Source organism: Drosophila bipectinata, chromosome 2L (genome assembly GCF_030179905.1).
Source record: "Drosophila bipectinata strain 14024-0381.07 chromosome 2L, DbipHiC1v2, whole genome shotgun sequence".
Classification (NCBI taxonomy): Eukaryota; Metazoa; Arthropoda; class Insecta; order Diptera; family Drosophilidae; genus Drosophila; species Drosophila bipectinata.
The window spans coordinates 8,277,607-8,561,834 of NC_091736.1; the positions used below are offsets into that span (position 1 = coordinate 8,277,607).

General features: G+C 40.9%; 17 protein-coding genes and 6 long non-coding RNA genes across 46 annotated transcripts; 9 read left to right on the top strand and 14 right to left on the bottom strand.

The window, feature by feature from the left end:
- Window positions 1-2,606: 2,606 nt before the first annotated feature.
- Window positions 2,607-5,303, bottom strand: LOC108133319 (uncharacterized). The gene is made up of 5 exons (XM_070277234.1): window positions 5,162-5,303; window positions 4,930-5,101; window positions 4,782-4,872; window positions 4,630-4,722; window positions 2,607-4,569 (listed from the first exon to the last, which is right to left on the bottom strand). Exons 1-5 carry the CDS (start codon window positions 5,176-5,178, stop codon window positions 4,349-4,351), a joined length of 594 nt encoding a protein of 197 aa, XP_070133335.1. The 5' UTR covers window positions 5,179-5,303; the 3' UTR covers window positions 2,607-4,348.
- A 379-nt stretch (window positions 5,304-5,682) lies between these two features.
- On the top strand, window positions 5,683-8,324 carry LOC122321469 (uncharacterized). 2 transcript variants are annotated; one of them, XR_011442002.1, is made up of 3 exons: window positions 5,683-5,925; window positions 6,205-7,923; window positions 7,979-8,324. XR_011442002.1 is itself a non-coding variant. In XM_070277235.1 (1 exon), the coding sequence occupies exon 1, from the start codon at window positions 5,687-5,689 to the stop codon at window positions 5,897-5,899; it is 213 nt and encodes a 70-aa protein (XP_070133336.1). In that variant the 5' UTR covers window positions 5,683-5,686; the 3' UTR covers window positions 5,900-6,006. The 2 variants fall into 2 exon arrangements, 1 of the variants encoding a protein (XP_070133336.1); XM_070277235.1 differs by lacking the exons at window positions 6,205-7,923; window positions 7,979-8,324 and having other exon boundaries at window positions 5,683-6,006.
- Window positions 8,325-9,697: 1,373 nt separating this feature from the next.
- LOC138925839 (uncharacterized) lies at window positions 9,698-10,557 on the bottom strand. The gene is made up of 2 exons (XR_011442074.1): window positions 10,263-10,557; window positions 9,698-10,113 (listed from the first exon to the last, which is right to left on the bottom strand). It is a non-coding gene; the product is annotated as an uncharacterized lncRNA (long non-coding RNA).
- Window positions 10,558-13,372: 2,815 nt separating this feature from the next.
- Ttc30 (tetratricopeptide repeat domain 30) lies at window positions 13,373-16,649 on the bottom strand. Of its 4 annotated transcripts, none has more exons than XM_070277576.1 (7): window positions 16,351-16,649; window positions 16,114-16,292; window positions 15,536-16,055; window positions 14,935-15,413; window positions 14,663-14,873; window positions 13,830-14,588; window positions 13,373-13,757 (listed from the first exon to the last, which is right to left on the bottom strand). In XM_070277576.1, exons 1-6 carry the CDS (start codon window positions 16,561-16,563, stop codon window positions 14,073-14,075), a joined length of 2,118 nt encoding a protein of 705 aa, XP_070133677.1. In that variant the 5' UTR covers window positions 16,564-16,649; the 3' UTR covers window positions 13,373-13,757; window positions 13,830-14,072. The 4 variants fall into 4 exon arrangements, with proteins under 4 accessions (XP_070133677.1, XP_070133676.1, XP_070133675.1 ...); XM_070277575.1 differs by having other exon boundaries at window positions 13,810-14,588; XM_070277574.1 differs by having other exon boundaries at window positions 13,374-13,753.
- A 14,781-nt stretch (window positions 16,650-31,430) lies between these two features.
- Window positions 31,431-32,316, bottom strand: LOC138925798 (uncharacterized). 2 transcript variants are annotated; one of them, XR_011442011.1, is made up of 3 exons: window positions 32,017-32,153; window positions 31,763-31,955; window positions 31,431-31,698 (listed from the first exon to the last, which is right to left on the bottom strand). It is a non-coding gene; the product is annotated as an uncharacterized lncRNA (long non-coding RNA). The 2 variants fall into 2 exon arrangements; XR_011442010.1 differs by lacking the exon at window positions 31,431-31,698 and adding an exon at window positions 32,206-32,316 and having other exon boundaries at window positions 31,821-31,955.
- A 1,786-nt stretch (window positions 32,317-34,102) lies between these two features.
- Window positions 34,103-35,563, top strand: LOC138925799 (uncharacterized). The gene is made up of 2 exons (XR_011442012.1): window positions 34,103-34,241; window positions 34,459-35,563. It is a non-coding gene; the product is annotated as an uncharacterized lncRNA (long non-coding RNA).
- A 9,678-nt stretch (window positions 35,564-45,241) lies between these two features.
- Window positions 45,242-57,748, bottom strand: LOC138925800 (uncharacterized). The gene is made up of 2 exons (XR_011442013.1): window positions 57,700-57,748; window positions 45,242-45,681 (listed from the first exon to the last, which is right to left on the bottom strand). It is a non-coding gene; the product is annotated as an uncharacterized lncRNA (long non-coding RNA).
- A 5,007-nt stretch (window positions 57,749-62,755) lies between these two features.
- On the top strand, window positions 62,756-102,947 carry LOC108133367 (protein hunchback). 6 transcript variants are annotated; one of them, XM_017253264.3, is made up of 7 exons: window positions 62,756-63,872; window positions 72,381-72,425; window positions 93,554-95,228; window positions 95,304-96,087; window positions 96,374-97,119; window positions 97,181-98,438; window positions 99,415-102,947. In XM_017253264.3, exons 3-7 carry the CDS (start codon window positions 93,625-93,627, stop codon window positions 101,533-101,535), a joined length of 6,513 nt encoding a protein of 2,170 aa, XP_017108753.3. In that variant the 5' UTR covers window positions 62,756-63,872; window positions 72,381-72,425; window positions 93,554-93,624; the 3' UTR covers window positions 101,536-102,947. The 6 variants fall into 6 exon arrangements, with proteins under 6 accessions (XP_017108753.3, XP_017108756.3, XP_017108758.3 ...); XM_017253267.3 differs by having other exon boundaries at window positions 97,181-97,901; XM_017253269.3 differs by having other exon boundaries at window positions 97,181-97,583.
- Window positions 102,948-107,572: 4,625 nt separating this feature from the next.
- On the top strand, window positions 107,573-109,137 carry LOC108133308 (uncharacterized). Its single transcript, XM_017253162.3, has 3 exons — window positions 107,573-108,679; window positions 108,799-108,927; window positions 108,988-109,137. The coding sequence occupies exons 1-3, from the start codon at window positions 107,735-107,737 to the stop codon at window positions 109,039-109,041; spliced, it is 1,128 nt and encodes a 375-aa protein (XP_017108651.1). The 5' UTR covers window positions 107,573-107,734; the 3' UTR covers window positions 109,042-109,137.
- A 1,295-nt stretch (window positions 109,138-110,432) lies between these two features.
- Window positions 110,433-116,196, top strand: Ube4B (Ubiquitination factor E4B). Of its 2 annotated transcripts, none has more exons than XM_017253252.3 (10): window positions 110,433-110,574; window positions 110,657-111,046; window positions 111,833-112,159; window positions 112,214-113,614; window positions 113,671-114,248; window positions 114,350-114,746; window positions 114,812-114,924; window positions 114,984-115,308; window positions 115,381-115,723; window positions 115,788-116,196. In XM_017253252.3, exons 3-10 carry the CDS (start codon window positions 111,929-111,931, stop codon window positions 116,054-116,056), a joined length of 3,657 nt encoding a protein of 1,218 aa, XP_017108741.2. In that variant the 5' UTR covers window positions 110,433-110,574; window positions 110,657-111,046; window positions 111,833-111,928; the 3' UTR covers window positions 116,057-116,196. The 2 variants fall into 2 exon arrangements, with proteins under 2 accessions (XP_017108741.2, XP_017108742.2); XM_017253253.3 differs by having other exon boundaries at window positions 111,841-112,159.
- Window positions 116,197-116,476: 280 nt separating this feature from the next.
- On the bottom strand, window positions 116,477-124,805 carry mTor (serine/threonine-protein kinase Tor). The gene is made up of 7 exons (XM_017253251.3): window positions 124,283-124,805; window positions 124,008-124,228; window positions 123,385-123,948; window positions 122,517-123,250; window positions 120,459-122,400; window positions 117,839-120,397; window positions 116,477-117,774 (listed from the first exon to the last, which is right to left on the bottom strand). Exons 1-7 carry the CDS (start codon window positions 124,506-124,508, stop codon window positions 116,620-116,622), a joined length of 7,401 nt encoding a protein of 2,466 aa, XP_017108740.2. The 5' UTR covers window positions 124,509-124,805; the 3' UTR covers window positions 116,477-116,619.
- Window positions 124,806-124,837: 32 nt separating this feature from the next.
- On the top strand, window positions 124,838-128,253 carry Vha68-1 (Vacuolar H[+] ATPase 68kD subunit 1). The gene is made up of 5 exons (XM_017253254.3): window positions 124,838-124,948; window positions 125,479-125,597; window positions 125,669-126,366; window positions 126,441-127,418; window positions 127,499-128,253. The coding sequence occupies exons 2-5, from the start codon at window positions 125,522-125,524 to the stop codon at window positions 127,589-127,591; spliced, it is 1,845 nt and encodes a 614-aa protein (XP_017108743.1). The 5' UTR covers window positions 124,838-124,948; window positions 125,479-125,521; the 3' UTR covers window positions 127,592-128,253.
- Window positions 128,254-128,370: 117 nt separating this feature from the next.
- Window positions 128,371-135,313, top strand: Yip1d1 (Yip1 domain-containing 1). The gene is made up of 6 exons (XM_017253383.3): window positions 128,371-128,559; window positions 128,616-128,818; window positions 129,850-129,884; window positions 131,435-131,545; window positions 131,766-131,950; window positions 134,830-135,313. The coding sequence occupies exons 1-6, from the start codon at window positions 128,465-128,467 to the stop codon at window positions 134,990-134,992; spliced, it is 792 nt and encodes a 263-aa protein (XP_017108872.1). The 5' UTR covers window positions 128,371-128,464; the 3' UTR covers window positions 134,993-135,313.
- Window positions 135,314-145,888: 10,575 nt separating this feature from the next.
- On the bottom strand, window positions 145,889-148,720 carry Vha68-3 (Vacuolar H[+] ATPase 68kD subunit 3). Its single transcript, XM_017253333.3, has 3 exons — window positions 148,561-148,720; window positions 147,307-148,455; window positions 145,889-147,200 (listed from the first exon to the last, which is right to left on the bottom strand). The coding sequence occupies exons 1-3, from the start codon at window positions 148,603-148,605 to the stop codon at window positions 146,118-146,120; spliced, it is 2,277 nt and encodes a 758-aa protein (XP_017108822.2). The 5' UTR covers window positions 148,606-148,720; the 3' UTR covers window positions 145,889-146,117.
- Window positions 148,721-148,812: 92 nt separating this feature from the next.
- LOC108133414 (V-type proton ATPase catalytic subunit A) lies at window positions 148,813-152,882 on the bottom strand. Of its 2 annotated transcripts, none has more exons than XM_017253334.3 (5): window positions 152,730-152,882; window positions 151,574-151,672; window positions 150,718-151,415; window positions 149,558-150,535; window positions 148,813-149,492 (listed from the first exon to the last, which is right to left on the bottom strand). In XM_017253334.3, the coding sequence occupies exons 2-5, from the start codon at window positions 151,647-151,649 to the stop codon at window positions 149,400-149,402; spliced, it is 1,845 nt and encodes a 614-aa protein (XP_017108823.1). In that variant the 5' UTR covers window positions 151,650-151,672; window positions 152,730-152,882; the 3' UTR covers window positions 148,813-149,399. The 2 variants fall into 2 exon arrangements, with proteins under 2 accessions (XP_017108823.1, XP_017108824.1); XM_017253335.3 differs by having other exon boundaries at window positions 151,574-151,666; window positions 152,730-152,817.
- A 1,192-nt stretch (window positions 152,883-154,074) lies between these two features.
- LOC138925853 (uncharacterized) lies at window positions 154,075-164,609 on the bottom strand. 2 transcript variants are annotated; one of them, XR_011442092.1, is made up of 4 exons: window positions 164,317-164,609; window positions 154,797-155,025; window positions 154,396-154,529; window positions 154,075-154,340 (listed from the first exon to the last, which is right to left on the bottom strand). It is a non-coding gene; the product is annotated as an uncharacterized lncRNA (long non-coding RNA). The 2 variants fall into 2 exon arrangements; XR_011442093.1 differs by lacking the exon at window positions 164,317-164,609 and adding an exon at window positions 156,164-156,483.
- A 41-nt stretch (window positions 164,610-164,650) lies between these two features.
- LOC108133292 (cylicin-2) lies at window positions 164,651-165,650 on the bottom strand. The gene is made up of 2 exons (XM_017253144.2): window positions 165,489-165,650; window positions 164,651-165,343 (listed from the first exon to the last, which is right to left on the bottom strand). Exons 1-2 carry the CDS (start codon window positions 165,648-165,650, stop codon window positions 164,651-164,653), a joined length of 855 nt encoding a protein of 284 aa, XP_017108633.2.
- A 27,252-nt stretch (window positions 165,651-192,902) lies between these two features.
- On the bottom strand, window positions 192,903-197,340 carry ACXE (Adenylyl cyclase X E). 4 transcript variants are annotated; one of them, XM_070277169.1, is made up of 12 exons: window positions 197,201-197,340; window positions 197,000-197,140; window positions 196,788-196,947; window positions 195,960-196,731; window positions 195,804-195,904; window positions 195,400-195,754; window positions 194,862-195,309; window positions 194,424-194,785; window positions 194,277-194,371; window positions 194,063-194,214; window positions 193,885-193,999; window positions 192,903-193,830 (listed from the first exon to the last, which is right to left on the bottom strand). In XM_070277169.1, the coding sequence occupies exons 1-12, from the start codon at window positions 197,276-197,278 to the stop codon at window positions 193,259-193,261; spliced, it is 3,351 nt and encodes a 1,116-aa protein (XP_070133270.1). In that variant the 5' UTR covers window positions 197,279-197,340; the 3' UTR covers window positions 192,903-193,258. The 4 variants fall into 4 exon arrangements, 3 of the variants coding, with proteins under 3 accessions (XP_070133270.1, XP_070133269.1, XP_070133271.1); XM_070277168.1 differs by having other exon boundaries at window positions 192,904-193,830; window positions 193,885-194,014; XM_070277170.1 differs by having other exon boundaries at window positions 193,634-193,823; window positions 193,885-194,014.
- Window positions 197,341-197,438: 98 nt separating this feature from the next.
- On the bottom strand, window positions 197,439-202,206 carry LOC108133301 (adenylyl cyclase X E-like). Of its 3 annotated transcripts, none has more exons than XM_017253153.3 (12): window positions 202,004-202,206; window positions 201,806-201,946; window positions 201,591-201,750; window positions 200,774-201,539; window positions 200,206-200,306; window positions 199,726-200,068; window positions 199,078-199,513; window positions 198,662-199,023; window positions 198,506-198,600; window positions 198,264-198,415; window positions 198,082-198,205; window positions 197,439-198,017 (listed from the first exon to the last, which is right to left on the bottom strand). In XM_017253153.3, the coding sequence occupies exons 1-12, from the start codon at window positions 202,106-202,108 to the stop codon at window positions 197,485-197,487; spliced, it is 3,318 nt and encodes a 1,105-aa protein (XP_017108642.2). In that variant the 5' UTR covers window positions 202,109-202,206; the 3' UTR covers window positions 197,439-197,484. The 3 variants fall into 3 exon arrangements, with proteins under 3 accessions (XP_017108642.2, XP_017108641.2, XP_070133272.1); XM_017253152.3 differs by having other exon boundaries at window positions 199,075-199,513; XM_070277171.1 differs by lacking the exons at window positions 197,439-198,017; window positions 198,082-198,205; window positions 198,264-198,415; ... (1 more) ...; window positions 198,662-199,023; window positions 199,078-199,513 and having other exon boundaries at window positions 199,961-200,097.
- A 117-nt stretch (window positions 202,207-202,323) lies between these two features.
- LOC108133295 (adenylyl cyclase X E-like) lies at window positions 202,324-206,765 on the bottom strand. 4 transcript variants are annotated; one of them, XM_017253146.3, is made up of 12 exons: window positions 206,555-206,765; window positions 206,357-206,497; window positions 206,142-206,301; window positions 205,327-206,089; window positions 205,175-205,275; window positions 204,646-204,982; window positions 203,983-204,433; window positions 203,560-203,921; window positions 203,413-203,507; window positions 203,199-203,350; window positions 203,011-203,140; window positions 202,324-202,944 (listed from the first exon to the last, which is right to left on the bottom strand). In XM_017253146.3, the coding sequence occupies exons 1-12, from the start codon at window positions 206,669-206,671 to the stop codon at window positions 202,409-202,411; spliced, it is 3,345 nt and encodes a 1,114-aa protein (XP_017108635.2). In that variant the 5' UTR covers window positions 206,672-206,765; the 3' UTR covers window positions 202,324-202,408. The 4 variants fall into 4 exon arrangements, with proteins under 4 accessions (XP_017108635.2, XP_043067416.1, XP_070133379.1 ...); XM_043211481.2 differs by having other exon boundaries at window positions 206,357-206,507; XM_070277278.1 differs by lacking the exon at window positions 206,357-206,497.
- An 810-nt stretch (window positions 206,766-207,575) lies between these two features.
- Window positions 207,576-212,934, bottom strand: LOC108133296 (adenylyl cyclase X E-like). The gene is made up of 13 exons (XM_070277434.1): window positions 212,817-212,934; window positions 212,612-212,754; window positions 212,412-212,552; window positions 212,195-212,354; window positions 211,292-212,066; window positions 211,109-211,209; window positions 210,740-211,055; window positions 209,444-209,885; window positions 208,835-209,196; window positions 208,688-208,782; window positions 208,467-208,618; window positions 208,273-208,408; window positions 207,576-208,181 (listed from the first exon to the last, which is right to left on the bottom strand). Exons 2-13 carry the CDS (start codon window positions 212,723-212,725, stop codon window positions 207,616-207,618), a joined length of 3,360 nt encoding a protein of 1,119 aa, XP_070133535.1. The 5' UTR covers window positions 212,726-212,754; window positions 212,817-212,934; the 3' UTR covers window positions 207,576-207,615.
- A 2,379-nt stretch (window positions 212,935-215,313) lies between these two features.
- On the top strand, window positions 215,314-239,803 carry LOC108133306 (uncharacterized). 2 transcript variants are annotated; one of them, XM_070277328.1, is made up of 4 exons: window positions 215,314-215,435; window positions 237,804-238,293; window positions 238,357-238,609; window positions 238,662-239,803. In XM_070277328.1, exons 2-4 carry the CDS (start codon window positions 237,838-237,840, stop codon window positions 239,459-239,461), a joined length of 1,509 nt encoding a protein of 502 aa, XP_070133429.1. In that variant the 5' UTR covers window positions 215,314-215,435; window positions 237,804-237,837; the 3' UTR covers window positions 239,462-239,803. The 2 variants fall into 2 exon arrangements, with proteins under 2 accessions (XP_070133429.1, XP_017108647.3); XM_017253158.3 differs by lacking the exon at window positions 215,314-215,435 and having other exon boundaries at window positions 237,723-238,293.
- A 17,123-nt stretch (window positions 239,804-256,926) lies between these two features.
- On the top strand, window positions 256,927-272,295 carry LOC108133330 (uncharacterized). 2 transcript variants are annotated; one of them, XR_011442199.1, is made up of 3 exons: window positions 256,927-256,978; window positions 257,040-257,237; window positions 271,770-272,294. It is a non-coding gene; the product is annotated as an uncharacterized lncRNA (long non-coding RNA). The 2 variants fall into 2 exon arrangements; XR_001773731.3 differs by having other exon boundaries at window positions 256,938-257,237; window positions 271,770-271,872; window positions 271,974-272,295.
- Window positions 272,296-284,228: the final 11,933 nt, after the last annotated feature.

The window sequence follows — 284,228 nt, forward strand, 5'->3', positions numbered from 1 at the left end:
GCAGTGAGGGCGGTGCGTGGGAGGTAGTGGCAGCTGCCCGGAGTCACTTTCAGTTTGCTATTCACGGCTCCTGGCACAATGACAAATTGCGAGTCGAAAGTTGACTGACCTTTGGCGCGCCAGTTTCATAGAGCTCTGTGAATTGTGTCATTCAAAAAGTAGAGAGGTATAATTCAATTTGTTATTTGATGGCGTTTCCATTAAAACCAAGTTGATTCATGGATTTTTCTTTTATGAAAGTAGTTTTCATTACTTATTTTTATTGATTATTGATTAATTTAATTGTGATTTGTATTTATTTTTTGTAAGCTTGAAAGTGTATCTTCTATCCCATATTGGTCTCCTTCAGAACTATGTGTAGGGTACATTATCAAAGTTTTTGGTTTTTATTTTGCATCCAGAAAACAAATCTTTCTTTTTTTCAACTTCGACCAACCAGACTACCTTCTATTTTAATTTTTTTTTCACAGCTTTCCACTTGTTTGTTATATGTTTTGTAGTTTAGCTGCTTGTGTGTGAAATATTTGTTTGGAGTTAAAGGAAATGACTCTTCGTTTTTCCCCTCTTGGGGGTAACCATTTGTTTGACTGAATGCTTGACTCGGATTTGTTGTTCGGCACTCCACTCTTTCTCTTCAGTCTGGGGTATGTCCCAAATGCCTCCCAAGAATAGCATTAAATGTGTAAATTTACGTTCATCGACATGCCGATAAGGTTGGATTCTATGGATGCTATGGTTTTGGGAACAGAAATATTTTTACAGCGTTGAATATATCTGAAGAAATATCAACAAAAAACACCGAGAAATACCAAGAAAAGAACCAGAACCAAAATGTTACGATAAGAGCATTACTTTTTAGCTTCTATAGCTTTTCGATATTACATAATAACTCTTTTTTGAGGGAGCCAAATAAAAAGGAAGGCCCCCCAATTACGCTTTCAACAAGTTGAATTATTTTTTGGTAATTAAGAGTATTGGTAGTAAAAATTAAAGATTACGCCGTTTTCATTTCAGGCTTAAGAACAAGTTTCTGGATGGCCAAGAATACAAAAAGGAGACCCCAACACTAGGGGCGAGTGAAACAGAGACAATATCATTATTCTTCGTTCTCAAAGCTGCTTGCACTGATTCTCTAATGCTGCTGCTGCATTCGAGACAATCCCCCAATGAATAGCAAGTCGCAAGCTGCATTTGAATTGCAAACCTAAACCCAAAATCCCAGCCTCCCCATCCAGACACTACCCACATTAGTTTAACATGTATACATATGTACATATGTATGTTTCAGAAGCCGGTATGTCTGAACTGGAGAATAGGTATGTGACTATTCCCTACAATCCTCGGATTTTGCTCCACTTTAGGCTGCCTAAACTTTCGCTTATTTTTTAATTCTTCTTCTTGCTTGTTTTTGTTTATTGCTGACAGCACTTCCTGTCCTATCGCTAATCCACACTTCACAGAGAGACATCTTTCGGATCGGAATTCTAGTTTCGTGCTGCTTCTACGGAATCAAAAAAATAAATATAAAAGATTGAGTCCAAAAGCAACAACGGTACGGTCCCAGTCCGGGGGTTCAAGAAATGTACGCAGCTCGAAATCAAATTTATTGAAATGGCAAAAGGAAGACCTTGATCTTTAGATTATCACATCAATAAATGGTTTTGGTTTTTTATTTCTTTGTCGCCGACGCTTAGCGGCATCTTCAGGTTCATCTTCTTGTTCTTTTGACGGAAAAGAAGCGAAAACGAAACTGAAATTAAAATCAAAATGAAACGGAAACTGGTAGAACCAGTTGAACGGCCACGAAGAGCGAGTTCAAAAAAGAACAAGCCCACTGAACTGGCCAAACCAAAAGGAACTTCTTCGGCTAATTAAGAGTTTTGGTTAGCGCCAGCTTCCAATAAAGTTTTGTATTTTTAGACATGCACACATTTGCTAATGCATTTGCTTAACGCAAAATTATAGATCACGGACCATTAAAATACTGCACTTCTATTAGAAATGTCTTTCTGGATAAATTCTGAGTCTTAACTGGGGCAAGTGTACAGATACATGTGTATTTAGATTCCCAAAATGACGCTTACGTGATTACATAAAGATTCATAAAATTGATTTGAACTTGAAATAGCTTAATGCGTCATGCAATTGAAACAACAGCAGTACCAACGAAACAGCTCTGCTTGTTAAAAAAAAGACTACAGAAAATCACTGAAATCTGTGGAAATAAAAACGTACTAACCATAAAATTGTTACAATGACAACGACAGGCAGTGGCTAAAACAACAAATACTACACAAACACCAGCCACGTAGTTTGTTGGTAGATTCAATTGAATAACAGCTTTAACTACAACAGCGGCTATATACCAAGAATATTAACAAAACCAAGCAAAGTCGAATAGAGCGCATCAATTAGGCTTATATGCAAGTACATAGTATCTACAGAGATTTATCATTCCATATAGTTACATATTTATTCATATATAGGTATAAATGTAAATGCAGATTTCCAGACTACTTAGATGTAGTAATTACTATTGGCACTAGAATTTCTCTTAAAGCCCTCTGTTAAGAGGAGCCCCAAAATAAAGGTTGTACTCCAATGAGTTCCGTTTCAAAACTGATTTTATTCGTCAAAGTTCTCTTATAAGTAAGATACATGAAAATCTTAAAACTATTAAAAACTACTTATCAACGCACTGCACGTTGACATGCTATGCGACCCTTTCTCAAGTGTGACAAGCGGATGCACTTATGTTTGTAATTTACGATGCTTGTGTTTGTGTTTTTTATGTTAGGCTGCAGGGGATCGGTTTTAAACCATGCTGCTTATCTCATATCTCCATGGGTCCGATCCCTTGAAACTCTATCTTTGGAATATATAAAATAGTGTTCAACGCTTGAACACCCTCTGTTGAATTTAAAAATTCTAATGTCGTATCAGAAGTTACAGTTTTCGTTGGGGCTGCTGTCTGTTGCGGGTATATATATATATAACAGTAACGCTATATAACGCTATCGGACGATTTTTAGAACACCTATAGACTTTTAATTCTACTTCCCTCCTAGATTATTTCATTGTAAAGGTTAAATAAAGTTCAAAAACTCGATTTATAGCTATCCCAACTTTTTTCTGCGGGGTTCACTGTTAAGAATTTCTTTTTTATTAATATACACAGTTTCTAAAATCTTTCTGTAATAATAAACAATAAGTGGTCACCTATGAATCCTGGGATACAAAGTTTGTTTGAAGGATATATGGTAAAGGTGAATCCCTTTATCTCTATGCTTTAATAACACTTTAGGGCACATTTCTAAGTTACTTGAGACGTTTTATAAGGATTTAATTTTTTTTTTATTTTTAACAAATTTAAAAATGAAATGTTACAAAAGGTTGACTAAACAAGCAACAAGCAAATTATTCGCAAAATAGGACCACCCAGTCATTCGGCGAAAGCTAAATCTGAATTCAAGCACTTATTCAATTTTGAAAATTGGATTGTCTTGGCATTTTCGTCTGCGCCCAATAATTCTGTAGCCGGAAGCGAGTTTCTCATGTCCTGCAGACCCAAAATTCGCCTGACAATGACAATTATCTCAGCCTAGAGACTATTATTCTGGAGCCCATCAACAACGCCCATACCGACCGGGGGACACGCCCAAACAATGAGGGATAATTGTGAGTTACGCATACGCCAAGTGAGCCCAGTATGGGTTTGATTTTATTGCCCACCGCCTGGGTCCCAAAGCCAAGCCAATTTGTGCATGGCCCAAGCAATTCGGTATTCAGAAGCCAAATAAGCCAACAAAAAAAAAAATGAGAAGATGAAAAGGGACAAAGAGGCGACACATTTTGGGGGCCATAGAAGTTTCCAAGTGTCCATTTTCTTCATTTTTTGTGGAATCTCCAGGAATCCCCTTCTTGGTAAATTGAATTAAATCCCTGACGTGGCCAAGACCTTAAACTACAAGCTATAAATTCTTCATATGTACAAAAAGGACTTTGTTTTCTAAGATGTACTGGCCTTTGCCCAATTATAAAACAAAAAATAATATTTTTCTAACTATTTGTGTCAATATATTTCCATTATCTTAAACTGGTGTAGTAGGATTTTTTATAGTGTATTTTGGGATTCTGGAACTAGGACATGGGCGCCTGCAAATTGGTTTCCTAGAAAGGTCCGAGTCCATTGAAACAGGCGTTCGTAATTGATTTTGATTCGAGTTGCCTGAGCTAATTAAACTATACGATTTCCTCTCCGTCACTTGGCAGGTCCTTCACATATTGATTATATTTCAATAATGAACAACAGTTATGCAGTAGTTATTCTGTGCTGTCATTGCCACCATTAGAGACGTAAATTATCCAAAACTGTGTTTATGGGGGAGCTAAATCGCCCTGGTCTTGGCTTTATCTGGAAGTTCAGCTGGTACCATTCGAAGCAAAACGCTTCGGCTTTAAGAAACTCGAGCTTGCCAGTGGGAAATGCAATAGATTCCAAATAAAAAAGAGCCTTATTCAAGTTGTCTACCAAGGGGGTTCGAGTGCGGGTAAGAATGCGCAATTTGACTGAGAATAATTTAATTAAAACATGTATAATTATAATTATTTTAATACTACTAAACTTACTATCATACAGCTCGGTCATGTCATTGTAAGTACAGCCATATGTGATAGTTACGTGGTCGTAGTCTGTGTACAATATATTAGTATTGAAGAACGCTAAGGAGAGAACAAGTAGCAAAAGACGTCATTATCCTGGAAAATTCCACAGAACTTACGATTATCCTTCACGTTGTAGGACGCACACCGTCGTTGGTAAACCGGCAAGTGCAAGGGAGTTGTGGCATAAGCGAACCAATAACCCAACAGCTAAACACGGAAGAAACACGTATTTAACCAGCATGTTGGACTTTTCAGTGGACTTACTTTGTTTTTATCAACATTCTTCAAGGGTTTAACTTTCGGACATTTTGTCACCTCTAATTGATCGAATAGAGGCTTTCGCCGGGTTTCGCGAAGTAATTTTTGTTTATTCATTTTTTTGGCAATATTCTTCTCTATGGTGAAGACCATCAGTGAAGATAATAAAAGTAGAAGGCTAATAATATTGCAATAATATTTATTTTTAAATAAGTTACAAAATTATTATTTCCCTCACCAAATATTCCTAAACATGTTTAAATTCTTCAGACGTTGGGTTTTGTATGATTTTCTGAATTTTTGTAGAGCAGCACTGCCGGCAAAATGAATTCGATGTGGGTTTTAAACTGTCAACTTTAATTTTTTCCATTGCTGTCAAAGCTTACGTGCCGGATTCTGTCCAGATTGCTGGTGCAATTTAAGCGCTGATGATATTTGTTTTATTGCATATTATTGAACATTGTTGTGCGTCAGAAACTGCATAACTCCACAATGTTGTTTTTACGTCCGTGTCCATACATGCACATCATCGCGGATACGCCGGGCAACGGAACCAACACAGGAATCGGAAACGGGAACGGACATTTGCAATTACACTCGACTGTTGTCCGTTGCAGTTGATATGTTGGCTCTCCTCCCTTTGTAAATGCATTTTCTGTTCCAGTGATTTACATCTGCCTCGATGCGATTATGTCATCCACATTTGATTCACTGATTCGACAAGGTCCCAAGCACAATCACGGTGACTTCGACTCAACCCGTGATGTACGGGACTTTTAGTGACTACTACACCACAATGACTACTGGTCACCACCAAATACCGTTGCTATTTTTGGTACTATTACTGCTCCTGATAAACTCATTTTTTATCAGCGTTAGGTCACGATGCTGTTCATGCCCCGCTCCACGCTGCAGCATACCCCAATGGCCCTGCTGCAACAAGAAAAGCAAGTGGTGGCACAACATTTTGGGCTAAAAGGTTTCGATAAAGTTAGGTTAAAGGTAGGAAAAGTTTTTTTTTATAAATCAAATGTTTAAGAACAAATCAGGCACAATATAAAGTGATGTGATTTAGAATATAAATGGTGTGTTTGTTATTCCATTTTAAGATCTAGTAATTCACATTTGATAACCTTTAAAAGTAAAATTTACAAGAAAACAATCCCCAGAAATCTTATTACCTTTAAAGGTGGCTTATTAACAAAAATTGTTCTTCTAAGCATGGTTTTTAAACGCTTAAAATGCAATAACTTATTTATTATCGTTAAAATCTCTTCACAGTCTCACCGCCTCCTACTTGTTATTTTTGCAATTGAAGGGAGCTCTGGGGAGGGATCTTTTATTCCAGATCAACTTTGCGAAACAATTGTGTAAGCTCACGACCTTCGGCCCACCCCCACCCTGAGTTACATTTTTCCCTGTGCCCACCCAACATGACTGGATGGTGATGCCCGACAACGTCAAATGATTTATTCAATTTGTTCTATGAAGCGTAAACTTTTTGTTGGCTTTTTTGAACGCCGCTGTCTGCGGAAGTTCCCTGTGTGAATCAATCGCCGGGGTGAAGGGTACAAGGTTCTTTCGACGGACCAGGACCAATTTTAACAGTTTTCCACATGACAATGGACGAGCTATTTTGGGTGGGCTTAAAACTTAAGTTGATTAAACACACAGCGGAAGTCAACGCAATGCATCCAAATGCAGACACACGATATTTTCATCTTTTCGTATTTCAATTTATGGCTGTTTTGCTAGACAATTATAGTTACATCGGTTTCGGGTTGTTCTGTTCAGTGAGATAAAATGTTCAACATTATTGCACTTTCCAGCTTCATTACGACTGGTTTTCGCCTTTTCGCCATCACCTCGCCCATCAGCTTCCTTTGAAATCTTTTATTTTACGACACTTGGGGCAAAAAAGTTTTCTTTTTACAGCAATATTAAGTTAATTACTTTTGCTGTTGTGCGGAACTTTGTCGGTTGTTTATGGAATGCCATTGCCAGTGGTGCGCCTGCAGACTCATAATTAATAAGCATTTAGTTGGACACACCTCGAGCAGCCCGAACTCTTCAATGATGTTGTCAAAAAGCGTGAGCTGTTAAAACATGTATTTCATATTTGATTTTTACGATGCATTTCGCACGCCCCTCAATTGAAGGGCGAACGTGCCGCGCCACTCGATGATTTCACCTTTAGACTTTCGATAGAGGCGTAAAAGAGAACGATTAAGGAGCTTGGCTATATAAGTTTGTATAAAAAGTGAAACCATAATTTTTAGGAAGCGTGGAATTATCTGGTAAAATTGGTCATATTGCGATTGGACGCTTTAGTTTAATAATAAGATAAGATGGAAAGCTGATTTGAAGATGGAGATAAAAAACATGATTTTTCTAAAAAGATGAACCCATCAAGAAATATTTGACTGTTTTAAAGAAATATTTGACTGTTAAACATCAAGAAATATTTGACTGTTTTAAAGAGATACATATATTATTAAAAGACTTAGCCACAAGTCAAGGTTCTATAAATCCATATTCCTATTTTCGTTTTTACTCCAAACTTAGTTTTGTTCGCTCCAAAATATGTTTCCAATATGTTTGTAGTACAAAAAAACTTTGTACGAACAAAAAAAAGGCACCTTTTTGGCAAATGGCAAAGCTGCAACGCAGGGGCATGTCAAAGTATCGCAAAATGTGTTGCTCGCATAAATTTTATTTATGCCAGTTTAATTAATTACTGTCAACACATGCGAGCCGGCAACAGAGGCAGCATCAAAACAAAAAAAACTGCAACTACCGAAATGAGGAACCGCAGTAAAAACAATTGCCAATCAGCCGCAGAAACTAAAGCAGGCCAAGCGTCCAACCGAAAGTCTAAAAGCAACAGCACCATCGAGAGGACTGCGAGAGTCGTCTAAAGTCTGCCGTCTGCAGTCTCGGATCGCGACTCTCGTGGCCCGGGAGTCGGAGCGTCAAGCGTGTTGCAAACATAAACACAAAGTAATAAAGTTTTTTTTTATACGAAAACATTTAATTTTATTGCATTTTTGGGCAGCAGCCAGAGCCCAGACCCAGTCAAACCCCACAGACCTCGCGTAACGTCAACCCTAGCACCGTACCATGGCGTGAACATCTAGTGGCTGCTAATGGGTGGGTGGTGTTGGGAGTACTCCAATGCATTGCAATGGGCGAACATGGTGGCTGGCCAGGCTAAATTAATTTGAGGCAAATCGAGCAAAACTGCAGAGGAAACAAAAAAAGCAAAAGCTACAAATTTTGGTATTTTCAACTGCAAAAAAGAATAAATTGGAAAAATGGTAAAAAAACGTAATGGAGATGCGAAGCAGTCATGCCGGATTTAGTCTTTAACCTAAGTATATTTCATTAAAAGTAAAATAAAAATGCACAATAATTTGTTGTTATTTTCTTGGGTATTTTTTCTTTTGGTACTTTTATTTTATTTTTGCTGTTTTTACGTATAAACTTGCTCTCAAATGTAATGGCTGTTTGGGGTGGATGCTGACGTCAGAAACATTTGTGGCACTCATGCTGAAAAGACAACAAAATGTCGAAATGCATCTGCAATTTGTTTAGAAAACTTCTTGTCTCGGGATTCGCAACTGGAACGGGAAGCCAAAAATAAAATTTGCGAGCACTATAGAGAAAAATATGAGCACAATGCTTTGATTTTAAAAAATTATTATTTGGGACTTCTCTTCTGTTTGTGTCTGGTTTTCCCAACATTACCAATTTTGGCACGACCCTATTCCTTTCATAAGTAAAGACAAGTTAATATAAATATTTACTTCATACTTATGTAATAATAATACATAATGTTCATCAACAAGTGTGAAGTTAAATCGGTTCGGATTTACTCACTTGAACGGCAAGGGTGTTTTAAATGGAAGTACCTCCACCGCCATCGCCACCACTGCGCGGATCCTTCAGGCTGATGGCCGACATCGATATGGCGTCGATTTTGATGTTACAGATTGGCGGAGGTTACATAGTCCTCTTTCGTCGGGACTTACGTATTGGGTTTGAAACTTTAATCAGAATTAAAGAACTTTAGGAAACATTGCGAATTGTATGTAATAAATTTACTGACATTAAATTTTGTCCATTTAAATGTCTGTTTTCCAAACTTTTTTTTGTATCACCGTTACATGTCCTTCAGTGGGACAAATCCGCCAAAAAGACGTATTTTGTCTTACCAAGCCATTTACATATGGCGTGGCCTCTGCATAGACAAAAGCTCTCCCCTTAACCAATACCCCGAAGCTCTCCTGATTTCCCTTTTTTTTGCAGTGGCCCTAAACATAGCAATTTTCGTTGGACGTGTAGTGATGGGACCCATGAAACATCCAGGGCATGGTTCGCGACCTCTGGCCCCGGCTGACAGGCATCTTCCGCAGGCCGAGAACGAAGGGTCTCCAAGGCCTCAGGGTCTGACATCCCGTGGCATATGTCTGCGATGCTCATTAAGGACGCACAGCGTGGCGTGGCTAATGTGACAACAAGGGATGGCGGGGAGCAAGTCAGTCCCTAAGGATTTCATTTGACTTTGCAGTTAGTGATGGCTACAGTTTATTTTTTACTCCTACAGAGGGTCTTCTAATTTTATATATGAGTTTGCAACGCAGGTACCACCTACAATATATAATCTATATCTCTAATTCTTGAGAAACATGGGATAAATTTTTGTTTGCTTAAAAGTGATGCAGCTTATCACTTTTACGTTCTCTCGTCCTTTAACTTCTTTCTTTTGTAATAATTATTTTTTTTTTTTGTGGCAAACTTTAATTTAGTTACTTAATTTTAATAATTTTTATTTATTCAAGGACTCTGCAACATATTTAAAAACTATTCAATTGACTTTTACCATATATGTACTTGCGGGACAGCATTACCGGGTATCTTGCGGCCCAGAAACCAAATTCTGCCTTTATGTTTCCGGGTCTTCTTGTTTTAGCCTGTCTTCCAACGAGCCAAGTTATTTGTTTTGAAACAGAGATGTCGTTTCGGCCAAGGGGTGGATAAGATAGCCAGGAGTTGGGGTGGGCAAGGAGAAGAGACACAGAAGGCGGGATGGTCCCGGTTAGGCCACTTTTATTCCTTTTCCCGTCGTCTTTATTGTTTTGTTTTCACTGCGGTAGTCCCTGCTGCTGTTGTTGTTGCTGTCCACTGCTGCTGTTTTGGGTAATTCAATTTACTGCCACAATTTTCATTTGTGCAAATTTCAAATGACTCGAGGATACACAAAGGTTACATAAATATACACGTTTGTATGTCTCGTCCAGTCAGTTTTCGGGTCTCTGTCTGTGCCTTTCATCACTAACCATACAGCATATAGACAACCCATTTCATACAACGAAAATGGACGCGAAAATTTCTTCCGACAGGCCCCAGCAGGCCCCAGAGCGGATTTCTTACGCTCTCTTACGCTCATCGTTCGTTCATCTTACGCTCATTCTCTCATTAAATTTTTTCTGTTTCTCAGTCTCTAAACGGAGCGCGATGAAGAAGGTTGGCCTGCGCTTCGATCAACCGAATGTATGTATGCGTGTCACACATTCACTTACATGGGTGTATGTGTGCGTGCGATTTCGTTTCGAAGCCAGCGCACAAAATTTTGATTTTGAACGAACGATGAGCGTAAGAGAGCGTAAGAAATCCGCTCTGGGGCCTGCTGGGGCCTGTCGCAAGAAATTTTCGCGTCCATTTTCGTTGTATGAAATGGGTTGTCTATATGCTGTATGGTTAGTGCTTTCATGCACAATTTGGCCTTTTACATTTAGTCTGCCGCATTGTTAGGGAACTCGCATCGCCAATGGCTGTTTAGTTTGTTTCGGCCACTCTCTGAAAATGAATTGATTTTGACTTTTAGGTTGAGCCAATTTGGCGTAAAATTCTCGAAAGATAATGGTTCCTCTATTTTCTAAAATTTAACATTTTTAAATTGGACTTCCATATGCTTTCCAACCACTTGGGGAAATGAGAATAGATTCGACTAGACACCAGTCTGCCATCTTCTAGTGTAATCTGAAAATGTAAAACCCCCAAAAGAGAACTTCAGAAAAGCTGCCACCGTTAAATTCTCTTTTGTTGAAGTATTCTCTTGATTTTTATTTAACAGCGGCAGTTTCATAAATGTCTGTTAAGTTTGGGGACTCTGTTAATATCTTACAGTAGCAAACTTAATTCCACCATTTTAATAATTTTTGTATAAAAAAATCGTTACTAAATATTAGGACTCTTAGAAATTTTAGATTTTGTTGAAACAAAAAATATAACAAAAATAACTAACAAAAATAATATTTAAATTTTCAACCAATTACTAGCTCCGTTAAAACTTCAAACCCGAACTAGTAGGGTTATTGGCCACAGTAGGCTACACAACATGTCCTTCTCGTCCTACCAGTTCAACAGTTTTGCTAAATGGTGCAGAAAATTTTAATGCTTCCCAGAGCAAAATTCAAAGCTTCGTCTGTCTAAGAAATTTACTTGCGAAAAGTGCTTGAAAGCGAGTTTTCGTGAGCTAGTAAAGAAAACAATCCGGCCGTGAATGCTATTGTTGCATCAATCATGACAGCTAACTGGGTATCTCCTTTAAATTGGCTGCCAATCATTTGATAGAGATAGCCCTTTTGTTAGCTGCAACCTTGTGGCCTGTAAATAGGTCTTTGATTAATGGTTGAATAAACAGACCAATGGCTAAAGTTGCTCCAAAAAGTTTCCAATTTAACTATAATTAATAGTCGAAAAGGGCGTTTCATTGCTTCTTATTTGCTTTGGAGTTGTCAATTCTTTAATGGAGTTGTAAATCATTCTCATTTTCTCCCCAAATATAAAAAACGCTTCTTGAAAGTTTTGCATATTTTATTTAGAAAATTTTAAATTCCTTTTTCATTATAATGGCTCCTTTTTCAATTAACCACTGAATATCCTTGCGCTCAGGACATGATTTCCTCTTTGCAAGACCATTTTTTTCATGCCTCTATCATTGGGTCCTCTAGCCAGTGCCTGGGGCTATTTCCTCGTTTACAGTTAAGCTGTCACAAAAACACACCAACAAAAATGCGCACACATTGACATGCAACAATTGCCCCCATCAAAAGCCAACGGTCAAAAAAATAGGAGGAACCTCGACGGGAACATCAACCAAGCCTTATTGATTTTTGACTTGAATGCGGCTTATACATTTTTTTTCCACCCACCACCTAGCTCCATAGACAATGGCTGCAGGGAGGCTGGAGGGAGAACGATCACACAGCAGGGAGTAGTGCATGCAAGCCCTTTTAAGTAGGACATTTCCATACATACGTGTACAAAGTACTCCCATCGGTATGCGTGTTTGCCGTTGCAAAACGGCCTGGAAAATAAGTTAGAGTGGCAGACACAATTTAGTTAGAGTTTTGAGCCGGAGAGCCAACTTTGGCACAGCTTTCGGGGGAAAACTGCTTAAAAGGCATATTAACAATCGACACTCAGTGCGAGGGGTCCGACCAGGGGCGGGGGCCTAAAGTGTTAAGGCAAAGTTGAAATGCACAATTTACCAGCGGCTGCTGTCTGGCAGGATAAAAACGAATTGGGTAGGATTAAGGAGGAGTACGCGGGGAGTAGTAAGCAAGTGAATGAAAGTGGGAGGATGGGGCACCAACAAAAGGGTACTAACAGGCAGCGGACAACAAACATGATAAAGTAAAACAAAATGAACATCACTTGACGGTGACAGCAGGGAAATAAGAGTACTGGAAAAGTTACCTTAAGTTTCGTTTGTTTGATTAAGTTGGGGCACGGCTGAGTCTTTAAGTATTTAATTACCAATCGATAGTAACGAATATGGATAAGAGAGCCGTACATAGCTTATTGTAATTATATACAAACAATAAAATTTATTTGATGTTTCCCGGTCCCAAATTTTTTAAAAGCCAGTTTAAATATTAGAATTTTTGTTCCTTCCTTCTCAGTTTTCACCAACCCATAGTACCCTATTACCTCTATTTTTCAAGTCAAATGTAGGCGCCATCTCTTAGCCCTAATTCTTTAAGTGTGTGTGGTTTTTTGTAAGAGTATATGTGCGCGATGGGAAGTGCTTGTGTCTGTTTGTGTTAATGACAAGTGTTTTCATGTCGTAAATTTTTCTCCTTTTTTGGAATGCGTCGCGTAATGACAAGGAGGATGTCGATGAGTATAATGACAACATCAATGCTGATGATGATGGTCATGAGGACGGGAGTAAGGATGCGAAGGGAAGTATGAGAAGTATGCTACGGCAGTATGCAGAACAGTTCTATATTGGAACAAGATGATTACCAAATTGTTTCTTATTTTGTTTTATTTGATACCTTATAATAAAAAAGGTTTATTTTTTTTTATAGATTTTTATTTATCGCTTGATATTAAATAAACTTTATTGAAAAGGAAAAAAAAATATAAATATTTTTCTTTATTTTAACACATTTTTCTTTACATAAATAATGTTTAGCGGTAGACGTTAATTTATATAACTACCAAGTATCTAGTGTTCGCCACACTTTTCAAAATAGCTTGTTACCACTTGTTCCATTTTGCTACCCCATTGGTGGCAACAACGTATAGGACGACGTCGATGGGGCTGTCAATGCGGAATTGAGCTGCGACATAAACACGTTGTCAAATCGAACGCGTGAGTGCTCACGTGCTCGCTGAGCGGAGCGGCATCTACGCCCCTTGCCATTTCCAACCTCTTCCCATTTGTACGGTGGAGAGTGTTCGGCTGGGCTAGCGCGTTCTGTTCAGGTTCTTTGTCAATAGATTGCCATTCAATCCACTTCCAGCTTACGCCGACCTGCCTGATGAAAATCTGTCATTAATGTGATTTATGACAGATTTCTGCACTTCCACTCGTAATTTATATTTATTACCCGTCTTATTTTGGTTCTTTTACTCGGCTGGACCGCCCGGAGGTCCTTCAAATCTCCGACTGTCACACACATCTAAGACAAATTGATCCCAGGGCTCATTTCCTTTGGTGAAACATTTTCTTCATGGCAGAGTCGATTAGGGGCTTTGTTGGTTTGGAAGATGACCGAATACCCAACTACTTAAAGAACTGGTCATAGGTAAAACCTTTTATTTCACAAATCTTTAAAAAAGCAAAGGTTGTTTTAAAAATTATCATACTCGCTGAGTTTCAGCAAAAGTAACCGCAATTTCCTGGCCTCCAGACCAATGGTCAGTGGGTTTTCCGGCACCTGTTCAGTGGCAGGAAATATATTAGCCGGTGTCAGGAGGCCGTAGGCCTCGCAAAAGCGCAAAAAGCTGAGCACCTCCTGCACGATGGCATAGGGAAGGATTATGTTCTGCTTGGCCATGCCCGTTAACAGCCCCAGGATACATCGCTTCACATGCAGCCAGGTGTCCGCGTACAGCCTGTTCCCTGACCCACCCTCCAGTGCGTGGGCGATGCGGGAGAGGCCGAACTCATAGTTTGATTTGGCGCAGTACAGAGTGCCCACCACCAGATTGACAATGCACAAATGGTGGTACTGCTTTCCCATATTGCCCTTTAGCTCCTCGGCTTTTTCCACTTTGCGCATTAGTTCCTCGGCCTCCTCGTTCTGCAGGGTCATGATGTAGGACACGCACAGGTTGGCCAGCACGGCTGCCGAAACGGACATGATCTGGTTAATGCCAAGGGAGTTGGTAGTTAGAAGTCGAAAAAGGTGAATTTTTATAGTTAACAGCTAAAACTCACGTCATCAGAGTGCTGACGGACGATGGGCTCGTAAAAGGCAGTTGCCTCTTGGTATTTATCGCCCTGCATGAAGAGGACATGTCCCGCATTTAGCCTCCAAATTGAGTTCTCTGAACAAAATTCTGCACTCGAATGGAACTCTCTTTCAGCTCCCACAAAATCATCATCTCGCCAGGAAATCCAGGCTCGAGCCATTACCACTGGCAGATAACTGATGGAAAAACAAACTTTAGTTTGAAAACCATTGAGATATTTCAAATTTATTAGCTTACAGTTCCAGGGCCTGTTCGTAGTCCTTGAGGGCATCTCTGAGTGCCTGTTGCTCATTAGTGGCCCTCACCTCTTGAACTTTGGCTGCCAAGCTGCGTAGCTTTCCGGCCAGACTAGACGCCAAGGTACCCAGTTTCTTTTCGGCCAACTCTCCACTTGTTTGTGCGGTTATCAGAGCGTCCAAGAGTTCGTAAAGATACTGTGATAAATACTTGTAGGTGAGGCCCGTGTGCTCGGCAAGGATATCCGCAGCTGTTTCGTAGAGTTCGTGCCGACAACAGATCAGCAGAATGTTGGCAAAAGTCTCCTTCGGGCAGGATGCGTCGCCCAACTGGAGCAGGAAGGCCAGTTTCCTGAGCCCCGCGACTGGACCCTGGGGGTCCGTTATGGCCATGTTGTGCAACGTGACCGGGTCCAATTCACTTTCAGCACGTGGCGGTAGGTCTATGAGTGCTTCCCTAGCAGCTTCTTCATTGCCATCCTAAAAAATGAAATCATTATTTTTCCCCCCAGTTCTGGTACATCTTCTGATAATTTTTGGTTACGAAGAGGAATTTGTCCCCAAAATATACCATAGTTATTGTTTTTCAATCTGAACTTAACCTGGTATTCCAAAGCTGCTTTTAAGTTAAGCGCCTGCGTTATTCCCGACATGGCCATTGTGATGGGATTTCCCACACTCCTGGCGCTGCCATCTGTGTCCACTTGGGCCCCGATCCCCAACTCTGGATGATTCCGCATGCCTCGCTCCACTATTTCCGAGGTGTAATCGAGAGCCTGGGCCCGCTGCTTCCTTTGAAAATGAGCCAGGGCCACATTGTACGCCACCAAGGGGTTAAAGCCACCCACTTGGAGTGCAGCCTGGAATCTTTGCACCGCTGCCTCATGCTGCTCTGCTTGAAAGAGCAGGCACCCCTCATCATTGAGGGTTTCGGCAGTGCCACCAGCCCGCTGATTTAGAAGACTCTGGGCGCCGGCATAGTCCTCACTGGAGTACAAAATGGCACTCTGCAGTTGAAGGCAAAGCTCTTGGAGTTCGTCCTCCTGGTCACCGATTTGTTTAAGGACCCGCAGAGCCTCCCCAAAAAGCCCAGCCTGATAAAGGGATTGGGCATAATAGAATCTAAATGGGAAGAGTTTTACAATTTTAATTGCAAATGTCTTTATTTGGTTCTTCTCACCTGTACTTGGCTTCATTGGGTGCTAGGTGGCAAATTTGCTCATAGCAAGTGGCGGCCTCCTCGTACTTCTGGGCGTGGTAATAACAATGCCCCAGGGTGGAAAGGCCTGCTCTTGTGCTGGCTGCCTCCCCAAAGTTGGTTATGCATTCGATTACATCCTCATAACGCTTGTCTTTGATCTGTCACATTTTGTTAATTTAGAGTTCAAATTTAATTATAGTTTTTTTAAACAATTACCAAGTTGTAAATTGTCCTGGTGACATGTCCTTCACGCAAAATGATTCCCTGATGCAGCATACTGTGTTTGCGCTTCGTTGGAAAATGAAAAAATTTCGCTTGAACACTTCTGTTTTGTTTGCTTTCCAGGGGGTTTCTATGGGAACCAGCGCTTGGTGCTAGTCCATTGCCGTGACAACTGACCTTACGAATTGAAAACAACTGCTCGACCATTTGACAAGGGTTGTTTCTAATACAATTCGGTAGTTTGATTTAAAACAATAATGTAAACCTAGCTTCGGGCCGACCCGAAGTTGATTTACTCTTGCAGTTAAACCCGGGTATATATTGCAAACATCGGATGTACATAGGTGAACGATCCTTATAAGATAATAAAAAAAAAAACAAATTTATTACAGTACAAAATCTAAAAAATGTCCCAAGCTTCTATCTTTAAACATACCAAACTTGGTATTATTACTAAATACCATTACCGATCGTTCAGTTATATGGCAGCTATAAAATATAATCGGCCGATCCTTATGAAATCTAGTATGTCTAGATAAGTATGTCTATATGTCTATAGTAATCTAGTATGTATGTTGCCAAAACTTTTGGCAAAAGTAGCATTCATACAAAATCCAAACTCTCTAACTCTAAAAACACCTAAGTTATAGCATTTCCGATCAATCAGTTATATGACAGATATAGGATATAGCCGGCCGATCCGGGTTTATATACTGCGTTATATACTGATTGCAAAAGAAAGAAGGCTGTATGCAAAGTTTCAAGATGAAACTGAGAGACTATTTTGCGTAGAAGCACACAGACGGACAGACGGCCATGCTTATATCAACTCAAGAGGTGATCCTGATCAAGAGCATATATACTTTATGGGGTCGGAGATAGCTCCTTCACCTCGTTGCACACTTTTGACCAAAATATAATACCCTCTGCAAGGGTATAAAAATATAAATTATTATTCAAGAAATTTACTTGTAGTTGAACTAATTAAAATAAATTCAATTAAATATTTATCAGCTCGAGATATCTTAAATATCACTCGGCTGGCCAAATATTCTGGCATTAAATTCAATTAAGATAATGTCAAGTGAAATAACGAACCCAACGAGTACATTTGAAATGTAAATAAGAACATTTTTTAATTGAAAACTTTTGCATCTTGACGGCAAAATCCTCCAGCTGAACCAACTCCTTGACAGGCTGATGAAGTGTTATCTGGAAGTCAACAGCTTAAGGCATTAATCCATGCTGAATCCATTTAGGCAGCAAGTTCAAGGAGCACTTTTAATTAGGTTGTTCTGGAGCAACAGTTTCTCATTCTTGGCTGTATTTTTCCACTTTTCGTTTTAAGACAGTGGAAATCTCACACTGTGGACAAGTAAATGGGCGAACGTGCGGAAATGCTAATTAAGTTCTGCCGCGTCTGCCTGAAGTTCGAGCCAATTGGGAATTTGGTAAATGCCCTAAGGTGAGAGCCGGCTCGAGCCGGGCTCACAGATAGAAGTAGAACCGGGTCAAGGTTGGCTTCAAAATGTTGCACAACGGGTTTTGGCCTCCTGCTCCCCTTATCTGGGTGCTGTATCTCTTGGCAAAATGGTTCAAAAACGCGACCATGAAACTCGCAGCCAGCTGCGTCCCGTTTCATGGTGAACTAGAAATCTTACACTCGACAAAGGCAGCAGAAATAAAATAGCAAAAGCGAAAAAAGAGAGAAAAAACTTCACAAGTGCATTTGATGCGAGCTCAGCGTCATCTCGTCGAAACTAGCATCTTTAGTTGGCAGCATCAAGTGCAACAGCATTTTCTTACAATGTCACCCGGCGAGCATTAGTTTTTCTCGATATCTGGCCTTAGGCAAGCGGCATGAGTAATGCCATTGAAGCTTGCAATTACCAGATATCAAATAGGCACAAAGACGACCCCAAGGTGCCGTCCGGCTGAAGTTCAAGTTTGTTAAATTATTGCAACCCTAATTGCCTCTGGGAGGAACAAAAATTAAATTATTTAGATAATTCCAGTTGCATTTTATGTGGTGAATGTGGATTCCCTTTCAAAATCCTTTATATAATTAGTCCTTAATATTAATTATTTTAATGTTTACTATTTTTGTTAATCTTTTTGGATATCTTGGAATTTCAAAGTTTGGAACGAATTAATTGTCAGAGTATTGGTATCTTCGTTGAAAAAATGTTGTTTTTTATGGCTTTCATCACATTTCCCGTCTTTCTGGGATCTCTCCCGAGTGGTTTATGGTTCGTATTTTGCATTCGCTTGTCTCAAATTAATCTCTTAATTTTTGCTGTTCTTTTTTTTACGTGTTGCACTGTATAAGGCTGGAGGGCAACACTTTAGGGTTTTCAGTGTTGCGGGTTCAAAAAGCGCTTCGGTTGATGTGGCCACAAATTAACACTTATTGTTGGTACACTTTGGAAGTGTGATGTTTAAAAATATATTGTGAGGCTAGACGGTGAAGTCGACAGTGTTTGAGCTATTGAACCCCCAGTGATTAGGGCGAACATGCCTCTAGGTATATATATATATATATATATACATATATATAAAGTTTTCCAAGTTTAATCGAATTTTATATCCGGTTTCATAAACGGTATTTGAATAAAAAAATTATTGCATTGTTTTAGTTATAAATATAAAGTTATAAAGTAAAAAAAGCCCTTAGGTGACATGTTTATTTGGTCGTTAAAAATAATAAATTAGTATCTATATTAAACAGATTATCTTTAGATAAACATACATATTTTCATATTAATCATACGCACTGTGGTACTCGGAAATTCAATGGCACCAGAAAATCATAAAATATTCTTGGTTGTGGATGTGTGTGTAACCACTTACTTATGGGCTCACAAAGATCTCAGCGGGTGCAGTTTGACCCTCTATCTCGCAGTCCGGCTGCACCAACTACTAAACTGGCAGCCACTAATGTGCAAAACAATTTCAAGGCCATTGACACAGTTCAACTGAAAATTATGACAAAGGGGTTTAGAGGATTGGGGCCTGTGCCTAAGGGCGTGTGGACTGTGGGATGTCTGCTTCCTCTTCTTTGAAGTTCGCCTCTCTGTTTTGTTAAACTGACTACCCCTCTTACTAGGTTTTTACCAAGTGTGCAAAGTGTAAATAATATTTATTGCTGGCATTGCTAGACAAGTGCTGGGTTATATCGACACAGTTACTTTCTCAGCTAACAATAACAGAAGTTACATATACATACACCCATACGTACTTCAGAGCAAGAGATTTTTATTTTTACGTTTTTTTTTATTTTTTACCTTACAAACAAGATAATTTTTTCTCAATTAATACTTGATTAAGGACTGGAGCAGCATCATTGCTTGCTGCACGTTCAATAAATAATTAATTAATTAATCAATTGTTACAGCCGCTGTTTTTGCCGCTTTGGGCAGCGGTGCAAAGTTGATTAAACTTAAAGTACATGAAGCTCATTTAAAATGTGTAAACACAAGCCGCAACAGAACCATCAAAAGCAGAAACGCGTACCAGACCAGACTTGTATGTACCAACAATACATAAACAATTTATCAGAAATAAATTGGTTAACAGGTAAAATAAATAAATTAAGTAAATAAATGTTGGAATCGGGTTATTTGTGGTTGATACTTAAAGGGATATGTGTGCATGAGTTTGTGGTAACTGGCACCTTCATAATTTATGAATTGTCTTATAATTTTTTTAATAAAATTTGTTAATATTATGAGATTTTATTTACTATAATATGCAGTTTATTACATTTCTAAGGACTTTTCAGAAATATCCCATACGCTCACAATATAAAATGCCATTTTACTGAATGGTTTAGTTTATATTCGTGTGGAAAGGTCCTTTCTTGTTCATTTCGAATTTGATTGTCCACTTTAAGCAACTTTTAAAATGTATTTTCAAACTAATCGACATTTTTCATACATGTATCCTAAATAAAACTCATGTGAATGCAGCTGTATCAGAGCCATTCTTTTTAATTTTCGAGTCTTTATTAACACGCTAAAAATTCACTTGAAATATCGTTGAGATATCAGAGCGGAAGGTGGGTTCAGTTTTACTGAATGGTTTAGTTTATATTCGTGTGGAAAGGTCCTTTCTTGTTCATTTCGAATTTGATTGTCCACTTTAAGCAACTTTTAAAATGTATTTTCAAACTAATCGACATTTTTCATACATGTATCCTAAATAAAACTCATGTGAATGCAGCTGTATCAGAGCCATTCTTTTTAATTTTCGAGTCTTTATTAACACGCTAAAAATTCACTTGAAATATCGTTGAGATATCAGAGCGGAAGGTGGGTTCAGTTACAGGTAATCCCCTGATGGCTCAATACATACATACATATATACATATGTATGAAGGTATTGGTATTTTTCGTTTTTGCAAATTTGAGTCAAGCAGCCGAAAGTCGCAGATCTCCTTCGGATCAGTCCCCTGCCATCTGCCCACAGCCTGAGCTTTGCCTTTACCATTCCGTTTGCAATTTATTGAAACGAAGTTGACCTTGAATTTGGTTAAAAGTCTTTTAACTTTATTTCACTCTCTGCGCTGACTTTTTATATGGATATATATGACGGTATGCATGTATTTTTCGGTTTGGTTAATGCCTTGTCGCCGTCTGCCGCGTCTGATGATTCTTGTCGTTACTGCTGATTACTTTAACGATGATGTCCATAAAATGTATCTCAAGCCCCAAACCTTGCTTGCCAGCAACTCGTACTTTTTTCGCCAAGTCTGCGGCGCATCAGGTTTAAAAAATTGCCAAAATAAAAAGTGAATAACGAAACTCAGGTGAATCAAATTAATTTAAGCCTTAAGTTCAATACCAAAGGTGATGGTAGCTAAAAAAATGTGGTGTGAGTAATCTATTAAAATGACGGCAATTAAGTATTTTTTTTCTTCTGTAAGAAATGCAAAGAATACCAGACTTAAAAGTTTAATAGATAATCTAAAGTTTTATAAATGATGTGCTACTTGCGTTGACTACAATTGCCTTTAAAAGATTTTATCAAAACATTTTATCTCAATGTTCTCGTTTGTTCAATCATTTGTTTGTGTCGAATTAAATAATTTTGTTTTGTTTCCATTTCTTTTAATGCATATTTCTATTTCGATTTCGATCGGTGACGTTGTCTCAAAACGTTTTTTTACCGCACCCTGGGTGTTTTGATACTTCCGTGCAGTGAACTTGTTTTTATTTCATTATCGTTCATTCGAAATGTTCTAGGCACATATTTGTTTATTCTCATATGTATATATTTTATTTATTTTAGGTCTCTACACTTTCTGATGCTCTCAGTCTGTCTCCCATTTCTCTCGTATGGGGTTTGAACATTCGCGGGGTTTGAAAGTGTTTGCTCATTTACTCGGCAGATCTATTTATCTGTTTAGGATAGGAGGTCATTGTCACGAAATTTGTTTATTTTCATTCACAGCCTTATGCATTTCTCTGCTTCTTAGAATGTTCAAAGAATTTGAGTATCCACACTCTCCCAGTCGAACGTGTGCAGTTCTCGAAACGGAAAGTGATATTTTAATTGAAACAGTTTGTTTGAATTGGAGGAACTATCAACTAACGATTTTTTAACGTGGAATAGAGGCTCAGAATACGTCCTTTTAGCACTTAACCTTATAGGTTCACTCAACCTATTCTGGAAAAGTCACAAAGGAAACGAAACGCGGAAACAGAATTGAAAAAAAGAGAAATCTTGTGGGCGGGTGTAGAAAATTTTCTAAGTGACATTGAATGGGCTTTAACGGTGGCAATGCGCTTTCCCTTCTTCGCTCTCTTCGGTTGTCACCTTCTCTTCCTGTCATCATCCCTCAATCTGCGGTATTGTGAACGATCTTTTTTGCTTAATTATAGAACGCTCAATGTTAAATATCAAACAGTAAGGGAGCATTCAAATTAATAAACAATGCTTCCACTCAGAAGCCCGCAAAATTTATCTGACAGATACAATCCAGTTCGTACATACATATATCGTCGTATAAGTATGCGTTCTTTATGCTACCTCTCGATGTCAACGCCGTCGCAGTCATCACTGCATCGTCAAAGTCTTTAATGATTAATTTTCGTATTGTTCTTTGAAATGCGGGCGCATCTGTTGCGCCAACGATCGACCCCGCAAACAGCCAGCTCCGTCCGAACAGAGAAACAGATGGATGGATGAGTATCCACGTTGACCAGCTGGAGACACCGACAACAGGCTGGCGAAAACCACCCACCCGAAAGACCGCAATAAGCCTCAATTAAATGAAAATTGTGCGCCAACGGCGTGTAAACGTAATTTTCTTGAAATTTATTGTAGGCCTTCCCAATGTCCATATGAACATATAGATCATTTACGTATGTGTTCGAATATTTATGTAAGTATGATTTTATTGATTTAATACCCTAAGAAAGTGAATTAAAAAGTGATGACTATAGATCTTAAAGACTCCAGAAAAATTAAAATTTCAAAATAAACTTGAAAAATGAAGAGTTTAAACCTTAAAGGTATTGAAAGTTTATGTTTTTTTTGGTTTTCTGCTAAACGTATTTACAACGAAGAGTATTTCAATTTGGACTAGACATTTTAAAAGTATATTCTGCATTTTCGAATTTACTTGGGTCTGTCTGCCAGTTTAATGCATTTTTATGTGCAATTATTTCACTTAAAATTTACGTTGACAAGGCAATGCGTGGCCCGTAAAATAATTTTCCATATGACGACGCTCCCCAGAGGCCATCATACCAAGGGTGGGTGGTGGCAGGAGCGAAAAGGTGGCAGCTTCCTTGGCTGAAACACAATTTATGTAGCTTGCCAACCACTTGACAGAGAGGCCGCCTTCCTTTCGGGCCCTTGCCATTTAGATTTGACCCACATTGATTTACATATTTGCACACACAAACAGGATGAATGGGCGGGGAGGGATTAGGTGGTGAAATGTTTGCTTTGGCCAAACGCACATAACCAGTAAATATTTGGCATTCTTTAAGCTGATATGTTGGAACCCAACCGAAAAGAAAAATCGAAAATATGTTGGTAAGTAAGCTAAGCATGGCGGGCAGATAAGTCGGGCTATATAGACGGGTAAAAGTATCTTTAAATTAAATTTTGATGATTGGGCGGGAGGAAAATGATGTGCCAGAGATTCCATTGCCATTGCCCTTGGCTGGTGGATTTGAAAACCGGTTATGAGAACTCGACAAATATTTCTCTCACAATCTCATTCACTCGCGTATCTAATATCAAGTTCAAGGTTGCAATTCCCACCAACCAGACCCAGAAACGGGTCTAACTCGCCGATGCACTAATAAAAACGCTAAATAAATCAAGAAATTGACTGGCGAAGGGAGTGATGTGGGAAAAGGGTGTGGTGAACTACTGCTGAACATCTGTAATTATAAATTATAAAATAAAACAACAATGGCAGATTGCATTTCAAACCTAATGCTTCTCACAAATGCACAGCAACGAACATTACGTACGCGCAGATTGGTTGCCAACCCCAGCAGCAGAACGAAATTTGTCTGGTGACTAATCCAAATGTGTTTTTGTTTAGAAGTTGGTAATTGGAAGCTGCGCAGATTCTGGGGCCAACAAGGTAAATGAGTCAGATCGCACTCATTTTCCAGCGAAGTCTCCAAAAGAAATGTACACCAGCATATGTTTCACATTACTCATACGCACCATGGCATCGAGTGAATTGTTTAGTTTCCAACTAAAACCAATTGCCACTGCAAATGCAATTCCTTCGAACTATGAAATCAAAAGCTTTACTGCAGGGACTATTTAAAATAAATAAATAAATAAATAAAAAATAAATAAAAAAAAAAAATAAATAAAAAAGGGTTTCACAAACTGTATACATTTTTGTTCGGTCTATATTTGGGGTGAGTTATGTTCTAAATTTTGACTTCTTAGTGTGGCTTAATATGTATTATTGTTTACCATATGTTTAAGATGTAATAAATTGCAATAAAAAGTTACCTCTCTGTGGAAACTGTTTGAGTTATATAAACAATTTTTATTAGATTCCTTATCATTTGTCTTTTTCTGCTGCCACCAACTCTTATATGGGGTTTTCTTTTCTTTTTGGAACAGTGCAAGTAGACTCACACACTTGTATCGAGATGGTTTTGCGCTAGTATAGGTGACCATGAGCTGTTCTTGCTGTTAACGCTGCTTGTTAATGGGTGATACACGCAAAAAAACGATAGGAAATAATTGAAACAAAATGTTTACTCTTTCTAATGTTTTTATTGATATAATTTGGTTTTTTCTATTTTATAATATAAAATAAATTATAATGTGTAGCAAGTTTCTCAGATGTTTTTATAGTTTACCCGTAGCTGGGGCGCAGATGATGCTTCATTACGACGTTATGTAATCACTTGTAAAGCTCCAAGCGACGAAGGCGGGTTCTGCCGCTGCCGCTCGCGATCATTCTTTCGCTCCACAAGCCTCCCTTTATGTGTTTTTGCGCGAGAGATAATTTGCTAGCTTGGTCTCTTTCATGCAGCGAGTGCATGTGAGATCATCGAGCAGAGCTGTAACGAAATTCTATATTCTGTATACGCCCCGTGGCATAGCAGCAGCTCATCAACAGAAAAGCCAGCACAATCATTATTTTGGTGCGGTGCAATAATGGATGTTTGGTTGGCGGCCAAGAGCAAGCTGCCATTATTTACATAACTCTTCTTTAACAGTTTCCGTAAATAGGCAACGCCACACATTCATAAACTTATAAGTTATAAGTACAGTACACCAAATACAAAAGTTAAGCCATGCTTTCAATTATTACTGTGACCTCTTAAATTCAGCCGCAATCCTTCAGGCCAAAGTTGCGTATACGCAACCAAAAAACTTCTGGAATCTTGTCGCCAAAGCTCGCAATGATTTTGAAGTTTGCCAGCATCATAAACATTAGACCACATGTTCTTGATTGGGCAGGCAAACAAGAAATTTACATAAATAAATATGTTGTTCCTTGGTCGCGAAGAGAACCAAAGTATCTGCACTTGTTTCATTTGCGAGTCCAAAATCTGTTCTCCAACCCGTGTTGTCATTGTCTCTGTTTCGGTTGGCCTTGATCGCGCTTATTTCGGCTATAAGACCCACTAAATAAATAAATAAATTCTACCGACACAAGAATTTTTCACTTTCGGTTTTTTTTGTTTTGTGGTCTTTTGGCTTGGCCAGCTCCATAAAAGGCCCATTCAGCCTTAAAAGATGACGATGGTTCAGCCGATCTGTCATATGGTGTGGTTTGGGGTTGGCTCAGTTATTTTGAGTTGATAGGTTTTAAACTATTCGAAACAGCCTTAGATGAAAAGTTTAATGTAAAAACAAAATGTTGTCTCTTTACAAGAACTAAGCTTTAGTCTATCGAACCTTCAACCCTAATCTTTTTCTAATCGGCTCAGCGACGTAACAATTTCCCGGTTTGATTAGTTCACAAAACGAAATATTCCCAGAATTCTAAAAAAAAATTAAAACAACTATAATTCTAGGGAATGATAAGGAAAGGGTTTCAAGAATAATATAATTATTTGGAAAGAAAGCTGACAATAAAATAGCTGTAAGTAAATACTAAATATTAAAAATATGAATAGTTCTTAAAAAATATTAAACAATAATTTTTGAACTCTTTATGAAAAATAAGCAACATATTTTTATGTACTATTTCAGTAAAAAACCTTTCTTATACGCATTATTTTACAATTCAATTGTGGTTTCACTTTGATGCTCTTGAAATCTGATTATAAATTTATAAATATCGACCAACTCGTCGAAATCTTAAGGAATAAATGTTTATATTATCATTTTATCAAGCCACATCAAAAGTAAACGCACTTTGACTGAAATTTTCCGCCCTGTTTAACTAAATCTCTTTCTTTGCTGTCTTATTTTTGTATGTTTCATTTATTGCACTCGATTCGAGCTTTGGGTTAAAGTATTTTATGGCTACATATTTTAACATTTTACGGCTGCAGACAAGAATCAAAATAAGAGTAAAAAACAAGAAAGGAAAGCTAACTTCGGGTGCAGACGAAGTTGATATACCCTTGCGGTTAAAATTGGATATACATAAAAAATAAAGCATATAGTTGGCCGATACTTATGAGAATATCATAATAAGATCATTTTATTATAATACAACATAATACAAAAAGTACCAAGCTTCTATCTCCAAAAATACCATAGTTGGTACTTTACCCAAGTTACATTTCCGATCGTTATATTATATGGCAGATATAGGAAATAGTGGACCAATTCTGATGAAATTTGTTAGCTTGGATGAATTTGCAAAAAATGGATCTGAATAGAGTTTTAAACTTCAATCTTTAAAAACACGAAATCTAAGTCATTTCCGATCAATCCGTTATATGGCAGCTGTAGGATATAGTTGGCCGATCCCGGCTTTAAAACTGAGAGCATAAATTCGAGTAGAAACAAAAAAACGGACATGCTCATATCAACTCAGGAGGTGACCCTCATCAAGAATACATAAACTTTATGGGGTCGAAGATGTCTCCTTTACTGCACACTTTTGACCAAAACTTTAATACCCTCTGCAAGGGAATAAAAAAAGGCGCACAAGATGTTCGGCTTGATTTTAGTTTCGTCTTTGCTTTTATTTTCAATTCGATCGATTGACAGCTGCGTTTGGCCCAAGTGGTTCTCTCAATGTGGCAGCATTTTACTTGTTTGGCTTTTTTCTTTGGCTTGGTTTTTCTGTTTCTTGGACGATTTGATATAGCATTTCATTTACCAGTTTTGGGGCTTTCAAGTACAAACCACAAGTCGAATTTGGTCATTTAAAATTGCGGCAAAGTCTGATGGCTAGATGGATGTCTGCTGGTTGCTGAATGAATGTTTGCTCTGTCGCTTACAATTGTTGTCATTGTCAGCGTGCTGGCTTGTTTTGTCTCTTCTGCGGGGCGTTTACCAACAGCAGCAGCAAAAACAACAACCGCAGTTTTGTCTTCGACCCATTTAACGGACCAGTGCTCATGGTAGCCCTACCATTGGGTATTCGATTGGGATCTTGAGAGATCTTACCCAGGCCAACATAATAGCACTTCAAAAAAATTTTACACATGTTCGGAATTAAAGCCTTTAATCTACATAACTTTGAATGTATTATTGTAAGAAATATTTATTATTGTGAGAAATATTTTATCAGGAAAATTTATTGACCCAACCCAATCATCAAAAGGTTATATCCAAATCTTTGTAATATTTAACTTTTATACAAAATTACTTTTAATAAGTCTTTTATGATCATATGTTCTTCCCGTTTTGGTTTATTAGAAGTTGGTGCTACAATCTCAGACAATCTGTATTGGCTTTTATATATGCAAATGTTCAAATAAAGTGTGAATTGCTTAGCCGTAGATGTCATTCGAAGTCTATCTTTGTCTACGGCCATTAAGAATATCAATTAGGCACGTTTTAGAGCTTCGCGGCAAAGTTCAAAATATAATTACAAAACCAAGCCAAACAAAACAAACAAAGAGTTCGCTCGTCGTCATTCCCCTTCTCGGAGTCAATTTTCCACTTGGCTTGACTCCACTTTGACTTTGGTCATTAGGCTGCTAGAATTTATGATTTCAATTGCAGCAAGTACAAAAAATACTTTGCAGAAGTCAATGTTAGATCTTCAAGACTATCTACGGCAGCCATTTATTTTAATTTATGGCAATAATTTGTTTATAGTTTGTATTAGCATTATTCTGCATTGAAACCCGATTGCAGTGACCTTAGCCATTACCTGTGGTTACCTGTGAACAATTTTTGTCAGTATATATTTTGAAATTCAGAAATTTTATAAGTGGATACAAAAGAATTATCCTCGCAACCATTTAAAGTATTGTATATTGAAAAAACTGACTAACGTACAAATTTGTAATCGATTGCGCAGCAGTGGTAGTTAAGCTAGCAGTTGGCTCAATTGATCCCCATGGCATCTCATTAACGTTTTTGAGATATACACTTGCCTCACAAAACACTGAATCCATTACTCAAACCGACCTTCAATCAAATCTGATCGAATCAATTATGCAAACGGCAGAGAGTGAAAAATCCCTTGCCCTTGTCCAACATTGTGATGAAACTTGTTCTCTGTGTGTCTACTAAATACACAGTATTTAGAAAATGGCAGACTGGATCGGCCCGAATGAGTGAGTATTTGTGCCCGAAAAGAGCAAATACAATTTGCACGATTTTTTCTGTAATTCGAGCGCGGCCTGCCGACACCGAGATTTTTATCTGTATCTGGGTATTTGCTGCTATATCTAGTATGTGGTTTATCTGTAGCTACTCACACACTCACCCTAGATACAAATGTATCCGCTGGCCATGATGGCCATGCTTGGTGACTCAATGTGCCCAGTTGAGAGCCTCTAAAGCTGTTTGCCTTTTTGTGTTTGCTATGATAATTTAAGTATGCACTTGAAATTGTAATGGCATTGTGTGATACTTCTCTGCACCCTGCACCCTAAGAAATAGTATTTAAAAAGTGGTATAAAAGTGGCAGCAAGACAACTGTCTTCTGTTGCTCTTCTGGAAAAGCAACCCTCCGGTTTCTGCAAAGAATCGTGTTAAATATTTTATTTTTTCCAGCGCTTTTATTTTATTTTTAATGTTATTACACATTAAAATCGTTTATACTTCTCTGATTTTCTGGTTTGAAAGATCAATTTATATGTGGCTTTCATGAACATGAAACATTAGTAAGTCGAAAAGTAACTAATTTGTATGTCAAATCCACCCACCTGTCCACCTCCGAAAGTTACATTTTTTTCTCAGTTGGTTTTTAGCTTTTGCGTGCAATTCTAAAAAAACAAAAAAGATAAAATGAAAACTCAATGTGACATGCGATTTTAATCGTGCGGTTGTGGGTAACGAATTGAAGCTTTCAATGGCAACCTTGCGTAAATTGCTGGCTTTGGACCAAACGATTTTCCCAGGCCCAGCTGTAGGCGAGGCGGATAAAAAATAGTTTTTGGATTAGAATTCCTTACAAAATTTTCAGCAGCTTTTGATGTGGGCTCTGTAAGAGATTAAAGAAGCCTGAAAATGAAAGGCAAAATTTCTGCCCAAGCCGCAGGCTGAGCCAGCTTGGAATCTCCTGTAGTTGACCTTCAGTTAGTTATTAAATTTTCCATCGAAGGCGTAGGCATATAAAATAAAAACAACTGTTCCAGTTTTTGGCCATGCCAATTCCTCTTGGCACTTGTTGACCTTCGATCGGACATCTGCAACAGAAATACGGAGTCTGAGAAGAACAGGCGGCATAAAATTAAACACTTGCATAGCCGTGGCGACAATAATGAACAATGATGAACTCGATTAAAAGAAGAAGCTACCCTCAAACCAGTTAACCTGGCCAAAAACCAGGTAAGGCAGTAGAAACAGACGAGCAGAATCGGGACGGAACGGAACGAGACCAAGCGATACCTACCAGATACAAGATACTTGATGTGAATGTTGCCACATTGGATGGCGGCGACTTCCCAAAAGTCGTTCCCTACTGCAACATTCTCGTTTTGCCACTTTGGGATTAAGCCTAAAATATGCATTTATAATAAGCTAAAGAAGCCGTCGGACCCGACCTTTTTGTCAACTTGATTTCTCGGGATTATTGCAAGTTCTCTACCTCTAGCCTAAGCTTGGCCAATTTCATTTCCCAAGGTCAGTCACTCTTATGGTTTTGCATTTCATTCAATACATTTCCGTGAGGGTTGACGATGCCCGGTATGGTAACTAATGGCAACGATTTAGGTCCCATCAGTCATATCTTTCCCAGGCGACCAAATGAATACAATCAATTAAATTCTGTTCGCATGAACAAAAAGTCTTGACACGAACGTTAGAAGTTACAAGGTATAAGGATGCAGAAAGGCTTACTGTATTGACAGAAGCTAACTGAAGCTAAAATTGAAATTAATTGGAAATCTTTAAAGATAAATACATCTTCACAGGATACATACATCTTCACAAAAGAAAATACATCCTTTGTGAAGGTTATCAGTTAAGGTCAGCATACCATAGATTGATCAAGATTGTTTTTATTTTATAAAATTGTCTTACACGAAAGTACGTAGTATTGGAATACCGTTAAACATATAAACATATATATGTATATGTATTTATAACTTTCCTATAAAAAAAAATCAGCCAATTTATTGAATCCAAAGAGATCCAATAAACTTTTTTCATAGTAAACCTTCAACGTTCCCAGAATTCATTAATAAGCAGAGAGTCTTTCAACAGATTAGTTCCCCCTCGCTAAGGTAATTCCCATTTTAATTTCCATTTTGAGAACTTGAGAACCTTAACCCCACTTTGAAACTTGTTAGAAAAACCCCTTTCCCCTGAAATGCGACTTGAAATCATCACGGCGGCAAAAACTCAACAAAACTGCATTGTTCTGAGCTTTGCTTAATAACCAAAAATTCTCGCATAAAAAAGTACAATTTTGAAGTCCATTTAAGAAACAACAAGCGTTTCTGTGAAGGCAGAAAAAAGTCACATGATTTTGTTGCCTTCCAGCTTTGCTTGCCTTCCTGTTGTCCCGCTCTCAGAACCCATCTCTTTCGCACTTGCAAATTTGTTGGCCCCGACTCTAAAGCAAAAGTACAGAAAAGTTTCCGCAGAACAATTGCAACAGAAAGTCATTGCAAACCCTAAGCAGTTTGCATTGATGTTAGGGTTGCATTGATTTTCATGATATTCTTATTTTTTATTGACACATTTTCTTTAGATATTTAAACAATTAATTAGAAACTCTTTTAAATGATTTAATATTATATCATTCAAATATAATTATTTTACCGCCCTTTAGTCTTTTAAGTAGTGTACTTAATTTTTTGCGTACTTATACTTACAATCTAATCCTTTTATACAAGGATCCTTATTTGATTTGATTATTATTTTATATAAGATCAAAATATCGATTTGATAAATTACCACTTAAAAATATATAACAGAAAAAAATGTTGCATAAGATACATATGTATAAAAAAGAATACAGAATAAAATTAATTTTAAACAATATATATTTATTATTAGTTTTATAAAATGAGTTTAAAATTTGTCTGAAAACATGTTACAGAGTGTCCACTTTACGGAAATCCTATCCACTAGAAGCACCAACGGCGGCGACCATGGAAAATAAATCGTTACTGCGCCATAAGACGATGACGACGCCGGCGTTGCTGTAATGGAGAATCCGCCGCAGCCGCAGCCGCAGCTTATCTCGCCAGCCACCATTCTCCATCTTACTCTCTCTTTCTCTGTCGAATACTGGCTGTCTCCTTTCCGCCCGCTTTTCTAATGAAGATGATAATGAAATGTGTGCCGTGCCAAGTACAAACCTATAACCACAAGCCTTTACCAGCATCTCAGTGACCACCCTTCATCCCGCAAATCCACGACATGCAATCTGAACATTTTGCGAATTTCTCAGCTGCAGCTACTGCAGAATGTGTCTTTGGATATTGTTCTGAGGTCATTTTAAATCGTTTAATCGGCCAATTAGTATATAGTAATATAGGCTTTAGTAATATGTATGTAGATTAATGAAATACCTGTTTAAAAAATTTAAATTGTTTAAAAAATAAAAAATTACGTGTGCATCATAATCCTTACGTAAAAAGATCTAAGATATCCCTTCTCTTCTCTTATTGAAATAATCAACATATGCATAGGAAAAAAATCGTATCAATAAAAAATGTTGAAAATTGGTTTAAAAATCGATTTTCGATGATATGCTTTTATTCCTTCATCTGAAATTTGTGTTTGTAAAGTATTTAGCACATTTTGTGTATTATTTTTTACATTATTGCTGGTTCTGCTTTTGTTGCTTTCCATCCGATAGTCGATTTGTTTTGCTCGTTTCGGTTCTAAGTTAGCGTGTATTATTTTTTTCCCATTTGGTTATTCCAGGGTGATTTAGCAATTTGTTGTTGTTTCCCAACAGTCTCAGCAGCAGCAGCTAGCAGCATTTCAAGGTCTTTGCACTATTTGTTTTTGCCAAGTTTTGCACACATCCCATCATCCCATATAGTTTGTATAGAATATGGCTGTGTTTGTTGGGTGTTAGTTTTCTGCCCCATCTCGAGAAGTTTTTTTGTTTTTGCGAAAATTTCTTTGCTGGTGCGCTCGTGTTGCAATTTTTTCTCTTTTCCACTTGACTGACAATTTGATTGGCAGCTTAGCTTTTTCATTTGCCATTGTAGTTGTACATACTTGTAGTTATAGTAGCTTCCATCAAGCTCTCTATTCTATCGTCTACCTCCAGCAATTATATTTAATTTTATTATTGAAGATTGCAGCAAGATTTTCGCCCCCAAGGTCAGACGTGTAAATCTTCACTGGTGCTGTGGTCACGTAAGCGAAACTTTTTTACTCGGCCCGCTTCCTGTCTCTATTTCTCCGCCAGGCTTCCTATCTCTTTCTCCCTCAATGTCGCGCCTTATTTAATGGGCCTAACCATAGCGACTGTTGTTTTTTGTTTTGCTTTCTGAGTTGCTGGAACAATTTTAGTTTTCTGTTCGGCATTTCCTATTAGAAATTCTTGACATTAATGCAGTTGACCGGTTGCACTTGTTGTTTCATCGCTTCTGTTGTACTCTTGGCTTCTGTAGTTGATTTCGCTATCGACAATTTCCTTTGCACTTATCCCAGGCGGAAGATCGCCAAGGAATATTGCCGACACATATGGCGTATGCGCAATATGGGAAATGTGATTACGTATACGCAGTGTTGGCTATGAAACTGCATCAAATAGTTTGTAAGCATTTGTAAGCATGTGTGTGCATCAAAATGAATGAAAATGCATCAAACAACCAACATAACAGATGCAACATTTGAAAAACAACTATATTTTGTAAAAAAAACTTTAGACAGATCCCGATTCTAAAAATTTGTCAATTACTTTGTTTGTGCAATTAAAACAACGATTTCTTAAAAGTGTGACTTAGAAGTAATCCCAGTTTATGCGAAACTAATCATTTCATTATTAGTAGTTTTAGTATGAATAGATCGGCTAAAATCGTCAGTTTGGCATCGCATAAACACAGTAAATGTTATTTTACTAACAAATTTAAAACCTTTATGTCTCAATATTGAAACATCGTAAATATACACGTATACAACATTGCTCTTTTATAAAAAATAAGATGCTAGTCTAATCTAAATTTTCCACACTGACCGAAAGACCTCGAAGAACTCTGTGATGGCAATCCACAATCATTTCAATCGATTACGAGTTTTCTATGTACTCAGCACTCAAGAAACTAATTGCACAGCATGGTCATAGAAAGAGATGGAGGAAGTGCGACTGCGACAGGGAAGGAAGGAGAGGCGGGAAGGCTAAGCAGAAGCAAGCAGAACTCTTAACTAGCCATAATTGTTATATTTTTCAAGCACATTGTAGTCATATGCGTGTCGTTAGTTTGCCGATTCTGCAACAGTCGGAACATCGTCATAGTCATCGGACTTGCGCTCGCTGGGAGAGGAATATATTTCTCAAGGTTACGCATACGCCATGAATGCCACACTGTGCCAGGCAATGCAATTCCATACGCTGTGAGCACAAGTCTAGTCTAAACAAATAGACTACAAACGAGCGAGGCAATGCAAATAGCGAGAGATACTGAGACGCGGCATGGACACTTGTGCATTCCGCTGATAGAAGCGGAGCTCACATGTCGTCGCGTCTATATTATGTGGTATTTTGGGAATTGGAAGGAATTTAAAGAGCGGGAGGGGCTCTAAGCAACTGTTATTCTGCGAACAAAGCGTCGAAAGGTTCAAAAGGCAAATATCGATCGAAGTTTTGGATTAGAGCAGCTTTCCTGCCACACACAGATGTCAGTTTTGTTTCTTAATCGACTACGGCTTTGCACTTTGCATCACTACTACCTTCTCACCATCAAACCAGCACTAAGAGCTGCGCTCAGCTTAGTGAAACATTTTCCCAAGAACTAATAAATGCAATTGCGAAGCTCCCAGCATGCATTAGCACCACCCACATGGCATCCGTAAAAACAAAAATTTATTTTTTAAGTGTTTTATATGTAATTTTAGAAACCACCACCATACTACCATGTTGGGTTTGGCACATGTTTGGGATACACATGTTCGTTATTTAAACTACTTGTTACTACTTAAAAAACTTTTAATGTTTATTTTGAGGTCAGTAACTTTTTTAGTTTAGTTATACAAATAACAATTTATCGAATTATTATTATGTCAAGCGATAATTTATAAAAAGATTTTTAATACTTTTCCTTTTTTCCTTTACAAGTACGTTAGAGCATCTCTGGTCCCTTTTAATAAAGCCGAACTTGGAAATTTCTTCTTTAAATTCAATGTTTCCTTTTTAATATTGCATTTAATATTTTTCTCAATTTTCAAATTTTTTTTCAAAAAGGAGAGAAGTATTGGTAATATTAGCAATACCTTATATAAGCAACATAAAGAGAGATGGGAGACTAATTTCAAAAATCAAATCTTCTATTTTGTATTATATAAGACGAAGGATCCGTCTTTTTCCGCTTAAATGGACTCCAAAAATGGCTGAATATCATAACCCATATGGTCAAAGCATTGTTTTCATCAATGAGGGGGACATCAACGAGGGGAAGGAAAATATAGGATTCCTCTCCATTATTTCGGTTGTTCAATGGGTGAATTTAAAATTACTATGCAAATTTTCTACCGCTGCTGGATCGGATGGAGTCTTCCTGGAGTGAAGCAGAAGGTTGATGGCGAGAACAAAAGCGCCAGGGAAACGCCATAATTCAAGTAGCCGCAGCGATTTCATGCCTGATTTCAATTATCAATATGCGCCATCGACAGCAGGCGACAGGCAAGCCTCCGGCAACCCAGACCAAATCGATTTGGAGCCCAGGCCAGAAACCCAACAGAAGTCACAAAGCCCGAGGCAGTAGATGCGGCAGAGGAGTGAAGGAATACGCGAGGAGCAAAGAAGCTTGAGCCGACACGTCCAACAATTGAACAATGGGCACAAATCATTTCATATGCCAATCGTGTGGTCGATGATTGCCCGGCTGCATCACTCTTTAAAATAAAAAAAGAGATGTTTGATTTAACATCTCCCAAATGCCATTACTTTAATACTCTGAAAAATTATCAAGAAGGAAATGAGTAAATAACACATTGGTACATATGTATATAAAGCAATAATTAAAATTATGAGTGAATAATATTCTCTAATTCTTTTTCATATTAATATTTTATTATTTTATTCTTTATGGAAAAATCACTTTTTTATTATATACACATTATAAATGCAATGTTATTATTTTTTCCAAAATATCAATACCCCCACAAAGGGTACCAAAAAGACAAAACTCACTTCATCATTCTGTATACAATCTGAAGTCTTGTCTTCTCTTTGCCATATTTTATTTTAGATCAGACTTTGTCACATTTTTGGGCAGTAATTTGTTTGCCGCTGCTGTTGTTAGGCGGCGATTTGTTTTGTCAACTGTCGGTGCTGATGAATTTAATAAATTTAAAGCGCAAAAGTCAGACAGCAATCATCGTCATCATCGTCGATAATATCATTATCATCTGAGGCATCGTTGTTGTTGGCATCTTCGACAGCAATGACTTCAGCATGTTGTACATGACACAAAAGCTGCAGTTTATCGATGGCTCTTGAATATAAAAATCCATGAAAATAACCCGAAATCGATTCGACGGAGCCATTTTTGGGGTGGTCAGACGTTAAGAGAGGGTCGTTGGCGTAGTCGATCCATCCATTGAAGTGTGGGCGTGGCTGACGGCGGATGCAGAATGCATTGAATTTTAAGTCGGTATAAAAACGATTTGGATCCACAAATTTGGCCGAGTAAAGCGCCAACAATGGAACAGATCAAATAAAATAAATTTTGTGTCAATTGAAATTGTTTGGTCTTGTCATGTCATAAATAATATTTCTGAGATTTTTGGTTAAATGAAATAATTAAATATTTATCATTCGAGCTTATCGAGACCATTAATCATTGAAGAAGGGGCGAGTCATTCGTATTGAATAGCAGGAAAAAAAAACAGATACATATAGCAAACTCAGGTACATACCATTAATTGGCTTCTATTTTACTTCGCTAAAAATAAATATGTAGATTGTTAAGTATACACAAATCCTTAAGAATTTCTTTAAAAAATTGCGTTGTGGGTTCATTGAAACATATTTTATAATTCCACATACACACGTATGTATTTATTTAATACTAAAAGTTAAAACCGGCTGGAGTCCCATATTACACATTTTAAGTTAACATCCACCCCAATTGGGCACATAATTCATGGCTCTTTCTTTGAGAGACCATAAATAATTCCATTGCCGGCACAAAGAAGCTTACCGATAAGCTCGATTTGAAAGCTTTAATGCTCATCAAAATGCATTTTTGTTGCTAAAATGAGTGGCTCAACCCAAAAAACGACCTTTCTTTTCAAGTCGTGCAAGGAAACATTCATCAATTTTAAAGCCCGTAAAAGGGAGCTAAATGGAGCGGGATATGTGTGTGTGATTATATGAAAATCCATTGGAGAATTAAATTGGAGACCAAAAAGAAAATAAAATACATTTAAAAATTCTTAAAGCTAAGGTCGAAAGGGAATCTTACATACTTTACGAGTTACTGTTAAGATTTCGCTGACATTTCGCACATATGCACAAAATTTCCTCCTGCTTTTATTCAGTTTTTATTATATAACATTCTAAGACGTGAATGGGGCTAAGGGGCTAACGAATTTCTTAAGGGCGGTGGAGGGAGACAGAAGTAATTCTTATGATTATCATAATTTATATGGCCTTCGGGCTAGCTGAGTTTTATGTGGACTCAAAGCATATTTACGTAAATATGTCTGTGGGCTCCATATAATATACATATGTATGTACATAAAATATTGTATGGATGTACATACGAAAGAAAGAAGAGTTCTGTTTGCTTGCCAGTTTGAGAGCTGATGGTGACGTACGTCTTCCGTGCCGCTTCGTGACTCCCAAAAGTGCACAAAAAAGTGCCAGCACAGAGCCATCTAACTAATGCTAAATACTTTGACCTTGGCTGGGAGTTGGCTGGTGTTCGGTTTCAGGGTCTTGAAAATTATATGCCACACAGGTCTAGGTACACACGTATGCTGCGCACCTAACAAAACGTTGTACAAAAACAATTTCCACTCAATGAATAGAAAAATTGCCAACAATTGTTTGTTGGTCAGACCTCCTGGTCTCATAACGATGTTAACTAAATAATTAGCTGACATAATTCCGCTTGGCTAAGAGCTGTAAAAGACTGGCCCATTAGGCACGAGCCCGAATACCCGGCCGAGTCGCCAAGTCACCGAAAAGTTGAAAAGTCGAGTCAAATGTGTCAAATTAAATGCGCATTAGTCCCGTCATTACAAAGAAGCAACAGAAATAACCGCAGAAGCCACTCATCTAGCCAGTAAGACGAGCACCAACACGTTCTCTCTCTTTCTTCAAATAAACTTGTAGCATATATGTACATATATATGTATGGGTATTAAACAATTAAATGGACAGCAAAATTTAATTGCATAATTAATAAACATTAAAAGCACTTAGCTATGGCAACAATGTCTCTTAAATGCTATACAATTTGCAGTTGCCGTTTCTTCTGTTCATTTTCTGTTACCGTCTGTCTCAGCTTCTGCTTCCATTTGGTGTCTGCATTTTTTCTGTTTTGTGAGTTTGCTTTAAAAGACACGCACCGTACCACGTGTCGTATACGTAATTTTTGAGAAAATAACATGGCAGCATGGTAAAGAAAATTTGATTTCACTAGCCAATAAATTACATAATTATAAATAACATTATAAAATTAGGCGACTAAAACTTAAGACATTAAAAAACAAAATCAAAATAATCAAACGTGAAAAGCCTCACAAAATTGACAAAAATAAAAAAAAATCTCATTTCAAGACAAGAAAAATTCCAAAAACCAAAAGCCGCCGCTGCTGTGTAAGAATACCAATCAAAATTATCATAACAAAACACAAATATATACATAGAACAGGGAGTTGACCTTCACCTACAACTCAGACGAGGCCAGTCCCACCTTCGCAGCGTCGTCCGCCTTCGTTGCCCCTTCTGCCTCTCTCATTCCCTCTTTCTCCGTATCTGTCGGATTCTATCTTGCTATTTCTGTCTGTCTTTCACAGAGAATTTAGTTGGTCATGCGGGCCAGCGCCTACGCAATTAGCAGGCTCCACTGGAAAATGGTACACATTAAACATAGTATAGGTGATATATTTATTTTACCTATTAAACCAAAATTTAGAATATTAGGGAATAATATACATATTTTTAGAAACTGTTAGAATTTTAAGTATTATTTACAAAAATTGGTTTTTAAATCAATTAGGTATTTATATGTCCCACGTTCACTAACAATATATTTTTTTGAGTGGGGCCGCAAATACCACTCATACCAATCATTCCAAACCAAAACCTGACTTTTGTAGATAACTTTAAGATTCATAGAAAGTGAATTTTCTTGGCATTTGACTGCTAGTCTTGACTGCTAACACAGAGAGCGAATTTAAAATTGTATTTTGGTCTAGTTCCTTTTGTGTCTTTTACGGTTACAAATTCTTTAGATTTTCGGTTTTTCATCTACATATTTTGTTTATTGAGTTGGACTTTTTCTCACGTACAACGTTTGACCTGAGCTTTGAATTAATTCGTTCAATAATTTACATTTTTGTACCTTGCCGCGTACTCTTGAGTATTTCTATTCTGTTGTTTTTATTTTCTTTAGTTATTTATTTATTTATAAGTCGAGGGGACTGCAGGCTCTTTTTGTTTTCTTTATTTTGACTCGCGAGTTGTTTGGTTCTGTGTACGTGAGCGACTTAAACATGTATTTTTCTGGTTTTTTGTTGTTTGGGTTAGGTTCCAAGAAATGGGTGCCAGTTATGGAGTTAGTGACCAAGAACACATTGGTCTCATCTATATCGAGCCCGACATAGTGGTAAACACTTCTCGGAAGTGACTTTGAAACCAATTTAAGCGTTTTGTAGTTCCCGTTTATGTGCTTTGCATGTTCAGATTTTATATTGGCGTCAGTTATCAATGCGGAATTAACGCCGATGAATCAGATTGGGGATTTACAACTAATAAAATTATTCCCGTATTTTAATTTCTCTCTTTGGGACTCTTTTTAAAGCGATCTTTTACAATGTCTAATAGCTTAATTTTTAAACAAAAAAGTCATTGTGTTTCTTGAGACTCATATCGCAGTATTGAATTTTGTATTTATAAGTATTTATTAAAGTCTAGTCATTTTTGTCGTTCTAATTGTCATTTGAGTAGATTCACTCAGTATACCCCATGTTATCATAGAATATGTTTCATTTACAAAAGAATGACTACTTCTTGTTGAAATCATCATATGATTTGTCTTACAAGATACAACAAATTTTTGACTACTAACAGAGCTTTATGTCTTCGATTAAAAATTTGTTAAAACTAATTTAGTTATTATTAAACCAGAACGTAAAGCATTATTTTGAGTTCAAGCTATTAATGGTTTTATAAATGTATACATATGTAATTTGTTGTTTTTTTCACGAACAGTAGCTGTAATAGCGGCAGGGGAATGAAACAAAAGCTCCTGGCATACACTCTATATACTTTGGTGGCTTTGTTTGCATATTGACACAGGTGAAACTAATTAGGCCACAAAACCCAGTTCATTTCTGTTTTATTTGTTGTCAAACAATGCAAAAAAGTGAAAAAAGTGAATTCAACAGAGGCATACAATTAAAATATGCGAACGGACTTATTTCTTTTATTCTCTAGAAGAAACTAAAGAAGCTCTTGCCGCTTCTTCAGCTTTTGTTTAAACAAGGTGGTGTCATTGAACCGCAGCCCAGAGTCTCCTTAAAGTCGATAAAAAAACAACACTTGCGCTTGGAAACTTTTCGAGTACATAGAGGCTCCCAACTCCATGCGAAAAAAGGCAAGTAAAATTGACCCAAATTTTAGGGCCATCCGTCGACCAACTGAGCGTATGCGTAATAACATTTTAGTTTCGCTAGTTTTCGCTTTCATGCGAGCAAATCTGCTTAAAGTGCTCACCAGATGTGAGAGAGCCCATGAAACCGCAGACGGGCCCAGCGGAGGGGCGCGAAGAACGTGCCGCTGCAAAATGAGTTTCATTTGCAAAAGCGCGCGTGAAAAATTCATTAAAAGTCATCATAGTCCGAGCCGCCAGCTGCGTTTGCTATTGCTGCCAGCTAGCCCCTTTCATAATAAGCCTTTACACTACCTTTTACTTGATTTAGAATAGTGTGTAATTACAATAACAATGTTTTTGCAATAGATCCCAATTTGAGAATTATTGAGGGAATGAGGGAATAAGGATAATTATTTTGCAGAATATTACAGAACAACCTTTTATCAATTTTTGGTATGAATATTTGGTATGACTTAAATTATATATATAATTTAAGTTATGCACGTATTGGATATTATAGAATAGGTATTTTTAAAATTTAAATATTTTTAGAAACAACATATAATATAAATATGTAAGTGTGTAATATATTATACTTTCCTTTCAGTAGAGTATTCAACTTGCAGGTTCTTTCACAGTTTTACTTCCTGTTTTTTTACACAAACATTTGGTTGAGGAGGGAAACCCATAATTGCAGCATTTTTTACTTTGTTTCTTTGGAATGTGCGCACAAAAAAGTTGCTTATTAAAATTGAGCGAGATTTAATAAGCAACATTTTATGCAGGCCGACTGAGAGAATAAAAGCGCGGCGAAAAGTATGTGGGGAAGAGTTTCCCCAAGAGTTTTCATAGCAGCCACCCTTGAGGTGGCCTTTGGGTTGTGCGGAGGTGGCTGTCGGATAGCGGTTTGTGCCACTTTGCTGAGCATTTTCAAATGCTGTCCGCAAAATGGCCGCCGTAATAGTCGTCGGAACTTGTATGTGGATGTGTTGATTATGAAACTGCTAAAGTGGGTCTTACACAAGTGTGTCTGCTTCAACGGAGGGAGGGGTCAACCAAGGGTGGCGACGGTGGTGAGATCCACCCGCTAGCGGCGAAAAAATGCAGGCAAAGTCACGTTTTGTGCCACACTAGTTACCAAATGTGTAACCAAATGTTCGCTATAAAAACATTTTTTGTACCTAACATTTACTTTGGGAAAATACTTTTCTTGTTTGTAGTTGGATGAAAGGGTTTCCTTAGCCTCAAACAATAATTTCTTCAAAGTTTACTTTACATTTCACTTCTAACGACTAAGTTTGGCAACAACGCAAGTCACAACCTTATTTTTATAAACTCACTTTCCACTTTGGATAATTTTCCTCCATCACCATTGCCATTTCTTGTTGATTTTGTTGAATGGCAAAAAAAATTTTAATTTCAACTAGACACCTGGCCTGCCAGAATATGAAAACTCTACTTGGGAATTTACATTTCAATTAAGCCTGTGCAGCTCTCCATCCAGCCTCCACCCGCCCACACATTTTGTTCATACTGTGCACAGGATACTCAAGATGGGAGTCGGCAGTCGAGCAAAAATGAATCATAGGTGTGTAGGGACCACGAGGAACGGGAATCCGCCGTCAGACTTAAGCTCAGACAAGCCTACACCAGTAAGCCGCTCAGGGTAGATACGACTCCCAGGACCAAAAATCCAACGGAAACGTCTGGCAGTCGCAGGCCTTGTGTTAGCATTTTCATAACCTTGTCACCTTGATATGCGCATAAATTTGAACCAAACATTGTTTATTTAAATGACGTCGCATACAGTTCACCTTTTAAGAGAAACCCAACCCCCCACTTCAGTGCCAAAATGAAAGTCCTCCAAACCTTAAAGGGATAGAATGGAAGGCATGAAGTTAGGAAGAACTCAACTTGCCAATATTTTCAGCTATAAGGCTTAACCATGTGAGCTTGTTGTTAAAATGCTAATATTATATTTAGTCCTTAACAAAGACAAATAAGCATTGTAGCATTCTTAAAAAATTAAGTTCTCAATCTCAGATTTTTCTGCTTTTTGAAAGTTAAGGAATATATTTTCCCATATAATCAGATTAAAACCGGGTCTATGCCTTTGCTATTTGTCTACTTTGACCTATTGTGGAAATCTAGAAGAATAAATTACAGAAGAACAACTTAAAAGTGAATGTCCGGCAAACAACGTTAACCAAATCAAAGGAACTAGGAAATTTATGCTAACGAAATGCAGGAAACAGAAACGTATGAGTAGAAAGCATTCAGTGAGTAGACACTGTTCTACAAGAAGTGGAAGGCAGACTGAATGAAAGCAAAAGTTGGAGAAAAGCAAATGGTTGCTCTTTGGTGACTTCTTATTTTCGGGGTATCTGCATTTGTATACATATATTTTACATCTGTCTGATGTGTCGTCTGGGCGCAGCACGCGTTCAATGATTTTATCAATGTCAGCACCAGTCGCCGACTGCCGCCTGCTTGACTGCTGTTTCAAAACTGCCGCAGGGCAGCGACAGCAGATTCAGATACTGATATGTACATACATGTACGAACATACTGAACATGTATCTTAATATATATCTTAACTGCTCGGTTGGGAGTAAAAATGAGAAAAGGGGCTTTACCGACACGAGTAGATGAGTTATACAGTCAATAGGCACAAAGGTGAAAAAAAGACCACCACTTAAATGAAAGATTCTCAAAAGAACTCGATTGAGGGGCTCTTTGAAAAAGTTTAAATAAAAACCTATTTTATTTTTCAGTTAAGTATATAATATAACTTTATAAATATAAATAAAGCAAAGTTAATAAAACCTAAGGACGTGTTTCATAGACACAGATTACATTAGATGGGTACTAGAAAATAGCCAGTAATGAAATAAATTGACATGGGGTAAATTTTGAATGTTAATGTCGTCAATGTTGAATTATAAAAAGTATTTTGGTACTTGCATTAATGAAATTCATATTTAAATGCATATCCCATTGATGGAACAAACCGAAAATAATCCAAAAGCAATGCCAATTGGGAGTTGTCCTCAAAAACGTACGCAGGATGCGTCGGAGCGAAGGTGACGACAGCAGCGACGATGATTCCAAAGATAATCAGCCCCAAGATGAGGCTGATGATGTAAAGAAGCGTGACAATTCAACAAATATTTAACTTGGGTCCCGCTACGACGACTCCCTCCCCTTAAATCCACAGCGAAATCCCTCAGGGCCAAAGAATTTGCGCAACTTTCTACGGCGAACAAGGCAGGGCCTCCTCATGATTTTCACTTTTCATTTATGAGTTATTATTGCTGTCGGCGCTGGTTGCTGCTGTGACATCATCGCCTGGTTAGGTAGGGGCATGGCAAAGAAAGGGCGGAGGTGCGGAAAGGGAGCAGTCAACTGACTTCGGACCCTGGCCAAGTCAAGTCAAGTGTCAGAAAAGTGAAAACTCCCTGTGCGTGTATTTGGGCTTATTTCTCATTTTTGGTGCTGCCTTCTCGACTTTGTTTGTATGCGGACTTACGGCTGCCGTCTGAGACGTACATACATATTTATTTTTTTGGCGATCCAATTTCAAGTGGCCCGCTGTTTATTTATTGTTGGACTGCAACAGCCACAGCACACAGCAGCAGCTGTTGCCATAACAAAAAGCCCCACGACCACTCGTAAAAATACACTTTACGGTAGGACAACCACACGCACACACAATAATTGTTAACAATTGTGCCGATTTCCAGACGCATTGAAGAATTGTCCAAAACCAACAATTTTTCATTGCCAAATGGTTGTGTGTAACTCATAATCTTATAAGGGCTAAGATATTCTTTATAATTTCAAGAAATCCAATTTGGGGCATATTAAAAAACAACGTAATTTTACAATATTATTTTTTTATTATACAATATTATATATATATATTTCATATATATTACGTATATATATAGTAATATACTTACTAGTAATATTACTTAGTAATATTACATTATAGTATATTACAATTTACATACGTGTACCGCTCAATTTGGAATTTTACCCACAACGCCAAGTAGACCCACAGCTAAGCGATCCAGCAGAAGTCACTTCAAATTTCATAAATTCTTCTGTATGATTCTTTATATTTCCACCGCCACCCTTTTCTCGCCTTTCGAACAGCTGCCACCACAGAAATCGGCTCTGTTGGCACAGAAACTTGAGCGGATGCCATTCTTGACACAAAAGTCAGTAATTCTTACCACAAACTGACCACTTTTATGCCGTAACCACAGTTGCTTTCAACAACTGGCCCATTACTAATTTTTAGACCTCATTGATCGTTTCTTAAAAACTTCTGCCAATTGTCTGTCACCAAGTATAGGAAAACGTATAAACAAAATGTATAAAAAAGTATTTGAAAATTGGGACTCATTTTTTCTTTGCGGCATTCATTCTCAAGGAACTTCATTTGAATCCATTTTAAAGAGAGTATTTCGATACTTTACAAGAGAAGATACAAAGATAAATACATAAAATACATAGATACCTAACTTTGGACTTTTCGCGCATCTATGTATAGCTTGATGAATCAGTTGGTACAAAACCTAATCCTAAATAATTTTGTACTCTCCAAAATTAGTAAATCTTAGAGTATCTATCTGTAGAGTATCCACAGATTCCACCTACAAACAATTTTTCTTTTTATTTTCCATGTTTGATCAGGACACCACAACGCCTATGAGGGTGGCGGCACAACACAATGTGTAATCGTCAAGGAGCTTTGTTGTTTGCTTTGGGCAAGCAAGGCGATGTCCCCAGTACTACTCCAAACCCCCAAAAAGTTTCTTACCCCCACCACAATAAAAAACAACAACTTCTCAGTGTGTGCAGATTTGATAAACTGCTTTTCGACTTTATTGCTGCTTTGGAACAAAATACGATTCTTTATATTTTTGGCAATTCCTGCCAAAATGTGAGCATTTCTTCCCTATCTTTCCCCATCGCCCTCATCTTTCGAATGTTCTGTCCATTTATTGTTCGTTACATATTTTGTGGTATTTATTGTTCTTGTTGTTTTTTATTTCGATTTTATTTACTTTTATGTGTTTATTATTTGGTCTCCTTTCGGAGCTTCGTCGAGCGCAAAATTGAGACATTTTATGGGGGAGCGGATGGATTTGATAGGCTTTGTAAGCGTTGTCCACTTGGTTACAGTATTGAAAGTTCTTGGGAAATTTTATTTGGGGAATTGCTTTTTAATTTGCTTTTTTTTTATTGTTCTTTTCTTTTTCCGTAAATAATTGTTTTCCAATTGCTGCTGTGGGAATTTTAAAAAAGGTTAATAAGAGTTTAAACTTTGGAGTAATTTTTTGAGTAAGAAAGAATACGAAGATGATATTCTCTTCAAGCGACTATAGTTGTTATTAGATAGATAGTAGAGATAGTTCGTGTCGAGAAAAACCTTAATTTGTTGCCACATGGTGTGAGAGGAGGTGGCAGGTGATGGGGATATACTTTACATGACCAAGGGTAAGCAGGTGTTTTTTTTTAAGTAAGCTCATTAAAATAAAGACGCAGTTCACTGCTGTTTTAGTTATCATTCCGCTTTCCAATTCCTTTGGCAGTGGCGGATTTAAGGAAAAAGGCCCAGTGGGCAAAATTTTATCAGGGTACATTGAAGGGTATTTTGAAGGGGACAGCCCAGAAAATTTGACAAAATATCTTAAAAATATTTTGTTCCCAGATTTTGATGCAGATTTATGAAGAATCGATCCACAAATCGTTTAAGGTATTCCGTTCAAGAATCGGATGAATATTTCCTAAGATATGGCCTTCGCAGTGGGTCATATGGGGCTCCCCATGCATTTTGCACATTTTGAAGGGGACAGCCCAGAAAATTTGACAAAAAATCTTAAAAATATTTTGTTCCCAGATTTTGATGCAGATTTATGGAGAATCGATCCAAAAATCGTTTAAGGTATTCCGTTCAAGAATCGGATGAATATTTCCTAAGCTATGGCCTTCGCAGTGGGTCATACGGGGCTCCCCATGCATTTTGCACATTTTGAAGGGGACAGCCTAGAAAATTTGACAAAATATCTTAAAAATATTTTGTTCCCAGATTTTGATGCAGATTTATGGAGAATCGATCCACAAATCGTTTAAGGTATTCCGTTCAAGAATCGGATGAATATTTCCTAAGATATGGCCTTCGCAGTAATTTGACAAAAGATCTTAAAAATATTTTGTTCCCAGATTTTGATGCAGATTTTTGAGAATCGATCCACAAATCGTTTAAGGTATTCCGCTCAAGAATCGGATGAATATTTCCTAAGATATGGCCTTCGCAGTGGGTCATATGGGGCTCCCCATGAATTTTGCACATTTTGAAGGGGACAGCCCAGAAAATTTGACAAAAAATCTTAAAAATATTTTGTTCCCAGATTTTGATGCAGATTTATGGAGAATCGATCCAAAAATCGTTTAAGGTATTCCGTTCAAGAATCGGATGAATATTTCCTAAGATATGGCCTTCGCAGTGGGTCATACGGGGCTCCCCATGCATTTTGCACATTTTGAAGGGGACAGCCCAGAAAATTTGACAAAAAATCTTAAAAATATTTTGTTCCCAGATTTTGATGCAGATTTATGGAGAATCGATCCACAAATCGTTTAAGGTATTCCGTTCAAGAATCGGATGAATATTTCCTAAGATATGGCCTTCGCAGTGGGTCATATGGGGCTCCCCATGCATTTTGCACATTTTGAAGGGGACAACCCAGAAAATTTGACAAAAAATCTTTAAAATATTTTGTTCCCAGATTTTGATGCAGATTTATGGAGCATCGATCCACAAATCGTTTAAGGTATTCCGTTCAAGAATCGGATGAATATTTCCTAAGATATGGCCTTCGCAGTGGGTCATACGGGGCTCCCCATGCATTTTGCACATTTTGAAGGGGACAGCCCAGAAAATTTGACAAAAAATCTTAAAAATATTTTGTTTCCAGATTTGTGGAAAAGAAATCGAAGGTGTAACTTTCAGCACGAGGGGCCCTGAAAGCCTTTCGTCGGGGGGGCCCAGTGGGCAAGCGGGCCTTTGCCCACCTGTTAAATCCGCCACTGTCCTTTGGGCAACTTTTCGGATTATTCATTGTGAATGTTTGAAATTTTAGAAGAATATAATTTTTTCCTTAATCTGAAAATCCTTTTAACATCAAATTGTCTGAAACTAACGCTGTCTCATATAAAAGTTTTTGCACTTAACCCCAGACGTTGCCTCACCCCTATTTTACATGCACACATTGCTGCAGACTCGACCCCTCTCTGTGCACGCTGCTGCATCTAATTATGCGAATTCATTTAAGCGCACAATTTTGTAATTTTTTTTCTGAAAAATTGGGTCAGATTTAACATATTCATTAGAACTTGAGCAGCTGCAGCTTTACCGAGAGGGGAAAAGGGATAAACAGATGCGGGGGATGCTGCAAAGTCGATTACATAAGGGACGTGTTGGCAGCTGCAACTGAAAGGAAGCGAGTTGATACTTTCAAGCGCTGTCATTGGTAATTACAAGTGCTTACATACACACAGATACCAGTAAAGAAAAAAAAACTATAATAAAAAACAAATTATTAGAAAATTACAATCTACAGCAAAAACCGAAACCAACTACAGACTGGTTTTTTGCCTTTTCCCTTAGAAATAGTAATCATTACAAGAACAGTAAAAAATGATTGAAGGACCAAAAAAGGGCGAAAGGCATGAAAATCAGAGAAATGTACAAGGTATTTGGCCCTAAAGCCATGTAGGAGAAATTTAATCCCCTGAGTTCGATAGCACTCTATCCGCACTAAAAAGGCGATCAAACAAAAGATAGTTTAAAGTTTTTTTCTCATGGTTTGCATTTTTGAGTCTAAATAATTTTCAAATTAAATCGTTTTAGATGACAGAGGGTATCGCTTTGTTCAATGCATCCCCATTACGGACTTCCCCTTATACTTAAAGGAATTTCAAACTGATAACAGCGAGCCCCAACGAGCAGCAGCAGCAACGTCGTCAGCAAGAAAGACGTCGCCATCGTCTCCGCCGACGATGGCGTCAAATGTCTCAATGCGATGGAAAAGACTCAACACTCGAGCACGCATATGTACATTTAATGGGGCGTGGTTCAGCCACTGAGCTGCTCTTTTTTCTGCCGATTTCTGAGCCCCCGATTCAGTTTCAGGCACTAAGGCTGCTGTCAAATACGTCTCTATCTGACAACAGGCCTCTGTCCCCGTCTCTAAAACCAGGTCTTCTGATGCTTTACTTTATGTATGTGCCATACTTACATACATACATACATATGTTGATTTTATATGCTTTTAACGATGCCCTACTTATAAAGTGAAATGCCCCTATGCAATAAATCTAAAGTAAATTTGTAAAAATATTTCAAATTTGGAATTTTTTTTTATTTTTGGCATATTTTTAGAGAAGGTATACAACTCACCCAAAATAATAGTTGGAATTAGATACATAGTTCAATTATAACTTTTTAAATTTAATAACTTTGGAAAAAGATTTTCAAAATATTCTCAAATACTTGATTTAAATAGAAGCTGCACTGTAGTCTTCCCCTCTGCTAAAGTCAAAGCTTTTACTGCTTGGCTCTCTTGTGTCCCCGCTTCCACTTCCATCTGTACGAGTTCGAGCACTTCAATTACAAAAGCACGCAAGTCGCCATCATTTAATGGAATTAGTACAATGACAATTGTGGCCAAAGACCAAGGAGATGTTAAAGAAGACGACTTAGCTCGGCACGAAGCTTGACATGACAAAACCGCACGATATGAGTGCGCCAGAGAGCAATAGAAATAAATTGAATAAATGGGATGGCAGCCGCAGCAGCTGAAGAACCGAACCAAAGAAAAGATGAGACGAGGTCACTCAGTTGCTCACTGATAATTTTTGGAAGATAGGCCGGCCGTTCGGCATGCTTTAGAGTGGAGATTATCAGCTTTAAAGCCTTCAACAACAGCAGGAGCCAGCCGAAAAAAGGAAATTCACTCTAATCAGTAATATGTACATAAGCAGAGAATACATGAATAGTATTTCTATTTTAAAAATTCCTTATCTTTTAGAAAAAATCTTACACGAAAAAAAAATTTTGGGAGCGTCTTCATTTTTATAAATTAATAGGCGAAAAGAAAAATATTTTGTAAATTGTTTAAAATTGTTTTGAAATTATTTGTCCCATTTTTTTGTTGTGTATGTGGAGTAAAAGCTACGCCGGCCAATCCTCTATTTCCATCCATTCATTTTAGTCAGATGAGGAACAACAAAGACCCGTGTCGATGACAATTAGCGATTGGATGGGATGGCTTCGAACACATAGCATGGAATGGTTGAATGTTTCTGTCTCTGACCCAAACATTCTGTGTGCCCCATCGCAGTGCAGCGGTGGGGTGGCACACCTTTAACCAACCAACTGGTAGCCGGAATATGTAGAGCATGGAGCGTTTGTGTTGCGCCATAAATTAAATTTAACACCCAGTTCACAAAGACAGAAAGCCCAGAGCAAGATCGGTTACTAGCGATAGATTCCGATCCCCTAAAAACTCAATTCTAATGGCAAGTGAAACAATGCAAAAAAAAAACTACACGCTTCAATGGGTTGTCAAACAATTTATCAAGCTCCTGGGTTCGATTTGTCAAGCCTTAAATTGAAAGCAAGCTGAATATCAATAACAATTACTTAACAACCAATACTTTAAAAATTGCAATTTTTAGGAGTCGAAAACTTTGGCAATGCCAAGGAAATCATATCAAAAGTGGTCCCTTGATGGTTGTTTCATTTGCTAACGATAACGTTTAGTGCCAAACCAAAAGCAAGAAATTCGTCGTACTTATCACTGCCGAATTTTAAATACGCTTTGGCATAAAAATCTATATAGTTGCTAAAAATATATTATTTATTATACGTATATATTATATGATTATTTTAATATCTTTTATTTGTTTAACGTCAAACACTAATTTCGCTTTCTATGGGCATAAAAATTCCCCAATATGGTAGCTAAACACTCTCATCGTAGTTGTGGTCAGCAAGCAATCGTCATCAACATCAGTAACGTATCGCTTCGTGGTTTGAATGACGCGTATCATGGGCAATTAAATTAAAAAACACAAACCATAAATACGTAGAGAGAAAAAGTACAAACGTATCAAACTGAAAGCAAGAGCCAGCCCAGACAAACATTTAGCCAAACATTCATACATACATGCAAACAATTTGTGTATGGCAATGTTAATCGCTTCCCAGATAAAAATGTATCCGAATCTATGTGTGTACGTACGACAGCATGTATCTGATTGCAGTTGCTAGAGATTTTTTGCAGTGACATTTTAATTGCTGTTATGTTTTATTGATATACAAAAACTACTAAAGCTAATTGTTTTATTGTTAAATGCGCTTTATTTGCTCTCTGACTGGCAGCTTAATAATCAACTTTAAATATCATACAATTAGCGCTATTATGGGAAGTTTATACATTTCTGTGCTTCCCCGCCCCTTTGATTTCTCGCCTTTGCTCAAAGTATTTCTTCATTCTGGTCGCATTGAATCTTTCGATTTGATGGATTGCAGCCAAGTCCCTAGTTGACATTGCGACTTTGTTATGACGCTAATTGTGATGAGGGAAGTGAATTATTTGTAAACTTTTTTTTATTCCAGATAGCTCAGTAGTCTGACATAAAAATGTTCAGGGTTCAGATAATTCTTATTGTTACACAGCTTTTCTATTAATTGCACCAAAACTTTAAATGAAGGATTCGTCTTTTTGGTCACTGAGGATCTACTTATTTTGGCTATATTACGTTTCTGAGCTTGCAGTTTACTTTCTTGTCAATACTATTACGTAATCTGATGTAATTACTCTTCGTACTCGTAATAATTTTGCTTGTGGTGGTCTGTGGTTTTAAGTTTATTGTTCTGATTCTGGAAAAACACTTGAGTTGCTAACTGGTGACTGTATTCCTCTTTATTTTTTATTTATTTTTTTTTGTACTTTTTTCCGGCTACTGGCTGAAAAAAAAAATCTATTGAAAGTTCGTGGGTGTAATTGCAATGGAACTTAGAACGAAGGAACGTACACAACGATAGCTCGCATATGGACTTGGTTCGTCATCATTATTATCATAATCTTAATCGTCATCGACTCCAACGGCTCAAATGACATTTCCGCACCTGACCGCCCCCAAGCCACCCGGTTGTCATCCCCTAGATATCTACCGGCGCAGTCGTTCATTAGCAGACTATGAACTTTAATATCTTTGGGTGCTCTTTTGGATGCAGGGTAAGTGAATTTTCCAGTCTAATCCTCATTCGAGGTAATCAGATCATTTACAAACGTTTCGAAATAACCTAATTAATGTCGATTCAATGTATAAATAATTGATAATGAATATCTCAATTGATTTATATTTGAAGTCTAGATAAATCCATAACAGGATTGTGCGAAATTCCCATATTATGAAATTCTGCCCCTTCTTGGATTGTTGCCGGCCTTATGCCAGCTCGTTCGTCTCTGCCTTGCGTCTGAAGTGCGTACTTGAATCTTTCCTGGGCCTTCCAACCTCCTCTTGTCTTCTGGATCGCATTCTTGTAGTTCTTGTGCCATTGCTTTTTTGGTATCTTACGTTTGCATTGCGTTCTTTTTATTTAGCTCTTGTGCAATCCGCACGAACACTCATACAGAGGCACACAATCGCCATTTCTATGGCACTTGTCCATGCCGCCACTTGTCTTCCACTTAATGTGGTCGCCGCTGGCGGTAACTAACCGAACCGCACCAGAGCCCCAGAACCACGGAGCGACGGAACCACCGGTCCCCTTCCCCGCCATCCTCCTTCATCAACGCCCCGAAATAAAGTATAAAAAAATTCAGAGACAGACACTTCAATTGATTATTGGCACTGGCTGTTTTTTCTGCTTCTGGTTTGTTTTTTACTTTTGCGGCAAATGATTTACATTTTGGCACAGTACCCTATAAGACTGGATTCTTTGAGGCATACATAGTTTTAACAAAAAGTAAAAAATGTTAGTGTAGGTACAACAAAATCATAAAATCATGAAGCATAATTAAATAGAATTTAAAAGGTAGTGTCTAAATGTAACTGAAGGCTTTGGAATTCACCCTTCAACAATTGTTCAAATACTCTTCAACTTAAACAAACTTCAGTTGTTTCAACAAAAAGATTTCAGTTCAAAAACCAGGCAAAAGTGTCTTTGCCAATAAGAACTTGTATAAACAATTCTATAATAAAAGTGAAAAAGTCAGAAATGATTTAACAAGCATAAGATAAACATATTAAAGCTCTTTTTCTAGAAATTATACCTCTGTGCTGTACACCATTGGGTTCAAAAACTAAGAACATGAAGTATTCTCTAGTCGGTTAATTACATAGAACCCTTATTGTATTTTTGCAATATGCTAAATACTAATCAATAAGTACCATTCAGTGACGTCTTCCAAAAGTCTGTGTCTTGTATTCGAGACCCTGGTGTTGGTCCTCATTAACCGAACTGCTTCTAAGGCCCTTCCCACCCTCCCCCATTCTCCTTTTTCCAGTTCTTTGGGTCTGGCTTATAAACCTGAATCCCGTCTTTTGTTGTCATTTGCACTTTTGATTTCATTTGAAGTCCGAGAACGAATACAAATTCAAATACGAATCTGAGATACTCGCAGACATTTCGCTGTCTCTTGTTCCTTTGTTAAGAGCTCAGCTTTTTGTTTGACTTGTCGCTTCTTTCGTTTCGTTATGGCTCGCTTTGTTTTGCTTCGTTTTGGCTTGGTCTCGTTTATTATAAATTTTTTGGCATACAAATTAAGTTGCAGTCTTCTGGCTGTCTCGTCTCTTTCAGCATTTTTGAAAATTCTATTTTTTGTGCGATGTTGTTTTGTCACAAGTTATGAAGAAGGTGGCACATCTAATAAGCGTCCCAGTCTCAGTACCGTTTGTAGTAAGCCCACACAGAGACGATGATGATGATGATGACTGGAGATGTTGATTTTAATGGTAATGCTGATGATGATCAACGAGCCATAATCGCTGGGACTATTCAAAGCACGTCAAAACCGCAGATAGATTAATTACGGAACGGACTTGAACGACGACGGCGGAGGTTTTCATGTTGAATTTTTTGCTTTTTGCCATGAAGTGCATTTCATTTATTCTATAAATTATCGCCACGAATTGTTCATGTGAAACGCGCGTCGAGTTTTCCAGCAGCAGCCATCATCCCCAGCCCCTTGCCCCCACCACGCCCCCTCCCAGCACAAGCCGCCCACAATTTGAGCAGAGGTTCGCCATCTTTTCGCTTCCGTTGTTTGCCTCGTGCATCTTAATTACTAGTTTTTTTCTCCCTCTCACTCGCAGCTAAAAATTTCCACATCGAAACGAAATTCAATGAAAAATACTTATTCAAATAGCAGCCAACTATTGAGGCTGTACAGCCAACAGTAGCAGATACTTTTTGTACTATCTGTATCTGTATCTCTGTTTTGGTTTTGGTGTGTGTGCGAGTCTTTGGGAGTGTTGGTGTTTGGTTTTGTCGAACGCTTCACTGGCTGCTTTGCACTTGAGATTCTTATCGCCTGTTGGGGCCACACCGCTGATTTTCAGATCTTTACAATGCACATTCTCACTGCCTTACTGACCCCCTGCCTCTGGCTCCTAAGCTATCGAAGACCCGCCTGAGAAGTGCTTTATTTCTTGGGTAATTTAGCTGTCTGTCCGCTCGTGTGTCTGCTTTGTTTCTGTTGAAATTTCCTACGGGGTAGATGCCTCGACACACCCACAGGAATTTTGGTTACATGAACTGTCTTTAAGTGACATTTCCTCGACCTATTTCATGAAAAAAAGAACACCAGCTAAATATTTATACTTAGTATATACTCAAAAATAATTATTAGTAACGTGTACTAATATTTATATCCAGTACTAGTTAGCAAAATAAACAATAAAATTAAAATCATAGCAGTCTTTTGAGAAGTGTGTTCCTTGAAAGGACGGAACAACAGACTCGTTGCGAAAGATGTCCAACTTAGTTGGCCCGTGAAGTGTTCTGTGCTCATGTCTCATTAGAGATACTTTGCGGGGAATCATCGTAGCTTGCTGCCGCTGCTTCTGCTTCTGCTTCTGCTTCTTCTCTGTGGTGTCTTCTGTGGGTTGACCTCGCTCTGGCTTGGCTTTATAAAAAGACAGATTAGTATTGCTCTCGAGTGTGTGCGTGTAAGTGGCAGCACAAAGTGTCAGCCTTAGAGGCTGATTTAAGCTTAAGAAAGCTCAACGTAAAGAGGGAAAATAAAAGAAAAACCAACGTTAAATTAGCGGCAATTGTGCGCGACATGTGGAGAGTGGTGTCCCATCCACACCCCCTCGGACGTCCCGGAATTCCTATCTCTTATTAGGTTCTCTTTTATACCCTCTGCACTCGTAACTATTTATTTATTTGACTTTCGCAGCTGTGTGTGTGGCTTTGTCGGTGACTGTGGAATGCTGAGGGCGAAATGGGCAGCGATTTGTCGTGGGCTAGAACATAGCTCCCTAAGCAACTCTACCAGAAGACGTCACAGATTTGGGAACTCAATAAATGGGTTGTCTGACTGTCATTGATGAAGAGACTTCTGCTGGTCAAGCTGAGGTTATAAATTGGAGAGTTTAAGAAACGCCTCTGATAAATGTGTTATGAAGTTCCAATACTTTTAAAAATCTATTCTTGAAAAAGATACCGTCCAATTCGAGTCCCTTTTAAAACCACATCCACCCCCTATAATTAGATATTCTTTTCCAAAATATTTACACTGCAGCCTTGAACCGCACCACCTCGCTGCCGTCCACCGATCGTACTTATGTACATATGTATCTACAAGATGTTCTCGCTCGTTTTTCTTCTGTCTGTGAATTTTGAATGTATTTCCATTTCATCTTTATTAGTTTGGCCTCCTTTTGGTGCGGTCTTTAAACAAGAACTTTGGCACAAATTGCACACGCAGACCGAGCACTACGATTTGCCCGCCTCGAGATCTTCAGAAAATGAAAACTGAAATTTATGCAGTTCGTCTGCTGGTGACGGACAGCGCTGGCCACAGAAATAGAAGCAACACAAAAAGGGGGCGGAGGCGTCTAACGTGCTGGGGCAGGGCTGGTCACTTCAAGGCGCTGACTGACTCAGCTCGACTGCTGACAGAACAATGTTTGTTTTGTATATCTGCCTTGGGATTTTCCTTTATGTTTTGTCTGCTTTTTGGGTCGCTTCAGTTTTGGCGAACAGAAATGAAACAAAAAATGTAGAACTTATTCATACATTTTAGCCACATTCCCAGACCAGGCCACTCATCAGACCACACAAAGTAAAAAGAGGACCAGAACTGGCTCGTAAAATTTCAAGTCTCCGTGCGAGAGGTTATTATTTACCCAGTGTTTCTTTCTGCTGGCGACGAGCGGTGGCGATAAGCGAAATTAGCAGAAAATCCCGTCCATCAAATAAATGGTAAGATAGCTCGCGGAGAAGATTTCCACAAGAAGCCGATGTCAGAAGAAGAAGGGCTGACCATAAATCTAATGCTATCACGAGTGGTAGGAGTGAAATGATAAGCTAAAAAAAGAGCAGGCCAATCAACCCTAGACAGGCGTTGTGTGCATATGGTTCATTCAAATTAAGATTGGTTAAGCCAACCTTATCTAGTTCCTTAATTTGAAAACTAAATTAGATGAGTTTTCGCCCAGTTAAGAGTAAGATTACGAATAAAAAGTCATGGATTTATATGATCCTTTTGATGTTTTTCTAAAAGCCCTATTTCGAAAACAGTCTACTCATAGTCTTTATTAATCCTGCTCTTTGAACTGGCTTTCAATTGGGCTTCATCTAAGCTGGATAAACAGTTTAAGTCGCGCGAATTAAAGCCTGGGAAAATCCTCTTTAAAACGTGGGCACCCAGCAACAACATGTTGCACGGAAAATACCCATTCCCTGTTAGTAACCCCCTCGGGCACCAACCATTTTGTCACGAGTCTTGCGGCAAATCCCCACCAAAGAGGGGCAGGCTGCCACTTCCAGGTTCTGCCGCCCGCAAATAAAAACATTAAATGCTTTGTTGCCCATATTTCCACCCAAGTCACCCGCTCCTGGCTCAGGCCCACCTCTTTTCCACCCACCGCGTACCAACGTGTTGGCCATTCATTCAGTCATTAAGTGGCAGCTGACTCCGCAGGGGGTGGCCAACAGGCTGGCGGACGGATTTGCAGCCACAACTTGCGGACAGATAAATAATTTTTATTACAGTTTGGTTTTAGGACTGAATTCGGCCTAAGTACATTTATTATTTATTTTTATTTCTATGCGTGTTTCCATTGTTTTCCAAATGAAAATTCACTAATAATTATTTCGGACACAGATGATCTACAAATAAAATACTATTTAACACTGCAGCGAAACTGTAAAGTAGCCTCCACTGAAGAAAGATGTTTTTCCAAAGGGAATCTATTCGTTCAACTGCCATTAACAAACTTTGTACTTTACCTCGATTAGCCCTTCAAGCTGGAGCAGATAGGAGACAGGAGATAAGCTAAACCTAATGTTGTGGAACTACGTAAATAATTGAACTTTGCAATTGGTCTCACCTCTCACTCTTACGCACTCCACCAATCACCCCCACCGCCCAGTTCATCGATTCAATCTGTGTAAAGTTTGGCACTTCTTCAAAGTAATTTTAAGGCGGCCAAGTCAAATTAACCTTGAAATGCGAATAACATTTCGTCGGAGACTCACAGCGCATTTTAATTGAATTTAATTAACATTTTACTACGCTCAATACTTTGGATATGGGAAAGCACCGACAAAATCGAACAAAAACAGTCGGATAAAAAGCACACGGACGAACAAACCGACGTGCGGACGGACAACAATTGGCGGACAAGCCAAAAAACCAAGTTGACAATGAAGCTGGCGACGCATGCGCGCAGACTAATTGTCGGATAGACTAAGAAGGTGGGAGTAGGGGGCGTGGATCGAGGGGCGACCCTGAAGGCAACCATTAAAACGCACAGCTACTTTGGTAATGTGACCCAGACAACAACAAATACTGCTGTGGGAAACAATTGTAGCGGGTGGAACTGACCGTGCACTTGAAACTCAAGACAAGGAATAAGTTTAGTGACGGAAATAGATTTAGTAGAGAGAAGATTGAAAAAAAATAAGAAAGCTGGGCCATTTTAATAAACATTAAGAGATATATATAAGTGATATTTCGCATTATGGATTAAGTTAATACAAATCTTTTAATACCATGTTTTTGGATCGCTATTTTTTGGATCATTATGTTTAAGCTCTTTCCACCGTTTAAATCCACCGTAATTCAATGCTCTGTCTGCCGTCGTCTGTCAAATAGAAAAAAAAGGTGTTGCAGCTTTAAATTACAGAGTCAAATTCAGAAACACAAACACAGATTCAAGCAGCGAAAGATTTAAATATAAGCTCTAGAAAAGGTATCGTGTGTTTGCCGTCTCTATTTGAGTCGCGATGGCTCGTATTTAATGCTGAGCAGAGTTCATTTTAAAGCCACCCTCCTTCAAAAGCCATAAACAAACTCAAATCAAAGTTTGAAAATGCTTCTCAACTGTCAACAGGGATCCAGAACAGACCCACTCATACGTTTGCAGTAAATGTCTATAACCATAACTTAATTCATGTGGACTTTCATCGGATTTTGGTCGGTCTGGTTTTGTGTGTCTTTGGTTTGTCTTTCACATTGTCATTGTTTGCCTTTGAAACAAAGGTCAGCTTACGCCCCCTTCTCTGAAATTCTTGGATGTGGAGGGAGGGCTGACCAGCGGTATCGGAGCTCTGAAATTGAATAGGTCCGACTACTGTAAAAATATTTACTTAACTGCAGCCCTTGCAGGCAGACGGATGGCAGGGGTGGGGCATTCAGGGCAGGGCACCATAAATCAAAATGATTGTTGGACTTGGTCAGATGCTCAATATTGGTTTAGGTTGTCGGGGAAACAGTTTAAGCTAATTGTCAGCCAGCAAAGTCAATCTCTCAGCTTGTACTTATGAATCTCAAAGTTTTTTAACTTAAAACGCTTAAATATCTTCGGTGTTTTTTTTTAAAGATACAATAATTCAAATAATATTTCTTATTTTTTTTTTAAATATACCAATTTCTAATTCTTGTTTCTATGGCCTTCATTGGTGTTTCGATGGTGTCTATCCCCTTTTAAGCTTTTACCATAAAATTGATGCACGAAACACATCTAGGTACTTTAATTTCATCATCCTTATACAATTTACCTCTCAGGTCCACCAGGTATATGCTAATAAAATGTATCCCCAACCGAAATACTTTGGGGACTTTGCCATCATCTATCTATCTTTCAGAAACTACCTTTCAGACCAATAAAATCGAGACCACTTAGGACAAATAAAAAACGAAATACCACAGGTGACTGACGCATGCCACACACACTCGTATAGCCGCAGTAATAATTTACATATTTTTTACCAAAAGAAAAATGGAAATAAGAAGGAGAAAAAACTTGCGGAAAAAAGATGAGCAACCCAAAAGTAAACAGAAGTTTTTTCGAAAGAGTGGGGTAGCAGATGCAACTTTTTGTTCGGCCATGAGGGTTGCTGAAATTGAAAACCGCGTTGATTATAATGTCAATACTTATAAAAACAACAGTAATAAAACAACAAAACAAAAAATGAATAACTAAGCTCGCGACGCTCAAAAAGAAGTACAAAAAGGTTGGATATGGCTTCTCCGTTTCTCCCGATGGGTGCGGTCCCAAACATTTGGCTCGAAATACCTCTTTTATTTCTTTTAAACATTTTATTATACCCTTGCATAGGGTATTATAGTTTTGGTCAAAAGTGCGCATCGGCATGTGCGCATGTATAGACCTATACAGTCTATACATTCTTGATCAGGATCACCTCCTCAGTTGATATACTATAAGCACGTTCGTCTGTCTGTTTCTACGCAAAACTAGTCGCTCAGTTTTAAAGCTTTCGACTTGAAACATTGCACACACCAAGAAGGGTCCTTTGTATATAAGCCGGAACGGATGGGATCGGCCGACTACATCCTATAGCTGCCATATAACTAAACGATCGGAGATTACCCAACTTTCGTGTTTTTGAAGATAGAAGTTGGAACTTCGTACAGATTCTATTTTTAACCAGTTAATCTAGACTACCAAATGTTATAACAATCAGCTGAATATATAGCGGCCATATAACTGAACGATTGAAAATGGTATTTGGTAAAAATACCAACTTTAGTATTTTTAAAAATAGAAGCTTGTTACTTTTTTTCAGATTTTTTATTGTAATTAATTGGTTTAATTATAATATTTTTATGTATATCGCAATGTACATATCCGGTTTTAACTGCAAGAGTATATTAATTTCGGCACCGCCCGAAGTTAGCTTTCCTTTCCTTTTCTTTTTAAGGGTCAGTTATTTTTTGTACCTTTTCTTAAATTCCTTTTTTTGAAGTTAGATGTTTAAAATATATTCCTCACACTGTTTGCTGTTGATATATATTCCTACAATTCGGTGAGCCACAAATGTTCTATATTTATTTATATTTAATTTATATTAATTTAATTGATTCGAATTTTATTTTTATTACTACAAAAACATATTAAATTATTTAGGTTCCATTGATAGTTAACTAATTGTATAAATATTCAAAAATTGTTTTTTTTTATTCTTTATATTAAATATATCTTCATATTTTTCTCAGAATTTTGCTAAAGGGTATTTTGAACTTGGGGTAATTTAATCGAACATCAACACAATTTTAACGTTGTTGATGTTGTTGATGCTTTGTCCTTTAGCTACCTGCCTGATCTGCTGTTCAACTTTCCCCACCTGCATCCCCTTGTCCACCTCTCCGATGTCACCTTCAACTTTAATGCGCTTTGGCATGCTTTTAGGCAATAATTCATGGATTAACGCCATTTGGCTTAAGCTCATTTCTTTAGCTGCTTTTAGCGCAGACTTTTTGATATTTGAAGGAGCCTCGCCCTCACCTTTTTGTGGCATCGCCACTTGGGGACCTGGGATTCACATTCCTCGGACGTGACTAATAAACTTTTGTCCCATTCTCCAATCACCATTCTCGTGGCTCTAATGATCTTGCTCATTTTTGGGCAAAAAGCGAAGAGTACACAAAGTTTCGTTTGTAGCGATTTGTTGACCACAACAAATTGCATTCGCCCCCAGTCCCATAAATAACGTTTGCAAATGTCCCGGGAGTCCTCGCCGCAGACTTGAGCACATATGTATATGTCCTTGTACCTGACTGAGTGACTGACTCTCCAAACGGACTGTGAGCACGTGCTAAGTGGCGGGGGGCTCATTTATCAATCTGTCGGAGGGGGTGCCGAGGGGCTGTTGGATTCCTCTTGATTTATGCTGAGGAATATTATTTTTGATTTTTCAGAATTTAGGCGTCCTCCATACATTTCCCTTCTACTGTTGCCCAATTTCAAAGGCCGTCTGGTATCCTTTATGCTTTTCTGTGATTCTGCAGGAACTTAAAACTAAATTCAATCGGCCGGAGTGACTTTGTCTTCTGTATCCTTATTTTACTTAAATTTCCTTCCTCTGGTGGTGTTTTTTTTCTATCTCTTCTCCCAGGCGGCAAAAGATTTTGCGCTTGCTTTGTTTCTTCCAGGGCATGGACAATTTTCGACTGGTGGTAGGAGTGGAATCTGATGGAATCGAGGCTAAACAGGATTTGGGAATTTATCAGAAGGATGAAGCGGAAAAAGGAAGTGTACATTTGGGGCCAAAAATAAGAAGGGCATATGTTTGAACTCTTCCATTTTCGTAGAAATTTATAGCGTATGATTAATACATTTTCAGAAACCTATCAAAATTTTGTTAATCATAAAGATAGTTGTATAAAATTATTTTCAAATATTTTAACCAAAATTATGTTCATAAATATTAAACAGCTCACCCAAAGAATAGTTTAAAGCTATTCAAAAAATATAAGAAAAGAGCGAACAGAAAAGAAGGATGTCTGAAGAAAAGTCCTCAATTTGAGTAGCATCTGGGAACATTGTTCGGTGAAAACGCTGGGGGTACGTCTTGTGGGTGACTGACATCCCCAAGTGGCATTGGCAGCATCATAGTACTTCTTCGCACAGCATAGCCCCCCACCCGTGTGCAGCATAACTTCTTCTTCCTCTTTCTAGAAACTTCCGCTGCGTGAATTTCCGGCCATGGCATTTCCATTGTTTTTGAAGCTACTCCATCTTCTGCGTTCTAGGTTGCCACTTTTCATTTAGCTGAAAGTTGATTCGCATTCAGGGCATTTAATAAGCGCTTATTGTGCTTAGTCTTCATTGTTTTTCGAGCCTGGGTGTGTGGCTTGTTCGGTTAATACTTTTAGCGACTTTAATGATCAGAAAAGCGCAATTAAATGGTAAACTTTTCAGAAACTGATAAGACCACAAATAGGATTTGGCATTCAAAAAAAATGACAGCTTTATGTTTTTAATTCGACGAGTAAATACATTAAAAAACATACTAGCAAATTTTAATGGTGTAACATTTAAATACTATTAATTTCACTTTTAATTATTACTCTCTTTTCACAAGGGGTAAACAGATATTGAAAGTTTATTAAATATTTAAACTATGAATTTTGTTTGAAAAGTGAATGTATTGGGAATGGCCCCCACCGCAACCCAAATATTGTAGATAAGAAAGTATGATTTGTAAATGATTCGTCTTACGTGTGAATAACTCTAATGGATAAATATACTAATTTAATTAAAGAGCAAAGATCATAAAAAAAAAAAACAAAATTCGAATCCTTGATAAATAAAGGGGCGAAGAAAGGGGTAAGTGATGACATTTTGCGGCTTCTTTGGACAATTAAATTGGGCATTTAGCCATGAAATTTTCAAACATATGGCTTCATCAAACAAAAACGGAAAGAAAAACGTCATGCTTACAGTGCCCACTGTTGAATGCCCAACAGAGCGATGGTCGGCTCGGTTAACAGTGGTCTGTTAATGGTCCAAATGCAGTGACCTGGCTTTGGGGCTTTGGGGCTCTCTTTGGCTGCTCGTAATCGCACCCGAAGCTTCGGTTACAGGCTGGTTCGGGTTGGTGGATTGTTTTTGTTGCCGCAGCTGCTTCTGCTTCAGCGGCTGCTGTTGCTGTAGGTTCAGTTCAGTTGAGTTAAGTTCTTCACCGCGGATGTTATAGCACATATAGCGTATACGCCTCGTTATTTCTCCGCCCCATAGTCCCGAGCTCCACTCTTCGCTCGCGTGACTCGGCTCTTGCTCTCTGTTCTTGCCCTCGGCTGCTGCTGCGGTGGCGGCTGTTTCTGTTTCTGTTGCTGCTGCGACGGGTTTGATTTTTGTCGTTTTTGACCGCCGACGACGCTCTGCATCTGCGTTCGTGCGCTTTTTGAAAGCTCAAAATAGTTACAAGATGTTCATCGAAGTGAGTAGAACGCCGCAGCGGGTACTTGATCAGCTTCTTTTCACACGCTGACGCCAGCGGGAACGTTGAATCGCAATCGCAATCGCACTCGCAAATACCGACGCGGAATATTCCAACTCGCAGCAGCCGACGACGTCTCCGAAATCGAAGCACAAAAAGATATTAAACTGAAACTGGCCGCCAGCACAAACGCAATGTAATATTCCAAGCGGTCAATCGCAGAAACTCGCAGCATCAAATCAAAAGAATAAGAAAAAAAACCCAACAAATTTTTTATACACCAATCCTCTAAAACCAAAATACCAAACCTACTCTCAGTGGAACAAGAAGTGCATGTGGAGCCATTGTTATTTTTAAATTGCTGACCGCAGAATATTTTCGTTTAAAAATAGACAGCCCGAAAACAAGCCGCCGAGTTTTCCGAAACAGAAATAAACCAAAAACCCAAAGGGTAAAAACTCAAAAGTGCCAAAAAAATAAAAGAAACACAAAAGGAGAATTCCTATTGGAATGTATACAAAGTAAAAAAGTGCGTGCTCCAAAAATAAACATCAAAACCTCAAAAGTAGCAAAAACTATTTTTTTGCCGCTTCATTTTTACAAAAAAACTGAATTTTGGTAAACTTAAAAATCTACCAAGAAAAAGCCAATCAAGTGTCAAAGTTTAAAGTGTAATAAAACAAGCAAAAGCTTACCCAAAAAATAAACAGATAAACGAGACAGAGGAATAATTTACTTAAATTGTGTGCATTTTATACAGAGTTTCGTCTTTTGGAATATTATTTAATATAAACAGAAAGCGGTACCACAAATACAAAAAATGAATAAAGTTTCGCATTAAAGTGTTCACATAAATTTAGTTTTCGATTCTTGGTGAACTTTGCATTTTGGATTTCTGCAACAGCACTTTGGATACCCGTGCCAGTGAATCGTACTTATTCTCATCGATCCAGAAGCAACTTGAAAATAATTCCACAAAGGTTGGTAAACAACTTATGTTTGTGATCATTCGTGTTGAGTAATAGATACCAGCTTGTATAAAGAAATCCATTCATGAACGACGCAAAATATTTGCATTATATACACGTCATTAAGCATACGACAGGTTGGCCAATGTAAGGGCTTGTTTGTTCAACAAAGACAGTCAAGAAGAGTGTGCAGAGGAAAAACATTTTTCACTTTACGGCTAAATTAATTTGTACTAAATTAAAAAACACGTTACTCAAAAAAAGTGAAAATAATAGCAAAAAGCAATAAAATGTAGTGCAAAAGTTGTACTCTAACGACAAACATAATGAACAATTTCCATCGAATATTCTTTTCCACCTTTGATTGGATCATTAAAAGAACCGATCCTATTTTCTATAGAATTTCACCAAATTAATGAAAATTCAAAGAATATAAATGGAGAATGGTGGATCGCCATCTATTTCAAGAGGGTCCGAGGGCATATTTTTTCCAGAACAAGGATAATCTCTAGAACATTTTAAATAAAAGACCCCTGAGTATTCGTATCCCTGTTTTTGTGTTTCTCCACATCTATGGATATGACCACTTTTAGCTGGTTTCGACACTCTGATCCCAGTTTTAGGTTTCTCCTCTGACAGGAATCAGCGTCATTCATAAAACCAAAATATGAAAAAGTAAATGCACGACGGTAGATGTGGAAAAAGCAAATGAAAATGCTGACAATTTTTTACATCTGTCATAAATTTCCTGGCACTCGGTCATAAATCTATTTTCTGCATTTTATTTGTTTATTTAAAAATTCTTGTGCACAAAGAATATAACAAAAAGGCAAGAGCCATAATTTGCAACCTGATTGATGTGACAATTCTTTAATTAATTTTTGTTGGAAATGCGCCTTATATGCGACTGCCACTTAATTAGCAAATCTGTTTTTGGGAAGGTAATACATCAGGGTAAACGATGTGATGCGAGTGCAGCAGAAAAATGAGTTTATTCACATTGGCGCCTTCCACGAGAGTCTACTATCAAGCACATTTACCTTCCTCTGAGGCCAGGTAACTGAACCCTATACATGTCCTGCCGTTCTCTTCCTACTTAGATATAAATGTACATGACTTGTGACTTGTGCTGTCACCTTTTCCCACGATTTGTCAATCAACTCTGCAACCATTTTTGACTAACCAGACATTTTGGCAATTATTTAGATGCCCCTAGAACAAAAATAAAATAAAGTAAACAGCACTTACAGATGATAAGGCTTGGGTGGTGGTGTACGCTTCTTAGGGGATCGAGTTCAGTGACTTGTCTTTATCGCTGCATTCTGTGTCACTGTTTGTTGAAACTTTTGGCTCAACATTCTTCGTTTTCTTTGCTGAGCTCCAATGGCTCCGGCGTCTTCGAGCTTCTGGTTTCGGGTGTGCAGATAAGGTTGAAGCTGAAACGAAACTGTAACCGAAGACGTGGAAGATCGGAATGCACTGTTGAGCCCGATCAGAATGCTCTTTGTTCAATTTTGAGTTTAGGTTTTCTGGGGGTGAACACATGTAACTTTGGGACATGATAAAGAATATTTAATATATAATTATTAAATATTTTATTTCAATCCTCCAAACTCCACCACAGTGTGATATAAAGCATTGCTGCAATAAATATAATTAAATGGGAAACTTGAAGGATAAATTGACAGATAAATTACCGCGCTTCTGTTGCATTCTCAGACCATTGGCGACAACTAGAGATTATGGAGTCCCGTCACTCAAAATATTTCCCAGCCATAAATAATGTTAAAAATGCACAATGCATAATATTTGCCTCTGCGGACACCACCCCCTCGCCAACTCGCCGCCCACCAATTAGCCTCTTCTGCTTGTGCAGTAAATAAGCCTCAAAAATAATAATATACAAGATGCAGAAAAGGGAAGGGGTGGTAGGCAGCACAAGGAATAGAAGAAAATATTTTCTGCGCCATATTTTGCAGCCAACGCACATAAATAAGCTCTAGACCAAGAAGTCGAAAAGGCAACAGAATGGGCATAACAAAAGTTGGTCGCATTGTTGTTGCCACTGTGTTCTGTTACGGTTGGCACGAGGCCAAAAAGACATGGCCAAATGTGCGCCAGTTTTCGCTGCTGCCGTTCTGCTAGCCATCATCCAAATAGTCAGCCTCCTCCCAACGTCTGCTCTCAGCCAATTTCTGGCGTTGGCCTGCTAATAAATAATTTTAATTGTATTGCTTTTATTTTTTTATTCGGGTGTTCTACTTATTTGGTAATAAAAAAATTTCCATTTTCCCTAGTCAGCTTTCGGAAAATGAAAAAAAAAACGTGATCAATAGAAAATTGGCTTCCATTTGGTAACATGGCCAATTTGCACAGGGTGAGTGTGCTTGTGTGTGTGTCTTATCGGTCTACGACGACAGCATTGAGGTTGGCCAGGTTTACATTTTTTGCACTCTTACTGTATCGTCTGCTGGGGGCTGGGTGGCTCCTCCAATCTTTGGTCGACAAATATGTCGAGTACTTGACTTGGGCAAACTTTGTCACTGATAAGACTGCTCAACGCTCTTCTTTGAAATTCTTGCTCCTGCCAATCCAGGGCCCTTCAATTTTTTTGTGACACCCACTGTGAAAAAATATTTGCTTAGTATATTATATATATTGGTGTCGAAATTACATATTGTTTTGGCAACATATTATAGACCAACTTCTCAGAAGGGCGTAAAATTTTTAAAATATCAATTTTTCTTTAATAAATAGTTTTATTTTTCAAGTGCATCGAAAAGAGCCGTATTAAGCATACGCCACGTTGCACTGAAACTGAAGTGAAATGAAACGAAAATTGTCTCCGTCGGTTCTCTTATTTTGGCGACTTGGTCACGTCTTGAATGCACTTTTATGCAGGTGGCAGAGTGGGGAGCGTGTTGTCGAAGGGGCGTGAGCAGTGGGCGCCGACATTTATTGTTGCTTGTTATTGGCGGTGGCTCTGCAGCAGCAGTTGGTCCCTGCTCGAGTATCTATAGCCAATATATCTCGTACACTGAGACCAGCACACCCACCCACATACACACATGCTCTCCCATAAACAAAGCGGCCGAAGAAAGAGGGAAAGAGAAGGAGTGTTCTTTATAGGCGGTTTCAATACTGGGCCAAGGTAGTTTTTATCTTTTTACTTTGCCATTTCATTATTGGTGTGCTGGCTGTTGTTTTTGTTGTGTCTGGCAGCTTTAGCTGATTTTCTTTTGTTGCTTTTGTAATTGCAATCCTTGAACAGCTTTTTCTCTTATTGCTCACCCCTTCTCGCTGCGCTTGCTGTATCTCTGCGTTTGATTACTCACCTGCTTGATTGTATTTATTTATGTCGAATCTTTAAGGCTAAATAATAAAATAAGTACGGCCTTATATATAATTGGCAACCCACTTCCAGATAGCCGCTTATCAATATCTCAATAAATTCCTCAAAGAATTTAAGTGTAAAATATTCACGAATCGGTATTCCTCTTTCTTGATTTTGATTTCACTTTTTTAGTTTTCCGACTCTTTTCCTTGCCTCTCCAATGACGTCTGCTAGAAATTTTCCATGGCATCGAGACAATTGGCAGCCAAGTCGAGTCAAATGAATGCAATTGGCACACATAGACAGACCCCTCCGCCTAATTTCGTCTCGCCCCTTGAGCTTGTATCTCGGATTCTATCAACCTTCCTTTCTTGGCCCGACTCTTTTAGTTCGTTTTTCAAACAATTCCAAACTGTCAATGCTATTGATTTGAGTGTGCGACTTATGTTTTCCATGTGAACGCTTTTGCCTCCGCCCCTTCCACATATTTCCTTCCAGCCCACTCGTATTCCACCTCCACCTCGTCCCCTGGGGCGGCAGAGAATCCCATTTTTGTCTGCGTTCCGCAATCAATGTGTTTTCCTTGGCAAGCGCTTTCTTGTGCGCTATTGTGCTCCTGCCTCGACTTTCCACATATCCTGATCCTTTCCCTGTTCGTACTGCATCGCCAGAAGAAAGTGCAGAGCCTGAAAAGAGGAAAACTCTCCAACAAAAGCAAAAATGTCCTACTCCCAAAGTTTGTTGCCAAGCTTGTTTTACCTAAATTGTATTTGTACAAGGCTTCAGCAGAACCAGCAATATTTCTTTTCCTTTCTCCATTTTTCGGGACAAACGAAAAAGTGCCAGCTTGAAATTTTCTTCCCAGTTAGTTAGTCTCAACTTTTGACTGTTGCGCTGGAATAATTTAAAAAAATATACATGATACATACATGTAGGATTTCAGCCCAAGCTATAAACCAAAATGGTTTGCCATAGGGGAAAATGGAATATTTAGCTTTCTAGCCGTTAAATTCATGGAAATAGTCCATGGTACGTAGAGTGTAGGCCCACTCCTTTGGGCAATGTCCTTGCTATCCTCCTATATCATTCTACTTGACCCCGGCGGCCTTTTGTTTAGATTTATTGCTTTTTCAGTTTACTCAGCAAAAGCAGAAGCAGCATCAGCCGGAGCTCTAGTTCTGTTGGTTGATAATTGATGAACATTGTGACTGCACAAAAGGACACCCATATATACGGGCATGCATTCATTCGCTTGACAAAGCTGACCAGAGATTATCTCTAAGCAGACACACATTGGGGCCATTCTGTTCCATTCGATGCCAATACATGTATGCAGAAGAGACATGTCAATCACACTGATTCAATTAAGTGAAGTGCAAGCAAAACAGCAAACAAAATAAATGTACCTCCAAACACACAGACCGATCTCTGAATACATACACACTCGTCCGTGGCTAGTCCAGGCCGACCTCAAAACAATTGTTTGCCCTTGTACTTCAACGGCGCCCATAAGTTGGCAAGTGCTTGAGAATCCCTTGAATGTGGTTGGAATCGCCAAATGAATAAGTTATAAAAAAAGAGTAAATAGATCAGGCTTTTGGGCAATTGAAACTTCTACATCCCTTGCTTTTCCCCATTAGGCATACTAAACAACAGGAAAATTACTCATTTATTCCATATAAATGTCATAAGTAACAATACACTTCCTCTTCTCGCACTTGCCATTTATCCTTAACCGACACGGCTGTCAACAAAGCCATTGCAGGTGTTAGGGCGTGAACACGCACACACGAAAGTATTTACCGGCAGAGGAGACTTTGGGGGAAATGAACGTTAAGAACGTCTTCTAACTGCTTGCAGAACATAAAATGGCGTCGCCCGTGTGCCAAATGCCTTCGAGCGGCGACGACTAAGAGTCATAAACAGCAGGAAAGCAGCAAAGCAACAAAAGCAGCCACAACTATGATGATGGCAAAGAAGAAGCGGGCTCGAGCGGGTTCAAAGAAGAAAAACTCAAACCAAAGCCAAGGACCAAAAGTATTTCCTTCCCATGCCCCTTTCGAACAAGTCATATGCAGTTCATTGTTTCTTTTGGATCCTTACGCGTGTCTGGGTGTGTTGCCATGTTGAATGATTGCCGACGCCTGTTACTGACAAGTGTTGCGTGTTTTGAATATGGCCTAACGTACATCTATACGCATAAGTATGTCCTTTCGACTTGTCGCCTAATGACAAAGCGAGCGAGTTTCGAGTCTTTCAAGTGCTTTGTTTGTCGGCTCAAAGCAATGTTGATTGCCGCACTTGAGGGGTTGGTATTTTGTGTACTGAGAGTGTCCTTTGGGGAAAACATACGCTTGATCTGCATGTAAAAGGAACTAAGCCTCATTGAATGGCCCATTGAGCGTAAATGGGCCCGGCTGATTAGTGACTCTTTGGCAAAATTCTCCTGTTAAGGGGAATATAGTTAAATTGAAATGGTTAATTAAACTAATTGCCCAAAACAAGAAAATCATAACCCATTCAAAAGCCTTTCCAAATTAATAAACTTTCAATTATGTGAACTTTTCTAAGCCGCCTACATAAGTCTATTTAGAATTAAACTTACTCCTCCAGCCACTGGCAGCGTAATATTTCACTGCAGTAACTGGCTTAAGCCCCTTCGTTGATTGACCCACCTTGAACGTTGCAACTTTGCCTTTGGCTGACCTAAAAGTTTGTTAATGCCGTTCCCCGAATGGCGAGAGAATCCTGGCTATGAAAACTACTCGAGCTTCTGCTTAGCTTCATTTCAATTTTTAGCTGCAGCCAGGAAAATAAAAAACATCGAATACAACTTTTCCGTCGGGGCTTTAGTGTCACTTTTTATGCTGCATTGCAAATTTTTTCAATGTTGCTCTTGCTGGAAAAAAAGCGAAAAAAAAAACGGCCGGAGAGGCAAAAACTTTTTAACACTCTTTTCATTCAAAGTTTGGCAGCCTGGAACAAAGTCCGGGTCGTGGACAGCTCTTGGCACGGCCAGGGCAGAGCTGGGACTCAGAAGTTGGATTGCTCATCAATCATGCCACGCCCTCTAATCAAAACCTGAAGTGTCGAACGGAGCATTCGGCTATGCCAGCCATATGATTCTAGCTATTACCTCGTTTTCGCTTGGTTGGTCCCCTAAAAGGCTGCAGCAATTTTCTTGATTAGGCCTTGGTCTGCGAAAGCCACCCACCGAACAGCGCCCACATCTGTTTGATATGGCTAAACATAAAACTAAACAGGCGACGTGTAATTGATACAGAATGGCAAAAAAGCAGACAGAAAGATCCGAATAAAGATATATTATATGTATGTACGACTCTGCAGCTTTTACCTTTGAAGGTGGTGTCCTTCAGGTTTAATGTACAATTTTACCATAAAAAAAGATTACACTTTTTATGTCAAACATTCCTCCCAGAATATTAAAATATGTATTATTACATGAATATCAAAAATTGTTAAAATAAAGTATAAAAATTTATAGAATATGTCTTCGATGTGTCTTTAAAATTGAAATTTAAATTTGAGACAAGTGAGTTCTTAAGAACCGATTGTATTCTTTTCTTAAAACTTTTTCTGAAGGCGTATGGTTTATTTCAACCTATGGCGTAGTTTATTTCAACTTTCAGCTTCTTTTCTCCACCATCTCTTCTTGCTATCCCCCATCTAATTTTTGTATGTGTGACGCTTGGTTTTTATTACGGGCTGGTTTCCCTCAAGGTAACAGGCGATGCACGAATGTGTGTTTTCACACCAAACCCCCACTACCAACAGGCCCGCACAACCCACAAATCCCAGACCTAAACCAGGCCAGACCTCAGCCATTCCTCAGCTGGCAGCTTAACACCGAACGCAGTTTTATTTTGGCTTCGCTTTATTCCCATTTCCATTCCATGGCCCTTTGGTACAGGTGTACGTTGATATATGAGTTGGGGCCACGGAGGGTGCAAAGAGGCCAAAGTCGTTTAGGCTTATGCCTGCGCTGATATACATGGCCACGTGGCCACAATGCTTACATCCCATATCCTGAAACCACCCCCTTTTATCTGCCACTCGTTTATTCGGCATGAGCCACATTTGAGTTTCTAATCAAGGTAATTTTATGTTTGCCGAGCTTGCCTAATGCCAAAATTACATTTTTAGTTGCTCTGCGGCTGCCATTACTGGTATTGGCCATTTTGGCATCATCTCCACTTTCTGCCTCGTTCCAAACAAAGTGTTTTTTGTGTGTGTGATAAATGCAAGGCAACATTTGGCTTATCCCTAATGCCCATGTGGAGGTGTATGTGTATCTGCGAGGGTGTGTTTGTGAATAAAACAGCGGGAAGTGGCGGGCATTTTACGTAAGCTGCTAATTAGGCCAACACTGTGGAAGAGCCACCAACACAACAGAGCCACGGCATCCAATTGTATGCCAAGATAGGCCATTGAAGTTAGTGGAAAGGATGTGGGCAGCGCCGAAGGGCCAAAACAAAAGATCACATTTGTTTTCTTGGCTTGGGTGCCAAAAGTGCTTGGCAGAAATGCAAAATATTTTTCACTGAAAAGAAACAAACAGAAGCTTAAAATAATAAATGTTTCTCTCATCATAATAGCTTCTTTAGTACTGAACTATCTTTATCGTCTGAAAAAGGTATAAATTCTAGAATCCTGGTCAGCTAACGATATGTCGATGAGCGATTGCACGACTAGGCAACTCAATCCCAATTCGAATGGATGCATCCAATCAACCGTTTCACCGCGCCATCCGACAGTCAATCAATCAAGCGATCAATTGCGCCTGCGTTTAGGGTCAAAGGAGAAGCGCTTGTCATCGCTGAAAGCTCCCATAACAGGATGTATAAAATTGTAATGTGTGTGTGTGATATAGACGGCGGATTGTTTAGTGTGGGTGGGGAAATACGGATAGTTGGCTGTTCGGTGTGAAGTGCATCACTTAATGCATCAAAGAGCAAACGATATCTGGGCCACTAGAGCAGAGTGTTTTGAAGTCCAGGCATTGACGTCGGTTGTATAAATTCATCATTGGGGAACAAATATGTTGAAGAACTAATAAAAACTCAATTGACATTTTATTTAAGCTTAACTAAAAGATAGAACTTGGTCTTATATATAGATTCTAAAGCGTATATTTAAGATTAACCAACCACTTTATTTCTTTGCAGTTGACATGTTTGATGCCAGCAACGTTTGCTCTACTTTACATACCGGTAAGGTTACATTTCCACCTTTAAATTTTATTTAAAATATCTATTTATTTTATACGATATGATACTCATGTTATAGAAACTTTATCAGTCAAACACTTTTTAAAGTTTTTGCTTTGAATATTTGACAAAAGTCAAACAAGTTGGCAGGATCAACCTTCTAGGGTCCTTTTTGGGGCTGGGCCCAGTCGCATTAATCATATGCCATGTTGCAACCGGCTCACACACATCGGATTATTATGGTCCGGGAAAAATAGAACACATTTGTTCTATTTATTATTTTATTATTTATTATTACTATTATTATTTGTTCTATTGTTCATTTGAATAGACAGATGAAAATTTCATTAAATTTTAAGCTTGTTATTGTGAGTCCGCCGGAATAGACTCCGGGCCTTGGTTGTTTGTTGGTTGTTGCTCCGTCGGCAAACACCCCAAAAGCTGTCATTAGTTGAAATCACATGTCATTGGCATGGCGAAAGTGACCCGAATTTGGCCATCGCAGAAGCAGAAAGAAAGGCGTAGAGCGCAAGGGGTTAAGGGATTACCACATGGAAAATTTATATTTAAGCAGAAAGTTGAATAGCAGCTTAACTAATGGAAAGTTTCCTATATCTATGAAAAATATATAGCTTACATGCGTATATCCCCTTGTAATGGACACATCCTATAGTACGCCTATGAAGTTTCAACTTGGTGTCTAGCCTGTGTTTGTCATTCGGGTGGGTTAACCAGTATTTGTAGTTGCTGGGAGCCCAAATGTTTGCCTAAGTGTCAGTCTTGTCACTCGCAGTTGCCGTCTCCCTTGCACAGGATGCTGCTTTTATGACAGCTCATTGATATTCATTTGGGTGCGTGAGCATGTGTGTGAGTCGTCTTTAAACGCATATTAGGAAACGGTTTTTAGTGCTGGCCATCATAAATTCTATTAGGGGTAAAAATTAAATTATGGAGTGGTCCGGAAACACAGTTCTCGGCGGCTTATGGCAGCCGGATCCAAAAAGGAAACGAAGAAAATCAATCAAGAGTGAAGTTTGATTTTCTGCGACGACTTCCCTGTATTTGGTTTTCTATGGAAAATGTGTACTAGAAATGCCATTAATTTCCAGAGACTCCTTTTGGACGTCTTCTTTGATTTCCCCTTTGATTTCTTTCTCTTTCGCTGCTTCAATCAATAGGGCTTAGGCCGACTCTTTGTCAATTTTTTCCCATTTATCCCTCTAACATGAATATGAATGACTGCCTTCTTGAATGGATGTGCATTTGAACGAGGGTATCTATAATAGCTTGAAAAAATTTCCCCATAGCAGCTTATTTTCTCCTCTCTTTGGTATCCCTTTTAGCAAATCTTTTTCCCGTCAGCCTTTTCACTGTTTTACTTTTTCCTTCGCCGTTTGCACTATCCATAAAAATGTTCTTCTCATGACTTACTGTTGGTCACCGGAAATGCCTTCCTCACCAAATCCTCTTCGCCGACAGCGGAATGGAAAAGTTCAAGTGTCGACAAACTTCAACTTCAAAACCAAAGCAAAGAAAATCTCATCAATTTTTCAAATGCTCACCTTGAGAAAAGACAAACAGCAGAGATGAAACCCAAAACAACGCCGCACAGCAGGAAAATTAGACAAGTCTGGCCAAAGATTGGAGCAAAGCGGAAATGTCAAGGGGTTAAAGGGCAAAGGAACTTCCCTGCGCCCCTTCCTATCTGGATAAATCTATTTCTTGTAGACCCAAGGCAAACACTGAGACACTTAATCCCCAAGTTTACACCTGAACGCATATAACAGACACTCAACTCGAAAAGTGGAAGGCGGGGTGAGTGCTGGGGCATCGCGCTTCCTTCGACTTTGAATTCCCCCTAAATTGCTGTATTCTACTTAATAATTAACATGGCGCCAGTCTGGAGCTTATGATAAGTTTGAGGCTCGTTCAGGTGGGTTGAAAGTAAAGATACATATACGCTTTAAAGAACATGTATCAAACGCCTTTAAGTCTTTCATCCCTTCATCCTTACAATATATTTTAATTTCTCTCAAATGAATTATTAATTGAATGATTGGCTTCGCTTAACCGTTCAAGCCTGCATAAAAACTCCTTCCACGAATACCTGCACAATTTTCCATAACCGAACTTTTCAAATTTCTAGAAACACCCGGAACTATCTTGAAGATTTTCTCTGCTTCGATATTTTCTTTGGGGTTTTCTTTTTTGCGACCCTCAGCAATAAAAAAAAGGTGAAAAAGTTGATGATTTCAAGACAAAATGCGGCGTCGGTTTAATTGCACTTAAACCCTCAACCCCATAACCTTTCGACCTCAAGAAAGCTTCCACTGGCAGCCAGTTCAAGTTAATTTGCTCCGCGCCAGGCTCGACGATGTTCCACTTGCTCATTAATTACAGCTTGGTCTGACCCACAGTTGGAGCCTGAATGATTTACCTGCAGATGCTGTCGGTGTTCTTACAGATCCATACCGCTGTTGTTGGTGGTTATACACTTGAATAATACGAAGAGTTTGCCAACTGGGGAACATTTTTTAAAATATATGGACTTATGAAACAAATGGCCATAAGCCTTAATATTATTTTATGCCCTCTTAATTTTGGGGGAAAAATAAATGTATTTATTAAAGTTCTTTTTTTTAATAATTCTTTGTAAGGAAATATTTATTTATTTATTTCGCCAATGGACAAATCCTTACATGGCTACATAACATAACAACTTACACCTAATAAATAAAACTACAAAATTAACAAAAACTTAATAAATGCCTTAATAACTTGTGTTTTAACACACCCTTATCTGAGCCCCACTCAGTTCGGAGGCTAGGCGGCAAAGAATTAAAATAAGAAAGAGCCCGCTCTATCGGCTCATTTAAGAAATAATTGGCCCTATGACATTTGACCCGAAAGGGGGCAAAGGTACGAAGGTCCCTTTGAGGAACATTAAAATTAACGAGTCCCAACAAAAAAGGACAATCAATGTTATTAACGATTAAATTATTTAAAAAGGTTAACGCTGCCAGTTTACGCCGATCCTCCAACGTGCAAACGTTCAGAAGAAGGCAACGGCTCTGGTAAGAAGGAACAGGATCCTGAAACCTTAGAGGCAGAAGTGCAAATTTTAAAAATTTTTTCTGGAGTCGCTCAATTCTATTGGAACGAACTTTACACTCCGGGTTCCAAATGATTGAGGCATATTCCAGCCTCGACCGAATGAATGCAGCATAGACGCTGAGGCTCGAGTATGGACTTTTAAACTGGTTCACGTGCCTCTTAACAAAGCCCAGCATAGCATACGCTTTAGGTAAAATGTAGTCTAAGTGACCCGAAAATTTAAATTTGCTGTCGAATAAGACACCAAGGTCTAACACCTCTTCTTTAGCTGCCAAATTATAATTGTTGATGGAATAACCCGTACAGATTTCAAGAGACCGCCTACTGTAACGGGTAAACAAACACTTAGATAAGTTTAATGGAAGAAGATTGCGGGAGCACCATGAGTAAACTCTGGATATATCCTCCTGTAACAAGTAACTGTCACTAATGCAGCTAATCTCTTTATAGATTTTAAGGTCATCCGCATACATTAAAAAGTGCGAATGACGAAAGCATGACGAGATGTCATTAATGAAAATTATAAATAGAAGAGGTCCAAGAGAGCTGCCTTGTGGAAGACCAGAGGAGGTGACAAATGGACTTGAGATAGCGTCTCCAACAGTAACGTGGCAAGGTCGGTCAGCCAGATAAGACTCGAACCAACTTAATAGGCAGGAATGAATACCTAATTTATATAATTTGGCCAGAAGGGCAGCATGACACACTTTGTCGAAGGCTTTGGAGAAGTCGGTGTAAATGGCATCAACCTGAAATCGGTTTTCAAAAGCTTCAAAGCAGTGCTTAGAAAAGACAGCTAAATTAGTGGTAGTGGACCTCCCAGGCAGAAAACCATGCTGGTTGGGGGATATGAAATTGCGAGCCAGAAAAGTCAATTTTTTAGTTACTATCCGCTCCAGTATCTTAGCGACGTTGCAAATTTTGGCTATAGGTCGATAGTTAGTAACATCACACCTACTGCCACCTTTGTGAATAGGCGATATAGAAGTAATCTTCCACCGGTGGGGGAATCTACCAGAAGAGAGCGAAAAGGAGAACAGCAGTTGAAGGGGAGTAGAAAGAGAAGCGATACTCCTCTTAAGAAAGAATGGGGAGATACCGTCCACGTCAGGTGTGAGCGACTCGGTCAGATGTCCAGTGGCTTCAACTAGGTCACCGTCCAAAACGTCCATGTTACTCACATTAAGAAAAGGCTCAATGCTAAGAAGAGTTTCATGATCACTCCAAGGAACCTTCGGCTCCAAGTTAGAGGCAAAGTATTTTGCAAAAAGATCAGAAACGCCCTGATCCGAGTCGGCTGCTAAATTACCATAACATATGGATGAAGGTATGTCCGATTTTGACTTTTTGCTGTTAACAAACCGCCAAAAAGCTTTAGGATTGGATCGAAGGCTAGCTTCGACATCGGATATATACTGATTGTAGAGGAACTTATTAAGGAAATCAAATTCCCGCTTAAATTGCCGGTACAGCTCTCCTGCTCGAGTCTCACCTGTCAATATAAATCGTTTGTAGTGCTTATCCCTTCTATTCTTTAAGTTTTTTAAACCTTTTGTGTACCAGGGAAGCCTATAGGATCTTCGTACCCTCACAGGGGCATAAGTATCAATAATATTAAAAAGGGCAACCAAGAACTTAGTATAACAATCATCGATTGAGCCATCCGAAAAAAGGGAAACCCAATCAAAGGCTGAAATAGAGGCGTTAATAAGTGACAAGTTAGTATCATTCAGATGATAATATGGAATGGGGGAAGCAGAAGGCAAAAAACTATAAAACTCAATATTAATTACCAACGGCTTGTGGTGCATATCACAAGGACTTAATGGTACATTGCATAATTCTACTGTACTATTAATCAAATTATTTAAAAATATAAGATCAAGAATTTTGGATAAATCATTAAAAATATTATTTACTTGGGAGAGGCCCAGACTAAAAATATCATCTAAAACTACAATTTCATGACTCTGGTGAACGTTGCTAGGTAGCATGCAGGGAGATTCCGGGTCCCAAGACCAGACAATGGAGCTCAGGTTGAAATCGCCAGCTACCATCAAAGCGGTAGGGTCCGACGTTCTAGCACAGACACTAGTGATGTTTTCCATATGCGCATGATATATACTGAATGCGCTGTTCGGAGGGATGTATGATGCAATGATGACGAACGGGCCATGGACGCCCTGGATTGAGACCGCAAGCTGATCCAGTAAAGGGTCGGCCACCGGAAGGCGCAGTGGTGTAGCCTGAAGAGATCGACGGATAGCGATGATCACACCTCCACCTCGCTCACACTGGGTACTGAATGCATCTCGGTCCTTTCGAAATACATGGTACAAATTAGGCTCGAAGAACTCAGAGGAGCTGAATTTGTCATTGAGCCAGGTTTCCACAAGGATGATTACATCAAAATCGCAGGCAGAAGAATTGAGGAATACCATCCGGGTCTTGGTTCTCATTCCCGATATATTTTGGAATAGAACTTTTAGGCTTTTATTAGGGTCCAAGGACGACGAGTAGCTACAGTCCAAACTGGGAATTGGACGGCAAGGCGGTGATGGTGAAAGTGCACTCCTGGTACTGGTGCATGTGGAGGCATATCCAATACGCATAGCTTGCAAAATAGCCGACAAGGACACATAGAAATTTCCATTAGACTCATCAGTAGACCAGCGAGAGTCCAGTAGCAAGGCAGATTCCGTGCCAGGTGAAAACATTGAGCGTTCATATTCAGGCACATCCAAACGCAGCAAAGATCCACCCACGGGTCCAAAACGTAAATAAACATCTTCCATCGGCGAAAAGAAAGCACCAGCGAGTGGCCCAACGAAAAGAGATAAGATAAGCGATGCGCTGCCAACGTCTCGATTACCATCGTCTTGTTGTTGCTGGGCATCCACAAGAAGTGAAGATAAGAAATAAACAACTCGCCTTGAAAAAAGTTGTTGTTGAAGAATATAGATCAGCAAACGAAGCCAATTATTGGAGGAATTGAAGACAGCGTCAACCGTTACCATGAACGCCCACGCCGATTGTTGTTGGTGGCGCAGCAGAGAGCAATCGGGGTGACGAACTGCAGCTTGAGAAGAAAACGATGTAACGGCGCCAGCGGCGCCGCTTACTGGGGGTTTTTTGAAGATTGCGAATGCGGTAAAGGTAGAATCGCCGGGAGGTCAATAACCTTAGCCGGCTCTCTATGAACAAACCGGCTGACTTTTACCGACATAGGCCAAAAATCGTCATTGAAGACTGTTGGGAAATTTTGCTCCGGAACTCCCAATTTAAAATTGACGAACTTGAGGGCGTTGATGTCAGCATCCTTTTTGATCAGCCTAGCACAGACTAAATCATTGGGCTCCACGTTCAGCTTATCTGCGACAAATTTGCACAATGCATCCGGTTGGGTAGACGTCGCGAATTTACCCACATGAAGGTATTTCAAGGTGGGAAGCACTTGAAGTTGAGCGCAACTGGGAGCTTGTCCCAGAATGCGCCTATTAGGGTTGATCCGCTTCTTCTTCTTCGGGACAGCCCCCTTAGATGCCGTTGGGGCCTGCCCCAGAGCAGCCTTTATGCTCCCTGTGCTGGTGGGCATAGCAGGGGGAGCAACAACTTGCACCCCAGCCGAGGAGGCGCGTCCAGCGGGCACAGCCGCTCCATTTACCAGGGCTAGGTCAACTTTGGCATTAAGGCTTTCGAAGCGGGACTCCAGATCTTGAACTTTATGATTTAGCTCATCAATTTTGGAATGCGAATCATTTCCAATGACGCAGCTATCACATTGCCACATTAAGTTCGGAATGTTAATAAGTAGTTTTATAGCCTCCGAGGGCAAATCAACACAAGCGGTGTGATAGGCACGCCGGCAGATCGACGCGCACCTAACGGCCTCACACCCACGAAGTTGGGTAGCAGTAACTTCTGCACTGCACTCGGTGCAAACGAGAGGCGACATGAGCGAAAAAGTAGACGTCCGAACTCAAAGAAAGCTAGATGAAGACTTTGAAATATCCTTTTACTTAAGCATTTGTTCTTGCTGCCCTCCTGCTACCCCTTTTCTTTATTATTTTTAGCTTTGCCCTCTGATGACCGCCGTCCACGCCCTCTTCTATTGCGCATTTAATTAAGCAAATAGCAGAAAAAGTTATCCCTTTTCCTTTCCTCTTTCCTTTTTGGCCTTTTAAGGGTGTTTTGATGTATAACTTGTTGCTCACTTTGTGGGCGCTTTTCGGTTTTGGTGTCTGTAGGGATGGCTTTGATCAAATAATTTTCTAAGATGGTTTTTTGCAGGACACATAATGTACAAAATACACACTCATTTTGAATAATTCACCTATTTCTCTGAAGTCATTGCCCATGAAATAGTAACTATTTTAATCCTTAAGGAAAAATTCAGCTTCGAGGGTTCTTGGATTTCCAGCAAATTTCCCTCTTTGTCATCTTTACTTACTACCTTTAGAAACTCGAAACTACATTTTCTCTTCTTCCAACGACAATGCAGTTTACTTTCTCACGTTTGCTGTCAGGAATTTAATAAGAAAACATTCTGCCACCGACGTGACGGAAATGGGGAGAAGAAAGTGCGTCGGGTATTAGACGGAAAATCAGAGAGAGAGGAATCCTTAAGCAAATACTATGAATTAGAACCGCAAATGCAGTTTAATTTTAATCAAATTCTGGAGCAATTAACCAGCAAAGTGGAGTCGCTAGAGGGCAACGAAATGGAGCAATTAATAATGAATATCCCGTGGAAAGAGAACCGAGGCGAAGGGAATCCGTTCCAAGCCAAAATGTCAAGACTGAAACTGCTGTTACAAACAAGGTTGCCTTGGAAAAAAGACAACTTAATTAACCTCGACCTTCTCCTTACAACAACTAAAGCCACGACAACAAATGCAATAGCAGCGATGACAACGGATGACGTCAGGCCACGCTCTTCCCTCCCCATCCACGAGCACGTAGCTACAGACGTATGTACCCCTCTCACTTGCTTGCCTCGCAGCATTTTCGCATTTTCAATGTCGAGTGGTGGATATCGTGGGCAAGTCCCCGCTTCAGCTTCGATTTCAGTCGACCATCTCCAATTTCCATATTAAGAAATCAACAAGAGAAATCATATAAAAGTGCACCGAAGAGTGGTACTAAAACATCCACATTATGTCATCTTAGAACTATACTTCTTTTGTATTTATTTTTTGTATTGGGTTTATGATCAATTTTTTCACTGTGTATATAAATAGTCAGGCTTAAATGCGTGTTGACACATTGCGAATTCTGAGCACATGTGCACAGGTCCAAAACCGAAAAACCAAAGCCCGCCTTGCAGCGCCAGTCCCCTGCGATCGTCACGCTGCCTTTGCCGGCTAAAAGCCAAAACCTGTTTGTCAGCCTCTCTCAATGTTGCACAAGTGTAGTTTCTGCTGCAGTGGCTGCTGTTGCTATTGCAGTTTCAAGAACCGGGTCAAGGTTGCTGCAGTGCCTCGCCGATCGCGGCCGGCGGCATCGTCGCTGGCAGCGCAGCTTTTGCCTTGTACGCTTTTGTATTGAAAGTCAAGTTCGCGCCTCACATGTGTTTGATTGACATTGGACAACGGCAGCAATACTATCAGTGGTTGCCGACAGTTGATCGCAAAAAGAAATGCATTGCGAATTGTATGATGATGGCCAGGCTAAAATTCGGACTGTATATAAGCTCACAGAAAGCAAGAGTTTGGGCTTACCAACACACTTTTTCTGAAAACTTGAATCTGTGCCAGAAAAAAATATAAATTTTAAGGAAATTGGCGAGTCGAGTGCAGAAAATAAGAGTAAAAAAATCATATTAAAAAGTTCAAGAAAATAAAGAATACAGCGTGCAGCTAAGGAGATAGCAGGAGGGTGCTTCACATCAGCTGCAGGCAGCAATTTAATTTGTTTGTGGCAACATTCCCTTTCTGATTAATGGGTAGCAACGCACAGGAGGCTTACCCTTTCCCCCAGCCTCTCCACTCGCTTTTAAGGCCATTCAATCTGGTCCTGGCTGGGAAAACTCGAACGCAAGTTGAGTGAAAATGCTATTAATTTTCATAAGTAAATGAAAATTGATGTACGGAGGCCTCACCGTCTCTGCCTTTGCCCACTAATTAATCTTACGTATAAAGTGGCTTTTTATGCGTTTGCCTGTATGGTGCATTTGTGAGAACCTTGGCCAGTCAGGCTTCACTCTCTCACTATCGATTTATCAAGAATAGCGCACTGCACTTGAGGCGCCAGGGAATTCTGCTCAAGTGTTCGACCACTCCATTCTGCTTAGATCGGAGGGCCTGGTATGGAGTAATTGTTGCGATATAGCTTCCATAATCTATATAGGTTCCATTGTCAACAAGACCGCGGTGCCCGTCATCAGCAAGCAGTTTTCAAAGTCACCGGCTGCCAGACCACAGCACACTAAAACAGAATTTATTTATACTGCGTTGTAGGCACTGTTTATTTAGATGCACCAGAGACCCTGAAAACTGCAGCAAGCTGAGATAGCAAGAGACAGATAGAGAAAGATGGGCGCAGCGAGCAAGGAGACTGGGGAGCGTGAGCATTGAGCAACTTGGCAGCCTCGATAGCGCACTCATCGGTAGTTGTTGCTTTGCTGGTGTTTTTTGCTGTGCTCACCAGCAACCGCAATGCCAAGCTGCGACTTGAGTGACTGAAGGAGTCGATAGTGATAATACCAAAAACAGCCTTGTAAAATATTCAGATTTACTTCAAAACGAATCATAGTTATCACGATGGGTTTCATTTTAAGGTCCTAGATTTCCAAAGTCCACTTGTAATGTAGTGACAAACCATGACTCACATTTTATTTACTCATTCTTTGTTCTTCATGCCATCATTAATGATATTGTTATTTTGCAAAGCCTACAGGCCTCAAAAGCTTAGAATAAATTATGAGTCAGGCTCTACCACAAAAGTAGATACCAAAGTGGTTTACTCTTTGTGGCTGCGAAAATCAATTGTCACAAGGCCAGACTTTGGAGCACTCCCCGCCACCGCACTCCTCTGCCATGCCCGGCACGCAGTGCAGCAAAACCAAAACGCTTTGCTGCTGATCTTGAACCAATTGCAAATCGCTAAAACGCAGCCACAGCTACAAAAACAACAGAAGTCGCTGTCATGGCCAATTACATATACAAAAGCAGAAAATCGTTTGAGTTACATTTATAGCACGCCATGGCATTGACTAGCATCAATAAATTAGAATTGTTCTCATCTCTGTCTTCGTAGCGAGGGGCGAGCGCCGTCGCTTCCCTGCGCTCGGTAGTTGCCTCCAGTGCGGCTCACGGGACGTATGCGTAATAAACTTGAACTTGTGCTGCTCACTCTAAATCGGTGTGAACAATTTGGCATTATTCAATTTCCATTCGGCATTTTCATGCCGTGCATTTCGATTTGTATTCGACCATATTTGCACATTGCGCATACGCAGCGTTGGCCTCGGCGCGGACAATGCAACTAATTAGCGATTGCAGGCAGATAAACAGACGTGTCTGTGTGCGGTAGAGTGTTTGATTATCAATTAGTTTTGTACAAACCCAAGTGTCTGACCTTAGGTGGCGGCGAAAAGCTTAGACCCTCTCTTTCTCCAGTTGTTCATCTGTCTCTTTCTACCCCTCTCTGGTGAACAGAATCAAGTGAACGCCCATGTCTCATCGTTTAAAATGTGTCATCGGTTTAGTGTGCCATCGTACGATAATTTTCTTTTTTCTTGTCGGTTTTAAAAAAAAAGTTTTTCATTTGCGTGTCAATGTGAACTCTTTATAAAATCAAAATATGAACAATATTTTTAACAAAATAAAACGAAATAAAAAAATAAAAAATAAAAAGAAAAAATAAATAAAGTACCTCAGAAGCTTGCAAAATATGAAAAATTGAAGCCTTCCTTCAGCCTGCGTATAATTGAAAATCGAGTCATAAATTTAGTCGGCCCAAAAAAGTTGCATACATTTTTATCATATCATCGTTCATTTTTTTTTCGAAATTGCAATTTATGAGAGTTTTGTGGCCTATCGACGCGTGGCATCGGCGTCGGCGGCGATGGCGGCGACTCTCCATAAATTTGAACAACACTTGACTTGTCTGGCTCTAAGAATATTTAATAAACAAAACTTGCGCTAATCGTTAAATTATGATTAATGTGCCGACAACAAACAATAAACTTGGCCAGCAGAGAACACCGAAAACGTGCTAATAGCGGGCGGGACGGAACAAGGCGGGGGGACAAAATCGGACGTGCCTAACCGAGTTCCAGACAAAAGAACAAAAGAGCAAGAATGGGACGAAGAAAATCACCAAAGTATCCTTGAAGTCGAGTTGTATGTGTTAATATATGCGCTGGCATGAACTCAACACTCCGACCAACATGAGAACTTGCCAGGCGCAACGTGATAATATGTGAAGAAGTGAATAATTAGAGATGTGTTAAATAGTAGGGTGGCCAAGTCTTTCTTAGTGGAAATTTCCAGTCAAGTTTATTTCAATTAAATATTTATTAAAGAGTGTTAAAAACTCAGCGCTTCCTTTCTTGAAGAAAATGTAAGCAGTTTTCATAATCCTTACTTGATAATAATACAGAAAACTACTTTAAATCTTTATCCGAACAAAAATTTAAATGTAATATTCTGACCTTAGTCTGGTTTTACCTCAATGCTTTGGGGGCGGTGTCTCCGACTGGGCGAGTTTGTCGCTGCCTTTACCTTCGCCATGCCTCTTTTGCATAATTGAAACAGCTTTTCCACCTTCTGCTACTTCTTTTTAGAACCAATAGCGCCTTTTAGCTTAGCTCAGCTTCTTGGCTCGGAAGCACTGAACTTACCTAGGTTAGCTTATTAAATATTAAAGCCCCGGCTGGGACCGCTAAATCCTGCGGCTGCCCAGGTGCTGCACAAACACAGCTGCAAAGTCTGTCACACATTCTACCAGCTGCGCAAAAAAAGCGTGGCGAGATAGTTGAATTGCCTGGCTGCCACTGGCCGTCAGCCACCTGCAACCGAATTCAATTTCTGGTCCTCCGCTTAATGCCTCAAACTAGCAACTCAGTTCAGACTAGCAAAAAATTCTTCAGCAAAAACCATGTCGAAGAATTGTAAAGCAGGGGGGGAACCACACTTCGGGATGGTATTATTACTGTCGCTTGCACGAGAAGGTGGTTTACTTTGTCACGGATATGTTTTCTTTAGACATACCACATCACACTCCCCCGAGCCCACTTTCCCTGCAAAATACGCGTATGTACATACATATGTACATTTTCCACAATATGTGTGCACTGTAAAATGCCGGAAGTTAAATAGGAAATTTTATATGCTTTTATAACTGTGCACGTGCTTACAAGTGGCAAGCTCCGAGTTGCTGGTTGCAAGCAAAGCGAAGAGCTCTTTTCTATATGGTTATACACATGCGAATGAGGGGAGTGGGTCCCCCACCTTGCGGCGAGTTGTTCGTTTGATGAAGTACCACTCCCGGTTGCGGCTGAGGCTTTGACTGAAAGTTGCAGCAACTTTGAGGCAAGTGCATGCGTCCTGCGTCCTTTACCCTTGCCCCAGCAACAACATATACTTTCAGTGGCGCACACTTTTTTCACCTTAACCAAATCCAATTCACCTGTGGCTTGATGTAAAATCACGAAACGCAATACCCAATTGCAGAAAAGTAGGCTACAATACATGTGTTAGATATTGAGTTGTAGGCTGCGGTAAGATATCCGACCAACATTCAGTGGAATCTACGGGGAAAAGTCTGATGTCTCCTTCAAAATGTATTAAAAAAAGTTAACTAGTACAGAGAATATAATGGATTTCTTCATTATAAGAATTATGAAAATAATTCACTGACTAAACAGATTTCCATTGATTTCGTTCTCTCTTCAACCTTTTATTGATATTCAGGGAAGGTCCTGGCCCTTTCCAGCAGCTTTGTAATTCGTGTTTAATTTTGCCCATGTCAGTCCAGGGATCAAGCAAACAAACTGCAACAAATTATTTTTCTTTTTTTCCTTTTTTGATTTTCTGAGAAGAGCAGAACAATGTTGTGTGCATTTGTGCGGCTTCATTACACCTCCTTTTCAGGATTTTCAGCCTCCGCCTCCGTGCAGTCAACGGACCAAACAACACTTTTTCGAACCACATCGAGTTGGCAGGACTCGATGCTGTGGGTTTTAACTGTGGGTTGGTGAAGCCTGGAGCTCCCACATGTTGCACCGGACGAAATGTTCCCTATTCTCTTGTTCACTCTCTGCCTGGTGGCGAAATTGAGCTGCTTTATTTTAGTTGAGAAAGCTCGAGGGAATCAGTGTTCTAGGAGGAGCAACGGATACAAGTGCAGCATCAAGGAAACAGCAAACAAACACGTCTAGTTTTTGGCACGAAAAAAGCATGGAGTAGCAAACCACACTGCACACACAAAGATTTTCCCTCATCCCACATATCCAAAAAACACTTTCCAGCTTAGCCCTCCTTGGACGAGTGTTTGATTAGAAAAGTTTAACGAAATGTTACTCAAAAGGCTTGCCAGTGCTACTGGACCTCATCCTAATTCTTTGCCCCTGGCTCCTTGGCATTCTTGGCTCTTGTGCAGGACACGTGCATGATCTGGTCATAATTGCAGGAACTGTCTGGGAAATTAACTTAAGGTAGCATGGCAAAACGTCAAACGTGTACCATGACCCCATGAGTGAGGGGATATGCCCAGTGGTTAGCAAAAGGATGCATTGCCCGTTTGAATGGCAGTCTCGGATGTCAAGTGTCCGGGTTTGATGCTGGCCATAGCCCTTTCCTGTCCTTCTGGTCCCACATATTTTTCTAATCCCCATGTCTGCCTCAAATGCAGAGAGAAAAAATTTTAAATTTATGCAAATAAAATGTTAAGCATTATTATTATCAACAAATGTAAAGGGTTTCAAGTTTATTCTTCCTGAAATCCATTTTTAATATTGATATATTCAATTTTAAGTCTTGTTGTTGCAAATATTATATTTTCCCCAGTGGTCAATAAAAAAATTCATGACCACAGGACATTCCTCGACTGAAAACCCATCCTTTTTCTCGAAAGTGTTAAAATGTTGATTGTCCTTTTTGTTGGCGCCTCATGTGTCTGTGTGTGCGTCGGATATGCCTGTCTGTGTGTTAAGTGTTTGTGCTTTGCAACGCCTTTATTTCGGCTCCCCTCGGTCCTTTCGTTGCCTCCTCCTTTCTGGTCTCGCCTTTACTGCGTCTCGTGCGAATCACAAATAAATTTATAAGTAGCATTTGTGTTGATTGCCTTGGAAAAAGGACACGGGAAAGGTCCCACAACCAAGAGCCGAAACCAAACCTCCCGAAAAAGTAGCGGAGCCCGAGCCTAAACCCACAACTCGTCTCATTTTACGGTTTCAGCTTATCCTCTCGACAACTGCCGCCAGTTTGAAGTGCGCTTGATTTCCACATTATTTTCCTCTGAGGGCTTTTCTTCTGCTGTCCTCCGCCATACTTTTTAAGTAGATCTCGTTCTTCTGGCTGGTTAACAAATTAAGTGTGGCGACAAATTCAATTTATGTACTCTTGAATTTTAATATATGCTAACGTGCATATTAGCTTCAATTTTAAGCCAAATAACTTTGGCGATGGAACTTATTTTAATTTGAAGGGTTTTAGATAGCTCCGGATTACTAAACGTATATATATACTTCTTTGATAGTACATTATTCTTACACAAAATAATTTTCTTTACAATATATAGATCTCCTTTAAAAAAGGTTAACTTTTTTTTTAAGTTTGACTAATTTCAAAATGAGCAGCTGTTACATGTATATTTTTATAAGTTTACATTGGAAGAGATATAGACCTTAAAACCTCTGTTAACCTTTATTTTGATGTTAAAGCTTTGATGTTAAGCTCTCATAACAACCCCAAACTCTCTTGAATCACAAAAAAATCGCTCTTTCATATGAAAATAAGAGAAAAATTCTTTTCGTGAAAACTAAAAGAATTCAAATTTTAAAGACATTAAAAACTTCAATTTCGATATGTATAACTTTCATAGAGTATAACATATTGTATTCATAGGTAAATTATTTATACTATTAACATATTTAGGTTCACATATATGTAGATTCGAATTTATAAAATATTTGAAAAATATGTAAATCAGGATAATTCGGTCTTCCATAAAAACTATTTTAGTCTCTACTAAATTAACAGAAAAAGAAGGCTTTATTGAAGGATTGTGGAGGACATCCTTTAATGATAGGATTGTTGAAGGATTAAATTAGTTTTAATAATTAATTAGGACGACAATGGTACTTTTCGTACTAGAGCTGCATTTCGAACTAGATCTTTATACTTATGGGCCAACCGCAGCATCCTTAATAGTCTGTTAAACATCCTTTGAACCTTCTGCAGAAAAAGAGAAGCCAACTAGTGAACAGCAGGACCAACAGCTGAAGAAGAGCAAGCTCCTTAACAGCAACAGCAGCTTCCTTTTCAGGGCATATCCAACTACGTCAGTTACTTCTTCAGTTTTTGTTGGACCGCAAAAGCGTTGCGTTGTGTGACGGCTGAAAAATATTTCGAAAAACTTATACCAAGGGCAGAAAAATAGGAAAGAGAACATTGGCAGAGAGAAAATAAAAGCCGAGTGGTCGGAAAGCAACATTGTCGTCGTTTTTTTTTTCATTTCGGTTTGGTTTGTTGGTTCGGCAAAACAAAAGGATATCTTGGGCGCTGTTAAAACCGACGAAACAAGAATCAAGTGAGTGCTGGTGTGGTATGCGTTGGTTAATGTATGAGTTTGTGATGATGCTTGTGCATGTGTGGGTCCAGACAATGCAAACGCGGCGCATTAGCAACGTTGTCCTATCCCCATCCCGACTTTCCTCCCTGCTCCCCCGTCATCGGCGCATGTTAATTTTCATGTGCATGGGTTCATGGAAATCTCCCCCTGCCATTACCCCTTTACAAGAACCATCAGTGGCTTTTATTCGCACCCATACTCATATTTTTCAGATTTTCACTATTTAAGTTACTAACAAAATCACTTTCTAATGGACTTACATACATTACGCATACGTTTGTATAAGGGTTCTGCAAGTGTGTATATCCATATGTATGAGGCAAAGGCGCCGACAACTTCACGTCATGTTTATGTATGGGAGTTGGGAACTTCGAGGCGAGAAACGGCGGTACGTGTATTACTGAGTGTTCACGCATTCATGGCCAGCAGGCACAGCAGGTGACAACATATGCCAGCATATGCTTACACGAGCACCCCATAATAAATACCAAATGAGAAAAAACGTAAAAGAAAAACTCAGGATAGAATTAAGGGGGAATTTTAGTACAAAGTTTTATTAATATTTAGCCTAGATCGCCCACAGATACCCCCTCTCAACTCAACTCTAAAAAAAACGGACGTGAAAACTTTCAACTTCACGGCAACTAAAAATAAAAAAGTTATATTGTATTTCGTTTAATTCTTATGAACTTTTCTTGTTGCTGCAAGGGGTGTTGAAAAATTTCAAAATCGCAGTGGATAAAACAGAAAGTGTAGAAGGAAAAACAGTTTTCTTTTATGCCCTCTTATACTTTTACGCTGCCTCATCATGTGCGTATGTGTCTGTGTTGTTGAAAGATTTCCTCATGTATTGGTATGGAAGTGGCGCGACATCCAGCCAATGGATTTCTTCGTGACAAATCCTTATTTAATTTAAAAAATGCGAAGTAAAATTTGACGTCTGCTGAGATTTATGTGAAGGCAATATAAATGGCTTGCCCCCAAGATGATCTTAAAGGATGTTGGAAATTTGGAACTTTGCGAGAGAAGCAAGATTCTTTGTTTTGCCCGCCTTGTGAAAAGTTTTGACTGCCTTGGCGTTTTAGTTGGCATTTAGCAACTGAGTCTTTAAGTAATAAGGCCAGACCCAGACCCAGACCAAACTAGCAAAAACTTTTAGGCCAACTTTTTAGTAAAAGTTTTCCATTTTATTTTTGTTTCAGTAACATGAATATGGAAGTGGCGAAATGCGGCCAAAATATTTGCTAAGAACTTGAAATAAAATGATAAAGAAACAAAGAATGCTTTTATGCAAGCCATTTAGGGAAATCTTAATTATCGATTTTCCTTTTACACAGAACTTACCCGTTTTATGAGCTATGTTATCATCTTTTATCCCCAATTATCATGCTCATAAACCAGGCCATAACTTCCTGCTGAAAGGATCATGAAATTAAAATGGAATGGCAGAGCACCGAGCGCATCGAAAGTGTTAGTTGCTAACAAATAAACAAATTGATGATTGAAATTTTCGTCGACCATTTTCTGTAAACCCTTTCCTCATATCTCTCTTTTTTCCCTTTCCGGTTGCTTCAAACTGCTTTCTTGTTTACTTTTCTGCAGTTTGCAATTAATTTACAACAATTTCGTTCCATGGCCCTATTACTGACTCTTTACTTCTTATACTTCCTTATTCTACTATCAACTGGCAGGCAACCAAATGACCAAACAAGGGAATTGGCTGCCAGGATATATCTTCTTCTTTCCAACTTTAGTAATTGCAATGTAATGCAATAATTGCAATGTTTTTAGTAAAACATACACACATACCCTATACAAAAAAATGCTCAAAAATTAATTAAAATGACCAAAAGCTAAAAAGGCAAGGACGTAGCGTTAAGACCAAACCCCATCTATCACAGCAGCCGATGCTCAACAGTTACCATATAAGACTGAAAAGAACAAAAAAAGAGGCGTTTCATTGTCCCCCTAATATTCGAAAACAGGACATAAACAGACCAGAGGAAAAAGAAGTCTTTCAACGTCAAAATGATGGGTTAAGGAAAAGTAAAACGCCAAGAAACAACCGTCTGGAGATTGCAGAGCAACGGGCTAAGCCCTGAGAAAGATTAATTAAGTCCGCGTAGGCTGCTCCGAAAGCAAGAACAACAAAAACACCAACCAAACAAAGGCCCCAAGTGCGAGTCACACACCCAAAAATGATGCTCGCCACCTTGTTTCCAGATCCCGGCCTTATCCTTTGTAGCATACTTTTTAGCGTCGCGTGAGAAATTAAAATTTCAAAGCGAAACGTGTTGCCGCATTGCCAGTTTGTGTTTGTATTTGCATGTGTGTGTGGGTAAATTTTTACTGAACCAAGAACAACAAAAGCAACAACTGTAAACTGACAAAAAAAAATAACACAAAAAATAACAAAAACCAAACATAAAGCTTGAAAAATCAACAGGAAGCAGCTCGTCGCGTTGTCCCGGCTATTTATCCTCCTCTTTGCTTTCTCCTCGCCCTTTCTGTACTCTGTTGTATGTCCTTTTTCCTCTGGCTCATCTTTTCTTTTTCGCGTAATAAGCGCGATGTCAACAATGGATTACGAGGGCTACCAAAGCTTATAACCAGTCATTTCACGCACTGGGACACCAAAGATATACTTTGGTACTGAATTACTGAGAATGGTTAATTAAAATTTCTATTGCTTTTGTAGCTACTCTGTAGAATCTCTAAATAGCATTAAAAATCATAATTTTGCTTAGAAGGTAGTTTCCAAGCGCAAATCAATAAAAACGAAGAAACAAACAAGGCAATTAAAAATATTCAGACCATAACAATGATATATGTATGAGTCCTTCAGCATACATATGTCACTGTAATGGCCATCCAACCCTGTCTTGACTGACCCATCTATGTCCATAAACGCACTCCCACGCAGGCCAAGGCACCGCGTACGTCGGAACACAGGCACACTCACTCGCTCACATACAAGCCCTAGGACGCCTCTGTTAATGAGTTCCGCCTTGATGCTGATGAGGATGTTGTTTCTTGCTGGGATGCTGGGAGGATGATGAGCTTGTTGCTTTGCAACAATAAACGTGTTGAATGTCAAGAGTAGGGTTGTTGGTTTTTGAAAAAATATCGTATTGATGATATTTGCTGTGAAAAAAATATCAATCGATAATATTCAGAAATATCACCCAAAAAAATCGATATATCGAGTATTTTCGATATTTTTTATAGTCAGCTAAATTTGAAAAAAGGTTATTTTTAAATTTAAAAAAAGGTTTTAATATGTGTTTTCATCCGCCATGAACTGCAAATAAGACATATTTTTTTATTTAAAAAGTGAATTGAAAAAACAACAAATATTTATACCCACTCTCCAGCAACTTTTATTTAAGTTCTTTGAAATAAAAAATAACAAAATTATTAAGGACATTGTATTCAAATTTATTTATAAAAAAAACTTAATACAAAAAAAAAAAGTTTCATGGAATTCATGGAATATGTACTTAATAATTCTAATTACTTAATTCTCTTATTTAATGCACTTAATTACTCTTAATTACAAAATAAATCTTTCTTCAATGATTTAAAAAAAACTCTTTCGGTTATATGCTGGTCTGTCATTCGACTACGGGAGTCACAGACAATACATTTAATGGCAGAAGCCAACCGTTCAGATGGAACCGAACTTCCAGGCGTGATAAGAAAACTTAAAGCAACCTTCGCTAGCATCGGCATCGTTGAAATTTGTGAGTTCCAGAATTCCAACGGATTTGTCTCCCAACTACAAAATGGCATACTCAAGTAAACCTGCATTTCCTTTCTTTCGCAACAAATATCGGAGAACACCAACTCAAAAATATTATTATCGACTATTTTTGCCCAAAAAATATCACGATAATAATATTTTTTTAAGAGAAAATATATCGATATATCGATATTTTGATATATTTCCGACATCCCTAGTCAAGAGTATACATGAGCGAGTGTGTGCTTGTGCCACTTAAATGTATTCCTGCTGCTATCTCTTTTTATAATTAAATATGTTACTTAAATGATGACACAAGAGAGATGCTCCATCAAATCGTTTTTTGTTTTTGTTTTTGCGGCACATACGCATATTTTGTCAAAGCCACAACACAATTCCGGTTTTTGTGCCACGCACATACACAGTATTACACACACTCAGTGCGGGTGCTGCGAGTGGGCAATAAAAAACGCTTAAAAAGTAAAATTACTGCATTTGATAAAAACGACACCCCAAGGATTAGCCTTTAGTCCGGGAAATACGCACTTTCTCTTCCCGTTCCAAATCCGACTCCGGTTGTCCTGTGCACTCAAGCAGACGAAAAAGGTTAACCTCCAACGGGTCCTGGCCTTTTATTTATGTTTGGGTATTTGCGAGCATTGAAATTTTCCAGCTTCCTAACTCGAATTTTCCCTTTTTAACTTGGCCAACTCCAATTAGCCCTAAAATGGATTCGTGTTACGCACAAACTACAATACATTTACCTCAGAGATTTGTGGGGTCCCTCGAGCCTCCTTTTCCTGTTTCTCATTTGCCTACGCCCGTGAAAAGCTGAATGATTTCCCATTTCCGTTTTTATTTGGCTGTTTCCATTGATTTTTGGTTGGTTTTAAAGTATTTATTCGCCATTTTAACGGACAGACAAAATATTTCCATTTCATATCGAGAGGAAAGGGGATATTCTTTGTGGTTGAATGAGGGTGGGTGGGTATTCGCGCAGAAAACACTGAAATATTTATGAAATTGAAGAACACATACATATAAGAGTTAAAAGTTTGCTTGTGGGTTAATGTCTGCGTAATGAGTCGGGGAAGTGTTGAAATCTGCATTTACGCAGCCTTTGGGTAGCATTTGGGGAGTAATGTTATTAGACTGGCTGTTCTTTCAATAGCCCTGGAAAATTTGTATAATTTAAAATGTTCCACTCTCTTTCTCTTGTCCTGAAGGTGGAGTAATTTTCTTTAGCTGGATACTTCTTTATGGGGCATCACAAATTGTGTTAATAACTAAAACGAATTAAATGACCATGAGACGAAATGAGATGATCAAATAAAAGTCTTTCCAACAATTAGCCCCTTTATATTGACCAGAATGGTTTGGATTGCGTTGAAAATGAATCAAATCGTTTTTCGTATTAAAACTATTAATTGATTATATAATTTGATCATCAACTAATCAGAATTTTTTGTCTTTTCAGGTAACTTCTAGCTAGGCGCTTCGTTGAACACAGTGGCAGGAGTAGAGGCTGCAACAGAAGCACCAGGAAACATGGATCTGCCGTCGATGGTGCAGCGATCGGGTGACACGCTCATCGTGCGCAGCGTGGTCAGCGGCAATCAGCTGTATGCCGAGCAGGGCGGTGCCCACCATCCGGAGACCCACAACACCAACAACAATGGTAGCTCTGCTAAACCAAACGGCAACACCAGCTCCGCAAACACACTGGCGAGCTCGTCGCTCCTAGAGCGCTTCCGCTTGCAGCAACTTCTGCAGCAGCAGCAACAAGCTGCGGCAGCAGCTGCAGCAGTGGTCAACAGCGTGCAACAACAACAGCAACAGCAGCAACACCAGGCCACCATAAGCCTGGACGCCAAGGAAGAGGGCCTGCCGCAGTGCAAGATCAAGCGGAACTACAGCTGCAATCACTGCGCCTACTTCACGCAGAACCCACGCTACCACTTGACGCACCTGCGCGACGTGCACGGCGAGAAAATCGTGATCAACAAATGCAAGCTCTGCCTGTACGCGTCGCGACACTTTCAGAAGCTGGTGCGCCACATGAAGATGGTGCACGGCTGCACCGACGGCATACCCAGTGGCCATGGCCAGGCCCGGGGCAAAAGAGGAATGAGTCGGGAGGCCCGCAAGCGTCGGCTCGAGGAAAGTGTGGGTGTGATGGGCGGTCAGTCCCCTTCGGTAGCAGTGCCCGATGTACCCACCCTGGAGCAGGTGAAACGCGAGCTGCAGCGGCAAGAGGAGAAGCTACAGCGCGACATTGAGGCCTACAAGCAGCGCCAGCGCGAAGAGGAGCAGCAGCAACGCGAACTCGAGCTGGCCAACAGTGCGTATGAGCGACAGATGCAGGTTTTACGCGAGTTTGAGCGACAGTCGCCCGCCGAACCCCCTACGCCTTCGCCAACTAGCGGCTCGGCCACGCCGCCCTCGAACGGTGAGGAGCCTCAAAACCGTCTGCTTAAGTGCAGCGCCTGCGAGTTCACCACGCTGTACCGCACACAGCTGCGAGCCCACGAGCTGGCCGAGCACGGCAAGACCAAGTTCTTCCGCTGCGACAAGTGCAGTTACGTGACCCACATTAAAGCCCGATTCAGCAAGCATGTCAAGTATCACTCCATGCCGATGATCAAGTGTGTGACCTGTGACTTCCGCACCCCCTACAAGTGGAATCTCGATCGGCATATGAAGAATCATGGCGGTGCCGGTGCTTTTAAGTGCGCCGCGTGCGATTTCACCGCCGACATTAAACAATCCTTGACGGTGCACGAGATGAACCACCATGTGCCGCCTGTTGGCAACGCCGGGTCCATTTGGCCCAGGAGACAAAACAAGGTGGGTGCCAGCGAGATGTGTGATGATTTCCTAAGCGACTCCGCTGAACTAGAGGACCAGTACAACAATAACAATGTTGATGACGATCTGGATGGCGGCGAGGATCCCGAGGAGGCCATGAGCGGTGGCGAGGACCAGCATTTACATCACTACGGCAAGCGGAGCAAGTACGACGACGAGGAGGAGCCAACGGACCTTTCGCAAAAAGGGGGTTGCTCCTCGGACACCTCCAGCGTGGGCACAGCAACGCCACGTGCCCAGCGACCGATGCCCAATCTCATTCCGATCAACAAAGGACCCAAGGAGTAAGTAAACCCAATTGAGGTTCATTACAATTTTTTCTAAACCATTTAACTAACTTTTAAATGAAAATTTTTCAGCGTCCTAAACCTCTCAAAGGAGACCAATGCTTCGCGCAGCTCTCTGACCGAAATCGCATCAATGTTCTTCAACGAAAAGCAAATCTCAGAAATGCTGGATAAGTCTGATGTTCCCCAGCTATCACCTGCGACAACAGTGGCCTCCCAAAGCTCCAGTCGCAGCCTCCTGACCAAGAAATCCAGCTCCAGCTTCCTGGACAAGCTACGGACGGGGGCTCAGCACGAGAACCTGGTGTGCCAGTGCGGTCATGTGGCCAAATGCCTCTCGGAATCGATTATCCATGGAAAGAGCTGCCACGCATCCGCGGTTATCATCGATGATGACGACGCTGCCCTGCACGAGGACGATGCCGACGACCGTTTGGAGATCGACGAGGACGATGAGGATCACCACTCGCACTCTGCTTTAAATCTTAGCGTGACTGGTTCAACGCGCTGCCAACATTGTCGCCACCGCTGCAAGTCGTCGACAGATCTGCTTCACCATCTGACGCAGTGCATTGAGGCAATCCGCTGTGCCAATGAGATGTACGATTCGAATTCGGGAGAGAGCGCCGACCGGCGACCAGATCCCCAGGCACTTCAGCAGCAGGCCGCCGTTCAGCAGCAACGCGTCTGCATTTGGAACAAGACAGCCAAGGAAATAGCCGCCGCCACCGCAGCCGCTGCAGTACATCAGGAGGCTGGAAGCAAGAGCATGGTCAAGTCCCCAGCCGGAAGCCAGACCGCCAGCAACGAGGAAAACAGCTATTACGGCGTGGAGACGGCACCCGGCTATGGCGAGGTAAGTCCGGAGTTCAATACGCACTGATCCCAAATATGGTTTCTTTCCCCAAACTATGATTTATTTTTCGAACATTCTTTTGTGATATTTGAGCTTAGTTTTTAAAATAAATAAGTAATTAGAAGACAGATAATTCTGCCTTCTAATTACTGAATACTGAATAGATTACTGAAAGTTGAATAGATTTTTCAACCAGATAGTAGACCTTTCTTTTGAAACCCCCTCTTGATCCCTGCACGATCTACTGCCACGTCAAAATGAAATTTGACTCTTTCACGCACTGCAGGTAACCAAAAAGATGACGCCCGAAGAGGAGGCCGCCAACTCCTCGCTGAAGAAGGTGTACAAGTGTCCGCACTGCAGCTTCTGGGCCTCCACGGCTTCCCGATTCCATGTCCACATCGTCGGCCATCTGAACAAGAAGCCGTTTGAATGCTCCCTTTGCTCGTACCGCTCCAATTGGCGCTGGGACATCACCAAGCACATCCGCTTGAAGACTATCCGCGATCCCTCCCATAAAACAGCAAAGGTTCTGATGAACGACGAGACAGGACGCCGCAACTACACCAAGTACAACAAGTACATCACCTTGATGAAGGTCACCGAGGAAGATGGCGATCCTAAGCTGATGAAGTCCGGCGAGATGACCCCGAATCAGGTGGCCTCGCTGGCCTTCCTAAAGGACTACGCCAAGGTAGGGGCCGTCCCCAGTCAGGACATTACATTTGAGCCGGTGCTACCGAGCAAGCCGAGTGCCTTGGACGATGCCCATCTGACAGACAACCTAATACGCATCCCTCTGCTGGCAACCATGATGAATGCGGCGATGGCCCAGCAACAGCACCAACAGCAACAGCAGCAGAAGGATCACCAGTCTGCCATGATTACGCCTTCGGTGACCATATCACCCGTGAAAAGGCAGGGACCGAGCCTCCCAATGAGCGGAAAACCCAGCGACGATCTTATTACCGAGGTGCACCAGGAAGGTAATGAAAAGAGGACCGTCTACCGCTGTCGCAAATGCAACTTCGGGTGAGTTTTATGGCGAATAACAGACTTAGAAATATATTTAATTCCTGGTCATAAATTGCAGTCACCAAAATCGTGATGCTGTGCTGGCTCACGTCAAAATCCATTACCAAGATTCTAGCTATCCAAAGTCGAGCCCCTTGGCCAGTACCTCGCCGCTGCAGGTTTCCGTTGGTGGAAACCAACAATTTCTGATTAACAAGGTATTTGCCGCCTTGTGTCTCACACAGCCGCAATCGCCAAATTCCAGTTCCGCCGGTACCAGTCCGGCTGGGATCTCAGCTGGACTGCTTCAGCGGGCAATCCAGGAGGCCCAACACTCGCCAACGCCCAACTCCAGCGCTCTGAGCGGACTAGCCTTGGCGTTGGCGGGCGGAAAGAATCCGCCGGGGGCCAATTCCAATACGACGAAAGCCAGTGCCGCCTCCATTTTAGAGCACGGTGAGCAGAAAGCGAGTCAAAACGAGGCAAGTGCCGACAGTCTGACGTCGCCGAACACCACCACCGCCACCAATACCGTCACTACCACTACCAAAGCTATTATAACTAGCACCACCAAAGACACCGCTAAATCGCTGCAGGATCTGCTAACCTCACCACGCAGCGCTAGAAATGGAACTCATCATACCTCTTATGCTAACAGTAACTTGGTTTCGGTTGTGGGAAACGGATTCCGGCCGGATGCTTCCGTCTACGTCGCCTCATCTACCAACAACAACACCACACCACCACCACCACCACCAACTACCACTTCCACAACCAAGATCAATGCATCGCCTTTGCCAGTAACTACCACTCCTACTCCTATTTCTACTGCCACACCAACTCAGTCACTGGGTTCGGGTAATCACCACCATCACAGGTCATCCACTTCATCCCACCATAATGACTCCCATCATTTGCACATTGCCGGTGATGGCTACCTGGCAGCGGGATTAACTCACAGCCCACACTCCACACCCACTAACCCAAAGGATAAAACAAACTCCCAAACGTTTCCCTCGTCATCCTCCTCCTCGTCGTCGTCTTCGTCTTCGTCGGCGTCAGCATCATCGATAGCGTCAAACTCATCGGCTGCCGGTTCTGTATCCGCATCATCCTGTACTGCATCATCTCCTCCTCCACCGCCAGCTAAAACGCCACAGCAACAACAGGTGCCTGGTCAAATGCCGTCGACGAGATTCCATAGCCATAGTCCATTTAGTCCGGGTTCAGGTGCAGGCGCCGGCATCCTGAGCATGACCGAGGGCGAACGTCGCGACCCGTCGCCTTACCGATGCGGCCACTGCCACCAGGTCTCGAATTGGAAGCATGTCATCCAGGTATGGTCGAGTGCACTTAAATGGTTTTGTGTTTTGTCCCATTCAAAAACCGCAACGAACCGAACCGGGCGGAGACTCCAGTCCACAAAATTTTTCGAGAGTAGATCCGCCAAGTTAGGTATTGCCTTGTAGTGGGGTCTTTACTGAAAAAGTTAATTCAAAATGGGAGTATGTATGTAGTTTTATACATATTCCAATTATATTTCGTTTCTGAAAAAAACTTCAAATTTCATAAACTTAAACATGATAAAGTCTAGTGTGTAGTACATTAATTTCGAGAATGCCGTGAAAGAGGACTCAATAGATAAAGCTCCTTTGTTAGTTTAGCTCTTAATTTAGAAAATTTACAGTCCCAGATCCGTCACCTTCTGTCACCCATCTCACCACTCCATCTGTGTCCGTAGTCCCTGCGCTGCGCTGGTAAATATATGCAAAGTCAATTTTGTTGCCCTTTTTTTTATTCCCGAGTTTCGTTTAAATGTGTGGTGTCTGGTCTTGCTTTTGTTTGTATTTTATAAGATAAACGATTAACTTTAAGAAATCATTGGTGAAAGTCTTGCTTGCTCTCTCTTACCTTTCTCGAACTAAATGTAATTCATACAACCAAATTTCATAAAAAACAAACCCATGACCCATAAAAATTATATAAAATTAGAGCTAACCATTAAGGGATTCCCATTACGGTGCGAGGGTTTTCGATTGGGCTAAACTCATGGTTTTTATTAATTTTCCCCACAAATGGAAAACGAGGTAAAGAAGTAGAGATGTTTTCTTTTCGAAACAGAATGAAATACTAACTCATCAGTTATATATAATTTTTAACTTTCGTAAATCGAAAGCATTGCTGTTCTTCACCTCTGAGAAATATACATTAAACACATCACACAAACATAATAATTACAAAACAACACTCGAGACAATGTGCCACTTTGAGGTTTAATAATTGAAGCCTTTTCTTTCTAATTTTCCCCAACAGCGGCATTGTCGCTTAAAGCATTCCGGGGATATTCGGATCGAGACCCTTGAGCGCGGAGTCAGTGTCCCAGCGAATGCCCCACCCGTCTACAGACCCCTGGGGGCAGGTGCCAGCAACGAATCTCAGAGCCACATTCCCTCTACTCCCAGTCTAAAAGCCGGAGGCATAAACAATGCCGCCAACAATCACAACGCCCAACTAGTTATGACCAACAAACAGCTAGAACAGCTCCTCCACTCACCGCTCTCCGCCAGTGCCGCCGCGGTGGTGAATGCCGCAAATACCCAGCAGGATCTTCAGGCAGCGGCCGCCTATTGGGCAGCCGCTTGCAAGGCAATGGTCACCAATGGCAGTGCCGAGGAAATGCTGCAACTGCAGCAGAACGACCAGATCGAGATCACTCGGTTGCCCTTGGACCATTCCGCCGTCAACAACAACAACAACAATACGAAGAGCAAGCAGCAAAAGTGCCCGGTGTGTCCCTACATCTCGGAAAGCAAGTCCCAGATGAACTACCACGTATCCCTGCACAAGCCCACCCAGTACGAGTGCAGACTGTGCACATTCGTCTGCGCCAAGAAGCAGCACCTGAGCAGCCACATGCGCAGTGTCCACCAGCAGCAAATGGCCTCTGGAGCAGCTGGCGCTGGAGGAACAAACACTGGTGCTACTGCCATCACATCTGGAGGTCCTCCTTTGGGTCTCGAATTTAGTGTGGCTCTGCAGTTGGCCGCTGCAGCGAAGCAAGTGCAACAGCTGCCTGCTTCCACACCGCTCTCGATTGATCTTTCCCAGCTCCAGCTGGATGCTGCTTCGGATGCGGAGCTGAATCCACAACAACTACCACCAGAGTATCAGTACAAGCTGATCAGTTACTGTCCTCGATGCCCAGCTCGCTTCGCCCAAAAGCATAACGACGAACGCAACGCCAAGCAAGAGCTGGAGCAGCATCTTCTGGCTCATAGCTGCTCCTCTGGCGACCTGGATGCGGAGGATCAGGGCTATGTGTGCACATACTGCGAATATCGCACAACGAAGGAGACCTTGCTGCAGCTTCACAGGGCAGTGCACATGTCCCACTACCAGGAGAAGTGCCAGCAATTGTATAAAAACTGCAAGGAGGATGTAGCATACCCGGCGCCCAAGTTGCTTCAGTTAACAGGTCCAGAAACCATCTGGGTGGTGGATAATGAACTGAGCCTGCAGCTTCTTCTACAGTCCAACGATAGTGGCACAGTTAGCTCGTCAACCGGTGGCTTCGACAACCAAAACTCGCTTCTTAAGAAGCAACTGGAATCTGGATGCGCTGGAGGTCAGGTGGCTTCACTTACAAAAACACCCGAGGAAGCCCCCGATGAGGACGAGGAGCGGCACAGCACCTCTACCCCTTCAACCAGTGCCTCTGTGGCCACCAGTGACCTAGCAGCAGATGCAAGTAGTGATGCCGGATCCATCGATGTACCCCAATCTACTCCGACGCCAGAACGCTGTCTCCATTGTCCATTTGAAACGCTTGATCATGGGGAACTGCAGCAGCACCTCCAAAAACACACCTGCGAGAATCCTCCGCCGTCAAACTATCACCAGTGTGCCCATTGTGATTACAATGCAAAGGAGGAGTCGGAAATTGAGGAACACACCCCAGTGCATTTCAATGCGATCGAGAAACTAAAGTCCGTGGAGTTTTTCACCTGCTATGACCAGTTGGAGATAAGTGTGGAGCAGGAACCGGAAGGAGAGCAGGTGAAGCAGCTTACCGAGGATAACAACAATCAGGACAACGTCATTAACGCTAATGTTCAACAGGAGAACGAAAATCCAGCAGAGGCACCGGAAGAAGATGAAGAAGTGTTGGAGGACCCGAAAGCCAAGAAGCCAAGTACCAAGCTGATCCTCTACAAGAACGACGGTAGCTTGATTGTGAAGCCCTCCCATGAGACCGAATGCTCTTTGGTGGACCCGCAGAAGAGCGAGAATATCAGTGATCGCTTGCGTCGCAGAATCTTGCGAGGCACCTCCACCAATCAGCCGGAGGACTCTCCATCCCAGGAGCGTTCTAGTACACCGGAGAAAATGATATTGGTTAACGCCAAGACGGGCAAAGTCATTTCCAGAAAGTAGGCCGACCAAAGCCAAATCCCCTTTTTAACTTTAATCATACAGCCTCTTAGTTTTTTTATATTTGAAACATTTCTTGGTTATGTTAATATTTTGTTGTTGTGTTATTTTATATATTTTTTTCCTATTAGTGGAGATCGGCATTTGATTTGTTATAGGCACCTTTTCGGGGTTTATTTTTCTCTAACACATCCGACCAGAAACACACAAACACACCTAGTTGGAACAAGTTCCTGCACTTATAACTTGTTTAAGTCCTAAGTTAATCTTACCTATTCATAATTTATCATTAACCGAATATTCGAATATTTCTGTATATGGGGATATTAACTGCTGGATTGCGGCAATTTTTAATTTAAATTTATTTTATTGTAAACTATCAAAGAGGAAACTGTAATCAAAAAATGATTGATTGCCAATTATATTTAATATGTTTTAAATGGGTAAACAGCCCAAAAAGAGCAAAATCCAAAAGCGTTTCAAAGAAATCAAACTTTGTATAAAAGAAGACAAAACTGTTAAAAGATAAAATTCAAAATTAAGTCTTGCTTACATTTATTTGATTAATTTTTGTCTGAATGGGAACTGTGATTATTGATAATTGTAAATGAAATAAACAAAAAAAAAAATGATAATGAAACGCATATATCATACAATGAATATGGTACTATATACATACTATATAATTCTATAATAATAATATATATACATATATATATATATTTACACAGCTGCTGCAGAAACCCACACAATTTAAACGCAATTCAAGTATCAAGAGAGAATTGGGAAATGTTGCAATATTTGCAATATAAGTTGCACAAGTATAGCACAGTTAAAATTAGTAATTTAGTTTATAGTATAGTTTTTCTTTGAAATAGTTTTGTTCTTAATTTTATTTCAACGATTGTTTTTATAAAAAACAACGTTTTTATAGCACAGTGTAAGCGTAAAAACACTACAAACAAGAAAAATTGTTATCATAAACTCTAAGCAAACAAAAAGAACACATGTGGAATAGCGGGGCCATATTTAAATAGTTAAAAGCAAATTTAAAACCTAAACCAAGCAAATCAAAACCAGAAGGTTACGTAAGCAAGCGTAATAAGTAACGTATACAGAAATTTACTTGAATATAACTGCGAACCGCCTTTGATATGCATATATACATCTTATACCGATACCAATATATCTATACACCCATACATATATATTATATTGAAATAGTCCTTAACATTAAAATTAAAGACCTAGTGTAAATAACTTTGTTTTTGTTTTTGACGCACACAAACACAAACATACGGATCACTTTGAAACACAAACACACAGATTTATGGCATTGAATTACAAACAAAAAAATGTACAAAAAACAATTGTTAATAAAGAAATCAAATAAAAATACAACATTTGCATTTAAATATGATCTCTCTGTCATTATTTCAACGTTACTTATTTTTAATAACGAAATGGCATGGAAATTCACAGGATGAAAGCAATAGGATGTACAAAGTATACTGCTATTAGCCCCAGACATGAAGGAGACATATCCGAGGTTCACCAGCTGAGTCGATATAAGCATCGGACTACTATATCCGACATTTGCGATACATATCCGATCTTAACTGCAGGAGTATATTAACTTCGAATATTTACAAATAATTTTATGACAAAAGTAACTTACGTTCCTAACTTGATCTGCGCGGATACCATACGAGTCCAAGATCCAAATCAGGAAGCTCTATCTCTTATAGTTTTCGAGATCCACGCGTTCAAAATTTTTTCTTGTATCCAAGATCATTTTTTAATATTCGTTATACAGCCATGGCATTGAAGCCCAGTTGTTCAGCAGTCATTTCCTAGGTCAATCTTGGATCTTCGTCATCAAAAAAATCGCCCGTTTGTCAGATGTATATTAACTATAAAAATACTTAAGCATCAAAAGATTTTTAAAAATCCTTAGTACTGGCGCTACAGAAATTCGCGGTTTATGGGGGCGAGAGTGGGCGTGACAAAAATTTTAAACAAACTTAAACTGCGTTCAGTGGCGGATTTAACAGGTGGGCAAAGGCGCGCTTGCCCACTGGGCCCCCCGTCGAAAGGCTTTCAGGGCCCCTCGTGCTGAAAGTTACACCTTCGATTTCTTTTCCATAAATCTGCATCAAAATCTGAAAACAAAATATTTTTAAGATTTTTTGTCAAATTTTCTGGGCTGTCCCCTTCAAAATGTGCAGAATGCATGGGGTGCCCCATATGACCCACTGCGAAGGCCATATCTTAGGAAATATTCATCCGATTCTTAAGCAGAATACCTTAAACGATTTGTGCATTGATTCTTCATAAATCTGCATCAAAATCTGGGAACAAAATATGTTTAAGATTTTTTGCCAAATTTTCTGGGCTGTCCCCTTCAAAATGTGCAGAATGCATGGGGTGCCCCATATGACCCACTGCGAAGGCCATATCTTAGGAAATATTCATCCGATTCTTTAACGGAATACCTTAAACGATTTGTGGATCGGATCTCCATAAATCTGCATCAAAATCTGGGAACAAAATATTTTAAAGATTTTTTGTCAAATTTTCTGGGTTGTCCCCTTCAAAATGTGCAGAATGCATGGGGAGCCCCATATGACCCACTGCGAAGGCCATATCTTAGGAAATATTCATCCGATTCTTGAACGGAATACCTTAAACGATTTGTGGATCGGATCTCCATAAATCTGCATCAAAATCTGGGAACAAAATATTTTTAAGATTTTTTGTCAAATTTTCTGGGCTGTCCCCTTCAAAATGTGCAAAATGCATGGGGAGCCCCATATAACCCACTGCGAAGGCCATATCTTAGGAAATATTCATCCGATTCTTTAACGGAATACCTTAAACGATTTGTGGATCGGATCTCCATAAATCTGCATCAAAATCTGGGAACAAAATATGTTTAAGATTTTTTGCCAAATTTTCTGGGCTGTCCCCTTCAAAATGTGCAGAATGCATGGAGAGCCCCATATGACCCACTGCGAAGGCCATATCTTAGGAAATATTCATCCGATTCTTGAACGGAATACCTTAAACGATTTGTGGATCGGATCTCCATAAATCTGCATCAAAATCTGGGAACAAAATATTTTAAAGATTTTTTGTCAAATTTTCTGGGCTGTCCCCTTCAAAATTTGCAAAATGCATGGGGAGCCCCATATGACCCACTGCGAAGGCCATATGTTAGGAAACATTCATCCGATTCTTGAGCGGAATACCTTAAACGATTTGTGGATCGATTCTTCAAAAATCTGCATCAAAATCTGGGAACAAAATATTTTTAAGATTTTTTGTCAAATTTTCTGGGCTGTCCCCTTCAAAATGTGCAAAATGCATGGGGAGCCCCATATGACCCACTGCGAAGGCCATATCTTAGGAAATATTCATCCGATTCTTGAACGGAATACCTTAAACGATTTGTGGATCGATTCTTTAAAAATCTGCATCAAAATCTGGGAACAAAATATTTTTAAGATTTTTTGTCAAATTTTCTGGGATGTCCCCTTCAAAATGTGCAAAATGCATGGGGAGCCCCATATGACCCACTGCGAAGGCCATATCTTAGGAAATATTCATCCGATTCTTGAACGGAATACCTTAAACGATTTGTGCATTGATTCTTCATAAATCTGCAACAAAATATGTTTAAGATTTTTTGCCAAATTTTCTGGGCTGTCCCCTTCAAAATGTGCAGAATGCATGGGGTGCCCCATATGACCCACTGCGAAGGCCATATCTTAGGAAATATTCATCCGATTCTTGAACGGAATACCTTAAACGATTTGTGGATCGGATCTCCATAAATCTGCATCAAAATCTGGGAACAAAATATTTTAAAGATTTTTTGTCAAATTTTCTGGGTTGTCCCCTTCAAAATGTGCAGAATGCATGGGGAGCCCCATATGACCCACTGCGAAGGCCATATCTTAGGAAATATTCATCCGATTCTTTAACGGAATACCTTAAACGATTTGTGGATCGGATCTCCATAAATCTGCATCAAAATCTGGGAACAAAATATTTTAAAGATTTTTTGTCAAATTTTCTGGGCTGTCCCCTTCAAAATTTGCAAAATGCATGGGGAGCCCCATATGACCCACTGCGAAGGCCATATGTTAGGAAACATTCATCCGATTCTTGAGCGGAATACCTTAAACGATTTGTGGATCGATTCTTCAAAAATCTGCATCAAAATCTGGGAACAAAATATTTTTAAGATTTTTTGTCAAATTTTCTGGGCTGTCCCCTTCAAAATGTGCAAAATGCATGGGGAGCCCCATATGACCCACTGCGAAGGCCATATCTTAGGAAATATTCATCCGATTCTTGAACGGAATACCTTAAACGATTTGTGGATCGATTCTTTAAAAATCTGCATCAAAATCTGGGAACAAAATATTTTTAAGATTTTTTGTCAAATTTTCTGGGATGTCCCCTTCAAAATGTGCAAAATGCATGGGGAGCCCCATATGACCCACTGCGAAGGCCATATCTTAGGAAATATTCATCCGATTCTTGAACGGAATACCTTAAACGATTTGTGCATTGATTCTTCATAAATCTGCAACAAAATATGTTTAAGATTTTTTGCCAAATTTTCTGGGCTGTCCCCTTCAAAATGTGCAGAATGCATGGGGAGCCCCATATGACCCACTGCGAAGGCCATATCTTAGGAAATATTCATCCGATTCTTGAACGGAATACCTTAAACGATTTGTGGATCGATTCTTCATAAATCTGCATCAAAATCTGGGAACAAAATATTTTTAAGATTTTTTGTCAAATTTTCTGGGCTGTCCCCTTCAAAATGTGCAAAATGCATGGGGAGCCCCATATGACCCACTGCGAAGGCCATATCTTAGGAAATATTCATCCGATTCTTGAACGGAATACCTTAAACGATTTGTGGATCGGATCTCCATAAATCTGCATCAAAATCTGGGAACAAAATATGTTTAAGATTTTTTGTCAAATTTTCTGGGCTGTCCCCTTTAAAATGTGCAGAATGCATGGGGAGCCCCATATGACCCACTGCGAAGGCCATATCTTAGGAAATATTCATCCGATTCTTGAACGGAATACCTTAAACGATTTGTGGATCGATTCTTCATAAATCTGCATCAAAATCTGGGAACAAAATATTTTTAAGATTTTTTGTCAAATTTTCTGGGCTGTCCCCTTCAAAATGTGCAAAATGCATGGGGAGCCCCATATGACCCACTGCGAAGGCCATATCTTAGGAAATATTCATCCGATTCTTGAACGGAATACCTTAAACGATTTGTGCATTGATTCTTCATAAATCTGCAACAAAATATGTTTAAGATTTTTTGCCAAATTTTCTGGGCTGTCCCCTTCAAAATGTGCAGAATGCATGGGGAGCCCCATATGACCCACTGCGAAGGCCATATCTTAGGAAATATTCATCCGATTCTTGAACGGAATACCTTAAACGATTTGTGGATCGATTCTCCATAAATCTGCATCAAAATCTGGAAACAAAATATTTTTAAGATTTTTTGTCAAATTTTCTGGGCTGTCCCCTTCAAAATGTGCAGAATGCATGGGGTGCCCCATATGACCCACTGCGAAGGCCATATCTTAGGAAATATTCATCCGATTCTTGAACGGAATACCTTAAGCGATTTGTGGATCGATTCTTCATAAATCTGCATCAAAATCTGGGAACAAAATATTTTTAAGATTTTTTGTCAAATTTTCTGGGCTGTCCCCTTCAAAATGTGCAGAATGCATGGGGTGCCCCATATGACCCACTGCGAAGGCCATATCTTAGGAAATATTCATCCGTTTCTTGAGCGGAATACCTTAAACGATTTGTGGATCGATTCTCCATAAATTTGCATGAAAATCTGGAAACAAAATATTTTTAAGATTTTTTAAAAAATTTTTTAGTCTGGTCGCACTGGTTCTTTGGTATTAAAAACAGTATTTAAAATTGGATATTATACGGTTAGCACTATCGATATTTTTATACCGATGTTTGACGATAACCAAACAAAGAAGAGTGAGAAAATACCAAAAAGAGGCTTATATTTTAGTTTACTTTGATTACCAAAACTTGGATTTACCCGTCATTTACCCACAATTGGACTGTAGAACAATTTAGACCAAGAATAATTAGAACCGAAGCACCCCGACCAGGTACCACATGGATATGGATACCAAGTCCAACGACGACTCAGCAGGAAGCGATTCGCTGGACAAATCTATGCAAATCAATTGTGTAATGGTGGAAACCACTAGTTCCGCCATTGTGGAGGCAGGTGTCTCCTACAGCTCCTCCGAGGAGCTGGACACCTGCAGTAGGGACTCGGCTGCGGAGGAGGAAAAAGTGGGAAAGGCACTCAGTTCTGGGAAGCAGGCGGATCAAAAGACTGAACCTGGGCCAGATGATAGTCCGAACAGAGAAACTGCGCCCTGCAACTCGTCCACAACTTCCACATCCTGCACTGCCTTCGAGACGAAAGTCAAGCTTATCTCACAGAACCTCAAGGAAACCACTCTTGCTGAGACCTCGGCGTCTGCCTCCAGCAGCAGCAGCCTGCCCGAGCCACAAAGCCACAACAACCCCTTCTCCTCTACAGAAGACTCAGCGTCGCGCGGAAAAAAGGTGCGATTCCATCCGGATGCCAAGGAGAACGATGGTGGAAACTGGGTAAAGAAAAAGAGACGCTCAGCGCAAACGAAGCGAGCATCCTCGCCCAGCGGCATGAAGTTTCACGGTTTTTTGGACCAACAGGCAGAGGAATACGACGAAGACGAAGTAGAGGAGGAAGAAGAGCCGGATGAGATGTTTGACTTTGCTAAAACAATTGCCGATGCGAAAGACTACCTCAAAGATCATCCGCTGACGTTTGTGAATCGCTTTGAGCAGAAAGGGGAACTGACTTGGGGTCAGGACGTTGGTAACGTCGAATTTTGGTCAAATAGTGGTCTGTCCGTTGATCAGATCAAGTCTGTTTTAGACGAATTAGAGATGTTTAGGAACGGAGGAAGCTTTATGGAGGATGCGCACGATGAAGATTTTTACAAGCGTATCAAGCCGGAGAACGGAATCGAGCGTGTGCTGGGGAAGGAGACCAAGGCGGGAAAGGCAAGTACATCTTTTTCTATTGTATTTAAGGCATATAAAGCTATATGTAATACCAATAAGTCTGTAGCATCCATTAATGAACACGAATTTTTGATTAATAATCCTTATTCATTTTACAGGTACAATTTCTTTTGCGCTACGAGAACCAAGGTGGCCTTTTCTGGGAGTCTGAAGATTTCATTAAACGCATGTGTCCCACACTTCTCAAGGCCTACGAAAAAAATCGCGAGCGAAGACAGCAGCTTTTGGTTAGTAAATTAGTTTTTTTTATAAAAAAGTTTAAATGTTTAACACAAATTTATTTGCAGATGCATCACGTTGCCAAGCGGCAGAGTTTGAGACAGCGGTACACGGATTTCTAGTAGCAAGCGGCATAGGCTTAGATTTATAATTAGGTTCCATTACTTATAACATTTTTGTAAAATGAAGTAAAATATTTCTTTTGTTGAACAAAATGAGCACACTAGTGTTATTTAGGTCACTAAAAAAACTCTTACCGGTGCATGGTTTCATTATTTTTCATAAAAATTGGTTATATTACTGTGGATGGCACTCCACGAGGATAAAGAACCGCATGGCTTAGTATGGGCCAGGAGGCTACTATATAGCCGGAGAACCATTTATATATCTAAAATGATATAACAATAGGAAGGTATTCCTATATCATTCCTATTCATTTCGTTTGGAAGAAATTTGGGTGAAAGTGAATCATTTTCGACTCACTAAATTGAATACCATTATATTTACGAACAAACGTCAACTGGTTCCTCACACCGATCATTCCAATCCGACTTTTCATTCAAAAGTCTTATAAAATTAAAAAAAAAAATTGTCTAATTTTTTAACTTCTTGTTTTATTTTTCTGTGTTCACTATTTTTTTCTTGGCAATCCAAAAAATTCGAACTTCTTACTTTTTTTTATTTTACGTAAAAATCATAACTTTAAAATCAAACTATTCGAAATATTATATGCAATTATTAGCTATTTAAGCTATTATTTTATTGAATTGATCAAATAAAATACTTTGATAACGGAATAAAATAAAAATGAATAACTATATTTTTACTTTCATCTTTTTCTTTGAGTATTTATTACTAAAAATGAAATTAAATTAAGGGACTTGTGAATAGATTCATCATTTCTGTGCTGTAATCACTCAGTGAAACCTCGATATCTTCCGATTCAACAACGGTATGGTTTAAAACTTTTTTGCGATAATTATTTATTTTTTTTGTTACCGTTGTTGCCCTAAATTTTAGAGTCTAAAGACTAGAGTCGCTGGTTCTAGTCCACCATTAAACACTGGCTATTTAATTTATTTTACCCTAAATAAAATAAGACTTTGGCGCTTTTTATTTGCTCTGACTCATCCTACAAGGCGAGCTACAATTAAATCCTGGTCCTCTCCTCGTTATCATCCTGGGTTCAAAGGAGCCCAGGATTATCCAAAGGGTATCGTTAACAATATTATCTGCTTTAAGCCCTCCACCTGCACAATAACAGAATAATCTTTAAATTCTTCCTCAAATGGGGGCCTGATTAACAAAACATTTAACAAAAGATTTTAACAAAAAGAGGATTGTTGGCTTTATATATCTAGTTAAAGAAAAAAATTCATTGGTTTTCAATATTAAAAGAAATTTAATTATCGTTTTGTGATTTTTTATTTATAAGTTTTATTTCTATTGTTTAAGACATTTTTGATAAGACTATGAATATAATATAATTTTTATTTCGTCTACCATGCCTTGGAATAACTTTCTTAAAATATACATTCTAAAAAATTTGTCAGTTCAGTTCAATCAGTTGGCTCCCGTATTGAAAAAAAAAAATATTTTTGAATATAATCATTTAAATAATTGATAAAAAAAAAATATTAACAAATTTTAAATATGTGAGTGCAAGTACTTTTCGACAAGTGTTGCCATACAAAATAATGCTCGTCTCTTTGGTATTTTATTTTTCTTTATTTCCAGCTGACTTGACGATTTTCATCTTTTTCGGTATTTTCGATATTTCCGATATGGTACGTCGGACGCGAAAACAAAAATTAAAATTAAAAAATTGAAAAAGATAGGCGGACGTGTACATATTTAGTGTGTTGTAAGAAAACTTCAAAGCCGATATCTTCACTTGATCAAAGAAGCAGCATATAGTGTGCAAGCAGTCCGATAACCTGCCCTAGTATTTAAACAAAAGAGAAATTTTTTGCGTGGTCACCAGTCATTGCTATTGGCGTTGCAGTCTTCTGTTTGGGAAGTTGTTGCGCTCCTTACCGTGTCCGGACTGAGATCGACGGCGTTACGTCTGGAAAGGAGACAAAGAAGGACAAGACAGCAGGTGTAACTCTGATTTGCGAGGCTAAGGTAAGTTAATGTGCCTCGCCTGCCTCGCCCCCGATTCAATTTTTCCTGCCGCTTGCTCGGCCCATCACCCTTGTGATTATATATCTTACAAATGCGCAGATAACTCTCATGGGGTTGGGGAATCGCTATACTTCGGATAGATTTTAATTATATAAGGTTTCCGCATTGAATTCAATGAAAATTGTCGAGATATTGTTTACTGCACTCGTGCTCAGAGCTCCAATCCCCTGCCATCTTTTGCATTCCGCACCCTTAGCTGATTGCTAAAAATAGTTGCAGCAGTGCATTTTCTGTCATTTTCGTGAGATCTGCACCCGTTTCGCATTTGCGGCAGGTCAGTTGTCCTGATCTTACAAATTCCGCATCCTGGTGGTGCGTATCCGCCAACAAAGGGGCTCTCCGTACGGGGCCATGTAGATCAGACGGAAACGGCATTGTCTTGTCTTGAACTTGACGTTGACCGCTGGACTTTGTTGTTTATTGGCTGTCTGCTGCGCGTGGCACTCTTTTTTTTTCTTCTTATACAATTGTAGAATATGTATGTATATTACAAATCTATGGAGCATTCCATCCAGCATCGTTTATTAGGTGACTCCAGCCACATACATACCTCTGAGTATCCGTTTGTCTAGATGAAAACTCACTTGTTTAGCTAAGTTTTAAATTCGTCTCAAAAATAGACATTCACATTTATTTGTTTGAAGAGTATGCAATTATCGGCAAGAAGCTGGCCTTTCTTTCTTGTTTTGTCTTTTTGTTTGGTTCATTAACCCACATCGACGCCAGTTTTTCAGCTGAAGGGGCAAAGGAAAAACTACGCAACAAACAAACAAAAACAGCGGAAAACCCAAACTGCGCATCGCTTCAAGACGGATCGGAGAAATGCCGGAAGAAGAGCCTCCGCAGAAGCCCATGGAAGAAGGGGAGGATGAGGAACAAGAGCAGGATCAGGATCAGGACCAGGACCAGGAGCATGACCCTGAGCCAGAGCAGGCTGAGCTTCAGCAGCAGCAACAACAACAAGAGGACCAGCATCAACTGGGAAAACCTGGTGAAGATCAATCGCAAATGCCGGTGGGGGAGACAGTTGTCGCCGAATTAACTGCCGAAGAGGTTAGTATTTTAGTAAACTATTTAAAACGATATATTTTCATAAGAATTATTTAGATCCGAGAGCGCCGTCTTCGCACCCTAGCCGCTCGAAGTGGCCTGCAGACTACCCCAAATACGCTGAGCTCAGTCACTCCCAGCCCGGAGAAGGCTCCCCGTACACAGGCAAACGTTTCTGGAGAGTCTCGTTTGGTTCGCGATGCTACCCCAAGCAACAAAAACATACCCAGCCTTTCAACAAATGCAGTTCCCAGTGCTGCCTGGCAAAACCTCGACGGCAAGCAAGACATGGATGTAGAAATGAAGTCGGTGGCGTCGACTCCACAGCAGGACGTGGAAATGGCGGCCGCTCCAAAGGACGAGTTACAAAGCTGCACGATCAAATCTAGATCCCAGGGGCCCATGGCAGCGGCTAGCAGTCCGGTTAAGAGTGTGGATGAGCAAAACGAACAGATGTTGTCCCGTCTATTGAACGCTACTTGGAACGAGTTTGGCAGCGGATCCATTATCTGCGCTCAGAGCGCGAGCTTTCTGGAGCAGCAGCCAGATCGCAGATTCGATTTCGAGTGCATTGTTTCCAACGTACTTATGGAAGCAGCCTTAAAAATTTACAACGATGAGCTGAACGAAGGAGAAGCCGGCGACGGCATGGAGTTCTCCTCCGCCAAAAAAATTAAGTCTGACGACACTGAAGTGCAAGAAATTTTGGCCAATGCGGTGGCCTCGGGTGGAGCACCCATCTCCGAAGAAGGTGCGGCAGCAGTGGTCAGCAGATCAGATGGACATACAGATGGGACGACCAATGATGGCGGAACTGCTTGCTCGGCGCCCTCTGTACTTAGCATTGTGACCACCACGAAACATCACGTACTGCTCTATTTGCAACGCTGTTACAAAAACTACCAGGCGGAGTGTTCCCGGAAAACTGCCAACACCCAATCAGCCTTGCAATTGGCATTCGAGAGTGTGATGCGAATGGCAGTGCTCGTGCTCACCGACCGCATTTACCAGAATCTCAATAGCCACATGGATCAATCGGCGCTTTTGGAGCTTATGTACACGGACAAAATAAGCGAGTCCTTCCTGATCGATCTTGTGGCCCACACATACCAGGATCGTGATGTCTTTGACGCGATTTTTGGCCAGGTGCTGCGGGGCCTTTTTGCGGGAATGCAGCGCAACATTTGCACTTCCAAGATAAACGTACATCAAATCGACTGGCTGGCCAAACTGGTGGTCATTAAAGTGGGAAACATTAGGCCCATTGCTGATCTTGTGTCCCGGCAGCCCAACTTCCTGCCGCCCATCTGCACCAAAATCTCTGGCAGAGAGATCGTCAAGTGCAGTTTCCTGGGTCCCTTCCTTTCCGTTTCGCTGTTTGCAGAGGAGAACGTGAAGTTTGCAGAGTTTTGTTCCAAGAACAAAGTGGAGGATGCGGCCAGCTCGCGGCTCCGTTGGGTATGTCAGTTATGGACCTATTTTTCAAATTAATTTATTCTTCCTTTCCCACACAGGAACTGCACTCTATGCGCACCCAAATGCATGTAGTTTTCCACTCCCTATGTGTTAATGCCACCAGCCGTCCGAGGACGCTCGAGTACATCTCAAAGATCCTGCGCCTTAACGACCGTCGCGTCCAGTTTGCCAGTGATGAGAAGCTGCTAGCCAGAGATGGTTTTGTGATCAACATGATGAGCGTACTGCAGCAGCTGGCAGTGAAGATCAAGCTGGACCGAGTCGATCCGAACTTCCACTACTATTCAAACTCGCTCATCAACGTGGAGCAGGACACTAAAATTCGTTACAACGACGAGGAGTACCGTAATTTCCTGGCCCGCGACTTTGCCCAGCCTGTTCCGCTGGAAAATGCTAACTTCCAAACACAATGCTGGTTCCTCACGTTGCAAGCCCATCACCTGGGCTACCTGCCCGCCATCCAGCGATATCGCCAGAAGGTGCGGGCCATCAAGGAGCTGCAGAAGCTCATCGACGAGTTGGACCGCAGTAAGCCCCACTGGGTCAACTCCCGTTATGCTAGCCGCAATAATCAGTTCAAGGAACGCTGGGAGAAGCAGCTGCGAAAATTAACTCGGTTAGAGATTCTTTTTATTTATATTTGGCTTATTTTAAAATATAAATTTATTTTTAACACAATTGAAAACAATTAACAAACCATTTTTGGTTCCATTTCAGCTCCAAAACATGCAGCGAAATAACCCTTCTTGATCCAGCTTTGCTTCAGCGCTGCACGGAATTCTACTCCACTGTCTGCGAGTTTATGTTGTACCAGTTCGAGGGCCGTCCCATAGAGGGTCCGTTCATCTCGAAGGTACCCGTGCAACAACTGAAGCCAACAGATGCATTTTCTGCACTGCCCGAGTGGTACATAGACGACATAGCCGAGTTTATCCTGTTCACCGTGCAACACGCCAACGTTGACATACGCCAGGGCATTGACCACTCTATTATCACCTGGCTGCTTACCTGCGTCTGCGCTTCGCACCTCATTAAAAACCCCTACGTGACTGCCAAGCTGGTTGAGGTGATGTTCGTCTTTTCGTTAAAGCCAGCCAACTCTGTGAACACAGCAGTAAGTTTGTGGTTTATAAAGATGTAGGCCCTCTTTCAAGCATTACCGTTCTTCTAAATAAATAGATGTGGAACCACGAACTAGCCCAAAACGCCCTGGTCAGCGCTCTAATGAGATTCTACGTGGATGTAGAAACAACAGGCCAAAGCACTGAGTTTTATGATAAGTTTACAATAAGGTAAACCAAATGACATTTATCTTTTCCGAGCATAATAGTGAGCACTTCATTTATTCCAGATACCACATAAGCCATCTGTTCAAATCTATGTGGGAGAATCCCATTCACCGGCAAGCCGTCATCTGCGAATCAAGAGTGGGCAACCAGTTTGTCAAATTCGTGAACATGCTGATGAACGACACCACTTTTCTGTTAGATGAATGCTTGGAGAACCTTAAACGCATTCACCAGACCCAGCAGCTGCTCGCGGACAAAGCCAACCTGGGCAAAATGAGTGCCGAGCAGCAACAGAGCCGGCTCACCCAACTGGCGACGGATGAGCGTCAGTGTCGTTCTTACTTGACGCTGGCGCGCGAGACGGTCGATCTGTTTCACTATCTGACGGTGAGTACATGCATAACGTGAACTAGATGTCTCTAAAGCCACTATCTAACCTTGTGTTGTTTTATTTTATAGAGCGACATTAAGGAACCATTTATGCGCGCAGAGTTAGTAGATAGACTAAGTTCTATGCTGAACTTCAACCTGAAGCAGTTAGCCGGGCCGAAGTGCAACGATTTGAAAGTGAAAAACCCAGCAAAGTACGGTTGGGAGCCGCGCAGCCTACTGGCCCAGATCTTCGACATATATCTCCACCTGGACTGTGATAGATTCGCTCAAGCCTTGGCCGCCGATGAACGCTCCTTCGATGTGCAAATTTGCAATGAGGCCGCCTCGCGGATACAGCGCTTGGCCCTGCGCTCGGCAGTTGAGGTGGAGCGCTTCAGGGCGCTCACTCAGCGAGCCCATGAAATTTATGGTACGGTATTGGTGTGGCATGGTAATGCGTTCCATTTTTTAATTGTTTTCATCGTCTCTTGTAGTTGCCAACCAACAGACTGAGGATGAGTGCGCGGATGCCCCGGACGAATTCAAGGATCCGCTTATGGACACCCTCATGTCGGATCCGGTGGTGCTACCCTCTGGCACTGTGATGGACCGAGCGATCATCACGCGGCATCTGCTCAACAGCTGCACAGATCCGTTCAACCGCCAGCCACTCACAGAGGACATGCTGGTGCCAAACATCGAGCTGAAGCAGCGCATAGATGCTTGGCGAAAGGAGCAGAGCGGCAAGCGCAACAACTGCTAATCCTATGCTAAACCCTCCCCGCAACCCAAGTGTACGTGTACGCCTGGGACTAGTTTAATGTGCAGTTTTAGTGTATTACCTATCTTCTCCATATATTTATACATAAACACATAAATATTGTGCAGGATTAGTTTGCAATACTTGCCGGATATGTTTTTCTGCAGGTGTCTGTAATCCGTAATTGGTCACAGCTCCACTCGGGAACCTTGATTTTTAAGAAGAAATTCGAGAAATTTTGAGAATTTGGAAATGTTTCGTTATTTTTTCTTTTGAAATAATCCAAATGAACTCTAGGTTTTTGGAAGTCCTTGGTTAAAAAGAGGGTTTTAATTAAAATGCAATTCGATTTAAAATTAAACAATAAACTAAGATATTTAAAAGTACCGCTCGAAGGCGGAATATTAAGTGAAACCGCATTGGTTGGTTTTTATAAAATTGGAATTTATATTTTGGATTTACAACTGGATTCACAAATAAAGTGTGTTAAAGCGTATTTCTAACATAAATTATAAAATATTTTATACTTACAAGCTACCGAGCATCCAATTCAGCTAGTAACACGCTTACCAGAAGGGACACCAGCCGATGTAGCACTGGCAGAGGTTCTCGTTGTTGGTCGCCTGCTGAATAAGGAGCTCCACCTGTTGCTGCTCGTTGACGCTCTTTTGCGTTTGGAAGTCGGTGCCAGTTAGCTTGCACTTGACCCGCTTGATCACCTGGCTGGCCTTGCTGTTCGTCTCGTCCGCCTGCTGCAGGTGCAGGTGCGCCTCGTACGGCTTTGACTTCGCCATGGGCAGAGACTCCTCCATCGAGTCGCTCAGGGAATCCTGGATTCCGGAGCCGCCCCTTTCACCACCGGCTCCGCCGTTACCAGCCGCCGCATCGTTGCCCTTCTTGTCTACATCGAGGAGACGCCAGTTCAGCAACGGATCATATACAAAGGCCTCCAGGACGGCCATTAGGGAGTCCTTGTTCCGGCGGAGCACCAGCATCACGCTTTCGCAAGTGCGTCGGTAGGTGCCTTCGATGCCGGTCACTTCCATTGCCTTGATCAACATCCGAGTCAGCCTGAAGGGGATCTTCTCAGGGAACTTTTCTCGTGTCATGGCCACCTCGAAGCAGTCTCCAAAGTCGATGTGCAATATCTTGCCGCTCATCCGGTCGAGCATAAGATTTGAAGGATGCCTGTCGCCCAAGCCCAAAATGTAGCCGACCATGGACATGACAGCCAGGGAGCGGGTGTAGTTGTTTCGGCGCTCGAACCACAGCTCTGAAGACGGAGACTTCAGCCACAGCAGCTTGGCCAGGTCGTCGCCCTGCGTTTGCCCAAGGGCATATTCAAACACCTCAACCTTTTGCATGAGGGTCAGATGATCGTAGTCGGGTGCAAAATTGAGCATGGTGCGGTGCTCCTGGTTGAGGGGCACCTTCTTTTTGTCCCGATAGTCACGGATCAGCGTGTGCAATGTGTCGCAATGGGGCACCCAGCCTATCAGGCCAGAGTTGGTGCTCAGAGGGATGACTGCATACCGCTGGATGGTTAGATTTCGCCGGAACGTGTCCGGATCGTCAAGCAGAAGGGTGTTCACCAGGGAAAATAGCTGCATCACCCGCTCATCCTGCCGCAGATCCTCGTGTCCTTTCAACAGATACATATAGTCCTTTCCATTCGATCCGGAGATGCACAACTTGCGAGGCCGCTGTTTTGAGGTTATTACCTAAACAGAAAGTATAGGATCAGGCATTAGGATAGTAAGGTGAATGCTATTTTATGATTCCTACCTGTAGGTTTGTCTTTATGTGACTAATCCGTATTAGCTCCTGTCCGGGATTGTACGAACCAGGCACTGCAAGTTCGAGATCCTTGCAGGTCATTAGCTTGGGCGACACATACGGCAGCTCCAACGACGTGAGCTGCGGCAGTTGACGCGAGATCTTTTGGAAGACATGGTAGTATATATCCCAGGCACGGTCGAGGTCCATCACAACGGCAGAGGTCTTGTAACGCTGTGACCATTCGTATGCCTCCGTTAGCTCACGTCCGTAGGCCTGCGAGAAGGACGTCTCTTTCAGAGTTTGTGGTCCTCGGCCCAACATGGCGTGGAGTGGTTCCAGGATCTCGAACATGCCCTTGACATTGCGATCTCCGAAGTAGAGCCGCGAGGCCTCCTCTAAGCCTTCGTGCCACTGCTCGTGCCACAGGATGGCCACACGGATGAGCTCCTCACTGCACATTACAGCCTGTTCCACCAACGTCGGTGAATGCTTACGCATCGAGTCCAGGATCTTGAAGGCAGCATTTCTGCGAGCCAGCGAGGCGGACTTAGAGGCCACCGTCAGAGGATAGACCAAAGCTTGCGGATGATTTTTTCCAATATCCATTAGCAACTGGTGAATCAACTGACCCACCAGCTGACGGTGAGTGTCGATGCGTGCGATGAGCTGTGGGATAACCTGCAGCCAAGTGTTGATCTCAATCAGCTTCATGCCGGAGAGCAGTGCCTCGTAGACTTCAGCGTGGTTGCCATAGTCGAACCAAAGGGTCAGAAGCCGTAACGTGTCCTGCAGGGAGTTGCCCTTGATCAGGCTGATGGAGCGGAAGAAACCCTGCACTGCTGGCACTGCGTACTGCTGGATGATGAGCAGGTCATTGTCCAAGCCGAGACTCATTCCCATGCCCAGTCCCTGCTGTTGTTGCTGCTGCTGTTTGTCCAGGGCGGACTTCTGAGCTTGTACCACCTTGAAGTTCATATAGGCCCACAAGTGCCAGGCTTTGTACCAATTGGGATCGTAGCTGGTGGCCTTCTCAAAGCACTCCAACGCGCCCGGTATCGCGTCTGGTCCGATACTGTCCTGCAGCTTGTTCTGCCAAGTGGCCAACCGAAGGTAGCAGCGCGCCATTAGCCGTTGGTCCTGCTGCTTGAGTGCCTCCGGTGGCAGGCAGCTGAGCTCCTGGCTGTATGTGTTGACAAAGTGCCTTAGCTGGTCGTAGGCCTCCTGTAGTTGGTTGTTTTCCGCCATGTACTTTGTGTAGGCGTAGGTAACTTGGGGTTGATTGCACGGAAGGGGTTGCTGGGGATTCAGCTTTGGATCACAGCCCAGCAACATTACTAGGGTCTTGTGCGAAAGGTGCAGCGATCCGCTTTTCCGACACAGACTGGCGTACTTCAGCCAGGTGTGAATGTCGTCGTGTGGTTTAACCACCAATGAGTGCACTTGAATGATTCGCCGCCAGTCCTCAACCAAACGCTGTCCGCCCTGAAGCCTCTTCCACCACATCGCCTTCAGGGGTTCTCTTCGTTCGGGTATCAGCTTGTACTGGATTACCTCCTCCAGCTCCGCCAGCATTTGCACACAGACCATGGCACCATAAGCTCGCTCGTACGATTCGCCCGCCATCGAGGTGAGCTCCGTGTCCAGAAGGTCTCTTGTCTCGTCAATTAGTCGCTGGGCAGTCTCAAAGTCATCGTGGTGCACAGCCAACACGGCTCGGTAAAAGCTTCCATCCTGGGTGTCTTCAGGTATGCACCTCACATACTCTCGCATGGCCTCCCAATCCTGGAGGCCCCATGCAGCTACAGCAGCTAAGGGACTGGCTCTTGCCTTGGACTCCGTGTTGAAGTTTTCCCACTGGTGCTTGGTGACATTGCTTAACTCCGACCAGTCACCAAGTGCTTCCAGGCAGCGCATGTGTCCCAGACGCGCCTCCACATCCGTCGAGTCCGCATGGAGGTTCCGTTCATAGTGCTCTAAGGCCTGATCCCAATTGTGCAGCTTCTCGTACCATCTTCCCTGCACGTTCAGCTCGTTGGCTGCGTTCCGATAGGTGGTGAGCAGACCTTCAGCAGCCTCCCGTTGCTGCAGCTTGTTGTTGATGAGGATCAGCGACTCAAACACCTGCGGATCCTCTCTCAGCAGGAATTCCTCTTCCTTGTAGCGGAGAGCTTTCGCATAAGCTCTGCATGCCATAGCTCGTGTACCCAGTAGTTTCGTTTCAATGGGTATGGGATCCCTATCGCAGTGCTCCATGAATTCGGCCAGGTTAAGGATAGTCTGTGTGATCTCCGGCATGTCCGTTACCTGCAGAGCCTGGATCAGGGACTGCGTCAGCTCAGTTTTCAGATCCGGCGGCAGCTCCGTCCAACACGAAATAAAGGCCGCATTAAATAGGTCTCGGAGCAGAGTTTCGTACTCCTGGGCCAACATTAGACAGGCTCGCAGGGCGTGTGATGGCGAATCCTTTAGCAGGCCAATAGACAGCCTTTTCAACCATTCCACCCAGTCGTCCTTGGACACGCGTCGAGTAACCTGCCAAACCGTACGCAGCTCGTAGGTGGTGGCCTAAGAAACAAATAACATTACAACAAGTTCCAAACTAGAAGCTATTGATGAAGGTACCTACCTGCGTAATCTTGTTGTTGCTGTTGCTGTCATTAACAAAGGGTTCGTTATTCTTTATCTTGGCTGGTCGAAGCTCCCCTGCGCCACTTGCATCCGCCAGAGTGCTGTTCGACTGGATGCCGCTGAGTAGCTGCTCATATTCGGGATCTACAATCCTGTGCTTGACCAGGGTGCGCTGCACCATGGGCACAAACACCAGATATTTCTTTCCCAGCTGTTTCACCAACGAGCGAAGCGTGATCATCGCCTGGTCTCGCAACTCGGGTTCTGCCTCCAAAACTCGCACCAACGGATGGATTATGCGGGATGAAAAGTCGGTGAAGTCCAACTGGCAGGCCAGGTTGTTAATTGTTTCCAAGGCCACCAGAGATACCTGCTGGGGCACATAGGGCGAATCAAACAGCTTCACGATCGGCGGCACAATCAGGGGCAAATAGTACCCCAATGTACTGCCAAACTTTTGGAGAGCTTGAAGTAGCCTCCGAGTGACCATCCTGTCCTTCGAGTTGTCGTGCTGCAAAAAGCGCAAGATTTGGGGAATCAGTTCCGCCAAGTAGTCCCGGAAATCGCAGCCCAAAGCCACCGCAATCTGCTCTATAAGATTGATTAACGTGTTTTGCATTGGCAGGGCAGTATTGAGGGTCCAGAACTCCTTGATCAGTTTGAAGATGTCGCCCATGTAGCTGATAATGTGAAGCTTTACAAAGGCCACCAGAATAGCCAACTGTTGAAACAGAAAATCCCGCAGGTTGTTATCTGCCGTGCGCACATTGTCCAGCAGATTGGGCAGCACCTGGGCCAAGTAGGGCACGCACTTTATTCCAAGGCTCTGGAAAATGTAGGTCACCGCCTGCACAACCGTAGTGTGCCGAGTGCTCAGCGTGGGATCGCGCAGGATTCGCATCAGAGCAGCTATAGCCACCGCCGGGTAGTACTCGTCCAGGGCGTTTCCCATGTTTACCAACAGCTCCGCCGTCGAGATGTCCTGGTTCTCGTCTACTTTGCCATCGGAGTAGGCTATCAATACGTTGTCCTTCTGGCTATCAATTAAGCCTTTGTTCATCTTGTGCTTGTAGGGATCCATCGCGCCTAGTAAACCCAGCACTCGGATGGTCTCCCTGCGGATGGATCTGCGCTGTTCCGTTTTTAGGAAGTTAATCAGAATGTCTATCAGGACAGGGTACTTGTGATATGGTGTCACGACTCTTCCTGTGGCACTAATCAGTTGCCCCAATGTCCACAGGGCTACTCCTCGCTTGTCCGGACTGCCTGCATCTCCGAGCATCTCTAGCAGAATGGAGAGCAAGTCATCGGCCCACAGCTCCATCTCATTAGAGCCGCCATTTACCTCGGCCAAGTCGCCAATGGTGCGGAGTACGTTCAGTATCACCCCTGGATTGGATTCCGGCTCATGTAGCTTGGGCACCAGCGCCTTTAGGATTGGATTCATGTACGAAGAGATGAGCCTAGGCGTACTAATGACCAAGTGATCCAACATTCTGGCACTTTGTTCCTTGTTTCTGTTCATTCCCGAATACTTTAGATCGGTTAGCAGCTCGATCATGGTCGTTCTCAGCTTGGGCATAACATAGGCTGGGTTCATAGAAGAGAGCCGGCCAATGGTCACCATTGCCAGTTCCCGAATCTCAAAGATCTCGTCATGCAGAGTTATGAACAGGGAATTCAGTGACTCTGGCTGCGCTAGTTTGGCGTCGAAAGTCTCATCGAGGGAGCGCAGGATTTGGATTCGCACGTTGCAATCCAAGTCCGTGATAGCCACCATTAGCAGTCGCTCAATCACGTAGGAAACAGTGTCACTGAGGGTTTTGGAGTTGTCCATGTTTTCCGATGACTGAACTGCTAGCTTGAGAAGTCTCGTGCAGGTTTGAACGGCTTCCAGGCGAATCTCCTGTTGTTCGTGGATAATAAAGTAGTCGGCGCACCTGAAGAGAGAAAAAGCCATTTAGAGGTGGGTTTACAAGAAAGGACGGCTATAGTCGAGTTTCCTGACTATATTATACCCGGTCGGAGTACCGGGTATGAAAATGTATAAACATACCGCTGCACAAAGTCCAACATGTTTTGTTCTTCAAAGTTGAATGTACCCAAAGTCTTGAGAGCCAGCACCTTGGTGGCAGTATCCACATTTTGCATCAATGAGGGATCAATGGCGATCGGAGGAATGGCGGCGTACGGAATAGTGGCCGGTTTATTCATCAGAACCTGGGACAGCACTCCGATTAGTCCATCTGTGATGGCCGATTTCAGCTGCGGCACATTTTCGGACAGCTCCCGCAGACACACAGTGAGGGATGGCGACAGGCCGGTATAGAACATCTGCTCCAGAATATCCCGTACATCATCGGCAATTTCTGACTTGACGGCGTGCGCCAATAACGTAATACACGCAAAAATGGCAGGATCAACAGGAACCTTTCTCTTGCTGGCCAAATCCTTGGCTGGTAGCGAAACCTTAACACTGCTCATGATCGCCGAGAGATGAGTCTCGATTGCACTTTCCACAGCTACTGCCATGTATCCGATCGTGATAAACGCCACTGTGCGATCCTTTTCCTTTCCGCGCAGAATCAGCATCAAATAGGCTACGCACGACTTGAGATACTTCTCCACAAAGACATCGCGATTGAAGGCGGCCAGACGGGGCAGGATCTGCAACAGGGCTTGCTGGGCATACGGTGACTTTGAAAATCGCTGCTCTAAGACGTTGTCGCAAATGGTGGTGTAATGCTCCTGGAGGATCTCATGGGCGTATGCCGATTCCAAAACATTGTGCTGTAAGACAAATCGTTTATTTAACGAGTATTTAAAATAAAAGTATTATAATTAGAACTAAAAAAAACAAAAGAACAGTAAAAAAAGAATAAATACGTCCATTAATAATGAATAAGTATGATCGTTAGACTCACGCCTGTGAATTTAGCCACCCCGCTATGGTCACTAGTCTCGGCTAGACTCGATTGGGTTCCGCCAAGCCTTTCGATGAACGGCATCTTCAGTCGCGGTACAAAAGTGTTAAACTGAGAACCCACGCCCGAGGAGACACCGGCCTCAAGGCTTTTATGCGAAGACCTCGGGAATAGTGTTTTCAGCGACGTATAACGCCGTTCCCAGGTGGCATTTGCACAGCGGAACAGCTCGTTCACGACAATAAGACCTCCATGGATACGATCATCTCGCGTCACACCTTTTTGATCCTTTCCAGCTGCCAGGTCCGCGCTAAAGCTTCCATTGGCCTTGTCATAGCAAATCCGGTACCACTGCGGCTCACTGGACTGCTTTGTGCACTCCCGCTGGGCGGTGACGATCAGGGCAGCTCTCAGGGCTTCTCCAGCGGACTCTCGAATGGCTGGCTTGGGGTCGAAAATTGCATTGAAGATCACCTCGAAAAATGTTATTATGTGCTGGTAGAAGTAGGTGGGAAGGGCGATGGCCACCTCGCGGAGAATAAACACGGCGGCATGCCGGCGATACTGAAAAATATATAATTAGATGAGATTTTGAATTGTGGTAAGTACTTCAGCACACCAACCTCTTGCCGTTCGCTGCCGAGCACCTCAAAGGCCTTTTTGATGTCAAAATCAAAAGACACAGCACCTTTGGATGTGGGCATATTCGCCAGCTTCACCATGGACCGGGCGGCTATCTCCATGACGGACACGTCATTTATCAGGAGCAGATCCCTCAGACGGTTCAGGTAGGGCGCAATACCTTTCCGAGCTGTGAGACTGCCCTCGCAGTTGATGAGGCACTCTAGAAACAGAACGAATTACGCATTTTGGAAAAACTTGGAGACCGTGGACTCACTCATAGCAAGGGCTCCTCCCTTTTTTTCATTTATGTCCGTCGCATTCACCATGTTAAAAATGTGGTGGTCGAACTCGTCGAAGAACTGCGTCAGCTCCTCCTGGGACATCTCACGCAGCTCCGTCTTCACATAGAACATTAGGTCCTGGTGGGCCTTGTTCTGGACATTTCTGTTGCGGGACTTTAGTCCGTTCACGAACTGCTGCACCACCGACGACGTAGACATGGTTCTGCAGTCTCTTATCACTCGGCACTTTTAATGGGGTGCTGTTTTCCGGAGCAGGTGCATCTGCCTGCGGAGTCTGAACTTTGGAGGTTATCCAAAAGGTTTTTCAATTGCCCCGCTTAGGTTCTGTTGTTTGGTCACAGCGAAGCCACATAATGGTACGCGATTGTAGTTGGTAAATAACAAATCCGGTAGATTTGCCGGTGGAAAGTTTCGGAAATTAACTTTTTACGGCGATTGCAGCCGCAGCCGTGAAAGAGAGTACAGTGTTGCATACCACATTGAATTAGCGTGGCTTACAGCACTGCCCACTGCGTACTTTTCAACACTCTTTTGGCCAGAACCTGGCAGCCGTCCCACCGATAACAATAACCGATAGATCAATACCAGGGGAAAATCAAAAGCAAGGAGAATTTTCATAAGAGGCTGCTGAAAGAAATGTGAGCATATTTAATTTTAGCCAAGTCAAAAAAGCGCAGTTAGTGAAAAATCCAACAATTGCACAGCAAACACCTTCTAAAACCAAGTGACAGTGTTTAATCCGTGGTTTTAAAGCATCAAATAAAGAAAATTCATACCAGAGTCCATGGCATGCGTAAAAATTGTATTGGAAAATCGATGCTCTTGCGGGGGGCGGTTGCAGGAAGCTTTTCACTTGCCTTCTGCTGCGGGTGTCTCTTCACATCAGCGCCACCTAAGATTTTTCGCGGAAAACTCACTAATTGGGGGAAAATGTGTTTTTGTTTATAATGATTTTTTTTTATTATAAAATGTGAAGTTTTAAAAAAAATCGACGTTAAGAAACCGTTTGGCGTTAAAATTAAGTACTTGTTTTTTTAAAAATTCAGTTGGGTCATATAAATATATACAATGAGTATTATATATGCTGATATAGGCGTTCCATATATGCCATATATTTAAAAATTTCATTTTTTAATCTTGAATTTTCCTTATAACTGACATTTTTTAGCAACTGACCGTTAGCGAAGTAGAAGAAGAAGAGCAACGCGACCATGTCCAACTTGAGAAAATTCAAAGACGAGGAGCGCGAGTCGGAATATGGACGCGTCTATGCGGTGTCTGGTCCAGGTGAGCAGTTTTACGAAAGTGCTTGAATTGTAAAATAATATTAATATCATTATTCCTTTACCTTTGTCCAGTCGTCACTGCCGAGGCCATGTCTGGATCGGCTATGTACGAGTTGGTGCGCGTGGGCTACTACGAGCTGGTGGGCGAAATCATTCGTCTGGAGGGTGACATGGCCACCATCCAGGTGTACGAGGAGACCTCCGGTGTAACTGTCGGAGATCCTGTCCTCCGCACGGGTAAACCCCTCTCGGTGGAACTAGGTCCTGGCATCATGGGCAGCATTTTTGACGGTATCCAGCGTCCACTCAAGGATATCGGTGTAATGACCAGTTCCATCTATATACCCAAGGGCGTGAACACTCCGGCATTGTCTCGTTCCGAGATGTGGGAGTTTAATCCCTTGAATGTGCGCGTCGGTTCTCATATAACGGGAGGAGATCTTTATGGAGTTGTGCACGAAAACACGCTGGTCAAACAACGCATGATTGTAGCGCCACGGGCCAAGGGCACGGTCAGATACATTGCCCCCGCTGGTAATTACAATTTAGAGGACATTGTTCTGGAAACGGAATTTGACGGCGACATCACCAAACACACCATGCTGCAGGTGTGGCCCGTAAGACAACCACGTCCCGTCACGGAGAAGCTGCCGGCCAACCATCCTCTTTTCACGGGCCAACGTGTCCTCGACTCGCTCTTCCCATGTGTACAGGGCGGCACCACCGCCATCCCCGGAGCTTTTGGCTGCGGCAAGACTGTTATCTCCCAGGTAAGGTCCAACATACTCATCAAATATACACATTTAGACCAATGTCCAAGGAACACGAAACTTCTCCACTACAGGCTCTCTCCAAGTACTCCAACTCTGATGTGATCATCTACGTTGGTTGCGGTGAGCGTGGTAATGAAATGTCCGAGGTGCTTCGCGATTTCCCCGAGCTGACCTGCGAAATCGATGGTGTCACCGAATCCATCATGAAGCGTACCGCCCTGGTGGCCAACACCTCCAACATGCCCGTGGCTGCTCGTGAAGCCTCCATCTACACCGGTATCACTCTTTCCGAGTACTTCCGTGATATGGGATACAATGTGGCTATGATGGCTGATTCCACCTCTCGATGGGCCGAGGCTCTTCGTGAAATCTCGGGTCGTCTGGCTGAGATGCCGGCAGATTCCGGCTACCCAGCCTACTTGGGTGCTCGTTTAGCCACTTTCTACGAGCGTGCTGGTCGCGTCAAGTGTTTGGGTAACCCCGAGCGCGAGGGATCTGTGTCCATTGTCGGCGCTGTGTCACCTCCTGGTGGTGATTTCTCCGATCCCGTCACCTCTGCCACCCTGGGTATCGTCCAGGTGTTCTGGGGTCTCGACAAGAAGCTGGCCCAGCGCAAGCACTTCCCCTCGATCAACTGGCTGATTTCCTACTCAAAGTATATGCGGGCTTTGGATGAGTACTATGACAAGAACTTCCCAGAGTTTGTGCCACTGCGTACCAAGGTGAAGGAGATCCTGCAGGAGGAGGAGGATCTGTCCGAGATTGTCCAGCTGGTGGGCAAGGCCTCGCTGGCCGAGACCGATAAGGTCACCCTTGAGGTGGCCAAGTTATTGAAGGATGACTTCCTGCAACAGAACTCTTACTCGCCATACGATCGTGTCTGCCCATTCTACAAGACCGTGGGCATGCTGAGGAACATTCTGGCCTTTTACGAGACCGCTAGACATGCCGTAGAGTCCACAGCCCAATCGGATAATAAGATTACTTGGAACACTATTAGGGAGTCGATGGGAGGTATTATGTATCAACTGTCTTCGATGAAGTTTAAGGTAAGTTCTGATATTTAATGTGTTACAAATGCACGGATTCCTAATTAAATCAATTCATTAACCACCAATTAATTTTCAAGGACCCGGTGAAGGACGGCGAGCAAAAGATTAAGGCGGACTACGACCAGCTGTACGAGGATCTCCAACAGGCCTTCCGAAATCTTGAGGATTAAGCGGAGCCGGAGCCAACCGAAAATTGCGGGATACCCATGCATAAGGAGGAAAGCAGACGAATCAAGAAACCAAAATTAGGTTACTTTTCGAATTCCTCAATTCAATCTAGTCATATTTACATAATGCATAATAAGATATTTGAATCCAAGTTAATTTATAAGTTAAACAGTTTGGCCCGATTCAGGTCTAGTCAGAGGGAAACCCGAAAACGAGAACTATAACGACGAGTTACAAGATACGAACAATAATTAGTCGGTAGCGCAAGTGAAATACAGACACACGGACTTTATTTGTCCAGTTTAAACCAGCCATATATTTACATAATACAACATGCGTACGCATAAACATCTATGTTGATATATAATTATAATTCAAACTATTTATTGTTAGTAAATTTTCATAAAGTTATCGATTGTGTTCGTTCCCCAATTCGTGTGAAACTTAACCCAAACTTAAACGAATCTAAAGAGAGTTGAAAACTTTACGAAACTACAATATTATATATTTCTACATATTATAGACCTTTAAAGAACGCAATAACAACGTAGCCCAAATTCGATGCATGTACCTCTACTACCAAAGAATAGTTATGTCAGTAATTTGTGTGTGTTGCAAATGGAGCTATGCAAATAAAAATGTATTATGAATGTTACAAAAACAAGGGACGCACTTTATTATTTTGTGGATGATTGTTTTTCGAATATTTTATAGAAAACCGCCAATAATATGCGAGTACAAGCCATTTTCCAGCACTGTCAGCTGTGGAACTATCGTTGATATCGATAACACAAAACGCTGGGTCGTGACGTGTATCACTTTGTTGTTAAATTTAGGAAACTTTATTCGCAAATTTAGCTTAAATTAAATTGAGGATGGCTCAGTTTGGCGGTCCAAACGATTTCTACAGCTCCGGTCCATCAGCCGATGCCAGCTACAACTTTGATATGCCCGAGTTTGGACAGGAACTGTGAGTAAATTTCAGAAGTCTCTCAGTTCACAAGTCACTACTTTAAATGGTTGCAGGAATTTCCAAACCTTTGACAACACACAGCCCTCGGTGCCCCCTAACTATGACAACTATGCTCAGCCTCCAGCTCAGGGATTGGGCGGCTTCTATGATCCTACGGCGTATTCAGACACAAGCTATGGTCAGGACAAAAGTGCGAAACAAGGCGGAGGAGGAGCAGCCGGCACAGATTTCGACGATGAGCCACCTCTGTTGGAGGGTAAGATATTAAAAAACAATATGAAATAATTTTTTAAGGAATAGTCTCGGTTATATCTGTTACCTGTGTCCGTGGTATCGTTCATACAATGTATGAGGTAGAAGGAAATAAAAAATAAATATACACTTTTGATCATCAGACACGTTTAAGACGACTTACATATGGATGTATATATGTACATTTGTGAATATTACCGTCTTTCTATTGAAAGGCTTTGATCTCAATGTGCCATATACTTAAAACATTTGTAAATTGAAATCGAAGCTTGGACACCTAATTGGCTTTTATGTCTAGGCACGACCCAGACAGATCCGACAAATTTAAAGAAATTTTAAAAAAGTTACACATTTTTATTTTGTTTAATAATATGGATAGTAATCTATTTTCACATATAGTAAGGGAGCAGCTTTATTAAATTCTATAAGTTAAACAACATTTGGCACATGAACAATAATATTCAACATTTTTTTGTTATTAAAAAGGCAGAATTGGTTACTGCGTTGAAAAATTTTATCAACAGATCTATGTATATAAGTTTTAAAACACCATTTATTCCTTTTTTTGACTACAGTAGTGCCAAAAAATTCTGCGACAGTCCTTTTAAGTGGCATAGTTTCAGGGGAGTTGCAAGTTTACAATGAAAATTTGACAATTATAATGCATTTTTCAGTAAAAGTTTGAAAAAATTTACAATAAGCATATTTTAGTTACATTTAAAAATAGAATTTAATTCTGTTAAAATTAAAAACAAATGTCACATATTAAAAAATCAATTTATTTTATCAAATGTAATAATGGGCTATAAATGTATTCTGTAAGAATTCCTAAAAATAAAATTTTTTTATAATATGACCAATAAACCAATCCGGATTACATAATCTGACATTTAAAATAAAACATCAAAGAATTAATATCTTTAAAATGTTTATATTTTCGTTAATTAATTATAACATATATTACAAGTAGCCAAATAAATAGAGCATAAATGAAAGCTCTCAAAAAACTAATGTTGTTTTCTGCTCTTTTTTCAGAACTAGGCATAAATCCGAACCATATATTCCAGAAGGTAAGAAAAACTTTACCTACTCCATGTTAATTAGAAACCCTAACTAAAAAAGAATACACTATTCTTGAAAGAATAGAGAATTGGCTGCACTTGAACGCATTTTTAACTAGAGCAGACGTCTTGAAGCAAAAAGAAAGTCGAGCAATTGCATATTTTAGAAAGCACAAAGAAACTCCCAGGCCGTCTGCAAAATCCTTCGTTTCCCTTTACGCATTTTACTTGATTTTTTCCGGTACCTTTTTCTAATTTGCAACCCAGAGTAGGGGGGCTTTTCTTTTCGTCGGGCACTTTAGGCCGCGGCAAAACTCCCTTTTAATTGAAATTTAAATGTTTTTCCCTTTGTGTTTATTGCGGGGTACCTTTTCTGCAGCAATAACTCTATGGTTTGCTCGTTGGCGTTGGTTGTTGGTGCACTTGCCGGTTTGTGTCGTTAATGAAGACATATTTTTTCATTGCACTCGCTGCCTACCAGCACATAGTTGTTTTTAAATAAATAAAGCAACTTTTGTGTTTTTAATTAAAGTTTTTCTGACTCATTTTTTGCATCTCACCAATTTCCATTTCATTCCGTTCAGTTGAGTTTGCTGTGCTGTGTGTAACTTTCTGCATTTTTGTCCATTTTGTTGAAAAAAATAATGGCGGACGCCTGATTCTCATTTCTTTCGCTCGGGCACGGAATTTATTACGTTTGTGTTAATTGAAAAATGAAAATGTTAATGAGTCCGTGCGCCATCATAAAACTGAAATGAAATGCTAATTAAATTGTACATCAGCTAGCGGGGGAATTATGGTTAGATTTGCGTTTGACTCTACTTTTGTTTGGTGATGTAATGAATCTCAGGCAGGGCATGTTGGGGGCTAAAAAGGAAACAAATATTATTTTGGAAATATCTCTTTGTTGGCATATAGACTATATTATTTTTTAACTATGAGTTCTTTTTAGTTTGGTTTCGATCCCATCAAACCAACCACCTTTCAATCTCAATTAAAGCTGGTAAATTTAGTAGAGAGATGTTAAAAGCATGGTGGAATTTCAATGACAAATTTTGGAGAGCCCTTGCTGGTGTAATATCAAATTTCATGGCTTTTGCAGTGCCCCACATTCTCATGCGTCAAATGCGTTGACAGCTTTTGGTCCAGTTCCCAGCTCCCGGCTCCCCGTCACCCGATTCCTACTTCCGGCTTGGCCGTTCACTTGCTGGCAGCCTGGCTGGTCAGCAATATCATTTATCATCAATTTCCATTTTTCAAATTTCTCTGCCACTGCACACAATACAAGAAACGGGGGGGAAAACCAAAACGCATAGCGAACAAATGTTTGGAAAACGAAACGGGGGAACTTGGGCTTCGTTTTATGACCGCTGTGCGAACAAATGAATTGTGTTGTGTTGTGTTGTGTTGTGTCCCTTGTCCTGCTGCAGGCTCCGTGAGTGATGATGGCCCGCTGTCGGCGGGGTCACCCCCTAAACCTTTAGCCTCCTCCTTCTGAGCAATCCTTCTCTAGCTCTCTAGCTCTCATTTTAATCGTACCACTCTCTAATTTATTTCAGACTCTGGCTGTGCTAAATCCGCTACGCGGCACCGAACAGCAAATTCTGCAGGACACTGACATGGCTGGCCCGCTTGTATTTTGTCTAACACTCGGAGGCTTCCTGTTGCTGGTTTGTGTTTAGCTTTAAATCGTTAAAAGCCAATTAAAAGGCTTGAGAAGCCCTTCAAAATATGTTCAATAATTGAAACAATAAGTTCAATTACTTCATTTAGTAATACACTTCTTTTTCTCCACTTCTAACACATATTTAAATTGGATTGGTTTAGATTTGAACTTTATTTTACCATAAAATTAAAACATCAACTTTTTTAATATCCTCTATTCTTTAGCAAGGAAAGATGACTTTCTCGTACATCTACGGAATTGGCGTAATGGGATGCATCTTCTTCTACTGCCTGCTTTCATTGATGGTCACCCGGTCGCAGGTAACTTTCGGAGCGGTGGCCTCCGTGCTCGGGTATTGTCTGCTGCCTATGGTCGTACTCTCAGGCATCAACGTTTTAATCACCATTCAGTAAGTAATTGTTGACACAAGTCGGTGGCTTTTCATCTCTCTCCGCCATTTTAATTCATTGTGTGCTTCTTCCCATTCAATCCCCAATCCACCCCCTCCATCATTCATTTCTTTCTTTATATTTATGTTTTTAATTGAAAAGTTGCCAATGCATTGGCGTTCAGTCCTCATTGTTTGTGGCCTGTAATTACAAACTTTTGCCTAAGCTCGTCCAGCTGCGACTGCAGCACGTTTTCGTTCTGCCCTCCGCCGCAGAAATTTGTTCAACTGATGCCATGGTTCTGCCTTCGCCTATTCAAGTTGATCACTTTTGGTTGTTATTGTTATTTGGGCTAAGCTTATTGTTTGATTTGAGAGTGATGCTTCTGTTGCAGAAGCATGGATATGTATCCAAGTAATGAAATAGTTTCTCATATGAAATCGAACCAGACACGCATCTGTTAGATACATTTGTTTAAGAATTGTTTAAAGTTTCCTTGTTAGGATTCATGAAGCTAATCATACAAATTCCTTAAATTAATTTTTTATTTTGATAATATTGTGGAAACCTTGATTCTGGTACTATAGCTCCAGTTTTTTTCTTCTTAGTCATTAAGAACTCCCCGTAGCCAAGCATTTATTTTTTTGCATTCTGTGTTCCGAGCTGGTTGATATCTTTCTGGCACTTTTCGCACAATTTAGGTTTTTAATTTTGTTGCAGTTTTGGGCAACGATGCATACACATAGAGTCATATAAAAAGACTAGCCAACTTAATTTGCTCTTTTAGTGTACTCCAGGGCCACAACTGCCAAACTACAGACTATGGACCGAGGACGAACGAGGCAGGACAATGGTGGACTACGGACTCCATTGAAGCCAAGGCAAGGATGGCAAGGAAAGACCGGCAAAAAACGGAGTAAAATAACGCCAACTATGCGCCGTTTAATTTTCGCGCTAAAAACAGTGGCCTCGGAGTTTTGTGGAGTGGGCGAATTGGTGTGGCTGGATGGGTGGTTGGTTTCGATACGGGCCCGGCTGCCCCGGTGTCCATCTGTCTAACGTTCCGTGCCCTGTTTTGCCACCCGTTGAGTTTCGTTCACGTAGTTCCCTTTTCAAATATGTGTCCAGCACTTGCCGCCCTGGATCCACCCATTACCCACTTTTTCTCCAGCGTTCTTCTTTGCATTTTTATTTTTATTTTTTTGTGTGATGGTTCCACTTGCCACGCTTTTTACTATGGACATGCGAGGAGCAACACGCAAATGCTGCGTGAGTTGTTAGCAATTCCGTTGGTGGTGCCCCACCGCTGCTCCTCGCCTCCGCTCCCTTGGCACGTCATAATTTCAGAGCAGCGAGGGGAAACTAAGTGGTGCAGTGGGTGTGAGTGGTTCTCGGTGAAAAAAAAGGTGAACGTTTTGTAAAAAAAACTGAGTCTACCAATGCTTGGGCTTGCTCGACACCCAACGCGTTGGCCCACCTCTCCCGCCCCGATCCTCTCGCCGTGGGCAAACTGTCCAACTGCCCAGTGCAATTGCTATTTTGGTTGCCTGTTTGCCTGCATTTTTTATTTGTTGGCTTTAAGCGCCGGCAATTTGTGTAGCTGTGGGTGTGTGGCTTTGATGTTCATGCAGTCCATAGGAAAGCCAGAAAAGTTTACAGTAAATATTTTTGCGATTCCCTACACTCTTTCTGGCCCTTTACTTTCTTCTTTTTTCGTCGGACTTTTTAATTGAGTTTGTTTGGTGATGCAAAAGTGCGCAAAAATTACACAGACAGTCGAGTTATCCGGCGGTCGAAGAGTAGTGTTTTGATTCGTTTTAGGCTAGTGCCGGACCATTTAGGCGATCCAGGGTCGGGCCGAAAAATCACTTGGCAGCGTGCTTTTCGCAGGGAAGCAGGGAAAAGCAACACCAACAACAGAGTCCATCGGAAGAAAGGGCAAAGGGCAACCGAAAACGGGGAAAAAATAGAAAGAGGTGACAGCTGAGCCGCCGAGACCACAGAAAGGCAATCCATTAAAAGCGTGCGTGTAGCTGGAAATTGGAACTTTGGAATAAAGGGATTTATGTTTTGGTTTCGCAAATTGATTTCTGTGTCGGTTTTTATTTGGCGAGGATCTATAAATTCTTCTCGTTTAACTTTAAAAGTCACATCAATTTATTTTCTGTTCGAGACTATTAATGTATCAGATATTTAGAAACGTTCCACCTAATCCAACATCAGACTATAAACATCAGTCTATAGGTTTTTAACTCATAGCCGTGTGGGTTTACTCTTGTGCCCCTTCATCATATGCAATTCTGTTGCAGGTGAAGCATAGCTCCCGTCGCTTTTATATCAATTTTTCATATTCCTGGCTCTATAGAGTGTGGGTTATTATATGGGGCTTTGTAGTTGGACCGTGTTTGCACATCCTTGCCGGCATTGCGCCTGATGTCTTTGTTTGCCGTGCCAATTCATTCGTACACACGCACACTCAAACCCAAACATTTCTACTCATCCTCACTCCCTCACTGTTTCTTTTTGTTCGATGCTCTAGTGAGTGGAATATCCTTTGGTACACTGCAAAATATATGGTTCAATTTATCCAAATTATTTATTTATGTGGAAACAGGGGGCTTACATTTTGTAAAAAAAATTAAAATATAATTTTCTGCGACTAATAATTCACACAGCTTATAATTTTTAATCGCTTGTATATGTTCTTATTGTATATTTTTATGGGTATTTTAATTTATATTATAATATTTTCTAAATTTCAACATGGTTTTGTATTTTCTTGCAAACAGCCTGTTTCCACTGTAAACTACTGTGCCTCATGCATATGCATTGTTTATTGATTTTACCGCCGTCTATATCTATCCCGACCGAGTTCTCATATCTCGCTTCACTCTTGCAGGGGCACACTCGGCCTAATTGTGAGCGGCATCTCCATATTCTGGTGCGCCATATCGGCCTCGAAACTGTTCGCTACCGCCTTCTCCATGGACCATCAACAGCTGCTGATTGCCTATCCGTGTGCGGTGCTCTACGGAGGATTTGCGTTGATTACCATTTACTAGGGCTACGGGCTGCCGATGGCGATTCAACGTGCAGATACAGGACAGATACCCTAACCCCTCCCGTCTACTGTTATTGTGTTTGCATGGTTTTAATTGTCCTGCAAATACACTCACACACAACGTTTGCAACACAACAAATTCGCACCCGACAAAATAGAGAAAAGAAGAACATGGAGCTAGGAGGAGCAACTTGCAAACAGGAGTATGAATATTTTGAAGAAAATTAGCGCCGATTGGAAATTGTTTTATGTGTTCCGCTCGGCTCAGCTGTGTAATAAATTTGATTGGGAATAAAAAAAAAAAACGGTTAACAAATTGAAATTGGTTTTTTGCCTGGGCACACACACACATTTATATTTGTGTATAGTGATGGGTAGTGTAAGCAGCATATTGAAGTTTCACGCTCTGGTTTCCGTTTCCGAGGAACTGCACTCTTTTTTGGGCATGCAAAATTATCGCGGCTCAAAGTCATTTTTTTTTTCCTTTCCTGCCAAATATTGATTTTCTTTTATTAACTTTGTTGTTTTATAAGGGGAGTTCACAGGGATATGATTCTGTTGAATTTAAGAGACCTTACTGGAAAGAAAACTTGAAAAGCAGTCTGTTTGTGTATTTATTGAATATTGCTTAAATGTCTTATACATTTCAATATAAGTCTAGTCGATTTAACAGCCGTAGCCAATTTTCTATATTACTCTAATAGTTTTAAGCCATTCTTGGGTAAACATTTAAATGAAGGACATCAATTTGCAATATGATTTTTCAAAACTAAAATTCTTAAAGAAACATTTCACCCCTGTAGGTGAACATCTTCTGCAGTTATTTATGCTTTCATTGAATTTCCAGCACATTTGCTTTTCTTTTCTGGTTTCTGCAGCAGTGAATCGAACCGAATTTTCCAGCTTCGAGTTTGATTCACCCAATCGGTTTATTGTCTGCCGTCAGGTTGGTGCACTTTGGCTTGTTGCACTAATCGACAACAATTGATGAAAACCTAAAACTTCCAAAGGTTTCCAGTTTTCCACAGCACAATGTGAGTTTATTCAATTGTAAATTTGTTGGTCTAATTGAAATTTCAACTGCAGCTTGCTTTTGGTTTTTAATTTCCCACAGCTGTGGTACAAAAAATTTAAAAATTCCTCTCCGCATACAAAGTGTTAATTGAATTTTTTAATGATCTAAAAAACTAAAAAGAAACCAAAAGAAGCCAAAAGTAAAAGGAATCACAATAAAAAAGGGTCCGCTTCATACCGCTGCTTACCATATGTAAATAATTCAGCGGTGTCCTCGCATTTTCATATTACATAATTAACGTTTTCTTTTGGAGCATTTTTTTGTTTAGAGTTTCCGGCATGTCCTTTCCCGGGCCCGCCTCAGCTGCCCGAGCAAATTGCAAAATGCGTAGCATACTTTGTTGGGCCGGCTCAGTTGCTTTGCGCTTTTTGATTTCCGTTTTGGACACTCGCTCCTTTCTTGCCCATTTCCTCCTCCCCTCCTTGTGCCCGCTCTTATGCAAATTGTTGTAATTACTACAATTCGGTTGAGCATTTTTATGGCTGGTGGTCAACAAAAAAGGAAGGACCAAAAAATACTATATATAGAGCGAAATGTATGCGGAAATATTTGTGCGCTAATTGCGTGGCAAAAAGGGGTGGGGAGGCGGATGGTGGTCCTTTGTCGGCAAGGACCCCGGCCAGGATCTGTGTGCTTAAGCATTTTACGCTCATCAAAGACGTCGCTTGCCATTAGCGCCATTAATAAACACTCGTTAGCTGTTAGCTGGCAGACAGGACCTGGCTGGCTGCGGCACCAGCTTTCGACCTGGCGCCTCCCGAATGTGTTGCTGATAATTAGAATGAGCTCACAATTAGCAGAACCCGTTGCGGATGGGAGGACCGACGATGATGGGTGGCAGCTCCTCCAGGATGCAAGGCCGCGCACCGGCATAAGCTTATTAGTTTGTGCTTATTTTTATAATTTTTTATCTTCGCCATTATAAGCAGCTTGGTCTTTAAATATCAACGAGTATACACAACGAGTGTTTATAAGTTGGAGAAAAATATCTCATTAGTAATTTATTTCACAAAGGCACTAAAAAGTTTACCTCGCGAAATGCAAAACACGCATTTCGTTGATACATTTTAAACTGATACTTTTGGCGAGTCCTTCACAAGGACCAGATCCTTTATTTTATCAGTGTATCTTCCGCATCCTATCGCTTTCTATCGAGCGTAAAGCGTGAGCCAACACAATGGCAAACACCTGCGGACAAAAGCTGCTTACGGAAATGCACAGCCAAGAAAAAGGATGTGGCTAAAGGGAAAAGGGGCGGGGTACAAGAGTTATTACATTCTAGCGCTTCCTCTGCTCGTTCGCCTTGAGTTGTGCTTTCATCTTCTTCTGCTGCTGGTGGTGCTGCTGCTGGAGCTCTTGCGGCTGAAACTTTTGCTGCATTTTAATAAATATGCAATCTAAAAACGTTTCCCACACAGACAAAGCCGCAATAACCGCAGAGGTTTCGGGGTGTATGCGCCGGAGAGGTTTTTCTTGGTTTCCCCCTAGGTTTTCCCAGGACGCTGCCAATGCCAAGAATAAAGGCGTTAATTATGCTTTTCCAGCAACGCAAAATGGTCAAGTGCGGCCAATAGAAAGCGAGACGACAGCCACATTATGTGAGATTCGCTCGGGCCAGACCTTGCCTTAATGGCAAAAAAGCGAACGGAAAACATAGGGGAGACTGAGGAAAGCGGAAATGGAGAGCGCCGGGACCTGTTCCCTGAAAGGTTGGGGTCTGCATTGGTTGCAGTTGCCACATTTTTAATTAGCGCTTTTAAAAGCTCATTGAATGGTCAAAAAAGAAAAGCCAAGTAGAAGAGGAACGAAACAAGTTACATGGATGTCAGTCGGCGGGCTTGCATTATAGCTTTTAAATGTGCGCTTGGAAAATGGCCGTATAATGCATATTCAGTCAAAGGTCAAAAAATATAGAAAAAGATGCTGTACGTACTTCTTACATATTCATCCTATGTCGGTTGCGCTCTAAGAGTATGTCCATACCCAACTGGGCACCAACAAGTGGAAGATTCAAATAGACCACACATCCGGCCAAAGGGATAGACGTTACGGGAGGCGTAATGTTACAGGCGGCTTAGGGCGTAGGGCTGGCGGGGTGTACCCGATTTGCGGCACTGAAATGCATAGAGAATTAGCCGGAGATGAGCGGTTGGCTAAAGGATGCAGCACGGGCGAGGCACGTGTAAAAAGGTGGCCAGATTTTGCATGGTTACCAGCTCTCAGCCCCTTTCTTGCCGCATCGCTGACTCGTTTCCAAAGCCAAACCAAATTGCTGGTAAGCCTTATCCTCAAACCCGTTCTCCCTCCCGGAAGCTACACCCCTTCGTCGATGCCCACGCACACTGATGCAACCAACAGCCACACATCGTTAGGTTGCAGCTTAAAAGCGAAATGCAACATTTATGGTTAAGCGCCACCGAAATGGCTGGCAGAACCGGCCACCTCCTTCTCTCACACAGACGAGCTTGCCGCGTTGATTGCTGCGGCCACACTTCCGGAGCCCAGGGACAGAGATTCTGCAGGTGGGGTGGATGAGCAGCTGATGGATGGTTGAAGGACCTGGCAAATATTCTAGGACACTTGACCACTGCACAACCAATTAACTGAAGAGCGCTGGAAATAACTTGGTGTCGACCTCCCTTCTTACCCATTTTCCCAAAATAGAGTTTCTTGTTCAGATACATCATTGTTAGGAAATGTATTGTTTGGAACACTTAAACCTGAAAAAGCAGTTAAGGTAAGCCACACAAGGTAAATATAGGTACCAAACAAAATTCTATAGTTATATATATATATATAATAGTTATATAATATAGTTCTATTCTAAATTGATAAGTTGATAAGTTGATTTGTTTCTCCATCACATTGAAAATGTCTATATCTATACATTTTGGCTGTCTAGTAGATCCACTCCTCAATTCGAAAGGAGATACAAACAGAAACCATCAAAAATACCTTCAGGTGCACATCTACTATATACATCTGTATGTAAAGGTGTTTAAATACATATATTAGTATTACTTTATCTTATAAATTATCAACTTCCTATGGTTTATCCCCCATACCATTATACCTGAAAAAACATGAAAAGGCAACTCAAAGATGTTTATTGTTTTGAGCTTTTGTGCACTTGAATGAACACTGAATTGGAATATCCGTGTGATTTCAGGACGCTGAGAAGGAACAGTTGATTTCCACTGAACTCTAGATAATCCCCCAACAACAGCAGTTAACAGGCAACGATTACTTGGCAACAAGTCAATTACGACTATGCCGTTGCTCGATGCCAACCAAGAATGGTTCCTAAATCCACTTTCCCCTCCCATTTCTTCCTCTTTTTGATATCTACTAAGGCAGTCTGGTTGCAGCGATAACCGACTTGGACTTGGGAACCCAATAAATTCCTTGACCGAGCGGTTACTCGTATAGCTTTAGAATCCTCTTTAATGCGCTAACTAATTGAGCCCGGCCATACGGGCAGTTAAGTGGCGATGGAGGATAAGAGCAAGGGGTCTTGGATACCTAGGTTGGCGGGGCTATCACCAAGTGGCAATCGGTTGTAATCTCTAGCAAAGCCGCTATAGCTAGGGATGAATAAAGGGGTATGCACTTTGAGGAGGCATTTCAGCTTATAAATATATGTATATAAATTACCTTATTTTTAAAAAAACCTTATTAATTTTATTTATTTTTTTTATATAAATTAATTTGTATATACATTTTAAATGAATAAGTATTTTTATATAAATAAACTAGACGCATTTTCAATAAATAAATTATTATTATATTATTCCCTTATATAATAAAATATGTATCTTTTAATAGGTATTTGATGCGTCTGTTACTTTCTAAATTATATGAGGTTCTTCTTAGTTCAAATTACTTTTGGCGAAATTTTTACAACACTTTTATTGCCTGTCGAATGGGTGAGAGAAATGCAGGATGGAGAAGGTCCTTCTTTGTCTGGCTTTGCGATTTCAGTTATGCGGTTTCAAAATTCAATTAAAAGCCGAACATCACATTTCTCTTGTCGTCTTAAGCAATTTTTTTCGATTTTCTTTCACTTTTCTTAAACTCCTAAGAGCTGCACTAACCAGATAAGGAGGAAATCCCGAAAGCCAAAGGGGAAGGGCGAACGTGTGAATAAGTTTCCACAGGATGTGGAAGCGATGATTCCCTTGCCATGATTTAGGTTGCTACATCGGCATGAGTTGAATTGAATGGAGAGTTTCCTCAACTAAAAAATATAAAAATTTAATAAATAAGTTTTTAGTTATTTAATTCAGTTTTTCAAGAGTCACGTACTGAAAATTTTGCTACGAATTATTGAGGCAGCAATAAACACACAGATAAATCCGAGAGGTCGGCTATAATGGAGTTCCTCGACTATACGATACCGGATATTTTTTTCTTCCATTTAATATCTTCTTGTCTTTTATTTTAATAAATCATTTATATACATCATGTAATCATTTTAAAAATGAATACTAATAACTTTCCGATTAAACTTGGCTTAAATAACGCGTTTTGGCTGATTTCTACGGAAAAATTTTTTAAAAAAATGCGTTCTTATATATGTACATATGTAGATTATATATAAATTAAAGCAAGATATTATATAGAAGAAAGATTGACTTGGCTATTAATGCTGATCAATAATATATAACTATGTTAGGGGGTCGGAATGATTCCTCCTTTTTTCAGGAATACAATATGCCTCTATTTACCTATTTTGTTGCCAATTGTTCTTGCTAATAGGAAAATGCGACGTACAGACAAGTGCGCTACAAATAGATGGGCTATTTGAAAAAAATTTTAAAAATTTAAGAGCTCAAACACAGAAACAAGTAATAACACACTTTCAAAACTTTTAAAAATATTTTGAAGAAATAAAAGAACCGTCTTTCATATACAAGCTTCTTAAATAGGTATAACTTTTTTAAAATGTAAACAAATCTAAATCCCCATCACAAGAAATAAAGATATTGAAAAATGGATATAAGAGTGTTATTTATAAAAGTGTTCCCCTGGTAAGCGTGATATAAAGGAATAGGAGCAATGCTGGGCCACGTGGTGGAAGAAATCTGGTCTTCGAGTGTGCGTGTCGGCACGTGTTTGTTTTGCATGTCTACTGCGCTTTGAAGTCCTTGCTGCAGCAGGATAATATGTATGTGAAATGCTTAATCAGCCGCACTCACACTTGCACTTGAGCTTACACAATCCAATAGTATAGTCAAACAAGTGTAAAAAACAAAGCAAAACAAAACAAACAGACTAAGCGAACGGTGCATAAATATTTCAATAGCATACTTTTCGGATACGTGATCCAAGTCCAATTCCTCAAGAATGTACATAAGTGCAGATCTAAGACAGTACAATGTGACAGGCTCCTATGAACCAACTTAATGTTGCTGTTAAGGGTCAAACTTGCCGTAAGAGTGTTTATAAATATACATATATATATAATATTAATATTACCTTTTTAATAGTTAATTATTAGGGTTGTGTTTTAAGTTAATTATTATAAACCCGTTTGATTTTCATTTAAATATTGAATATTGAAAATACAGAATGACTAAAAAGCTACCATCCTATAGTAAGTTTAGTTTGATTAGTGCCAATGGTTTATGGTAAAAACAATTCTTACTAGATTTATAGATTTTATACTAGATTTCTTACTCAGAGACGTGGATCTCAGAGACTATACGAGATAGAGAGACTATAGCTATAGGATTTGGCATGGATACTCCTAAAATCCCCACGCAGTTCCAGTTTGTTTCAAAATTTTTCCACGCCCACTCCCGCTCTTGAAACAGAAATCTCGTTAAGGCGCCAGTTGTTTTAAGGTTTTCGGAAAATTTTTAATACCAAACTGTTCTAATGGCTACTCTACACCTACAAATCAAAAAGCAGCCGGATAACCTTTTTGCGGAGATTCCATACCGTTAAAGATTACGCTTTAAGGTTGGTTAAATTGTGGGTGGAAGAGATGGGTACCGGGTATAATATTGTCGGGAAACGCGACTATAGCAGTCCTTTCTTGTTTTCGCCTGTATTCTATTTATTTAATATCTTCGCCGAATTTAATTATCCGAAACTTAGGCTCTCCCAGCCACTGGTAAAAGTTATACAATCAGTTTTAGTCTCACTAAATCTTATGGAAGATTTCGTCGTGATTCGATTACTTAAACAGTCTGGGAAATCTATTGCCAGGACAAACAATTAAATCGCTTTACCAGCATGACAGCACCGGGAGGAAGAGTGCTGGGAGCAATCCTCCCACACATTCTCTTCAAAAATAGCTTAAAAAATGCTACGAAATTGTTGTGTTCCGGGTATTTTTGGAGGTTGTGTGCGTGGCGGAGACAAAGTTTCGGTCTCAAAGTATTTGGAAACTCATTTTGCTTAGCACCAATTGTTGTTGATGTTGTTGTTTGCTTTGCCATGGCTTGGCTTTTGGTGTAATTTCGTTGTCATTAAGTTGGCATTATAACAAAATGCCTTTTCAATCACTTTTGACTAAATGCAGTGACTACAAGGGAAAACGGAGCTTCGCTCGTGCTTCCATTCCTCGGTTCATTCATACTATAGTCCTTCGCCACTTTTAAGGGGCGTTCTAAGCGACATCCCTCTCAACCCCCCCTTGTCTCATGAAGAATCACTCCACCAAGTTTTTGGAAATTTTTCGACAAGGATAAGTAAGCACAACAATGCTGGCGAGCAAAATCAGAAGCGAGAAGAGAGACTGGACCAAAACAAGGACCAGGAAACCGCAAAGATAAACAAATTCAGCACTGGAAAAAATCTATTAAAAAGTTTCAATAATTTTGTTAATTTTCTTATATTTATAAGTCACCTATTTACATTTTTAAGAAGTATATAAATTCTAATAAAAGTTCTAAAAATGTCAGTCACGGTTTTAGTAACGATTTTTCGAGTGTCTTGTTCAAAGTACAAAGCGGAGTGGGGTGGATGAGAGGTCGCTTTGCAGTAAATTTCCAGCGTTTCATCAATGTCACTGCAAAAGGACTCTTTGGCCTGGCCCACGCATATCCTTTTGTATTTAAATTGTTTGCCTGCCTTTGCCTGATGAACACCGAGCGGCGCTGTCAAAAGTTTCTTTTTTCTCCTCGGTCGCAACAATTTCATTATCTGGGCCGGAATGGGGGAGGATGGGCGGAGGGGCTGTGAGTGATAGGGCAGTTGTTGTGTGACAGGAGACACGCCACAGCAAGTGGCAAGGAACTCACTCCCAGTCCCCTCCTCGTAAGTCTCGCAATGCTGCAGGATGTGAGATGATTTTTATGGAATCAACTTTTTCAGGCATTTTTCAGATCATATATTAAGGAGCTGTTTCATGTGTGCTGTTAAAAACTTGCTAAATGATACCATGCTTAAATTTGTCTCGATGGAAGGAAACAAGAAGTAAAATACTATTATTAATACATATTTAAATATCTGATATGTTTCAAAAAAAAAAATTTGTTTTAACCTCTAAAGGAGGGCGTTGCTTTATCGGTAATGCGACTTTAATGTGACAAGCTGTGGGAGGAGCCATATTTGGGAAAAAATCCAAAAGCAGCAGCTTTGAAAAGAAAAGCATCCTGCGGCGAATTTGCATAGGCTTAATTTAAATTCTCTTAAACATCAGCCCGATATGTTTCCTGAGCGTTTGCGGGTGTGTCCTGAGAGGACCAAAAAGGACAATGATCGGCGGACCTTTTTTCCACCGAAAACGAAAAGTTGACGAAGCCGAAACCGAAGAACAAGCTAAAGTGGAAAATCAGAGAAAACAAGAAAAAAGGGTGTACGCTTAAGTTTGGCAAATAACTGCAGGCAAGCTAGGAGCCTCACACTCACACAACCCACAAGGAAAATAAGAATGTACAAGGGACCACGGGACACTGGAGACCTTTAAGCAGCAACATAACAAAATCAAAAGGATTTTGCGTATAAGTTGCAAATTAAGTTGCTCTCATCCCTGGTTCTCAGCACAGAACTCCGTGCTTTCATTCGTTTGTGTCCTTGTTAGCCCCCTTTTTACTGGCATCCGGCATTTTCCATGCGTTTCCAACTTCGTCATCTTATGTGCTTATGATATCCCTTTGGCCCTGCGGCCAATGAACAACAACCACGAAAAAACAATAACAAACTGTGGAAGCATGTCCTTGGCCTCGGCACACGCTTCCTATTCGGGTAAAACTTGTCAACAGATTCTGGCAGTCGGGGGCCGAGGATTGGGTGCTGAGACTTTAAATTAACAGATAGCTATCTTTAAAAGTGGCACTCCTTTTACCATAGCCGGGTTATTATTTTGTTTGCGGGAAAGAGGTTAAAGCAGGCCGAAATAAGTCGAAAAAATGTTGCGGCCGTTAGCCTCTGCTCTGAAAAGAAACCCTTAATTGAGTGCACACTCAAGCTAAGCAGCAGACGGCCAAAAAGAGCACAAGGGAACGCTGGAGACACCCTCACATACTCACAGATACACATCCACGCCGAAAGTCCTATGTGGAAGTGAGTCCTGCCGGCAGACTGCTGCCTTTTTATGCTCTTTTAGCGCCATTATCCTTTTACGATTATCGCCGCTAAAGCGAATTGACTGTTTGACGTTCAATTGAAATTTTGCATTAAAGCTCAATGGCTTAACCCCTTGAAATTATGCAATAAGTCCCATCACTACACTCCCAAACCCCGCATCCTCCACCACATCCCTTCGCGATCCTGCAAAACTTCACTCGGCAACGCAATCCAAAGCTGAGCCCAAGCAGCTTTTAGCCCGAAACTCGCAAATGGCAAATGGTTCTGGGACTTTAGCGGTAAGAGTTGGGACACGGGGTGCAAAAGGGGAACGGAGATGCAAATGGGTGGTGGGAGGATGGGTGGCCGGGTGGCCGGGATGCTCTGCTGCTGAGATCCAAAGCGATGCCAACGAACAGAACGAAACGAAACGGAACGGAACGGAGAAAGCATCGAATGGCAGCCAATTAGCGCGCATTGCTCATACGCCACGTTTGTCATGGCAGCCAGACTCACACGACCTCCTACTCCCCACACACAGATGCCCACATGTGCAGAAGTTTCCCGCCCATATACACTCGAACAAATATTCATAAAATATATGAAGTACTACATATTTATTATTATACTACTCTAAAAGAAAAATATTTTAAATACCAATATAGTATCATGATTAAAAAAATGTTTCCAAAATATTTGTCTGAGTGATCCAGCGTTTCTTCTCTGTGTAGCCCCCTCTCATAGCGGAAACGGAAGTTGTAAAGGGGATTTTCAATTTGCAATTGAACTGATTCTGATTTTTTGGCTTGCTTCTTTTGCTCGGCGCTCATTTTATGGCTGACTTGGTTTCCAATAGTGGCTGGGGTTTGGGGTACCGGAGTGCGGAAATGTAATCATCGCAATCCGCAAAGCCAGCGAAAAGGGGCGGGCTGTCAGTGGCTGTAGGGCGAGGTGGCGACTTATACATACATATATACTTACATTTAATTTCCACTAATTGAATCGAAATCGATCTCTCGCTCCCTAGCTGCTGAAAAAAGCTTTGCAGCGGGCCTTGACGTTTGGTTTTTGGTCGGCACTGGGTGTGGGTGTTCAGGTGTGAGCCGAGAAGTTCCCTTTTGCGATCCCGGTGCTTTAATAAACTTTTCCAATAAATCAACGAAATAAATCGTGGCTCTCGCCATCCTTTGAAAGCTGAAAAAATGATTTCTGAGATGGGAATACCTACACATGCAAAGAATTCAAAGGAAGTGCAATGCCAAAAAGGAGTCAACACCGTTTCTGCTAATGAGTTAAGCGCATAACTGGGAATAGGACTTTGGCTCTATAATTATCACGCAATGTTGGAATACATATAAGTTACAATAGCACGTACAAATTTTGTTTACCATTTCACGACAGAAATGTTTTGAAATACATATTTGATTGGTGTTACCTTTACAAAACATGAATTACGTTTCATGTTTGTTTTTGTAAAAGGCTTTCAACATAAACAATAAATTTGGACTTGTTAAAGGACTCTACCGTTTCATTATTAAAAATCTCCGGCGGTCTCCTCGATGTCCCTGAACGTCTTTATAATTGAGTCGTGCAGCTTGTCCATCGCAGCCACAACGGTTGCTTCGCCCAAAGTCGGATCCTGGAACTTCATCATGGAAATATCGTAGATGACTTTGCTGGCCCTTGTTCGGATCAGACCCCATGTGACCTTGGCATCGTCTTGTGCCGTATTCTGGACGGCCTGCATCGCCGCATCGTAGAAAGTCATCATGTTTTTGAGCATGGCCTGGGTCTTGAAGAACGGACAATAGGCGTCGTATGTGCTATAGGAGTTCTGCTGCAGGAAGTCGTCCTTGAGCATTTTGGCCACCTCCAGTTTTATTTTGTCGCCCTCGTTCAGCGATGCTTTTCCCACCAACTGCACGATTTCAGCCAAGTCGTCCTCCTCCTGCAGCACCTGCTTGGCTTTCGCCCGCAAGAAGGTGAACTCCGGATTCTTGTCTTCGTAGTAGTTGTCCACCGTACGCATGTACTTCGAGTACGAGTGGAGCCAATTTACTGAGGGGAAATGCTTTCGCTGCGCCAATTTTTTATCGAGGCCCCAAAACACCTGAACGATGCTCAGAGTGGCTGAGGTCACCGGATCGGAGAAATCACCTCCGGGCGGTGAAACAGCTCCCACAATGGAAACAGACCCAAAGCGGTCCGGACTGCCGAGACACTTGACGAGGCCAGCTCTTTCGTAGAAGGAAGCCAGTCGGGCTCCCAAGTAGGCCGGATACCCGGCATCTGCTGGCATTTCAGCCAGACGTCCAGAAATCTCACGCAGCGCCTCGGCCCATCTGGAGGTGGAGTCCGCCATCATAGACACATGGTAGCCCATGTCGCGGAAATATTCAGACAAAGTAATCCCCGTGTAGATGGAAGCTTCTCGAGCAGCGACAGGCATATTGGAAGTGTTGGCTACGAGGGCAGTACGCTTCATGATGGACTCCATCGTCCCGTTTACTAAAACTTCCAACTGGGGGAAATCCCGCAGCACCTCAGACATCTCGTTACCTCGTTCGCCGCACCCCACATAAATGATGCAATCGGAGTTGGAGTACTTGGAGAGGGACTAAGGTTAAAAAAAAAAATTAACACCAATGTAAGCTACCCTAAAATTATTCATGTTTATAAAAATCTATAGAGATTGAATCTACAGAGAAAGTAAATATTCTCACCTGAGATATCACTGTCTTTCCGCAACCGAAGGCTCCCGGAATGGCTGTGGTTCCGCCCTGGACACACGGAAAGAAGGCGTCCAGAACCCGTTGACCAGTCAGCAGCGGAGTGTTGCTAGGCAGCTTGTCCTCCGCGGGACGAGGCCGCCTCACAGGCCACACCTGTAGCATGGAGTGCTTGGTAACCTCGTCGTTTAATTCCGTCTCCACTACTATCTCATCTACGCAATAATTTCCGGGGGGAGCAATCCACTTGATGCGGCCTTGGCAGCGAGGTGGCAGCATCAAGTGGTGCAGCATCAATGTGTTCTCTACCACGTTACCGTAGATAGTACCGCCTGTGACTAGATCCCCCTGTCTCAGCTTACCCGGGGTAAATAGATACTCAACATCTCGGGACAAGCTGGGCACGTCGATGCCTTTGGGGACGTAAATGGAGTTCGTCAACTCATTAATTTTGCGCAGAGGTCGCTGGATTCCGTCAAAAATACTGCCCATGATGCCAGGGCCCAGTTCCACCGACAGAGGCTTGCCTGTTTGAAAGACGGGATCACCGACACTGACCCCGGAAGTGTCCTCGTACACTTGTACGGTGGCCATGTCGCCTTCCAACCGAATGATTTCACCCACCAGCTGGCAATGACCCACGCGCACCAGCTCGTACATAGCAGCTCCAGCCATCTCTTCGGCATTGACTACCGGCCCGGATACCCCAAAGATACGTCCCTTATGCGGACCCTCGTCAACGGCCTCCAAGGTATAGTGTTGTGAGTCCACCACCCGTTCGAATTTTTCCTCCGAGTCTGGCACGCGCTGGGGCTTGTTCCTTAATGGTTCCACTGTTATGTGCGAGCTCTTGCGAGTGTCCCTGCTCTGATCATCGTCGGTGACACCAACAGCGCGTTGCCGCGCGGCAGAAAATTGTTCTGATTGAATCATTTCCTCGGAAGCAGCGATAGAACCCGACTCTTGGGCATCTACAGCCAGGGAAGGTGGTACCACTTCTGGAGGAGCATGCGGCCTGCGACAGCTGCATTTCTTCGGCAAGTTGGGGCAAGGAGCAGATCTAGGACTCTGGTCACTGCTGGGGGAGGGTCCGGGGGTGTCAATGCTGCTCGTCATGGAAGTCAGCGGTGCAACCCAAGATTCCTTTTTCATTGATGATCGTTTGTGGTAATAAACATGAAACAATATATGAAAGGAAAAATGTTTAAAATATAATATTGAAATTCACAAACAAGAGATTCGTCATACCGCAGTATTGGGACACTTGCATCCCTCTTTATTATCCTTGTCCATGGTCAATAAAACCGAAGAATAGTTTTGTGTAAAGAATTGTTTTCTTACTTATGTGTCGGGTATAACAAAGTGTAACAGATTTTGGAAAGAAAGAGGTGATCAAGTTTGGCAAGCAGTCATTGTGGGATTACAAACTTTTAGAAACATTGTTAATCCACCTTAATATTAAAAACAGTTGCCACGTAATCGGAACCAGAGTAAAGGCACTTTCTTTACATTAAATGTATTTGTTGTTGCACTTTATTCGTACATTTAATATTTCATACTTTTAATATTTACATAAATTTAACAAACAAACAGGAGAAAACATGACTTTTCACAAATAAACAAGAATTTCCATTCATTAAACAATAATACTATTTATGCATGCATTTGTATTTGTGTCTTTTATGTATATGCGTGTGTGTGTGTTTGTGTGCGTGTCCGGGTCCGGGTCCGTGTACTTTTAATCACGAATGTTCTGTGTCTTTTGTTGTTGCTTTTGTAAATGGAAGTACATAGAAGGACGTTGTAGTTGCTGTAGCCTTGAGGGCCCTTTGTGGGCGGGCGGAAGGGTCTGGTTAAAAGAAGTATCAACCGCAGGCCGGAATGTTTACATCTCTCAGAGGCTCCAAAGAGTTTTGGAATTTGTTGAAATTTGGGGTTTTCTTCGAATGCAGCACGGAATCGTTGGTGTTGGTTCTTCGCAATTTTGATTGGTATTTTCTTAGATGGTTTTTGACTGATTTCATTTTTAAAAGTTAACTATATAACAAATATAAGATTAGAGTGTAAAAGTAGGGCCATTGCGGTCTCTAGTCCTCCAGGTTCCTGAAGGCCTGCTGCAGGTCCTCGTGCAGTTGCTCGAAGTCGGCCTTGATCTTGGCCTCACCATCCTTCACGGGGTCCTGCAATCATTGAGAAAAATAATTTAATAATTTAATACATAAGAGCTATTTGTTTGGAGACGCACCTTGAACTTCATGGACGAAAGCTGGTACATGATATTGCCCATGGCCTCACGGATAACGTTCCAGGTGATCTTGTTCTCGGACTGAGCTGTCGACTCCACGGAGTGGCGGGCCAGGTCGTAGAAATCGATGATGTTCTTTAGCATACCCACGGTCTTGTAGAAGGGGCAGAAACGATCGTACGAGGAGTACGAGTTCTGCTGCAGGAAATCGTCCTTCAGGAGCTTGGCCACCTCGAGGGTGATCTTATCGGTTTCAGCCAGCGAGGCCTTGCCGACCAGCTGCACGATTTCGGACAAGTCCTCTTCCTCCTGCAGGATCTCCTTGACCTTGGTACGCAGGGGCACAAACTCGGGGAAGTTCTTGTCATAGAAGTCATCCAGAGCACGCATGTACTTGGAGTAGGAAATCAGCCAGTTGATCGATGGGAAGTGCTTGCGCTGGGCCAGCTTCTTGTCGAGACCCCAGAACACCTGGACAATACCCAGGGTGGCAGAGGTGACGGGATCAGAGAAATCACCACCAGGAGGTGACACAGCTCCGACAATGGACACGGATCCCTCGCGCTCAGGGTTACCCAAACACTTGACGCGACCAGCACGCTCGTAGAAGGAGGCGAGACGGGCGCCCAGGTAAGCTGGGTAACCGGAATCGGCAGGCATCTCAGCCAGACGACCCGAGATTTCACGAAGAGCCTCAGCCCATCGAGAAGTAGAATCAGCCATCATGGACACGTTGTAACCCATGTCACGGAAGTACTCAGACAGGGTGATACCGGTGTAGATGGAGGCTTCACGAGCAGCCACAGGCATGTTGGAGGTGTTGGCCACCAGGGCGGTACGCTTCATGATGGACTCGGTGACACCATCGATCTCCACGGACAGCTCAGGGAAGTCACGCAGTACCTCAGACATCTCGTTACCACGCTCACCGCAACCGACGTAGATGATCACATCGGAGTTGGAGTACTTGGAGAGGGCCTAGAAAATAAACATAAAAACATGAAAAAACGTTAATACAAACTAGTAACTTATATTAGGTATAGGCATACGTTTTAGGACGGAAAAAATGTTTGGGAAGTGTGAAAAAGATGTTTCGTAATATTTAACTTTTAAAAAGATGAATGTAAAACCGATTCCGACCAAAAAAAACACCATCTCACCTGCGAGATCACAGTCTTTCCGCAACCGAAAGCTCCGGGAATGGCGGTGGTACCGCCCTGGACGCAGGGGAACAGCGAGTCGAGGACGCGCTGTCCGGTGAGCAGAGGGTGGTTAGCGGGCAGCTTCTCGGTAACGGGACGGGGCTGACGCACGGGCCACACCTGCAACATGGTGTGCTTGGTGATCTCGCCGTCGAACTCGGTCTCGAGGACTACATCGTCGACCTTGTAGTTTCCTGAGGGGGCGATGTAGCGGACTGTTCCCTTGGCACGGGGGTTCACGATCATCTTGTGCTTCACCAGGGTGTTCTCGTGGACCAGACCGTAGAGGTCACCTCCGGTGATGTGGGAGCCGACTTTAACGTTCAGGGGGTTGAACTCCCAGCTGGCCACTCGCGACAAGCTAGGCACGTTCACACCCTTGGGAATGTAGATGGAGCTGGTGAGCTCGTTGATGTCCTTCAGGGGACGCTGGATACCGTCAAAGATGCTGCCCATGATACCGGGTCCAAGCTCTACGGAGAGGGGCTTGCCAGTTCGCAGGACGGGATCGCCGACAGTTACACCGGAGGTTTCCTCGTACACCTGAATGGTGGCCATGTCACCCTCCAGACGGATGATCTCACCCACCAGCTCGTAGTATCCCACACGCACCAACTCGTACATAGCAGACCCAGACATGGCCTCGGCAGTAACGACTGGAAGATTGAAAGTACAAATTGGTTACATCTTGTTTTGCTTCCAAACTATCAGACTCCCGATATAAATCTGCTTATCATTGATCCATTTATTAATTTATGATTTGCACTATATATTTTTCAGATTGTTGTTAAATTCGGAAAATTAGTTTACTTACCAGGACCAGAGACAGCGAAAACGCGTCCATATTTGGACTCACGCTCCTCATCATCGAAACGCTTGAGGTTGGACATCTTGCTTTGTTCTGGTTCTACAACTTGAAGAAAAGACAAAAAAAAAGGTTATAAAATGGGAAATCTAGTGGAAAACGATAAAGGTGAAAAATTTCTTATCACTAATTTCTGGTTGGGCCTCTGTCAGCTGACGACACGCGAGAGTAGGACAGGTGCACAGACCCCAGCTCTATCGCTCCTCTATTCGGCCGTAACATTTGTAGGGATTTTTCGGCATTTACCTGTTCTGGTTTAAGGTTATACCTGTGATCTACTGCTGGGCGCTCATTTCTATCTGATTTCTGTTTTATTTTCTCATATCAACTCCCACTATTTAATTCGCTGGGAGAAACTTTAAAAAGCAGAGCTTTCAGTTCACGTGACAGAGCTTTGCGCAAGTTCGAAAACTAATTCATTTAACTAATTCTTAAATAAATAAAATATTGGTAGCTCCCATGGATCGATTATCGAATCGAGAAAAGATATTAAAGTGCATGTTCCATTAATAAATCAGAAATATTCGGGATATACTTTATCAAAACGAAAAAAAAACAAGAAATTGTGGGAGAGTTACGCTCATTTGAGTGGTATTCTCTTCTATCCGCTCTCCCACTCTCCATTCGAATTCGAATTTTGACGTTGATCACAAGACCACTGTCAGCTGACAAGTGGAAAAAAAAGGGGGTAAGCGAAAATGTTGGAACTCCGGGCTGCACACCAGCCCGCCACACATTTTGCACACCATGTAATTGGCACTGTCCTCCATATTGGATTTTTCGCATGGGGAGATTATAAATATCGGTACTCCCTGCAACTTTTTGGGGAGCAGAAGAGCTGCGACGATCACAAGACCTGGAGTGCGAGCAGGACGGAGCTAACACGCGAGGGAGAGGGAGGGGTCAGCTGACAAGACAAAATATTCTCCATAAGAAAAATGTTCACCACTCTAAAAGCACTTTTTGTTTTCATCATGTTTCTTAAAAATTGTAGATTTTTTCGGTTATTTTACAGCGTTTTTATGCATTTATTATCTAACACACATGTATTTGCTTTGCCCGACTGACCGTTTTCTTGTCTTTTTATTTTTTATATGGTACTCACCCTGGCACTGCTCGAAAGTAACTAAAATATAAAGTAGGTGCTGAGGTGGTAATGGTAAGCGCGACTGTTGGTTTGATAATGATCCCGATCAGTGTTGCCAGCTCTGGTTGATACTAGAGGTGGGTTCAATTCTTCAACAAGATCGATTCATTCTTTTCGCCTGTAGGCCGATTAATCGAAAAAAAGTTAAAAGTGGAGTTTTAATCCATCATATTATTTAGTTATGTAGGTAATATTTTAGATTAAAGCATTAGCAGTGCTTAATGGTAATATATTCTGTTTGGTTATCATTTTTTTTTTGTAATTTGAGACCCTTGAAATGTAGAAGGTTTCGAGTTAAGAAGGACTTTTTTTGTCTTGAAACATATAAATTTCCATTTTTGACGAAATAGCTTAACCTTGGAATCAAAATTTCGTTTTTTTGATAAAATGTTTGTATAATAGTGCCGAAAAAAAGGAATTTATTTTGGAAAACAAATTCCTATGTTCATTATCTGGAAAATATATCCAAAAAGATTGTGTAAAAATTTCAGACCTATCAGAGTATCCGTTTTTAAGAAATCGAGATAACCGATTTTAGGAAATGAAAGTACATGTACATACATACATACGTATAATAGAATGAACTAAATTAAAAATTTTGATTTTTGGAAAATCCTTACTGAGTATTACAATATAATAATAAAATAAAAATAAAAAATAAAAATGCAGAAAATTTTAATTCGGTTAAAAGCGCCATCTGTATTTGAAATTACTCTTTATGTTGAGTTCTTTTTTTTATATACACCACGATCATATCCGTTAGCTCTTTATCCGGGTATCTGTCAGATACTATCTGAGCACTATTTTTTCCCTCTACCAGACAATCTTATCTGTCTTAGGTTATCCGATACCCGGTTCGGGAATGTTGGAACCTTGGGAATATTAGTTCACATCACTAAAGCTTGATCAAATTCCCCACGATCAAAAGAGAGAAATGTGACAGAGCTTTTTTAAATTGTTGCTTAAAAGCGGAGCTTTCGTTTAAAGTTTAACAAAATTAATGTCAGCGAGAAACACAGAAACCTTGTTCTCTCCCTTCGTGGGTTGATCTAAAATTTGTGGAAAGCATCCGTTCTTACATCACTGTATGTTAAAATCAAACTATTGGATTTTTTTAAATATATATATTGATGAACACAGTTCTTTTGTTAGATTAAACATTTTTAATTGTTTATTTAATTTATACCCAAACAAATGTTATATTAAATATATAAAATATTTATTTTTTAAATTATTTTAATCAGTTTGAAGGTTCTTATACGTGTCAGTTACAAAAGCATAATACTTAATACATACGTACATATATTCTCATGAAAAGTGCACAACGTTAAATGACCCAAATAAAAATTCCAATTAATTAATTATGCAAGCTATTAGGTTGCCTTTTAAATGCACTGAACAGTAATTTTTAATTAATCAATTCACGTTAATTGTTTGGTACGAGAGTCGTCCCATAAGCTTTGTCTACATCAATCGATACGGCTGTGACCGGAGAGCCACAAATACTTTTTGCTTTGTTCTTCGTTTTTTTTTCTTACTTTCCCCCATAACGAACGATACTGAGTGGGGCTGTGTGAGGAAAAAAAATTGATTAAAATTCGTATTGTAAAAAGGTTGTATTTACCAACAGCTTATAGTTTTTTGTTTGCTCCACTCCTTCTCGATACCATTACGTTTTTGCCCAATTCGGTATTATCCGGTACCAATCAATGTTTTTAAATTCCAGCCGGATCTCCCAAGTTTAATCGAATTCTTTTACTTTAAATATAAAATTATATATAACTATTGGAATCATATTTTCTTACTTTTGTAGTAATTTTCTTAATTAAAAATTCTTATTTTAAAAACTTTTTTTTAAATGCCATTTTGTACGTATTAAATGTATAAACCATCTTGAATGTAAAAGGATGAACTGTTATTAAAGTTTATTTTTTGTTTTCTCCGTGCATAGCTAAACCCGATTTTAAGAAATTTTTGGATTGCAGTCTGCAGAAGTGGCAACTACAACAGTAAACCCATGCTTACAAAGTCAAACAGTCAAAGGGACGTCCTGCGATTGTCGAAGGTTCTGATGCGAAAAATAAGGATGGTTTGCTGGGCAGGACGAGGGGGTGGGCTGCTGGATCTCGCTTTTTGCATAACTTATAAATCGATGACGTTGGCAGGCGAGAGCGCATCTCGAGGCTCTTCAGCAGTTGGGACATTTGCATAATAAGGCAGCCAGCGAATGCAGCATCAAAAGTTGTCTGCAACTCTGTGGAAAATGGGAAATTGGAAATGGGAAATCAGGTATTTCCCCCAGAATGCAGATGTGGGTGTGTGTGTTTCGGATTTTGTGTCAAAATTGCGCAGAAAAAGTGCTTGAGTGGGTTCAACTGCAGATGAGCTGCAGAGTAGAATGAATTTGTCACATTGAAGCTAAGATACATAGGTATGTGATATTTTAATGTGTGTGTATTTTGTTTTGGGGTTGTCTGTTTATTTTCAGAAAAGAACTATATACAAAACTGATTATCAATATGTAGGTGATGTAGAATTCATATAAATGATGATGAGACTAGAAAGTTTAAAAGAAAATAGGAGTCAAAAGTATAATTAAAATTAAAGTTAAAAAATCTGTATAAAGTTCCAAAAAGTTAATGTTTAACACAGGAATTAGGAAAAATAGGAACTTACTTTAAATTTGTTAATTCGATGTAACTTGTCCATTTAAACATAAATTGTGATGGTGTTGTAGTTTTATTTTTCACAGCATTATAAGAAAATTGAAATACAGCTACGCTCCTTGTTTGTAATTTAACTTAATTATTTCTAAGAATATTTTTGATTTTTTGGCTTTCGAGCAAGTGTAACTGTGTACATTAAGTCATAACTTCATTTAGTTGCCATGGGCATTCATTTAATTTATGTTTGTGCAATTCGCCTACCCCCACCATTCTGGCTCCAATATCTTTCTCTATCTCAATAAATTCATTTGGGGCTAGAGGATGTCTGGTCGAAGGTTGGGAGCTGGGAGACGCCAGCACCACCCAAACCTCCACTGGCTAATCTTGTTGCGCATTGCCATAATTTTCAATTTACATGCACCCAGTGAGTTCTGCCCCAACCATTTTCCGCCCACCGTCCGCTTCGGTAGTAGCTTCTAGCTACCCGACGAGTCAGTCCGGGGTTATATTGGTCACAATAAATTGACTGCAAAGGCCATCCATGTGTGTGAGCTAGCCGTTTGGGTGGCCATGTGCACTGGAAAAAGTTGAGAGTATCATAATTCTAGCTGCAACAGATGCATGGTCGCACCTTCTACATATTGATATTCAATGACAAAGAAACCATTCGAGAACAAAAAAAATCATAACACTTCTCTACGTTAAAAGCCTGAATTTGCAGTGTACCTGTATATGTCCTTCACATCTATATGACCTGCAGCTGCCGCGCCCACTACTGCTGTGACCCATTACCATCCCCTCTCTCAGCCACTTCCTGCCCATTAAACTGCAGTTGCATTAGGCGCTGATGTTGGCGACACTCAGCCGTCGAGTGCAACATTTCGACTTGCGCCATGGTCGCGGTTTCATCGGGTATCCTCTGTCCCTTAGGTCGCCGTGACTAATCATTGACACATTAATTGATGCTTCCGAGCGCATTCCGGCGTATTTGCCAGCTGCCCAGAGCTGCCTCCACTAAAACCTTGTTGGATAGATAATTTTAGACCATTTCTCATGTCAAATTAGTACACACTTTGTTATTTCCCGAATTAAAAAAAAATCTTGTTAGTAAACGGAATTGGCATTGCTATTCACACCCGGAAAACAGTCAACAAAAATCAACAAGAACATCTTCACTGTTTGGAAATCTTCAAAAGAAAAATATGAAGGTAAAATTTTACAATTTTAATCAAATTTTACTTTAAATATTCCATTGTTATTAAAACATGTAAGAAACTGAAAATTAATGAATAAAGCTAAGAGATTTGAAAGTGGTTCTTTATCCTTTAATAAATTTGTATATAATGTATGAATAAATAGTGCTTCTTATCCGATTCTCAACCGGAATACCTTAAATGATTTCTAGATCGATTCTCCACCATTCTGCATCAAAATCCTGTGACAAAATATTTTTTAGACTTTTCGTCCATTTTTACCTATATGGGCCACTGTGATGGTTATATCTTCCCCAATCCTAAACCGATTCTCAAGCGGAGTACCTCAAATGATTTCTAGATCGATTCTCCACCATTCTGCATCAAAATCCCGAGACGAAATATTTTTTCGATTTTTCGTCCATTTTTCCTGATAGGATCCCTTGAAAATGTGGTTTTTTCCTATATGGGCCACAGTGATGGTTATATCTTTCCCAATTCTTATCCGATTCTCAAGCGGAGTACCTTAAATGATTTCTAGATCGATTCTCCACCATTCTGCATCAAAATCCTGAGACGAAATATTATTTAGATTTTTCGTTCATTTTTTCTGATGGGATCCCTTGAAAATGTGGTTTTTCCCTATATGGGCCACTGTGATGGTTATATCTTCCCCAATTCTTATCCGATTCTCAAGCGGAATACCTTAAATGATTTCTAGATCGATTCTCCACCATTCTGCATCAAAATCCTGAGACGAAATATTTTTTCGATTTTTCGTCCATTTTTCCTGATGGGATCCCTTGAAAATGTGGTTTTTCCCTATATGGGCCACTGTGATGGTTATATCTTCCCCAATTCTTATCTGATTCTCATGCGGAATACCTTAAATTATTTCTAGATCGATTCTCCACCATTCTGCATCAAAATCCTGAGACGAAATATTTTTTAGATTTTTCGTCCATTTTTCCTGATAGGATCCCTTGAAAATGTGGTTTTTTCCTATATGGGCCACAGTGATGGTTATATCTTTCCCAATTCTTATCCGATTCTCATGCGGAATACCTTAAATGATTTCTAGATCGATTCTCCACCATTCTGCATCAAAATCCTGAGACGAAATATTTTTTCGATTTTTCGTCCATTTTTCCTGATGGGATCCCTTGAAAATGTGGTTTTTCCCTATATGGGCCACTGTGATGGTTATATCTTCCCCAATTCTTATCCGATTCTCAAGCGGAATACCTTAAATGATTTCTAGATCGATTCTCCACCATTCTGCATCAAAATCCTGAGACGAAATATTTTTTCGATTTTTCGTCCATTTTTCCTGATGGGATCCCTTGAAAATGTGGTTTTTCCCTATATGGGCCACTGTGATGGTTATATCTTCCCCAATTCTTATCTGATTCTCATGCGGAATACCTTAAATTATTTCTAGATCGATTCTCCACCATTCTGCATCAAAATCCCGAGACGAAATATTTTTTCGATTTTTCGTCCATTTTTCCTGATAGGATCCCTTGAAAATGTGGTTTTTTCCTATATGGGCCACAGTGATGGTTATATCTTTCCCAATTCTTATCCGATTCTCATGCGGAATACCTTAAATGATTTCTAGATCGATTCTCCACCATTCTGCATCAAAATCCTGAGACGAAATATTTTTTCGATTTTTCGTCCATTTTTCCTGATGGGATCCCTTGAAAATGTGGTTTTTCCCTATATGGGCCACTGTGATGGTTATATCTTCCCCAATTCTTATCCGATTCTCAAGCGGAATACCTTAAATGATTTCTAGATCGATTCTCCACCATTCTGCATCAAAATCCTGAGACGAAATATTTTTTCGATTTTTCGTCCATTTTTCCTGATGGGATCCCTTGAAAATGTGGTTTTTCCCTATATGGGCCACTGTGATGGTTATATCTTCCCCAATTCTTATCTGATTCTCATGCGGAATACCTTAAATTATTTCTAGATCGATTCTCCACCATTCTGCATCAAAATCCTGAGACGAAATATTTTTTAGATTTTTCGTCCATTTTTCCTGATGGGATCCCTTGAAAATGTGGTTTTTCCCTATATGGGCGACTGTGATGGTTATATCTTCCCCAATTCTTATCCGATTCTCATGCGGAATACCTTAAATGATTTCTAGATCGATTCTCCACCATTCTGCATAAAAATCCTGAGACGAAATATTTTTTAGATTTTTCGTCCATTTTTCCTGATGGGATCCCTTGAAAATGTGGTTTTCCCTATATGGGCCACTGTGATGGTTATATCTTCCCCAATTCTTATCCGATTCTCAAGCGGAATACCTTAAATGATTTCTAGATCGATTCTCCACCATTCTGCATCAAAATCCTGAGACGAAATATTTTTTCGATTTTTCGTCCATTTTTCCTGATGGGATCCCTTGAAAATGTGGTTTTTCCCTATATGGGCCACTGTGATGGTTATATCTTCCCCAATTCTTATCCGATTCTCAAGCGGAATACCTTAAATGATTTCTAGATCGATTCTCCACCATTCTGCATCAAAATCCTGAGACGAAATATTTTTTCGATTTTTCGTCCATTTTTCCTGATGGGATCCCTTGAAAATGTGGTTTTTCCCTATATGGGCCACTGTGATGGTTATATCTTCCCCAATTCTTATCTGATTCTCATGCGGAATACCTTAAATTATTTCTAGATCGATTCTCCACCATTCTGCATCAAAATCCTGAGACGAAATATTTTTTAGATTTTTCGTCCATTTTTCCTGATGGGATCCCTTGAAAATGTGATTTTTCCCTATATGGGCGACTGTGATGGTTATATCTTCCCCAATTCTTATCCGATTCTCATGCGGAATACCTTAAATGATTTCTAGATCGATTCTCCACCATTCTGCATCAAAATCCTGAGACGAAATATTTTTTCGATTTTTCGTCCATTTTTCCTGATGGGATCCCTTGAAAATGTGGTTTTCCCTATATGGGCCACTGTGATGGTTATATCTTCCCCAATTCTTATCCGATTCTCAAGCGGAATACCTTAAATTATTTCTAGATCGATTCTCCACCATTCTGCATCAAAATCCCGAGACGAAATATTTTTTCGATTTTTCGTCCATTTTTCCTGATAGGATCCCTTGAAAATGTGGTTTTTTCCTATATGGGCCACAGTGATGGTTATATCTTTCCCAATTCTTATCCGATTCTCATGCGGAATACCTTAAATGATTTCTAGATCGATTCTCCACCATTCTGCATCAAAATCCTGAGACGAAATATTTTTTCGATTTTTCGTCCATTTTTCCTGATGGGATCCCTTGAAAATGTGGTTTTTCCCTATATGGGCCACTGTGATGGTTATATCTTCCCCAATTCTTATCCGATTCTCAAGCGGAATACCTTAAATGATTTCTAGATCGATTCTCCACCATTCTGCATCAAAATCCTGAGACGAAATATTTTTTCGATTTTTCGTCCATTTTTCCTGATGGGATCCCTTGAAAATGTGGTTTTTCCCTATATGGGCCACTGTGATGGTTATATCTTCCCCAATTCTTATCTGATTCTCATGCGGAATACCTTAAATTATTTCTAGATCGATTCTCCACCATTCTGCATCAAAATCCTGAGACGAAATATTTTTTAGATTTTTCGTCCATTTTTCCTGATGGGATCCCTTGAAAATGTGGTTTTTCCCTATATGGGCGACTGTGATGGTTATATCTTCCCCAATTCTTATCCGATTCTCATGCGGAATACCTTAAATGATTTCTAGATCGATTCTCCACCATTCTGCATAAAAATCCTGAGACGAAATATTTTTTAGATTTTTCGTCCATTTTTCCTGATGGGATCCCTTGAAAATGTGGTTTTCCCTATATGGGCCACTGTGATGGTTATATCTTCCCCAATTCTTATCCGATTCTCAAGCGGAATACCTTAAATGATTTCTAGATCGATTCTCCACCATTCTGCATCAAAATCCTGAGACGAAATATTTTTTCGATTTTTCGTCCATTTTTCCTGATGGGATCCCTTGAAAATGTGGTTTTTCCCTATATGGGCCACTGTGATGGTTATATCTTCCCCAATTCTTATCCGATTCTCAAGCGGAATACCTTAAATGATTTCTAGATCGATTCTCCACCATTCTGCATCAAAATCCTGAGACGAAATATTTTTTCGATTTTTCGTCCATTTTTCCTGATGGGATCCCTTGAAAATGTGGTTTTTCCCTATATGGGCCACTGTGATGGTTATATCTTCCCCAATTCTTATCTGATTCTCATGCGGAATACCTTAAATTATTTCTAGATCGATTCTCCACCATTCTGCATCAAAATCCTGAGACGAAATATTTTTTAGATTTTTCGTCCATTTTTCCTGATGGGATCCCTTGAAAATGTGATTTTTCCCTATATGGGCGACTGTGATGGTTATATCTTCCCCAATTCTTATCCGATTCTCATGCGGAATACCTTAAATGATTTCTAGATCGATTCTCCACCATTCTGCATAAAAATCCTGAGACGAAATATTTTTTAGATTTTTCGTCCATTTTTCCTGATGGGATCCCTTGAAAATGTGGTTTTCCCTATATGGGCCACTGTGATGGTTATATCTTCCCCAATTCTTATCCGATTCTCAAGCGGAATACCTTAAATGATTTCTAGATCGATTCTCCACCATTCTGCATAAAAATCCTGAGACGAAATATTTTTTCGATTTTTCGTCCATTTTTCCTGATGGGATCCCTTGAAAATGTGGTTTTTCCCTATATGGGCCACTGTGATGGTTATATCTTCCCCAATTCTTATCCGATTCTCAAGCGGAATACCTTAAATGATTTCTAGATCGATTCTCCACCATTCTGCATCAAAATCCTGAGACGAAATATTTTTTTCGATTTTTCGTCCATTTTTCCTGATGGGATCCCTTGAAAATGTGGTTTTTCCCTATATGGGCCACTGTGATGGTTATATCTTCCCCAATTCTTATCTGATTCTCATGCGGAATACCTTAAATTATTTCTAGATCGATTCTCCACCATTCTGCATCAAAATCCCGAGACGAAATATTTTTTCGATTTTTCGTCCATTTTTCCTGATAGGATCCCTTGAAAATGTGGTTTTTTCCTATATGGGCCACAGTGATGGTTATATCTTTCCCAATTCTTATCCGATTCTCATGCGGAATACCTTAAATGATTTCTAGATCGATTCTCCACCATTCTGCATCAAAATCCTGAGACGAAATATTTTTTCGATTTTTCGTCCATTTTTCCTGATGGGATCCCTTGAAAATGTGGTTTTTCCCTATATGGGCCACTGTGATGGTTATATCTTCCCCAATTCTTATCCGATTCTCAAGCGGAATACCTTAAATGATTTCTAGATCGATTCTCCACCATTCTGCATCAAAATCCTGAGACGAAATATTTTTTCGATTTTTCGTCCATTTTTCCTGATGGGATCCCTTGAAAATGTGGTTTTTCCCTATATGGGCCACTGTGATGGTTATATCTTCCCCAATTCTTATCTGATTCTCATGCGGAATACCTTAAATTATTTCTAGATCGATTCTCCACCATTCTGCATCAAAATCCTGAGACGAAATATTTTTTAGATTTTTCGTCCATTTTTCCTGATGGGATCCCTTGAAAATGTGGTTTTCCCTATATGGGCCACTGTGATGGTTATATCTTCCCCAATTCTTATCCGATTCTCAAGCGGAATACCTTAAATGATTTCTAGATCGATTCTCCACCATTCTGCATAAAAATCCTGAGACGAAATATTTTTTAAATTTTTCGTCCATTTTTCCTGATGGGATCCCTTGAAAATGTGGTTTTTCCCTATATGGGCCACTGTGATGGTTATATCTTCCCCAATTCTTATCCGATTCTCAAGCGGAATAATTCATTCTCTGCGGGCTCAACTAAGCTGCTGCTGTGGCTTTGGTTTTAGGCACATATTTTCAGAGTTTATAGTTAGAAAACGTAATCCTAAATACATAATAGCTAATACTAAATATGTAAAACTTGTGCCAATGGTAGCGGACTTCCATTTGAATAATCAATTGTCAATGTTGTCCGCGTAAAAGCTCCATCAGCAAATTGAAATCGGCCCCATCGCGAGTCTTGATCGTAAGCATCTCCTTTCCAAGCTAAAGGAATACATTTATTACAATATGTTCACACAATAACTTAAGAACCATACGGAATTCATAGTTCACTTAATCCAAGCGCAAACCGAAAGCACCCTTCGAAATAAGTTTAAAAACTAAAGTCATAACCCCAAATTGGAGAGCTTCTTGCCATCTTTTTTACCCACGAATTACTCCCAAGCGTCGTACTTAACCTCCTATGCGTTCCACAGCAAACTTCATCAACGGCCACGTCCCCGGCCCCAGTGAAAACTGTGAAACTAGTGTGCTGTGCATTTCACTTAACTGAATTATTAGCCGACTTATGTGAATTATGATCTCTGAGTGCTGATACACCAGGCCACACGGCAGTGCTACCCGGGCATCCTTTGACTCCCCGCCCATCTTCTCACCTCCCGTTCCCCCCTGGTATCCTGTTGCTTTTGCACTCCCAGCCACTTTCGTTAATGCATTTGCCCAGTGGCCATGTGGGATTCCTGTTGTTTCTGCTTCTGTCTTATTTGTTGTTGTGGCTTGTTGTTCCTCCTGGTACTCTAAGAACAATAATAGGAAAAACTAAAATGCACAGAAAAAATAAGGTATTACAAAATTTCCATTCTTCTATTTCTAAAAAAAAATTAAAATTTGTTTGTCATTTATTTTTTCATTTTCGTTTGGTAGATATGATTTACAATTAGCGATTCACCTTTGCATTAGGTGGAATGAAGGTCTTTGGAATATTCATTTATCTGATTCCGTTCTATTTGGCAGTTTTTCTGCATTGCAGGATCCTTGAGATCCCCAAGGATTTGGAAAAGAGGCTTGCATTGGGCAAAGGACAGGGCACCTGATAGCTATAGGGCTTAAAATTAATCTGAATGGAAAATGAAAAATGGTGTCTATAATAGAACATATATACAATTTTCATCTTTACTCTTGCCGTTTTAAAGGCGGCAATCCTATAATTTTAATCACGTTTGGATAAACAATTTATTCGCAACCACTCTCTGAATATTTGCCAGAACTCTGCTGCTTTTTTGCGAGAAAATCGACAAGGGCTTTTAGGCTCAGACGAACTTTGCTTAACCCCCGACCTCGATTGTCGTAGAGAGCAGACCCTGCTCGGGCCATCGCCCTGTTCTGCAGCAGGGAGAAAATGATTTATGAGCCTGGCCTGAAGGATTAGCATATGAAACCAAACAGAGCTGGTTGTCCCTGTCCAATCCCGACCTCCCAGCACCCGCGTCCTCTCCTGGCGCTTCCCCATAACTAAGCCAGTTTCCGTTTGTTTGCTTAGGCTGGAAAATGGACGAGATTTTGGCCAAAATCGAACCGGAAATGGCTTAAGTAAACAAACATACACGCATGTGCATATATGGTCCCTAAAGTGTGCAAATCTGTGTGATGGTGTACATGTGTCTGTGCTTTTGGAAAGGACGACCTGCAGCATGCGTAATTAACCTTTGACACGACAGGGTGTGTCTGCTCATCTTTACCCAGCTCCCTGCTTCTCTTTGGCCTATTCATATTTCACTTACCGCTTTGAAATTAGTAAATTGCTCGTGTACAGGTGGGTGTCACAAGGACCGGCTAACCTCGCCAATTGAGCTTTGAACCCTGGGCCAAGGATTTCCCTACCAAGTGTGTTTTCTTTAATCTGATGGATGTGCATGCCTCCATTCTTACTAGATGTAATCTTGTATTCACCTAAAACATTTATGTTGGGAATGTTCTGGAGGTAACAATTATAAAGCAAGTCTCCACAGGATTGCCGGGTTCTCCCAACCAAGATATTGTGTAAATCAAAGATCAACTTTGGGTCTGAATTGTCTTTTTTTTAATGCCTAAAAAGTACGAAAACAGGCAGAGATGTCAGTGGTGTCCATGATCGTGTTTGCTGCTCTTCTTCTGCGACTTGTGCCATTTCTTTTTTTTCTCCTCGCCACCCTTCTTGCCGTGGTCCTTTTTGTGGCCCCACTTCTTGGACTCCTCGTGCTTCTTTTTGTGCCCCTTGTGGCCCTTCTTCTTGTGACCCTTTTTGCTATGACCCTTTTTGCCGTAGTGCTCCTCGTGGTCACTCTTCTTGTGGTCGCCCTTCTTGAAGCTGCTGCCCTTTTTGTGCTTCTTTCCCTCCTCGAACCCGCCGTGCTTCTCCTCGCCGCCCTCCACGTGATCCTCATCGTAGAACTTCTTTTCCTTCTTGTTTTCGTCCAGCTTGTGAACGTGATGCTTGCCCTTGATGGAGTATCCTTTCTTGTAGGAGCCATGGTCTTCGAACTCGCTGCCTTTTTCGCCCTTGGAGCCCTTTTTCTTCTTCTTGTGGTGGGATTCTGAGTGCTTGTGCTTCTTCTCGTGCCCCTCCTCCTCGGCGTGCTCCCCCTTTTTGCCCTCCTTGTCGTGGTGGCCTTTGGCGCCCTTCTCCGAGTGCTCGCCGCTCTTGTGACCCTTCTTGCTCTTGCCCCCGTGCTTGTGGAAGTGTTCACTGTGGTGCTCCTCGCCCGATTCTTCCTCGCCGCCCTCCGAATGTTCCGAGTGCTTTGATGCAGCCACTTCCTGATCCGACTCCTAGATAATCCAAATACATTTTTTGTATATTACTTTTTATGAATATTTTTGAACATACTAATTATAATTAGTATGTAATAACAGAATATTTTTCAAGAACCTAAAAGTTTGTACATCTTAAGAGAAAATTCCGTAGCAGTCTCACCTGTACTCGCTTCCTTTCGAAATACGCCTGCAAGTCCCCTAAGTCCTGGCCAACCAGCGGGGAGCTTATGGCCATGGCCCTGTCCGGAGTTGCATGGAGCTGGCTCAAAGCCGCAGCCAAAAGCCCCAGGAACAGCGTTATCACTTGGCAAGCAAGCCACATGGCTGATAGTACTGCTCTGTTTGTTATCCTGGCTTGCGCCTTTGATACTTTGGTCCTGTGCGCTTTCTCTCCTTCTGTGTTTGGGTATCTCCATATACATAAGTATCCCTCTTTCTCAAGTGCAGCTACCACACCCTCTTATTACCGTCTACTGGACGGGTCTCAAGCTACCGGAGCTTTTTATCCACGGTTTTGCAGTTTTCCAGCTTGCGACTGATTTGCCAACTTGGATACTCTGTTTTTTTTTGGTTCTCCATTTCGTTTCGGTATATTGCGTCTATTAAGAGGTATTTATGAAAAATGGGGCATACTCCATCAATTGAAAACATAGCCAGATAGCACATTTATGGTAAAGCTATTCATATTCATTCACTAACTAAATCTTATCTTTTTTTTTAGAAAAAAAAATTATTAACACTTTAGTTTATATTTTATAATTATATTTGAAATTTGAAGTGTAAGAAAAATAGAAATTACAATATTAGTGCCCTAGAGGGCATTATTTATTCGTTATGCCAATGAATGCTCTATTCCCTCAAGCCTTCGTTCTTCATTTGGTTTTTGATTATTTGTTTTTCAATGTTTCCTTTACCGCTAAGTGCATAACGCTGTTCCCGGCAGAAAAAACCCTTCAAGCTGGCCAACTTCTTGCGGTTTGGGGCTTTTTCTAGCCAGTGTTGCTTTGCTTTTTGGCCAAAACCAAGCGGCTTTTGTTATGCTGCACATTGCAAAACCGAATCAATACATTCGCCCAGCTTGTTGTTGTCTTTGGAAATGACCGGGCCACGAAATACAAACAGAATTCCCAAGTGGTACAGTGGGTGGCGTTGACTATTGTGGGGCTAAATTCCACGAGATGGGATGATGGATTCGGTTTGAGCTTGACCCTTGACCCCTCATCTAGTCCTATCAATCAAATTGCCGTCTGCTTGTCTGATTTTCAGCTTAATTAATAATTTATTGTCCACTTGTGAGTGTCTTGTATGTGGTTCATCGATAGCAAACAAGGGTTTAATAAGGATTTAACCATAAATTGACCCGAAAACACAAAAGGGTTAGGGAAGTCGGCTCCCGAAATAATTTCTCTAAATAATTTTTTTCAGTTCGTAGTAGTGTAGTGTATTATCAAGGGCTTTGTAATTAACTTATTTATCTGGAATTTATTTTTTACCTTTCTTGGCTAACCCTATTCACTTTACAATTTATTTTCATTGCGCAAAATCATCACCTTAAGGGTTTCTACCCAAAACCCTCATCATTGTTCTTGTTTGCCTTTGGAAAAAGTTTGGTCTTGATTTGAAAAAGGGTACTGGTTCTTAAAGTGTCAAAATCTTTGCTTAATACCTTTTTGGGTTTGGATATTCAGCTTATTTTCCACTTCAAATTAAGGTATAATTATAAAGTTAGAGAAGATGTTTTCTTTTCAACTATCTGCTTAAGGAAGAATCTCTTAATTTTTGTTTTTCATTGACCCACTTAATTTGGCTGTTAAGTTTGTTTTCCAGTTGCATATTTCTCGACTCTTTAAGTCACGTCGACGCCTTTTGAAATTTATGCGTCCGCAGCGTCGCCATAAAGTTTTCGAGGTGCATTATAAATACACGTCTTGGAGATATTTTCGCCGCCCACTCTGTTTATCCATTCGGCTTCCGGCTATTTTTCTTGCCCTTCCGGCAGCATCTTGGGGCCGAACCTGGTCACAGGAAATGCATTTTAAATGTTGGCGACGGCATAAATAACCCGTTAATGTTAACATTCGAGCGGGCAGGGTCAGGGAACGGATACAGCAACTAGCAATGCGTTTCCTTAATTTATGAGCCGCGGCGGCGGCAACAAGGACAAACTGAAATTCCATTCGATTTCGCATTTCGATTCCACTCGATTCGATTTTAGCGAAATGTCCTTCTCTCTCTCCGGCATGCTGGCAAAAGTTTGACAGCCACTTGGCACCTTTGGAACTTTTCGCTAGCCACCCCTTAGCTACTGTGCCTCGCATGCCCCCCTCCAGCCCACTTATATGCTGCTCCAAACTGTCCCCAGTTCCCCGTCTGCTTTCGCATTCACACAAAGTTCAGTAGTTGGCCAAAAGTCACTTGGCATGCATATAAATTGTCAGCCATTAAATTTGCATTGACATTTTGGCCGTGTTTTTTAACCCAGGCATCCTTTGGAGCTTCCCTAGCCTGCTAGCCTGCTGCCCCCCAGCCACCCAGCCCCTGGGCCCTTGTCGATTTTCCACCCCTTTAACCACCTCCTGCGGATTTAGCTGGGTGATTTATCTATGCACTCTTTGATTGCATGGAGCAGCGAGCATTGAGGGCGAGTTTTGTTTGCCATGTTTTGGTGCTTGTTTTTATTGAATATCCTGAATTAATTTGCCAACATCTAGATGCGCATGTAAAAAAAACTATTCACTAAAAGTGATTAATGGAAGAAGCTGATGGAAAACTCTCTTACGGGATTATTGCTTATTTTTGCTTAAAAATTTTCATTAGTTTGGATTCTACTAGAAAAACAGATTTTAATTTTTCTCCAAATTAGATCCAGAACAAAAATTGAGTAATACTACCGAACCAATGGACTTACTATACTTTTATTAAGAGCATCCAAAAACTAAAGATTTCAGGTGGAAAAAGCCAAGAGGCGGAAAAAAAATGCTTTGGGACGTTGATTAAACTTGGCTCTCGATTGCCAGGACAGGACAAGTTGGTTCCACTCTTAGATTCCAATCTGGTAGCGGATATCTTTTCATTCCGTCCAGCAATTAGCCTAATACCCAAAACCTGGTGGCATCCTCGTTTGGCTTTTACCATTATTGAGTTCGTCATCAGTGGTCCTTTCCCATGTGCTCATACCATATTGAAAAAAGGTTGAGTTCACGTTGAAGGAAAAAAGACTACTTTTCTTTGGGATTTATGTAATCACATCGGTGGGGAAAAAGTGGGAAAAGGGAATCGACCAAAGGCTTAATTGTGTTTGTCATGAAAAGAAATCTCGAGATCTTTTTGAGGTAATCATTTTGTGTGTGGGGACATTTCCTGGCCACTCGTTTATTCCTTGCAGAGCGAAAAACTTGTCTCTTTAATTTAAAAGTTGGTTTTTGTTGTGGACGTTTTATTACAAATTGAACCTCAAACGACAAGGCAAACAACCACTGCAATACCAGCTATAAACACAAATATTCATTTATTTTTGATATATGATTTTCAGCTTAAAGCTTTATAATAATTTAAGTTATTACCTAGGACATGTGCCGAAAGTCGTCCGTTCAAAGGCTTAAGCATTTCAGTTTAATGCTAGTCACCTGAAATCGCTTTCAAGAGCAAAGCCCCATTCCTTGTCCCTCTTCTTTCAGCTTTATTTATTGCAGAGTTTTTGACAAGCTTTTAAATATCCAGACTTGGCTTTGATCGTACTGGTGATGCGGAAAATCTGCAACCCCCGAATCCAAAACAGTCAAAATAATAAAGGTAGGATTTAAATGGGAATCCAACTTTTAAAGTCAACATTTTTGGGTGCAATCCAAAGTACCTAAGTAATGGCATCCTTAAATCAAATGATTATTTTTAAAGAGTATCTGATTTTTTGTGGAAAATATTTTTTTAGCGTGCACCCATGCTCCTCGGCACGTGCTCGTCTTGGCTTAGCACGCTCCTCACGGGTTATACCTGGCTAAGGTATTCTCTTGGCGAGTGTTCCCGCTCCTCTTCGCGCAGCAAATGCAGCGTGACAGCCGCGGCTTTTACACTTTTCGCACACACACACACCTGTATGTGTGTACCGGCATTGATATGTGGACGTCGGGGACTGAAGGGGAGGAAAGCGCAAGAAAGGAACTTCACCACAGCGCAACATTTCAAAATTCAATAAAAAATCTTTTGTTTTCGGTACGCGCGCATTGAAAACTTTGAGCCAAGGTTTGTTGGCTTTCCATGAGGCAACATGACTTACTGCGCAACACATCCAGCCACGCCCCTTTTCCCATACCGCCTTCCACCCGCAGTCTTTGCTTGCGGTACATTTTGCACGTACGCTGCATTTTTACGCTTCGCATTTTTAGCAACAACTTCAGCTCCAGTCTCTGCCATTGATGCTTCTTCTTAAGTTTTCGCCTGTGTGTGTGTGTGTGTGTAGACAGGGCAGCTGGTGGGCGTGGCGTGTTTCTGTAAACTGATTTGTGTGGGTGTGTGAGCTCGGTTGTGAGTTTTCATTAATGCTGAAGACTAAAGGCAGAGCCTTCACCCAGGAGGATACAGGATTTTGTGCAGCTTTAAAATTCAGGGGAAACCCTACAGAGCTCCGCCCCTCCATAAAAATCGATAAGTAAAGCTGAAAGTAGCGAAACTTGTAGAATAAAGCTAATTAATTCGCTTCGGCTCGAGGGGAAGCGAGACACAGAAGCGAGGGCCAACGTGGCGTATAAGCAATCTATCTGTCCGTCTGTCTCGCGGCTGCCACGGTGTCCTTGTTGGCATCTACCTGTTGTTATTGTAACCGTTCCCGTATACCCGGAATTACAATGTTATTTTACTGCTGGGGGAAAGGTTCATCCAGCACATTAAAGGGATTTTCGTGTTTTGCTTTTTCGGTTAAAAAGTTTTCAAAAAGTTTCGCAGAACCTCAGTGCGAACGTATATGTATGTGCCAATGTTTCTTAAAATATTTTCAAACAGCATATACCAGTATTGGTATTTAAGGTGTGACATAGGTTCGGTGTAGTATTGTTAAATAATGTATAAGGGACCGTCAGTGCCGGAAAATAGGTGGTATTTCCCGTTATAAATATTTGTATCTGGCTTAAAGTTCCCCAATTTCTTCAAATGGAACGGAACTAATATTTTTCATGCATAAGCCAAGTTTATGACACTCACCTGACGTAAGAAAATATAACTCACTTTGTTTCGACACCTGAGATGGATTCCCGAATCGAATGCAGAATTTTAGAGTTCAGAATCAGCAGAAGTCGTATACATTGGGCGGTCGACGTATACAGTCGACGGAGCTAAAATATGCGATGCACACTCTATGGAGTGCAGCTTATATTCCCTCCCAGGTTTTGCTCCACCTGCTGGTGTGGGGGCTAGTTGGTTCCGTAGCTTTTATTCTTTATGTGTATTGATTTGAAATGAATCTCCGAATAAGCGAGGCCAAGCTGAGAATCCGCATCTGAATTGGAATCAGCTGCAGAATTTCCGCTTAAGGCCCCAACTCCCACTCCATAAATTTGCGCAACAAATTGCACTGGCTTGGGTTTTGAAGGTACACACGACAAACCTCATAGAAGCATTCGATTTTTGAATTAGTTATGTGCTTTGGGTTAAGCTTCAGTATTTTCTACTCATCGGATGTAAATCATAAATCGAAAGATTAGGGATATCTCACTAATCAATATTTTGAACTTTTTATAATAAAAAGAGTAACTTTAATTCGCTTTTGATTGGAATTCAGTTGTGTTCTTCCAAAATTTATTACTATCAGGTTCAGTGGGTGTTCCAATAATTTTTTCTGCTCCTTTTGCTGGCACTGTTACGATTTCCGATTCGGTTCCCGTTATGGCTTTCTCTTATAACTGAAATATTTTCATACTGCCAGGGAACCCCTCGCCGCTGTTATCTTTGCTATTATTTAGCCTTACTTCCTATTGAATGCTTCTTTCGTATTAAAAGTTTCATTCTTTTTAGCATTTTTTCTTTTTGTTCTTCAGGGATCTATGTTTCGTGGAGTTTAGAGGGGGGAAGAGCTCTTCTGGTTTTTGTTAACTTTGTTATTTTTGTTTGTTGCCGTTGCTGGTGGCTGATTCTGCTGCTGTTGCTTGCCGCTATTCAATTTTCAATAAAATATGTAAATTTATACCACATTCTGTTGTCCTCCTTCTGGTAACTCATCTTTTCCCTCGCCTTTGTCGCCTTTTTGCTTTGGCCCCATCTTTTGACCCAGACTGAAGTCTCCAAGCCCAGCACGTGAAAAAATGTCAAGTGCCTTGGAATAAATATTTAATTTAATATCCATTATAACATCCAATATATAAATTATTTTCTTTAAATATGGAGATTATTACGGTAGTTAAGACTAGCATTATTTTCTTCACAATCCATTGAAGTTGTGTAACATTTTTCAGAGTGCAGTACTTATCTTGGCCATTTCTTATCGGCAACATTTGATAGCTACAAGTTATGGTCAGGGCAGCATCTTCTTCACTGCTCTTTATCTGCGTGTCTTCCCTCTCTCTCTATCTTTGGCGTAGCCGAACACAGGCAGTGTCCCTGTCAGGAACTCAGCAGTGAAGTATGTTATTAATTTGTAATTTGTTTATGGTTATTTGTGCACAAATCAAAGGCCAGATATTGTAACTTTGAAGTAGTCGTTGGAAAAAGCCAACCCAGAGGAAAACTTTATGTGGGTACTTTGTCGATGGTTGAAACATAATCCAGAGGGAAGGCGACTGAATCAAGAGCGTTTTGAATATTTAAGGGAAATGTTCTTATTTATGATAGACTTCCTGAAGCTGAGAAGAAAATTGACTTGGAAAGTTTTTTGAAAATGTGTGTAATTATTTTTCTAAAAAGATTGAATATCAAAGTGCATCAGTTTTGTTAATTCGCTTTATTCATGAAATAGATAATAGATTTCAAAAATTAAATAAATAAATCTAAAAAATAACAGTTCATTATGAATGTAATTATTTCATATATCCTTATAAACACTTTTTTTTTTAATTGTTTTGTTTTTTAATGGTCTTAGGAGTTATTTTTTAAATTTTTTTGTATTTCTTTTAGCAAATAAGTATAACTGTCTTGTTTGTGTTTTAAGTTTGTTTGTGGCTTAACTCTAACTAGAGTGACATTTAGTTGTGATTTGCGTCATGTGGACGTCAAGGGTCGCAAAAACCGCCACATAATCAATCATTAAACTTCAATAGTCTCGCTCCTTGTCGAAATTTCTCCCGGGTAAGCAAATCAAACCAAATGAAATGAAACGTCAGCCACGTGCTTGGTAGGGCTGGGTTTTGTTTGGCTTTTGCATTTTTCATAAAAATCAGCAACAAAGCAGCCATATGAACAGCAACAACTCACTCATTCGCATTCATTGTGATTTGTTGAATCTTTCTGTTCGCCATTTCCACAATGTGTGAGCAGTGCGTGTGTATTTATTCATGCATTTGTTTGCTTTCTGACGCTTGTTTCCGAAAAATTATGTGCAAACAAAGTTGAATTAAAACAAAAGGCCAAAATAAAAATCACACAAAGGCGAATAAAATTGTCAAATAAGCGCAAAGACAAACAAAAGCGAAATACAACGAAAGAGGGGCCAAATAAATGGGAGAACAAAAAATAAAAGCAAAATATAAAAATTAGTATGGAAGGAGAAAATGTTCCAAAAACAATAAACACGAACACACACACAACGAATTTAATTGCCTGTCTCGGCCAAAATGAGAACAAAGATTCGCTGTTGCTTTGTCAATGTGAATTTTACTGCACGGGGCACCAGTTCATAAATAAGTATACGCCCCGTAGTCTTTCTTGAACTCGCTAGATACAAGACCGTTTCACTTCTTTTCTTGCTGTGACTGGCAAAAGGCAAGCGCCATTGCTCCACTCCACTCAAGTTTGCTAAAACAAAAGTTAATTAGAATGTTCCTTCATCATAATGCTTAGTCCTTGCCTCCGCCCACTCCACCACATCCCAGCCCCCCTCGACTAAAAGCAGAAGCCCGCAAAAATAAAGCCAAAAAACAGAAGCAGAAGCTGAGCAGACAAAGTTGCAGGCGGTAAATTAGATTAACAACAGCAGCAGCAGAACAACAAAAACAAACGTTGACAAAGCAAACGCAACAAGCAATTAAAAATGTAAAATTTTGTGCTCTCAGCATTCGAGTTGCTTTAAAATCATTTTGAAAATTTTATGGCCAAGTTAAATGAAGCATTGCATTTGCGTGTGCCTACATTTGGGCTTGTTTTGAGCATTAAATACTGAATGGGAAGTAGCATTATTACAAGAAAAGGAAATGCTCACAGTCCCGATAAAACGGTCACTTTTGAGGGGCGCCATCAAATCTTAGATAAATACAAAGTTACCCAAAATCTGTAATCATTTCCTAGCAAGATTTCCGTCAAAAATTCAAAAGTCCACTGTTAATTAGGCGATGGCGCTAGCTGCTTCTGTAGCATGTTTTTCTTTGGGCTATGTCAACTTTTAACTAACCATAATTTATGATGCTCCATGGCTGAAAGTTTTCGTGGGAAGGGGGACATGTCTTAAGCTATTTTTAAATGGGGCCGGACAGAAACTTTTACACAGGCAAACAAACAAATTTATTGGAGAGTTTTTTAGCCACCCGCCTCCTTCAAGGACTGTTGAAAACTGTAAAACCGTAACAGTTGACAGATCCTCCTAATGATAAACGAAACTTGCAAGAGGCAATGAGTTTTTAATGAAGCCTCGGCATGTCCTTCCAATATCCTGCAAACTGCCACTTGAAGAAATAAATGAAAAGTTTAAAACCTACATTTTTTAAAATTAAATACAAATTTAGAAGCTATGACAATCCTAAGAGAAGCGCAATAATAATCCATTTTCTAAATGAACTACATATTTTAATTTTTTATTTCAACTGAAACCATTGAAGTTTTTGTTGATTTTAGTTTCAAACAGAAGATCGCTACAGCTTCAGATGCCACTTTATGTGTTTAGTTGTTGGTTCCATTTGCAACTCAAACAAAATACGCTTTAAGCTAGTTGAGTGGGCCGAGTGTGTTTGGTCATATTTTCAACATGGCTAGCAAATAAATAACAGGACAAACTTTTCAATAAATAAAATTAAAAACTTTCTCCCTACATTCGCCTGGGTCAAAAGTTCGTCGCCAGGCGGCTCACACAAACAAATCTCCTTGGGTTTTCTTGTTTTTTCGACTCTTTTTTCGTTTCGTCGAATCAAATTCGAGTTGGACAAACAAACGGAGAAAAGGAGAACGAACCGTCGAATTGAGGCATCAGGGGTTTAAAGTAGGACTGGGCGGAGTGGGAATAGCCAGGGATCCGGGCAGACAAACGGCAATTGACCATAAAAATGTATATGTATATGCCAGTTAAGCTGAACGCCTACGAACGGCTGCCCAGACTTTTCGAAAAGAGGATCCTGTAGAGGTCAGAAGGGCTTAGAGAGCCCTGTTGTAAACTTGGCCCTCTAAGTAAACCAAGTGAAGCGCTTGAGGTTTGAAAACAATCACCTTGAAGGCCGAATTTCATTTCGAAGATTCCACTGGCCCCAAACAGTGGGTTTAAAAAGTGTTTCCGAATGTTTTTAATTTTGTTTTAATAACCAAGACATATCTAACATTTTCGTTTTTAAATTTTATCATTTAACTTTTATTTTAATTTAAAACTTTAAAAAACTGTATTTATTTTAGATATAATTATAAACACAGAAATATAGAATCAAATGTTTGATTCAATGAAAGCAATATTCTAAAAATGTATATATTTTTTGGGTCGAGCCACTGATTGGCCCTACCAATCAGAATATTGTTTGCACTCAGTGTAAGCAATCAGTTGAACAGAGCAGGCGAGTCGAGTTCGCGTCGCGGGGCAGCTAAATCAACTAAAAGTTGGTGCGAAGAAAAAACAAAATCAAATTTCGGAGAGTTAGGGGAGGAAGAAGGAGGCGAGCCGAGGGGTGGCAAAAATGATTTGGTCAAGTGGAAAAATTGGCAGTGCTCGGCGAAAAAGTCAAAGGGGCCAAGCATCGCGGGGAGGGCGAAAAAAGTATTGAAATACATTTAATGAAAAAGTTGGACAAAGTCGCATGGGAAGGCGAAAAATCGGAAAGCACTGAAAGCAACTTGCTCTCGGTTGCGGGTGTCTATGGCACGGGCTATGGCATCCACCCACCCATCTACCCACTTACATACAACGGATTTGATGTGATTTTGGTGTAAGCAAGAGTAACAAGTACGAAAATAAGAATCGAGCATGCTAAACACTGATTGCGTTTTAATGCCAGTTATGCATGAATGGAACGAGATCCAGGAAAAGCAAGAGATTCTGATGAAAACAGCACAAATGGGCCCCGTGGGTCTTTGAAAAAGTTCGATTTTAAAATGGTTAGCTTAAATTAGAAGAGTTTTTGTTAGTAGGGATAGCAAAATAAAGAAGAAATCAATAGATATTGGTTTCATTTTTCTTGGCAACAAGGCATATTAATTTGTCCCCCCTTACTATCGCAACCGTAATTAAAATCCAATTACAACATAGACTTCAAGGACTTTTCCATTTAAATTTCGAATTATTCCCTCTAATCTATCTTGCTGTCTCGGCACCACATCGTCAATCATCTTAAAATTTTTCTCTCTGCCAGACCCCAAGATCAGGCTAACTGATGATTTCTGACCATGGTCCCTGACTTGGCTTCAGATAACAAATTGGGATGCCTCAGTGCTTCATCTTGTTCCGCATCCCAAATTCCATTCCATTTGGGCTCCTTAGTCCTGTTGCGCTCCTGCATAGGTCCACTTCGACCTTCCTTTTGGATGCGTTTGTGCCCGAGCTCATCAGCTTCCCTGCCTTGATACCGCCCCACCCTCCTTACAGATATCCTCATTTTTAACGGCTTGGCATTTGCAAACTGCAGCGTCATTTAAACTTTTCTCATTTGATGGCAGCGGCGGTAGCAGCATCGACGCCAGCGCAAAACTTATCCCAGCCACCGCTACTGATTTTCCCCCTGCTGCTGCCATCAAGGACTTGATGAGGGAGAGTCAGCGCGGGAAGGAAAAGGAGAGAGGTGCAGGACTTCTGGATAAGCAGTACACTCAAGAAAATAAATTTGTAAACTTGTAAAAGTTATTGCCCAACATATATTAAAATTTAAAAGTGGGGTTTTACTTAAAAAAAGTTCTAAAGCTATATTTCGAATAGGTAACTTTTGGACTTTTGTTTTTTAAATTAAAATTAATTACTCTTCTTTTGCTATTAAATGGTAAAATTTGTAATCATGGTGCATTGGACTTTAAAAACGTTTTGGAGTCGGTTTCCCTCAAGGATTGTCATTGTTTGGCCAAATCATTTTTAATATGCAACTAATTTGCAGGAGACGACGGCGACGCAATGCGGCATAGTTTAGGGCCAAGATGAACGTTGCCTGTGCAGAGGCAGGTGCAACGTGGTTGTGTCCCATGACGGCCATTGTTTGAATTCAATTCCCGCCTTTGTCGCCTCAACTACTTTGGCCAAAGTTTCGCACGCTAAGCATTCCACACCCGCCACCCCCGGTCTTCTCCGAGCTCCTTCGGCTGCTGTTTGACTTTCAGTCTCGAATGATTTACCTTACAAGATAAACAGACCGACGCAGGCTTTGTCTGATCAGGCAAGTTTGACTTTTGTTTTCTGTTCTTTGAAAGCAGCTGGAATTTTGCAGGAGCTCCCCAAAAGCCAGGATGTCTGCATGATGGGCTAAGGCGTATTGTCCTTTATTAAGGTAAATCACTATTTTATGGTTAAAATTGTGTGTAAGCAAAAAAGGCCAACTAAATCTGGAAAATAGATAAATTGCTCATTTCATTTTAGGTTAATCAATGTGGTTATATTTTGATTATCAGGTTGTTTTTATTAATATTGTAGAGGTGTTATAATATATAAAAGTATTTAATACTTGTGAAGAGTACAAAATTATTCGGATTCGAATGCAGCCCCACTGTGTCTGCTAAAAACTCTCGAGCTGCGTTCTTTGACGCCGCTTTCTCTGCTCTTTTGGATAGTTTTTGGATAATGCGCTGGAAATTGTTGCTAAAAAGACCCTTTTTCTTCCTCAGCTTTTCCTTCTTTCTCGCTGGCTTCGCAATGGGCCTGAGCAATGCAATTTCAACTCTTTGGTAACTCGACTAAAGTGCATTTGGCTGACAACGATATGGCCCCATAGCATCCCTGCACCCCACCAGACACTGTCTTATCAGCGAAAAGAAAGTAAGACACATGAAAATGCAATAGCCAAAGTTTGATATGAAAACGCACAGAAGGAAGAAGGAGCTCTAGTTTCACCTTCTTCTTCCTCAGCCCCGCATTGCAAAAGTTTTCAATTGTATTTTTTCCAGCTGAGCCTCCCACTTTTCGCGATTTTCGTATTTTTTTTAGCCAGCCCTGATTCTGGTTCCTGCCTCTGATCTTTTTTTGTCTGTGTGATTACGTTTAATTTTGAATGTTGCCGCCAAGCTGATAAATTGCACCGGCATTTGCATTTCCCCTAACCACCTTTCAGCTAAAAAAGTACCAGAAATATATATTACGCAACTTTCTCAACAGATGAGTTGTCAGCTGAGCAAACGGAACTCTAAATGGAGGTAAAAACTTGACGGGTTCAGGAAAGAATTTGGACCAAGTTTAAGAACGTTTTTTTTTTTATTCGGATAAATAGTTTATGATATATTGTTGTTAATTAAACTGCTTTAGAATGCATTAAATTGGATAATAAAACTGAAATTGTTAATTTTTTGTATATATTTTTTTGAGTAAGTACAACTATAAATGATACACAGTTTTGGCACAGAAAAAAGTTTGAACCTTAACTAAAAAAAATTATTATTTACTTAAGTAGAAGATACTTTTAAAAACATAAAAATATGCCGAAAATTATTTTCGAATTTCACCTCTGTAGCGGCTGTAAGACACATCTTTAAATGGAACTTTGCCGAGGTTTCTGTCATTTGGAATATCTAAAAAAACTAAAATTCAATATCTAACGAAAAGCCATGCCTTCCACACATTTCATTGGCAAATCTGTTTGTCAACACGTCGTATTGGCCCATTACCTTCCCCTAATATTTATTTTGGTATACGCAACCATGCCCTTCTCAAGATAAGGGAAAGTGGGGAAAAAATGTAGGAACTGAGGGAAAAATGCATTTTTCTTTCAAAATATGTCACGTGCTAAAATGTCCGAGTGCCAATAAGTGACGGAACTAAAAGAACCGGACTGATTTCGGGATGTAGAAAAAAAACAAGAATACAGACATTTAGTTTTGAAAAGCGGACATCGGACACATGTTTCTGTTACTTGAGAGCTGTCCTCGTCCGCTCAAAACTTGTCACTTTTTACGCGCAGCTGCAGTTTATTTTGAGATTGGCCGGGTGGTGCCACTCCTACTTATCCTTAGCCTCCCCCAATACTCGACCCCCCCTAACCTGCCACTGAGTTGGCTTATTTCGAAGGCATCGTTGGCGCTTTCTGCTTACTTTCCGTTGGTCGAAACTTTTCCACTCTCGTCACACTTTTCCGTTCTTTTACTCCCCGCCCACTCTCCGGAACACTTGTCGCTACTTTTTAGCTATTTTGATTTTTAAGAAACAAAAAAAGGTGAATGAGCCAGAGAGGAGGGAAGAAATTCGCTAAGAGAACACTGCACATTTTAATACTCTTTTTAAAAACTAAAAATCAAAAGATTCATGCTTTTTTTTTTTTAATATATAAAGGTAAAATAGAAAACAAATGTATTTGTTTTTTTAAGAAATCTTTTTATTGGGCAGTGTAACTAAGTGCGGCCCAGAAAAATAAACTTTTGTTGCTGATTTCTTTCGCAATTTTCGGCAGCTGCCCTACCCCGCCCATCCGGCGTCATGTGCGAAATAAGTTTCACACTTAACGACATAACAAGTTTTTGCCAAGCGATGTCCGCGTCTTCTGACCACCCTCGCCCTGCTACCGCTTGCCACGACAATGTCCAGGGTTGTCGGGGTTGTCAGCGACAACGCGTTGATTTTTGAGTGCAGGTCATTTCATAAAGGAGAAGAGAAGTGGCTCGCTTTCAGAGCAAAGCGCATTGTTAGTCCCGAATGGGACGATCTTCAAGTGCTGTGGAAGCTTAAGGAGCTTAATTCGGGTGGAGAGAAACAGTTATATATGCAATGGAAGCTGTAAAGGACTTTAAATTTGATGCTAGCTTTCAAAGGATGTGAAATAAAATGTTACATTTACAGAACTTTTCATCAGAAAATATAAAAAAAAAGAATCAAATATGTATGTAAATATGCAGTTCCATGGACAAGTAATATTATTGGAAATTGAAAAATTAGTATGCGTAAATTTAAATAAATTCCGACTGCCGATGAAATTCACTGAACACCCAGACAGACTCGGTCTCCCTTAATATGTCCTTTAATTTCATGCATTGCCTAGCTAATGCGCTTTGGCGCTTAAAAGTATGCTATAAGTAACGAAAATACGCAAATGTGCTTAACCAAAAACAAAAATAAAGTTTAAAAAAAGTTTGGCCGTCCCTGAATGAGGGTGGCGGGGGTATCCTCTTGTGAATGGGAGTGAAGGAGGGAAATTGGGGATGAGGCTGCTTTTCAGTTTCAGTTGGTAGTGTCAGAGGCAGCGGCCTGGAAACAATGCGCGACATTCAGGCGACATTGTTGCCAAAGCTTTTTACAACTCGCATGAGTTTCGCCTCAACCGCCCGTCGCCCAACCGCCTCATTTTGTCGCCGCTGCCGCTGCCACTTCCCTCTTCCGCTCCCTCCACGTTGTCATTTGCGCCACAGCAGTTGTAGCATATTATCTAAATGTGTTGCTCTACATATGCGAGTATGTTTGTCTGTATGCGCGCGCGTTTGTTTTGTTTGCTCTATGATTTGTTGTTGTAATGTGCTTTAATGTGAAAAGTTTTTAATGCTTAAGCTGTGCCAGTGCCCCTTCATTACCCCCTCGCCATTTGAAGAGCTCAGCGTGAGTCAGTCACTGTTACAGTCACTCCACTCAGTCAGAGCCAGGCATACACTGTGAGAAAATAAATAAACTGGTAGTCTGTGTCATATATGATCCTCTAGAGTTCGTCGGTAGATTTGTTGGGGGATAAATATTTACATGACTTGATTTTTTTAGGATTGCAGTCCGCTAGACCAAAAACACCGATTGGGCAGAAGACCCAAAATTATTATTACCCGTAATTATTATTGTTAAACGAAACTATCGTAAAATGCTCGTAAACGGACTTATTTATGATATAAATCAGCGAAAAATAACAAAAATCTCGGAAACGGACTCGAAAAATAACTTTTTGTCTCTTTTTTTTTTTAATTTTATTTTTTTTATGGTAAATATTTTTACTCCAAGTAAGACCAAAAAAAAAAAATAACCCCGAACCTTTAAGGATATCTTTTACTGGGCATTTTTAATATTAAACACAATGAAAAAAATTTTAATTTTTAATAATTTTTAATATTAATATCAAAGTTGTTTCGCTAAAGATATCGTAAAAGTCTCCCAAACGATCCAAAACAATCACTGCCACAAACTGAGCGACTCGAGAGACGTTTTATTATCGTTTTCGGATCAAAAGTATCACTGGTTACACGATTTTGTTTCGCCTAACCCTCGTTTTCGATATGTTTTCGAAGTGTTGGTCGATTGGGTTATTTAAACTTTTCATTGTTTTAGTCTTAATTTTACACTTAAATGTTTTCAGTGCACCGCCATGCACAATTGTGATTCTATTTTCTTTGGGCATTCTTCTGATTCCGATTCTGATGCTGGTGCTTACATTGCTTTTCTTCTGGTTGGTGTTGCGTTAGTTGGCAACTTTTATTTGTGGTTTTTTTATGTAAATGCGCCCAAGTGATAAGGCAACTTTTCGACTACTGCAGGCAACGAAAGAGATAGAGACAAGCAAACAAACAGTGACGGGAATAGAGGGGCAGAAAGCTGTCCCTGTCATGTAGCCAACAGCAGCAGCAAGAACATGTTGCCAAGTGCTCGCTCGCACTCCGGCGACTCTTTCTTATTTTGTTGTTCCTGCTGATGTCTGGAAATTAAATTTCAGTGACTTTGTTGTTTATTTGACAGGGAAAGGGTTGCAGGGAGTTGAGAAATAGGTCTTGTTGAGGAAAGAGCATAATGACTTGAGCAAAGGATTCGTGGTAGGATTGGTGGTAGTTGGAGCCCTCTCAAGATTCATATGTATATAATTATATTTAAATGAATTAACTTAAAACCCATTATATTACCTATACCGACATACATAAAACCGGCACTATTCTGGTCCAGTCCGCCATTTTATTTCATATTACATAACAAATTATTGCATACTTTAGGGCTTATGTTATTTTTTTAACGTTAGCTTGGTTGCTAAAAGTAAAAATAATAAAACTGCCTTTAATTTTTTTTTTTCAAAAGTTTACCTATTCCATTATATGACTATCACCAAAATATTTTGATATCAAAAAATTCCAAATTGGTGCCATTGCAAGATGTATTGAAAGAGCTATTATTTTAAGAAACGGAACTTCGAATTTATATCAAAGATAATAAAATAAATGTATAACATATTAGTATGCAATTTATAATATATAGTACAAAGCTTGATAAACTTTTAGGAGGATAAACCTTCTCACCTAAAAGTATTCAAAGTTCGTCGACAGAGGTACTTCCAAAATGGTCGTCTCTTTTGGGTATTGTGTCAGTATCATTTTTACGCCTGTGTTAGGAAGTTTTCTTTGTTCTGTGCGTTCCAGGATGTGTGTCTGTGAGTGTGTGTGTGTGTAAATTAGAGAAATTTACGTTTATTATTATTTTTAGTGGCAGTCGCTCAGCAGAGTCACGAAGACTCGTAACAGGAGTCCATTGTACGAGGCTGAGAAGGAGGCTCGACTGACGACTGCCCCGCCCCCAAATCCGCCCCTTGGGGATATCCCGGGTATATTTATGTTTTCAGCATGTGCTCGGAGTAGTTTCACTTGGTTTGCTTATGCCGCTCATGTGTGGCAGCAGATAACATGCAACTGCCACTGCCCTTTCCCGGGAGACCGCCCGCAGAGGGTGCGATAGAGGAAGACTGTGGGACCATGAGGTTGGAGGATGCCTTTTGAATATGAAATGAAAATGCAACTTGGTCCTGGTGATGATAATAATTATGGGCCCTGCAGGCGATAATTGCCCACTAAGCGAGCCATAATCTCGGGCGACTCGGGAAAGAAAGAGACCGAGTGAGGAAGTGGATGGAGCTTCCGAAACAGGGACATCCGACACAGAGAGTTCTAAAGGGCGCTTGTGGGCCAAAAATAAGAGCGGGGTAGCGGAAGCCCCAAAGGTTAACAAAACCGCACCGCAGTCAGAAACAACTTTTTAGTGTCCACTCATATCCTCTCAGCATACAGACTGCCCTCGCCCCTATGCCTTCTGGCTTTACCAATGCGGTTGCTTTGTCTTTGTGTAAGCTGGCGTTATATCCTTGCTCTCCACCTTCCTTATTCTTAAGCTCTTTGGTCAGCAGTAGGAAATTATTCATGGCATCTTCAACTCGAACCCCCTGTGGTTCTGGGGAGTGTTGTTAAAACTCTGTGTTTTATTGCTGTTGTCAAAACATTTGAAGCCATAAGAGGCGACCGAGTCACTTAAGGTATTTTCACATTTCCAGGCCAAGTAAAAGCAGATCAACTGAAGGAACATGTGTCCTCGATGATATTAGTTATTAGGTTGTGCAAATAGCTTCTAAATGAAACTTCTATAAATGCTATGTTATGACCTTCTCTAATGCCAATTCTTTCAATGTTCTAGTTGTTTTTACATTTATACTTCTTAATAGTTGAGTACTGAAAGAAAACTTTGAATTGCCAACCCTACAAGAAGGAGTTAAATAAAATTTTAGTCTTCCTTATTTCAAGCATCCTCTGGCTATACCTCCAAGCCCATGCCATTTCCAGCTGCTATCATTTTGTCGGCCAAGCTCTTCTTGACTGCTTTTCTCATTTTTGTCATTTTGAAAAAGGCACACATTATTGGCTTGCTGAGATAAGCTCCGACTGAAAACTATTTTTCTTGCATTTACGTGACGTTCTCGCCCACGCTCCTCTTTCCTCGATTGTTCCGCAAGTGGTCCTTCTTTTATATTCTGGATCTCTGTTTTTAACCGCAAAATGCGAAAAAAATTATGCTTTATCCATTTTAATAGTCAATCGTTTCCTCATTTTGCTACTGCCGCCTGCCTGCTTGAGTCGGAGAAAAATTAATTTTATTTTAATGCCCCTTGCGGGGATTTTGAAATTGGTTTGCCGAGCTTGTTGTTGTTGCTGTTCGGATGAATAAGCTTTTCAAGGATTTTCCTTATCAATGATGCGGGATCGCTTTGCTCCGCCAGAGCCCTTCCCGCTGCCGTTCTGTCAGGTGCTTTTGCTACCTTTTTCCAGCGTGTTTCTCTGGTTTTATTTATGGCGATTTAAGTGAGTTGTCAAGCAGGGATGAGGAGAATACCATAGAAAGTGGTACAGGGGCTAAAACGAGAAGAGTTCCCTTGGCAACAATGAAGGTAATGGGTCTTGGTTTGCATGTGGTTTTTAATGTGATTTTAATTGTAAAAATGGAATCTGTTGAATATGCGAATATGTAGCTAAAGGAAGTTAAAAACTGGTTCACTTAAGGGCACTTATACATACTAATTTTTTAAAAAATGTTGGCAAGTTTGAGTGTGACGGTCGGAAAGGACCGAAAATATGACTAAAAATAGTTTTAAATACTTTATAAATTCTTTTAACAACTTCTCTCCTATCATATGGTAGAGTAGCCGAAAAAGTGTTAAGAAAAGAACGCACTTAATGAACTACCTTAAATAATTTTCCAAATGAAAATTATTTCCATTTACTAAACTTTGCCGTCGCTGGTTCGGTGGGTGCTGTCGTCCCGCTAGACTTTGAGGACCCAAGGGCCGTCGATTTTCTGGGAAGCCTTAACTCTTATTCAATGGCAACTTTAGCATCGTTAACAATTTGGCAAGATTTAAAATGGGCAGGAATTAAGGGAACGAGGAGCTGCAAAGTGAAAGAATCGAATCAGAAACTAGGAAAGAGGCGCAGGGGGTAACTAGGACTCTGAATGAAAATATCACTTTACTGTGTCGCTCGACATTGTTGAAATCGCTGCCAAGGACGGGGTAATTTATCAAGACAAAAACCAAGCGGAAGACGAGCCAAAGAGAAAAAAATTTAAGAATTCACAGAAAATAATTTCCATTCAATAAAAGAACCATTCACGTTAAGTTCGATTGTGCCAACACTGCGTATACGTAAAAACAGCATATAAGCAGTCTGCTTAGAGATGGCTTTTTGTTTCATGGTTACAATTATATATGTATAGCTTAAATCTAAAATCTTAAACTATTTATCTCAGTGTAAAGATGGCAGCAGGAGATAAGGCGCCGACACCAGTGTAAGAAAAGGAAGGAGCGCAGAAGCTCTGAGTCTTTGGTTACTTTCTTAATTTCATTTACGCAATAGCAGCGACGCCGACTGAAGCGTCAAGGGGGACAGACCAACTTTACAGTTTCTCTGGACTGTTTTGTTTTTCAATTTGGCGCGGGCGATGGAAACTTTACCAAATACAACTCAAAAGCAGCAGCTTTAGCATCCATAGTAGAGAGTTGAGACTACAGCAACAACACTGTCAGCATCAGCAACACCAACAGCAACAAAACCCCAACAACAGTTAGAAAAGACGTGCAAAGTTTCTATTAAAACGGATTTAATTATGTAATGGAATCATGATAAATTTCGCGCAACGTGAAAAGTGTTTGGCCAACTCCCCCGTCCCCACCCCGTCCGCAGTGTCTAATACTGTAGCTTTCTCTTAGCTGCTCAAGTTGTGGCACACAAAGGCCAAGAAAAGGAGGCAAAGGAAAACTTGTGTTAACCGAGCAGGCTTTAACAGAAGCGGCCAGATAACAAATAGCCAGATAGATAGATAGATGTATAGAGATAATGGGGGCGCGTCCGAATTTCGCCGCTTGAGGTAAGCCCCTTCTTTTCGAGTATCCTATAATTTATAAGTAGTTTAATTAACGACGCTCATAACTAGTGGTTCAAAGTTTCCGGTTCTACGGCTCTTTTTCCATTTTTTTCGCGGTGGTGCTCAGCTCATCGACCGTTTTGACTTGAAGCGTTTCCCAAAAACTTTAACAAATTATCTAAAAGTTGAAAAAAAGTTGCATTTATATACAGGGGTATACAAAAATAAAAACTTAATTTGCTATAAACGACATAAATCTAAACTTTTTTGTGTCTAAATTTACTTCAATTCAAAATCTTAAATTTATTTGATCTTTTGAATGTCCATCTTTCTGTTTCTAAGCGAACTTCTTGTAGATTGTAGATTTGACTTTAAACGTAAATAGACTTGGGCGACTTCATAACAATGTTATGTTGTATCTGTACATGTGCTTGAGTGCATTATTCTGGTTTGTTCAAGTCCCAATTCCTTTTTGGCATGTGTATGAGGTCGGTTGTTTGTGGCTGTTAGTTTCCACTTGCAAGGACTCTTTGTTCCCTTGGCAGTACAAATAATTAACATTTGTGAAGTTTTTGTTCTCTTGCAGTGTTTAAGAATGGCATTCTTTTCATATGCACTGCGATCGTAATTAACATTTTTAAACCAGAAAAACAAGGGCAGCAGCAGCTGTAATTTGGATACATAATGTAAGTTGGTTCTCATTTCCACTCGCAGTAATTTTTTATTTGTTTAGAATGAAGTTTATTTGAATAATAAAAGTTAGGCTGAGCATATCGTTCTAACCTCATAGTTCTAAGCTGTAATTTTTTGAATTTATATTATTTATTTACGGTGTACTTTTCAGTTTACATTTGGACATTTACTGCATATGCATCCATCTATTCAGCCTACACATCTATTAGTAGTGCTGCTTTTGTCCACCCAGCCTTGGCCACAAATTTACGAGAACTTTGTACCGCATTCTCATTATTCGCTACTTGTTTTATTTAAACTTTTTGCAGCTTTTCGACCTTTCATTGTATCTGTTTTGTGGCTCGTAGAATCCCTCTTTGGTTATACCCCTATCCTTGCATAATTTCTATTTTTTCATCACTGCTGCTTAATAACATTTTAATTGTTGTTCTCGGCTTTGACCGTGGAAAAATCCCACGCAGATCTACCACAGCTACGCCTTTTTGCCTCCACCGCTCAGAATTTTTATTATCATAATGACCATTCGGTTAGGGGTAAGTGGGGAGTGTGGCTACAAAGGTTTATACATAGCCGGTGTGTGTGCTGAAAGGAATGTTGCATAATGTGGCCGCCTCGACGCCGAAAAACCATTTCAAATTATGCATTCCGCGGTATTATTTTTATCCTTTGTTTCCCTCTGGCATGGCGGCAATTTTTTTTGTACTTAAAGTTTTTGCGCTCAGGATGAGACTTGAGGGAGGCAAAATAAATTCAAGTTCCTCTGGCGAGTCTATTTAGATTTTCAAAACAGCTTCACGGCTCGGCGAGTTTATTACCATGGGCCCGAGAAAAAGTTTAAAGAGACTCCTGGCTGTCTGCTTATCAAGTCGCCATTAAATCTTTCGGTTAAAGCACCGCCCTTCCCCTGCCACGCCTCGCTGATAAGCAAAATTTCGCGAAAATTTATTTTATGTGTTTTATTGTGTTGTTAAATTTTGCGTAGCAGAACAACACAGCGAAGCAAATAAAACAATCTGAGAAGGCTCCTGAAAAAATGCTCCTCCATCTGATTCAGGTTGCTTAGCTCTATCAGTCGAGCCGTATATCATTCACAGAAGCTCTACCTTCCGATGCGAACCATCTGCTTAAGCTGTAGTTGCACCTGGTCTGTTTTCACCTCGGCTTGTCACCAGAAGCTCATTAAATGCGCCATGAATTTAAAGAGCCAACTGAAAATGGGGCTCTCAATTATCAATTTCGCACATAAACTCGTAAAGCGTAAAGTCATTGGAAATTGTTTTTTTATTGGCTTGAGTTTCAAGTACTTTGGGCTTTATACTAAATATTAAATAATTTTATCTTTAATTCAAAGAATGCTTAACAAAATTCCTTTACCAAAGTGTCAAGTGCCATTTCTCAAAAGCTGATTTAAATTTTCTTCTCTTTCCTAAGTTTCCTTACGCCCTCTAACCAATGGCAAGCTATTCCGATATTAGCCCTTATTCCTTCACCGATCCCCCTTGACTTGGCCCTAGACCATAAACAAGCCATTATCCTGGGACCGAACAAAAGTCGAGCGCAAAAATGCAGTTGGCTTCGTTTGGATTATCGTTTATTGCATTATTTTTATGCGATGAACGCGCGTCGATTAGAAAACTAAAAATGTGTTTCGCATTTCGCGAGCTGCATTCGCCTGCCACTGCTTCTGGTCCTGGTACTGCTGAGTAGCGAACAGCGAATGAAATGCAATAAAAATGAAACTGAAATGAGAACTCCTGACGGGGATCTGGAGAGCCGGGACACTGGAGGGGTGGGAACAAAACGAGCTGCGGAGCAAATGGCTATCGTATTTGGCGCATTGCACATTGCAACAAGCCAGGCAACCACCACTGTAGCGAAATTCTGGAACACCAGTCGCACAAGCAGCAGTGGCAACTATCAGCAGTTTACAACAATATTGGCACATCCACTTGGCTCGGCTAGCTGTGAAATTGTGGACTATAAAACGTGTATATTGGTATAGATTAAAATTCGGAAAAATCATAAAATCAATAAAACAATAACATACTCCTGTTATTAGATCAAGGGTAATCGACTGAAAATATATTCCAATCATAAAAACATCTCAAAAAAAAAAAAAAATACAGATTTCTTTGATAGACAGCACTTTGCAAATTTTGATTTCATTTGTTTTTGTTTATCCTTCTCTTTTGGAGTGTAGTTAAAAAATATCTTCGTAAAAAAAAAATAAGATATACTTATCGACCTTTCGTAAGTATATCAGGTATAACCCCAAGCCGAAGGACAACCCGGCCAATGCACAGCAGACAAAAATATTGGCCGGCCATGGCGTATACGTGGCGTATACGTGTTAATTTAGCGCAACGATTAGACAGAGTGCGCTCTGTTTAACGCTCTCCCCTCGAGCTCTTGGCAGAGACTTCCCTATGTCTGTTACCGGCAATTGCAGCTTGGTAAATTGCCCGTTTGCTTAGCACAATAAATTTCAGCACTGGCTCCTGTCAGTCAATGGCCAGAAGGGTTCGGGAGGGTATCTCGCCCGTGCACTTTAGCCAAAGCGTTTTCAATTTGGCCGAATTCCGTCTATTTTTGGGCTAAGCTCGACACAAAACACTATGTTTTGCCGGACTATAAGTAATGATGTGACGATTTGGCAGCAACCGAATGGGCGACCGAATGAGGATGGGTTCCTATTTGGGATCCTTTCGGCCGCCAAGACGGAATCCGCGTGGGTGTTCTTGCTGCAGTTCATTGGCCGCGGGAAATGTTTTTCTCTTCTGTTTTGTATTTTTATGGCACGGTTCAAGGCTCAGGTTTTATAGGTTGTTTAACGTGTTACGGGTAAATACAACATTGGAAACGGTTGGCTAAAAAATATTTTTTCTATTCCCGCCTTAAAAAAAACTCAATGAGTGTAAAAATCTGAAATATATTATTGAAAAAATCTGACAAAAATCCAAAATTATTTTGTTATTTTTTAGTTATGATAGTTATGACAATTTTTTGCTGAAAAAAGGGTAATTCCTTATTCCCCAATAACTTTTCATGAATTTGGCCTACTTTGTTTGTTTGCTGCTGCCGTTAAATAAAATTTACTTTATCATGCACTTTGGACATACATTTCGGACTGCGGCTGGCTTGTTTTCGTGTTTCTTCTCTCAATTTTTTCACTTCCTCCGGCGTCCAGAGGAGTGAAGCCACCCGGCTTGGGTCGTTTGCCCAGTCTGATAAATTGTTTCCGTAGAGAGAACGCTGCACGTAATTGCCGGGCGGATCGATGAAAAGTAGCTTAAGGATGCCAGACGGGAATAAGTTGTTGTTCCTGTTGCAGTTATGTTGCTGTTGCTAATGTTGCAGTTTGCCAGTGACAAGGCCAACTAATTTGTACACTTCACAGAGAAACCAAACGACAGTTGGCATAAAAATAAGACAATGTTCAGGAGTCCAGCCAGCACATTGCACCCAACACCCGGCAGCTTGTTTCTTCGTGTGAAATGTAATGCAATTTCATGTCAAAAACTAACACAGACGACAGGTCTCGCAAACTTTAAAGAGATATTTTTGCTACAGTTAGTGCAGCACACCTGTATTTCGCTACCAGCTAGCTGCTACCTGCTGCCTGCTGCCAGCTTCGTGTTTCGTGCAGTTGTCTCTTCTTGGTTTTTCTGTCACTGCAGCAGAAACAGCAACGGCGAAGGCAACAGAACTGAAATGGTGGCAGCAGATCCAGCAGACAGAAGTGCCAGTCACGAGGCCACAAGAAAACAAACTTCTGCCTGCTTCCTGTCTCCCACCCTTTCCCCCCTCCCCTCTCACTTTACGTCAGCTTGCTCCACTTCTCTCGCTCCACTCATCCTCAACCGCATCCAACGACGCTTACTTCCGCTTTTGAGTGTTAAGCAACGCACACAAACGGAAACGCCTCTTGCGTACACTGAAAAAATGGCAGAGTTCAGACTTTAAATTGAAATCGTATTGGCTAATTATTTATGAAGTAATGAAATTAGATAGGCAGTAAATAATATTGGCAATTACGATTAACCTCTTCACGACTAAGAATCATTTCCTTTTGCTTAATTGGGTTAAACATATTTCAATTAGTATTAGGCCTTGATTGCAAATTTTAAATAATATTAAATGAATCATATCATTTCCCGATTCATATTTTGCAGTGAGCATGAAATCCGAATTCGAAGATTCCGTTGTCCTTTGACTTGCATGTCTTGGTCTTTGACTGTTCAACCCGTCTGCTGTTGCTTCTCCGTGTGCAGTTTTTGTCATTTTAGGTTCCTTCGCTGTTTGCTGCCTGCCGGCTCTGGAAGTTATGACAGCACCTGGCCCACCCTACCTGTCTTTCACCTTTACAAGCTTTATATAGAAAGCGGCCGAGCAGTGGTAGGTGCTGGGGCAGAGGGGAAAAACACCGAAAAGTGCATAAGAAAGCGTTAAAGGTGATTCACTTGTTTGTAGCTTGTTTGTTTGCAATTTGTTGTCACAATCTTGTGTTGTTGCCGAAGGTTCCGCGTTCCTGGATTAGATTTCCGCCAAAGGAGCTCCGTTTGGAGTAGACGTGGAAATTGTTATGGCCATTTTAAAATAAAGCCAGGATAGGATTTTTTTGGACACGGGAATAAGAGTAAATCGATCTACGAAATTTCTGCAGGGACGAATGATTACCTTGTTTTATTTTTTCTGGTTCATTATTTATGCAGCTCATATGTGGATTTTGTTTTTATTTATATGTTCCTGTTTTTTACTACTTTCCTTGTGGCATCCACCATTTCGGTGGCCATATCAATTTCGACATCGCTTGCTTTTTGGCCACATTATCGTTAAAATTGTATTGGATTGGTCCAGGATGCTTTTGCTGACCAACTGGATAACCGAATGGCTATTGTGGCCCCGAGTCAGCGCCAGATTGAGCTTGCTTGTATCCTTTTTCCATAGTCTGCATTCGGTCGCTTTCTGCTACACGTGTGGTCCACATGTGTGTGCACATTTTATATAAATGTTTTGTACGTCTGCCTGTGTGTGTGCTTATAGATTTTCCGTTATAGCCAAACGAACTTCTTCTTAAAATGCAATTTTCAAGATTTTTCGTTTCCTTTTCAGCTCGTTGGCTGGCGCCATTTTAGTCCTTGGCCGTTGATTTTAAGCCTTCCACTACCTCCAACCGCCCCCTTTTACCAGCTGGCCAACACTTTTGGCCGGCGCCACGCCCCCATTCGCCTCTGCTTGCATGTGTCAAAAGGTATTTTTTTATGTTCGGTTTCGTGTTCTCCAGCATTTTTCCAACGTTTTATTTCTCCCCCCGACCCGGTTCACAGGACTACAGGATCTCCTGAGGCAGGGAACTGAGCCGAGTGGAGTGGAGTGGAGTGGAGTTGAGGCGAGTCGAGTCCCATCTTGTGTGCAGGTAATGTGGCACTTGGCTAAAATGGTGTGTGAAATTTTATGCGAAACGGCTTAAGATTTTGTTCTTGCTTTGGTCTTGCTGTGGCCATGCTTGTTGTGCTGATATTTCTGGAACGGAACACAATCATTCTGCTATGTTGCACATAAAAAGTTACGTTGAGTGGCACTGTTTCCATATACACATACGTAGTTACACCTACATAATAGGAGAAAGGAGGGAATATAGAAAGAAGGAAAGAAGTTTTCGTGCTGATGATGACATTTTCGTTTTGGTCGCTGGGATTGGCAGCCAACTACACACACGCATCCCCAGACTGGACCATATTCACGGAAAGGGAAAATAAATCCGTAAAAAAAGATTAGTTAGCTTGAAAAGGTCTGGAATTCGTTTTTTCGCATTTCAGAACGGACTTGAGTCAATGTTGTTACTTTAGATTTTGGGAATGCCAAATAGCCTAAGAATGAAACTCGATTTCGACAGCATTTTTACTTATTTTTTGCTATTTTGCGGGTTTTAACTTTTTGTCATGAAAACATTTTTCTTAATGTGACACAATTCGATAAAAAGCAACTGGGGATTGGAATTCGGATTTATTTGCAGTGTTACTGCAGCTCTGCTGGTTTTGTATCTGATTTGTAGCCAGAGGCCAAAATCAACTAAAAAATAGAATTGGAATTACTATCAATTATCTAAAAATGTAATTAGAACTAATGGAAGTTTTGAAAGCTCCACTACAACTCCTTTAAAAATTTCTACCAAATTTTCTCAATTTAAACGAGCGTTCAATTGAACTGAACATTTTAACTCTTTTCAGTTCCCTTGAATAGTTTTTTATTTAAAATTAAATCCTCAATTAGTAGGAAAACATCTATCCTGTCTGTTGTTGAATAATGACGACTGGAATATGATTCACTCGGTCCAATGCACACGTACAGCAATTAAAGCACCGGATGGGTTTTCAAAATGAGATGTTTTGAATACTCTAGATGTACTTTAAAATCCGGATTTATTTAAAAACTAGAATTATTTTAAATATCAACGTCTTTAGTATTTTTAGTACTTCAGAGCTTGACATAGGTAATATAATAAATATTACCTAGTATTTTGTTTATTTATATAGTATTTATTTAGTTATATACTTACATATCTTCATCGGATCTTTGACATATCAATGTCTATTTCGACTGGTTACTTTTCAAAAAACGAATATGACTGAAGTTAAATTTTCTATTGGTTGTAAATTTTTTATATTATGTATTGATAGGATACACTACATTTTTATATAAAGTAAAATCCAACGTACACAATCGTAAACATACATAGGTGGATTAAATCCATATGCAAGGGTATAGAAGCTTTCACTTCAGGAAGACAAACTCTGAATTTTTTTATTTTGAAAAAATGCATTTGGATCTGTACGTTTTGCATATCAAAGGAATGGTAAAAAGTGTCAGTACTGAGTAAAAAAGCTGATACAAAAACGGGCCGTGCGACTACGAGAATAAAACACGCAGTCCTGGGGCTTTCATCGAAAATGGGCTTTTGTCTTGCGTGTATTTTCCAGATATTTTTGTTTTCTCAAAAAGACATCAATTACAGGACACAATGACTGGCATCATCGGTCAGCTTTCAGGTCCGTCAGCACCAACATATGTGACGATTATTATAAAATATCCAAGGAGGTTATTTCTTCAAATAGTTTAATTCATTAAATACAAAACTGCTGTCTTTATAGTTATATGCTGGAGTAGTCTTTGAACTTTGGGTTGTTAGAAAAGCTAATCGTGTCGCTTCCTAACTCGTTTGGTATATCAACAGCATCGTAGGGCAAATACGACAAAATCGTACTGCGTTGTTCATGACTGGGCTTTCGTCTCTGCGGTTTCACAGTAAAGTCATATTCCTTGCTGATGTCCACCATATAGGTTGGGATTTTGCCGCGGCCCTTAACATAGGTTAGGCCCCGATAGTTACATTTAATGCCGAATTCCTCCAGGATTAAAGCTGATTCTTCAGTCACTTGTATAGTATCCGCTAGGCCAGTGGACTGCATCCTCGACGCCATGTTGACGGCGTTGCCCCAAATATCGTAGTGCGGCTGGGAAGCGCCTACAATTCCAGCCATCACTTCTCCGCTCGAGATACCGATGCTAATTGCTCCAATTGAGTGGCTCCGCATGGCCGCGACCGACTTGTAAGTGGTTTTGAAGCCTTCCAAAGTCCTCATCATGTCGAGAGCAAAACTGGCTAGAACGTATACCACCTCCTCCAGATCTTTATGATTTCCTCCAAATGATCCTCTAAATTCTGGTTAATAATTTAATTTGGCTTATGCTTATTAGTTTTATGATTGTCACTTGCCTTCCGATTCTCGTTTTACAGGCTTACTTATGCTATCGGCAAAGCTCACGTCCAATCCACAAGCTGCCATGTAGGTGCAGCCCACAACCTTTATTTTTTCTACCACAAAATATTCCTTATAATATAGTAACTGTAGAGAGTTAAGTATAGTAACTTGGTTTTATGAAAATAGGCTTACCAATATGTCGAATTCCGTAATAATTTCGTTCAGTATTCGTAGGTTCTCTAGGTCCATTTGAAAATGCATTAACATGGCGAACATAACAGAGACCATTTGATAATTTTCATAGTAGAGCTCATGCTTAGCTAATGAATTAAGATACATTTCCACTGAGGAAATATGAATGAGTTTTACGATCCACTTATAAAAGTTAATTTCCAGCAAAACTTACCAACATGACTGGGTAGAATGTTGTTGAGCAAAACCACAATCGATTGATTGGTTAAATGGGCATCACGCTCCTTGCCTTCCAACTCTTTTTGCCAGCTGAGGACCTGTATTTAGCGTAAAGAAACAATTTTAAGGGCCGAAGACTCACCTGAAATTCACCTTATTGGCAAACTCGATTTGGCGCTCCTTCAGATAGGCAGTAACCGCCGTTATTAAAATTAGCAGACCATGGGCGTACTCTGCAGCCAGGAAGGGATTAGAACTGACACTGTGGCGATAGTTAAAGTCGTAGACTGTGAAAACCAATAATAGGTATGTTACTGTCTGTACTACGACGACCAAAGTCTTGACCAGGAAAGGAATACGAGTGAACGTAATGGCCATGCTGATCATAATTGCCGCAACATTGGTCACAAGCCAAGGCTGAAAGCACATCGAACTCTTCTCTTCGTAGTGAAAAATCTTGCTCTCGATTTTTCCAAGAATATAAGCGGAACGATCGCAATTAAACTAAAAGAAAATATCAATGTACAATAAAAATATACCAAAAGAAATTAAAATTCCCTGGATAATCACAGGGACTTACCAATATTATTGCAACCACCAGGCAGTTCGAAGCAGTCACAAATAGATAAATGCATATGCGGATAAGAAGACTTCTTTGGATGCTCTCGTAGACATAGAAAATAAAGCAGCTAAAGCGATTATAAACGTGACCTGGGTTGCGTCTCCCTATTCTCCACCAGCACACCTTTTTATACCACGAAATAAAGGTAAATAGGAACAGACTAAAAATAACAAAGCCATCCAGGGAAGCGCAGAGTAGGCATAAACCTTCGCCGTACGTTATTTGGACAAATAGCAGGGAAAGCCCAATCATGCAGACCAGAAGAATATTGTACTTGAACATAAAATCCGTTTGTCCTAAATAGTCTTTCTCCAAATCCATATCCCGAAAAGTTAGAAAAAAAGTCACTTTCTCGTGTAGCTTGGACTGTTCATTTTTCCCAATGTTTCCATAGAAATCTTTTATGCTGAAGAACCGAAAGTACACTTCATCAGATGCACATTTTATTCCTACTAATAAATGAAACAAAAAAACGTCATTATTAAGATCAACTTACTTATATGGACTGACAGGCATCTTCCGAAATTCCTCATTAAGCTCTGCGTTGAAAATGGCGTCAAGGTTTGCATCTTCCTGTCTGGTGTGGTGAAATGGTCTTGAGGTAATACTTATCACAGATAAAGTTCTGCCATAATCGAAAGAGTCACTGCTTTCTCTACTTGAAGGACCAGATTCTACTATATACGTCTTTATTTTGTATTTCTTTAAGAGGGGATGGTCAACAGCCCTTTCGGGACCATCAATGATAACATAATCAGGTAAGTCCAAATTGCTTAAAGTAGCGCCACTAATATGAACGAAGCCTGGCACGCCAGTAGATTCCAACACGTTGGCAATGGTAACATCCAGTCCTGCAGGAGAGGGTTTATAAATGGAGTCTCTCTGAGATCCACAGCTCACCCCAAACATCGTATTGAAGCTTGGCCTGACCGATGATGCCCGCAAAGAGATTACCCGAATGTACTCCAATGCGCATATTGATATCTAGTGCTTGAATATCCCTGTATTTTGAAAGGGAACAATTATTTACATACTTTCCTCCCTCTTGATACTCACCGTAAATCTTGGATCTCGGCGATCATGCACAGACCTAGAGCCACACAGTTGTCAGCATGATCCGGATCCGGTTCTACCAAGCCGGCTACGCAGTAGTAGCAATCACCAAGGAACTTGATCCGTTGCACCTGGTAACGGGAGGCTGCCACGTCGAATCGCCTGTAGAGATCGTGCAGGATGGTCACAAGCCGCTCCACGGTCAGCGTTGTTGTCAGGTGAGTGTAGTTTACTACATCCGCGTACAGGATGCTGACATCCGGGTGCACCTGTATGGTCATGCTCCGGTCCAATACGCTAAAGTGCCGCATTCCCTTCTTGGCCAGGCTAATCCTGTTCTGGATTTCTCTCTGCAAGTGCTGCGATATGGCCTTCGGGAGGATGCTGTCCAGCAGAAGTTTCTCTTGGAGCCGGGCATTCCGCAGCCAAAGCTCCTCTTTAACGTACTGATGGCGGTCCAGGAAGGAGGATCGCACCACGATGCCGTTCATCACTCGGAAAAAGAGTCCGACCATGTTAAGGCACAAGTAGTGGAGTATGTCCACCCACAGTCCAGTAAAATGGAAAATATCGGAAAAGATTAAGGTGAATCTTAGGCCCTCGAAGATCAAAAAGTAAACTATGTAGATGCCTGAAATCAAGAGGCCAAGGGCCACTGCACCAAAAATGAAGTGGATTGGCAGAAACATGTATATCATAAAGATAATATACGTATCGTAGAACGATCCAAGAGTCCAGTTGGTAAACGTCTTATGGTAAAATGTCTGAAATAGGTCTAAATAATTTTTTTAGTTTTTTTTTTGGTATTGAACGAATTTTTAAGAGACTCGCCTGTCAAAACCAGAGTAAGGGCGGCGAGCATTGAGCTAAGGAACATCATCCATGTGTGATCCGCAATGAAGGCGTCACAAAAATTTATGCTTAGAATCGATAAGATGATCACAGCGCTGCCAATGTAAAGTCCCACGTCGAAGTATATTATTTCAACGTGCTAAAGTCATTTCTTCAAAACAAGGTGCTTAATCTACAGTTCATTTACTTACAGTGCTTGTCGTTAGCAAAAGGGTGCAATGGCTTACAGTAACTAAGATGTGAAGAAAATAGAAAACGCTCAGATAGCTTTTCCACAGTCGGATCTGATACAACTGGAATTGGTCCTCCAAGCCCAACTCCTTGCACTTGGCCTGCCGATCGTAAGTTTTATCAATTCCAACCTAATAACAAGCTATCACCACACTTCTTACTTTAAGGTAGCCGGGCTCCCACATCTTCTCCTTTGAGTAATTTATGAAACATCCTCTTCTATATGATATTGGCGGCATTCTTTATTCTTCTTGAACTCAATGCTTTTTGGAGTTTGATTATAAAATCATTGAGATTTATTTTCGTAATTAAGGAAACGGAACAGACTACTTTGGTTAACAAATAAAAATAAACTATTTGATGGCACCCAAAAATGATCAGATTGCTAAAAAATATGTACATTTATTTAGAAAGGTGAATGTGATAGTATTGTAAATGATTGGAGCTACGTCTCCTCCTCTTTCTCTGCGGACCTCAAATCAGCATGGAATGGGTATAGAGTTGAACCGCGCCTGTTTAATTGAGGTCCAGGGATGAAAATAAATTGATAGCCGTTGCTGATGTCCACAAAATACGTCGGAATTTCGCCAACTCCCTTAACAAAGGTCATGCCCCGATAAGTACTGCTAATGCCGTAATCAGACAAAATATTCGCCGATTCTTCGGTCACTTGTATGTGGCCGGCCAAGCCTGTCGACTGCATCCGGGAAGCCAAGTTTACAGGATTTCCCCAGATGTCGTAGTGCGGCTGGGAGGCCCCGACCACTCCGGCCATTATCTCCCCGCTGGAAATGCCGATGCAGATTTCTCCGCTGCTCAGGTCTCGGTCAGTTGGTAAGTCCGCATACGTGTTGTTGCAAACAGAGAGAGTTCGCATCAGGTCCAGGGCGAAGGTGGCCATAACTAGCACAACCTCGTCGTGGTATACCTCGCTTCGTACAGAACCCGAAAGCGTTACGCTGCGTGACAATCGCTCAGCTAGAAGTGGATTTCACAATGCAGTTTAGTTAAATGAAGTGTTTTAGTAAAACTATATACTAACATATATTTCCAACTGTTTTAGCGCTTTTTTCGACCAGGTTAAAATCTAATCCGCAAGCAGCCATGTATGTGCATCCAACGACCTTTATTTTTTCAACCACAAAGTATTCCTTGTAGACGATAAGCTGTGATCAAACAGAAATGATTTTTTTTATGATTTAGCGTTCGAGATTTTCAGCTAACCAATTTATCAAACTCGGTGACTATGTTATTTAATACTCGAAGACTAGGCAAATCCATTTGAAAATTGATTAACGAGGCGAACATGACCGAGACCATGTCGTAGTTTTCGTAATAGAGCTGGTGCTTGGCAATGTTTGTTAGGTACACTGCGACTGTAAATTAAAGGATTGTTACATTTAATAAAATATATATATGCATATATATTTAGGAATGTACAGAAATTATGAATATTGTAAGCTTACCAACGTGGGAGGGTAGAAGGTTGTTGAGCAGGATGAGAATCGACTGGTTGGTTATATCGGCTGCCTGTTGCTTGTTCTGCAGATCTATATTAAGTCTAATGATTTTACACAATCACAAATTGTTAAGCACAAATAGTAACTATTAAGGTAACTCACTTGAAATTTGTCTTTGTGTTGAACTCCACCTGCCGTTCTTTTAGATAGAACGTTACAAATGTGACAATTATTCGCGTAGAGTGAGCTACTTCCGCGATCAAATAGGGAGACGTAGTCACACTGTGGTGGAATACATATGTAAACTGTAAGAACAGAAACATAAAATACACAACGACCTCCACCAGGCTTATTATCATTTTCAGCGAGAAAGAAATCCTGGTGAACGTGTAGCTCATTCCAAGGATTAGAGCCATCATGTTGGTGAAGGCCCAGGGATGGAAGCACACGTCCCGATTTACTTCATACCTATACAATTTTGACTCAATGAAGTTTAACTGGAACACACCAGCATCACAATTTATCTGAAAATACTTCAAGTAAAGATTTTTTTTTTTCAATCAAAAACTACTTACCACTATCAAAACTATCACTGAAAAATATATGGCTATTATAGACAAGTAAACTAAAAGGCGTCTTGACATGCTTTGCTGAATCCCCTCAAAGAATTTGAAAATCCTGCAGCTAAGGCGGCCGTACCGCCTTTCCTCATCGTTTCTATACATCCAGTGGCAGTATTTTTTATACCACGAAATGCAAACGAGAGTGGTTAAATAAAAGAATGCGAATATATCCACCACAATGCAGGTATGGCAATTCCTTTGGTTAGTCACGATCTGGATGAATACTAAGCAGTTTCCGATAAGCCAGGCCATAACTATGGAGTATTTAAGCATATAGTCAGGTCTACGCAGAAAATCCCATTCTAGCCTTGCATCTCTGAAAGCGGCACAAAATATTCCAAGATCTTTTCTGTGTTGATCCTTATTATCCTTCCTAGACAAGCAACTGAAGCTGAACAGACAGGAAAGCAATAGAAAAACAAGCGAGAAGACATATAGTCGAGTTTCCCGACTATATTATACCCGGTACTCATCTCCTCCACCCACAATTTAACTAACCTTTAAATGTTAAACTTTAACGGTATGGATTCTCAACAACAAATTTTTGTACCGGGTACCGGGTATAATAAGTGGCATTGTATGTAATTACAAATGTGCACTCACTCAAAACCTCCAACTGGCATATTGCGAAACTCCTGCTGCAACTCATCCGTGGGCGACATTTGGTTTGAGCTTCTGCTATGATACTTTGGTCGGGTTTGAATGTCCAGCATAGAAGCTAGATGTGATTGCCTGGAACGTCTGCATGAGTCGCTTGGTGCAGCTCCGGTTATAAGGTAGGTACTCATCGGATGTTTCTGCAGCACGGGATCTCTTTGGGCCTTGTCAGTGCCCGGAATAACTATATAGTCCTCAACGTTCAAGTTGGCCAAAGTCCTGCCACTGACATGTACAAAGCCCGGTTCGCCAGTGGACTCCAGATGATTGGCAATGTCCACGTCGGGTCCTTAAAATAGCAAAGTTATTATTTGAATCCTTTGGAAAAAAAAGTTCGCCTTTTAGCTTTTTCGAATATGTATAATGAATATAAATTAAGTACATATTTTTCGAAATTTTGGTAAGACAGAAGTTTTTTTGGCTTACCCCAAATGTCAAGCTGCAACTTTGCAACCCCTATAACTCCTGCAAATAGATTTCCCGAGTGGACTCCTATTCGCATGTCAATGTTTAACTCCCGTTTTTTCCTGTGGATTGAATTATTTTAAGTTTAATACTTTATCTTTGGTTAAATTTATTCGTAGACGAATGCCAAAAATAATAGTAAAACTCTCGTCTCGATGTTTTTGTAGAGCTTTCAAAATTGTGTGACTATAATTCGCAAATTGACGCCAAAATTAAAGAATACTTTAAATTAAGAATACGTCTTAATGGATCTAAGCTTTAACAGCCAAATAAATCAACGACCATGTCCGATACTTGGTTTATGTCTAACAATAGAAATAAGCGACGCTGAAAGATGTGATTTGAAGCAGACGAACACAGCTAGACAAAATATTATAAATATTATGCACACAAAATAAAAGTTTTTGGGTCGAAAACATGGTAAATAGGCATTTCCATAAGGATGGACTGCTCACATCCTATACAAAATGAATATAGAGGGCATCCCTTGCTTGCCATTTTAGTTGCATCTAATCATATATAGTCATACCTAACTTCCTGGATATTTGCAATCATAGCTATTCCCAGAGACACGGCACAGATGGCATGATCAGGATCCGGCTCACTTAGACCCGCCACACAATAGTAACAGTCACCCAAAAACTTTATGCGCTGGACCTTGTACATTGAGGCCGCCATGTCGAATCTGGCGTAGAGATCATGTAGAACCTGGACTAGTTTTTCCACTGTGAGAGTCGTCGTAAGATGGGTGTAGTTAACCACATCCGCGTACAAGATACTGACGTCCGGGTGTATCTGGATAGCCATGAGACTGGAGAAGTGCACCCGGGATCGCTGAAACATGAGACCGTTATCGGTTTCTATGATCCGTTCCTTGATGGACTTCTGAAGGGACTTGGCTATCTGTGGCGGCAGAATGCTGTTCAGCAGCATCGACTCCTGTCTGCGGGCGTTCCGGAGCCAGAGCTCCTCCATCATGAACTGGTGGCGGTCTAGGAAGGAGGAGCGTACAAGCGCGTCGTTCATCATGCGGAAGAACATGCCCAGCATATTGAAGCAAAGGTAGTGGAAGACGTCTACGGTCGCAAGGCCGAACTCTTTATCTCCGCTGTAAAAGCGCATGTATGCCATGCAGTATAGGAAATACAGAATGTAAGCCAGGCTCACTAACGAGCCCAGGGACACGGCCAGGACTAATGAGGTTATTGGCAGAAACATGTATATCATGCACAGATTATAGGTATCGAACGTGTTATTCAACGTCCAATTGTAATGGTAAGCGCACTTACCAATATCTAGACGTGACTTAATTATTACACGATTCTGTTTTTGTTGATTCGACTTACCTGCGGACACTGAAATAATGGTAGCTGCAATCGAGCTAGCCGTCATAACCCACCTGTGGCGCAGAACAAACTGCTCAAAGAAATTGATACTTAAACAAAGAAGAATTGCAGCAGAGGGCACTAAGAAGAATGGTATGTCGACAATAAGCGAATGCTTGTACTGGAAAAAATAAAAGTTAGAGCGCAATCTCAGGATATCAACATAGATTGCTAACATTGGTGAAAACTATGATTACAAAGCAATGAAGGGCGGTGACTATTATATTCAAAACGAAGAACACGCGCAGGTAACTGATCATAAGTCGGATCTGGTACCTCAAGTATTCCTCCTCCAGACCCAACTCCTTGCATTTGGCCTGGAAAATATGTTTCAGTTAGTGGTAGAGCGGGGCTAGTTGGGAGCGCTCAGATACCTTTAGATAGGACGGCTCCCACAAACTCTCACTCGAGAAGCGCAGCTTGCAGGACTTACGGCGCTTCCACTTCCCCGTGTGATAAAAGCTACCTTCCCTATACATGGCTTGTTTCGTGTTTTTGATTTGACGTATATAAGAATTATGTTTGAGATGTGTACATATGTATAGGTTGATGCGGTATATGTTAATGATGCATGACTATATGAGCTACTGTTACTTTGGTCCTAGAATTTTTACTTAGTAAAGATTCCCTCATCTGAATTCCATATACTTAATCGGTAAATTTAAGTATAATTTTGTTATTAACAAACACGTAGTTGGGTACAGTAGCTCTTTATTGACGTAGTTTAGTAAATAAAGTTTTCTCGTTAAAGTATGAATATTTTGCCAAATGTATAAAAATTATGTAGTCTCTCCGTTAGTGCTTGAAACCATTTTCGCATCGCTATCGGTGGAGTCTAACTGGAAGAGGGACATTCTTCGTTCGACTGCAGTGTTATCTAATTCAACAAAGTTATAATTGGAGTCTATGTCCACGAAGTACGTGGGGATTTCATTAACTCCCTTCACATAGGTCATGCCACGAAATGTGCAACTGATCCCGAAATCTCGCAAAATGAAGGCTGATTCTTCGGTAACCTGGATCTTTCCCACTAAACCAGTGGACTGCATTCGGGAAGCCATATTGACGGGATTTCCCCAGATGTCGTAGTGGGGTTGGGAGGCGCCCACGATTCCGGCCATTACTTTTCCACTCGAGATTCCGATGCAGATCCCGGTGGCCGACAGACTACGGTCAAAGGGCTTGCTAGCGTAGACCCTGTTACACTCGAAAAGGGTGCGCATCAGGTCCAGGGCGAAGTAGGCCATTACCAAGACAACTTGGTCGAAACTTTCTTCATGTGTGCTTTCTTGATGCGATAGGCTTGCTAATCGAACTGGAATGTAAATGTGTATGAAATATTATATATTAAGTAAATCTAAAATTTAATAATAAAACTTACAGTTCAATTTTGCCTTGCTTTCTTGTAGATGTAATGAGGCCAGGTTAAAATCTAGCCCACAGGCAGCCATGTAGGTGCAGCCCACAACCTTGATCTTCTCAACCACGTAGTATTCCCTGTAGACGTTCAACTGCAATTCAAGATATATATTAGAGTTAAACCGGTTAAAACATACAAATTTGGCATACCAATTTGTCAAACTCTGTTATAAGGTCGTTTAATACTCGTAGGGTTTTTAAATTTACTTCAAAATTGATTAACGAGGCGAACATCACCGAGACCATCGAGTAGTTTTCATAATAGAGCTCGTGCTTCTCCAAATGGGTCAGGTATAATTCAACTGCGGATGGAGATGGCCCAAATCACCATACAAAACAGGGATTTGCATAAAGAGTCACTTACCGACGTGCGAGGGAAGAATATTATTGAGGAGGATCACTAGAGATTGGTTGGTTAAGTCGGCATCTTTTTGCTTGTTTTTTAGGTCATTATTTAATCTGTAAACTCAGCTATTTGAAAAAATGATTCGCTTTCCAATATTATACCTACTTGAAGTTCGTCTTAGCGTTAAACTCGACCTCTCGTTCCTTGATATAAAATGTGAAAAAGGTGAACAGGACACGCATGCAGTGGGCGGCTTCCGAGGGAAGAAATGCAAACGATGTTTTGCTGTGATGGAATATAAAAGGGTACTCCAAATATATTAGTACCAGGTAGACCAAGACCTCCAGAGTCGCGATTGCTGTTTTCAGTGAGAAGGGAATGTGAGCGAATGTAAACGTCATTCCAATGATTAGAGCCATTAGGTTGGTGAATACCCATGGTCGAAAGCACATCGCATCATCCCTTACGTAGTCGTAAAGGTTGTTCTCTATGAAAGCTAACTCAAACATATTGAGGTCACAATTAACCTGAAAATAGTGAGAAAATAATTACGCATACAATTATCCATTTTCAAGTGTCATTACTAACCACCGAGAGAGACAAATACGTGAAGTATATGCTCAAAATAAATAGGTACACCGCGATCCGTCGCGCTGAACTGCGCTGAACCTTCTCCCAAAGTGAAAAAATCCTGCAGCTCAAGTTGTTATATTCCTTTTCCTCATGGTATTTCCAAAAGCAAAATTTTTTGTACCAAGCAATGCAAAGCACTACGGTCAGCATTAAAAACAATATAACATCAACATAAATGCACGCTATGCAAATGGTCCTGTTAGCTGTAGCCTGGTTAAAGACCAAGACTACCCCAATTATATAGGATACGCAAATAGAGTACTTGAGAACATAGTCCGTCCTGTTGATATAGCTCCATTCAAGATGCGAATCATGGAAAACCGGAAGGGCCCCACAGCACCATTCGACGTCACGATTGGAATGTTTGCTTTTTCGCTCAACTTTAACCCGGCGACAACATCTAAGACTGAGAAAAACGCCAAAATATGATTCGTTAATAATAAATTTGGGCATTTTGAGGATCGCAATACATTAAAAGGATGCACGATACCATTTTATTTTACTATTACTATTTTACAATTGATTTTTAGAATAAAGTGCATCACAAACTGTACAAAAAATGGAAGTCTTATTTTACTTCAGCTCGTAAAATGCAAAAGTCAAATAAAAAATACTCACTCTAGACCGGCGGTTTGCATCTTTTTAAATTCCTCAGATAATTCCTCCGACAACTTTACATCCCTCTCCTTTAAGGGTTGCTCAATACGAGATCTTAATTTGAACCCTATGATTGGAACAGATTCGGACCGTCTGACGGAGTCCCTTTGGGGTACACCGGTAAGAAGATATGTGCGCATAGGATAGCTTTGAATCACGGGATCCTGTTGGGCTTTCACAGGACCCGGGCGAACAATATATTCGTTTAGGTCCAAGTTGCTCAAAGTAATGCTACTGACGTGGACGTAACCCGGTTCGCCGGTAGCTTCTAAGTGATTGGCAATGTTCACGTCGACTCCTAGAAGACGTCAATTCCAATTATAAACTTTTTGTATCCATTTGTAAATTATATATTATGTTATAATATATTATTTATATTTTTTAATGTTTTTGGGGAAGGATACTTTGGACTATATGATTAAAATAAAATACCTCAATGGTAAATATTGATTTTAAAAGAATTTTTCTTGTTGATTTGATGTATGCTTACCCCATACATCGAACTGTAGCTTAGCCTGCCCTATAACTCCTGCGAATAGGTGGCCCGAGTGGACCCCTATCCGCATATCGATGTCCAGCTGTCGTTCCTCCCTGTGAGCTAATTTATGACTTATATTGTAGGATGGGTATTGATGTACATACCGTACTTCTTTAATATTGGCAATCATTGAAATACCCAAGGAGACAGCCAATTTCGCGTGCTGAGGATCCGGTTGTTGTAGACCCGCTACACAGTAATAGCAGTCACCTAAGAACTTAATGCGCATGACATTGAAAATTGAGGCCGCCATATCGAACCTGCCGTAGAGGTCGTGCAGCACCTTTACCAGGTCCTGCACCGGAAGCGTGGTTGTCAGGTGGGTGTAGTTGACCAAATCTGCGTAAAGGATGCTGACATCAGGGTGTTGCTGGATCGCCATAATATTGGAGGCCTTAAGGCTGTCTGGTTGACCCGGAATAAATTTTTCTTCGGCAATGATTCGCTCCTTAATGGAGCGAAATATAGACTTGGCTATCTGCGTTGGGAAAATGGTGTTTAGCAGGGCTGCCTCCTGTTGCCGTGCGTTCCGAAGCCAAAACTCTTCTATCATGTACTGCTGGCGGTCGAGGAAGGAGGATCGTACCAGTATTTCGTTCATCATGCGATAGAACACGCCCAGTAGGTTAAAGCAAAAAAAGTGCGTGACGTCAACAGCCCTATTGTAATTTTCCGTCTCTATATTTACTCCCATGTTGTAGTAGTAATACGCAATGTACAGGAAACTCACAATGGCGCCCAGTGAGAGGCAAAGTTTAATTGAAATTATTGGCAGGAACATGTAGATCATGCACAGGATGTAAGTGTCGTAACAGTTGTATAGGTTCCATTCGTAAAAGGACTTAAACCAAAGGCATTGCCCCAAATCTATGGAATATGAATTGCAATAAATAAAGAATTCTTACACTTAATGACTTACCAAAAAATGTCGCTATTAATGTTGCCACAATCGAGGAGGCTGCCATATACCAATGATGGCGCGCAGCAATGCGTTCGTTGAAATTAACACTCAGACATCCTATGACAAGGAGAGACGACACCACTTGGAAGATGATATCCATTTTGACATAAGTACGTTGCTGTGGTAGATAAGATTTAGTCGTCGACTTTAAAAAGAAGATCATGCAATCTAACATTGGGAAAAAAAACGATAAGAATGCAGACGAAAAGGGTGACGAAAATGTGCAAAATACAGAACACCCCCAAATAACTAAGCATCAAGCGAACTTGGTAGAGACGGTAAGATTTTTCCAAGTTCATCTCCTTGCATTTTTTCTGAAAGCAACTGTTATCAAAATTGGTCTTCTGTTCCTAATCTTTTGGTTAGCTTACTTTTAGGTAATCGTATTCCCAATAACGCTCTCGATCATAGATCAGCTTGCATTGTCTATTCTTGCGCGGATAGTATGTGTTCCGTATCTTGTACATCGTGTTCCTTTGTTTGTTCATTTTGATTCGTTTGTATTAAAAAATTTGGGATGTCTTCTAATCTTAGTCTATGTTCTGTGTATCTGTGTACAAGCATGTAAAAATGAAATATAAATGTAATGGAACGAAATTTTAAAAAGGCTCGGCTTACTATGTTGATCAAGAATTATAGTAAGAGACGGTCTAGTTGAGTTTTCTAATCATTAGACAACTGGTACTATTTTTTTTTTCCCGTGCTCCGCCCGAAGTTAGCTTTCCTTGACTTGCACTTAAAACCGGATAATTATCGAAGACATAGGATATAGTTGGCCGATCCTTATGATAATATCATAACAAATCCAATTTTTATAAAACAAAATCTACAGATCTCAACAGGTCCCAAGCTAGAAACTTAAAAAATACCAAATTTGGCATTTTTACGAAATATTATTTCCGATCGATCGTTATAAAACTTGGTAGGTGGGATGACTAAAAACCAAACCAACTGGCCAAAAATAGAATCTGTACGAAGTTCCAACTTTCTGTCTTAAAAACACAAAAGTTGCGTTATTTCCGATCTTTCAGTTATACGGCAGCTATGGGATATATAGTCGGTGGATCCTTATGAAAATTGGTTTGTCGTATTATTTTGCCAACGATAACATTCTTACTCTAAAAACACCAAAGTTATAACATTTTCGATCATATGGCAGCTATAGGCCAAACCCGGCCGTTCCCACCTATATAGGAAAGAAAGGAAAGAACTGTGTGTAGCGGTGGAGATGTCTCTTTAACTGCGTTTCATACTTTTCACCAAAATTATAATATCCTCTGCAAGGGTATAAAAGCAACAGATTGAAGTAAAGCAGTTTGTGACTCATTCCCCAAAATGACTCAAAATGTGACTCAAAATGTCACGAGGTTTTGCGAACCTTAGGAAAATATATTTAACAATGTAAAAATAAAGTCATAAAATATGTTGCAATCTATGGGAGATCGACGTAAGAGCTGGCATCATAATGTACGTTATGCGATACTGTCGACCGTAACGACTTTACCGATTGACGTTGTTCAAAGGCCTCTTCCTCCTCTAGAAGGACAAAATTGTATTCATCGTCAATGTCCAGAAAGTACGTGGGAATTTCGCCAACGCCTTTCACGTAGGTCATTCCGCGGAAAGTGCTGCTGATGCCATATTCGATCAGAATTAGGGCAGATTCTTCCGTTACGTGGATGCGACCAGCCATGCCCGTAGACTGCATCCGGGACGCCATGTTTACAGGGCTGCCCCAGATGTCGTAGTGGGGCTGGGAGGCCCCGACCACTCCGGCCATTATCTCTCCGCTGGAAATGCCGATGCAGATCTCGCCTAACTTCAAGGTTCGTTCAAAGGGTTTCTTTTGGTAGGCCTGGTTGCACATAAAAAGGGTCCTCATCAGGTCTAATGCGAAGCTGGCCATCACAAAGACTACCTCTTCCTGGTCGTTGATCTCGCCATAATCGATGTTTCCAGCAGTCATGAGCGACTGACGGAATCGCGATGCTCGTTCCGCTAAAAAGTATAAGGTTACGATTGAAATCAAAGAAATTGAGCGCTTCTTTAAATGGTATCCGACTAACAGGAATATAGCTTTTTTACGCACCTTCTATTACAAGTGCATTTTTTTGGCTTCTTCCGATTTTCGCGGCTTGAGTATAATCCAACCCACAGGCGGCCATGTAAGTTCCTCCAACCACTTTAATCTTCTCAACTACATAGTACTCCTTGTAAACGTTCAACTGTTAATAATAAAATCTCAAAAAATCTTTATTTTTAAGACCTTATTGGTAATTTTACCAATCTATCAAATTCTGTAATAATATCATTCAATACTCTGAGGCCGGACAAATCTATTTGAAAATTGCTTAACATGGCGAACATAACAGAGACCAAATCATAATTTTCATAGTAGAGTTCGTGATTGGCTAAATTGGTGAGATACACTTCAACTGCACAAAAAAACACAAAGACCGCTTCCTCAAATTACTTAAAATAAAATATTGGTTTGTGGCACTTACCGACATGAGCGGGAAGTATATTATTGAGTAGAATTTTGATCGACGCATTGGTTAAGTCAGCGGATTCTTGTTTTTTTTTCATGTCCAAATTAATTCTGAGAGGATTTATGGAGGAAAATTTCAAAAATAATAAACTAGTCCACTCACTTGAAGTTCATCTTGGTGTTGAACTCGACCCGACGCTCCTTAAAATAGAAAGTAAGCAGCATCACTATGATTCGCTTGCAATGAGCTGCTTCCGCAGGCATGTACGGTACAGTAGTTTTACTATGATGGAAGATAAATTCGTATTGAAGGAGTACCACCACCATAAAGTATATTCCTTCCAACAAACAAACGCCCATTTTCAGTGAAAAGGGGATCCGGGCAAACGTATAGCTCATTCCAATGAGCAAGGACATCATTTTGGTAAATTCCCAGGGACGAAAGCAAATGTCGGCATCCATTTGATACATGAAAAGCCTTGCATCTATGAACTTCAGCTGGAATAAGTCATATTCGCAATTATTCTGCAAGGAATACAATGAAACACTATTAACGTTTTTAAATTTGTTAAACAGGCCTCCGAGTTTCGAAATTGTTTTTCTTATCCAACTGAAGACTTGTTTACAATAGATTCTAGGTTCACCGTGTCACATTGATGCGCTACAAAGTATGGATATTAGGCGATTATTTGGAGAATTCCACTAAATATGTGAGACAAGTCTACAATTGAAAAAGGAAATTTTGCGTTGGCCAGCACTATAATTTACTAACCAATATTTGGGAAATCATGATTAAATATAGAAATACTACTGTCAAGTAGAGTACAATGCGCTTTGTTATACTTTGCTGAATTTTTTCAAATAAATTGAAGATTCTGCAGCTGCATCGGGAATAGATTTTGTTCTCGTCTCCTTCACTTTTCCAAAAGCAGTATTTCTTGTACCAACAAATGGCTAGCACAGCGGACAAAAACAGAAAAACAAGAATGTCAATCGCAATGCATAATAAGCACAACGATTCGATGGTCACAAGCTGTAAGTAAATCAAGCAGCATCCCATAATCCACACCAACAGCGCTGTGTACTTAATAATGTAGTCCGGTCGACGCAGATAGTTCCACTCCAGGCTCGAATCATTGAAGGCAACAAAAACGTGTCCTACTTCTGCATTTATGTACTCCTCTTTATTATTATCTCTTATCCAACATATGGGTCTGTGATTAAAAAAATGGTTAAGGTATGCCGATATTAAACGTATTTGTTAGGCAAAACAGCTTTAATACCTCTATTTTTTTAAATACCTGAAACTCTTTAATATACCACGTTTGGTAAAAATGAGATATACGGAGTTATGAACATGATACATAAGCTATAAGTTAGTCTATGGGGTAACTATACCATATTTTCTCGGAGGTAACTACAATGCACTGGTTGGGAACACAAGTGTGTTATCAACACTTTAAGGGTGGCTAAAGTTTAATTTCGTCTCCTATAATAAAAACACAATCGTATTTTAACACCAAAACATGGTATTTCTCCATGTGTTTTCATAAACGTATCCGCTGTTTTCGTTTTGTTCAAAAAAAAAAATGTAATCTAAAATAAATAATATTTGATATCAATTTTGGTGGGTGTTATCTGCTGTAGTATTTTTCTACCCGGTACTCGTAGAGCACAAGGGTATTATGTAGTCTTATGAATGTATGTACCATAAAAAAGGAATCATCTCCGACCCCATAAAGTATATATATTCCTGATCAGCATCAACACCCTAGTCGATACCATATAGCCATGTGCGTCAGTTTGTTTGTCCGTATGATCGCGTGGATCTCATTGACTATAAGAGATAGAGCTATAGGCTTTGGAATGGAGACTTTTATGCATGGTTTCTTCTCTTGCGCGTGGTTTCTTCTCAAGAATATATATCATACGGTCGGAGACGACTCCTTAAGTGGGTTGCACAATTTGGGCCATAATTATAATACCCTCTGCAAGGGCATAGGAATGTACTATAACTTTTGGTTATAAAGCAGGGGGAAAGATACATGGATTTTTCAAATGGACTCACTCAATGCCACCAACGGGTATTTTTTTAAACTCATCCTCTAATTGTTCAGTCGTAGGGTCCACATAAGACGACCAGTTATGGATGGGCTCGTGATATGCTTTGGGATCAAAACCAAAGAGACCAGAGTAGTCTAAGGTGCGCCTAACTGATGCTCTTGGCGGGACCCCAGTTATTAGGTATGTATTCATTGTTTCATTAGTTCCAGGTTTTACAAAGAGTCCTTCAACGTTTAGCATTTGCATGGTAGTACTACTAACATGTACATATCCCGCTTCGCCAGTGGACTCTAAAAGATTGGCAAAGTCCACCGCTGGCCCTAAAAATGGAAAAGACGCTTGATGGCTGCCAGGTTGCATTCTTATGTCTTACCCCAAATGTCGAACTGAAGCTTGGCCTCGCCAATAACACCTGCAATTATGTCTCCCGAATGAACTCCTATGCGCATATCGATATTCAAATTCCATTCTTCTCTGCAGATGTTGAAACATATTGCAAGTTTTCATAAAAACAAAAAAGAGCGAAACAAACCATAATCCAATAATATACGCTTACCGCACTTCCTGGATGTTGGCAATCATCGAAATTCCCAAGGACACCGCAGTCTGGGCGTGGTCGGGATTCGGCGAGGTCAGACCAGCCACGCAGTAGTAACAGTCACCAAGGAACTTGATTCGTTGCACATTGAAGTGCGAGGCCGCCACGTCGAATCTGGCGTACAGATCGTGAAGTACAAGGATTAAATCTTCCACCGGCAACGTGGTGGTCAGATGTGTGTAGTTGACTACATCCGCATACAAGATACTAACATCAGGGTGTATCTGAATAGCCATGCCAACCGTCGACTTGTGGCGATGACGGTCATATCTCAGCCCTGTTTCGGTTTGCAAGATTCTCTCTTTGATGCTGCTTTGAATGTAATTGGCTATGTGAGAAGGTAGAATAGCGTTCAGCAGCCGCGACTCCTGAGGACGGGCGTTCCTAAGCCACATCTCCTCCACGATAAACTGGTGGCGATCGAGAAATGAGGAACGCGTAAGCATGTCATTCATCATACGGTAGTATATGCCCATTACATTGAAGCAAATGTAATGGAGCAAGTCCATTATTATATAAAAGTAATTATAACTCCTCTGGTTGATCTTAACAAAATTAAGGCAGTAAATGTAGTAGCTTATGTAGATAAGGCTGACCCCCGTGCCCATTATAATTGCCACCGTATGCGAGATTATCGGAAGAAACATATACACCATGCACAGATAGTAGGTATAGTGATTAATTTCCAATTTCCACTTGATTTCATGTTCTGAATATATAACCTGTCCTATGTCTGAAATATAATTATAATGTAACTAATTAATTAATTTAATTATGCTATTATATATCACTTTTTAAATGGTGTTAATAATGTAAAGAAAAATTGTAAACTGTAGACTCAGATCTTAAAAGTCGACTTACCAGAAACAACGGCAACGACGGTGGCAATGGTTGCACTCAAAGTCATAATCCATGGGTGGTTCGTAACAAAATTAACAAAGAAATTAATACTTAGAACTAACAGTAGAACAGCAGCAGAAACAATACTAAATAAGAGGTCAACGTGAACATAAATGTGGTTCTAAAGAGGAAACCAAACATTAGATGATACTTTTAATAGTACGATAATCTGTCTAACACTTGTCAAAAATACCGCAGCTAGGCAATGGAGCACGGTCAGAAAAATGTGCAACAAAAAGAAAGCTCCCAGGTAGCTGACCACCAATCGAATCTGGTACCGGTTATACTGCTCCTCCAAGCCCAACTCGAAACATCTTCCCTGTAAATGATTTTCAGATATTTTTTTATAAGAAAGGACACAGTTGGAAGTGAAGATACCTTTAGATAGTCTGGTTCCCAGTGGCGCTCAGTGGAATAATAAAGGCGACAAGCTCTACCGCTTCGCGGCGTATAGCTGTCATTCTTAAATTCTAGAACGCGGCGTCGGTTCATTTCTTAATTTCTAGCTTAAGTTTTTCGTTGCTTTCGTTCTATTTTTTTAAGAGAAAATCTTCGATCTTACAAAACGATTGGGATCTGTTACCTGGATAGCTATTTGGATAAAATAATAGTTCTTGTCAATTAGCCGGCTTAGTAAGAATTTTGAAATATTTTAGGATTATATCAACGTATTTTAAATATTGACATTTAAAGTATACTAAGCAGATTTATATTTCAATCCCCTCAAAGTGTCAAAAGCAACCAAAAGGTAAAAGTAAGGTAGTCTGGTGTAATCTACTGGATGAAGCTTAAAGTAAATTCAGGACGTGAAAATTTCAATATAGTTCCAAATATAGCTCCTTAGCACTGTCTTTATGCTGTGTTGTGTTTTGCGGTTTTATTGGCTTGGCTTTCACATTCCATTTGGGAAATGATTGGAATTTATGCGTCCAGATTAGAAGGCAGGTCGAACCCCTAACTGCCACTTTCACCACCCGGCCACCCGGCTGCGGTTTCTTTCCGGCAGAGGGTCCCTTTTGTTGTCATGTAACGGACTTTTTCCATGACGGTCGCTGCATTGGCGCCGTCCTTCGAAGGCTTTGGAATCGTCGCACCAATTCGGATATCGGCAAAAATGTTGCATTTTTGGATTCGATGTTTGGCCCCGTACAGATTGCCGTTGGCATTGGTATCCGGGCGTTGGTCAAAGTTTGCGTGCCCGGCAACCGCTTTGGGCCAACTCGGATCCATGTCATCGCATGAGGTGGCCCGTAATGAAATGCTGAACTGCAAAATCGCCAGGAACAGCGAACTGATGGCTGGAAGTCGAACTCTGAAATTCCGAGAGCCTTCATGTCAAAGCCGTCGCCCATTTTCCTTCGGCTGGGCAAATTAAATAATAGCCGCCAGTGAATAAAAAAAAGAGAGCTGAACGAACTTTATTTCACTTAAAGCCCAGCGACACACGGCCAGGTTGAAATTGTGGCCATTCTACTGGCAAGGCCTTACCTTACCCCTCGGCCGCTTTTGCTTTTCGGTCGGCAAACACGCTCACCAAGTCGAATAAACAAAACCTCTCCACACATTTGAAGTCGCAGTTTATACTGCGACCTTATTCAAGAAAGTTATCGGCAGTTTTATTTCATAAATAAGATTTAATGTGGGGTCTTACATTAGCAGGATGGAATCCATTATCTTTATAGATTCTATACTATACATTTTAACTGTATATTTTACGTGTTTCAAACGATCCATTATTTCCATCAAATTTTATACAGTATTATATAGTATTTAAGTATCTTATTCAAGACCTTTGGATTGCTAACATTTATAACAAAATACTTTCATAGAGACTTTCGTTTCCCATATACATGAATTTTATTTGTTATAATGTTTTCATTTTGTGGATCGCTCTGGCATAAGTTTACATATTTTTTAAGCCAATTTTTCAGGCCAGTGCTTAACAAGGACATTAATTGGTTGCTGCTGCCGTCCAGGTTCTGGCTTTGGCTTTGGCCCTGGCTCTTACACCGCATCGGCTGCCGCTTCTGTGTGCCCCGCCCACTCGACGCGACATGGCCAAAAGAGTAGTTAACTGTATGCACTTCGTTTCCGTTTGCTTTTCTCGGCTTTCCAACTCATACACATGCTGTCAAAATAATAGAGTCGAAAACAATTATTACATTTTTTTTACCCAAGTTAATTATTAAGGGTAAATGTTACTGTGACAAGTTAATCATCTTATATTAACTTATACTTATATTATTTTTTTTACTTTTTACTTTTTTAGCTAAAAATAACGTATTTAAAAAATTAAAAATGACTTCTAGTGCTTGTAAGCATGTGACTTAATCCAGATCCTTTTTTATGGGTTTTATTTACTCCAATATTTGCTTAACCCTTTTTCGTGACGTCACATCTTTCGGATTCTTCTACTGCTGCCTGTCGATTGAGCCCTCAGCCTTTGGCAACATGGAGAATGGAGAGCTGAAAGCAAGGGCCATTCCGTGTTGTTTTTGCTCTTATGATTAAACATGCCTTTCGCTTTTGTTTAAGCTCGGCCGGCCAACTTGGTTTAAATATTGCATGAGAGTGTGCTCCGCGGTAGAGGAGAAGGCCGGGCCGGGGGCAGGTCGCAGGTTGCTGGTCCTTCTCGGGCGAAAATGTTAGTCTGTACCTGGCGACCAGTTAATTAGCTGGCACTGCCGACTTTTGCCGCTTGACGACATATTTCGTTTAAGGTTCAAGTGTTTTAGCCAAGTTCGAAGTTCCGAGTCGGGGCTCCTTTTGCCCTTCTCCACCTCCACTACCCGCCACTTCTTTGCACTTTCCACCTTTCCAGCCTTCCCTCACACCGGTACTGGCATGTAAAAGTGCGATTATAGTCGCATAATTATCACGCTGACATGCCCACACACAGAGGATTGCAAAGAGGAGGGGTGGATGGGGTGAACCCATACAGAGGAAAGCCAAAATGTAATTACCTGGCAAACAAACCGCAATTTCTCGGTACATACTAACCGAGGCAACCCCCAAAACACACACATACAAGAATGCCCCTGGAAACTAAGTGAAAGTGGACACGCAACAAGCCAGACTCACGGAACTCTTTGCATTTGCTGTCAAACTAGTGGTGTGAACGTCAGTTAACTAAAAATTCAAATCCAACTCCAAAAAAAGAAAAAGTTCTTATAGATTGTCTCATCGAATTTTGCAACTGGAGGTAATTATACCATTTAAAATATTTTTCTTTAACCGTTGATGCTGCGTGGGGCTGCCTCAGCTATTCTAGCATCACGGTGCCATCGCTATAGTGTAAAGGCCACCTGCTTTACCTGACAAAGTTTTTGGGGGGATTGTCATTGGGGGGACCTGCGTGTTTGCTGTGCCATTGCCCGGACGGAATGCTTCGGGTTGTTTTTGCTTTCGGCGGGCACCTGGGCTGAGTGGGGTTTTTGGGTCCGAAGTCCGGAGTCCGCAGTCCGGGGCTGGGCACCAAATTGGGCTAGGGTTTGAGTCGGCACTTTGAAGGCGATATTGTTAATGTTGCCGTTGATTGTGTCCAAATGGGCCAACACTCAGCAGCCATTCGCAGCAGGAAAACTGTTTGGCAAGAGCCCTTAGTGAGCCGTTGTCGACGGCGATTTCTTTTTGTACCGCAGCTTGTTCCTGGGGTCGGGCGTAAATTTTGTAACTTATTTGCCAATTGGCATTCCGTTTTGGCGTGTCAATGCAACGCTTTAAGCATTCGCGAGGCTTTAAATTATGAATAACACCAACAGCATAACTCTCGGCTATAAAAAATACCAGCTGCCGCCATCGGCCAGGAAAATGTGAAAAATAGCAGCAGCTGCTGACCACCGGTGACAACAGCAGGCCGCCAGGATCTCGGTTAGAGTGGGGATATATGGGAAACCGGGCAGACGGTACTGGTTGGAAAACCCGGAACATTTTTGGGTATAATAATGATGTGATAATGCGGGAAGTGCCCTATATGGTAATTGCCAGTCGGTAATGCATTCAAATTCCGTAGGGAGTAAGTAGGAAATTCAGAATTCGTTTGGATGGAAGTTTGAAATTCTGAGCGAAACTCTGGGCATAGCTTAGTTGTTATAGTTTTTTTTTATTAAAATTTAAAACTAAATGGGCTGCGGATGTTTGAAATAACTTCGCCATTGCATTTTTAATTTAGGTTTATTTACTAAGAATTTCTAATTGTTTTCTCCAATGTGTACATTGTCCAGTATCCCATGTGGAAATACAAAAATAATTTTAAATGAATGAAAAACTGTCATTCCGGAAGGTAGGAAGTTAAATCATGGCGGTAGCCCTGAAAAAGTAAATATTCCAAATGCGCGAATAAAAAATCCTTTATGGTATTTCGGACCCCAGGGTATATAAAAATTCTGTTTTAAACTCCCTGCACTTTTTGCCCATGCCAGATGGTAAGTTGGCAGCTGTTTTATTTTCGCGCATTTTCCGTGCCGCCTATTTTGGAGTGGGTCGTTGGTTTTATTGGCCCGGTTGCTGGACTACAGCCTTTCCACTCTCGCACTCGTTGCTGTCCGGCTGCTATTTATGTAGTTACCAAACCGGCTGAAACTGAAACTGAGGCTGCACCAGCTCGCTGGTTGGTGGCTGGGGATTGGAGGTCGGCAGCATCATTTGGTTAACACAATTGTGTGGTGCATGGTCATTGCCGTTGACGTTTATGATGTGCTGTGTCGGCTCTTCGGCTCGTTGTCTGCGGTATGAGACTGCGAGCTGCCTTTTTTCGTTACCTCCCAGTCGGCTCCAACGACCCTTCCCCAGTGATTGCGAGTGCTATCATTAAGTGTTGAAAATTTCATCAAACACTTCAAAGCGGACCACGTGTCTGGGTATGTGAGTGGGTCCTCCTCCTTCCCGGTTCGTTTCAGTTTATGATTCTATTATTTTCACAGCAAATAAAAGAGAAAACTGCGTATCATGGCCGAGTGCTAAATGGGCGCAAGGGAAAATTGCAAAATTTCGGCGCTGGCTTTCCTAGACTCTTCATTTTTTTACGTTTTCTGAGCTGATTTTTATTTTTTTGGCTACTGCTGCTTCCCTCCTTTTTGCTAACTTTAAGTCTGGAGGAGGGGGCGTGGCAGCTGAGCACGTAAAAAGCGTTGAACCGAAACGTTGTGGGCAACAGCTGTAAAGAAGTGTGTGGGCGGGTGTGTGTGCGTAAGGAGAAGCGAAATTTTCCAGCGCACACGGAAAGTTTACGCCATGAATCAAAGTTTAGTGTAGCATACTTTTTAGGTGCGATTTATATATTTCAGAATAAAATAAATGAAGGGCGAACGAGGGAGCACTCGATGGGAGCTAAAAGCCCAAAAGACAAAAGCTTCTGCGAGGGTGCGGTGCACTGGGATTTTCGACAGGACTTCGATGGCTGGCGGGTTACTGGTGGGGAGTGGGGAGCGAGCCAAATTCAAATTCTCTGTTTTATTTCACCGCGTAAGGAAATGCAAAATTTACACTTGGTTAGCTGATTGATGAATGCATAAATGAAGCGTACACATCCGCTTCTCATGGAGGAGGGATGGAGGATGGTGCTCGGAGGTGGATGGGGTAGATTGAACTGAATTTTTAGGGCGTCGATGGGTGGCGGGGGACTTCTACGTCGGGTTTTTTCCTTAATTTTCCTTCATGTGTGCTGTAGCTGCAGGTTCGTAGCAATTTGGCAAAGTCGAAAAGACGTTTCACAGGGACATCTCAAAAAAGGTAGAATAATACAACAGTCGAACTATAGTTTGGTACTCGTCCTATTTCTTTTTAAAATCTGAAAAATATTGTACACTTTATTTTGTATAAACTTTGTTACACCGCTTTATTGTAATCTTTAACTTTCTATACCTTAAAACATTTTATTCATTAGAATTCATAAATAATGTAAGTTTTTACTTTTATTTCCACCTAAAAATATTGTTAGATATATTCCGAATATGCACAATGTGATCCAGATGAAAAAGTATAATTTCTGAAATTTCGTGTCCCTAACTATTTTTCCACGTGTATCATTTGGCATCACATGTGTATATGTGATGGTGGTGACGCACACCAATCTCGATGACGTCACAAGCCATTGCTCCTCTGATTGTTATGCAGAAAATATGCAAATGTGATTTTTAACTTAAAGCGTAGCTCGAAATTTGATTTGATTTCCATTTGGCTTCCCATTTGGTGCTGTTCCCAATTTTTCAATTTGGGTAAAAAAAAATCAGCGTCTCTGGCAGCGATTTAACAAATTATTGTAATTTATTTTTACAATGATGTGGGCAAAGCTGGCTAATGTGGCGTATGAGTAATGTTTGAGCTCTGACCTTGCTGGGCTTTAATTAGATAAGCGAAAAAGGGGGAACATGACTGCGGCCGGAGGAGATTTGTATGATTTGTAAACACAATTTGGTAAGCGAGGCATGAACATAAAGTCAAATTTATTGCGACGCAGATTTCGTTTAATATTTGTGTGCCGGGAATCAAAACCAAACCAAAGCCAAAACAAACCAAACGATGAGACGACAAGGTCCGTTTAAATGCTGAGTAATCTGTTTGGGCCGCAGTGTCCTCCTAGCATCTAGATGCCAGACAACGAAATATGCCAAAAATGAGCTGAAATTACTTTTAATATGCATGAACTATGGACCTTGGCAGGGCGAAACGGGACGGGATACTGGGATACTCTGACAGTCAAAGATAAGTGAAATGCATGGCGTACTCGGCACAAGGACGAGCAGCGAAAGGCTTTGTCAAGGATACGATTGTCCTGCCACCACACCCAGTTGCCCCGATCCTCCAGGCAGTTAGATGAATACATATGTATGTATTAAGTAGAGGGGTGGGGATGCGGGCTGAAGATAGAGCTCGTTAGGCGCCAGACGACAACATAATTTCGTAATTAATTTGCCAAAACACGAATGTAATTTAATAAAATTGCGCATACGACGCGTTGCTGCTACAGAGGCAGTTGCCAACGGAAGTGAGACCGAGAAAGGGATAAGGGCTCGGGGTCCAAGGGAAAATAAACATTTAAGTAATTTATGCAAGATACCCCTTACACAATTTGCGGCGCCTCCGCCTTCTTCGGCCGGGTGTCTATCCTTTAGGAAAGCAACGATTATTTATGATCTATTTTTGAGAAAGCAGCAATTACGCCCCAACATTTTAATCGGAGCCCTGGCAACGCGTTTCAATTACACAACGGAAATAAATCAGGTCAGACTGAATGCTGTCGGCTTGGAGCTACGAAATTCCAAGAGTCGCTGAGAATTCCCAGAAGTAAATGGAAGGCTCAGCGATATTTAGGCCTTTTACTTACAACTTCTTAGGTAGTAATTAAATAATTAAATATTTCAATTAATTGTCATTTGATTTGCATGGTGGGCGCCTCCAATGTCTTTGTGTTTTAGATAGAATTTTCATTATTTTATTGGTTTGGTGAGTGACATTAGGTAAATTAATAATTTTCCTGTTATTATTTAATACTTTGTTATTATTTAATTGGAAATTTGCCACAGGCGAGCTTTATCTAAATTGGAAAATTTCTGACTGCCTCAGACCCTAATCTAACTGGCTCCCACGGTGGTTGCCATTTTTCCCCCTACCAGACAATCTGTCAATTCTATTAAGCTCATTCTCCCCTACGAAAATGCAAACTATCCATCTGAAACTTGAGATCCCGACTTTGATGGCTTACTGCCGCAACTTGAATCGCGATTCGGCCCTTTCCTAGTCCTATTCCGTCACGTAAGCCCGCCGGCAGTTAAATCAATTGCCGCAATTTGATAATATTTCACCAGGGAATGATTACGAGTAGCCGAGGGATGGAGCAGGGATTTATGCGAGTGTGGGTGGGAAAGCGTTTTGCTGTTTTGTTGACATTTCCGTAGCGGCCGTTTGCCACTTCCGCCTACGGTTTGTTTTCCCTGGCCGTCGGCTCTCGGCCGACAAACAAAAACAAAAATATACGAAACTTGCAACCCATTTCTCATTCCGCCCCCCTTCCCCTGATATTTCCATTTCCAGCTCAACTCCTGTCTTGTCCTTGGGCCTGGGGATTCACGTAGAAAGGATTTCGGGGCAAAACGCATTTCGCATGCCTAAATGGCTAAAGACGTCGCATAAACATGACATGCCACGCCCCCTGCTCAGCCAGCGCCCATGTCTTTGAGTCAAATTCCAGCCGCCACAAAAACCGCGCAGGACAGCAAAAAAAAAGGGAAAGCTGCAAAAGCGGAGCCGAGCGGATGAAGAAAAAAATAATACATTTTCTTTTATTTTTTGCCTGCTTTCGCCGCACTTTGGGTTGTGTGCGCATTTGGCGGTTTTTATGAAAAATTACCATTTTTCCTTCGCACTCATTCGCAGCGGTCCGGTCCCTCTCTCCGCTCCTGGCTACTCCTTTTGTCGCCCTCTGGGCCAAGAACACGCCCCCAATCTGACAATCTGGCCTTCACTTGGTCCCAGCACTTGCCGCCCGCCGTATAAGAATATATATACCATTTTCTTGCCCCTTATGGCTTTGTTGGTGCTTGGCAATTTTGGTGTTTGACTTTTTTGCGTCAGGCACTCGAGACGGATGTGGGAAATAGGGGTGGAGACTGTGGGTGGTGCTGCCGTGGGAGCCAACGCTGCCCGTGGGTGGCTGCCGACATACTTCTTCTAATGATGCCACTTATGTCGTGACGAAATTATTTTCATATACAATTTTTTCCTTTTTCATACCCTTTAGATATTTTCAGATCTCGGGAAAGTTTTATTGCCTTGTTGAAAGCGACAAGCCAAGTGCCTCTGGATGCAAAAAAATGTTCATTTAAATATTTATTTATCTGTATTTTTTATACTTCTGTAGCTTTTTCTTAAAAATATTAAGTAAAATTATAATATTAAAATAATATTAATGGAGTCCTATACGCTCATTATAGTTAATAATTAGGTTCTTATAATTTGTGTTTAGTGTTTAGATAAGTGCTAATTTTATTTTAGAGCACCATTAGCGGTCGACTATTCAAATCCTAGTAACTCCAACACGGTTTCCTGACTTTCCTTATTCTGCTTGTGCCCATTATGTCATATATGGGGGTGCCTAGGAAAAAATAGCCTAAGCCCCTGCAACCGAGCCCAACTTCCTTGAGTGATGTTTTTGCTTTGATTTCCGACTCTGTATTTTCTGTTTCTGTGCCGCGTGTATTTTTGGGCACATTTTCCTTTTTATTTTGTGATTTCTCCAAAGGACTAGAGAAGAATTGCGTGCAGAAGTTGTGGCCTGCTAATTGGCAGCACATAATTTAGGTGCTTATGCCAATTTTATTTTTCGTGTTCATACCCTTATCCCACTTTCAGCTGCAGTTCTTTCCTATTTTTGGCCGGAACCCTCTTCGACCGGAGCTGGGGGTATGTGTGGGAAAGGTAAATGCAATTACACTGACCCTTTGGAGGGCCGTTCGCAGATTTGATTAACTGCTTCCGTGCGTCATCAAATTCCATTTTTAGCTGGAGGAGTGTCGCTGACTTTGCCTGACTCAGGAGCCTTCGGGTCACCCATTCACTGGTACTCAATAAAACTCATTAGTGGCGTTTTTGTCGACGCCCGACACCACGGGACCACTCTAGCACCTCGGGCTCAGTATCCTGTCCCCCTTGGACCTGGCAATTATCACAGTCTTGCCACCGTTGACTTTGGCAATTGATTGCAGCCGTTGTCGATGCTACGCCGATGCCCAAGTCCTTGCCGCCACGAGGAAATTCTCCACATCGGCCCTATCGAGGAGAGTGGGTACTGAAAGCTGCCAGCAACAGCATCAGAAGTGCCGATAAAAATTTATAGCAAACTGATTTGAAAGTCAATTATCGTTTGCCACCTAGGACCAGAAGGACTCGCCATCTCGCCGCGATTCCCCTGGCCCGAACATCCAGCCTCGCTCTCCTGGCAGCTAGTCAACTATTCCGGCCCAGTCGCCGTTGAAGTCAACGGCGTGCAAATGGCTTTTCTATGCAAACGACCCAAGCCTCCGGTTTTTCTCCCTACTTTATGCTTTAAGGTCTCAGTCGTACCCTGGCATGACATTTCATAGTTTGGGCCAATACTGAGCGTGTGCGTAATATATTAGCCTTAGTCAACAGCCATATTAGTCAATTTCAAATTATTCAGTATGTATAGGGCCTGTTTTAAACTTTCCATAAAGAAAATGTGTACTGTTATTTTTGTTCAAATCATCATAACAACAAATCAAATATAAACTAAATAAAAATCATTATATGTAAATCAATATTAATTGCTTGTTTAAAAAATTAAAAAAAAAAATTATTCACTGAAGAGTTTTATGACTATTAATCTGATGTGCCATAAATAAAACATAACAGTTTATTAATAATTTATTTCTTTAATAATAATTTAATTTGTATGTACAGGGAGTCGAACACGCCTTATCAATATCAAAGCTCACCTTGGTCTTCTTTGTCCTTTCGTTCCTTTGGGATGTTTATTCAAATTACCTAAGCGGAAGCCTTTCGGCTCAGGACAAAGAAAGTCCGGGAAAGAGGGAAAAAATAAGAAATCAAAAACGAATGCAAACACTTAGCCAGATCCCGAGCTCCTTCTCCGAGCCTGGGTCTAATAAAGACAGTTCTTCAATTTGTCGATCGATGGTCATTAAAGGTGGGTGCTTGTTGCCGCGAGCCCCCCAGGGGTATGTGTTGTTTTAGATGGGCTACCGGGCTATCGGCATCTCCCCAAAGTGATGTCCTGCAGCATCCTGTTCGACGCTCTTCTGTTCTGCTCCGTTCCCTCCCGACATCTGTGTGCAGTTAATGAGTTTAATGGCGGGCATTGAATTTGAATTGCTAATGCATATCCGTTTGGAAATGGAAAATGCAGCTGGAAATTAAGTTTATGAATGTTTTGTATGTCTCCTGGACATCCCAGTTGCCGTCGTTGGTGATATTTTTATTGCGTCTACCAATGCGGGTGGTGCTATGTTTTTGTAATTAGTGATTCCGTCCCGAATGTGGCATTGTGTCTGCGTGGGGGCGTGCGATTTGGCAATTGAATTTTCTGCTGCCTGGTTATTTGATTTTAATGAGTTCGTTTAAATCACCTGCAAAACCATTATGGTGAGGACCGAATACGGATTTAAAATCGGGTTGATTGATGCACATATGTACATATGACACGCGTTTTTGTTTCCCAGTTTTTTGACTAAGACAAAAATGTGTGGAATTGATTTGATGTGGGCGTTTCAATAGTAAACTTAAAGAGGTTTTCTTAGGGTAGAACTTACTATTCTTACTATTACTATTCACTTACTATTCCTAACCATTTACAGTATTAAACTAAATTAATTTAATGAGATTCTTTCAATTTTTGGATACAAGCAGACCATAAAGCAGCTTTTTTCATTTCCGGCTCAGCTAATTGTTTGCCGCCGACCGTAATCCTCTATGCCGACAATGGCGCTGCTTTTATATTAGGGAATATTAGACTCCGTTATCCTGTCCCCGAACTATGACCGGCCTGCTTATCTGAAAAGCGATCCGGACAACGTGGCCTATTGTTGGTCGGTTTACAGACGCTATTGTTGACCTAAGCTTCTCATTTGGGACCCACATGCTCACCTTATTGTTATAGATGCTCTGGATAAATGGCTAGATGTTCTACACTAAAAGAATTGGTAATTCTACTTGGTAATATTTTTAAAGGCTTATTAAAGATATTTTTTAAAATATAAAATTAATTATAAAAGACTCACTAATATCAAAATAGTCTCTAGCGTTTAAGGAAAAGCAAAAATGTTGTATTTCGATTTTTATGCTTTTAAAATTTCTTGCCAAGTGTAGGATTGCTAATACACGCGACATTACAGGTTATCTTAGCTAGATACTCATCGCGGCAATTGTTTGCCCCAATGGAGGTGGAGGCAATAATTTAAATTAAATTTGAAGTAATGTTATTGTTAACATTGCTTTTATTGTTACCGTTACCGTTATTGTTATTGTTATCTTTTCTTTCCCATTTGGGGTATGTTCCTGAGTGTTTGTGTGGGTGGTTGTGCTTCGATGTCCTTGCCGTTTTTTGCGAATTGTTTTTCCATTTTCATGTTGGCCTCTCTTGGAGCTGTTGTCTTCGAGGAGCTGGGAATTTTTACTGCCCGGCCTTGGGGCTTTGTAATTTATGTTCTTGATTTATGATGTGTTGCATAGTTTTAGGCTCAATTGATACACTGTCAGGGCATCTATTAGTCGCGCTTTTCCCTCTTCGGCGCCACCACACAGTTCCATCCGCGACAGTCTTTGGGGCGCCAAAAAATTAAATTAAGCAAACAAATTATTTTCATTTTAATTTTCATTAAATTTTTATGGCTCTGAATTGTTCAGTCGCTACCAAAGTGCTTCTTTTTCCGTGTATTTTTGTTGGCTTGTTTTGTCTCGCCGCAATTACGACGGACAAATAAACAAAAAAGTAAATAAAAATAAAAACAGATACAGAAACAACAATGAAAATGTCACAGGTACAAATGTCAGAGTCGTTGGGAACAATAAAATTTATGGCTCTCGGCGGGCAGAGTCGCGCAGACCCCAAAATGCAAAAAGAGAACAAAAATAAAATAATTTTACAAAAAATTAAACGATTTGTGTAATTTGCATGTTGCTACAACTGGTCCAACATATGTTCGAGGCTGCCTATAACAATAAAAACAATAATAATTTTAATAATGCCGGAAATAATGTATGGAATCGTTTTTTGTAATTGCCTTAAAATCGGCTTTAAGGATTGTGTTGCACTGAGTCGGGTGAATAATTAAAATGTATTCCGGAGCCTTCCAATCCGCAGAAAATCTGGACTTGTTGACTCGGATTGATTTGGACCAGAGATGAAAGCGTGACTTTTCAGCCAGTCAGCTTTTTCCAGCTTCCAGATTAATTGACAGTTTTGTAAGGGAAAACTCACTCCCTCACCATTTAAATTTCCAAAAATCATTTGACTGCGATTGGCGAACACCAAATTATTATTTTAATATTATTTGATTGCGAAACCTAGTTTTTGTAAATAATAAAGTACAAATTTTACAAATTCGTGACACTAAGTTGGGTTTCCTTTTCACGAACCCAGTACAATTGGTCTGACCGCAAACACTACAAACTCCCGATTCGGAATGGGGCTCCCGTGCATTATATTTATGCGCAATTATTGCTGCTTAATTAAGCCAATATCAGGGTGCTTATGTCCATTGGCCATTCAATATATAAACACATAACGACGCACACACCTATACGTTAAAGCGTGCAAGGATGTTCGTGTATGTATAGTCCCGACCATAATCGTTGTACCAATTGTCCTCTTCTCTACGGCTGTCCCTGCGTCCGTCTGTACGTCCAGCCATCCGCTCGGACTTCTGCGGGTTTTCGGTGTCATGTCGAGCATTATTGCATTTTGTTTATGGTTCTTGCCTGGTGTTGCACTGCCTCCTGGTGATTTTGTCGGGCTGGTTGTTGTTGGCGCACTTAACTGCCTGGCAAATTGAGAAACCACAGAGTCCACCCTCATGGGGCTGCCGCTTCCTCCGTCTGCATCCAACTCGTTTGCTGTGGCTAAGTGCTTGGCTTAATTAACGTATTTACTCCCTAAAATTCGGAAAATTCCGCAAGGAGCAGACAACTGCTGAGGTTGTCAAAATGGTCGAAAATTATGATTGATAAGCCAGGGCTATGTCTTAAATTCCACTTTGATTTGTGGCTTAGATAAACTCAAAATTAATATTATGCAGCTGAAGGAAGGAGCTGAATTCATTTAATTATTCTATAGCCTCTAGATAGAACTTAAGTCAACTTGGCAGCCTTTTGAGATATCTAGCTGCTTGAAGGTCATTCATGGCTTGCGGCCAAGTTTAACTTAAAGCTTTATATGGCCCTTAAAAATAAATAACACAATTGTCTAGAATCAATCAAAATACATCTCGCAAGTAAAAGCGGAAATGGCCTTATCTAGTCCCGATTCAATTAGCCAAATCCTGGAGCTCAAGGCTCCCAGGCTCATTTATAATTCAAGCTGCCATGGGGGATTGCAAGTTGCTCGGCAGGCTGCACCAAATTGCCAAATGCCTTTTCATAAAGTTAAGAATTCCGCCCCGAAAATAAATGCGGAAATGGCATCAAAAATTAACACACACACATGTCCACCAGGAAAAGTGCATTTTCATGTGCATCCCTGTGTGTGGGAGTCGGTATGTGTGGACCATGAAGTGGCAGAAAATTTGCACTGGCACTTAAGTTATACAACATTCAAAGATGTTCTTTGTCCGCGACAGACAACGGCCATAAATTTCTGCGACCTAGTGCCAAGTCTCTCTTTAGGTATGTGTGCACTATACCTACACAGATATATATAGAAAAGCGGAATGCCATGAGCGACACGAGTCCAGAGGCGGGAGGCAGGGCCCTAACACAGCCTAGCGCCGCCGTCTTCTGCAATATTTTTTTTGGCACATGCTCAACTCAATAATTTGCCGTGCGCCAGCTCCGAGTACCGGGAACTTTTTATGCCCTTCATCTTTCTAGGTCTGGCTTGGCTCCTGCAATGCTTGGCATGGGCATATTAACTTGCTATAAATCTGGGCCACAATGCAACTGAGATCTACGGTGAATTTAAGACAGGGGATGGGTATGTTGATAAAAAAAAGCAAGTCGTCTATAAAATCTAGATTTTTTATTTAAGTTTATATTATCCAATGCATTTTCTATTTAGGGAAGATTTCATTATTTGCAATTCCGATACGGGTTTTATTCAATCGTCTTTAAAAACACGGACTTTTGTGTGTTTTTGAATGCCCTGGCTTGTATTTCCTCTGTATCATCGAAATTGAATAGGCCAATACAGTCATTGCTCATTTCAACATCGCCTCCCTCACAGAGTCCTTCCATTTTTCTGGCCCTGTTTGCTTCCAAGGGTGGCTCTTCCCGCCTACTTTCAGGGGCCAACTGTCTATTGGCATCTGTTTTGGCGTTGCCGGCAACAATTGCATATTGGTTGGTTAGTGGCTCCCTCCGTGGGCACTGCACCCCGCCGCAATCCCCTCGGTCCCATCGGGCCTGAAAAGCCGCAAAACATTTCACTTGCAAATTTAAAAAAGGCTAAACGACAATGCCACCGGAGGAGCTCCCTGCAGACTGGCGTTGTTGGTTCGCTTGTTTCGTTTGCTGCACTACAGAATCAATGAAAGCGACAAAAAACCAAAAAGAGACCGGAACGATACCAAGCCCCCAAAAATAAAAACACCTTTGAAAAACAGAGGAAAGAAATAATAAAAGTGCCATGGGGGAAAGAAAACTCCGAGCCACCTAAGATTTATGGGCAGTTTTTCACGTCCCTCATGTGTGAAAATCATTTGGCGGCGAAGCCCTAAAATTTCCTCGCACAAGGCCAAAAAGGGGTCGAGACCTGTTTTCGTAGAGTTTATTTGAAAATAATGCCGCATTATTTATGGCCCGCCTCGGTTCAGTTCCAGACCCTGTTTGCAGACTCTTGCAGACACCGCAAGAAGATGTATTTTCAATTTCTGTTTCCCCAGAAAATGTTCACAGTTTTGCAGTTTTGCAACCGCAGGAAAACAATCAACTCGGCTCGGTTCGTATCCTTTTGGCCCGCCTCGCAGTGTTGCATGCAAATGCTCTACCAACAAGTCGGGCGGGCCTGCGTGCATTTCCATCCCAAATTGTGTCGGGATGGCCGATCGGGTGGCAGGATGGGGTCTTTTTGTGGCCTCTAATGAACACATTCCGTCTGGATTGCAGGGATACTTTGTACATACTGCAGCAGGTTAATGGGAGGACTCAAGCTTTTGATTGGGATGGTTTAATCTTAAAGCCTACTGGATAAAATTAAAATTATATATTTAATTTTCTTCTTGGAAAGCTTATAATGCTTCCATCCTGTTTCAGGTAAACTGGCTAATTGTAGAATTCGAATGGAAAACAAAGAGCACGGGACCACATGGCGTATGAGTTACATTTTCCACTATTTCCTCCTCCGATTTTCCGTGTGGTGTGGCGATTTATAAACAAACGTGCAACACATGCCGCCATATTTCCTTGTCCTTGTTCCTCCCATGTGTGTGTATGCGTGTTAGTATATTTGGCCCGATTTCTCCGACGGTCGGGCTTATTAATGTCCTCACCCACAGCCAATAGACAAAAGGACACCAACATCTGGCTGCGTCTGAATGGGAATTGTGAAATTGTTGTTGGCCTCAGCTTAGCTGCGATTTCATTTCCGCCTACAGATCGCCGGAGTGTGCGTGAGTGCGTGTGTATGTATGGGTATGCATACGCTAGTCTGTGTGGCCTGTGTGGAGGACAGGCAGCAGGTGTTTATGTTTGTGCCTTTTAATTAAAAGCAATTTACAATTTTCTTTCATTTGCCGGAGTACAAAACAGCAGAGCACAAATCGAGCGGAGAATCCTTCGGGCCTAATAAACCAATTGCCAGATGGCGTTGAAGGCGGGCCGGCGGCGAAAGGGGGTAATGCGGCGCGATGGGGTCGGCCCATAGAGGGACGCTCTATCATTTTGTGTGCTAAATGTCTGTCTACTTGCCGCTGATGAATGCGTTGCAATTAGTGGTCCGAGATTGCACATTTGGCATGCTAAATTGTTGATTGGTCGCCCATAACTTACTTGGAAGATATGGCAAACGCATTGTGTGGTTGCCGCCGTGTAGTGGCCCCTTTTAGGGCAACTTGGGGTTGCTGGCTGTTAGCAAACTTGTGGTTAATGATGGACTGTTACCAATAATGCGGAAATGAAGTGCGTTCCATTCGGCTGATAAAATCGTTGGAGATTGAAAACTGTGGTTTGATGGTCGAGCGATAGCCGACCGATGGATAGGAAAGGATGATATTAGGCTCAAGTTACTGAAAGCTATTCAAAACTGTGCAGAATCAAGTGCAATATTTATCTTGTAGTTTAAGACTTAAAGTAAAATTAAAATGTCCGATTTGAAATTGTTTTTCGTGGAAATTTCTTATGATTTTCAACCTATCGACCCTAATCTGAAGGTGATAAAGCTTGAGATGAATTGTATCCCTTGACCTCGTGGTGTTATCCTGGCAATGTCGAGTCAAGGATATCCAACCGCTCTTTACGTGTTTTTCTTCTGTTGGCTGCTTCTCGTTCACCTTTCTCGGAATCTCTCGCTTGGCTGTGATTTTATGTGCTGTTTTCGGTTTCGGTATCCGCAAATTTATTTGCCTGCAGTGCAGAAGAGTAGTAAACTTTTCTCACCAGCTAACCCAACTCTATCCCCGCGCCACACCGCTCCGCTCTGTAGCGCACCCCTCTTCTTTTTGCTCGTTTAGCCCTCACACACACTCGCACAGCATTTATGCGACGTGCAACAAATTTTAATGCGTTTTCTCGCCAAAACGTTAAAAAATGTGGGCACAACTTGGAATGCCACCAACAAAAGTAACTGCCATTTGCAATGTGTGTGTGCGATGTCTAACTGCGAAGCGGTGTGTGTGCGAGGGTTACGGGCATTAGGGTATATACTGGGGGTAAAGGTTCTACCCATTCGAGTTCAACTGGCAACTGTTGCCCGAAGAAAGATCCAACAAAAGCGTCACGTAGTTGGCAAATCGCACATTTTCTATAACTTCTCCCAGCGTGTGTGTGCCTGGTATGGTCGTGTCAAAAATATAACTCATATGGCATCCGACGCTTTTCCCGTAATACACCACCCCGCGATTTCCGCCCGGCAAGCTGTTACCTCTTTTTGGGCTTTTCTTCTCCTCCGATGATAACAGCATTTACAGCCCAAAAATTTGATTACAAATGTCAACACTTTTTTCTGGTTTCTGGTCGCAGTGTTGTGTATTTTCCGCTTCCAGCTGTTTTTTCCACTTTGCTGCCCGATGAGAGTGTGAGTGGGAAGAGGAAACTTTGGATTCCCATTCCCTGATGTACATCAGTGACATTTGTCGGACTGCCAATGGAAAGCAGTTTTCATTCTGTATTCTGTAGGATTCTATAGTATTTAAAGAAATGCAAGATTTTAGTTTTTTAACAACATAAAACTTATGTAATAAATACTTTTTAGTTTTTTACAACTCCACGGCTACAGATGACTATCAATTAGAGAGGTTCTGCTGATCAAGAGTATTCTTTTTAGGGTCGGAGCTGTACACCACTATACTCTTGGAAAAAATTACAATATCCTCTTCAAGGGTACCATAGTACAAAGAGACACAGCAGCCAAGATACATATCACACACACCCATGGACGAGCATAAAGACTGCGAGCCGGAGATGACGATTCTACAAACTCTCCGACTACAATTGCATAACAAACAGTTGGCTGTTGTAACGACAAATATGCGACGCATGCAAATGACTGACTTGCTGCCGGTAAGGGACGGCTTCTGGGTAGAGAGTTGCAAGTGAGTGGGATGGGATATCAGGCTGAAATTATTCGGGCTAATATATTTTTTATTTTTTGTAAATCACTTTTTAAGTATCCTTTTATATAGTAAAGTTTGGTTTAGAATGGTACCTAATTAAAAGCCTTTTTACTTTACTTTACTTTTTAATTTTTGACCAAAATTTTTTATGATGAATTTTAATACCAATAGTTTTTTCGTATAAACCGCCTTCTGTGAAAGCAGAAGCAGCTTCAACAAGGAGAATTACGTTGCCCTCCATTTGGCGTCGTCGCATTCCGATAAAATGCAAATCCGGGATTACTTTGTCGTTTTGCTTTCGAGAGCAGAATGTCGTTCATCGCCCTTCGGCACACCGCACCCGGGGGGATACTACTACTCCCCAGTCGGTAGCACGCGGCACTGGCATCGCATTCGTATGCAATTCGTTTTGCCACAATTGATCCTTTTCATGTCGCTAGGATATAAGTACATATGCGAAATTGCATATCTTTGTCGTCGTTGCTCCTTTCGGGTCCCTGCTCTGCTTTTCAGCTTCTGTGCTTCGACACACTGCGAGAAAGTATTGTTACTATTTAGGAATTTCAGCTTAGACCACTATTGGCAAAGTTCAGTTTTTTAGGCAAAGTTCCCAATTGTTTTATAAATATTTATGGTTTGATTTTTTGAGTATCGTGTTCGTTTTCGTCGTGTTAGTCTGTTGCTTCTGGAGCCACAGCGACTGCTGTTGTTATTATAAAAATGCGAACATGTCCCTACTAGCTCTGCCGCTACTGCTCCAAGGACTCCTCCAGGGATCGCGTGTGCAACGTGGTTGGGCAACGTATTTGCCTTGCTTTCTCTGTTTTTCATTTCTTATTTTGACCGGGTTTGGTTTGCCTCTCGTTTGCATTGTTTGGCCCAAATATTAAAATGCTTGACTTACAAATTTAATGGAGCAATAATGGCTGTGCATGCCGCCTCCAGGGCCACGCCCATGCATGTGCGATGTGCTTGCGCTATGTGAGAGTGTGCCTGGGTGTGCACAACCAAGCAGACGAGGTCATAGCCCAGGGATATGAAAGGATGGAGGATTGCACATGGGAATGAAGAGGGTGCAGCGCTCCCATGACACGACCGCAACCAAAGTTGATTTTAAATTTAATAAAGCGACTGCGCTGTCTTGTGAAGTGCCAAGTCAAGCACCAATGACCAAGCCCACGATATAAGTTAATTTAAGCTCCATGTATGGGGCATGGCTGCCAAGCTGAGCCGAAGCGAGAAATGTCTTCCAAAAAATATTGATAGATTACTAATTAAATTGTGAATGAAACCAGACTCCTCTATGAATACATCTTTTAAACTTCTTAAAAAGATCGAACGCTTCGTTTTCTTTAGCATGTGGGCTACTTAATATTATTATTTTCCAACCATATCCAAAATATAAAGACACCTTGTTTAGGGACATCAAAATGGCACACATTTTGCTTTATGAGGTATTAATTTAACATATTTTTCATATAAACAAAGGGAGCGTATGGATCATTTATAAATCGAATGTCCTGCTGTGCTTTTGCTGCCACTAGACCTTTTTGCAGACTTAACCAGGCTGGCTGGGCCCATTCACATGGCCATTTGCCACTGCCCTTAGTCATAAATTTTCCAACTGCTTATGGCTCTGTGCCCCGCGTCCAGGCTACAGGCCCTTCTTTGGGCAGGGCGATTATTGTCATTAGTCTGCCATTATGTGTTGGCCATCAACTTCAGATGCCGTCGATGATGAGGAGTATGGACTCTGGTTTAGAGGTATAAAGCCCGAGCCCCATTGATTGCGGTGCTATTGTTCGATACTTCTGGCCAAAAGTCAATGGAAATGGAAACAGCATTGGGAAGGCTAAGAATAAAAGTTACAAACAGTGATTTAGTTTTTTTTCAAGACTTTTGAAATACTTAATTTAGCAATGGGTTTACAATTTTTGTTTTAGATTTCAGTTGCTAAAGGCTTAGTTTATCACTCACTACTCAAAAAATGATTAATGCATTACAAATATTTTAACTTTCTGCTTATAGTGACTGTTTCCTATAAACTCGACTATAGCTATATATGTACATATTTATATATACATACAGTATATTTATTTATATTATTATTGTAAAATCCCTTTGTAAAACGTTGCTAAAAAGTGTTATATAGTTCTAAATACCATATATGTATGTATGTATTTAATAACATAATTTTGTTGAAAAATACGCTAATATTTAAATACAAATGCAAAAATATAGAAAAAAAAAGGAAGAGAACCATGAGAAATGTGTTCCTGGTAATACCACATAAGCCTTACGGTAATATGCCAATTCAGATTACCGCTTCTCTGCTACATGCCACCAACACTAATTCTTTCATAAATGATGAACCTACTCCCTTTTAATCCAACCGTGACGAAAGACTTCTGCAAATAATTGTGCTTTAATGTGGCTCAGTTGCCAGTTTTTATAATCAATTATCCCCGACTTCGGATCCAACCAGAACGGTGAATCAGGGTCTGGAAGACATTTGTATAAATTAGCATATGTCAATATTTGTTAAATTGAATTAACGCCAAATGTGTGTCTCTCTTTATATCCGAGTGCGGAGTTCTTTGGAGGAGTGGGTGTGGTTGCTGGTTAGAGCTCTCGGGGCAGGGGCATTCCGGGCTTTGAGGGCATTAATTGGCGTCGTCGGCTGCTCCTGTTTCTGCTCCTGCGCCCCAATTTGTTATCATTAATTAAACGACAACGCATTGAAATTTATTACACGCGTAGTTGACTTCCCCACCTCCCACTTCCCTTTCCCCATTTTAGGGCAGAAGTTGTACATTCGAAATGGGAAACTTTTGCGACATAAATTGAGGCAATTGTTAAAACTGAAATTCTCGCACAAAATGTACGAAAATTTTGCGTCACGACTTGAGTTGAGAATTGTTTTTACCACAAAAAAATAAAATAGTTTTTAAGAGAGAGGGAAGACCTTAAGAAATGTGTGTGTCGGTGCGAGTGTGCGTACTCATGCGTGATTCCCACAATCAAAAACTTAACTATCTCACCATAATTGCGTGCACTTGTCTGTTGTTGGTGTATTTAATGAAATTTTATTAGAAGCACTCGCCTCCGAGAGTCCCAATCTCAGCTGCTGTGGCTGGGTTACCCCGTCCACGTTCTATTACCCACTACCTCCTAGGCCACATTCAACCAACCGACGAACTCTCCTCGAGCAATTCCCAGAGCAACTTTTGTGTGCACACGCACATGGGGATTTCCATACGTTGTTGCCATGACTTCAACGGCGGTCCTGACTCCGGTTCCCTGATTTGCCGAACTCAGTTTCCTGTTGCTGGTGCCACCTTGCCGCAGGAGATGCAGGATGCGGAAACAGGAATCAAAACACGGGAAGAAAAGCAGTGGCGCCTTTCCGGCTTCCCTCTTCTTTTTTCTCTCTTCTATAGTTTTATTCTAAATTGTTTGTAGGTTTCTTGAATAGGTTCTTGAACTTAATTTCTGTTTAAAATTTAAATTAATAATCCTCAAAATACTCGTCGAAAACATTTTTTTCACAGTGCGAAGAGGTGTCAAGGATAAGGTTGTGAAAGAGGATGTTAAACTTTCTGCAGCTCAATTAATAAAATAAGTCGAGAGGAAGCTGCTAATTGTATACGCACTCATTCTCATACTCGTACTAATGTGCATGTATGCACAACTGCTAAGGAAACAATTTAGTACCGAAAATAATTCCAACTTTTCGACCCACTACTATAAAAGCCAAGTCGAACATCTGCTTCGAGTGCAAGCCGAAACAGTTTATCGCGTTTACTGCCAAATAATGAAATTGCTTTCGCTGATTTATTTTGTTGACAAGGCAGCTGTTGCCTTTTATTTTCAATTTTGATTGCCACATGACACATCCCTAAACGAGACGACAACAGGCTACATATATCCCTTCGTCCACTTTGGCTATCCGTATCCGAATCTATTCGTCTAGCTACTTGGCCACAGCCCACAAACAATGCGATAACAACAAATCAATTCAACGCAAGCTGCCTCAACTAATAAAAAGCGATTCACTTTTGGGATGGAGTGGAATACTGTGAGGGATAACGCCCGTATCACAGAAATATTTTTCTAAGTTGCCTAGAATTACGCAAAAAAACAGCAAAAAACATACATACTTCAATAAACTCTTGACCGGCTAGTACCATACCCTTCAAGATTTTATTTCTAAATATAAAGTATTTACTTATATGAAGGGGTTTTTGTTTAATATTTTTCCGAATAGAATAATCAATTAAAGTATTGTATTTTCCTTTCTTCCTAATAAAAAGAAAATTGTACTTTCTTAGTTTTGAAAATTAATAACCTTTTCGGTTTTGTCTTTAAAAGACAGCCAGCTAGACGATGTAGGAAACATGCTCTATTAACAAATACAATGCGAAAAGAGACGTTTTATTCTTACAAAAATATTGCCATTGAAAACAAAGTTCTGGACGATTTCATAAAAGGCGTTCGTAGGGCAGCCAAAACCATTGGTCATGTGGGCGTGTGGGCGTGGCCCAGGGAAAAGGGAAGATTCAGTCACAACAAGAGTAAAACTCTTGCCAAGTATTTTATAGTCCACATTGCCAGGCATTTGATTTGATTTCGATTTATGGCCGTCTCATCTCGTTCACGTCCTTGTTGTTCTACTTCTTCTTTGGGACGTGATGGGCGATTTACTCTCTCAGGGCCAAGAAGGGTCGGGTGGAGACCGAAAACGGGCTGGGAAATAGGGCCGTCAAATGCAAAGCGGGAGTAACCGGGTCGACGAATGCAATTAACGCTTTGTAAACTAATAAACTGACCGCCTCCGTTGTCTATCAATTTTAATTATGTTCAGGATAATGAATTTTATTGCATCCCCGTACAGAGGAAGAGTCATTATTTTCTGTTTAATTATGGCGACTTTTTCTGCAAATTTAATTGCCTTGCAATCACAATTTTTAGAACCTTCTAGAAAAAAGAAAGAAGTTTATGGTTCGGTTTTATTAATTAATTTTTGTATAACTTATGCAGTGTTATATTTTTTTTTCTCTACATTTAAAATTAAATTCAGATTTAAAATCATTTATATTTTAAATTTATCTCTCAAACTCATAAGAACATATTCTTGAAGCTCTTCAGCCAAAGGATTTTCTTGGAAAATTACAAAGCCCGGAAAAAATAATATTGCTGAACGATTGTTGGCGAATTGCGTAAATGTTATTAAAACCCGAAGATTTCTTCACGTAGATAATTTCGAATATAAATTTGCATTTAAATGCGTATTAAATCGCACAGAAAATGCCAAGGGGCAGGGAGGGAGATGGGCGATGGCAGCGAGTGCAACGGAGACGGAGATAGATGGCTACGTAATGCGTACGTGTGTTGGGTAAAAGATTAAACGCATGCTTTGGTCTGCATAATTGTTGCATAATGAACTGGAGGATATGAAGGATATGCTGGCCATGCACAACCGGATGTACGCACACACACACGGCTGTCTGAGTGGATATTTATATGCTTTTCGAAGCTGACCGGAAGGGAGGAGCAGGAGCAGGAGCAGGAGCATGAGTATGAGTCAGAAGCTGGAGCATAATTCCGAAGGCACGAGTGGATCAGTGGCAAAAGGGCAGTAAACAAAAATCTCCCAGCGACGTTAATTAAATTGCATTGCATATGCAAGTTGGCTACATTTTAATTGGATCGGATTTAAGAATAATGCCCAAAGTCATCAGGATGTGTTCGTGCTATCCTCCTCATCCCTTTGGGGATCTGGCACGCATTATGCATCGCCATCCATGCCTTCGCTGCCCCACTTCCTTGAGCCGCTACGTACCATCCCTCACCCCTGGCATTAAGTTCATGAGCAAAGTTTTCCTTTGGAGCCGGAGACAATGGTTGGGCAATGCGTTGGAATGGTAAAAGTTAACTCTGCCTTGGCGGAGGCAAAAAATTCTATACGTATTTTAATGCAGTAGCGTGGCAGGACTACCGATACCTCTTTTTGATACTTTTTCTTTTATAAATTTAATAATTGCTTTAATATTCATACGAATTGAAGTTAGTATTCCATTCAGCGGTAAATATTCTCCAGAATACTCATATATCTTTTACTATTTACAAGTATGTCCTTTATATTAAGGCTTGGGAAATATGTAGGTCCTTGAGAGTTCGAAAGATAACTATCTTCCTCGAGAGAGTCGGCAAGAGGAAAACTTTTTGGTTAGCTTCATCATTGCGCCGTCGAGAGTTTACCATTGGGATCTTTGGATCAGCAACTCGCACTAACAAACCAATAATAATTTCCGGCATCCAGAGCACCTCCAGCAGCAGGAAGAGCAGCAGCAATAGGAAGAGCAGAAGCTCCGAATGCAACTTGGGAATAGTGGAGGATGTAGCCAGTCGAGGTGGAGGGCAAAGGAAGCGATGGCGCCAGCGGATGCTCTTCTGATAGTGAGACAAACAAATTGAATTGGCCGGACAGCTTTGACTTTGCTCTCAGAGCACTCCCGTTGCCTTTGGCCTAATGTGGTTATATAAGCAGCCAGCAGAAATCTGGCTGGCTCTGGAAATTGCCAATGTAAATATTGGGGGACTAGAGATAACCGCATTTGGGGTGGGCGAAAAATCGATGCTCCAATCGAATGGTTTGTCGGCAGATGCAACTTCAGAAGCAACAATTATTATTTATTTATTAAAACTATATGACTGCTGTGCATTCATATCTACAGAATCGATTGTTAATTTTATTATGCACACACACTGTTTGCTTTAAGTATACAGCACACTTATTTATTTAATAGTTATATTTCCAGCTGTAATTGATGAAATATACTATGTTTATGCGAAAACAATCACGAATTCTAAAAGCGTAATATAGAACTAACCCCTTTTCATGGGACACATATTATTTCGTGATTTGATTTTAGTAGAGATGCCAGCCGTCTAAAATTATGCATTTTAGTCTGGTCAGACTTACACAAAATAAATGTCAAAAGTTTTATTAAATTTTAACGACCAATTCATGCTGTGAGGCAAAAGTCATTGTCAAATTGTTGTTGATACTATCCTAATATGTTTGACTACTATCCTAAAACGACAAACGGCAGCCTCAACACTAGTGCCCTGTTGACTTTCAATAAAATGGATTCAATGGACATTGATGCCGATCTAAACACTGTGATCATCGAGGAGGCGGAGAGCGAGGATAGCCGCAAGTCGGCCGCCTCCGATCCATCCTCACAGCAGCAGGAGTCGCAGCTGGAGAAGAAGCCGCTGAACCCAGAGGCGGAACCGAAGCCGGACGAGCCTTTGGAACTCACCCAACTTAGCAATTCGAATTCGGCTACCGCTACCCCTGGCCAGCCGACCGGCCCTGAAGAACCGCATCCCGAACTGGACATTGTCATCAACAATGTGGTGTGCTCCTTCAGTGTGCGTTGCCACCTGAAGCTGCGCGAAATTGCCCTGAAAGGCGCCAATGTGGAGTATCGTCGGGAGAACGGAATGGTGACCATGAAGATGCGTCATCCCTATACGACAGCCTCGATCTGGTCCTCGGGCAGGATCACCTGTACCGGTGCCACCTCAGAGCCACTGGTAGGATAAGCTATTATGCCACCAATTCGATTCCAACTTTATTGAAATGTATTGTGTTTTTAGGCCAAAGTTGCAGCACGTCGGTATGCCAGGTACCTGGGAAAACTGGGGTTTCCCACACGCTTTCAGAACTTTCGGATTGTGAACGTCCTAGGCACCTGCAGCATGCCTTGGGCCATCAAGATTGTCAACTTCTCGGAACGGCATCGTGAGAATGCCAGCTATGAGCCGGAATTGCATCCGGGTGTTACCTACAAAATTCTCGATCCCAAGGCCACCTTAAAGATCTTCTCAACCGGCAGCATCACGGTGACAGGTAAGGATCTTCTACAGAATATTGACATGATATTAATGTGATGATTCTATAGCGGCTAGTGTCAAAAATGTGGAGGCGGCTATCCAGCATATTTATCCGATCGTTTTCGAGTTCCGGAAGCAACGTTCTGCCGAGGAATGGCTACATATCCGCTCTAAACGACGGCATTTCGTTGGTGCCGACCCCTCGGAACTCGAGGAGCTGATCATGAACGAGAACAAGGTGCCGGGCGATAACAATATCGTTGTGAACACCCAGCCGGACCACGGGAAGTCTGAAAAGGAGGCAAGTGCCACGGCACTGTCCACCTCCCCGATCAACAGTGTCCAGCGCTTGAAACAGTTCGAGAGCTATGTTCTTGTGGATAACCAGACGCAGGACGGGCGCCGCCACATACCCTTCCATGATGACTCATCCGCCAAGTCGTCCCCAACGGCGGCGGGGACAGCCTCGTCATCCTCTAGCGGGGACAATATTTGTGCCAATGCCCGTCGCCGTGCCACCGAGTACTGGGCCAGCAAGCTGGAGAACAAGCGGACGCGCTACAACATAGCCAGTCCGGAGCCGGCGACATCGTCCTCCGGCATTACCGTTGTAGGCAATCCCCCCAAGGCCGCCGCTGGCACCAGCGGCAAGATTCCAGTGAGTCAGGTCCTCAAGCAGAGCAGCTCCCGGGCGCGGAACACCCAGTTCCAGCCGCAACAACAACAGGAGCTGGAACAGCAGCAGCTAATTCAGGTAGTCCAATGTCCGAAGGTGCGGTCCTCACCCGCCGTAGAGCCCGCCGACTTTGATATCGATGATCTGATCGAAGAGGAAGAGGAGAGCAATGAGTTCGGCCTGCTCTACTAACGGGGGACGATGAGATGACGATGAAGATCGAAGACCATATCTGTGTAGCCTACGCCAAAAAATAATTAAGCTAGTGGTCAATCGGAAGCACGATTAGCAGAGGAGGAAGAAAAATAGAAAGAAAACCAAAAACCACACACAACCACGCCCAAAAACTCCAAAAACCTTAACACAAAAAAAAAGAGAATTTTTTACTTTGGTTTATTCTCTTTTTTTTTATTCTTGTTCCGATAAATGTTTTCAATTCTTGTATTCGTTGCTTTTAAAAAACGAATCGGAAAACACTGCAATTATCCAAAACAACACTAATTCAACCCAAGAAATATTCAACAATCAATAAACTGCAATTATCCAAAACAACACTAATTCAACCCAAGAAATATGCAACAATCAATAAACAAACAAGCAAAGCAGCAACAAATAGCAACAAGAGCCACATATTCAATACTTAAGGTAAGTAATGAACTGATAAGGTTATTAAATGTATTTAATAACAAGCTACAAATAATTTAAAATAATTGCTTTAATTTGTTAAATATTGATATAATATTTAATATATATTTATAGTATTATATTTATTTCTTTTATATTTTATCTATATATCTTTCAATAATTTTCTTTATTCCTTAGTTATTTTAAGTCAAGTTGAAGCTTCTGGTAGAGATGCAATTACTTGACTTCAATGGTGTATATGCGTCTGGTCCATGTTCGTTGGGAAGCGGATTAACGCGAGACTTAAATTGCAGTCAATTCACCGCCCGAAGCATAGGCAGCAAATTTGCATTTTCAACTTGTAAACAAATCGAAAAGCAATTAAATTATTTAAATAAAAACAACAGCCACCACAACGGGACGCACAATAAACGTGTCGAGCTGCGAGCCTAATGAAAATTCTGAATTAATAATTGCACATACGCCGAGCCAAACAATAGCGTGTGTGGATGGCTGTAATGGCCGAGGAGGGGCTGTGGGCTGTGAATGTGGGAAGGATGAGGTTCTGAGGTCAGCAGCTTGCCAGCTGCATTATATATGCTAATTTGTGGCTAAGCCAATAACCACATAGCGGCACAGGAACTCCTGGGTCCGAAGTCCGGACACACACGTCAATAACACTCATACGCCCCGTTAGCCAAACCGATGATGAGTGACAGGGCGAGAGTTGGAAGGATATTAAGAAATCCGGGCACGCACATAGCCGAACAGTAGCACCACCACACAGTTGGCCATCCATAATCCTTATCAATTGTATTACTTCCGGTCAATACTAACCACTGACATATCCTATTAATTTCATAAGCAATTGAGTGCAAAACTGTAAAGCGGATGCTCTGGCTGCCGTAGCTGCCATTTGTACGTGACTCTTTTTGATACGAATGAGCACACTTACAGGACCCAAGGACCAGGAGCTGCTTCTCCGTCTCGGCATTCGCCTCCGCCCGGCCTCCTTGTCCAACTTTTCCAATCGAAAATACTCACATTGTTCACGTGCCAGCTTCTGCTGGTCCAGGATTCTGGCTGGCCCTACTGCCACAATCGGATTGTACATTTCGCGAGATTACGGCAAACTCTCATTATTAGAAAAGCGGAAGCCCGGAAATGAAGTGCCGCAGTGTCGTCTCCTCCCTTTCTTTCTGGGGCATCTCGCTTCCTCCGTTTCTGTTCTGTTCATATCAATAACTAAGCAAATTGTTTGCTCAGATCTTCCAGCCAGGCCACATGCTTTAAATTCCACTCTTTTCTGGCCCCTAAATCCCTCCTCTCCTCACCCAATCATTCCCTGACCATTTACTCGCATTCGCCATGCTGCTAATGTTATTTTAGGAGAACTTTTTTAATCTGCCCCTGCTGGTCCAGCCACCGTGACTGCTGCTGACAGAACCAATTAAGCGCAACCAGATACACCGAGGAAAATTCTTAGCCCTTGATAATCCGTTGGCACATCGAATAATTGATATAATTTTTATATGTTTTAAACAAAAATAATAAATTTTTGAGTATAATGTATACACCTTATTTTGTTTGGAAAACTAGTTTAGATTTTACCAAAGTGCTTTAAAAATAATTTAAACAATGTATTTTATTATCACATAGTTGTAATTAGAACTATTATTTATGGAATTCTCAACAAAAATAAACAATTCTAAGAGATATTCTTATACATAAACCTATAGGCTTACCTCATGCAAATTAAAAAATGTATTGCTTTATTTTATTTTAATTATTAGTAAAATATTGTAGATTTATTGGTAAGTGTATTGAATATACGAAACAAGGTTGAAAAATTTCAACAATTTCCAAAAGGTTTGCCTCGAAAATAAGGGGCAGGAGCAGGAGGCAGCGAAGAATGGAAAAGGAGTGGAAAAGGGAGGTACTGGGGGAGAAGTAGAGTCCCTGCTCTGTCCTGTCCGCCGCAATCAACGACTCAACGGAACCCTCTCCCTGAACATGGGCGAGTGTGTGAGTGGGGGCCGGCAGGAGTGCGTATGTGTGTTGGCCATGTTGTGAAACGTCAAAAGCGTTAAACGTAATTGAGCTGCGCGCACAAATACAAATAAATAAATGCTACTGCCGAATGACAAGGGGGTGGATTGGGGGGTCGACGGTGGGGCAAACGAAGCAGAATTTTGTCTGCTGACGATGGCGAGTGCTGAAAAGTTGAAATGTTATTTGAAATGTTGCAACCAGTCGGGAGAGGTACAGTGGCTGGAACAACAAAGGGCCATCGCCATGTACCAGAAATTGGTATTTAATTTTCAACAAACCCAACTTGCAGTCCGCTGGGAAAAGCGCTGTTCGCTCCCGGTACTTCTTCCACTTTTCTCCTTTCACTACTATTTCTGTTGTTTTCACGTTCCTCTGGCCAGAGCAATTTGCCGCATTCCAAACACACACACAAACACTCGCCAGCCCAGTGCACCATCCATAAACGATCCAATGGACAAAAAAAAGCCGAACAAAACGAAAAAACACCAAATTTCGGACTGGAAACTTTTAGCGAATTTCATGTTTCAGTCCAGCTTTATTTTTACGCCGCGGCGTAACGGCGCGCCGTTTTCATCTTCGTTTGACAGGATCCATAGAAATGGACTAATATATGTACGTATAATCCTCGCTTTCGGGCTTGTCAGCTGAACAAATAACTAATATTTTAGATTATCTGGAAAAGTGGCGGATTTAAGGAAAAAGGCCCAGTGGGCAAAATTTTTTCAGGGTACATTGAAACGTATTTTGAAGGGTACAGCCCAGAAAATTTGACAAAAAATCTTAAAAATATTTTGTTCCCAGATTTTGATGCAGATTTATGAAGAATCGATCCACAAATCGTTTATGGTATTCCGTTCAAGAATCGGATGAATATTTCCTAAGATATGGCCTTCGCAGTGGGTCATATGGGGCTCCCCATGCATTTTGCACATTTTGAAGGGGACAGCCCAGAAAATTTGACAAAAAATCTTTAAAATATTTTATTCTCTGATTTTGATGCAGATTTATTTAAAATCGATTCACAAATCGTTTAAGGTATTCCGTTCAAGAATCGGATGAATATTTCCTAAGATATGGCCATGCATTTTGCACATTTTGAAGGGGACAGCCCAGAAAATTTGACAAAAAATCTTTAAAATATTTTATTCTCAGATTTTGATGCAGATTTATGGAAAATCGATCCACAAATCGTTTAAGGTATTCCGTTCAAGAATCGGATGAATATTTCCTAAGATATGGCCTTCGCAGTGGGTCATATGGGGCTCCCCATGCATTTTGCACATTTTGAAGGGGACAGCCCAGAAAATTTGACAAAAAATCTTTAAAATATTTTTTTCTCAGATTTTGATGCAGATTTATGGAAAATCGATCCACAAATCGTTTAAGGTATTCTGTTCAATAATCGGATGAATATTTCCTAAGATATGGCCTTCGCAGTGGGTCATATGGGGCTCCCCATGCATTTTGCACATTTTGAAGGGGACAGCCCAGAAAATTTGACAAGAAATCTTTAAAATATTTTGTTCACAGATTTTTATGCAGATTTATGAAGAATCGATCCACAAATCGTTTAAGGTATTCCGTTCAAGAATCGGATGAATATTTCCTAAGATATGGCCTTCGCAGTGGGTCACATGGGGCTCCCCATACATTTTGCACATTTTGAAGGGGACAGCCCAGAAAATTTGACAAAAAATCTTTAAAATATGTTGTTCCCAGATTTTGATGCAGATTTATGGAGAATCGATCCACAAATCGTTTAAGGTATTCCGTTCAAGAATCGGATGAATATTTCCTAAGATATGGCCTTCGCAGTGGGTCATATGGGGCTCCCCATGCATTTTGCACATTTTGAAGGGGACAGCCCAGAAAATTTGACAAAACATCTTTAAAATATGTTGTTCCCAGATTTTGATGCAGATTTATGGAGAATCGATCCACAAATCGTTTAAGGTATTACGTTCAAGAATCGGATGAATATTTCCTAAGATATGGCCTTCGCAGTGGGTCACATGGGGCTCCCCATACATTTTGCACATTTTGAAGGGGACAGCCCAGAAAATTTGACAAAAAATCTTTAAAATATTTTGTTCCCAGATTTTGATGCAGATTTATGGAAAATCGATCCACAAATCGTTTAAGATATTCCGTTTAAGAATCGGATGAATATTTCCTAAGATATGGCCTTCGCAGTGGGTCATATGGGGCTCCCCATGCATTTTGCAGATCTTGAAGGGGACAGCCCAGAAAATTTGACAAAAAATCTTTAAAATATTTTATTCTCAGATTTTGATGCATATTTATGGAGAATTGATCTAAAAATCCTTTAAAGTATTTCGTTCAAGAATCGGATGAATATTTCCTAAGATATGGCCTTCGAAGGGGACATTTTGAAGGGGACAGCCCAGAAAATTTGACAAAAAATCTTAGAAATATTTTGTTCCCAGATTTTGATGCAGATTTGTGGAAAAGAAATCGAAGGTGTAACTTTCACTTTCACCGGGGGGGCCCAGTGGGCAAGCGCGCCTTTGCCCACCTGTTAAATCCGCCACTGATCTGGAATCAAATCAGATTCATAACCAAGGTTTTTTTTTGTTTAATTAAAAAAATAATTTATTTTTGGGTAATTAATTTATTGGGTTTAATTTATTTCAATAAATAATTGAACTGGCGCGTGAGGCGAAAAGGATATTTTTTTAAATAATGACAACACAAAGAATATAAAAGGATATCAATAATAATTGTAATAGCTAACGTCTTTTCAAGCTTAAAAACCTTTTAAAATCGTACATAAATCCATATTTGTCTCAAAGTAAGCTTTAAGAAGTTGGATTAATTTGAAAGTAATTTCAGGACTCTTGTGTACCTGCTCACACACATTAATTTTATTTTAAATAAATAAGAATTAAACTCTTACGCACGTCTTTCAGAAAAAAGGACAATTAATCATGACGTAAAAGCAACTCCGACTCCTTTCCCACTCATTTGACTGGAAACACATGGCGTATACGTAATGTCAAATAAATTACTATTTCTAATGCAAGGTGTTTAAGATACAGATGCTCCCCGACAGTCCTGAACAAAAAATGTTAGCGCCTCGACCCAGAGAACATACTCCTTTTTTTGGTGAGACGCTACTTAACAGCTTCTTATTTATTGTGCTTCGGTTTCAGCTCATACTTATTCATTATTTATGGTGCATAATCAATCAATATGCTTCTTGATTTGATTATTTCTTTATTTTCATTTCGCTGGCCATAATTGTTGACGTCCTCGATCTCTGGTCTGGTCCTGGTCGCGTCCTTGTTTCTGTTTGCCGTCGACGTCGCCCTTTTCCGAATTGAGAGCCCGGCTCTCGCTGCTGTAATTCGCGTTAGACGCTCCAGCAATTTATATCAATACAAATCCAATCGTAGTGCGTCCTTCACCCCCGCTTACACTGCGTGAGTGTGTGTGTGTGTGCTGATTTGATGTTTCTTTTCTCGTTTTGCTTTTTATCTTTGATTGAGCTTGTTATGCGCTATCTACACAGCCAGCCCCAAACCCCCATTGTATTTGTCTATCCTAACTGTAGCTTTTGCCATCAGTCATGGTCGCACCACGCCCCAATTCGGCCAGCACCTCCTCTCCCACGCCACTACTACCCCACTTCCACTTCCACCACCACCATCATCATCGTCATCATCATCATCGCCATCTTCATTGAAGTCGCTTCAATGATTTTTCCATATAAATTTCTGCGTATCGAGGGCATTTCGCTACTGATTTGTTTTTCCCTCGAACCAAAGCTACCTATTCACCACGCCACACAACTACACGGTGCCACTCAACCGCCGCACCACTGAAACCCACTCCATATGTCTAGGAGCTACATAAAAAATTTAAATGTCACGTGCCTTTCATCAAGCATCGCGATAATATTGTTTAAAGTTTCCGCTGACGCAGAGGAGTGAAGGGCCGTCCTGTCGCCCTTCGGAGCAGCCCTGACCTCAACATTCGGCCCAGTCAATATTTGGTATTGATTTTACCATAATAACACTCCCAGAGCGTCGATAAATTTTCAAACAACGTATTTTACCTTCCGGCGTCGGCCAAACGGAATCTCAAATGTGCACCTCCCAACCTGAGACAACATATCGGAGTTGGTTGCCCTCGGGACGTGATGTCAGAGGGGTATAGTCCCGCCATTAAGACGAAAAGTCAACAATTGTAAGTGCACATTAGTGATATAATTATTGCACTTATTTTAATGGCTGCTTGCAAAGTTTCAGAAAACAAAAAGGGGTGGGTTAAGAGTGCGAAAGTTGAAGTAAAATGTGTGGGGGGTTTTTTTTAAAGAAATTTAACTTGGTTGTGCTGAAGCTGATTAAGTTGGAACAATTAATTTCCAGGGAAATGAAATCCGATCAAGGAGTGAAGAGATTCAAAGATTTCAACAAACAAGAAAGGATGGCTACAGTCGAGTTTCCCTTGGGAAAAACAACAACAAGCAATTTTAGTTTCTGTTTTCAGCTCTGGTTTCAGAATAACTTGATGCATTAAAAAATATAGTTATAATAATTAAGCAGTAACGCCCCAAATGAGCGAACAATGTGGGATTTTTTGAGGGCTGATGTGATGCGACGCGGTGTGATGGGTTGTGGCGGAGCTGTCGTGGCAACTTCTAATCGGATCTGTGTCACACACTTGTTCATCGGCGACGGCAAATTCCAGCCTCCGATGGCTGTAACCAGAAAATTTGCATACGGGCATCCGTCACGAGCCCAGAGCCTTTGAGGACTTCGCCGGAAGGAAGCAGGACTTGTCTGCACTAGCACGTGTGTGTCTGGGAATCTCCCTGGATTTCGATCTGCTCCTGTGCACATTCGTCTTGTAAACATGAAATTAAGCGCCATTAACTTACCACCCCTTCTCCATCCCGCCTGTAAGAATTTCAGGAATTTGCATTGCGTTAAAATCACTTTGGCCGTCGTACTAATGTCTACTTCTCAGCTGTACTTCGCGTATGTTTTCCTTTAGCACGTTCTCTGCAAATATTTTACCGACGAACAATTTTTTCATTTGATTTCAGCTTTTTACGAGCCTTGCAGGCGAATCCTTAAGTGATTTTCATGTTCAGCTTACGCACTTGCCACCTATCCCCATATCAGTGCCACAACACCGCCCACCCCAATTTCCATTTCCATTTTCCAGTATCGTTTGATTTACACAAGGCAAGGGAACTTTTAATTTAATTCACTTTGACGCGATTATGTCGCTCTTATAAAATAATTAGAATGCACGGCGTATGCGTAATAGCCTTTTTCCATTAGCCGGATCTAGGAAAAGTAAAAAGCAAACCCTCCTAGCTGAAATTTATAAAATAACAAGGATATTCGACTTTAAGGAGTAGCATCATTTAGCAGCTAAGACAATTTTGTAAAATAAAGTAGTAAATTGGCATGAAATCTTGTAAATAAATATTTTATGTCTTCCCAAGGTGGATCATATTGCCTCCCAGAAATTGCTTTTCCTGGTAGAGCAAAAATAACATACTCGTATCTGTCGCAAAACGTGTAGTGGCATGCGTATGGGACAACCCGAGGTGGATAACAAGGATAAACTGGGGGAGTGGCTGGCGAGTACCTGGCCTGTGGAAGGATGTCTCAAGAGGCTGACCAATGTTGATCCCTATTAGAGGCACAAACAATTTGAGGCAAAACTCGAACAGCCCTCCTGTCCGGCACAAAGTCCCGGGGATATGTGCAGATGCTATCTGCCGGCCCTCCGAGACGGGAATGCAACCAGTTGGCAGACTTTTCGCAGTTTGTACGATTGTGTGTGGATCCTTGGCATTGGCCATTCGGCTTAACCGCAAATCCTTTTTAACATATAAAAAGTTACGCTCCTGGTAGACGTAGCTCCGACTGTCTACGCGTCCTCTGCACCTCCCCCGTCCTTATGCGTCCGTGTGCTGGAATTCCCATAGTTGTTGTCAACACCGTTTTATCCTTGGCACACTGCGTCGGGCCATGTGCTGGGTCCTGTGTTGCGTTCAATTGAATTTGCGATATGTGAATATTTAAGCACTGCGCTGGGACCCTCGGCCGGGATCGCCTGTATCTACATAACTATCATTGCTTTTGTACTCCCCGGCAGTGGAAAGTGTGTGATTGAATTTTTATTGCAAGATAAAGGCGAGCGCCAGGTGAAGGAGATCCCAAGGAGGCGTCAACCCGACTGCAAACATTGTAAACATTGTAAAATATTTGTATTGAAGATTTCAACCAACCGCTGGCCAAGTTTATTGATTTCCTCCCCACATGCCTCGGAAGTCTGATGTCCTGTCGGACACTTTAGCTGACAACATTTGCTAAATGGCACACGGAAAATAGTTGGTTGGGCAAGATGGCGACTGAAGATGGAGTCTTGGACGGTTGTTCTAGGTTTTCGTGCTCTTCCACATAGAATGGACCTCATGAAATCTTGGTCGCAGCTTGTAAAATAATTTGAATAAATAAAAGTCATATTAACATTAATTAGAGAACATAATAATTATAAATTAGAGTGCTATAATTATAAAATATTGTACTTGAGTCACTTATGATGATCTGGCCCACCATCTAATTTAATTATCTGTTTAAATTAGTCCAATGATACTGTATTATTTAAGTGAATTCCTTGTAATCATCATTTGTTGAGTTTGTTGGTAAAAAGTGTATCATAAATTCGAATTTAAACGCAAAAGTCCTCCGCTTCACTTGTAATTTATTGTACTCGAAACTTTTTTCTATTTCTTTTCCGCTTTGCTCTTTTGGATAACAACCGAAGTCAATTTCGGCGAAAACTTTTTAGAAAATTGAAGAGAATTTACAGCGCATCGACAGCCGCTGCCGGGGGATTGACGAATGAAATAATCTGAGTATAGGACGGGGGCCATTGAAGGATATGGGACGAAGTGAACTTACCCGCATGACCAGAAAGGACCCTCGCACAGTGCCTCTCTTCTGTTTATGTTATGTTTACGTTTATGCTTATATGCGAGTGTGCGATTGTGCGTGTGTGCGGTGTCCTAGAGCTGAACGTGTTTCAATGTCCTGTGTGCGTGTGCTTGTTTGTGTATTGAGGTTTTACTGTCTGTGATTTGATGTTTACAATAGCAAAGGATGCGACTGATATGGCCCCAGACGCTAGCCAGAGCATTTAAGACCGCCCAGAGTCTCAGAAGCAGAAGCAAGTGATTTCAATAAATTTGATGGTTTTCCATTTGCAACCCAAACTCAATCGTCTATTCGCTGTAAAAAATTCGAATTACGTAGGACTGACGGGGGCGGATGGATGCTGGAAAGCTGGATGAGTAAAATTGGGAAAGCGCTCAAATGTCTAATACAAGCCAAGTTATTGACATGGCAGCAGCTTTACCCCAAAGAGGGTAACACTCTCTCCAAAAATATTCCCTCCAAACGCGCCAAATTACACATGAAACAATTTTCATTAAACAAATAAATAGTAATTTTAAAGAAATGGAAAATTCTTTAATTTATGTTTTAGAAGTGGCTAATTTTTTTAAAATAAAGCATACATTTGTAAGGCATTATGTAAATCCATATCTTTTCTATGTGCACTCGCTTACAAAAATACCATATAAATACTCAGATATATAAAGAATCCTCTAAAAAGAAGCAGAGTGTGAAGGAGGCCGGGAAGAGAACAAGTTTCGGGGCTGCGTATAACTTCAAAATGACTGCTTTATGTAAATCCCATGGATAACGTTTTGCAAATTGAATTTTTAGCATTCTATTTTATTTATTTTTCGCCTTTTTGGCTCGGAAGCGAATAGGGGACCGCAGGGGTGTGTGGATGATGGGGAATGTGCTGTCACCAGAAGGACAAGCCCAGTATAGAGTCCTTCGTCGGTCGCAAAAAACTCGAACGAAGCTCCCGCAGCCGCATCCGGATCCGGTTCCATCGGCCCACCCCAAACTCATAGATACTTTGCGTTCCAGCCTGTAGTTGCATGACAGTTAAGCCGTCAGGATAAGCAGCAGCAAGGCTGGAGGACGGAGGCGAAAAGGACCACAGCTCGAACCCAAATCGAAACCAACTGTCAGACATATTAGCATGTAGGCATAGACATGGCTCTACATCGACATCGCCAGGAATTTCGGTGGCAAGATGCGGAGATGGAAGTCCTGGAATAAAGCGATTGCCTGCCAGCTGCCCCATCTCTGTCAGGGCGGATCAGACTATATACAGTGTGCCACCAAATATACCCCAAGCCCAGAAAAGGGATACTTTGTATTTAAGGGCAGCGGCGACAGCTAGACTAAATTTTATCCAACCGATAGTTCCATGACACCTTTAATGATTAGACCCGCTAACAAGCACAGCACAATATTACCTTCTCTAAATTTTAAAATAAGTTTGTGGGGCATTTAAGGTTTCGCTCCAATGGCACCCAATTTTTTTAATGATCTGTTATTGTTGACCCAACCTATCAATTAGGCTCTGTTGTTTTTCACTTTTTCCGAATGCGATTATTTGTAATTGCTGTCCTTCACGTTGTTTATGTTCGCATTGATGATTGTGTTGCTATAGTGGCTTTTCGTGTCAAATACACTTTTTGTCAATTCGCTGTTGTTATTGTTGAGTCTATGTTGTCTGGTATTCGGCCTAATGAGTTTTGTGATTTTTCATTTATTCATTCCATTTTTTAATTAGTCAATGCAATTATTTTCCTTTTTTCCTTGCTCCAATTTGCGCGTCCCTGTTGTTTTTATTGTTTAATGTTGGCCGGAACAAATGTTGTAATTGAAAAATAAATGAGGCAATCAACTTGCTGATCTGTCAGCGTAGTAGCGAAATATTTGGTCAGCTATTGACCCACAAAGCTGAAAACAGTATACTTAATCCTAAATGCTGATTTATCTATACTCTTTCTTTTGTAGAGTAAAAATATTATCAAGTTAAAATGTTTAATATACATACATATGTATGTATGTTTCATTTAATAATGATTGATTTCGTTCAAGATTAGGCACGCACAAGTGTGTAATAATTTTGAGTCAGCTTTAGTCCAATGTCTTTAATATTTAGAATTTGAACAGGATATTAAATGCCGATTTTGTATCAATAAAAATTAAGTATTCTACAAGGAGTACATTTTATTCGAAAGACATGTCAATTATATACCCTTACTTGCCTTTGTGAGAATGTGTTGTCCGCAACACATCAAAAATTACAAATGTTAGGGGCGACACTCGCTGACTGGACTGCCCACATCGGCCTCCTCCTCCCGCCACGCCCCCGTTGGGGGTGTGGGCGAAAAAGGTAATTATGGCCTTGGTGCGCCCCGGCTGGCTGGTTGACTGCTCCATTCCGGAATTTTTGTGCTCAGCCATTTTTGATTGTAATTGTTGTCGATTGTCATTACAGTTTCTGTTCGCTGTTGGATTTTGTTTCCCTGATTTTTACTCTATCCCCCCTGGTGTCCCGCCACTGGCCGGCCATTATTGCGACAGTTTTGCTCCGAGGTTTGTAGCGCGGTTTGTTTGTTGGCAGCGTCGCATTGCCGCGCCTGTCAACACAATTTTTGCTGTTGTTGTCGGTCTTCTTATTATGGCTGTTTTTGTTGCTGTTGCTTTTGGCCACAACCACAGCCAGTAGCCAACAGCCAGGAGAGTTGTATATCAGAAATTTTGTCGATGCCGTTCCCTGCCTTTTTCCGAAATTAACGCGAATTGAGTTGTAAGCCCGGCCAAGTTTCTGGCAATTGGACAGGTGCAGATTTATAGAGCCAATAGAATTTCAACCAACATCCAATGGCTTTTGCAGTTTTATTGTGCCTGCCATTGAGGCTTGTTGTATTTCGTCTGACCGAGCTCCAAAACCAAAAGACCGCAATTGGCATCAGCGTCAATCTGCTTTGGCCAAATACTTCGAATAATTCACAAGGTTTAGGCCTTTAATTTAGCGTTTGGAAGCTTAAAGTGAACTTTGTTTTCGGCACATATGTATGTTTTCCTTAAGACATAATAATTATGAAGAATCTGGTTTCAGAAACCTTGTCTGGTTAATCTAGTCGTTTTAAAAAATCTCAATAGATTTTCTTAATAAATTTTAAAAGTATGTATACTTATTGTAATATAGTATAGTATAGTACATAATAAAGTATAATATTATTTGTAAATTAGATGTACTCTGAAATTAGAGTTTTATGTCACCTTCAGCTTATTCTGATTGGATTTCTTTAATTTTTGTCTCATTCTTTCAAAGCTTTCCAAAGGATTTGAAGCAGTTATTTTTTCCTTCACCTTGTCATTTTGTGTACGTACAGCAGCCGGGCAGAGCACCTTCGACTCTGGCTACCAAGTTTCGGTCGGTTTTGGAAAAGATTTTGAGAATTTTGGGCACGTTCGCGACGTTCAAAAGAGATTAAAAGCGTATAATTGTCGCCTTAGCAGCAGAAGTGGGATGGGATCCAAGTGGAGGAGGACTGGGTGAAGTTGCGCGAAGTTTAGGGGGAGGCGTGGCAGTTGCCCACCCAACCAAGCCCACGGCCCCCGGGTGGCCATGGCCCGGGATGTCGGGCATGATTTAGGCAAAGTGCTCGGAGGCCTTCACTTCACTTGTGCCTGCGGCGGCGCCTGAGCGAGCAAATTTAATTTCCGTGACAGAAATAAGTTTTGCGCTTAAATGCACAAGGCCTCTCAGCCTGCCTCCGTGCGTGGCCAGTTTTTCTTGGGATTTTTCCACGCTTTTCTGTTTGGGGAGGTAGGATTGCTGGTGCCAACCCGCCCGCCTGCTTTCTTGCTGGCTTGACTTTTATTAAAAGCTCATTAGGCGCCGGCAAAAGTTTTGCACCCGCCGCTTTAGTTGATCAATCTGTGCCGTCGCTGATGGGAGATAAGTTGGGTAACGTCACCCGCAAATAAATCCATCCCATCTCTAGACGTGGGTCCAATCTCCAACTCAACCTGGAGAGCTCATCATCATGGGGGGTGATGTCTTAGCTGATAGTGACATCATCATTATGGCGTTAGTCAACTATTTCGGCCAGGTGTGGACGGTGGCAAAAATATTTCTTAATCTAAACAGTGATAAAAAAATTCAATTGCATTATTTTCAGTATCAAATAGGAAACAAAAACGTGGTTTCAATATCTTGAAACTGTATGAATATAATTTACAGAGCGGGTTTTTACTCAAGGAGCCTGCAGCGTTATATTTTGTTTATTAAATAATGAAAATAATATATATATTTAGTAAAAAAACATATGCAATTGTAACAAATTTAGACAACATATTATAAAATTTAAAAATATAAGGATGATCCACCAAAAATTATACCTGTAGTATCAGTTATTGTTGAAACTGCAGTTTACTGCACTTTAAACTTCAAATAAACATTCATTTTATACTTCAGCTTTGCTCTGCTCATCTTGTATTTAAAGTTGTAATCTTTCCGAAAACATTCCAATCATGGAACGTAACACCTTTTAATAAAATTTTCGAATACTTCCAAGTGTATCCCCGTATCCCAAGTTGAGGCACCGTAGCTCTGACGTGACGTGACGACGAAAGAACCAAAAGACCTAGCCAACGGCAGCCAATTTTTCAAACGTGGCGCCGAGGCAAATCTAGCGAAGAAGTAAGAAAAATTCTGCGGTCCAAGCAAAAAAATGCCGGGCGCAAAAAAAATTGCTGCGTGTCGTGGAGCCCGGCAGGATCAGAAAGGAGTCGGCCAAGGTCCTTGGCTGGCCCTTTGTTAGTTACCTTTTTGCGTCTTTTGCGCCAAATCAAAATGGCAGCAGCTCAACGCGTTTCGTAGCTGTCCGCTCTCAAGTGATTTAGTTTGAAGGCGACTGACGACAAGGACGACTCCTTTAGTCGCCTTACTTGGCATTCATGACCAGAAACTCGACACCCCCCATGCCCCGGCAAGAGACGCCACCCCTGGCAGTGACGCCTTTACAAATTGGATATTTCAGCGGGTCCACTTGAAAGCTTCGTTTGCTTCGCTCGTGCGCAAAAATTTGCAGTCCTTCAGCCTTCGCCGAAAAGAACCTTTCCTCCTGCAATCCTGCCCACATGTGGCTCAAGTGGCAAGTAGCAAGTGGCGTGTGGCCACAAATTAACTGGGAAAAAGTGTGGAAGGAAGGAAAATCATAATATAGACATGGTCAGCAAAAAAATGAGCCAAAGAAACAGAATGAAGTCCTCAGCTCCGTCTTTATCATCGGTAAGGTCCTTGGAGAACGGCATCCGAGAAACCTTTTTTTCATTACAGTGTCCTTTACGAGAGAACTCGAGGGGAAGTCCCATCAGAAGTTCCCATGAATGTATATGATGATTTATGTACAATTAGATTATGTAAATTAGTATGTATCAGTAAACTGAAATCTTCCTTCACTCCAGCTATGAATATATTATTTTAAATTAAAGGAAATAAAAACAAAGTACCAAAAAATAAAACAGGGTATTTAAGGCTGTCATACATTAAATGCGTAACCCCTAAAACCATTTTATTTTGCCTTATTTTTGAATTCCATTTAAAGTTTGTAAAGGCGAAACATCAATCTTGGCCCCTGAATGACAGACAGAAGCTGTTATATATGGCTGCCTTTGCATCTGGGGGGAAATCATGGAGAACCGGGCGGAGAAAGTGAGTTGAGGAACTTTCCCCGGCCCGAGTCGGTGTGGGGGCGCGGCCTGGCGGAAGGAAGTGTCAGGCAGTTGAAGAAACAAGATTGTGACTCATTAAATTACATTGCAAATGTCATTGTAAAGTAAGTCAAATGGAGGCGGGGCGGAGCGTCAGCGGAGGGCTAAGGCAGAGAGCCTTCAGCTTCAGTAGCAGGATGAGAGCTGGCTCTGTTTTGTGTCCTTGTTGTGCGTATAAGCAACATTCATTTATTTATAAATTACTTTTCCGGCCACCCGCTCGATCCACGCCCGGCCTGACCCAGCCCTGTTCTGGCAGCAATTTAAAATGATAATTTACACAAATGCGTTTAAATAAATAAAACGCACCAAAAGCAAACGCTTTGCGAAGCTACTACCCCCAGCACCACCCACACCCACGCCCGTCCCCTTTGGCTGTGAGGTGTGGTGCCTACGACTGTCCTTAAATCACGCGTAATGAAGTTGTCCTTGTTGTGGTGCCCTTAAATTATTGTTACTGTAGAGATCTGGTAGATCTTCCTGCCTGCTTGCCGTGGCTCTTTTAGTGCCGTTTTTGTATTCAGTACTGAGCTACGTTGTTGGTTTGTTTCCGTTGGTTGCCGGATTGCCGTATTGTTTTTGCATTTTATCGCAGCGCATTTATTTTTGCATTTCAAAGTTGCTTTTGAGGCAATTGGAGCAAGTCATTAAAAACAGACATCGGGCTTTCTACTATCTGGCACGAAAAGCGGAAAGGGAACCGGACTGGACTGGATTAAAGTGGGCAGGGAACCGACAAGGTGTCAGGTCTTTCAAGTCACTTTCGCATTAAACAAATGAGACCACTAGAGGATAAATTAAAATATACTTTGCACCATACATAATTAATGCGCAAAGTGGGTTTTTTATTGCCATTTTTCTGTGACAAAATGTTACCAATTATTCCATGACGAAGCTGTCCCAGCAACAAGGGCTCTGGCTAGAGCGAAATTGAAATGTACATCCAAAAAATGGCAAATGGTGCAGCCAGCTCAAGTCAAAGAGAATTCCACGACATTTGACATTCGGATTTGAACTTGCTCGGTTGCAAATGGAAACTTTTTGCTTCTTTTACTGCAGTGCAGCAGTTTTAGCCAATTCCGAGTTAAACGCTTGCCATTTGTCATTTGCTCACCTGGATGACCCCAGGAATTCCCAGTTCCGAATTCCTTCGCCCCTTCCCTCATCATCGGGCAAACAAATGTCCAAAGTTCAGTCTCTCGGTGCTGCTTTCTTCTGCCATTTCCCCCCTCTGCACCTGGCTGCCGCGCTGAGCCCCCACACGAAGTGGCTTTGTTGCCGCCCCTCAGATTTCTTCCGACGCGTGTGCACTGTGCCAGGTCCCAATGCTGGCAGCCCCCGCACTCGACGCCGGGGAAAAGTACATGTTTACAGCGCGCAAAGCCAACGGTAAACGTAAACAGCCATTAACTTTGGTGGCATACTATATTTTTTACTCAAGGTTCTGCCGTACTGCGTCCCAAAATCCGCACCGCGGAGCCACCCTTCTGTAGTGGGTCATGATTTGACCTACAAAATAAGAGAAATCTTCGCAAAATTAAAATAGCTCTTTAAAAATATCTTTCCAAAAAAAATGCATTTTGTAAAAATGCTAAAGAATCTGTTATTTGAAGCCACTATTTTGCATCACTACTTTTTTTTCCTTTCAAGCCTTGCATATTTCTTTCAGTTTATTTTGAGAAGAAAATTGGAAATCTTGTCTTTCCATGTTGCCGTTTTACCCCTTTTTTGTTGCTCATCGAAACACATGCTTCCTCGGTAACTAAACAATAATATGCAACTGCACCAGCACTGACAACAATTTTCCATTTATTTGCACCGTCAACATGTCTCAGATAAGTATAGAAAAGTATATTTTTAGTCTTCATTTTTAGGCTTATTATTAAAACTGCTTATTAAAATCAAATTTTATATTTACGATTATAAAAAACTTAATATATGTTAATAAAATATTATACTCAACTACCATACCCGTAAAATAGAGTGTAACCCAGAATAAAGCGTAAGGAAAGCAAATCCTGCTTGTAGTTGACAAAATATGAAACATGCCGGTTTCCTTGCTTTCTTCCTTCGACTTTCCTTCTCGGATCCCCGCTCCGGGTTATTGCAACAAAATGTCAACCAAGGGCCATAAATTGCGTCAGTCTGGCAAATTTTCACAACACTTTTTTCCGCCATGGCTTTTTCGATGTTGTCTCACCGTCGTCGTCATTGTTGACATATTTGAACAACTATCCAAAGGTGAACCGGCATAACTTTGATTTCGCAGCCATAAAGCGGGCTGGGCGAAAAAAGCAAACAACACGTGTACATAGTTTAAGTGCCCTGAGCCGTCAGTTTATCCCCCGATCCATCAACCCCTCTCTCCCGGCTAATACCAATCCCAATTCCAGGCCCTGAACTCATCTTGATTGCTTTTCGCGCTACGTCTGTCGCATATTTTAAATCCCCAGTTGAGTGGCAATCAAACCAGAGTCGCAGCCAGAACCAGAACCCGAACCAGGGCCCGAACAAGAGTCAGTGGCAGTAACAGTAACAGTCCTACAACCAGGAGTCAACCACCCGCCAACATCGCCACCCCAGTGACCTCGGTAAGTTTCTTCCTGTTTTACCAGCTCCCTTCCCCAGCTATCCCCCACTCAGCACCCACTACCATTCAGCAGCTCAACTGCTTCGGATGCTGCTTCTGGCTTAATTAAACAAGCGCAGCGTCACCTCAGCAACGGCCGCCAGATGGGAAAATGACGATGGGGATGGCTAAGAAGGGGGCTAGCCACAGCCGGACGAGTTCGCCAACTTTTAAAAATGATAATAATTTGCTTTTACCCAGAGAGAGTTTTCCGTCGCAATGTAGCAAACCACTGCGAGAAAATATTTTGAGTTAGCTTTTCTGGGCGAATAGGGTATGGAAGTGGTGCTCAAATTACCGTATTCAATAATGATTCGAATAAAAAAAAGCCCCTCCGTTTTTACTTGTGTACTCCCCAGCTCTATTTGTAGTTCATCCCCCTGGAGCGGAATGTTAGTGACACTTGCTCTGCGGCTGTTTTGCGTTTATCCTCGCACCTCACTGGCCCTGGATTCTCTTTGTGGCATTGTGGTTCTCCTTGGCCAACAATGTCTCCATCTTGTTAAGTCCATAATTATATTTGGCTATCGTTAGGCCGGGTCATTGAGGGCCGCGCTCAGCCTAAGCGGATGGCACTGGCATTGGCAATGGACAGCAGACGTGGCTAATCCAGGTGGTCATCGCCCTTGGTTGTGTTTTTATTTTTTGTTGTTTGGCATGCTGGCCGTTAATTGCAATTTTGAAAGACGTCCAGGGAGCTTAAGTATCCTTTGAATCGCCTTTTGTCGACAATTCGCAGAGTAGAAATTCCCGTTTGTAAGACGCCTTTTGACACTTAGCGCTCAAGCGGAATATTATTGGGACCCTTGATTCTGGCACTCTAGGGCGTTCGGACAATAGAAGCTGCAGTACTATTATTTGTATAACCTTAGAGCAAACTCCTCCACCTCATGCACATCTTGCACCTTGTTGAGCTAAGTTTAATACAATTTCGAATTTCCAGCGTAACCCTGTCAGGGTATGTCCCATTGTTGTCTTCGATGCAGGACTCGTTGCATGGCCAATTGCATGCTCAAGTGGCGAAGCTGCGTCAAAAGCCGGGAATGAAAGGTCTATGGAAATCAGACGACTCTATAGCCCTTTGTCGCCAATCGGGACATGCTGGAAATGACTGCGCCATATTAGCACCTGGTACGGTCCACAGCATCTTTTCTCCTGCCCGTAACCTGGGCAACGCCTTTACCCGCACCTTGGTGAGCCTCACGTCTGATTTCGCTGGGAATCGGCTTTTGCCCTAACACTTTTCTGTCTAAACGGCATCAGAGGAATGAGAATTAAAAAGAAATGGGGGTGAGTGGCTGGTTCCAGGGATTTCATTTGCAAGACAGTTCACAAGACCTGCCATTTATCTTTATTGAAAATTGTGTCTAAATAAATCCTTTAGCTTATAAGATCTGGTGGAACTAGCAGAACGGCTTTTAAACTCTATTGAGTTTAATCAACGAGTTATAAAATCTTTTCATCATCTTATTAGAATTTATCTTATGATTAGATGAACTGCTTATATGCTTTGATTTCTCTTGAAGCAAGATTCAGGTAAAACAGTTCCAAAAGCTTGCATCTCCTTGCCCGTCTAATTTAACCAAGTCATCAGAGATTCTATCCAAAACAAATGCCCACTGCTTATATTATTTCTAGCTCTGCTAGTTGTTGAGCTTTCATTACCGGCTAAGTGAATTGCCTAATGGATTTCCCAGACGCCTCGGTCGTCATCGTCGTGTCGGGCTATGCGAGTGTATAAATTAAAATCCAAATGCAGGCAGCGTGAAAATTTTCGTTGAAAACGGCAAAATTAAATACAGATGCACTCACATGTTAGCCAGACAATTTGCCATGGGTAGAACCAAAGAAGCGAAGTGCAGATTTTCCTGCTGTTTCTTTCTTACTTTTTTTCGGTCCTTCCCTCTACAAACAAATTTAATTTATTCGTGCAACTTTTTCATGCCGAATTTACGAGCAAGTGGAGAAGCTGCTGCAGAAGCGCAGCTCAGTCGAAGCTCGGCTCGGTTTGCCGCGGATGATTGTGTCCTTGCGCATCCTGCAAGCCCAGAAACTGAATATCCACTGCCTTTGTCCTTCCCCTGGCATTTTCCCCTCGTCCAGCCCGGGTCCTGGCCAACCCGTCTGAACCGTGTAAGCGTCATAGCCACGTCAATTTATTTATTTCTGGATTTCAGTTTTTAGTTTGCCGTACGTTTTTCCACAGAATATTTCCACTGTGGGTCGCGTTCTTGGCTGGCAAACCGTGGCTGCTAAAAAAAAAACCTTTGGTAGCTTAATCCTAGTAGACGAACTTGAAATTCCCTATGATCTGGTTTATTTCCACCTAGTGTCTAAAAAAATTATTTCTTGGACTAATACAAAATATTAGCCAGTTATGGATAATACTGATGGAGATTATACTGAATTATTGTCGTTAGAGTAACAACCCTTTTCACAACTTACTATGACATGAGTGTCCACATACCCCCTGTAACAGCAATAACTGAAAAAAGGGAAAAGAAATCACTTGATATGTTGAAATTACGGGTTTCAGACCAGACCCCACCAGTCCAGAGGAGATCCGACTAGTCCCGGCCAGGGGTGAGTTGAGTTAAGCTGAACTGAACTGAGTCGCTGGCTGCTGGCTGCGCTGGGCGCGTTAAAATTTCGTTATTATGTTGACAGCATTTTTGCTATTTTTACTTGAAAGCTTAACCAAGCACTCGCACACAAACATATACGTACAAGTGTATACACATGGGGTCCCCTGGTGTTATTTCGGTGCTTCCCAGAGCTTGTTTTTTGGTTGGCTGGCCGTAGTCCCTCCTGTCATTCCCCCCATTTCCCATTTCTCCTGGCCATTTCCAGATCCGTCGTCGCTTGTCAGTGATATATGTAAAATATTTTCTGTGGCGGTAGCAAGGACAGAAGCCGGCAGCAGCAGCAGCACCAGCGGTTACTGCCACGAACTGAGCTATTTTGTGGCAATAAGCATGAAATTTAAATGAGTCCTGTCCCAGGCTACGTTCGGTTCCCGTTACCCATTTCCCAATTTCCATCCCCCCGCTCTTAGCCCTTCGCGCACTGGCTTTTCCGCTTTCCCCCAAGCTTTCACTTAATCCCCATTGGAACGGTCTTCATTTGAGTACCATTGGGTTATTATTTCATCTCTCCGCGTAGCTTTTCCTTTTTTTTCCTCTGCACGCACCGCTTGCAATTAGTGAGTTCGTGTGGTGTGGCAGTGCACCGCCCCCAGCCGCCCATGTTGGACAGAGATAGATAGCTGGGGCATGTGATAGATTGTATTATGTGCTTACTTCCCCGGATATTCATACGAATGTCATGAAACTTTTTATGTCCTTTTTTGTTCTCATTCAATTCAATAAGTGCAACCGTGGCAATGCAAAAAGTTTAAACTAAACAAAATTGTTCACAAAGTGAGAAATGATAAATGTGCTTTAATGAAGAGTTTCGAAAATGCATTAGCCTGTCAGAAATACAAAAATTTTATAAGATAATTGTAATTAATTGTAAGTAACTCTGATTTGTGTTTATCTTTCTTAATCCTGTATATTTGATAATGGGTAAAAAATTGTTCATTATATATAGGGTATATCATTGGGACAAGTAAATGGAAAATGTCCGAATCCAATGCATTGCAATGGCCAAGGGCAGCACAATATTCAATGTTCATTAGACCCAATGGAAAATTGTTGTGTTGGTAGTGCTTTTTCTTGTTTAAGATCCAGTTTTCGTTTTCATAGATTCGGTTTTAAGAAGACTTAAAAAGAGAGCAATGCAGAGCATTTATTTATACATGTGTACGTGAGTTTATTTTTATTTCTTATTATTTATTTATAACATTTAGACAAGGTTAGTTTACTGCCTTGGGTGGGGAAACTGGAAACTTGCGAATCCTGACAGCTGCGTCCGTTCATCTAATGGCTGTGTGTGTGCTCGTGGGGGCTACCAGGAGTGCAAGCTAAATCCGCCCAGGGTTCACTAGCATTCCCCACCCACCGCACACTATATACAGAGCGCTGTGCGTTAAGAATGCGCTTACACAAATTTCTGGTATTATGTTGCATACTTTTTGGGGTAATTTATGATTTCCAAGCACATGCCTGCGGGGCGGATGAATCTTAGGGACTGGGGCTCCCCGAAAGAAAGACAGCAAAAAGCAATACAAATGATGTGTAGTGACGTGCAAGTTTTTGTCCGTGTCCGTTTGTGTGAGCTTAAAATGAAACCACATTCGATTGTCTAGGGGGAGAAATGGGATAACAGGATAAGATAAATAGAAACAAAAAGTTCAGAAAATATAAACCGAGGGGATATGAGTGGGCTTGGGTTATGGGTTAGCTGGTTGAAACTCACCGAAAGGTTTTCCAGGCCTTTGCCTTCGGCTTTCGACGGAAATCGAGTCAGCCCAGTTCAGATGCATTGAACTCTTAAGCCGAAAGGCCGAGACCAGTCTGCACCAATGCGAAATCCTTTTCGGTTTCCATTTCAATCAGAGCTGAAATCGTTATATAGCGTGAGCGGGGAAGCCTCCTTTTGAAGACCCGTTACGGCTTCTCGTCATTAGCTCTGAACTTGGCACTGCAGAAGCAGCAAAGCAAAGATCAGAACAATTAATGCGACTTCTTGTGGCTTCCTTTGGGAGGGACTTTAAAAGCACACTTGAAGAAATCAAATAAGAAGTAACATATTTGTTTATTTAATAAAAAAAAATGAATATGTTATTTTTTTTTTAAATAATATTGTATAATTAATATTCTTCTAGGGTCTATACATTATTTTCAGTCTTTCGGCTGTAATAGGGATAGCTATCCGGCAGAATAGAGGGGAGCTTGCTTTGAGAGAAGTTCATTAAAAAATCTTATCAAAAGCAAATGCCACTTTCTGCCATTTTGTTTCTACGGCACTGCTGCTCGGCTGTCCTTGCATATTTATGATGACTGACAAATCAAAAATGCAAATAAATTTCAATTTCTAACTTGCAGACGGCATGCACTCACACACACACGCAGAAATTTGGACAGATGGTGAGAAAGTTATGGAGGGAGGCAGGGAATGGCGGGGAAAGGACACACGCACAACATGACATTTACAATTACAGTTGGAAAATGGGACATCAGGCAGCAGTCGGAAAATACCACAAATCATGTCGAGACTGAGAACGAGAAGCAGACATCAGCTCATCTCGCTCCCCCTCCGCTCAGGGTCCTTTTGCATATTTATGAATAGTGCAGTCAAGTCCTGCCAAGCCATGGGGAATGAGTGGATGCTGCATTGTTATCAAATAATCATTTTGTTGTAATAAATTTCAATTTGATTTTATGCCAAATAAGTGACAACTTAATTTGCAAATGCGCCACTCTCTTCCACTTGGAGCGTCTCCCAGGGCAGCCTTTAATATTTAGGCATCACATGAATCAGTTTAGTTTTGCAAAACTTTCAGTGTACAGTGTGTACTAACAAAAACAGAAAAATGGTGTATGTAAAACTATTTGTCAAGCAATAGGGGGAATTACAGAGCCAACCGAATGAAATTGTAATTAAGTTTGCATGGTAAATGAGTCAAGTGGCTAACGAAAAGTACAAAATTCCTGCCCTGTTAAATATTGATGCAGCAATATTTAGACATTTTCTCAAAGCAGAAAATTGCTTTTGTTTTTCGTGCAAAAAGTATGTTTTTCCATGGATAAAACTTAAATTAAATGTAAAGTGGATTTTCAAATGTGGGATTGAGTAGAAGTAGGTACAGAGGGGCAACCATTTCTGTCGAATCAGAAAAATCCAAATACTAGAAAATAATGCGAATTGGTGGAGCTTGGCACAATACTATGGACCTGGAAAGGGGACAAGGATTTTGCATCCCCATGCCAGCACAACTAGCCTGCTGAACCTAAATACGGGAACGTCCTGCCAGCTGAATTCTGATTGAAATGTTCGGACGACACATTCTGACATGTTCTGCAGTCATCTCAGGTAGTCAGTTCAAGGAAGGCATTTCACGGGGAGGCAGAGATAGAGTTAGGGTCCCAAACTTTTTTCATGCCTTTGGTTTTTTTCCTTTGCATTCTGGCATCCTGTGTCCGTGTCAGCAACACCTGTCAATTGACGGAAGCACAGGAATTCTCCAGCAAAAAAATGTTGTTTGGAAAAGGAGGACCTTTTTCCCCCTAAAACCATCTCACATTCTTGCTAATTTTTGCGTAATGATAGCTTTCTAGCTCGTTTTCCAGGAATCGATTATTACGATGGCTAATTACTTCTCAATAATTTGGGATAATTTTATCACACCGCCTACACATTTAATCATAAAGTGTGTATTAGCTGTAACAAGCCTAATAAGCAAATTGCTCGTTTGACTTTTGAATGACTTTTTGACTTTTGTGCGGCAAGGCGTGAATCCATTGTGCGATTGCAAGATTAAGCTTTTATCGATTTTAAGAAATATTACCTTGCTTAAAGCCGGGAAAAGATTTTCAATTAGGATTCCCAGCCATTTGCAGCTTCCATTTGCAGAAAACCAACAAGAAATTCCGATCACCTAACACCCAAGCACAAGTATGTGACACCAGGAACCTGTTGAAATTGTGACAGCAAGAGAAGGCGAAGATGAAATCGATTTCCAACACATTTTGCGTTTGAGCCAATACACATATTCACATACTTTCCCCTCAATTTTCCCCAGAAATAAATTCATTTAGCTTGTGTATCCTTCCGATACGCTTACATTAAAAATCCGCATTAGGCTGGGGGTGTTTCTGTCGCATTCAATCGCATTAAACAGAGTAAACACAATTATTTTTATGTGCAAAATGTGGCGAATGGCAGTCGGCCATTTTTTAACTGCTGCGGCAACACGTCGCATTTTTCCACTTCCCTTTTGTACGGTCAGCCATGAGCTTCCCAGCCGCAAAGTATGCTACTCGCAAATGTCCCCTTATCACAGTCACATCCATTGAAACAAAAACACAATTTTTTACCTTTCTGTTTGTTTTTCTGCCGAAAATTTTTCATTACACCCTTGCCAAGGGGGTTTTCATTTCGAAAGAATCTTTGGCAACCTTTCTTTCGGAATCACCTTCCAAGCCAATATAGACATATCCACCTGACTATCTGTATCTTCTGTTTCAAGTCCTATCAGTTATAGAACATTTTAAAACAAGGTTCTTTAATCGGAATATCAAGGATCCACAGATATTATATTTTATTTATTTTATATACTTCATATATACTTTAATTATATTCATAAATTGTAAATAACAACATAATATTTCCTACATAGGAAGCTGACATAAACTAAAGAATCAAATTGGAATACCTTTCGAAATCCGGGAAAATATAAGATCTTTGTAGTTCGATCAACTTTCTCCTTTATGATCCGTATGATCCATATGTTGGTCACCAACATGTCCAAAATGTTTTCAACGTTTAAGATTTAGTATGTTAGGGGTAGTACACTTCTTAGAAGAACTCTAAAGGGTAGCTTCGTCTGCGACTGCCATTTTTGTGAACTTTCTTTATTTTGCGCCTCGTCTCCTGTTAACGAGATGCGCAACACAACTGAAACATACATATATAAATAAAAAATAAAATAAATCAGAGGGAGACCCAAAATGCTAAAGAGGGCGGGCTCGGGTCGGACGCGGGTGGGCGTGCTCAAGGCTGAGGGCTGTGGACTGTTAAAAATTATGCAAATGATTGAGCAAATTATGTCAGAGCAGCGTTTATAAACGCGTACGTTGCTACAGCTGTCTGTATATTTGCTGCTGACCTCTGAGCCACTTCACGTTGACTCACTTCATGTCCATGGCAGCAAATGCCGTCAATTGAAAAGTTGGTAAACAAAAAGCGAATGACAGAAAAACAAAACGCACAGAAATCATTTGAAGAAAATATTTTGGAAAAATATTTCCCTTCGCTGGCAGTGACATTAATTTATTTGTGAATGAAATTATGTATGAAAACGGAGGTCGGGGTCATTCTGTTTTTGGGTTCCGTCCACCTGCAGGCTAAGGCTCTGCTAATTGCGGAATGCGAGGGGATGAAGCATTTAATTAGCAGAACTTTGGATTTTTCAGTTTGGGCAAAAAAAGCATTCCGACGTTGAAATTTATAATAAAACTCACTGCATATCTCACCTTTTTTGTGGAAATCAAGCTTCTTTGAATATTTGATTAATAAAGCTGTCATGAGCACGATTAGCAAAAATTAAGCCAGTCGTAATATGAAATTATACATGTAAATAAAAACTTTTTTAAACCCGAAACTAATTTTTTTGTAATAGCAGGGTAAAGTTTATTTAAAACTGTCCATTAGGGACAACCATTAAATTTTATCACGTAAACTTCACGTATAGATATTTTTAAATATTAATATGGTAGAAAAAAAAATTAGAGTAGTAAGGGGAGGTCCAGCGGGTGTGTCCTTTTAAGTCTTCTGGGTTGCTCGCTGCTGTCCAGCAGGGAGCTGGCCAACCGGTTCGGGTGATTATGAAGCCTCTGCATGTAACGTGTGCTGCTTCTTTGTATCTCGTCCTTGACCCAAGGGAAATTGAGAACCTCGTGGATAGTGCGATTGTCATGATAGACGTGGGCCCCAGTGGCGATTCGAAGGACTCTATTTTCGAAAGCTTGCATAGTTCGGACATTCGTCTTGCTCGCAGTTCCCCAGAGCTGTATGCCGTACGTCCAGATAGGGCGTATTATTGCCTTGTAAATGAGGAGTTTAGTGGAAGTTCTCAGCTTCGATCTCCTACCCATAAGCCAGTTGAAGGATCGAAGTCTTTGAATAGCCTGTTTCCTCTTCTTAATCAGATGGGGCTTCCAGGTGAGCCTCCTGTCTAGGGTGAATCCCAGGTACCTGGGATTGTCTACCTGTGGGATTGGAGAGCCGTTAAGGTTAACTGGAGGGCAGTTGCCTTTGCAGAGAGAAAATGTGGAGGCAGTGGACTTCTCGTTATTGACGGCAATGTTCCATCGCTTTTGCCAGTCGCTGAGCAAGTCAAGCTGCAATTGCATCGTATCGGCTGCCCCCAATGCGCTATCGGCGGTGGTAAGGAAGGAACCCGAAACTAATTGAAATTATGTTTTATTTTCTCTCATACAAGCATCGGCATACATCGCCATATGCACAATTTTGTAGTAATCCTCGAATTATGAGCGAATAAAAATTAACAACTCCAAAACCCTAAAAAACTATAACAAGTAAAACACCAGGAAAAACGGGATAGAACTGCGTGTTCTGCATATTTCAATTTGTACGAGTATTATGCGATGCGAAACTTTTGTTGCAAATTAATTTGCCACGAAAGTTGGCTGCAAAAATATGGCCAAGCCAAATTCAGAGCAGAGGCAACAAACAGAGTCAACAGTGCTGGTTGTTCGCAAAAAATAGCTAATTGACTAATATTATTTAATTTAAATGACTACAAAAAGAGAAACCTTTTTGTTTCAAAATACTATGTGCGGGATCAAATAAAAAATAATTGCATTAACTGACAAAAGATTAAAGGCATAACTTTTATTAATAGAGGCTTTTGTGGCAAAATAAAATAATTGGATTTTGCGTATTTTTTAGTGATAAGCCGTATATAACCTTTGGAACTTTAGTAGCATATTCCGCATTGTTATGCTGGCTTTGGTTTTATTTTCAGATGGCTTAAAAAACGCCGTGGTACATTGGCACCACCTAGACATCATCTCTGTCTGCGGCTGTTTCCTTCCCTGCGAAACCCCGAGCTCGCACCTCTCATTTGTAATAACCGCAACTTAGTTAACTAAACAAGCTGACAGCAGGCAGAAGGCGTGGCTCCCCGCCTCGGCTTGTAGCACTTTTTCACATCCCAACCCCTCGCAGCCGCTCCTTCTTGGGCTCCAAAATGTGCGCTGAAGGAAATTGCAAACAAAATTGCAACTTCCTGTCAGCGACAAAAACTTTTGCTTGTGGCGCCAATGTTGCCACTTCCGTTTAGACACCAACACATATCTAAATACACACCATACACTTGGCTTTTACCGCAAATTTGTATCTGTGTGGGTACTAAGTGCAGTCGGTTATTCATATGCAAACGCCACACTGCCGTTTTGCCATGTTTGGCAATCAAAATATTTCACTAAATTGCTCCGACTGCAGCACCCCCAGAACTAAAATATTAAATAACGCTTTTGCGCCAGGCCAACTTATTTGACAAAACGTGACCAAGCGCAAGAAAGATATTCAGCTTCTTCCGAATCCAAAAATGCAAAAAAAGAAACGCAAAAATATAAAAGCTTTTTCCTGATCCTGAAGGGGACCAGGCGAGAAAGTGTAAAATTAAATAACAAAAATAAGCAAACTGACCGCAGGGCCAGCTCTCCTCATCTTTGGGTTTCCAAAAAAGGAGCCTCCCCTCTTTTCCCACGGTTTACGACTTTTTTATTTGCCCGCAACATTTTTTATGATTTTTCCGGAGCTGCTTTCTGGGAGTCGCCTCAAAGTGTGCCGCATTTTGTTGTCTGTTCGATTTGACCAGAGATAACACCCAAAAGCACCTCTAGGCTCAGTTAGGCACTTCAAAGTTTCTTTCCTTCTCTGAACAAACAACCTGCCATGGCAAATACTATTAAAAATAATTTCATAAGATCTTAATAGTTTACTTTTTTGGGTGATTTTTTTAAACAGGGCTTACCCAAAATGAACAAAAATTCACTAAATTATAAAATATAGTCCTTAATAATAATTTAAATTTAAGACATTGTTATATTTTGAATAAAATAGTATATGAAAAGAACCAAAAATTTAAGTAATAAAAAGAAATATTTGGCAATTAAAGTCATTTCACTTATTCCTAGCCTATCCTCAACCATCCTATTTATAGGTGCTGCGTCGAAGCAAGTTCTATTTCAAGGATCTTCGACGTCTTCCGAAGTGTCAGTCGACTTATTTTTAATAAACGTAAGCTCGACGGTGACACAGAAATCTTGACACCTTTCGTTTCAACACGTGCGACTCCTACAATATTTATCAATGACGAAAGCGGCGGCAATAAAATGGAAGCCAAAAGTCAAACCATTCAAAGAAGCCAAAATCCACGCATTATTTTTTTTTTATTAAATATTTAATAATGCGTGCCAGGAGGAAGCACCTTTCGGCCGAGACTTCGAGGCCCCGGAGGTCGTCCCATGTCCTCGCATGCTAAAGTCTATGTACATATGTGTGTGCGTATTAGTGGCCAAATTATGATGAAACGTACTTGACGTAGAGCTTGAAATTGTGGTGCAGGGTGCACCCTGTACTTGTGTTCAGCAGGACATGCGTCGATGTTCGCTACCTTCGTATCCTGTGTATAGCAGGAGAAAAATCCGCTGAAAATAGAGAGAGCGCTCCCAACGAGCGAGAGCGGCCAAAAGCATCAGCTGAAGAGAGAAACCGGCTAAATGTTTCCAGCAACATTTCGTGTTGCCAGGCCGAGGCAGTAGAGATATGAGAATGAAAAAATTACGATTTTCAGCTGCTGCTCCTTTGGGGCCACGCTCGCCAATTGCTTTGGGCTTGGAGGGGAATCTCTTTTCGATTCGAAGGGATATACTTTGATCTTTGATTAATTGTTTGCCATCTAACATGACATACCATTTACAATGGCCACGTGCTCTTTAAATATTTATGTGGATATTTCAAATGCGAATCCAAACTGACTCCTGCCACATCCCTTCAGGCCAAGTCGGGACGAAACTGTGCAGACAGGCATAAATCATTTGCTCAAACAATCTGGGTGCCCCAAACAAAAAAGAATCAACACCAAAGGAACCAATTACAGAGAAACAACGAACAAGTGAGTCCCATGTAGTTAATCTTCTTTAGCTTCCAATTCCGGGTATCTGGAGAACATTATAAAGTTTCTTATGCTATATATTGCCAAACAAAAAAAAAACCCATCAGCTTATTCAAAAAGTATTAAACTATTAATAAACAAATAAATTAAAAACATGCATTGTCATCTGTTTTATATTTTATATATGTATGTATTTTAACCCTTTAATTACTTCTATAGCCAGCTCTAGTTGATGCTGGCTGATTCCCTGAAACCTTTCATTTTCATTTCTCTTGGCTGCCGCTGTCCATTTTTGACAGCTCCTGCATCTGTTTTCATTTTAGCTTTCGATTTCGTTTCCTCCCACCTACCACCCACCACCCACCAACCACCATTTACTTGCCTCCCCCTGTCTCTCTCGTCTCGCTTCCCATCACTCCCTTCTGACCCGACTGTTTGTATCAATCTCCTGGCATGCCATCTCTGTCCGTCTGATGGAAATACCCATTAAATTTGATTTGGTCACGTTTTCAAGCTTTGTTCCACTTATGGCTCATTTTGATACATCCCAAGCGATCCGTGCAATCTCAGCCCCCTTTCTCCGGCGTCTCTCTGGCTTGTATCTCGCTCTATGCTGATGATAATAGACGCATAGCCATCATAAAATAATTGACGCCCCAAATGAATGCGGTTGCGGATGCTAAACAAGTCTTACCTCCTTCGATTTACCGCCAAAGACGCTAATACCATTGAGGACGTTCCATCTAAATGCTTTTGAAGTATAAAAATGGAGCTGCCTGTATCTGACATCCGATTGGACTTGTATTTTCAAACGGCTTACGCACCCCTTAGCTTAAATTTCTATATAAAACTACGAATTATTATAATATAAAGTTTAAAATATAAGCCCATTGTAAATTAAAACAAAACTTAGTTGATAAATGCTTACATTATTAATAATATTAGATGAAGAGTAGTTCGTGTAAAACGAGATTCTCGCCTAATGAGCTAGTCTTTTTTGACCAACATTATAAAATTGTTTCTAAGGTTAAAATAATACCAAGAAGCTTTGAAAATTATTTATTTTTCAAGAATCAACTTGAAACTTCAAGCTACAAGTCTCTCAGCAGTAAAGAAAAAATCTGAAAACCAGTTAAGGGTCCGCCGCGAAACTGGATGCATTCCTGCATATCAATTACACTCCAGTGTAGTTGAACCGCTTTTAAGCAGTCGACTGCAGTCGAAGGAAAAACGATCGCCAGAGTCAAAGATCCATCCGATCGAAAGATTAAAGATGCTGAATTGACAGCAGCAGCTGCGCAAACAAAAGAATTTATAAGCAGTTCCAGTTTATCGATCCGGATTGAGACAATGTCTTCAGGCGGAACCTGACTTAATAGCCAGCTTTGGGTCCTTAGGGGTCGGGCGAGAGAGTAAAATAAGTTCTGTCGGATATTGTCAAAGGATACCGCTGTCTCGCAGTTCTCTGCACCGTTTTGATGACATTTTCGATCCAGAAGCAAGTCGAGTTTGCCGAGGAAAAGCCTTTGAAGGAGTGGGTTGGTATTAACACATCAACGACAGCGGCATCTGAAAGTTTCTCCTGATGTTGCTCACTATTTTTCAATTTCCGTTTTGTGCATATGGAAACAGAATTGAATTTTAATTCCTTCGGCATGCCTAGCCGGCGTTGCAATTGACACATGACAAGGATGCTGACTGCTCCCGAAGAGGGGTGGGGTGTTTAAATTTCGAATTGAAATGTACGGACGAAAAATAAACGATGTGGCAGAAGAATACCAATTGATCAAATTCAAAATAAGGCAAGCACGAAAATTTCCGTAACAACATCATCATAAAAAGCGGTTTTACATCTACTATCTCACAACTAACACGGAAAAAGGATGGATAGGAATAAGGACCCAGGTCCCAGGAGTAGTTGTTGGACTCGTCGGTTTGGGGAATTCCCCACACACCGACACACAGTGTGTATATGCATCGATGTGACTCCGGGCGAACCGAGGCGAGCAATTTATGCGATGTATGCCAATGGATGAAACACAGCCAAACCAACAGACCAACAGACAGACGGACTCTCAGGCCGGAAAAATACAGAGTGAAGAGGATAGAGACTAAAATCTGCAAATCAAATTACAAAAATCATAGCGCACAATTTTCGCACGGCAAGTACACAGGGGAATTGTCACCCATCCTTTCGTTTCACTTCCCCCTCTCGGAGCAACTAAAACGAATCCAATCCAGCCCCAGACCATGGAGTGACCAACCGGCCGGCAAATAGTCACCCGTCAAATGATGTAATGAAATCAAACAGAAACTGAGGCAGAAGCTGGAGCTGAAGCAGCAGCAGAAACAGTAGCTGGGAGAGCCGGCCAACAGGGCCCCAAAGCATTTCAGCTGGCCATGTAAATAGATTTCACAGACAGCTTTGCTTGCAAAAATGTACCAAAAGTTGTAGAATTTAAACGATAATTTTAACAAAAATTAAACTATTTGCCCAAAAATGATTATTGTTTATGGTGAAGAAAGAAAGGCTTCCGAACTAAAAATCTAAATTCAATTTTTCCAAATAAGGGTATGATAAACCTATTATATTAACTTAAAAATTTTCAGCTTAACTTTAAATAAAATGATTGAAAATTAAAAAAATAAAAAAGTTTACCATATTTGCTCCTTTTCCTCCCTCAGCAGGCCTGACTGTACCAACATTTCCGGCCAATTTTGATGAACGACTAACTAGTGATGCCGTACTTTTTATTCCTGTCCCTGATCCTTTACTCTTCCCCCACTGGTACGTCCATGGCCACTCGCCAGTCTCCAGAGGACTCAACTCAACTCGGCCAATCTGCAAAAATTTGAATTTGAAATTTTTATTTATTTACTCTCCGATAGGAAAGCGACAGAGACGACAGGACCAGAAAAAGTGTAAAATGTGTATTGCCCAGTGAATGGTGTGTGGCTTAGAAAGGGTTTCCATGAGGTTTGGGTGGTGTAGTGTGACAATCCAAAAAAAAAATAAAATTAAAAAAGTAATGCTAAAACAAATGAATAGCGACATTTGAAATTGTTTGCAGGGTGCGCCAGTTGTCGGACAAATCGAATGTGCATTTTTATTTGCCACCAAGGCTTCAGTGGCCGTCCTAAATGGAATATATCTAAAATTTATATGCCGAATGTATTGGGTCAAATAAAATTGAATTGTTAAATATTTGAAATAAATGTACTTTCTGTGTACATTTCTGTGTTTTAATTGTTGTTTGATTTGGTTTTATTTTTGTTCAACGAATTAGTTCCATCGAGTGCGAATTTAATTCCCCAAATCCGCACAAAGAAAACGGTTACACAGATCCGACTGAATTAAAATGGGTTTGAATAATTTTACATTGTCATCAAGTATTCGTTGTTTCTAAAACTGTTTTATTTAAATGGTTTTGAGTGATGGTTTATTTAAAGGGTTTTGTATTTTTAACATGAATCTTTTCTATCATATTAATGGAATATTTTATCATGAAGGTACATTGGCCAAGTAAATAACTTCCAGCTTCGGAATCCTCTTTGCATTGCTGACTCCTGATCCCTGGAGACTTGAGACTGGAGCACGTTCCTCCGCCGCAAACAAGCACTCATTTCATATTGATAAGTAAAATTAATATTATTTTTCATTCAATTGCACCTGCTTCGCACACTCCACATTCAGGATTCCACTTCCCGAAAACACAACCCTACACGGCTCAGACCGCCAACGATGTGACGTCATGCCGGGTAACTTGCGCTAATTAAAATTCCCATTTAATTGGCATTGGCTGTTGTTTGTCTTCGACTCGATTGCAGTCGGAGTCGCTGAAGAGGGTGTTTAATTTTTTGCCACGCTCCGTGCTCTTTGGCGTAGTCAACTGCGGCTGGATATTTATTCAATTAAAATACGCATGGGGCAATGCCGGACCAAGGATGCCTGACAATCGCTCGGAACGACGACAGACGGACTTGCGTGAGTTTTTGGCGAGGAGCCGGGAAACCTGTCAGGCTCATTGATGCCATCCCGAAATCAATTTCATCGCATACAGCCAAAGTCTACCGACCACTAACGAACATATCTAGGTATATACACAATATGTCCAGGGTGCACAAATAAAAAATGGTGCAACATTTTGTGATTATTTCGATTAAATAAAAATTGTTTATATTTAATTTTTTGAGAGAACCCTATTATGAGAATATGGAGTTTTCTTATTATACCAATTTAAGCAAACATTAAAAAACCCCCAAATATTAATTGTAGTGTAAATTGTACATGTGCCTTTAAATTACATGGACACCAACACTTTGACACTTTATTAACTGACCGAGCTCGAAATATTCTTGACAGGCCACACACGCAGCCAATTGAGGGGGCGGAGAAGCAGGCTTGGAGGAGATTTCTGGGTTTCAGTATGGCCCATTAAATGGGCACATTAATTAGTTGGCATTGAATTGCATTGGCCAGCGTTGGCAGCTTTTCCCTGGGGTAATTTTCAGGCTGACCAGGGAAGACAAGCGGCAACGATCACAACTGCAGCAACGAGGAAACTTTTTCCGCAGACAAGGCCACCCAGCAGTACTGCAGCTAAAGTTCCTAGAGAAACAGTGGTAATTGACTAAGGATGACTGGTGCGGAGAAGAAAAAATCAATTAAATATGCTTTCGCGCACAATGGTCATTGTTTTGGTTGGGAAGCGTTCTCGGAGGTGGGTGGTTCAGTAGCAGCAGTAGCGGATTTAAGGAAAAAGGCCCAGTGGGCAAACATTTTTCAGGGTACATTGAAGGGTATTTTGAAGGGTACAGCCCAGAAAATTTGACAAAAAATCTTTAAAATATTTTGTCTCCAGATTTTGATGCAGATTTATGAAGAATCGATCCACAAATCGTTTAAAGTATTCCGCTCAAGAATCGGATGAATATTTCCTAAGATATGGCCTTCGCAGTGGGTCATATGGGGCTCCCCATGCATTCTGCACATTTTGAAGGGGACAGCCCAGAAAATTTGACAAAAAATCTTAAAAATATTTTGTTCCCAGATTTTGATGCAGATTTATGAAGAATCGATCCACAAATCGTTTAAAGTATTCCGCTCAAGAATCGGATAAATATTTCCTAAGATATGGCCTTTGCAGTGGGTCATATAGGGCTCCCCATGCATTTTGCACATTTTGAAGGGGACAGCCCAGAAAATTTAACAAAAAATCTTAAAAATATTTTGTTCCCAGATTTTGATGCAGATTTATGAAGAATCGATCCACAAATCGTTAAAGGTATTCCTTTTAAGAATCGGATGAATATTTCCTAAGATATGGCCTTCACAGTGTGTCATATGGGGCTCCCCATGTATTTTGCACATTTTGAAGGGGACAGCCCAGAAAATTTGACAAAAAATCTTAAAAATATTTTGTTCCCAGATTTGTATGCAGATTTATGAAGAATCGATCCACAAATCGTTTAAAGTATTCCGCTCAAGAATCGGATGAATATTTCCTAAGATATGGCCTTCTCAATGGGTCATATGGGGCTCCCCATGCCTTTTGCACATTTTGAAGGGGACAGCCCAGAAAATTTGACAAAAAATCTTAAAAATATTTTGTTCCCAGATTTTGATGCAGATTTATGAAGAATCGATCCACAAATCGTTAAAGGTATTCCTTTCAAGAATCGGATGAATATTTCCTAAGATATGGCCTTCGCAGTGGGTCATATGGGGCTCCCATGCATTTTGCACATTTTGAAGGGGACAGCCCAGAAAATTTGACAAAAAATCTTTAAAATATTTTGTTCCCAGATTTTGATGCAGATTTGTGGAAAAGAAATCGAAGGTGTAACTTTCAGCACGAGGGGCCCTGAAAGCCTTTCGTCGGGGGGGCCCAGTGGTAAAGCGCGCCTTTGCCCACCTGTTAAATCCGCCACTGAGTAGCAGAAGGATTTAAAAAGTTTCCATTTCTGAACAGGACCTAGTTCTAGGTTGTAACGTTTCGCATTCAAATCTGTACTTTAAAAATTATTTATATATAAATAATTTAAATAGTTAATTTTAGGACACATATTCAGCCAACTACCCGATGAGCAAGGCGTGCAAATCGATTTAAGCCACCTGGTTTGAAAAGCTTGTCATCGACCCTGTGTCTGGGCTCAACACGCGCCGCTCGCCTCACTGACTTTGATGCGACAAACAAATCGCATTTAATTTACTGGAAATCAAAAGAAGAAGACGACGGATGAAATCTGCATATACCATAAAAGTAAATGAGAAATAGAAAAGAACGCGATGTGGGTGGTGGTCGGGGCTCACAAAAAACATTGTCGATCACACCTGTTGTTTCCAAAAGCAGAAAAAGCCGTCAAGTGACTGCAATTCAAACCCTTAAAAAAATTCTGAAAAAAAGGGAAGCTGCTGGGGTGTTGGTGGCTGCAAACAGGTGCTAATCGAAATATAATGTTTCTGGCGGCGGTCGCCCATAAAAAGTGATACGCCAATAAAATTTAATAATTTAAAAATGAAACAACAGCCGGGGAGGGAAAATTTAGGCACCGGAAGAAGGGTGGGTGGCAAAACGTAATAAAAAATTCATGAGCGGAAAGAAGCTTAAACAACAACAAAGCAAAAAAACAAAAAACAATGAAATGAACAAAAAAAAAAAAACACGTGGAAATAATGAATGACGGACAAGGAAGGGACACTGTGTCCTTAGGGACAACGTGCAGGAGGCGAGGCAGCGAAGAGGACGCCAGAGGTGTAAAGTGAGCGATGACAGCGAAATGACATAAAAATGAATCGTTTAGCCTACTTAAAGGCGCATAACAAACCAATTTCGCTCCGCGCCTTAAAGCCATCAAGTATGCAATGATATGGCCATTTTTGAGCTGGGGGCTGGCTGGCTGGTTGGCTGGAGCCTTTCGATAAAGGACACAACACAGGTAACTGGGCATATTGATTTGCTTGGCTGGCCTTACAAAGCACTTAAGCCAAACAGCAAATAGTGTCGCAATGATAATTACAATGCCAACATTGGGAGTCAGCATGTGAGTCGAGCAATATTGTAATATACCCACACACACGCACCTGTCCATGTCTCATTGTATTTACACATTTTGTGTTTACCTTTCCATGACCAGTCCGTCACTTTGACAATCATAATGAGGCAGCAACGCAGCCAAGGAAGGAAGGATACTACGACAGCAACAACAACACTAGTAAATATGGGGTAAAATAGCTGACAGAGGCAAAGCTGAGTGCAGGACACTGACACCTTAACCCAGCTAGAGATGGCCCCAGGTGTGTCGGGTTAGTAAATGTTGCATCTAATAAGCTTTTGCTTATTTTTTATTTATTTATTTAGATATGTACATATATGTATAAGTGCCTTACATTTAATTTCATATATTAAATGCTTGCTCAGCTAATCTATGTAGCCTTACTTTGTTTACAGGTTCCGTGGCCATGCCATTCTAGCTTCAAGCTCTAATCTAGCTTTAAAGCTTCAAACATTTTTCAAAAATGATACAACTCAGAATTAATATTTTTTAAAACTGTCACTAAAAAGCAGTATTACTAATTACATTTTTTAGTGCTTCTGCGTGACTCACGTAACTCTCTCCTTCAGGATGAATAACAAAAACATTGCCGCTTGTTGGCCGGGCAAAGTGTCCTTTGGCGCGTGCGAGTGTGTTGGAGAGACTCTACGGGTCCTGCCGAGCGTTATAACGATGATGGCTTACATGCTGCCTCAAATTGTTGCCTCATATTGCTGTTCTTGCGCCTTAACCATGCCTTATTGTTGTTATGTTTGTCGGGGCCGTTGTCATTGCTTGTTGTTGCTGTGCTGGTTGTTGGTATTTGTTGTTCAGTTGACCAAAGCAAAGGCAAGTAAAGCTGGCAAGCAAATCTATGATCCTTGTTGACTTTTGCTTTTATTTAATTTTGTGGCAAGGTGACTATAAATACACATTTACTGCCGCTTGTGCGGGTGTGTGCGCCTCCATGTACATATGTTTGTGTGCGCTCTATGTGAAAGCAAATAAACTTTAATTGTTGCAACCACAGCGTGTCCTGGCACCTGTTCATACAGACGCACATACATACATGTCTAGCTCCCCTCGGAAAATGTAATGCTTAAGTTAATGCGCTGTTATCCTTTAACTGCTTGGGCGACTCTCTGCCACAAACACAGACATACGTCCAGGGAGGAAGACCCTCGCACACACAGCTGCAGTCATACATATTCATGTTAATGTCAGCGCATAAATCTTGCAAAGTCTTCTAACACCTGTCAGCCATTTTACAAGGTGTTTCCACTTAATACATCGCACCAGCGCCCACACCTAGTGCATGGAAGTCCAGGAAGGATATGGAAGTGTTTCTCTGTGTGAGTCCTGCTCTGTCTCTGCCTTTGTACGTCGTGTGTCAATGTGTCGCTCATGTGTCCAGCCCTGCGTGTGATATTGACAGTTGCACGGGCGCCTTTGAATAGCTTTGAATCGGAACAATTCAACGCGAAAGAAGAATGATTAAGGACCGCTCTAAGACCCTTTAGCCACCAAATGTCCAAACCATACACCCGAAAAAACTAAGTCAAATGAAAAAAATTCATAAAAACAAGCAATGTTGGGTATATAATAAAAATAGGTGCTTACATAAAATTAAAAATATCCATTTATTTTGGAATTATATACAATAAAGTTTAGTCTATCCTATCCAACTTTCCCTGGTCGTGGCAATCCGAATATCAGCAAAAGTGGAAGAGAAATCGTCAGCAGGCAGCGTGCAATTATGGTAGGCAAATGTGAAAAAATCGTTGTCTCTCATTGTAGACAGAGGAACCAAGGAGTGTGCTATGGTGACAGCTGACCGGAAATCTGGAGAAATGAAGCAACAGGATCGAGCAGGTGGACGAACAATGAGGATGACATTGATTGAACGTTGTCCGCAACGAATCACAAGTAAACACAGCATCCCAGCCACCCACTTCCATGCACGGACATCACCGATTAAAGGGCAGACTCGCACGGAACAGGAAATAAATGGGTGAAATGGCCAGTTGTTAGTCACACGGCGTTGATTGTTCATACTCTAAACAATCATTAAGGTATCATTGACTGAATTAAATTATCGGTAGGATTAGACTGAGAACTCTATATATATTTTATGATATTATTTATATATGTTATACACAAGAAAACGTCCAAAAGGCATAGGTTATTAATCATTGATTACCATTAGTAAGCATGATATGTTCTATACAATAAATAGAAACATTTATTGACATCACATGTCGCAGTCCATGAAAAATGTAGGACTGGTATTCGACAGCAGTAAGAACACACAATCTTGTGTTGGAACTGAAGCACAAAATTCCATTATAATCCAAAACCAGTCCGGCTTATTCTAGCCATATCCTGGAAGCCCCTGGATAGAGAAGCAAGGAGCATCCTAAGCTCTCTGCTTTCGTTCATAAATAGTGCATACAAATGTCGACTTTCCGGTTGCAGAATAAGCTCCGATTTACCCATTGTTCTCGGGGTTCAGATCTGGCGTTGGTTTATTTTAATTGCCTGGACTCCTTAATTGTTGAAATATTTAAATTAGTTTGGAGAGAGCTGGCCTCCGGTCGTTGGATTTGAGTGAGCAGGTGCCCATGGATGTCCCCTCGCCCGGTCCCTCTCGGATTCCGCTCCTTTGAGGTTGAGGGCTTAACTTGCCGACTTATTTTATCTGGTGTTTGTTATGTGTGTGTGTAGGTTGTCCATTAAATTACATCGAACCGCACCCAGGACATTCAGACGCCCAGACCCACGCACACACCAGGAACATAAAGGTGCACGCCGGGGACACTTTGTAGCGAAGGCAAAAAGGACGTTGCTTCAAGTTTTTGTATTTAAGACGAAATAAATTGGATTAGAAACCGCAAAAATCCAATTGTCTATTGTGGTGCCACCGTTGAGAAAAGCTAAGGAGCAGCGGAGAAAGGAGAAAAGAGAATGTGAGTCGGGAAGAGCGGGAAAGGAAAAAAGAGGATGCTTAGGTCCAAACTCAAAGCGGGACCAAAATCAAAGCCAAAATACAAATTCGTTTGGCTCTCATTCGGGGAATGGTCTTAAAATATTTAGCAAGAAATTCTGCGAATGTTTTGTGTGTTACTTTCTCTTTATTCGAATCTACATTTGTCCTTCAGGATGGGCTTTGTTCGATTTTTATTTTATTAGAGGGTGCTATATGGTTATAAGGTTCTTTCAAGACAAATCTACCAGACAAGGTGATTCAAAATAAATACCAATATAAGTTATTTTAGGAGCTCTATCACAACTAGAAGACCCTAAGAAGTAAACAACAAAAGACATATTTTTGCATTTAATATTTCATGTGGATTTCTGCCAATGGATATGAAATAGTCGCTACTCTGAACCCGCCAAATTGGTTTGCTTTTTGTGCGTTGTATGTTTGTATGCAAATCAAAGACTAATTGGATTTTTAAGCTCAAACTGTCAATGCTTGGACCGAATTCAACTTTACATATTACAGGAAAAGGGCCTGGGGAGCTGTAGCTCGCTCCAAGTCCTATGTCTGTCGATCTGGCCCTCCGCCCGTCTGGCTGTCTGCCTGTCTGACTGTGTTTGTGCACCTAACTAGAAAGATATGGGCAGGGGCGTCGGAATGCGGAAGGCGGAAGGCAGGTGGAGTAGTAAGCAAAAACCGTTGACAAAGGCAAACGTTACGTTCCAACGAGGCAAACCGTTTGTATGTACTATGGATTTATGTTTTTAGGTAAACGATTTAAGCTGCCAAAGCAAACAATTCCTCATGCAGCTACAAAGCGTTCATTGAACTGGCAGGGTGGCACCAGGGCGGTGCTTGGCGCCACTGCCGGCGGCAAATGATAGTGGGCAAATTCCAGACTAATTTGATTCTATTTAAATCTCATTGCGGATATAGGGCCAGCTGGCTTAAGCGCCAATTGATGCCTGATTTTCCCCAGCCCTGTGTCTGCGCCCCAGCCACTGCTGTGCTTCCCCACATCCAATGGGAGTCCTTGCGGTTCCCGGACCCGCATCATACGCACTCATCACGTAACAGTTTTTCTGCCCGCCCAACTACTCTCGGCCGGGCCCTCTCCTCTCGTTCGAATGAGTGCCTTGAGTATCTTTTCTATTTGCGTAAACGCAGCTGCCAGTTCTGCTTCCCACCAACACTACCCATCCAACCACCCACCTGCCACCACCCGCAATTGTCAGCAGAACAATGTCCTTGCCAAGCAGCGCCCAGCACATGGGCACTCGGAGCAGGACACAGGCATGATATGGACATGGACACGAGCACATCGAGCAGATATAACAAACACTTGAGTTGCGCTAGAAAACATAGGGGATTCTATCGTGCTACTCCTTCTAGGACCCGGGGCGATTACCAGAATGCTATTGAATCTCAAAGCCGTTTTTAAATATATTTCGCTTCTATTAATTTATCAAACTATGACGTAATGAAGTTGAAATAGTTTAACTATTCCATATAATTGCACATAAATTTATACTAGAAGTATGTAAGTATACTGCAGTTTCATATTGTATACAATAAAGAATAGCTAATATTGCGATGGTGATACTTTTTCTACGTTATCCCAAATCATATCCAAGCTTTAAACAATTTTAAAAATTCGAAATCTGCAAGGCATTTCCCGTCGAAATTCCTTTGATCAACCTGCTCTGCAGGGTACTTCCAACTGCGACTTTGGCAACACCTTTCCTGCGGCTTCTGCCATCTGCTATAGTGCCTATTGCCGTTCCGAAAAAATCGTCAAGTGTGTGACAGTGACACACTTGGTAGGCACCACACGCTGCAGTAGCAGCAACACCAACAACTACAACAACAACCTGCGTGGCATGCCACCCTCGAACTGGCTATTTTCGGCTGGGGCCAAAGTCAAAGCCGCACAAGGACATGTGTGACACTTCTACATGAGATGGGGGGGACGCTAAACACTAGGAAGCCCATTTTATGGTCCTCGAATTGTGGCAGGGGGTGGATTACAGAACGGCAGAGGGAGGGACGGGATTTCGGAGCAATAAGGACGTAAATAACACAATGGACACCAGAGACCCCACAGCTTTAACGATTTAAGGGGCATTCATCATATGGTTCTGGACCCAGGTCCTTTTGCACAAACATTTAGTCAATATAAATGGTGTAGGCAGTCTATTAATTACACATGTTGCGCCAAAATCTTGAAATGACTTGCCATTTATTTTTATGATATTTTTCAAGTCCAGCATTTGGGTTCGATTTCGGCTTGGACATATAATTCTTGCCAATAATTTTGACAATACTTTGAACCTGCGAACACCAAGGACTGGTCAGCTTGATTCAACCCCTATTCATGATTATTATTTTAGGTTTTTTTTTAATTATTTGATTTATTACCAATACTTATTATAAAATAGTAAGTACATTTAATCGCAACAAAAGAAGATATACCCCTAAACCTAAAGCTATCATAACAAAATGTCGAAAAGAAATACTTTGCTTTGACCTGGAACCCGCGTTTGACGTCGTTGAAAAATATTTGAAACCCCATCGCCTCGAAAGTGAAAACAAGTCGTCTAATAAGTTGGGCGACAGTTGGCGCTGAAATATGACTGGGCCCCGGGCGAAAGTGCCACATGTTGGCCCAAAACTTTGCCGACAACGGTCACCCGTCACAATTGCCCCATTTTGGGTCGATCACGTGCCGGACGTCAGTTGGCTTCGGGCCTGGCGATGAGATAGGATCTGACCAGCTAATTGTGTGAAATTTCATTCACCGACTTGCAGGTAGTTTGCCTGAAATGCAAGCCGCAAAATTAAGTTTTAGTAACCGAAGGAATTATTAACGCTCGACTGAGCCCCACACCGCAGCAGCAAAACACATTTCTGCTTTCTGCCTTCTGTCGATTTTGGCAGGAAATTAAATTCGATGTATCGCCCAAGGTGGGTAAGAAAGGAAAGCCGGGGCGATGGGACCCAGCTTGACTGGGTCTTTTTTGTTTTTTTTTATTTTTTTGCCTCCTGCCAACGGAGCAGAGCCTTTTGCCAACTGAAAATTCATGTGGCTTCAGTTATTTATGCACTCTCTTTGAGGGGGAGTTTTACTTCACTGGCAAGTGTACTTACCAAGTGTTTATTTTTAAGGAAAAGATTGGAAAGTAAAGATATTATAAGGATTAATAACTTTGTAATGAAATCTACTGGAGCAAAAGGCATTTTTTGTGTAAGACTCGGCCTAATATGGAAACAAGAGTATCTGCTCGTTGGACTCGAACTCTACTCAAGCATAACCTGACTGGCCTTTTTGTTTTTTGTTGATTCCCTTAGTCTCATCTTCGTTCTCTGGTTTATTTTCTGCTAGCCAGTAAATAAACCGGAGATGACTTTGTGGTTTTCATTGTGAGCTCAACTGGCTGGCTCTATCTGTGCGAAATAGAAGCAACTGAAATGGAGACTAACCCTTCTCAGTTTCGGTTTCGGTCTCCGGCTCTGGGATGCCTGGAAGTTCGGCTTGGTTATTATAATTACTCCTCCCTGGGATACACTTAACTGACGCAGAAGCGCCATGAATAAACTCGCGGCAGGATGTGCATTTTGGCCTCTCACAGGAAGTGCTTGAATGTTCCCAAAAAACAACAAAAATGCAGATTGAGCCGAGGCTGGAGCTCGAGCGACCTTCGCTTGACTTTCAGCTGCAACTGCAGCCCCGAATCTCGCATTCAAGTTGAGTGAAATAAATTGATTTAAAACTGGACAGGGCTCTACCCCACACACATGCACCGAAATAAAAAGTTACCTAATAAGCCAAAAAAAGCTTAATAAAAATGTAACAAAAACCCAACGTAAAATGCACTTAAGATCAATGAAGAGCTTCTTTGTCTTAAGCCTTCACGGTTTTGTTTCAATTCCACTTCGAAAGTTTATTAATTCCTGTGTACATATCTCCAGACCAAGAAGAGCTGATTCCACGTCAGACAAGAAAGGCCACTTTAGCCAAAGAATTGCCAATGAACTGGAGATGAGCTCTGGCTCTCAAGATTGAGCGGGGTCGAGGGGCTCTGGCTGTTGGCGTTGGGCTTTGAGTCCTTTTTCCCCCTTTTGGACTGGCGACAATAAGTCATTGTCAAGGTGCTGAAAACAACAACGACAGACGGAGCCAGATGTCCGGGCTTTTGCATGTGGGCAGGACCGAGATGCAAGCAAGCAGGTTCGCCCACCTACCTGGCCTCCACTGACTGACTGAATGAAGGCTTGCCTGCCTGCATTTCGGCCTTCTGCCTTGTCCCTCTGTGTCGCCTGACATGGCAATCCAATGAAGTTAATTAAATAAAAATAAAGCGACAGCAAACGGAATTGCAATGGAGCAACAGCGAAGACTGCACTCAACCTCAAGTCGTGGCAGGCTTCAGAGGATGCAACAAAGGTGCGGCCTGGTGAGTGGTGGCAGGAATCCGAAAGCAAAGCAACACAAATTCAGTTTTTATTTCAATGGAAGGATACCCTCTGCGGGTAGATAACCATATTTTTTTGGCTTATCAGGAACTCACACTCCTGAAGTCTCATATAGAGGCTATATGTGAACGGCTATAAAATTTACTTGTTATTTTAATTCGTTTAGTTTTGATATTCATTAACTATCCATATAGGGTAAAACTGAAGAAGCATATTTTTTTGGTCTCGGCTATTCTAGCGAATGGAATGTCTAACTTCGCCCACATTGTACTGAGTCCCAGGCAATGTCAGCTGCTTAAAATCTTGCCAAGTAGATCACATGGACGAGGAATGCCGGCAGACGCCCACTATAAAAAGGCTAGCAAGACGAGTTGGATAGTAAGCTGGAAATCTGGGAGAAGCCAGGAAAGACATAGATCAGAAACACCCACTTAATTATGAGCTTGATGTATCTAACGTAGGGAAAACATTAAGGAGGCCTTTACTCCCTATGTAGATTTAAATGCTAAAGCCTATGTAGAAAGGATTTTGATCTTTTCGGAAAGTTATTAAAACTGGTTAGCCTCCCTTTATATTAGCTCACAAACTTGGCGTTTTATGATTTTACAGCTATTGTTATGAAAATAAAATCCAATCTAGTACGCTAAACGATGCCA

Bases quoted from the DNA above. Each gene is read 5' to 3' on its own strand.
- LOC108133296 (XM_070277434.1), bottom strand. From the start codon at position 212,725: ATGAACCGACGCCGCGTTCTAGAATTTAAGAATGACAGCTATACGCCG. The intron at 212,067-212,194 runs GTAAGTCGACTT...ATTATATTTCAG, and splicing joins CGTCGTTGCCGTTGTTTCTG to ACATAGGACAGGTTATATAT. The intron at 211,210-211,291 runs GTAAGCGTATAT...CAACATCTGCAG, and splicing joins GCCAACATCCAGGAAGTGCG to AGAAGAATGGAATTTGAATA.
- Ttc30 (XM_070277576.1), bottom strand. From the start codon at position 16,563: ATGGTCGAGCAGTTGTTTTCAATTCGTAAGGTCAGTTGTCACGGCAAT. The intron at 15,414-15,535 runs GTTAAGTTCAGA...TTCATTTTTTAG, and splicing joins AAGCAGCTTTGGAATACCAG to GATGGCAATGAAGAAGCTGC. The intron at 14,874-14,934 runs GTAAGCTAATAA...TTTTTCCATCAG, and splicing joins TACGAACAGGCCCTGGAACT to TTATCTGCCAGTGGTAATGG.
- mTor (XM_017253251.3), bottom strand. From the start codon at position 124,508: ATGTCTACGTCGTCGGTGGTGCAGCAGTTCGTGAACGGACTAAAGTCC. The intron at 123,251-123,384 runs GTGAGTCTAACG...TTTGTCTTACAG, and splicing joins GGGTGGCTAAATTCACAGGC to CACAATGTTTTGGAATCGGC. The intron at 120,398-120,458 runs GTAGGTACCTTC...TTTGTTTCTTAG, and splicing joins GCAACAACAAGATTACGCAG to GCCACCACCTACGAGCTGCG.
- LOC108133292 (XM_017253144.2), bottom strand. From the start codon at position 165,650: ATGTGGCTTGCTTGCCAAGTGATAACGCTGTTCCTGGGGCTTTTGGCT. The intron at 165,344-165,488 runs GTGAGACTGCTA...TGGATTATCTAG, and splicing joins TCGAAAGGAAGCGAGTACAG to GAGTCGGATCAGGAAGTGGC.
- Vha68-3 (XM_017253333.3), bottom strand. From the start codon at position 148,605: ATGGACAAGGATAATAAAGAGGGATGCAAGTGTCCCAATACTGCG. The intron at 148,456-148,560 runs GTATGACGAATC...TCAATGAAAAAG, and splicing joins GCAAGTGTCCCAATACTGCG to GAATCTTGGGTTGCACCGCT. The intron at 147,201-147,306 runs GTGAGAATATTT...TTTTAACCTTAG, and splicing joins GAAAGACAGTGATATCTCAG to TCCCTCTCCAAGTACTCCAA.
- LOC108133308 (XM_017253162.3), top strand. From the start codon at position 107,735: ATGGATATGGATACCAAGTCCAACGACGACTCAGCAGGAAGCGATTCG. The intron at 108,680-108,798 runs GCAAGTACATCT...TTCATTTTACAG, and splicing joins AGGAGACCAAGGCGGGAAAG to GTACAATTTCTTTTGCGCTA. The intron at 108,928-108,987 runs GTTAGTAAATTA...ATTTATTTGCAG, and splicing joins AGCGAAGACAGCAGCTTTTG to ATGCATCACGTTGCCAAGCG.
- Ube4B (XM_017253252.3), top strand. From the start codon at position 111,929: ATGCCGGAAGAAGAGCCTCCGCAGAAGCCCATGGAAGAAGGGGAGGAT. The intron at 114,249-114,349 runs GTTAGAGATTCT...GTTCCATTTCAG, and splicing joins CAGCTGCGAAAATTAACTCG to CTCCAAAACATGCAGCGAAA. The intron at 114,747-114,811 runs GTAAGTTTGTGG...CTAAATAAATAG, and splicing joins CCAACTCTGTGAACACAGCA to ATGTGGAACCACGAACTAGC.
- Yip1d1 (XM_017253383.3), top strand. From the start codon at position 128,465: ATGGCTCAGTTTGGCGGTCCAAACGATTTCTACAGCTCCGGTCCATCA. The intron at 128,819-129,849 runs GTAAGATATTAA...CTCTTTTTTCAG, and splicing joins TGAGCCACCTCTGTTGGAGG to AACTAGGCATAAATCCGAAC. The intron at 131,546-131,765 runs GTTTGTGTTTAG...TCTATTCTTTAG, and splicing joins TCGGAGGCTTCCTGTTGCTG to CAAGGAAAGATGACTTTCTC.
- ACXE (XM_070277168.1), bottom strand. From the start codon at position 197,278: ATGCCGCCAATATCATATAGAAGAGGATGTTTCATAAATTACTCAAAG. The intron at 196,948-196,999 runs GTAAGTAAATGA...AAATGACTTTAG, and splicing joins TTTTGCTAACGACAAGCACT to CACGTTGAAATAATATACTT. The intron at 193,831-193,884 runs GCAAGTGACAAT...ATTATTAACCAG, and splicing joins TGTAAAACGAGAATCGGAAG to AATTTAGAGGATCATTTGGA.
- Vha68-1 (XM_017253254.3), top strand. From the start codon at position 125,522: ATGTCCAACTTGAGAAAATTCAAAGACGAGGAGCGCGAGTCGGAATAT. The intron at 126,367-126,440 runs GTAAGGTCCAAC...TCTCCACTACAG, and splicing joins GCAAGACTGTTATCTCCCAG to GCTCTCTCCAAGTACTCCAA. The intron at 127,419-127,498 runs GTAAGTTCTGAT...TTAATTTTCAAG, and splicing joins TGTCTTCGATGAAGTTTAAG to GACCCGGTGAAGGACGGCGA.
- LOC108133319 (XM_070277234.1), bottom strand. The intron at 4,873-4,929 runs GTAAGTCCACTG...TTCCGTGTTTAG, and splicing joins AGAATGTTGATAAAAACAAA to CTGTTGGGTTATTGGTTCGC. The intron at 4,570-4,629 runs GTAAGTTTAGTA...AATTATTCTCAG, and splicing joins CATGACCGAGCTGTATGATA to TCAAATTGCGCATTCTTACC.
- LOC108133295 (XM_017253146.3), bottom strand. From the start codon at position 206,671: ATGAACAAACAAAGGAACACGATGTACAAGATACGGAACACATACTAT. The intron at 206,302-206,356 runs GTTAGATTGCAT...TATCTACCACAG, and splicing joins TTATCGTTTTTTTTCCCAAT to CAACGTACTTATGTCAAAAT. The intron at 203,508-203,559 runs GTAGGTATAATA...CTGAGTTTACAG, and splicing joins AACGCTAAGACGAACTTCAA to ATTAAATAATGACCTAAAAA.
- LOC108133367 (XM_017253264.3), top strand. From the start codon at position 93,625: ATGGATCTGCCGTCGATGGTGCAGCGATCGGGTGACACGCTCATCGTG. The intron at 96,088-96,373 runs GTAAGTCCGGAG...CACGCACTGCAG, and splicing joins CGGCACCCGGCTATGGCGAG to GTAACCAAAAAGATGACGCC. The intron at 98,439-99,414 runs GTATGGTCGAGT...TTTCCCCAACAG, and splicing joins ATTGGAAGCATGTCATCCAG to CGGCATTGTCGCTTAAAGCA.
- LOC122321469 (XM_070277235.1), top strand. From the start codon at position 5,687: ATGTACGGGACTTTTAGTGACTACTACACCACAATGACTACTGGTCAC.
- LOC108133414 (XM_017253334.3), bottom strand. From the start codon at position 151,649: ATGTCCAACCTCAAGCGTTTCGATGATGAGGAGCGTGAGTCCAAATAT. The intron at 151,416-151,573 runs GTAAGTAAACTA...TCAATCTTCCAG, and splicing joins TTTCGCTGTCTCTGGTCCTG to TCGTTACTGCCGAGGCCATG. The intron at 149,493-149,557 runs GTGCGTCTCCAA...CAATGATTGCAG, and splicing joins TTTCGTCCATGAAGTTCAAG to GACCCCGTGAAGGATGGTGA.
- LOC108133301 (XM_017253152.3), bottom strand. From the start codon at position 202,108: ATGTATAGGGAAGGTAGCTTTTATCACACGGGGAAGTGGAAGCGCCGT. The intron at 200,307-200,773 runs GTATGACTATAT...TTCAATCCACAG, and splicing joins GCAAATATCCAGGAAGTTAG to GAAAAAACGGGAGTTAAACA. The intron at 198,018-198,081 runs GTTAGTATATAG...ATCCACTTCTAG, and splicing joins TAAAACAGTTGGAAATATAT to CTGAGCGATTGTCACGCAGC.
- LOC108133306 (XM_017253158.3), top strand. From the start codon at position 237,769: ATGTTTGACTACTATCCTAAAACGACAAACGGCAGCCTCAACACTAGT. The intron at 238,294-238,356 runs GTAGGATAAGCT...TTGTGTTTTTAG, and splicing joins GTGCCACCTCAGAGCCACTG to GCCAAAGTTGCAGCACGTCG. The intron at 238,610-238,661 runs GTAAGGATCTTC...ATGATTCTATAG, and splicing joins CGGCAGCATCACGGTGACAG to CGGCTAGTGTCAAAAATGTG.